The 286,021-nt window shown below is 36.9% G+C and overlaps 2 protein-coding genes and 2 long non-coding RNA genes across 17 annotated transcripts; 3 read left to right on the top strand and 1 right to left on the bottom strand.

Moving 5' to 3' along the window:
• The first annotated feature begins 16,456 nt into the window (after positions 1-16,456).
• SOSTDC1 (sclerostin domain containing 1) lies at positions 16,457-20,626 on the top strand. The gene is made up of 2 exons (XM_003207114.5): positions 16,457-17,216; positions 19,305-20,626. Exons 1-2 carry the CDS (start codon positions 17,012-17,014, stop codon positions 19,718-19,720), a joined length of 621 nt encoding a protein of 206 aa, XP_003207162.1. The 5' UTR covers positions 16,457-17,011; the 3' UTR covers positions 19,721-20,626.
• Positions 17,425-30,781, bottom strand: LOC146544116 (uncharacterized). Its single transcript, XR_014883864.1, has 3 exons — positions 30,589-30,781; positions 28,464-28,565; positions 17,425-17,435 (listed from the first exon to the last, which is right to left on the bottom strand). It is a non-coding gene; the product is annotated as an uncharacterized LOC146544116 (long non-coding RNA).
• On the top strand, positions 26,677-140,598 carry CRPPA (CDP-L-ribitol pyrophosphorylase A). 14 transcript variants are annotated; one of them, XR_014883861.1, is made up of 12 exons: positions 29,795-30,097; positions 36,873-37,152; positions 53,708-53,857; positions 65,696-65,800; positions 72,270-72,315; positions 82,368-82,465; positions 87,504-87,593; positions 88,196-88,288; positions 92,571-92,699; positions 130,411-130,542; positions 131,417-131,492; positions 131,695-140,593. XR_014883861.1 is itself a non-coding variant. In XM_085226120.1 (11 exons), the coding sequence occupies exons 1-11, from the start codon at positions 29,937-29,939 to the stop codon at positions 126,681-126,683; spliced, it is 1,365 nt and encodes a 454-aa protein (XP_085082246.1). In that variant the 5' UTR covers positions 29,793-29,936; the 3' UTR covers positions 126,684-129,105. The 14 variants fall into 14 exon arrangements, 11 of the variants coding, with proteins under 11 accessions (XP_085082253.1, XP_085082249.1, XP_085082245.1 ...); XM_085226120.1 differs by lacking the exons at positions 130,411-130,542; positions 131,417-131,492; positions 131,695-140,593 and adding exons at positions 94,190-94,325; positions 126,607-129,105 and having other exon boundaries at positions 29,793-30,097; XR_014883860.1 differs by having other exon boundaries at positions 130,411-131,492; positions 131,695-140,598.
• A 5,813-nt stretch (positions 140,599-146,411) lies between these two features.
• LOC104911473 (uncharacterized) lies at positions 146,412-285,577 on the top strand. Its single transcript, XR_004160123.2, has 4 exons — positions 146,412-147,618; positions 148,125-148,211; positions 181,149-181,218; positions 285,297-285,577. It is a non-coding gene; the product is annotated as an uncharacterized LOC104911473 (long non-coding RNA).
• Positions 285,578-286,021: the final 444 nt, after the last annotated feature.

Below are 286,021 nucleotides of genomic sequence, written 5' to 3'. Positions count from 1 at the left end.
TGAAAATAATAAGGAGAAAATCAAACTGTACTCCTTAGTATAAACTTGAGTCAACCCTTATGGATAAGCAATAAATAAAAGTAACTTCTCTTACTATAAAGCAAATATCACATTGATAATACAGAAATTGTCACTATTTTTTTTCAGCAATATAAGAATTGGATCCCCAAATATTCTGAAAAGTTCTCAAAAGTATTTAAAAAGTATTGGCATTCTGCATAACAATGTACAGCTCTAAGGGCAGATGAATGCGGAATTGAGCTGCTATCTTCTGAGGAAGACTAAAAAATTTGGGACTCAGCAGGGAAAGAAGAAGGCTGGGGAGAAAAGTGATGGAGATACAAGATAAGGTGAAAGCACTGTGTCCCGTAATACGAAAATTTGATGAAAATAATAGAAGGGAGTTTAAAAGACAAAATGAAGCATTTCTTTAAACATTAGTTAGTGGGCTTCTGGAACTTGCTATCATATGAGATTGAAGAGTCAAACTGTAACAGCAGATTCAAAATACAAAAAATGGGCATTGCCATAAGGTGGGGATGTCCCTAATATAATAATGGAAAGTGATGAGGAACAGATGACTGAAAACCATGGGGCTTGTTATTCCCTGTGAATAAAGTCTCCTATATTTAGTACTGAAGACTGAAGACTGAGTTCGCTAGACCATTGGACCTCGGAAGGCAAATGATGTTCTGGGCTCCATCAAAAGAGAGGTGGCCAGCAGGGACAGGGAGGTGATTGTCCCCCTCTACTCTGCTCTTGTGAGGCCCAACTGGAATACTGCATCCAAGTGTGGAGCCCCCAGTACAGAAAAGACAGGGAGCTGTTGGAGAGGGTCCAGAGGAGGGCCACGAAGATGATCAGGGGACTGGAGCACCTCCCCTATGAAGACAGGCTGAGGGAGCTGGGCTTGTTCAGCCTGGAGAAAAGAAGGCTGCGGGGTGACCTCATTGCAGCATTCCAATACCTAAAGGGAGCCTACAAACAGGACGGGAATCAAGTCTTTACAACGGTTGATAACTGCAGGACAAGGGGAAATGGTTTGAAGTTGAGGGAGAGGAGATTTAGGTTGGATATCAGGGGGAAATTCTTTACAGAGAGAGTGGTGAGGTGCTGGAACAGGCTGCCCAGAGAGGTTGTAGATGCCCTGTTCCTGGAGGTGTTCAAGGCCAGGTTGGATGGGGCCCTGGGCAGCCTGGTCTGGTATTGAATGTGGAGTTGGAGGTCCTGCATGTGGCAGGGGGGCTGGAGATCCATGATCCTTGAGGTCCCTTCCAACCCTGGCCACTCTGTGACTGACCAAGTCAGGTCTTTCTTACATTCTTAATATAAAATTAAGAGCTAAATTGCAATGCATGCACCAATCTGACAGCATTACTAATCCTAAGAGTGAATGTAAAGCTTGCATATTTGAATTTGTTCTTAAAGTAACTTTCTTAATAATTCAACGTTATCCTCATAAATGTCATAGCTGGGTATGCTTAGTAGAACTATCCCAGTAAATGATGCCCCCCTTTACAGGAATACTGCTGATTTCTTAATTTTAAGCATTTGCGCTTACTTCATTTTAAATATATGGCTTGTAGATTTTAAGGTTCAATATTATATCACACAAGGTGAAATACTACATGGTTACATGCACTTACAAATTTACAGCCAACTTTAACTTAGTAACTAGCATACATTTATTACAGCTCATCAGAAATATAGTTGGTACAAATAATATTTACCATCAATAAGATATTATTTTATTTTTATATTTATGCTGTAGAAAAGTCCAGGCTATAAAATATCTGGATTTTTGGCATAAAAATGGGGCGATTGTGTGAGGTTTTGCCGAGATGAACTTAAAAAAGATCAGTACATTTTTTGCACATTAGCCATCATAATTCACAGATGTGATTCTTTCTCTTTCTTCCTCTACCATTTTTACTCTTAGAAAAGACTCCCTACCTTTTAATTTGGTCGCTTCATGAGAAATGTTAAAAAATATATAAAAATATAAAGGTATAAAAAGCATTTTTTTCAAATGAATATGTAGCATCTATCAGAATGTTGTCTTCCAAATAATAAGAAATTCAGTAAAATAACCCAGGATTCAAAGGAAGTCTCTCAACAAATTCATCCTTTTGCATCACAAAAAGAAAAGAAAAGAAAAAAAAAAGAATCATGTCCTAAAATAAATTCTTTGGACTCTTTTTGACTAAGGAGAAAAGGTTATCTCAGCTACTAAATTACATGCCTTAGAGCCATGTTATGAATCTTCAAGCACGTAGAAGCTTCCCCCATCTCCATTTTGAAGTTCACTTTGCGATGGAGTGAAGTTTCTAGTCAGAACCACAAAGCCCATCTATATAGGCTCTGTTCTGTAGGTAGGTCCCAGTGAGTCATGTGAACAACATCTACTTTAGCAAATAGTGTAGGTTAATAAGGAAGGATCTGTGGCATGAAAGAGTTTGTGCTGAGAGCCCAACATCCACATCACAAAAAGGCCTGGTCCTGTGGCTGGAATGCATTAAGTGTACTTTTGGAGTATATCTTCTATTTTAATCTCATACTAAAGGAATCTAGTTTCTCTGCTTTGGGAATGCTCCTTGATGTGAATAAAAGCACAGTAAATAACTCCAGAAGTATGTGCTACGATGCTGATGCCAAAATGGACCCATGGGTATCTCAACATTCAAAATGTGTTGTAATTCAGTACTTAAAGCACAAAGCTCATTCATGGTTGCTTTTTGAAGACACCGTGCTGGTGAAGGATTTGCATCTGAATAGTTCTTCAACCTCCTTTATTTTGACATTGGATAAGGCTAAGGAAATTGCAGGGTATCTGGGAAGATACGAACTTTATAGAACCAAAAACTCAACTTATTTGCAACTGTAAGTATTTGCTTTAGCTACATTTTTCCACCAGATGGTGTCCCACAACATAACGTTCAGGAGCTGCATGAAATAATTATGAATGGTTCCACAGTTACCACCAATAGATTTGTGGAACTCAGAAATATTTTTCAATACTTGAATGCTCAAGGGCAAATGTTAAATTTTACCCAAATGCCATATCTGTAAAAAATCACTCCTTAATGTGACACTACATTTTGACCATTTTTATCTTTCATGAGTCACAGAGGCAGAAAGCTGTTAAGAATCCATATTTTATTGAAAGTATAGGAAAACTACATGATTTAGAAAATACTGACACTAAACTAATCTAATTGGGCTGGTTTGGGAAAAGGTTGGACACATATAAATAGAAAATATTCAACCGTCTACTAAGTATCAAAATTTTGTAAGATGGAGACTATTAGAAAGTAGAAAAGGTTGTTTTGATTAATGACTTTGTTGTTGAAAAAATTTGCCCATACCCATCTGTGTCCCAGACAAACTGAAAGAGATGCTTTATATCCTGCCAGGACAAAATTCAGCACAAAAGAAAGATCTTACAATTGAGAATTTTGGTGAATTTTCACTTATGGTATCCCGCAGAGTCTGTAGTAACAATAGGAAAAGGAAACGTGACAGACTAAAAGAAATTGAAAGCCACAAAATTAGAAATATATGTACCCCTAGGTAGCTTAAAATGTCAACATTTTACTACTTTTATTCTGTGTCATGCACCTGGGCTGTAGCACTCCACTGCAATGTGGAGTATCCACATAATTTTTAAGGTCTTCTTCAGATACGAGGGTTTGCCCTGATGGAATACATAAGGAACATACCTCTAGGGAATGGAAATTTTGGTCTGTAATCCTGAACTCACCCAAACATTTAACCTCAGTTCATATTAAATGTCACTAGCCTTCAACCCATAAGTTCAAGGAACACATTAGTTACAAGTCCATGAAAGAACCAGCCTCCTGATTTATGTATAGCTTTAGACTAATTTTTTTTTCAAAGTCTTCTAAGAATCAAAGACAACATCTGTATTATTTATTCATAAACCGGTACATTTCAACAAAACCAACGTAAAGACTCTGGAATTTCTGCTGTAAGATGTTTCTAGAGAGAATGCATAATTGGACTGAGCAAACATAAATGGCCAGTATCCAATGCAAAATCATCAACCAGCCTGAAAAGGGCACATTTCTTGTTATATAAACTTTATTGTAGGTAACTTTCAAAAACAGGGGCAAGGGAGGTTGGGTTCCACCTTAATCCAGTAAGTAATTTTCCATCAGAATCTATCTGCATGATAAAGCAATGCTCGTAAAAGCTGGGGGCACATATAACTGTTATTATTGAGCAATGATTCACTTTGTTACTGCTGAGAAGTTGACAGCATTGTTCTTAAATTAGATTTTTGTCATGAATACCTTGATGTTTTGTGCTCTGTATACAGCAGGCCTTCTACCATATTCTTAGAGACAAAAATAATTCCTTTGTGTTCAGCTGAGTAGCTTGGGAACTTTTTGAGAGACTGAATGGTGATAAAGAAGAGAGAAGTAAAAGAAGACTTAGAGAATACTGAAATCTAGTATGCCTGTATATTTACAAGGCAAAATATTGTATGGGCCAAAAGATGAAAGCTTAAACCTTCCGAATAGAAGTGAGATATACATGCTTAATGGCAGGAGTAAATGTCCAAATGAACAGAAGAGATGGATTTTGTATTTGCTGAAGTCTTTCAAATTTCAGTGCCACAATGAAACAAATGCTCGTCAATTACACGCTTAGGAAGTTCCATAGAAAAGTACCAGGATATGTTGCACATAATTCCCTTAACATATTGCACATAATGGTCTAACAATCTCCTCTAGCCCTTCAGTATTTAAAAAATCCTTGGGAAATTCAATAAAATTGGGTCTATGCTCTGGTAATTATTCCATTTAAAATAACAAATAATATTTTAAATACTTTATCATGTACATAATTTTGCCTCATCTGAGCTTCCAGATGCATGCATATGTTTGTGTGGTTTCCATAGCCTCAGATTATTGGGAGCTAACTAAAAATAGCGCCTTGATTTAGCTGCTGTCATTTTATACAAGTGTAAGGCTGATAGAAACTAAACCATCCTGGCGAACCAGATGGAGAAGACAACTAATTTTGTCTCTTTTAAAAACTGTAGCAAAAATCAGTTTTTCTTTTCATTCATGCTTCTCCTCCAACACAGTTCGAGGAACAAGAAAAGTTTGCATTCCTTCCACAGAAGAAGAAACAGTGCTTTCCTTCTGTTTTTCTAAACAGATATCTTTGAAACAAAGAAATTCTATATAAAAGACTTTATAGCCTGTGGCAGTGAACACACAGCTTGGCCAGTAGACTTTGTGTGGAAGAGAAACAAAAAGATTTGTATGAATAACAGGTCCCAGGAAGCAACATCAATTGTTATAATGACTTTTTTAAAATTAAAATAGTCCTATTTTAAGACACTTCTTCTAAAACCTCATACACGAGAAATGGAAAGACTGTAGATTACAGTCAAGTATTAGAGAGAAAAAAAGAAAAATGTATATTTAAAATATTTATATTGTATATATATATAACTTATCTGTACCAGATGAGTTATACTTTGTATACAAATGTCCTATTGATAATTTAATTAAAATACTTGGACAAGGATTGACCATTTGGCAAGAAGTAGCACGGATAACTTAAAACAAGAATCTGTAATCTATTTCTTCTGGTGAAACAAATTTTTATTTGTTGAGACTTCTTTCTCAGTGTAGTAAGTGCAGTTTCAATTTGATTTAATATTTTTAATGCTACATACTAAATCCATTCTTTTTCCAGTCTTTAATAACAGCATTTTAGTGAATGACGCAGCTACTCTTCAACAAGCTAGGTCCTGCCTCACAAAGGCAAATTTCTGTTGAACTCCAGTTGAGTGCCTTCTTTTAAAAAAGTAGACATTTGAGTTCTAACTTGTATTGAGCATTTTTGGACCTTTCAACATGCAAGGTGCCAAAACATAACGCTATATGACAATTTTGTAAGCTAACAAAATGAGCATTCACTATATCCTCCATTTTCTTTCCACTGTAATGAAAAAACCCACGTTCTTAACGTAAACATTCACCTAACATATTACTTGCCTTAGTTGCTTACATGCAGTTCTTTTCTTTCTAAATTACTGCTATATATAGTGTTCTCTGTTTTCAAAGAAGCCTGCTAGTCTGGGAAATGATTGCTGGTAACTTTCAGTCTGTCACCCTCTTGCAGGGAAATGTTTTTGTTTGTCTGCAGCCTCACTACAGTTTTGTACCTGAAAACTAACTCATCTGCATGCAGCACCGTAAAGAGCTGGAACAAACATCCAGAGATATCCAACAAGGAAAGCCAAATGCAGTATTTTTAAGACATCCTGTCTATAATTATTCCAGTCCAACCAAAGCATTTATATGCTTTAACCTTCCCAAATTAGTGGACTGGTGAAGTTTACAGTCAGCTGAGTGATTTGAAAAATTCAGGATCCTGCACATTTCGGCAGATAAAAATATGTAGGCTTTTCAACAGTGATGAGATTTTAGTACAGTGTTTTCAGCCAAAACTTCCATAGCCCATTGCGTGCAATGTACCTCCATGTCTGGCTGTTGTTCCCCATGCAATTCAGTCACATTTAGGTGATGGTGAATGAATGCAGACTGCAAAGCCTGTTGGGATTTTTCAGGATGAAAAGCACTTTATAAATACAAAATATTGTATTATTACAGCTGCCTCCAAGAGAGAAGTTGTGTTAAGCAGAATATTCAGAAAGAACATTTACAGAAATTTATTGCAAGTTTAATTTTGTTTCCAAACCACAGTCACTAGAGATTCAAACTATTTATCTTGAATTGTACCTGCCAAATTTTGATGAGATGAAACTCCCCCCTCCCCATTCAAAAGAGCAGGATTGACCACAGTCATACTTTAGACTTTAAAGTAACCTGCATTATTAAGCTTTCTCCACATTCCAGCTCATCTGCCTTAGGGTATCAAACCCTTCTTTCATCTCTGTGAGGTTGAGTGTTTCCAAATCCAAGCCATAAGGCCATGTCTAGACTACAAACTGAAAAGTGGGTTTGACTGCAGACATGCGCACACTCAGCCACAGGTCCCACAAATTTTCCATCTGTACATTTGTATGTAGCCCACTCACAGCCTGGTTTTAAATAATCTACACTCTATAAGGAAAAACAACCTCCCAATACTAACTGATGAACCATTATTATGATTGATTTTGCCTGGGAGAAGTCCAGGCAGCTTGCCTGAACAAAAGCCTGGCCCACACAAAACCACTGAGTGTAATCAGTGTTTCTAAGTATTGTAAGTGTTTTTCCACCTTCTGGCACTTATGCTAAAATAATTCCTTGCTATTAGTTTAAGGGTTTGTGGTGTGAATTATGGGAGAGTTAGGTCTTGAGAATATTCTGAGATCCACATATGCTTGACAGTACAAATGCAAATCCTAGACATAAAAACCATCGTAATGGCCCCAAAGTCACAAGATTAGATTAATGAGATGTTTTCAAGCACACCACCAACATTTGATGCTGGGGCCCAAACCAATTAAGGTTTGGGATATGGCCTGAACTTTTACCATGAAAAGACTATGTGCACCACAAAGCTGAAAGCTGAGTTTGAAGGACAAACTCAGTGATCCTTCTTCTCAGATGTTTTGCTGAAGGTAATAAAGCAAACTATGAGTGACTTCAATCCTCTGCAAAATCCCTAGCCAAAAAAGACCTTAATAACCAAGAATAATCCTGAAGTATGATTACATTAAGCGGTCTCTGTATTTCTGGGACTATCTTCCTTCCTTTAATCTTTGTGTGTGGGATAATTAAGATATTTTGAAGTTCTTTCAGGCATGGTAGTTTCACAAAGTAGTGTTAAGTCTTATGTGGTGCTGTGGTATCAAATCACTGTTACATTACTTATTGTATCAAAATAAAGTATGGTTTATGATACAAAAAGGAATCGAATGGGACTGGAGGATTCCCAAGTCTCCTTTTCAAGGAAGCCCTCAGATTTCTTATATTGACATTAGTGTATTGCATGAGATTAAAATCAGAGTCTTGGTGCTGAATGTACACAGGAAGCAGTGCATCTTGGAGAGGAAAGGTGCTATTAGGAAGAAAGGGACTGCATTCACTGATGACATTTAAGCAGACTAACCTTTCTGTCAGGAATGAGAAAAAGTCAGGATAGGATAGGATAGAATAGGATATCTCAAGCTGGAAGGGACCCACAAGAATCATGGAGTGCAACTCCTGGCTCTGCACAGGGCCACTCAAAATTCAATCCTTGTGTCTGATAACATTGTCCAAACACTGCTTGAACTTGGAAGGATTGGAGCTATGACCACTGCTCTGGGGAGCTTGTTCCAGTCCTCCATTATATATTTGGAACAAAGATTTGGGAAGGACTGCTACCATATTATAAACATAAGCGTGCTGACATTAGTAATAAACATTAAGTAATGGAGAAACTGAAAAATATGAACTATTTCTAACTAGATGGGTAAATCAAATATTTTATAACTGCTATTCATAAATGTGACAAGTCCTTTTTAACATGGAAATGTGAATCTAATAATGCAAATTAAATAAAAGCTAATAAAAAGACCACAGTGGTTTCTGCATATAGACTCTTGAAGTTCATATTGGTCCTTTGGATGTAACTGATGAAATACCATTTTCCTGGGTTGGTGGTGACATGCCATTGCTTTATTACGCTCCTGACTATGAGATCTCATATGCCACCTACTGGACAGATGTTTTGAGTTAATTTAATGTGCACACTATGAACAGAGATTATAGGCACACTGCCAGCAAGTCTCTGTGATTGTTTTACTGCATGGAGACTCAAAATCCAATTCCCTTTTAGAGAATTGAAAGATTTCCACTGACTTCAGTGAGGTTTGAATTTGATCATAAGTCAATGCTGTAGGGAAAGCATGCGTTGTTCTTCCTCTTATTTATTTATATAAAAGATCTATTTTAACAGCTTATTGTCAAACACTTATTGACAGCAAGTTAACTAGAACATATAATGAAAAGAAGTATTTCATGGCCATGTGTACCGCTGCTCATCATATCCATCATATTCATTCATTTTTTTATACTTGTGGACTAAATGAATGGTAGTAAAATAACCACTTTCCTCACTTCACAGAAAGTCTTATTAAATTATTTCCAGTAGTTCCATTTTTGTGCCTTTTTAACAGACCTCATGATAATGCTGACTGTACAAAAAAAGAATTAAAATAAAATAAAAAATAATGTCAGGAGAGATGCCCTCACAATACTGTTCATTGCTAAAGGTGATTCCTGTGCAGAGCAACCCAGCAGGCAGACATAGAAATGCCCAGCAGTCATCACACCTCTTACATTCCAATAGCCCGCAATGGACAGAGGATGGAGTCAGTATGTGACATCCACAACATGTGGATGGAGGTGAGCATCTGTGATGCAAAACTCGGAAGGGAACCTGGAAGGCAAGATTTTATGTGCTGTCCACCCAGCCAGCTACAAGAGATAGCAGGGCAAGAGAAAAAACAAAAATTATTCAAGTCAGAAGCAGATACCAAAACACCATCTAATACTGGATGTTTGATACAAAGCTGGATGTTACATTCAGCTTTAAGAAGGACAGTGCATCCCCTGGACTGGCACCCTCCAGGAAAGAATCATGCAGGATTTTCCATCTACAGAAAAAAATTATTGTGTTGTTCTTATCAGGCAGGCACGAGTGTGTGAGATCAGAGCTATGTCTTAAATGAAAACTACCAGAAGGGAGGACAATACTCTGTTTCTTTCTGAGTGAAAATTTACTGGAAATACTCCTCCTGGGAAACAAATTCAGATGTTGGCAGTTATGAAGGTTTTATCTGTACAGTGTTTCCATGAGAGGATCCATTTTAGAAAAGGAACCCTGCGAAAAGCTTTGAGGAATTGCAGAGAGGCCAAGTGAGCAAACAGAATGTTCTGAAATTTCCTTTTTTGAACAATGTTAATACATTATTCAAACCAGCTTGTAATTCCAAATGAAGACTGAAATCTCCAAACAAATCTGCCTCACGACAAGCATGTCTTGCTTTGGAAAACTAATGTCTTAATTGCCTTAAGATTACAGTCATAAACAGTGGCAAAGCTTTAAATGGGGGTAACACATGTTATGGAGCCTATTTGCCTTCTTATTGTTGATGTCATGTGCAATAATAATGACAAGAACTGCTGTTATGGTCAGCATGGACAAAACTTAATCTTTGGAGAAGCAGCCATTTTAAATTCATCACTGCTGATTATCTCTGCTGACAGGAACCTCACTATTGTTTTGTAACTATATTGCTTTAACTACACTTTAATTCTAAATGCTAATCTACTGTGATCATACAGATAAATAAGAATAAGACCGAGCAACCCACTGCACTTCAGGCTAGAGGATGGTTTTGCTTAAAACTCTGTGATTAGGCAAGTACAGCTAATATCTGTTTATTACCATAAAGATATACTGAGAGACTTCCAGGCTTAGATAAGATAAATAATCCTTTAAAACCTAATGTCATGCTTAAGGCAGGGATTATCTTGCTGCTGTTAAACTGCCATTATATTAAATTCAAAAAGTCAAGATTAATCAAAGGAAAAAATCACCACTGAGCAGTAACATCTGGTAAGATTTTCTTTTTATCTTTGGAATTTGTTCTGTAAGGAGGCTGAGAAAGATAGGCTGTTTTGGTTTTTTTCTGACTTAGATTGGAAAAAAAAATAAATTGAAATCTCATCACCTACTGCTGCAAAGAATTTCCATGCTTTGTCCTTCCCTGAAGAGTTTTGGTACTAGATTTTATATGCAACATAGAGAATGGGTAGACTGTACTGAATATTCATTCCCATCACTCAACTTCATGGCAATAGCATTTTCAGCACTACTAGCCAAACTGAGTGTATATGTGTTTCTGTACATTTTATTTGTGTGTGTGAGTCAACAGCAACTAAAATATGTTCTCACCATAAAAAAGCTTAAAAAACTGTTAAGTATTAAGTTTTAGCTCAAGATTTTGCAGTCTTGACTCTTGGTATGGATTCTGCCACCGCATTAGCAAGGGCTGCGCTGCAGTCACACACCAGTAAAAATGCAATTTCATTTATTTAAGACAGATCCTAGAGCATTGCAGATAACAGATCTTCTACTGGCAGGGTTCTACTGCTTTTTTTCCTGCTAGATTTTCTTATACTTGCGAACTCAGGGCCCTTAAAACTTCTGGAAAGGAAATCTGGAATGGCTTGTAGTGTTTGTATAGACAAGGGATACTTAGTTGTGTAGACAAGGGATACTTAGCTCTGTGTCTTCATTTCATTCAGCCTGACCCACCCATTCACTGGATGGAACAGTTTGGGACTTAACGAGGTAACTGAAACCAAGCTCAGGTGGGATGGACATGTCAGGAAAAGAATAAAAAAAGCAACTTGCTGAAATGACATTCTTATAGACTTACATATATATTATTTTTTGAGAGAGAGACAAAGTGAAACCCTCAGTTAAACACAGTTTACCTCAAGTTCCCTGTGTTTAAAAAGCATTTGGGGTGAAAATGGAGAAGCATTATGGAAATTCCTACAAGTGCAACAAATAGAGATTTTCAGTACTGTACAAATGCACTGGGATAACGGATGGGCTCATTTTAATAAAATAAGCTGCATATACTCTGTTCAATTATTTTCTGGTTTGTGTGTTATGAGCGAAACCCTGTTACCACATGCGTGGTAAGTCTGTGAATGCGTTGTGCAGGATGGGCCATTTCTGTCTCTTGGCAGGCAACAGATTACACAGTATTACAATTATTAAAATTCTAATTTGGGGCCAGGTTTTGCCCTCAGGTACTTCCTTAATTTCAGGAGGAGTCGTGCATATTTATCTGATTGAAGAATTTGGACATTAACATTCTTTTATTCTTTCACAAGAATATGCACTAGCCAAACCTAAAATCTGAATACAGCGGGGATAGGATTCCTACCAGGAGACAAATGTCAGTAACTGCTCTGTTTTGATAAGGTAAAGTGATTTCCTTCTAAGGGAGTGGGAGATGGAGCAGAAGGAAGGAAAGAGGGATCTTCTTCCAGATCCCTTGTAGGCTTGTTTTTAAATTACAGCTTCGGATCTAACAACAGGTTTGGCAAGTGTTTGCTTAGCAAATGCTGAAACTATGCCAGGTTTGCTTTGCTGGTTTGTTGTAGAGTGTGCATTTTTAAAATACACTGTAATCATTTCAGACCACGTAATTAGAAACACAAAGCAGTTTACTGAAACGTAGTGATATATTAAGAGTTCAGTTAATTACATGTAAAGAAACAGGATAAACTTCAAAACCTTTACGCAGTTGCTATTTTATTTGCAACTGGGGCATGTTGATGGGACTTTGCCTGCTTAACACTGAGTAGGAGTTTAGAATTTTAACCTGAGGGTAAAATTTTCAAAAGCATTTAAGTGACTGGCTCAGTGAAAATCTATAGGACTTTTACTCCTTAGGGCAACATTTTAGAAAGTATGTAGACACCAAAGTCCAGTTTACTTCAAGGTTTATGTATATCAAAAAATACCGCCTTACTGCCTCAGATATCTTAGAAAAAAAAAAAAAGAAACAAAAACACATGACATTTCAATGCCACCTGAGTTACCCCAGTGTTACTCCAAATAAACAAGTTGTTGCTCTCATAGCTTTACAACTTGTAAAACCCTCTTTTGTTTTTATTTCCTCCTCAGTGTAGGCAGAAATTCATAAAACATGCTTTGGGGAACAGTAAGTCACACCGTCTTTAGTCTGGTATTAAAATCTACTTTACATTTTCTGATAATTTCCAAATAAATTCAAAAATTTCCCCTTTTTCTGTCTATATTTAACATCTTTTTTTGATGGAAGTGATGAATTGCTTCCTTTGAAGCCAAAGCCTGACCTAAATTATTCTGTCTACATTATGTATAAGAGAAAGTGGAAATAAATAAAATTGAAATGCAAAATCTTAGGGAGCAGAAAAAGACATAAATCAGAACTAATTAACCACTCTCATTAATGAAAATATATGTTGTGCTTTCTGTTGAATCTCTCAAATGTAATTTACTGAGAAAATTAGAAAGAGACATTTAATTCTGAAAAAAAGTCAGTATTCAAAAAATCTTTGGTTTGGGAATTTGCAGGGGTTCTCCTCCTCCTCTAACATGTTTTCTGCGTGAGCTTTAAAAGTATGCTAACTTGTTTCACAACAGCTTACAAGTTCTCAACAGTTACATTTATTACAATTTTACCTCACTTTCAGACAAGCTCTCTTATCATGCTCCAAATCACATTTTACACTGCTTTGAAGTCTGTTACTAATATGCTTATTGCTTAACAGAAAATAGCCTGACAGTCATCTCTGTTTTAAGGTGCAAAATAATAAATGTCAGTCTGTTTTTTGAGCCTGTATTTTGGAAACAAGTCAGAATTGCAGTGCTCTAATTGTCTTCTCTGTGGGTTTAATGATAAAAATGAAAAATGAATTTTATTCCTTTTTTCCCATGCAGCCTTCATTCCAATCCTTGCCATTCCATGCCATTCTTAGCATAAGGCAGGTCCAAATTATTGAAAAAGTGTGAATTCCTTTTTCTTTTGTGCACGTTCAGTGATTGCACAGGTTGCAAAGACAAGGCTCTCTGGTAGTCGTTTGTCATGTCAGTGCATCCCCTGCTATTCCCTGTGGCTCTTCTGTGTTGCCAGACAGGTGTGTGCGCTCTGCACAAAACTTTGCCCTTCGGACACTGTTACAGTGCCTAAGAGACGTGGAGGATAGCACCCTGTCAGGCTTACAAATGACCATGGAGTCAGCTATGCAGAAGGGAATTCTCTTTGGGTACGTTAGCAGAACACACATATTGTGTGTCATGTATTCTCCATAAGTAGACAGAAGTATGTGTTTTTCCATCACAGAAGATGACAAACACAAGATTTAAGGTGTGAATAACTCTGGATACCATTCTCTGTAAGAGCGATGAATTATTTCACCGCTATATTCAGATCCATGAGATGCCTTCTGTGCCCTTCACCCTGCACATTCACCCCTCCTGATGCAGATATAGCCACTGTGCCCTGTCTGATCTTAAGTGTCGTAATGACAGATAAAGAAGAGAGAATTTATTGCCTAGGACTCAAAGCATATAGGTTTTATAGATCAATAAGAACATCCTGAGTTATGCCCAGAGGCAAAAAGGAAGCCAGTACAGACTTCAAAGACCTCTGTAATATATTCCTCATGGCCAATATTACAGATTAAGCACACAGCAATGTTCTACATGAATCTGACACTGGAATAAGGACAGACTATGCATTGTATTAGTCCTTTTTTTTTTTTTTTTTTTTTTGGAGGCTACAAAGGCATAGTTAACTTAGAGCCTTCACCTCATCACAATTATCTAAATAAAGATAGAAAAAACTGCTTTAAGTCTAGGAAATGTTCGTCAGCTGAGCATTAAGAAATACCTTTTGATCATGGGTTTCGCTAAGGAAGAGCATTACAATTTGACAGTCCAGCATTTCTTTCCCTCATGCGACTTCTGATCTCCTTCAGGAAAACAGACAAAATGAAGGACTTCAGACTCAAGGTTTGACAACACAACGTATAAAGTCAGTGAACTACTCCTCAGTAGCCTGCTCACCTCTCAAAGAGGCAGACTAACAGTACCGATGTGGGCAGTGAAATCATGAGATTTTGAACTAAGTGGAAAATACAGAAGAAATTAAAATAATATCTGCAGCCAACTTGTGCGTAGAAAAATGCTTGTTACAAAAGGCTGTCTTGAGATCTTCCTTCTCTAAGTAATAAGAGCAAAAGAAGCACGTGACAAACTTTATGCTTGTATATAATCCAAATCTGAAAGGATGAATTTTAGCTTTCAGAGAAAGCTAAAAATGTTAAGCTGTAGCAAGATGCAGTTCTTGCAGATGCAGTCCTACGAGCAATCCATGTTCCCATACTTTTTTCCTGGAAGAAGATTATATGCCTTATTTCAAAGAACACAACTATCAAGGAAACTTCTGACTTTCCCAAGTCCTGTGTAATGTAGGAAAAGCTTTCTAACTAGGAAGGGGTCTCCTGGCTGGTATCCACAGGTAGTGCAAAAACTGGAAAATGAGTTCCATGTTTTTAGTTATATTGTGTCAGTTCAGCACAGAGCCTATCCTACAGAGAAGGTGAGATATGTGAAGCTCTGTGAACATGAGAAAAAATGAAGTAGAATGTGACCGTACACATAGCAGATCTTTGGTTAGCTGCTGCTGAAGATAAATAATGATCAAATATTAATGGTTCTGTGATGTAATTCTTTGACAATTTGTTTAAGGAATCTTTCATTTTCTACTTAATTAAGAAGGAAGGTAACATTTATACCTTCACCTTGGTGGCTAAATAAGATGTTCCACGAGATCAGCGCGTTGTTGGAGGTTAGCACTGATCCCACTCCTCCACACACTGCCCTGCTGAAGGATGTCTGCCTTGCAACATTCTTGTTATTCCAGAACTGGGTTGGGCTAGTCATAATAGATGCAGGCAATCGACTCACTTCCCCACACACAGCTCTACCAGTAAAACTCAGTTCACTATGCAACACTCCTGTTTTTCTCGTGTCTTCTAAGCAAAAGCTATCAATTTGGTTCTGACTAGATCTGTCCTTACTCCTGATGAAAGCCATGGTAACTTCTGCAGTGATGCAAGAGGGACGTGGTGCTGATGCAGATGAATGTTTGCTTGTGACTAGGGGGAAACAATCTTGTCTTTGAATTTCTAGAGTTTTGACCCTAGCAGTAGAGGTAACTGATCTGTGTTCCAGTTCTGCTTTCATTACAGCTAATAAAATACAGGATGACTCTATAGATAGCAGTGAGATTAGATGCTAATCTTTACATGATGTTGACTCTTGCACAGTTGTACTTTTTGCAGTGAAAAAGGTTTCCATTTATTTAGAACACTACAGCTTTCAGTGTTGATCACAGTTGTTTTATTTATAATGAAAATCCATAGAGCATTCACCACGATGCAAACAAGCAAACAAGCATTGGCCTACTGACAGCATCTCAGCTTACACCAGTGTTTGGATTTGGGCCAGGAAATTTCATGGAAAACCAAATAAGTGTGTGACACAGTAAAATCATATGTCAAAATAAGGACTATTCTTTCCTCTTTGTTTTCCTTTTTTACATGAAATAATACATTTAAAATACAACAATGCTCTAGGCAATGTACAAAACGAAAAAAAGATGAGTTTGGTGAATGAGCATAGCGTGAGGCTATGAATATGGATATGTTTGCACTAGAGCCTAGAGGAGATGCTTTTTATGCGTGGTGATACAGAACTACGTACTTGCAACTGTGCTCACCAGGGAAAGAATATTCCCCTAAAACAAGGAGTTTCTCTAGCAGTGCTCCTTGCTGATCAAAGCTGCATAATTTAAAGCAGCTAGAGGCAACTTTAAATTATTCACAATACATTTTTTGTGAGTGACTTTGGTATATAGCAGACAGCTTTTGGGTTACCAGCAGTTTCCTGTAACTTCTGTAAACTTTGGCATCCTTACAGAACCGCCGAATTTTCTGAAAGGCACACTCGAAAAGAAGGGAAGTCACTTTGCACAACAGTAGCCGAAGGGACCCATTCTGCCACTTCGTGTTAGTCACATCGCACGGCGATGCTGCGCATGCAGGGCGACACGGGACGGCGGGGCAGAGCCTCTCGGTCCCAGACCCAGCGCTGCCGTGCGGTTCGCGACAGCTTCCCGATACCCTCAAAAGCCCCAAGCAGGAATCCTGCAATTAGCGCATCTAACTCCTCCTTTACTGCAAGCTTCTCTCCCATTGGTAAAAGGTCTTCCAGGCTCATGTGGGGATCCCACCCCTTTTGTGGGTTTTCATTCTGAAGCTATCCACAACTTTACACCTGAATGAATGCCAAGCCTTTCTGAATATATAAAGGAAACCTTGAAGAGCAATTTCAGAGTTACCGAGAACGAGCAGAAGAAAAGCATTTCATCCGGCTCCGTCGGACAGAGACCGAACCAACCATGCTTCTCCCCGCCATTCACTTCTACGGCTTACTCCTAGCTTGCACCTTCACTAGAAGCTACTCGGCTTTCAAGAACGATGCCACGGAGATACTTTATTCCCACGTCGTTAAACCTGCCCCCGCGAGCCCGAGCAGCAACAGCACGTTGAATCAAGCCAGAAACGGAGGAAGGCACTACGCCGGCACGGGCTCCGACCGTCACAGTGAGTATCCCACCGGCGGCCCCTCCACCGCGGCCTTTGGACCCCGGCCCCGGAGCCCTCCGAGCGCAGCGCCCCGGGAGCGGGCCGAGGGAAGATGCTGCTGCCGGTGGCTCTGCTCCGTCTCGCCCCCGAGCACGCCGGCCCCTGCAAGTCCTGTAGGACCGGCTCTCTCGGGCAGGTTGCTTCCTGAGGGAAGTTCCGCCAGGTTTGGTGGGTAATCTGGCAGGGAAGAGAGATAAAGGGAAAGGAGCGGGAGGCACTTCCAAAGCGCTGGCTTTCCTAACTCGCCCTCCCGCTGCGGGCAGGGGAGGTGTCTGGGCTACTTCTCAAATGCAATACAAAACTCTGAATTTTGTTCCCGCCGTTTAGTTTTACTTCCTGCTGTAGCACTCGCTGCTTAACACCTCCAGCAAAAGTAAACAAATCAGCTCATCATTTACTTATGAGCTCTGCTTTAACTTGCCTTTTTGTTTTGGGTCCTTTCCCGGTGAGTTTTATGTCTGTATGTTAGATACATGGGGATCTGGAAACATTCTGCTTTCTGTTCCCTTCCCTGCCCGCCTCCTTAAAATGAAAGAAATCCAAGCAGACACACACCACCCACCCACCCACCCACCCACAACGATTTCATTAAAAATAGCGTCATCCCTGGAAAGTGAAGGTAAAAAGTGACACGGATATCTTTCAGCTAAGCCAGGTGTGTCAGCTTCTATGAATGCTAAGGGTTTAAGTGCACAGGAAGCATCTCATCATTATGAGATTACTGGAGCAGCCCAGTAGGCATTCACTGTCAATGAGCTGTCACTAGAGAGAAGCTGAGCCAGCAAAGACACAAAAACAGGAGACAAACTCAAATCTCTTACTGGCTGCTTCCAGGTACATTCCTGAGTGCAGCCGCAGAAAGGCAAGCGTGAATTTCTTCTGTAAGTCAGAGAGGAGGCTGCTGCTGCAAATGGCCCCTCAGCTCAGCCCGCAGTCTGCAGTCCCCACTGACTGCCCATCCTGAGACACAGGCCAGGGTGAAGTAAACTCATAACCTCAGCTCTGTGCCCCAGTTCAGAACCTGCTCACAAAAATCCAAGTAGAAACAGAAGCAGCCTGTAGCAGTGATATGTAGATGTACCTTCAAAGCGTTTTATGATTCACTCCAAAATGTTTCTAGTAATTACTCCTATTTTAAAGGCGTTAGTTAATTGCATTGTGTGTAGAATCTGTGCCATAATTGTCCTTCAGAAAGAGGGAGAGCATAGCCAGTAAAAATTGCTTATTACAATTAAGTGCGCTATGGGCGTTTATTTCAAAGAGTAATTACTGAAATAAACAGTTGTGTTTATTGCAGGGTGCAGAGCTGCACATACAGACGGGTACAAACTTGCCTGTATTAGAAGCTCTGCATTTTGCTTCTCTGTTGATCGCCTGAGAGAATTTGCAGGATCCTCTATGTTACGTATAATAAAAAGACTACTACAAATAGAAGGATGGTGTTTCCCTGTGGGCAAGTTGGTCACACTGAAATCACTGCTGCTAACCATTCAAACTGTATGCAAAACACCATTCCCCGGGAACTTCAGCTGTTGTCACTTTTACAGTATCTGTGTTCACAGCAGTAGAGCTCATGGGAGACTCAGTCTGCTGAAACTGTGGAATGAGAAAAAGCACTATTTAAAATTAATTTAAAAGCATATAAACAGTTTCCAAAGCACTGTTTCCCACTTGCTAATGATACAACATTATTGTTGTAAACATCACAGAGCAAGTTCCCTAGACTGAGAACAAGGAGGAAACATTTCTTCCCTTGGGGCATTTTTTCTCTTCCAAAAGGTATGTCCCTGAGAAGAAGAACAGAGAATAAAATTGCCTCTTCTACCACAACTGCTGAAGTGCATATAGTTACCATTTCTTTATACTGTGGTAATACCCAGAGATACCATCAGCGCTCAAGGCCCTTGTGTTGGGGGTCACAACACTAAAAAGATATCCTAGCCTACCTTAACTACTGCAAAACGTAACTTGTTAGGGGGAAAATGACCGGTTAAGGAAATCTTTGTGTTAAGAGTCTCATTATTTCTTATTGTGTGCATTCTGCAGATCGCGTTCAAGTTGGCTGCCGGGAACTGCGATCCACCAAGTACATTTCAGATGGCCAGTGCACCAGCATCAATCCCCTGAAGGAGCTGGTGTGTGCTGGTGAATGTCTCCCTTTGCCGCTTCTGCCCAACTGGATTGGAGGTGGTTATGGAACCAAGTACTGGAGCAGACGGAGCTCGCAAGAGTGGAGATGTGTCAATGACAAAACTCGCACCCAGAGGATCCAGCTGCAGTGCCAGGATGGAAGTATAAGAACCTACAAAATAACTGTGGTCACGGCCTGCAAGTGCAAGCGATACACCAGGCAGCACAATGAGTCCAGCCACAACTTTGAGGGAACCTCTCAAGCAAAGCCTGTCCAGCATCACAAAGAGAGAAAAAGAGCCAGTAAATCCAGCAAACATAGTACAAGTTAGAAGTCAGAGGTTCTCTCCTTTCCTGCTCCTCCTGCCAAAACTGAACTCACCTGTAACCATTTGCTTTACAGTTCTGACTGCTTAAAGACAAGTCTGCCATTGCTTTGTTCTCAGATGACACTGCACGCTTATTGTTTTGACCAAAATCAAAAGGGGCATTCTCAGCATATGGACCTTTTTGGGTGATTTTCCAAAAGCTCAAGATGGGCAGTAACACAAGCCTTCCAAACCCTCACTTCAAAGCTTTACGTTCCCTCCAGCCATGGAGGCAAAGAAAAGTTGCCATGAATATTCACGGAAGTCTGTTTTGTAAAATGATGCTTTGTTGTATGTCTTCACATCAACAGTTTATTATCATGCCTACTGCCTTCTCTATCATGTTTTATGAACTTCTGACAACAGCTTACAAATGCTACACCAAGTATCTGCTTTCAGATTCATTCTAAAAAAAGAATGCCTTGCATGCTGATCTTTCTCCTGTCTCAGTATACCAAAAATGAAAATATGCATGGCAGCAATCAAAAAGTAAAGCTGAACAAACTATTTATTTGTTGTTGTAATTATTTAATGAGCTTTTGTATGTGTTATTTCCCTCCAAAATGTTCTTGTGTTTATAGCTTTTCTCATGTATCAAAGTATTCTGCTATGATTCGTGGCTGGATTAGAACATACATTTTGTAGATAATGTAAAATAGATGTTCTAGCATTCTTGGTATATATATTTTCATTTTGAACATTGATAGACTTAGGTGTTATTTTGAACTACCAATATAAAAATTTGTTTTTTCATTCTCCACTTCATACTATTTTTGTTTAAAAGTGTGCAATCAAAAGACAGATATGACTTCCTTTCAAATTCATTGGTTTCTTTTTTTTTTTGTACAAAAAATAAACACTGCTAAGAAACTGTATTGTCTGTCTCTATGTACAAAAATATACACGTTCTAATCAGTCACAACGTTTAATCTTAAAAAATGGGAAAACAATCATTATTTGGTCCAAATATCCAATTATCTATCCACGAGATCTAACATAAAATAATATTTCTGCAGATTCTTTTGAGATGTAAAAATCTTATATGACGGATTAACAGATGGTGCTCATTACAGTCCACGCCAGGTTCATAGGAACCAATTGTCAAGTTGTATATTGCAGGAGAAGTGTGTATTTGGGAAGTTTTACAAGCTAGTAAAACATCACTGTTTTTCTTACAATAAAGATGATGATCAATTCAAAAACAAATGGCAAAAATAAGAGTCTGCTTAATCTTTCTAAGATAGCCAATGTAGTCTTCAGCGTTATCTACAGATTATTACAGGACGTATTTGGAAATCGAACCAATTCACCTCTCATCTCAAAGTCCACGAATCATGTCCTTATCTTTTAAACTATATTGAGATAATACAGGTAAGATTTCACCAAGGGATGGCGGTGTTCATAAATTATTAACTTTTATACCCTATTTGCATCCAAAGATAAGACAAGAACAGTGTAATGGAGAAGTCTGGCCTAATAAGGTGTCACACAAGCTCTCTTTAACCTCCTCTTTGTTTTCTCATTCCACCTCGCACTTTAATTTCTAAAGATTCATTGTGAAGTTCTCAGCTGAGATCCTCCTTGGTTGTGTCAACAGAAACTGTTTGAAAACCATTGCTACTGCTTGGCTTACCAAATCCTAACTTTTATGTACAACATTTGATGATTCTTCCTCGAGAATTCTCTATAGGGAAGCCAGCGGAAGCCTTATGCATTTGTAGTGATTTAACTTCAAAGTGCCACTTGAGGTAGCTAGGCTCTTTCTTTGGGCAGGACTTTGACCTTCTGCATGGGAGATTAACAGGAAAGCAGAGTCAGAAAGATGTTTGCCTTGATTAATTTTCTTAAGGCATTAAGAGGTGACACCTTGTCACTCATTTCCTACAATCTGCCTTGTATTTCATCCTGTTACATGTGAGTTCATATGGGCCCATACAAGTGTCCAGAAAAAAGGCATTATATAAGAATATTCAACTAGTTCCTTCAATGTTGAGCATCTCCAATATGAAAACCTGTCAGTAAGACGTAGACCATTGGTCTTATGTCTACAGTGGAGAATCTTGCCAAAGCTTCAGTGAGAAAAACAGTAGTGTTTAAACTGAAATAATGAAGCATATGATATACCTTCTTACGTTTGTTTCAGAGTTAAAAAGGAAAGACATGCTAGATTTTTCTTATTTTTCACCTAAAATGCTAAGCCATATAGATGTAGTAAGCATGCAAATGTTTTGAAAACGTACATTGTAGAGGCAGATCTGGAAGGTAGCATTTGAACAGACTAGACCACTAAATAATCCAGATTTATTGCAATGAGAGTATACAGAAGTTGACTTTCTTGATGATATTCCATCTTATGAGCAGAGCACTAAATCTTAAGCAAGAATTTCTTAATAGTGAATGTAATTTTATCCTGCAACGTAGATTAAGCTCACTCATCTTACTGCCTCATCTTCAACAAGGAAACAAATATTTGTGATATCCTTCTTGGTAGATGGACAATCAGTCTCAAACAAAGGAAGACAATCTGCACTTCCACACAACGTGAATTTTCTCCAATTTAATATCTGAGAAAAAATACTGATTTTTAAAAAATGTGTATTTAAACATCTTAAAAAGAACTGAGTAGTTTTATAAATTCTCATATTTGCTTTAGAAAACTAAAAGTGCATACATCAGAAATAGTTTATTAGCCTGCCATCATTATTTCTTTACTTTCCATTTGATGAAAATTGTCCCTAGCTAAGGGGTAAATTGTTTTATAATGAATAGAAATCAATTTTATGCGGATATCACTAGATATAAACTTGACTGATGCTGAATGTTTTGTTAGCATGGTAGCACTCAGAAGCACACTGAAAAGAGGCAGTGGTAAATAACAGGTGTCGTCAAGGCATTATCAATTGTGGAGGTCAGAATGGCTTGGCATTTGAAGTTCAGACTAGAAAAGCCCATTGAGAAGTTTATTAATTCATTTTTTAGCAACAGTAATGAATGTCTTCTTTCCAGCAACCTTGGAATCAAAAACACACGTTTGAGTTCAGTCAATTGTTTGGAAATAAAGCAGATACTTGAATAACACATCATTCAAAACACCTAACAGATTTCTGCCAGTAAATCACTGTAGTCCTCCTAACCTTAACCTTTATATGCTTCCTCTAGAAGTGTAGCACTTATCAAGAAAGGATGGCTCAACATTCCACTGTGGGACTCTTCTTGCTACAATATTAACCTGGAGGTGTTACTGGAAAATTATAAGGAATCCCTAGTGTTGGAAAGTGTCCTCATGATGCATTTCTAACCCCTTAGGCCAGGCAAGGGGCTTTGATTCTAATTTTGTTGACATACACATAAACATAGCTTCAGGCTAAAACTGAATTTTCTCTAGAGATTTATGAGTTAAACAGACATTCTATCACTGGATTTGTTAATTTTACCTGAACGTTTCCCCCACAATAAAAACCCAGGCCCTCCATCTTTCTGAAAGACATCCAGACTTTCAGTTCACTTATCATATGAGGTATGTGGACTGCACACTAGAAAAATGTGATATTGCCTATTACTGAGCTAATATGCAAACAACTACCCTCCTCAGTCCTTCTGTGACAAGTAAATGCTTTTATTTTGTAGTAACGGTCAAGCTAGATGGCACAAACATAATTAGTCTCTACTAATTACTGACAAAAGTATCTACAAACATTGGATTGTAATTCCACTTTGAAGGGTGTGTTTTTAGTTCCTTCACTTTGGTTTGACAACATATTATAGCGAATGAAGTAATGTTACACCACGTAGCTGGAATACAGGCCTTCCGAATGCCTCTACACAATAAAAAAGAAACTACCTCTTAATACAAATGAAAATCAGGACCATTTACTATGGCTGTGGAATAGGGTACTCCATGAACATAAAAGAAAATTTAAAAAAAATCAGATCCCTGGAAAAGAGGCCTAAATTGGAATTTACTGTAAAAATGATAAAATTTAGCAAACCTTAAAGACAACATATGTTATTGAGCAGTGAAAGGTGTTACCATCTACTTAGTAGTAAATTAAAAAATAACAAGTCATCTAAAAATGTTTTGTTGAACACTTTGTCAATTTCTTGTCCCTTGCTTTGTTTATAGTAATCAGAATTAAAAACTAACACATACAGGCATTCCAAAAAGAGACTGAAAATAGTTCTGCATCAAAAAGCAACTGTGCTGGTGCAAATACAGTTCAAAACAGCTAACAGTTTTAATAGTGAGACAATAATACATTATTTTTGACTTCTCAGAGAAAAATTCATGCTCTGACTTGATGCAGAACTTTCACATTTGATTTGTTTTGGTAGACTTGCTGAGAAGTTACTTAGCAGAGAAATTGCAAAACAAAAAAATCCAAACATAATAAAAGCAGACACCAGCTGGTAGAATCTGATGCTTTGGTGAAGCAAAGAAGAGCTAACAAGGCACACTCACTAAAGTTCTTTTCTTTCATATAAAACAGAGGAGAGTTCAGGGAGGGGGCCTGAGAAGAAGAGGAAGTGCAGCCCTAATGCATGAACAGACGCAGAAACGGTGGGACTATGCAAAGTTTTAAAACAGATTCTATAGCACATAGACTGTTTTAATTGCAGCTGAAACAAGTTTAAACATCTGTTGCCTGTTAGATTATTATTTTATTTATTTACTTATTTATTCATTTATTTTTGGAATGGCTTGAAGAAAGCTCTTTTAGATTCCCTATGGCCATTAAACTGGGATGAAGAACAGAGGTCTGACTATTTCTAAAATGTAAAGTTGTAATTTTTTTTTTTCCCCACTGGAAATCACAGAAGATCAAGTTGCCTAGGTTCCCCAGGGCCCCATACAACCTGGCCTTGAACATCTTGAACTCTACCATGGTTAGAAGCCTGTTGAAAAAGAATAAATTAAACTTTTTTTTTAATTTTTAATTTTTTATTTTTTGACCAAGATGATAGGACACTGTTCTAACGACTAATGGCAGCTGTTAAGTCACAATGACAGTGGAAAACAGTCTCTGGATTTTCTGTCCCTCAACTTCCACATCTTCACCCTTATTAGGGCCACCATACATTGCACTCAGGTGGTCTGATGCCTTAATACACAATTTCTATAAGTTAGTACAAGCACAATGGTGATGCTGAAGCTGAGAATTTAAGCCTACCTAACTGCGGCATTACTTAGCATCTGATCAAAGCACCTAGAAGCCATGAAGATCATCAAGGAGCCAAGTGTTTAATACTAGAGAGAATAATTTCTAATAAAAAATTACATGAGGCTTCCACCTCATCAGCTACTTGCCACTGCACTCCCGAAGGCAGTAGAAGACTTTCTTGAAGTCCTTTAATCGTTTTGAATTTCACAAAAACTACTGCAGTCAGCGACTCTCACCCTTGCAAATTATTGGATGAGATACTACAGAGCAATTCTCTTCTGTTTAAATTCTTTTACTTTGCATACACAATGTACTTGAGCTTAGCTCTTGAATTAACTTTCCATATCCCAAAGAAATAGCCTAAAGGATTATTCAGTAGAGAAGGGATAAACACGCCACTGGAAATACAATATCTTAGGCTGAAGCTTTAAAAGTGTCTAACATCAAATTAAATCCCTTCCATTTTTTTTTTCTCTAGCACTTGCTCAGAACGTGCTTTTATGCTTTCTCTGTGCATCAAATATGCATAGGCTCTAGAAGAAATGTATCTTCCAGAATCATGTAAAACAATGCCAAATGTGTGACATAAAACATACATAATACAGCAGGTTAAAATAAAAATACGCTTTTCAACAATAAAATACAACTAAGTGCAAGTATGGAAATACTCCACTGTGTGCAGAAAACACATTTTCTTTACATTCATAACTATCACTCTCTACAAATGCTTCAATGATTAACTGTCTAAAAATCATGAAGCACTTTTACCTCATCAACTAAAACTTGCAGCTCATTATACCAATCACTCTGTTTATAAGGGTGGATAGTGATAGGACAAGGGGGAATGATTTTAAACTGAGGCAGAGGAGGTTTAGGTCAGATATTAGGAGGAAGTTTTTCACATAGAGGGTGGTGACAATGGAACAGGTTGCCCAAGGAGGTTGTGGATGCCCCATCCCTGGAGGCATTCAAGGCCAGGCTGGATGTGGCTCTGGGCAGCCTGGTCTGGTGGTTGGTGACTCTGCACATAGCAGAGGGAGTTGAAACTAAATGATCATTGTGGTCCTTTTCAACCCAGGCCATTCTATGATTCTATGATTTATATCATTTTGTGAAAGATCAAACCATTTATCAATAACACTTTGCAGACCTGTGCATGAAGGCAATAGCACCTAAAATTCCCTTCAGAGATCTGAAGGAAATAGCACTTAAAATTTCCTTCACAGATCAGATCTATGTACACTATATATTAGGCATATAAGCACTCTTTGATATTTGATAGCCAACTATTTACATCATTCAAGTTATGTACATGTGTAACTCTCTGATGTTGTTCTGATCTCGACTTTACATAGCAATAGAAGGAAAATGAATCAGCATAAAGTTTATGCAAATATTCTGCATATCTATAGCATCTTTCACTAAAGAACCTAAAAGCAAGAAATAACTCTTTGCAATGGTATTTGTAAAAATACACATGTAGAAATATGCCAATATGAATAAGGTAACAATTCCAACTTGCGAATTATGATTTGGAGGGAAAATTGTTTTGCCTTTTTCAACGTTTCCCTCACTGTTGCATTGTCTCAAGCAATGCTCCTGTGACACTGTGCCTTGAGAAGCACTTGTCACCCCAGAACAGCTCCTAAGCAACTAGGACGGAAACAGTGAAGTAGCAAGTCAGTTCAAAAGGATAAACTTGAGGGCTGACTAGGCCTCAGTTGCAGGCAGCAAGCGGAAGAATGTGAAGGACATAAAAGAGAACGTTTAGATGATTATTTTTTTATATTGATCAAACAGAACTGAAATGAAATATCTGGAAACAAGATGCCTACGCAGACGCCACATTTTCTCTCTTTTTTTTTTCATATACAAACTATACAGATATAAAGGATGATGAAACTATAACTCTTTGAGATCTGGTGTAAAGATCTACAGATAGCAACAGACATGCAAGGTAAGCCCAGAAATACTGCCATTTCTTTCTAATGTTGTTCTAATCTCTTCAAATATGCAAAAAAAGCCAAGTCTTTTCTTTGTGAACAGTGGCTCTAACAATTGCAGACAGTGACTAGTGACTTGAAGAAGCCTAAGACTGCTATTCTACTTAAATGGAAGAGCTCTCTAGAGACAACTTGCTTACAGTACTCAACTTGTATTTTATGGCAAGCCACCATAAAATTAATAACTGTTACATATCTGTATAAAATCAGTGAAAAACAGTTGGGCAAACACAAAGAAACACAAAGTTCTGGCTAAGATCCTACACTGCTCACTGCTCAGAATGCTTCAGATATAAAATTTGCTGCAAGAATGGGCCTCAGAACTGAAGTAACTTTAGTTTTATGTTGTCTTTTATAAATCTTGCACATCTCTACTAGTAGGGTTTTTTGTTTTTGTTTTTTTGTTTTTAATAATGGTGTGGAGTTTTCCTAATTTTGCTATCACAAGTCACTTTAATTTGCCAAATGTTCCCCTAATGCACGAACTCGCACTGAAACATGCAGTTGTGAACCTTGCTGCTGGAGAAGAAAAGGTAAATTCATCCAACTTGGACTGCATTAAAAACAAAACGCTTTAAGAGCTTAGAAATGACTTTAAAAAAGGGAGAGACAATTTCTCAGTTAATTTATGTCACACCTACGGAGGACTCCCTTGCAGATTTTGAACATCATTTCTTATAAAAAAATCATTTTTTCAGTCCAAAAATTTAATTCTCACTTAACATCCTCCATAAACACTATGATGAGTTTGTCACAGAAACATTTTCACATTTTCAAGCTAATTTCTCCTCTGTCATTTCATTTCAATTTCAATGAGGAGAGGAGGTTTTTTCACTACTAGAATAGCTCAATTGTGTGAATGTTTGAAAGGTAGAAGCATAGAGGTTTCATACTTAACAAGCTACCTAGAGAAGTTAAAAAATACTTGTTAGAAAATGAACATATAAACTCCTGCCCTACACAAGAGATAATTTCTTCAGGACAGATCAACCTAATCCACCTAACATAATAAAAAAATGGGCTTCAGAGCAAGAACAGAACCAACTTTTCCATGTGGTCTTCTATCCTGAATTTCTATTGGCTCTTTAACTTTGACAGAATAAATTAATATACATGAAATAAACAAAATGGGGAGAAAACTACCGGGCAGCCTGTTGGAATAGAGGAAGAAGTTCAAAATCAGAATTTCAAGAAGGGGAAAATAATTCTGAAGGGATTCTTTATTAGGGAAAGTTCTACTTACTCTTCAGAACTAATGTACAGTGGGAGGAGTCATGAGCTTACTTTGCTGATGACAGGAACACAAACAAGAAAAAATTCTGCTAGATAAGCTACACCTGCCTAGAGTAACAACTGTGCTCTCCATAAACTGAAGTATGAAGACATGAGTCAGGAATTCAGAATGTCTGCTATTAAAAAAAAAAAAGGGGAAAGTGGGAATGTTGCATAAAAACCTGCCATAAATGTGTTTGCATAGAATGGCTGCAAGAGAAGAACTCATAATAATGTCTCTATGTGATGAGTGTAAATACTGGATGAGCCTACCTCAAGAAGAAAATTTCACTTGGGCTATCTGATAACAAAGAAGTGATGCTGAATGCACGGCAATCTGCACAGAGGAGAAGAGTAAAAACAAATGCCAAAGTTCTGTAAAGAGAAAACATACAAACAGATGTAATCATTTCAGAATTAGCTGTAAAGAAAGACACTTTAAAAGCTGAAAAAATATGAGACCCACCAAAAATGAAAAGCAACAGGTGATTACAGTTCCTCAGGTAAGGATTTTCTAAAATCCCCCAGGAGTAACAGTCCTGAAGACAAGACCAGTTGTCAGTTCAGCTTTCAGTTAATGTTTTCAGCGACACAGGGGGTCCCTATTCCAGAAGTTCTTCAGCACACACATTTTTCCCTTCTTTTATATGTCTATTTTCTTTGTTTGCCATCAGTCCCTCCCACGTTCCATTGCATGGTGCTAATTGATGTGATTTCTGTTCACTGTCTCAACTGTCAAAACAGCTCTGCATGCAAAGCGTGCTATGTTTCCATTGCATTGTACTATTTTTCATGACCCTCCTACTTCTGCAGGTACCAAAAACGACAGTGAATTCTCCTCTTGCCAACAGGCATCACTTCATTTCCACTGAACAACTCCTGCTTATGATGCCTCTGCAATCTCATACCATCATTTTACCCTAGTTCAAATCTGACCCTGGCAAAGCAGCCCACCTGGCATATCACAATCTGCCGTTTATGCTGCTTTTTTTTCTTTTTTTTTCTTCCCCCCCCCCCCCCAGACAGTTCAGCCTGACTTTCCTCACAGAAGCCTCCATCTATGTTCTACTTAGGTTCCTCTTGACACAGAGAAACATGAAAAGCTGTCAGGTTAGCTAACGAAAGTTAGATCAAAACAGACCTAAAACAAACTCTAAAGTCTCTGGCTATTTTTGGTATTATCTGCATATATAAGATCGATTTTTTTTCTTTTTTCTGTAACGTCTAAGTATAAGAGCTTGGTGCCTTCTGCTCATACCCTGGAACAAGCGGGGCTGGCCCGACTGCGCTGGGCAGAGGCTTCCCGCCATTTGCTGCCACACCATCTAAAGTCTGCGAGCGAGGCGCCTTCCTTGCAGCCAGCACCGCCCACCGGGGCCTGCCGCAGGTGGGAGCAGCCTGGCCGCGCATGCGCTGCGGGGAACTACCCACTCGCTGCACATTTAAAGGGGCAACGGCCACTATGCCTGGCCTAAGCTATTTACACCTTTTCAGCGCGCCGGTGCGGGCGGGTGCCTTTCCTGCTTTCCCCGCAGCGAGCCCAAGATGCGCGTTGTGGGGCTGCCTGGGCCCGCGGAGCCTCGCGGGATGGGCCAGGAGTAGGGTCCGGTCGCCGCTGGAGGCAGGCGGGCGCGCGCTAGGTTCTTTGGATTGCGGGCGTCGCGGACAAATAAACGACGCGGGCGGTCGCGCCGTGCCGGCCGAGCTCTCGCTGCTGGGGGGCGGGTGGAGGGGCGAGGAGCGGCGATGGAACACAGCGGCTGTGAAGCCGGGCCCGCAGTGAAGGCGGTGGCGGCGGTGCTGCCGGCGGGCGGGAGCGGTGAGCGCCTGGGCGGTGCCACCCCCAAGCAGTTCTGCATCGTGCAGGGGAGGCCGCTCGTCAGCTACACGGTGCGGGCCGTGGAGAGGTAACGAGGCAGGCGCAGCGCCGTCCCTTCCCGTGCCCTGCGGGCCTTCTCTTTCCTTCCCCCGGCTCCTTCCCTTCAGGCCTGACTGCCGGCTCTTCCTGGCCTTCTGCGGGCAGCCGTGGGCGGCCGCACAGCTCGGTCTCATTGGGGTCTGCCCTTCGGAGGCTTTGCTTTTGCGTTTCGGTAGTGTCTGACCCCCTCCTCGTCCTGCTGAAATGTGCAGTAAATTATAGAGCGGCTGAAAGCACCCAGGCCGGCGTGCACGTGGCTGTTCGGAGCTGACGGCGGGCGGGCTCAGCTGAGGAGAGCTGTGTGCTTCTCAGGCCTGGTGAGGCCCTCTAACTGAAGACCAGTATGTTTCATGGTCCCCTGCATCATCACCTTGAAGCTGCACAGCATTCTTCAGCTGCTGAAGAATCTGTTTAATGCACTCAGCCTTGATGCTTGGCTTCTGCAACTGTATTGGCCGGTTTGATGAGCTGCAAACCTACCGTGGCACTTGGAGGTAGTCTCACTGCTTTCCAGAGTTTCAACAAAAGGTCCCACCTGCTTCATCTATTGTAGGTGGGATCGATGTAATCCAAAGGCCTTGAAAAATATTAGTTTTTCATAGTGAGACAAACTGATAAATAGGCCACTGTCTGTATCACTGCACTTCACGATTACGTTCTGTGGTGCAATGCCCCGACAGCAGGGACTGAGGTGCATCTTTGGCAGTTATGGTTACCAGGCTACAAGTTGGTACCCATAGTAGGAAGCTGCCTGTGTGACTTTTGTGTTTACACTGGAGCAAAGATTTCAAGCAATAGCAATCCAGTCTTACTTTAAAAAAAAAAAAAAAGAAAAAAGAAAAAAAGACTTGAGTTCTAGGTATGGGGCTGACAGTTTATATATCGTTAAATGTTAACATAGTGTAAGTCATATGTCTAGAGTCATTTGAAACACTGCAGATACTGGAGTGTCAGATGTATTCTGGATGTTTTGCAGTAACTTGTAGAAAAACAACCCTTTTCTTTTTAGAGAGAAGAAATAGGGAGGAGGGGAAGGTGGTGAAAAGATGTGGAATTGCTGACATCTCCCAAAGTTATGAACTTATGGAAGCTTGTGGAACTTCAAAACTGGGACTTTTTTTCCATTCCCACACAGGGAGGCTTCCCTCGGGTCACTTGTTACTTTATGAAACAAATATTGCTTGTTTTATTTAATTTTCAATAGCACTCAGTCACAAAGCTAAACACATCAGAAAGCAAAACTTTCAGTCCAAAGCTTGTCACAGCTGTAGTTTCTGCCAAAATGTCATGGAAATCTACAGAGAAGAAGTATACTTTGTATACTGGAGACCTGGAAAAGAGAACAGAGTGTGGTGGTTTGGGAAGGAAATGATATTCATAGGAAGATAAAACATTCATTCAAAAAACAAAAAAGAATCTTTTAGTTTTTTTCTGCCAGTAAGCTCTGGGAAAATAACAATTCTCTGAGCAACAGTATTATATTTATGTCCTAAAGCTGCAGAAAATTAGAGTGAATTCAAGTTGTACAGTCCAACCAGAAACGTGATCCAAACTTGATTGTGTGAGTAATAATGTAGTGCTTTCTCCTGGCTTTAAGTGTGTAGTAACTGGTGCCAGTTCTGTCTCAGGCAGAGCTTTCTGCCATCTCTGCACTGAATTAAGAGTGTTGCCTGGTATGTGTGTGTATGGGGAGTTGGGAACAGATACAATCTAAAGCTTGGAGTGACTCATCTGTTCAGTTGTTTCTGACTCTGAAACTGCAGAAGAGGTACTTTTCTTACTCTGTGAATGAAGCACAAAAAAGTAACACTGAGGAACTGCAGTTTGTCACATAACCTGGAAGAAGCAGATTTTCTGTTTAGCTTGATGCTATCTCCTGCTGTCTATTGTTTACGTGCTGTAATTGAATAAATCATCTACTCATTAACATATAATGACTGTTTTTTGAACTTCCGGTTGTCTCAGCTACTGTAGCTATTTTTCAGCATTTAAACAACAATGTACAGACAGAAATACATAAGCAAACCAAGAGTTTGCAGCCGATTTTCATGCCCCTTTTAAAAATTATGAGAAAAAAGATTTTTACAGAGCTAAAAGGAGAAAGCGTCTTCAATGTTGATGTAGAAAATCTGTCTGACAAGAGCAGACATGAATGAATAACTAACTATTGCTTCCTGTTGTATAGAATCATGGAATGTAAAAGGTTGGCTTGCCAATAATAATCAAAGATAATGCCCTTAGGAAGAGGAGATGAGGGGAAAAAAAAAAAGTGTAAGGAGAAAGGATTGTTTTTTATTAACTATACAGTGGCATTGGTAGGAAGGTAAGATCCTACCCTGGGGATAAAAAGATTAAGTGTATTAGGGAAATGTCTATTTTTTTTCCCATTGAATTTGTTTCTGCTTCTGTTGAACTATACGAGGCTTTTGCATGAAGTCCAACAGGCCTGTACTCTCCATTTTGCTTCTGTATATAGTCTTCCTTTGTTTTAATTTTCTTCTGGATTTTTTTTTTCAAGTAGAACATTCCCAATTCTTTCCTAATGCAGAGAGGAATCTCAGTTCTGTGTGTGCACTGTTGAGGAATTTTACTAAAGCTACAGAGAAGAAAAAAAGAGTGGGGTAAAGGGTGATATAAAACTGTGGAACAAGTAAGCTGCTGTTATTCTTCCTGTGCTCATCATTCACCAGTCACTGGGAGTACACTGAGAAGTTATGAAAGAGGGAAGCAGAGTTAACATATTTACTGGCAGAATAAAAATTTTCCGTAAGGGTTTCAGACAGCTTTGTTTGTTGCAGTATAGTCTCATAAAGCAGGTGTCTTGATGTCAAAAAAACATCACCTGAGGGAAGCTTCAAAATAATCACCTCTTCGGAAGTGTCTTCTATAGTTTGTTTGCCAAGTATTTTTTTTCTGCTTGGCTGGTGTATGCTCCCTGTCTCTCCAGGTCACACAACTGCATTTTTTGTTAAATATATCTAGCTTAATATAACTGTTCAAGTTACTCTTGAAATTGCTTATGATAAAAAAAAGTAATGATAGCAAATAGTCAAGTTATTTAAGCTCTTTGAAAACGTGTCTTTATCTTTCGTGGGCAATAAGGAATGCCAATTTAGTCCATGAAAAAGGTGGGTATCAACTTCATACAAGATGCTTAAAATTTTCTTGTGTCCATGAAACTTCTCATGCTTTAAAGTTCTTCCTGCTTCCATTTTGGACTGTAAAAATGCATATATTTTTCCTCTATTAGTAAAGTTATAATAAAACTTATGGAGATTTGGGGAAAAAAGGGAGAGAGCAAAAAAAAAAAAAAAAGTGCTTTCATTCTCCAGTTGTGTCCTGTTCCTGAAAGCTCTTTTTCTCATTTGATGCTTAAATAGTAAGATCAGCAGAAATAACATGATAGTTGTCTTCTGCATCTGAAGAGTTTTTATCGTAGTGAAAGATTGTATTCTAAGTCCTAGAACCATCTCAGCAGTGACTGCCTGGTTCTGGCCTTGTTTCTCTGACACAGCTGCCCATCTCACGAGGTTTGGGGTGAAGTGAGTTGCTACTGTCTGGAGTTGCAGTAAAGTTGAGGATTTAGGGCTCTCAGCACTGGTTTATATCTGAGTAAATTAACAAAGGGTTAAACCTCAAAGTCACATTTGTACCTGAGCCTGCTGCTTATAGAGAAACTGTGGACTCTGTTGCAACACCATGTAATAGCACAGACTGTTGCTGAGTTAAGGAGCTCCTTTAGTTTGAATTCTAGATCAGCTAGTATGAATTCACGTCGTTTGCAATTTACTGAAGCGATACTCTTTTCCCCTAAGCAGCTGGTGTGGCTGATCTTTTAGGCTTCAGTAGGTGATGACCAGAAGGACAGTCTCAGGTGACAAACATAAGTCCTTTTTTGCTTCCGTTTTTTCTCCTTGTGGTAGTATTGAGGTCCTCTCGAGACAGTTGTAAAGTGGTTACATCTGAAGTTGTTGCTTTTGTTTCATTTGATGAGATGCAGTTTTCCACTTTAAAAGTACAGCTTACGCTGTATGGAAGCATTACAGTCCTGTATTTCTTGTTTGTTAATGGATACCTTATTTTGATCTCTTCCATGCCTTATGCTGATAGTCTTTAAAGCTTGTTTTATCAGGCTGCAGATTTTTTCATGCTTTTATGTTACAGCTGTAAGACAGAAAAGTCATTTACCTTTTCAGTGGGTTTTGAACTTATTATTTTAGTATGAAATCTTTATGAAGAGAATAGTGTGAAATTAATGGGAAGAAAGGTCATTTTGCTGTCAGATTGGCTCTGGACTGATGTCTTTCTACTTCATTAGATCACTTTACAACATTTCCGTAGGCATATCTTGACAGATGTAAACATCTTGGTGTGATACACAGTAATCATGCATGCTAAATTTCTAGCGTATCTTACTGTGTTAGTATGTTTCATGAATTTTGTAAGTCAGGTTTGATGGGACACTTTAGGCTTCAAAGCACAAACTTTTTCTGTCTAATCAATGCAGAGGATTCCTATGTACTTGCAGAGGAATATGTTGCATCTCTAAATCCTAGATCTAACGATAGGACATTAGTTCAGAATGAACTTGAGAACAGGCTTGGGTTTATAAATGTGTTTATGCAGACACAGGGTGGAGCTCTGACCGCATCCTGTCAGTTTGCAGTGTACTGTACAACTGAAGGCCTTGAGTCATTCCAGCCCCTCTGTGCTCGGATATATCTATCACAGACTAGCCTTTGTAGCTCTCAGAAGATGCTATGTACTGCTCAGTTGCTACCATCTGTTCTATTTGAGTCCAGAATGGAAATGTCGGTGTCCTTCCACAGTCACTGGTGAATGTGCCGAATGCCTACTCTACTCTACTTGTTCTATGGCTGTTCTGCAAAGAGGAGTGCACAGCTCTGATTTTGGGTTAGTGTGAAATAGCTCTTCTTGAGTTTGCTGTATTTAAATTCCTGATTCTCTATATTCAAAAGACGAACTGAGATGAATTCAATTAGTCTACCCTAGTCTGGAGTTGAAGTCATGCAAAAGTGTTAAATTTTGTGGCTCAGTGTATAGGACTGTGCCAGTATTCATTTCAGAGAGTTGCAAACCTTTTGATGAACCTTTGGTGAGTGACAAGCTGAAATGCAACTTGAAACCATATGAGACTGTGTTTTACATTTACACAACTTCAATACTTAAGAAATGCTGAGAATATGTTGGTTTGGCTGTATTTTCTGCCTTTGTTATAATAAAATGAATGTAAGAACAAATACTTTTCTTTTAAAAAAAATCTAATAACAGTGCAGGTTATTTTATTTTTAGTAGTTATTTTAAAATTCATTAAAATAACTTTTCATGGAATAATTTTTCATGGAAAAACCCACGAAATGTACAAAAGGTTGAAGATGCTGTGTAGTTTCACTAATTCCAGGAAAGTGGTTTGTATCACAGATGACAGCTTTTGGAATAAAGGTAGTCCTAGGTATTGCCTTCTTAGGCTTTATTGCAGAAAACAATGGATTGAGCATTTGTGTTCCTAAAGAACAATACATTTTTCATTATTGCTAAATACTGCAAGTATTTAGTGCTTTAGTGCATCTTGTGTCTGTAAAATTAATCTCAATAGCTTTACTAGTTTTACTTGTAAGAGTATATCATAACTGTTTCTCTTCCTTCAGAGCTGAATGTGTCCCATAAGTATTGTAGATAATGAATTGTTTTTGAAATCGTTGTTCACCTGATGAATTTCCTGTCAGTCATAATAAAAAAGAAAAAACAAAATCGAACAAAAACTTATACTGTTCTCTGTGGAGAAAGAAATAATTTGAAATCTTTTTTTGATGCCTTCTACATATTATTTAGTATATAAAAGAATCAGCTGCATTTGAATGGTGATATTTGCAGTATTTTGATGTACAGTACGATGCATGTGACTTTACTTTGTATTCATAGGTACTCTGACACAAGTGTGATTTCAGCCTAACTTCAGTTATGATTGGTTTTAATCTTGTGGATTCTTTACTCTCCACACCTGTTTAAAGGCTGGCTGATGCTATCATTAGGAGCTTGATTTTAAAAACATGTTTTTATGTTAATGGTGGTGGTATCTACCATAACTGTTTTTACATTTTGTAGCTTTGTAGAGTGGAAACCTTTGCACATATACATATTCTCAAACTATCAGTGTGTTTTATGTCAATACTCAATTGTTATAATTTTGATTAATTGCAATCTACCTATTCTTGGTCATTTCTGTCTTTATAGTGACCTTTGTTTCAGAGTTTTTCTTGAACTTCTTGCTTCCTTCCTCTTATTCAATTGTACATATGTACTCCACATTAGAACTCAGAATATTCCAAATCCCAGGATGTACAAATTGATCTAAGACTATATTTTAGAGGGAACTAATGTAATAGACTGTAGGTGATTGATTTAAAAGTAAAACTTGAAGCTAGAAGTGAGGCTTGAATAAGAGCTTTTTTGAAGTCATTTCAAAGAGTTGTCTGACGTCTTTATTTCTGCAAACTGCTTGTTGAAAGGAAGTCCTCCCCAGAATTCCACTTACTTTGGTTGACATCCACGTATCAGTGAAGATCCTCTCATGTAGCTCTGCTGTCTCTTTAGGGGTTGTATGCTAATACATGAATAAATATGTACTTGAGAATATTGAGAGATTATTTAGCCAGCTTCAATTTCTTTCAATATGAATTTCTTTATCTCATGGAGATGTCTTCAGTCATTAATTCTCTCTGTTTTTATATTGTTTCTTCTAGGGTGAGCTGGATATCTGACATTATTGTGGTGGTCTCTCCTGAAAATATCGAAACAATGAAGTCTATTATTGAAAAATATGGCCACAAAAGAGTTACAGTTACAGGAGGAGGAATAACTCGTCACCGATCAATTTTCAATGGTCTGAAATTATTTTCGGAGAATGAATTTTCAAACAATCAGCTCCAGAAACCAGAAGTAGTGATTATCCATGATGCTGTGAGACCATTTGTTGAAGAAGATATTCTTCTAAAAGTGGTGATGGCTGCTAAAGAACACGGGGTATGTACTATACACAAAGCAACTCTGTGAGGCTCTTATGTAGTATACAGCTAAACTCATGATAGTAAAATAAGGATTTCTCTTGGAACTGCATTAGTGTATTATGTACTATACGTTTTAGATTCAGAATCCTTGTTATGCAGAGAAACGAGATGGGAAGGGGATGGCATTTTTAAATGCCTCAAAGATTACCTATCATGGAAAAGTAATTATTGTAATAGAGACTATCAGTAGGATAATGAATTAATCAGTAATTTGTAGAATTTGTTATGCAAGAATGGTAAAATTGTTAAAGGCATTACTTGTAAGAGAACCTAGTGAATTAATTGCCTGATGAGAGCAGATAGATATAACTCACGACTTAGCCACAGCATAATTTATACAATTGGTTATCAGCTGGCTGCAGGATTGAGCCCAGAGAGTGGTGGTCAATGGTTCAGTGTGTGAATGGAGATTAGTGATGAGTGGTGTTCCCTAATGGTTACTATGTGTGGCAGTACTCTTGAAAATCTTCATCAGTGATATTGACAGTGAGGTGTGCACCCTCAGCAAGTTTGCTGATGATGCCAAGCTGTGCGGTGCAGTTGACACCAGAGGGATGGGATGCCATCCAGAGGGACCTAGACAGGCTTGAGCAGTGGGCCTAAGTAAAACTCATGATGTTCAACAAATACAAATGCAAGATCTTGCACCTGGGTCACACCCAGAGAGTGAATGGTCAATGGATCAATGTCTGAATAGAGATCAGTGATGAGAGGTCTGTACTGGGGCCAGTGCTCTTAACTATCTCCATCAATGACATTGATAGTAGAATTGAGTGCCCCTTCAGGAAGCTTTTGTGTGTAACACCAAGCTGTGTGGTGCAGATGATGTGCCTGAAGGACAGGATGCCATTCAGAGAGACCTAGAAAGGTGTAGCAGAATGCTAAGTTATGACCTGAACTGTGATTGAGCACCTGGTAGGAAGGCAGGGCCAGCCCAGGGGAGCTCAGGTGCATGCAGTGCACTTGAGTGACTGAAAAGGTGGAGCCAGGATCCTCTTCTTCCCTGACCTCACTTAAGAGTTGGCAGTGGAGGCAAGGGTATCTTGCTGGAGAGCCCTGCATGCCTAAGGCCTTCTGAAGGTAAGCAGCTTCTTTCGTTTATTTCTGCGTCTACAGCTGTTGCATTTGAGCAAACTTTCACTTGCCTTTCACTTGCTTCAGCCTAGGGCCTTGCTACACTGCTGTCATTGCTGCACTTTCTTTCATGTTACAAAAAGGCTCAAGCAGAGAACCTCATGAAGTTCAACAAAGCCTAGGTCTTATACCTGGGTTGTGGCAACACCCTACTATCAATACTAGCTGGAGGACAAAAGGGTACAGCACAGCTCTGCCAAGAAGAACTTAGAGGTAGTGGTGGATGGTCAACTGAATGTGAGCCAGCAATGTGTCCTTGCAGCAAAGAAAGCAGATCGTATTCTGAGATGCATCAAAAGAAGTGTGGCCAGGAGGTCGAGGGAGGTGATCCTGTCCCTCTACCCTGCACCGGTGAGATCTCACCTAGTGTATTGTGACCAAATGTAGAGCCCTTGGTACATGGAAGGACTTGTTGGAGTGCACCCAGAGGAGGGCCACAAAAATGATCCAAGGGATGGAACAACTCTCCTACAAAGACAGGCTGAGAGAGCTGGGGCTTTTCAGCCTGGAGAAGAGAAGGCTTCAGGGAGACCTGATCATGACCTTTCAATATCTAAAGGGGGACTATGAGAAAGAGGGGGGCAGACTCTTTCACAAGGTCAGCTGTGGTGGGGCAAAGAGAAATGATTTCAAACTAAAATGGGAGATTTAGATTGTATGTAAGGAAGAAGGTTTTTACAGTAAGTGTGTTTGAGGCACTGAAACAGGTTGCCCAGAGGTAGTGGAAGCCCCATCCATGGAGACGTTCAATGTCAGGCTCAACAGGGCACTGAGCAACCTAATCTAGCTGTAAGTGCCCCTGTGTGTTGCAGAGGAGTTGAACTAGATGATCTTAAATGTCCCTTAGAACTGAAAAGATATATAATAAATAAATGAGGTAAAAGTGTTCGAGTATTAGAAAGGTATGAAAATCTACCACTGCTAGTCTCTTTCAGGAAATGAGGTAAAATATAAGTTGACAGACGATTTGCAATGTTGGCAGTACAGTTTTTTTGAAAGTTCATAGTGTAAAAAGGGAATGTTCCACTTGTTAAAATATTTATTATGATAATTAAATTATGTAAGGTATCACAGAACATTGTTAGATAAATATATTTTGTGTGCAGTTGTTTTGTACTCTTGTAAGTCGGCTTCATTAGAAATGTAAATAAAAATAGAAAAGTTTTCAGTGATACAGAGTGTAAGTTTCCAGTCATTAAAATTTTAATTCTGGTAGAATCTTAACAAGGTTTTTGACCTTTCTCATTTAGCACAGACTAGCTTTCCAGAATTACCTGCCAAAGACTATATAATACATAGATCCCCTTTGTAAATCTGTTTTAAGTAAGACTCTTGATTAGTAGAAGAATGGGTTTAATTTTATTGATGGTGAGTTGAAATGAGAGTAACTGTTTTTTTGAAGTGTGTGTGTGTGTTTAGGTGCCTACATGAATGTATGGTATGTGATATCCCATTGAGCATCGTGTTTTTTTAAACTTTTTAATGGAAACTATAAAAATATACTTGTTTGATTTTTCTTGAACTTGTAATTTTAATGTAATATTTTTCCCTGTTTTTCTTCTTAATTGGGTATAAGATATTTTTAGTAAAACAATAGGGAATCAAGGCAATCTCAATTGATATTCTCAAGGCAGTATATTTTAGTACATCTGAACTTCTGACTAATAAATATTCATCCAGATTGTTGAGGCGTCACTTAGTGTTTTTATGTATTTTTCTTAATCTTCTTTTCTGTTGTACAGTGTTAGAAATGCGTGCAGTATTCACTGGCTCTGCCGTGGCTTCCTGTGCTGGCTTAGAGTCGCTGATTGCAGCGAAGCTATGCATTTGGAGAACTGGACTCTGTAATCTGTTAGCTGCTGATGTTACTCAGTAGCAAAATTGAATCGGGGAGCATGAGGAGAACTTCAACTTATGAAAAAAAGTAAAAATAAAAAAAGTATTACAAAAACAAAAGGCAAAGCTTCCCATCAGAAAAATGAGGTGGTTATCTTCACTTGACAAATATAGAAGTTTGTAGAGTTACATGACAGGAAAGCTGAGATTCTTTCTCCAAACTTCCATGCATGGTTCTGAATATCAAAAAGATTTTGATGAAGGGAAGCTAGCATCTTTAATTATTTCTATAATCAAATTCTTTGCATGTCTTGAAGAGGATAAATTCCTCAATCTTTTAGTACAGAAAAGTAATTACTTCCTTTTGCTTTATGTAGAAAGGTACAAAACCTGGCAGAAGCATCATATTAAATCACCAGTGTAATAGGGATAATGCTGTATTGTTGTTCATCTGCATGCCATATAGATAACATAATTATGAGAACCTTTAATGTTCTTGAAAATGGCAATTGATCAAGTAAATTATTGCACTTCTAGCTGCCAATTGTCAGACAAATAAATTGCTTTATTACTCTTACTAATCAGTTTGTTATTTGCCTGTAGGAATTCAAATGTGCAACCTCTCCAGAACTAATAAATTATGCCTTAAATAGCCCAAACAACTCTTCCATTATTTGAAAATATTACGTTGTAACCAATTATATTCCATTTATGTTTTTGGGTAACTTTGTAATTAAAACTAAATGTTTCTAGAAAAAAATTCTTTATTGCAAGTAAAAGTTGAGAAAAGTGGAAGCATCACATGGCATCAGTCCAAAGCCTCTAGCAGTATCTCATTGCCAGCATTGCATTTTAAACAACTTAACTAAAAAAAAGTGCTTACAAGAAGAAAAAAAAAAAAAAAAAAAACAGGAAGGCAGAGAATAACAGGAACTTGTCAGTCATGCTATTGAGAGTTTTTTAAAAAGTGACTTAGTCAAAGACTGTATTTAACAAGCTATATTTGAAAATATAGAAGTATAACTCACTTCTTTGAGTGAAAGAACTGAATCCAAATGACATTCTTAAAAGGTGGATTCTGGAAACTGTTAAATGTAATTATTCTCAGATTTAGCAAGGATCCGAACAAAGCATAAATGTCAAACAACAAACGTACGGTGCTACTCAGTCTCATGGACTCTCATTCACATTCACAATCAGGTGATGTAAGTTCTCTGTCTAGAGAATGCCACGTATGTGCTCAATGTCTTCTTGCCTCTGAGTTTAGTCACAGTGAGTGCTGTGGTTATTGGTCTTGATGTATTGGAAGACTGGAGTAGAAAATACACATGCTTGTCTTTCATCCAGTGAGACAGCAAAATAAAATTTGCATGAGCAGAGTATGGTGAGAGGCAAACCAGAAAACAGCTTTTTCTCCACCAAAAATAAAGGAGCATGAGAATAAGTAATGAGGCTGATCTAGTCTAGTATACTTATGTCAGTAGTGCACTGTTGGACTAGTTCTACTCTGTTCTTTCTTTTGTTCTTTTAAAAGCAATCACCTTTTTGTTTTCTTGATATCTACTCAGTTTTCATCACGTATGAAATATTTTACACTTTATTTGTCCATTTTGTAGTCAGAGACTAGTTTTATCCACCTCTAAAGGCTGCATCAGTATCTGATGTGCTGTGTTTGAATCATATTTACATAGTAGGGCATCTGAAGTCATTGTCTGTTGGTGTTATTTCATTTTCTTTGTACTTTGGAATCTCCTTCTGTTCTGTCAGGCACTTGTGCAAAAGGAGAGTCAAGAACTGATGACATCATGTTAACATTCATATGTAGTTTATATTCCCTTTCTGTAGTTTAGGAACCTCTGACTTATGCCAGTGCAAAATGTGTACTAATGAATATTAGATATGTTGTATAAAAATTTTAGAAGAAAACATCTTTTGAAAAGTTTGGCTATTATGAAGACCAAAATATGTTCAGTAGCCCTGAAACTTTTCTAAATGTATAAAAAATCAAGGCATAGTCTGCTGGCACTTGTAAAGTTACTGGGTTTGACAGATTCAGTTGCCTTTATTTCCATCAAATCAGTGAGCTTTGGAAACCCCTTAGAGCAGGGTGCTGTGGCTTTTTTTTCATATTTGAGAATCATGAATTAGCTGTCTATGTATATGTAGTGCAATAAAGGACTTATATCTTATCTTGTCTACAGATGGCCTTGTGTCTTATCCCTCATACAATTCTTCCATCTCAGACAATCCAAAATATTGCTTAATTTTCAAGATATTTTTATGCTATGTATTATTGTTTTCAATACATGTTTTTGTTTTCTTGTTTGGTTTAGATAGTGATTGAGAGCAGCTTTCTCCTTGGAGATATTCAGAAGCCATCTGGATAAACTCCCAGGCTGTAGAAACCCTGCTTGAGCAAGGGAGTTGGACCAGATGATCACCAGAGGTCCCTTCCAATCTCCGGCATTCTATTAGTCCATGTTTTTGCAGGACATAGTTACACATTTTGATTTTCCAGAAACTGGCATTGGAATCTTATCTCTCTTCACAGGTAGGAAAAAGGAACAAGCATATTCTTTAACTGTCAAAATCTTTTAAGAAATGTGAGGATATGATGAGACAAACACTGACTATAAAGATGTAGTTTTCTGCCATGTCACTTGTGTAAGTTATTAGAAGACACAGTTTATTGTTTGAGAAGTTACTTACTTAGATATACTTTTATTTATTAGTTATATGTTTCCAAAAAGCCTGAAATGGTTCTTTTAGGCTACATAAAATATGTAACAGCTTTCTTTAATATGTCCAGGTCTCTTTATTCAAGGAGAGCTTTCCTGCTCAAAGATGGACATGTGAATGGATATAATCAATATGATTAAAATAAGTGAATTCTTAGCAGTTGAAGAATTATGATTTGATTATAGAATAATTGACTGTTTCCAGATGTAAGACTCCTAAGTATGAACTTGCTACTACATCTGTGTGCGTGAATCCTCATTTATTGTACAAAAATAATAAAAGATTTTGATACAACTGCAGAATATAAAGGAAGCCCTTTAGAGTGTATATATCTTTTTTTTTTTAATTTAGATTTGGGAAGCTGTTCTTCAGGAACTAATGGAAAATGAGAATGAAATATTACTCTCCATCTAAAGGGATGAGTACTAGTAGTCAGAAGTGTTTCTGAGAGAAAGTGGCATGTTTTTAGTTTGGGGTTTACACATACTGAATGCATAGAGCTATTGAAGATTGTATGGGAATGTTGGGTCATGGCCTAAACCACTGATTGATCACCTGAGGCAAGGACTGGGTCAGCTGTGGGAGCATAGGTGAAGGCAACTCAGCTGTGTGACTGGAAGGGGTGGAGCCTGGCTGCACCTCTCCTGGACCCCATTTAAGTTCTGACTACTACTGGATAAGGATCTCTTTCTGGAGATATCTCCTTTTTGGAGATTTTCTACTGTGAGCCTGGATCCTCAGATATGGGTAAGCATTTCTTCCTTGATTGTTTCTTTTTCGCCATGATAATCTTTCCAAGTATAACACCTGTTAAGTACCATCCTAACCATGCTACTCTTCCAACTGTACAAAGATCTTTAAAGAAAAAGAACTTCACAACATCTTTGGGTACCCTGTACCAGTGCTGAGGCACCTGCATAGTACGGTTGTGCTTCCTGATGTTCAGAGAGAACCTCCTATGTTCCAGTATGTGACTGTTGGCTCTTGTCTTGGCACTGGCACCACTGAAGAAAGCCTGGCTCTGTTTTCTGTCCATCCTCCATTCAGTATTTATATAAATTGATGAGATCATCCTTGAGCCTTCCCTTCCTCCGACAGTCCCAGCTTTCTTAGCTTTTCAGTATAGGAAAGATGCTTCAGTACCTTAATAAGCTCTGTGGCCCTTCTCTGGACCCTCTCCAATATACCCATTTCTTTCTTGTGCTAGGGAGCCCAGAACTAACACAGCACTTCAGATGTGGACTCATCAATCCTCAGTAGAGGGGAAGGATCATCTCTTGACCTGCTGGCTCAATACATCCTGAGATACTGTTGGTCTTCTTTGCTGCCAGGGCACATTCCTAACTTTCATTCAACCTGGTGACCAACTTGGTCCTCTTCTGCAAAGCTGCTTTCCAACTGGGTGGCTCCTTCATGCTCTCGTTTGTGGGTTAGTTCCTTCTCAGGGGCAGGGCTTTTCACTTTTCCTTGATGTTGAGTGTGCCCTCAGCAAAGGTGCAGGTGATATAAATTTAACTTTGTTAAAAGACAGAATGCTTGAATTCCAGATTCCTACATATAAGTGATACAATGATGTGGAGCCACAAGCTTACAGGTAGTCTTTATGGAATCACAACAGCCTCACGAGGTTCATGTGAAGCTTGAAATGATGATACAGTGTTTATGCTTAAGCCGTTTGGATTTCTTTTCCTTAGCTAGTCTTAGTGTGGTTTTGCTGCTGTATGGAAAATAGTTCTATAAAGTATTCTTTACCAGTCTGTAGTAATGGATAACTATCAGAAACAACTGTTTCCATTGCTTTTGGCATTATTGGCCCCATAGGAAGTTAGAACCTTCTCAGTAAAGCCTTTATTTGTTTCTCTGTTGAACGGAGACTTAATGTATTGTTAGCAAATTACTTCAAGTCTTTGTCCTAGCAGACTGTAGTGTTTGGCAGTGAGAAAGGAGAGAAACAACTGTCATTTCCCAGTTGCAATTTCAATGGCTTAAATGAGTCATTGCATTCATTAGGAAAAGTGCAACTGAACCAGCTGAAATACATGAATCGTAGTCAGGAACATAAATTGAAACCTCCCTTTCTTTGTTACACTTCTGCATTGTACTAACAGAGCCAGAATAACTGTGCCTAATACTTAAGCTTTTTTAAAAATGTGATTTAATTCCACAGTTTTTAGCTTCTGGAAGACTACAGTAATTTTTACCTTTCTTTTAGGTAGAATTAAGTTATCCTGGAAGTAAATTTCAAGTGTAATTTTCTCTATTAAAATGGATGCGGAGATCATGTTCACATGACATCTTTAATGTCTACCTCCTTTACATTTAGGGATACTGTCTATGTGCCACTGCTATTATCTTAGACTAATGAAAAACTGATGGGAATGGATCTCAAGCATCTATAGAAACTGACCAGCTGAGATTCCCCTGCTCAGACATGCATGAGGAGCTGAATTAAGGCCTCCTCTGAATTTCTCTTCCTTAGCAGAGCGTATGCCAAGAGCTTAGCACAAGAACAGGCTTGGATGTTTGGTTAGTGAGCTGCTGTTTGTGAAGAGATGTATGGATGTTTTGTGGCTGCTGAAAAAAAAAAAAACAACAAAGATTGGAGCATATGGTATAATAACTGTTCATTATAATTTGCTGTAGATGAATTGTTTGCTTTTTATAGTAGCATTTATGATTCTGTCCAACTGACTGCAATGTTAACAAAAAAAAAAAATCTGCTAGTGGTGAATTACAGTTACAACTTAGAACCCTTTCATGGCCCACTTTAAAAAAACATGCAAAATGAGTTTCTGTAAAACTGACCAGAGTAGAAGGTGGAATATACACTTTTTTTTTTCTTCAGAAGGGGCATGCTTAATCCCTGTATAGTGTATTCTTGCCTATCGTTTATGATCATTTGAATTGATTGTTTTACCTTATTCCGTGAGGAGACTGGAGTCTTATTATAGATAGAATAATCTGACACTTAGAGGTTTGTATAGTGAAATCTTATACCAAGGGGTTGCCATTCAGGTACAAGATGAAAATTACGGCTTCTTAATCTATTAGTGTAATTTTTGGTAAGAAAAAAAGGTCAACTCATTCACTCCCACAACTATTTCATTTAAGAAATTCACATAGGATTAAAAATGTAATAGAACAATAGTAAATAAAAAACTGATCTAATCCTTTCATGTAGAATCTTTGAGTATGTGTTGAATGGAAGAAATAATTCCATTAAGTATAGATTCATCCATAGGCCCATTTTAAATGCAAGATGTACTCATAAAGCTGTCTAGGTTATTTAAGATCATTTTATTTTACCATAAATGTGTAAATATTCATTTTTTCACTAAAACAACATAGGACATCTTTCTATATTTTAAAGATATTTATGTATTTCATATACGTATTATTCATATGCTTGTATGTAAATTGCACTCACTAGTGCTGAAAATGAAGAATTTGAGTGTATGTTGTGGCAGAATTATTTAAATCTATAGTCGCCATATCGTAGAATCATTAAGGTTGGAAAAGACTACTGTCATATAGTCCAAGCATCATGATTAGCAAAAGGAAATACCAAATTTAGTGTAAAACTAGCCAAATGGTTATATAACGTAATTAAGTAATGATCCTACTGTTTGAGGTGTTTCTGTTGACTTAATTAATAATAAAATCAGTGTTCTAAATCACTTTTGTCTTTCATTCTGCATAAACTAGATTAACAGGTAGGAAACGTCAAGTATTTATTTTATGATGGTTCTGGGAAGGTTCTGGGAATTGTCTGCTAGGAAGGATTATAAAAGCAATATTTACTGATGTTTGTTAAAGTAAATGCTTTAAATATGAAAGAATGGAAATTTAACATGTGCAATCTTAATTTCTGAGGAACAATTTCAGCTATCAGTAATCTTATTTTTTTTTTAAAGCTAATTGTGGCTCTGACATGTCCTGTTAAACATGTACTATCCCCAGTTGCTCAGATAATAGGTACTGATAAAGGAGAAATGTTTTTCTTAAGGAGGGTCATAAATATACATTACATTTGTTTAAGGAATCCTGTCTCTTTGAAGTCAGTTCAATGTACAGTGTAGTGTCAGCTCATTAACATTGGTTCAAAGTATATATTAAATATCCGATTAAACATCCCGTCTTTTGCAGCTAGGAATAAACACAATTATAATTTCTTCCTTCCTGGTGTTGGTTTAAGATTAACGTCTCCAAATTTAGTGAGTTCTGCTGTTATTCCTAGCCAGCTGGATAAACAGACTTTAAGGAAATTAAGTGAAGTTAAGCATATGAGCCCTTTTCATAGTGTTAACACACATGTTCAAATTAGCTCTCTTTTTGTCTGGCTGATGATTAAGTTTAGTATCTGTGTTGCACCAGGCTTGTTTAACATTTCAACCAGTGTTGTCCTTAGGCAATTAAAATCTGCCAGTACAAGCACTGGGGCAACTGGAATTAGTCTGTTTGGTGATACTATCTGCACTGAAGGAACTTCAGGGTACCTCTCCTTAAGGAGAATCAAAGAGATGGTGTGATCATGGTAACTTCAGTTTTAATTTTTTTTTTCAATACAATTCTAAATAAAGTAATTAAGATTTACTCTTGCTCTTTTATAACCCAGCAAGCCTTAGTCTTTAATGGGTGTGCAACCAAAATTATGATTGTGCTAGTTGATAGAATTCCTGTCCCAACTGCAGAACTGCCACACAAATTGTTTATGTTACATAGTGAAGTCTGAGTGTGTATGTAAGTGTGAATGAATGTGAATCTGTGTTTCCTAGTGATAATGAGAGTACTTCTGTGTTTTTGTGGCCTCATTCTTTACTCGTTCATCTTAGATGTACTATAGTCTTGTCTTCATGCAACATCTTGCAGTTAAGGGAAGAGTGTGCAGCTGAGGTACTGTTTTATGGCGATCTTTTGAATGTGATGTTAACAGGAGTGTGTTTCTTGATTGAATTCATGCAGCAAGACTGCTGCCTTGCCTTGCTGTGCAGCAAGTAGGTGGGTTCTGGGTGCAGAATGAGGCTCAGAACTGTGGGTACTGTGTGCAGACTCGTTCAAGTTCAAACCAGCTAAACTTCCAAACGTTTTATAAGACTTGTTCAAGTTTTCAAAAACTGTATAGGTATAGCTAAACCATAGTTTGCAGCTGTTTTTCCATATAAGACTGGTAACTTATCATTTGTGTCATTAGTTTGTCCAGTCTTTGTTATCGAAATAGAATTTTTGTGTCAGGTAGGATAAGTGGAGTGGATATGAAGAAATATTCTGTCTTCCATCTCTGCTGTGGACTCAAAAGGTTTCCTATAGATTACAACTTTTGGTAACAAAGAAGATGAAGTGTAGCTCTAGACAACAGCTGGATATAAATTGTAGAGAAGGAAAAAAAAATAATGTGGTGTTTTATTTCTGTGAACTACTTTGAATGGACATTGGAAAAAACTTTAGATAGTTCTATGACTTTGTTTTATTAGCTATTCCCCACTTCTGTATTACAATATAAAAAATGTGAAAAGGTCCACTTAAATATGTAGAGTATTTTAATCTTATAACTGAGTTTTTATTTAACTTTAAAGGTTTTGTTTGATAAATTTGGAATGGTAATTTTTTTCAGTTGAGACAACTGCTAACTTGAGTGGCAGTTACTGAAGATGGCTGAAGCATGTTCATTATGATAGGTACAGTCAGCTTGACTGCAGATGTCTGAATAGAAGTGCATGTTTCTACCTGTTTCATGCATCACAAATACTGTTTATTTCTGATTATTTTTCATACTGTAGATGGCTGTGAATGCCTTCATGGCAAGTAATTAGGTTTGTGTATAAGAATACTAGCTCTGCAGTAACATGTGGAAATGGTTTGATGGAAGAAAGTGAGGGAAATTAATCATAGTAGTTCGGAGCTTCTTTTGCTGGTTCATAGCCAGATCTAATTAGACTGGAATTTGTAAGGAGATGGTCATGTTTGGTTAACACATAAATAATCCTTCACTGAACAAGGAACACTCCAGGATGCATTTTCAAACTATTAGATGTCTAGCTTGTACAAGTTTGCATAGATTGTTGTTGTTGTCGTGTAGTTGAACAGTGTTTTAATCCTAACCTTGTCTTTATGGAAGAGTAAGATAGAATTGTGTGCTTACCAAATTCACGTTTATATAGTTGACTTTAATTAAGTTCCGGAATGCACATATTTGTCTTACTAAGTGTAACTAACCCTGCAATCTTCAGTGTATAGTTTCAAAGAAATCCGCTACCTTGAAATGATGAAAACATATTTCTAAATCCAGTGTATATACACAAGATACATTTATTTTTAATAAAGCAGTGTGAGTAAGTCCTTTGATTTAGTCTTGGTTCAGTGCCATTTTGTTGGCCATGACAACTTTGATTAAAGAATTACAATTAAGAAATACGAGCATCGAGAAACTGTAAAAACATCAGAATATGATACTCTTTCAAAGATGGCATTTGTAAGCTTTTAGGTATATGATACCAGGTATATTTGTAAGCAATTTTAAAACATTAAACCTAGTGCTATCTAGGATGTACATTTCTTTTATGCCACTAGGCAGCTGGGGAGGTGGAAAGCATAGACAAAAATGAACTGCAGTGGAGAGAGAAGCTATGAATGGAGAAGTCATGGTAGAGTAATTCAAAAGTAGAAGGGAATTATACTGGGGGATTGGGAGAGTCTGACAATTTTGGACTAACTTCTGAAGGTTTAAGGCTGTGATTCCTTCTCCCTTAAAGTTTAGGGTTGAATTGGCCATGTAAGTGAAATCTATGGGTCTGCATTAACATTTGGGGTCAGTTGGGGACAGGGATGTGCAAAGGCATAGCATTCTTCTTTTGTGTATGTCACCCTGCAGTACCTCTGGTCTGACTTGGTTGCCCCACTGCTGTAAAATAAAATTAATTGCTGTAGTGGTATTTTTTTTTTTTTTGTAAGGATTTTATGCCATTAGGTTGTTTTTGTTTTTCCAGCTTCCTAGTTCACATAATTAACTTAATGAGTTTTGGAATTATTTTGTCTTGTTCTATTTTCTCTCTTGTTTCCAAAAAGGAATAGAACAGTGGTGCGAGTGTGTTGCTTTCCATGCTGTTTTGGAGCTTCTGACTCTGATAACTTGTTCTTGCCAAGCTGTATTCTGGATGTGGAGTGTTACTCGTTAGTGAATGCAGTAAATCAGGAATATTTGTAACTTGGATGATTTCTTGCATGTCATATAAGCTTCACCTGCCCCATCCCAGACAGGCCTTCTTGACATTTTAGTGGGTTCTGATTTATTTTTTTTTAGATGGCATGAGTATTGTCAGTTTTTATGATTATTCAGGAAGAAGTTGTGTTGTGTTAGCCAAGTTACTATTGTGTGTAGGCTTCTGTGGCCTGAATATTCAAGTTTATTCTGTAATAAGAGGTATCATGAATACTGCTTAGATTTTACTGTCTTTTAATTGTCTGATCCCTAATCTCACTGGGTAAATAATAACTGGTTGCATTCATTTAAATCATCTGTTCAGAATAAAAGTATGATAAAAAATGGGAAGGATACAGTGCTGTTGCGAAGTGCAAAGATGGACTACTATGCTTTGAATCTACTGAAAATACTTAATGTACTATGCCCTTAATTCTATACCTTTTTTTTTTACAAAGTATAAGATATTGTAATATATATAATGTATACAATATATATAATAAGATATTATAATATACAGTCAAGATTTAAAGAATTTGTGGTGAGATGTAGTTATGCTGTATGTAGTTAAGCAAAAAGCTGGCTACAAATGGAGAACTTGTTCATAAATGTTTTTCATTTGTCCTGTTTAAGTTATAAGAGGCAACTCCTGTTTCTAAAACTATTTGAAGATGGTTCAGTTTTCAGCAGGTGCATGAAAGGGCTTGCTTCTAGGAGAAACTGCTTCATCACCTCCGCTGAAGTTGGTAGATTTGTATGTTGTGACATTTTAAAGTAGTTTTAAAGAAATAATTGAGTTTAAATGAATGTGGATTTGTTGGTGTTTTTTTTTTTTTCCTCCCAGTATTTTTGTCTTCAGGAAAATTAACCATTAGCAGTATTTGTTTCAGCATCTCAATATTTCAGTGTCTCTTATGCTCAAAAGGTTACTTCAGGAGCTTACTCAGATATTTTGATACTTTAACAAATCTATATAACAAAATATATGGAGGAAGGAAGAAGTATATGCATCTCCTGTTCATGGCAGATCTTGTGCTTGACTTGCCTTTGAAGTGGAATGGCTCAAAGGCTGTAAAGTAGATGTTTTAAGAAATTGTTTAGTTGTCCATTAACTTTTCACTTCCTATTTAGGAACTGCGTATGATGCATTTTATATATGATCCACTTGATGTCTGGGTCAAAATGATTAGAAACTGCAAGTTGGGTTCTCTGCATAAAGTAATGTTAGTGTTAAGACTCAGGCACTTCCTTTGGATTCAGAGGATTTTATGGTAGCCTAAATCTGAGTTTAAAAAAGATATGTAAAACTATCATGCCATATTAAGTATTTACAATTTTAAATAAGGCCAGATATTTTTGGTTATGTTTGGGTTTTTTGAATAGTTTTTTAAAAAATTAATGTCTGAACCCCTTATCTGAGAGCTGCACCAAGTACCTGTACATTCCTGACTTAAATAGCAAGTCAAAGCCTCTCAGATGAGAACAAATAAAATTCACATTCAATGTATATACTCTTTTTACTAGCATAAAAAGAGTTCTGCTGTTATGGATTTATAACTGAAAAATCAGCATGAAAAGTCCTCAGAATAAAATATTTGGTGTTATAACTGAATGGATGTAGGCTTCTGGATGATTGTGCTTCACTTGCATCTCACAGTTATAAAGGGCAAAAGTCCTTCAAGTACAAAAATACTTGCGTATGAAAAATTCTAATGTTCAGATTTCTGAACTGAAAAATGTTATCTGCAGACCTTTTCCCTGTTCCATTCATTGAAGGACTGCGAGGAGTACAATTCAGAAAAGGCTCTGTGCTGAATAGGGAGGACCCTTGATTTGTCCAGAAGGAAATACTCCGTATATTTTAATTTTTATTCCTCTTTGGCCTGGGTATGATAACAAAATTCATAATTCTGCTGTTTGTAGTGCCAAATATTATGCTTACATGATGAATGAGGATACCTAGGAGCCAATATTGGAACCTGAAATGTGTGTGGTGAGTTCTGCTTAAGCCTACGTGGGTTTGGCAGCTGTGTCAGCATATGCCAGCTGGTGAATGTTGCCAGAAGTATTGCAGATGCAGGACTTCCTATGCCAGGGACTCAACTCTCTTGTCCCATTGTGAAAATTATGTGAGGCATACATAAGCCAGATTTTCCCTTGCTCTGCTCTTTTTTTTTCTCCCTTTACAAAAATGGTCTTATGAACAACTACAGTCTATGTGTCACTGAAATTATAAACTTAGCAGTGTAGGGTCACAGTGTCTGGTTAAGGGACCATGTGCACCACATGCATGTGTGCTGAGGAAGAGGAAGGACATGCAAGTAGGTGAGCCAGTACTGAGGAAAACGGAGTCATAAATCTTATTCTTTGCATTAAACTTGATGTTTTCAGTCAGTGTCAGGGATAGTTTGAGAGGGCCTGTGGCAGAAAACAAATGGAAGGCAGCTGAGAAACCCTCACGCTGACACATTGGATTCAGTTCTGGGGGTAACATAAAGCAAAATTGCAATTGTTAAAAAATTCCATTTGTTAAAACTTAAGTGCTGTAAAGCATCTCAAGTATTTGAAAGTTAATTGGGGACTTAAAAAATGACATGTTTAGATATATTAGAAATGAGATCTTCCTGAATCTTCTGGAAGGGCTAGGCCTAAGCAAAGCAGGACATGTGGTTCATTGTTGTCACAGAGATAGAGACACTGATGAATTTTTATTGTGCAATAAACCAGATGTCAAGAAAACAATACATTTCAGAGTTCTTTTAAGAATATCGTTTTGAGTATTTCAATTTTATTTAGAATTGCAGTTTGCTTTTTTTGTTCCTCAGAGTGCATGTTTCACTTGTGAGATTTAGTTATGCAAGTCACATTGTATTCTGTTGGCCTGTTTTATGCTTAAAATGCAACATGACATGATTGTTAAAAATGGTAATAAAATATTGGATCAGTCTTAAATCCTTTTTCTAACTGGTTTTCTGAAATGGTAACTGTTTCGGGAGAAAAAAAGAAGACATAACTAATTACGGAAAAGCTGTGGCTAGCATGCTGCGTGTCCCTTTTCCCATGACCTACTAATTTTATAACTTTTTTTGTGTGACCAATTAAAACATGATGGCAGAGCAAAATAACTTACTCCAAATGCCCAGCAACTGAAATGGGGAGGTAATAATTCAATGTGGAGGAACGAGCTCAATCTGAATTTTTTTCTAGTAGCTTATATCTGAGCAGTTGAAACCTGTTAAAGCAATAGGTGTTGTGGATTAAGGCCTTCCATGTGTCTCCTGCTGTTTTAAATCTGAATCAGATTAGGTGCACACTCACAGAAACCATCTGATTTGTATGTAGAAGTAGATCAGAAAAAAGGACATCTCAGACCTGCACATGCTTGCAATAGATGTTTATGAAGGATGTATAAATTTTTTTTGTGCGTGTTTCAAAAATTGGCCCTTACTATGTACTAAGTATGGTCCTCCATGGCTGGATTGATGTGAAAAGTCTCTTATAGTATAAATATTATGACTTACATATTATGAGAAATGTAATGTTTTTTTTTTCCTTTAACAGTGACTATCTGATACACAGTTAGGTTTCTTTGTGTTTTGTTCTGTAGGCAGCAGGAGCAATTCGTCCTTTAGTTTCTACTGTTATTGCCTCTGCTGCAGATGGATGTTTAGACCACTCATTGGAACGTGCTAAGTACAGAGCAAGTGAAATGCCTCAGGCTTTTTTATTTGACATAATCTTTCAAGCATACCAACAGGTAAGATTTTGAGTTTTCTTATTAGACATTTTACCTTTATTTTAGTGTTTAAAAACAAACCAATCAAAAAAAGCAATTCAGCCTCTATTTTGGATCTCATCAAATTGTATTTGTATTGTTTATCTATGATATTTTGATGACAGTGCTTCATCATTATCATATTAAGTGTTTTGCAGTATCAAACTGACAACTACAAGGTGGTAGGTGAAGGGTCTAAATTACCAGAAAGACTGATTAGGTTTTTGTTGCACATTTGATTACTTGAATAAGGATGCTAATGTGCTTAAAGTTAGGTATTTATTAGGTATGTTTTGTTGAAAGAGTTTCAAATGGATTTTTGTATACATAGTGTAGTGATGGCATTAGGTAAGAATATAAGATCCAAGTGATTTTAAAATATTTTGGATAATATTACCTTTGTATACCCAGGTAAATGGTTGAAGTGTTTTGTATTGCTTATATTATAATAAATGATCATACATACTTAAATAATATTATATTATGAAATAATATTTTACATTATTGTAATTATTCATTATGTTTCTAATACAGTGTGTTAACTTTATCTTCACTTAAGAAAAATTTTGTGGGTCATATAATAAACTCTGGTGTTTTTGCCTTTATTCCTCTTGAAGACTGCTTTCATTTGCCACACCCTGCATTCACAGTTTACTGGAAACACTCCAGGCTTTCGTCTCAGCATTCTACTTCCTTTTCATTCATCACCTTGTGGAAATTGCCTGTCCTCCAGGTATTTTCCAGATTGACTGGAAGTAAGGCATTTCTTCATTTGTCACTTAGAAAGAATTATTTTTCACTCCACTAATGCTGACAGTTATGCTTCCCATCAGTCTTTCATTTTTAGAGTAAACGTGACCAAATTATTGATAGTCACCTTCAGAGAGTACACAGCTTTGAAGTCACCAAGAACAGAATGAATGCATGGACGAGCAATGAAGAATACTTTGAAATATTTGCAGAACTTCCGTGTCATACCCTATTTGTGTGACACCTGAAGCTATTCTTAGATGCTGAAGATGGAGTGTTGTCCAAGATGAACTATTCAAATGATTGGACTACCTCCAGCTGTTTTGCTTCTAATGTGTAGCAGGGAGATGTTCTTGGTGTACATGGTTTCTAAATGAAAGTCTCCAGCTTGAAAGTAGTGAGCAGTGTTATACATAAATAGAACACCTAGAAGAGACAACAGTGAATATTGGTTATGCAACCATTATTTTCTTGTTTGTCTTTTCTCAAAAAAAAAAAAACCCTCTATTTTTTCCTACTGTGTTTGCTCTTAGTTTGCAGATACAGTAGAGCTGGCAAATACATAAGAAGCTTTTGCTTCTCAATGTCTTGCTCAAAAGGCAACTATATTTGCAATCCCTATGCTCCTCTGAATAGTGCTGTCTTCGCACATCTTAATTCCATCAGTTCTCTTTTTTGTATCCTTGCTCTTTCAAGGACAAGCCACCAAAGTCGTTAGCAAGCAACCAAGGCTATGGTTCCTTGTCCTCAGTTCCCTTTGCATTGGCTAAATTCTGGTCATTAAAATGCTCTGTGCCTTGGAGCTCTGGGAAGGATAACACTTTGCTAAACCTCTCAACTCATATTGTTTGCTAATTATTTATGTTTCAATGGTGCCTAGCTGTCCAACTCAAGGATTAAAACCTTATTGTTCTGCTACAAACAAAAAAAAAAAGATAATTGCTGTCCTTAAGAACTTACTAAAACTACTATAGGACGGATTTCTATAGGAATGGGTGCAACTTATGGTGCTTCATAGATATTAGTATATCCATAATTAGTTCTCACAATGACATAGTAAAATAGTTGTATAGATGAATAAAAAATATAATGTTGCTATCCATATTGGAAGTCCCTCACAGGATTCACAGCTCCTCACAACTGGGAATGGAATAATTCAGATAATTCAATGCACAGACTTAATTTGTGACCACGATCCCATGCATTTTATACAGATGTGACCTTTATGCAAGCAGTGGGGGAAAAGCAGCAAACAAGCATTTCTTAGAAGGACATCCATTTCAATTTTTTCTTCAAGTAACATTGCATTGAGGGTGATATGGAATACCACTTTTAAATTCTTTCTATTTAAATATATCATCTGGTATGAATAAGTAGATTTAGAGAATTTGCTTCCAGATTTGCTCTTTTTCATGAATTTAGGTTCTTTGGGAATCTTAGCCACTAAACTACAACATTCAATTAAATGTCAGTGCACTCACCCTTACAGGTTTCCCATTTACTACAGTCCTTCTAGATTTTTTTTTCTTTTTTTTTGTTTGTTTGGCACAGGTCTGAGCAGAGCAGACTGGGTATACCTTTTTACTTTATGTTCTTATTTTTTAAAAATGAAAGATCACAACTTTGGAATATTTTTTCCATTTCTTGCTTGATTAAAAAGGCAGTGATTTGGGAAGAAATACATATCTTGTACATAAAGTTAGTTGAAATAGATATAACAGATGCCAGATTTATTTCAGTATTTCTTAAAAATAAATAAATAAATATTTATATAAATATATATAAAGTAAAATATAAAATATTTATGTAGATATTATATATTGCAGTGAATTTCCTTTACCTGTGGTGCCAAAAAATGAACACAGGTTTTTAAAAACATTCAGCCAGGTTATTTGTATGTGTATTTTTTGTGTGTGTGTTGCATTGCATTATTGCTGAATCTCAGCTTATTTTTCACTGTTTTACATCTTTTGTGTAGCCTAAAAAATATACCTATTCCAAAGAGATCTTTTGTGCTCAGGTATATGCTGCTTTCTAATCTAACTCTGACAATGGTCAAGACTTCTGACATCATGAATATTAATTTGAAACTTATACTAGTGCTTTTAGAACCTTTTAAATTTAACTGCACAAAAATTGCATGCACTTCCATTTTTAATGACTGAGAGCTTATTAGAATGTGCTGCCTTCTTCATTTGCATGTCTGACATGTAAGTGGTGCACTGAAAAACATTTAAAGCCAATACTGGAACTCAAAATAAACAGTGGAGCTAAAATGGTGTCTTGATCTTAAAAGGCCTCATTACTGTGACTATGATTCTACTGTGGTTTTTGTGTCATTAAATCGAGCACTTAGCTATAATAAAATGAATAGGTATAATGGGATTTTGACAGATAGAGGCACCTATTGTTATATTTAATGCTACCTAACACTTTCTGTTGCAAGTCTCTGTTCTGTTGCTTACATGAATCATGGGAAAACGGCTGTTTACTTCTGGTACACTGGAGTATTCTGATGCCTCTGCATTGTAATAGGACTTTAGATTTTGGCACTGAAATGGTTCTGAAGAGAGAGATGGATAAATAACATCATAAGCACATGTAATTCATCATGTATGTGCTTCCTCAGCTCATATCCTTATGAAGTACTGCACTGTTTGTGTTCTATTAAGGTTATGTAAGTTTTTATATGGTATAATGTGTGTTTGGCAAAAGGTGGATAAATGTCAGATGCAAAGAACTGCTAGAGGAGTAAAAACTTCATAATGTATGTGATATCACACAGGCAGTAATATGATGCTTTACCTTAATCAGCGTTTTTGCCTACGATGTTGGGTAAAGGGCCATATACATATGATAAGGGAATAAATTTAACATACTATGTTGTCCTAGTTCTGGTATTTGTTCTTGACTCGTGATTTCTTCTTTCTTGTAAGTGTGAACTGTATTGCTAACCTTCAGCAAATGATAGTAGGGAATTAGTTTAAGTATTCTGAATAAAAAAGTGCAAGCCCCTAATAACTAGTGAAACTTGTGGAAAGGTTGTAAAATCACATCTAGCTACCCAGTACAAAAACCAGCCAGTTTGTTTTGGCTCACTCTGTTTTTGTTTTTTTTTTTTTTTTTGAACTACCAAGAATTAAATTTCTCTTCTTTAGAAACTTTTTTACCTATTCTATCAGCTCCTGGGGATATCAGTATAGTTTAAGTGCTAGTTGAAAATCCATCTTTTCCAAATGAAAACAAATAAAGGCTGAATTCCTTAGACTAGACTTTTTTTCTTTCTTTCTTTTTTTTTTTTTTTTTTTTTTTTGCTTAATGTAGTTTCATCTTTTTATGTCAAATATTAGCAAATGCAGAGTTGGATCTTGTAAGCCTGGGAAGAGGAGTAGGATGAGGGGAAGACGTACTAGAAGTCAAGTGTTTCCCTGGAGCAGTATCATATGAGAAATTAGAGTATCAGGAAGTCAGGTAGACAACCTCTTTTTTCGTGAGTCAGTGTGGGCCGGGAGTGATTTCTCTAATACCTATTTCTGACATATTGTGGAATGCACAGGTATCCTTTGTCTTCAGTACAAAGCATCTTGTTATGTGATGTCACATTAGTGTACAAAGGCAGCCATGATATAGAATAGCTGAAGTTTTCAAGAAATCACAATGTATCTTAAATGCATCTTGCCAGCGTAAGGAAGGTAGGAGGAACAACTTCCTGATCTTGCAGAGGAACAATTGAAAATGGAAGCAGAAGAGGGGTATGTAGAGGACCCTGAATAGCTTCTGTGTTGAAGATGTAACCAAAAGCCTAGGAAGGATGATATATTATTGGAGAATTGTCAACATCAATGATGGGTATGTGTAGTTAGTGTATTAATCTGTTGATAGTAGACCTGTAGATTATAAAGTTTATATTCAGCTACTCAAGGTAATGAAGCAGAGATAATAAAAAAGAAGAGAAAGCAGGAATATTTGTTAAAAGAGGCTAAACTTCAGTGTGTTTGAGATTTTTTTCTGCTTATCTAAAGTACCTTACAGAAAGTACCACAAGGAAGAAGATGAAACCTTAGAGTTTCTATCTAAATTCTGCAGAGACTAGGTAGAGTACTTTTTGGGATGATGCTGCATTAATACATTTGTTTGTAGCCAGCTTTACCCACTTCTTGGATAATAAGCAGTCACATATGCTTATGAGGGGAGTTGCATATGCTTATGCATCTGCCTGCATAGGAGAGAACTGCTATGTATAAGCGTAGTAATGTCAAGATACAAAATAATAGTGTGTCAGGGAGAAGCATGGAAATACTTTGATGCTAAATTCTGGGAGGCAGATGTTCTTCCACTCCCAAAAAATCATTTCAAGATGGGACTATGGTAAAAAGAGAGATTCTGCAAGCTGTCCAAACAAATCCTCAGTAGAAGTAGAGACTTCATTTTTTTCAGAAGTCATGAAATTTTTCTTGTCTAACAAACTTCTGAGAATGTTCCAGGAGCATTTTGTCAGAATAAGAAAGAAAGTTGGCTATTGTTAGGCCCATTGTAGAAGTATTGTCTTCTCTGTATGTAAATAACAGGGAGTGTATTCCATGTGGATTTTGTAAACTTCTCAAGTGCTTTTTGAAAGTCTACAAAATCACTGAGATTCTTCTTCAAACATGTGTGAAATGTTTCAGTATCCTCTGTAGAGGGGAAGTGGAGTCAGCTGTAGCAGTTTAGTAATATTTTGGCATATGTCAGGCAAGTCCTTCGAGGCAAAATGTCTAGACTGATTTGGGGATTTTCCTGCGGGTTCATTCTTTGTTAAAGAAATCAGTGTCATTCAAATTAACATTGCCAGAAGCAACATACGATTAAATGAACAGTAGCAGACAAATTGTTAACTAAAGCCTTGGTAACTTTGAGAGAAAGGGTCAGACTCAGCAGGACTAAAAGGTCAAAATGCAAGTGAGGCAGAACTTAGCCATTTCAGTCGAACACTGAAGTCCTTCAAACAAACAAACAAACAACCACAAAACAAATAACACCTCTCTCTTAAGACTAAAGATACCTGAATCTTCAGGGCATCAGAACTTTCTTAACATTGAGCAGATATTAAACATTGTGTTTACCGAGGTGTTGAAGTTGTTGCCCACTCAGAGGGAAAAAGATATATAAATCTTTACCTGATGTGAAATCTTTGCCAGTCAGTGATGAATTGGTGATATGGGTTAGAAGTGTTTTTATAGTAGAAAAGCACTGAAAAATAGATCACAATTGTTAAAAATGAATAGCTGTAAGTAAGATATGTAGATTCTATTATAACCTCTAAAGGATTGTGTCTTGGCCTTTATCTTTTTCTAAAAAGCTAGATATCTTTCATTTAGTGTGCTTTGTTGTGAAAATAAGTTGACCTCATTCTTCAGACTTGCTCACCTACATTGCTTTAGCTACATTTTATGTTCAGGTCTTCTAAATATATGACATGTATCATTATATTATTGCATTTTTTCTACTTCCATGTTTCATTTTCTGTCTGAAGGTTTTCTTCCTTCCCATTCAACTGTATTTTGAAGTACTGAAGCAAAATGTGATACGTAATTTAGATGAGCTAGCTAAAACAACCAATAGTAGTCTGCTACCTTTGTAAATTGTATTAGGACAATACTGTAAGCCAGATCCTTTATTCATGTGGAGTCATAAAGATATCATATTTCCATCTGCCCATGAAATGCAATAATCATATTTTTAATATTGTCACCTACTTGATTGGTCCTAGGCTGTGTACTTGTCTGAAGTAGCATGGATTATTTCAGCTTGTTAAAATTCCAACTCTTAATTTCTTTAATGTTAATATAGATTTTAATTAGCTGTATAATATTATAAAAATTGAGAATATCGTTAAGTTTTTCAATTTTCAGTTTAAGCTTATGAAATAACAAAGGAAGTCTTTCTACTGATTTGCCTGTAGATTGTAAGGATTGTAGATTTAATTATTTGACAGGAAAGTCTGTGTATCCCCTAAATGATGGAAAATGTCATTTCTCCTTACATAAGAAGTTTTTAGTTTAACATCTTTTTTATTGCTGTAGTCCATTTCTGCTTGGACTTAATGTGTGATTTTAGTCCCATTAAAAAAAAAAAAAAAAAAACAAAAAAGACTGCTACAGGAGTATCTTAGTTCTGTTCCATTTAACTCCTGATGAGAATTGGTATTTTTTTAGTTTCAATGCAAAATTTTAATGGAACTAATTTGTAATGAATTTACATTGAAAATGAATGAAATAATGTAACTTGTAATCTTTGTTTAAAAAAAAAAGAAGTTTAATTTGCTTTTCTCTATTCAGCTTCAGGCTGATGCACTTAGGCTAATACTTAAATACATGGTTGTCAACCTCACATAAATGAATTTAGAAATTATTTAGAAATTTGTACAGTCTCTAGGTTATATATTTAAGATGTTTTCCATGGAGATTTTACTTTACTTCATATAGCCTCATCTTATCCCAACAATTTGGTCATGAGATTTATAGGACATATTTTCTTTTTTCCTGTTTTTCTATCCATAAAACCCACTCAGTTATTTTCAGGTTAAATGTATTTCAGGAATTTTGTTCAACAGTCAATCTATTCAAAACCTGCAGCTAGATTGGTGGTCTGTTGAGAAAATCATGCTAGCTTAGATAGCTCTGTCCTTGATTAATTCTTTGGCATAATAGTAGAGCCAGGATGTTGTATGAATCCCCACCTTGCCCTAATTAATTTCTGCCACAGGAATGCTTAGAGAAATTCTAATGCCTTGCTTAAAGAAAAAAAAAAAAGAAGTTGCTAATGGGATAATTGCTTCCATTTTATGGCACTCCTCATCCTTTAGAATCTCAAAGCTCAAAACCATGCAGCAGTGCAAAACTGCCATAGCCTAGGTGAAATCTGGAATCTTAGCAGTACTGAAATATATAACTTGGTGGAGACATACAGCCATTATTAAAATTGGAAATTAAGTGGATTGTGAGTGTTGTTTAAAGTGTTATCATATTTGCCTTGACAGATATACTGTATCTGTAAGAATCATCCATTTGGCAGAGACTCAGAAAATGCCAGGTACTAAATGAGAATCACTGTGTCCAGCAGATAGAAGACCACCCATCTGAATTGTCTCTTCAGAAAGCTAAGAATACAATGTAGTGACATTGTACACACTGTAGTAACAGTGTAGATAGAACTTTTCATCTCAGCTACTGACAATTTAGTGCATCCAAAGGCGAGGAAAAGGGCTATTATCATGCATGACTTCAAGATGTGATTCTCTAAGTAAATTATTTTAAGACTGAATATTCTTCTTTATTCCAGTTATTTAATAATAAAGGATGTACTTTACCTTAGTTGGAGTTTGACTCACTTTGGTTTTTAGGCCTGATCAAATTCTGTTGTTGATTACTTAATTTTAAAACTTGTTATCTATTTAAAAATTCCTTAGTTGGGAGACTGAATCATCATGTCTTTACATTTTCTTAGAGTAACCTAAATAACTAACCTATATATATAAATAACCTAAATAGAGTAACCTAAATAGTCTGTAACTCTACGCTTGCTTTTGTTAAACCTCATCTGGTTCCTCACCCAACTCTTCAGCCTGTCTGGGTTTCACTGAATGGCAGCACAGCCTTCTGGTGTGTCAGCCGTTCCTCCCAGCTCTGTATCATCAGCGAACTTGCTGAGAGTGGAAACTATCCCCTCATTAGGCTCACTGATAAAGATGTCGAGCAAGACCGGACCCAGCACCAACCCCTGGGGAACACTGCTAGATACAGGCCTCCAAAGTATGCCTAGAGTCCTGACTGCTGTCACTGCAAATGTACTTCAGCTAGTGCCCTTGTGCATGATTTCACTGTGGAAATCATGACATGTTTGGAGAGGGTACTTGCAGTTACTGCAATGAGAAGCACTGGGATGTAGGTTGCAGATCCGTACTAAAACAGGCTTGCATAATTCTGTACTGGAGTATATTACTGTATAGTTTTTCTTGTCACTGTGAGCCATTGATTCTTCTGGATGTATGAAGCAGCAATTCTAATAATTAACTTCAGTAGGAAATCTTTCAGGAATGAACTTATTTCAACTCAATTTTATTGCATACTTTTAGTGCACTTACTGCACTTTTTTTTATTCACCTGTTTCCTTTGTTTGCTACTTTCATTCTTGTTTAGTTCTTGTGTATAGTATATGCAGTTGACTGTTAAAATTCAGCAATTTCTGCATTCCAAGGTAATGAACATGGAAAGTGTGATTAAAAAAAGAAACAAAAGCTCAGATTCCACAACTGTGTAAACTTACTAAACATGCTTGACATTAAATAGCAGTAGATACTACGTGCTGCTGAAAAGGGAAGTACCAAAGATGATACAGCCACCACTTACAGAAGTAAGACCAATTTTGTAAGCACTTTAAAGGCATGCATGTAAAGGAGCAAGTCTGAAGATTTTCTTTCAGTGAATACATGAAGATTATTAATTTTGTTCCCTTATTTTGTAAGCATATAACAACTCAAAAATTACAAAATAGTAAGAAAATGGCAAGGCTGTAGTGAAAAATTGTATTGCATCTGTTTTAGTTGTGCTTTATGGTTATCAGATCTTATGTATCCAAAGTCTTTCATCAGTTAAGTACTCAGTAAAATAATCATAATTTAAACGGTTAAATATTTTTTTATTGTAAATACTGCTTCTCTATGATTTTAACTGTTCAAAGTCTCATACTGGAAACAAGTTAGGTTGTGGACTTTCAGTGCCTCCCAGGCACCGCTCTTTCCTCTAAGGTTATGCTCTTTGTTCTACGATCAGAAACCACAGTGTAGCTCCATTCTTAGGAAGTCATACTATTTATCAAAATATTTTGGAACCACTGTGGGGATTGGAGGTAGGAAAAATTGATGTAATGTGGAAATCTAGATCTCAGTCTCTGCACTTTATTCAGACATCTTCCCTTGGAAAAAAAGCACCCACAAGTAAGTCTGTCCCCCAAACTACCTATTAGAATGCCTTTGAATATTCAACAGATCAAAAGCATTTTTAAATAACATGTTTCATTCTGTGTCATTTACAGAGCTCAGTTAATCTGTTTTGGTTTTTTTCCTCTGTGTATATGATTTTGCCAGTATTTCCAGCTGTTTTCACCATTTTGAATTTGTGGTCTGAAGCTTAAACTATGTTCACTGTTTCACAAAGCTATGTGTACATGACAGGTATGGTTAACTGCACTGTGTCTAACTTTTTAACAGTTTTTCAGTTAAAACAACAGTTTAGGAATAGTAATATTTTTCAAAGAGGAGATTGCAGTGTAAGTTAGCTATGGATGTACAATGAAATAAAAACAGAAGACTTAGTTTGCTAATTTTTGCATGCCTGAATCAGTAAAAATTTTCCTGTTAGATATTCTACCATTCCTTGGTTTAGTCACTCCCTGACAACACTTAAATTCAGTAACTGAATTTCTTAGAGCAATATAGAAACTTTCAAGTTGTGCATCTTAAATATGGATTTAAGTTTCAGGTGTGGAGAACACAAGTATGGATAAAATATAAATTAAGCTGGTCTTGAGTTGATAGTTGTACTTCATTTTTCTCCAGTTACATCAGTGTATTAAGTTGCAGGAGAGTACACTATAGCAATATGTTTAGGTTTAAACAATTACTGATAATTAGAGTGGTAAATATCACGATGTGCAAGTGTTAGTGAAATATGTTTTTAATTATTACTTTGCTTTGTGTCATATTTCTTTCCTTGAAGTCAGCAATATCCTCACGATGTTTAATCTCATTTATGGATATTTTCCACTCTCAACTAATTATATGTAATTAATACTTTGCAAATAAGTTGGAATTGCTTAGTCTAGTCCTGGTAATTCATATATTTTTAAAAATATAACTTAATTAAAATTAACATTAATATATTTCAAAGATAAAAAGCTTTTCTGAAACTTTCTTCAACTATAAGGCAAGGGAAAAACACTCTTTAACTTATGTTATTCACTTCAGTAGAAAATATTTTGCATTTTACCTTAGAATTTTCCTTAAAAAACAAACAAACAGACACACACACACACACAAAAAAACCCTTGAGTATTTAAAGAATACTCAAAGAACAAATAATTTCTGCATAATTTAGGAATCTTCTTTTTGTTACACTTTTTCCATCAGTGTTCTAAAATAAGATTCTTTACTTTACAAAATTACTTCATTTTTTTAAATTTTTATTTGGTACTCTTAAATACCTCAATGGAGGATTATAACGGCTAAACTATTTTTCTTTCAAAATTTATTGTATAAAAGGATCCTCATTTGATTGCAGTCATGACAGTGATCTAAAATGATAGAAATTACTAATTTAAATAATGCAGAAGTGACAACTATGATTTTTCTAAGACTTCTCTGCCTTATAATAATAAAGTTTGGATGTGTAATGTTGGTTAATTCCTTGAATTTCATTACTATGTTATAAAACAAGAATAGAAACTAAATTTTTTGTCTTTCATTTTTATTAAAAACGTATTGAGCAAATTTAAAAAGAAGAGATGAGTTGTATTTATCACATTCTTATTTCAGTCGTCTTTAACTCACATATCATTTCATTCTTAACAGCTTGGAATCCTGGAGGACGCTGAGTTATTGATGATGCTTATGTATTAAGATATTTTACCAAGGGCTTGATAATGAAACAATGTATGGGGAATAAGAGGGAAGGATTTATTTGAGTAAATGATTTCGTTAAGATAAGAAACAAGACAGAGTACATGACCAAGTTTAGTAGTAAGAAATTAGCCACTGCATTTTTGAGAAGTTGTGCTGGGCCCTGTACCGTTCCTTTTATTCATAAATAATTTGGAAAAGGAAGTAGTGATACTACTTTAAGGGCCTGGAGCATCTCTCATGTGAGGAAAGGCTGAGTAACCTGGGTCTGTTCAGCCTGGGGAAAAGAAGACTGAGAAGGGATTTGATAAATGGACTGGACTGCTGAGAAAAATGTTTTATTACTTTTATTACCAAAAAAAAAAAACAACACCATTTCTTTAAGACTAATAAAATGTTCTTTTAAATTCTAACAGTGTACAGACTATGATCTGGACTATGGAACAGAATGTTTGCATCTGGCTCTGAAATACTGTAAAACAAATGCTAAGCTTGTTGAAGGAACAGCTGACCTTTGGAAGGTAAAGAGTGTAAACATTTCTATTTCCTTATACATTTGTTGAAGTTAATAAAGGCAACATTTCGGATAGATTTCCTATAACCATGAAAATTCAAGTGTATATGAAGTGTAATAGTTATGCTTTTTTCTCCTGAATTTCAGAATTTTGAAAATAAAAGAATGTTCTCTGACAATTAAGAGGTCAATTTTCTTTAATGAATATTCAAATAAATAAAACTTTTACTTTTGAAAGCTTGTGAAAGTAAACGTTCCTCATACGTTTATCCTTTGATAAGCATTCTTATACAGATTGGTAGTAGTCTTACTGTCTTAAATTTTAGAAACCAGTTTAAGAGTATCATAGCATTGATGATGGAGATTCTCAGCCTTTGCAACATTCAAAGGCTAAACCAGATAATAAGAAATATAATAGTCTATGATAATCTTTCAGAATTGGGGAAGGGAAACTAGATTTGCAAGATACTTTGAAGAGTTCTGGTTACAGTGGAGGGTTATTTTTGACTGCTCCCAGTATTGTAAACTCAGAACTTTCATGTTGCTGTAATGAAAAGAGTAATAGTTACTCTTTGGAGAGCTATTTTCAAGTAGAAATGTGGAGGCTATTCTGAAATTTAGTATATTGAGAGAACAGTGGAATTTTTAATGAGTACTTCAGCCAGTAGCTGATAAAGACTATGGAATTAATATTCTCTTGAATCCATCTATGTGGTTGTAGGCCACATCACAAGAGTTAATTCCTAAAAATATGGATTAAGTTTCTGGTAGCAGCTTTCATGTGCTTACTTGAGTTTCAAGATCAAAAAAGAAGAGCATCTGTCCCAAACTCCAATATCATATTATGGCTTCTGGAAATAAACAAAGCTAGTTTTACAAAATATAGAGTTGAAAGAACTCTGTTGCTTTACTTAGTCTTCTGACCTTGAGTTGGATTATGTTACTGCCTCTGGCGTTATCTGTTGGGTGAATTTGTTGGTTGGGCGATTTGTTTATTTAACCTGTTATCATTTCTTTGTCCATAAAATAATCACTACTGAGGATAAATTATACTGGAGTTTTATGGAAAAATGATGTTCATGAAATAATGTATTATTGGCTATTAATATTATTAAAATTCTGATAATTATCAATAAAATATCAGTTATTGATTCACGTTGTCTTTCCTCTCAAAGCTGTTTTCATATCTCATAGATTGTGCTAATAATAACCTTGAACCTACTTGAACCTACTAAGTTCATTTTGGTTTTGGATTATCATGAGCTGTTTTGGGCTCATCGTTGTAGATGGACTTGGGTAGATGTTATCTGAGATAATTAATGAAAACAGCATGTATTTGGAACTAGCAAAACAAGCTAGGCACTTGAATAGTTTGAGAATCTGTCAAACTATGTATGTGTATCTATAAAATTAAGAATATTGTTTTATGAAATTAACTTTTCCCCTGCTTCCTCTAAATTCTTTTCCTGTTTTCCTCTGCTTTTTCTATGAAAACATTTCTTGTTCTCTGATGTCAAATACCTGGCTAGAAATAGTTTGATTTTTGAACAGTTCGTTACATTCAAAAACCCTGGAGAGTTTAAGACCTCTTCAAACAAGCTGATTTTTTTTTTTTTTTGGTAAATATCAAGATCTGACAGTTTGTGGGGTTCCTAACAACTGACAAAACAAGTGTGTATTCAGGTGCCAAACAATATGTCTCTGTAGTTTTTAAGTAAATCTATCATTTAATTGTTTTGGATTGTAATCCATTATTCTTTGTCAGTAGCTGTTATGTCATGCAATTAGTAAATGTTCCTTTTTTTCTTTTTTTTTCTTGTTACCATGTTGAGGGATCTGGAAGCAGCTCCAATCACTCCATCTGTCTCTGACAGTAAATTTTCTCCACTGGGACATGATTTCTAATAATATGAACATAAATCTTAAACAGAAAGGTAATTTCCTGAATCTGCACTGCAAATTTCCTGTGCCATTTAGCAGCAAAATTTACTTACACATTGGTTGCCTAAAAGTCTTTCAGGATTTTTTCTGTGGAGATAATCTTTCTGAAACAGATTGTCTGCTTTCCTTTTTGGTCTTCTAAAGGACAGATTCTGCCATGCAGTATCATAACGCTTATGTGAATGATAACAAAATAGATCCATGATGTTCAATTCATTCTTTGTAATGTTTTGATTCCCTGCCCACAGCAGAGGGGTTGAAACTAGATGATCGTTAAGGTCCTTTTCAATCCAGAAAATCCAGAATCTATGATTCTTTATTATCTGTAGAAGCTATTAATGCCCAGTAGACAGCACGAAGTCTTATGAACTAGACTTACAGAATAATTAAGATTGAAAGAAGTAGCTGGATGTCATCTAGGGGCCAGATTAGTTAGATTAATCTGGCTGTGCAGAGAGAGCTTTGTCCCTGTGAATTTTCAGTCTATCAAAGAATAGAAATTTCATGTAATCTCTGTAAAAACAATTCCTGTGATTATCTGTCCTTACATACAGACTTGTATTTCTGTAAGATCTGATCAGCATTTCCCTTGCTGCCTTTTGCAGTGGGAAAGGATGAGAGGAGAACAGAAAAAGCCTGCAAGAAAAGCTTAGTTTACTATATAACCAGTAATATGACCCATTCCTACATTTAACCTTCTGTTCTATGGACTGAACAAGCCAAGTTCTTTGCAGCCCTCTTCTAGACTTGCTCCACTTTATCAGTGCTTGATACTGAAGAGTTCAAAACTGGAAACAGCACTCAGGTGTCTTTCCAACAGTACCAAGTACAGGGAAATAATTACTTCCATTTATGTTCTATCTACTTTATTACAGCCCAGTTGATTGGACTCCTCAGTATACTCCACACAGATTTTGGACAGAGAAGTTTGTTAGCTAGTGGCATACCCAAGAATATCATGGAGAAGGAGATTCCGCCCAAAAAGATGAAAATATTGTGGACCAGATAAAAAGAATTTCAGTGTTGACTGAAGTGTGTGGTGCATGACAATGACATTAGCGCCCATTTATGTGCAAATTCTGTGTTGCACATGGTGCACAGCAGCCAATCTGTTTTACATAGTATATGTAAGTATACTGGTGTCGTATCTTTAAAGTTCTTAAACATACTAACACTCTGTTCCCTACCTTTGTATTGAAGAGTCAGTGACATTTGTAAAGTTTATCAGAGCATTCAAGTCATAAAAATGATGAGATTTGTAAAATTTTCTGCAGCAAATGCACATAAATTTTGGAAGCTACAGAGGCATATAGCTCCTTCCTGTTTGAATAGCACACTTGTGTTGGTCACTCTATACCATGCTGTTTAGCCATTCTATGCCAGCGTTTGGCAGGTGACTCAAGGCAGTTGCATTAAAGAGGGGAAACGCTTCTCAGTTTGTAAAGTTTGATGAAATTCAGAAGACTGCCAGTTTTCTCAATTTATTTCTACCTATGAAATAGTTAGGAGCTGTTTATTACTGACCGTCTTTCAGAAGCAAGATTGTCTTTCCATAGCTTTTATAACTACATGATTTATAATATGTCGTTGTTTGTTTTCTATGAAGATTTTTAATACTAGGATGCACAATATTATATATGCCAAGAACTGATGTTGTTCCGATGGCCTGGTTGCTTTTTTTCAGTGAGAGGAAAAAGGATATTCCATCCAGGTAGATGAGAACTGAAGTAGTAATACCTCAAAGATCTTTTGAGGTTTCAGAGTATGTGTAACAGGAAAACTGCAGTCAGTTAACATGTAGAGAACAGTTTGTGTATACCAGGTGTTATAAAAATTTTCATTCTGTGGACCTTGCATCTTTAAAGTACACATATGGTGTTTATAAGAATTCTGTTTGTACAAAGGTCATGCTTCCTATTTATTTCTGTTTGATCCACCATCTCACATCTGCTGTGATGGTGTCATTGCTAGGAAAATGTTGTCCATACAGTCCATCTTTCATTGGTCCAAATAGAGAAAGTCAGAAGGCTCCAAATCCAGATTATACAGGGGGTGTGGTAGGACAATCCATCCAAGATTGTTAGTGTGTTCCACAGTCTTCAAACTAGCATGGGGCCTGACAGTATTGTGTTGCAAGAGAAAGGCTGTCGTCTTCTCTGTCCTGACACTGGAAGTTTGAGCCTTCAGTTCAGTCAGTGTTGCAGTGTAGCGGTCAGATTTGATGATTTGTTGGGCTCTAGGAAATACAGAAGAATCACTCCATGAACTGCTGTTTGGATTCTTGCTCGTAGTGATGCCACCATGTCTCATCACTGGTAAGGATTCAGCTCAGGAAACTGTCACCTTCAGCCTTGTATTCAGTTGGTTCTGACAAACTTGTGTATGATCTTCTGTTCCTGTGCGAGCATCATGGGACCCATCTGGTGCAAACATTGTGATATTCCAATATTGCTGCCATTGTTTTCAGTGCTTTGAAGCCAATGTTCAGCTCTGTACATGGTTCTCTGGTTGTAATCTGCTGATTCTCAAAGATGAGCTGATTGAATTGCTCTTTATTTCGTGAAATGACAGCTGTGTATGGCAGTTTGGAATATGGCTGGTCTTTTACATCTTTGTTCCCACTGCTGAAATACGTCACCCCATAACCTTACTGTGCTCACATTCACTGTTTCCATAAATGTTCAGCAAGTGTCAGTGAATATCAACAGGTGCATTTTTTCCTCATGGAGGAATTCAGTGATGCAGCTTTGCTTCATATGCATGTCCATCTCAGGTGCTGTTTTGTCAGACTGCCCCTGTGCTGCCATCTGTTGTGCAGAGACAAAATGTAACGGAGTATTGGCAGGAAGGTTCAACCTCTGCTGCCGTAAGCTGTGGGCCAACATAATAAAACAGGAGCGCTACTTTTGGATCAGCCGTCATGTATTAGGTGCACAAACTGTAGTATTAAATAACTCAAAGCTGTTGGAAAAGATTGTTTCTGTGTGCATTTGTTATTTTCTTGAAATGACAGTAGTCTGGTAGAATTATTAGTATCACAGAATCAAAAAACAAACAAACACCTCTCCAGCATTTCTGAGGTTTTTCAAATATAGCATATATTGGATTTCATAAAATAGATACAATAGTTTGTTTATAATACAAAATGGTAGAGAGGTTTACTAATAAAGACTAGTCTGCCTTTGGGGAATAAACATGTGTTGGTTTCATATTCTGCATTGGTGAGTTATTTGTGTTAATATTTGATACAGCAATTTTGTTCTACAACAAATGCATTAAAAATGTCTTGAAATGCTGGGTGTTTGAGCGGACTATATGAAAACGAATGTTGTCACATAAAAATATAGTGTCTGAGTACTTAAAGTATGTAAATTTGATGTTGATCAGCAGTATAAGGAGTATACTGCTACAGGCAGAATTTGATTATCAAAGAGTTAGTGGACTAATGTAATTAATATAACCAACATGGAATGTTGTATTTATTTTGTGAAATTGACTCCAAGCCTGTTTTACAAGATTATAGTCTTGGCTCATAAGATGTTAGTGTTGATGTAGTACTTCATTGGCAGCAATTTCACTTCTGCTACATGGCATTTTAATTAAAAATAAAAGATGACTATAACTGTTTTAGTCATTAATAGATTAAAAATTAGATAACTGGATATTAGATATTTTCTACAGTTTTCACCACAGGCAGAAGCTTTGTACTCCATAATATTGATACATAATCTGATACATTTTTACCTATACTTTTTTTTTTTTGCTAAGGACACAGTTTTATGGAGTTACAAGTAAATAGATAATTGATCAGAAGCAAACAAAGTATGAAAAGTAAATTAAGAAGTATTTGATAAACTAATGTAAGCAAAAGGCATGCATTTCATTTCAGCCAAATACAAAAACACACAAAAAAACCCCAAACCTTAGACCACACCTGTAGAATTGTTCTAGGAAGGTAGAGACTTTGAAAGTGCTTTAGGGTTAACAGTAGCTAGCAAGCTTTTTTTGTGGACAAAAATACCTTGTGTCAGCCATGGATATGGAAACAAGAAACAAGGCTCTCGTTAGTAGTAATAATTTTACAGTGCTGAAAAAAATCACCCATATCAGTAAAAGAAATAACTAGGCTTCTACCTGGCTGGTTTTTAATCTTCACAAGTCCTTTCAACATGAATCTATTTCATGATGAAATTGCAGATTAGAAATACGTTTTTTTAAGGAATTATGAAGAATGTATGAAAATTGGTGTGATATCATAGTTCAACGATTTGTTAAAGGGTTAAAAGTAGCCATATTTTCAAATGATTTCTAATCAGGTCTGAGTATTTTTAAAAATGTTTCAGGTTCTCCAATAGTATCTGCAACTTCTGTTCTCATGACTTGCCAGTGATATTTTATCATAATTAAGAAATTGACAATATCATTTCTTTACATTTAGTATTTTAAATGTAAAGAATTGCCTTCAAGGCATTGTTTTATTGGTTTTGCATTCCTTCCTGCTGTGTTAAATCTAATGAGGTTTGTCTGTCCTTTAGGTGACCTACAAGCGGGATCTGTATGCAGCTGAATCAATTATTAAGGGTATGTATTTGTCCTTATTGCTACAGTTTGCGTATTCCTGGGTCTATTATAGTTTTTTTTTTTTTTGTACACTGTTGTTTTAAATGTCTTTAAGAAAAGTTTTAAGATGAGTAAAATGTGCTTAAGCACATGACCATTCTTTTAGAGAATAAGTTTTTTCTAATATCCAACCTGAACCTCCCTTGGAGCAACATAAGGCCGTTCTCTCTTGTCCTATTGCTAGTTATACAGGAGAAGAGGCCAATTCCACCTTGCCATAACCTTCTTTCAGGTCATTGTTGAGGGCAATATGGTCTCCCCTGAGCCTCCACCAGAATAAACAATCCCAGTTCCCTCAGCTGCTCTTCATTAGACTAGTGCTTTAGACCTCTCACTAGTGTCATTGATCTTCTCTGGATGCACTCCAGGGCTTTGATGTCTTTCTTGTAGTGAGGGGCCCAAAACTGAACACAGTACTTGAGTACTAGTAACCTCACCAGAGCTGAGTACAGAAGGACAGTTACCTTCCCTAGTCCTGCTCGCAATACTTTTCTGATACAAGCTAAGATACTATTGGCCTTCTTGGCTACCTGAGCGTGTTTAGCTGAGCATTGATCAACATTCCCAAATCAGTTTCTTTCACACAGTCTTCCAGCCAGTCTGCCTGAGCCTGTAGTACTGCCTGGGGTGGTTGTGGCCAAAGTGCAGGCCCTGGCACTTGTTCTTGTTGAACTCCATCCCATTGGCCTCAGCCCAGAAATCCAGCCTGTTCAGGTAATCAGCTCTTATTGTGTTAGATAGATTACTTAATATTTTCCAAGCAGTATTTTTAACTTATGGGAAGCTTTGAAAAATGGGGATGTAGTCTGACGTAAAATAGAAAATGTTCTCAACATATGTTTTTTCTGCAATTTGTCCCACTCTTATAGAGAGAGAGAGAGAGAGAGAAGAGAGAGATCTATCTATATCTATATCTATATCTATCTATCTATATATATATACAGATGGTATTGGGTATTTACAAATATTATCCAATCAGAATTATTTCTGCCTGTAAGAGATTTTTGCAAATAAAATGTATAAGTTCTTGGCTTGACTTAGTGATTATCAAAGAATCGGTGTGCTCTTGGAATACTGTGTAGTAGTTTTCACTTAATTTTATTTGATCTTTCCTTGATAAAACAGCTTAGCTTGATTATAAATTTTTGAAAGCTTGCATACTGTTGCTTTGCGTGTCACATAAGTGAAATGAGTTGCAAGAAAAAAAAACAGTTAATAGGACAAATCGATGTGGAAAACAGGAATTTCGTGGTGTAGTATGATATAGAATCAATACATGATTTTTATCTCATTGATGAGTGGAAATTAGAAGTAATACTTTAGTAATGGTTCAATGGAACAGAGGGAAGTCTCCAATCTTTGATAATTGCAAAACTAATTATATTAAAAAAAGACTTCTTTTTTCCTAGTCTAACTATAGATCATATTCCACCAGTCATTAGGCTTGTCCATAACTAACTAGAGATCTGATTTGTTCCACTGACTTAACTTCAGTTAAATCATTAGTTTTTGTCATCAGTACTACGCTAGAATAGTAGTAAAGTATTAAATAAATCTTCTGAGACTCTATTTTTACCAGCAGCATCCAATTCATTTTATCTAGCAATATACTAATTTCTCTATACCTGTATGAGAATTCTCAATGAATTCCTACTCATAGGATACTAAGATAGATAGTTTATGCATGCATTTACAGTGAAGGTTCTTTTAAAATTTGAAGTATTATCTATATTCTTAAAAAAATTATCTGTGTAGTAGAGACTTTAAAATAAAATTATCTCTAATTATAATATTAGTAAGGAAATTAGAGTCTGGTACAGTTGCTTGAATTTATTGTTAGATTACAATATTTGAAAATATTTATCAAGAATTGTGCTTTTTGTTATTCAGGCCTTTTGAAACCAATCACATCAGCATAAAATGATGCAAGTAATAAGTCAACTGCATGTAAAGTGTTGATCATATCTTGGCAAAGGCTCAGTCTTCAACTTGGAGTAAATCTCAGCAAACTCATATTTCCGTGTTAATTTTGTTCTCATTCTCCTTTTCCTACGTATCTTTCATATTTACTTTGCTGTTGAATACTGAGACTCAGACATTACTGGATCAAGTAGAACAATGTTCATCTGTTGTAGTTTCCATAGAAATAAGCAGGAGGTGTTACTTTTAGTGGGACCTATGCATTTATAATTGGGGCAAGAATACTGTAAATGACTGCTCATTTTTTTTCATACTGTTCACAGATATATATTTTACATGTGTATTTCATCATGTTATCACATTTTTTACTTTCACAATAGGTGGTACGGTCTTTTTCAGCTGTTGGTTATGATAAAAAATTTATGTGGTTTTAAGTAGAAATAAAGACCTGCATAATGGTAAATCAGGTTAATCTCTTGTTTGATCTTCACTTATATGTTTTGTTACTATGCCACTATTTAATATATTTGCTTCAGCAACCGCAATAGTCTTTTATTGTGCCTGGTCTGTATGAAAAAACTAAGATCCTTAAAGTTTAGATTTGCTTTCACAGTGTTGCGGGAGCTAAGGAAGGGGAAACTTCATGTTCTTTTTATGCAAATAAGAGCCCTTAGATAATGAGAACACTCTACACTGGATTTATTTTACATAATTAAATATATTTAATGAAGTTTTGAGCAGACGCTGTTAGTGTCCACATCTGCATTTTGAAAGCTGTACCTTATCTTTTCTGTGCCCTTGAAAATGCTTCGAAAACCACATCTTCAGCTGATATGATAAGACTTAGTTTTGTAGCAGAGAATTGAGCCGTGTAGATTAAAATTAGGTAAGCATTTTATTCATAGTTTATGAAACAATGAATATATATATATTTAAGGGAAGATTTTAGTTTTAGATCTAGTGAAGCATTACCTTGTTGTTCCTGCGTTTTGCATCATGTGGTCACGTGGTTACAACAATAATGAGTTTAATGAAGAAACCTTAGTTTTATACAATAAATATTATTAGCTGTATTTTACTCTGTTGTGTTGCACCTGTGGGAAATGGTCAAGGAGAGGTCACCTTCCAGAATGGCAGCCATCCTGCAAGCCAAGGAGAGTTGTTAGGCCTTTTCTACTAGCTGGATAGCTGGGTGCATAACATCCTTTTCTCATGACTGCAGAACCCTCTACCCAGCTCAGTATGAAGTGTTCCTACTTGTCATTACCCTTTTGTGTTTTCTCCCATAACTTAGATAGCCGTCTGCTGTGTGGTAGCATAAATAGGTGCCCCTATTTATGAGCTTCTGTGTTAGGGAACTATAAGAGTCATGCAGGTGTCATGGAGTCTGATGGGAAAGTGACTGCTGCAAGAAAGGAGCAGTTGCTATGCAGTCTTTCTTCTGAGAGTTTCAGCAGCACTCTTCTGCTAACTCCAGCCTGCATAGAGATATGAATTTGGGTAGTAGAAGTCACCAGTATCCTAAGTATACTACTGTGCTAGCAAGAGGCCCACGTGCTTGTGAGTTTCCACATACTCCTTAGAGACATCCTCACAGATAGTTTTTTTGGAAACATTCCACTTCTTTTTCTTTCTTTTTCCATCTTTGGGATGATGATAACTTCCTAGAAAAATATTTACAGCAGAAATATCTATTTTCTCTTTACTGTTTTTTGCTAGATGCTTTTGCTTAAGTTTTGTCTGTAACCTTGCTGAGCGTAGTGGGCAGAACCTTTGTGTTTGGTCTGGTAGGCCTCAGAAGCACTGTACTACTAGGATGTCCCTGTTTGTATAGGTGCCAGTTCCTGATATTAGATATCACTTTGGATATGAATGGTGTTACCTGTGGGATGGTGATCTACATGAATGTGGTTCTTTGAGTTGAGTTTTTGATGAGGATGTGGTCCTGTATCACATACTTGGGTGGATTCAGGCCCCAGGTTCAGACTGAGTAGAATGCCTGAAGGCACAATTCTGTATGATGCTGTCAGGCTGGGTTGCAAAGCATTAGATCTGAACGTGCCACATAGCATGATCTTAAGCTCCTCTGGAAGAGTCCCTAAAGATAAATGTGTGGGCTGGTGGGATGGAGGGCACTAAGTGCACTGGTCTTACACTGGCTTCCTACTGCTGGGGAGTCTTCACAGCGCCTCATTTCTTCAGTGATGAGTCATATAATTTACTTTGCTAGATGCACATTTTGTCACAAGAGGAATTTAGGAGTGATCAAGAGTGTGTATATACACATGTAACTTTGGTATCAGTGCTCCAAATTTCGTATCATTTACATTTATACTTAATAGTGACTTGAAACTGCTATTTCCTTCAACTTCAGAGAATACTTTATCTTTTTTGTTAATGTGATTGCTTTATTTAGAAAATCCTTTTAAGCTATATTTAAAGTACTTATTTGAGAATTTTTCAGCCAACTGTTCACTTTCTGGTTTTAAATAGTGACTTGTTTTGACTTTTAAGCGTAGATCAACTGATCTTCAAATGTTTAAGTTTTTATGCTAGAATATTAAGGTTATATTTGTGCCTGTGGACAGTTTTGCTAAGGAATATGTTATTTGTGGTTCAGTTTGAACTACTACATAACTTGCTGTTATTTTTCCTTTGAGGCACTTTTGCATTTCTTTGTCCATATATTAAATTATAATTATTTAATTAAACCAATACAGGAAAAATGATTATGGTAACAAGTACCTGGCAATTAAATGTCTGAAAAAAAAATACAATTAATCATGTGTCTATAATTACGAGACTGCTTTTTTAGTCAGTCATATTACAAAAAGAAGCAAGTCCCAAGTGTTTTGCAGAAGCACAGCCAGTTTTTTAACTGCTAGCCTAATTAGATGTAATAATGGACAAATTTCAGCTTGTTAAACTTTACTCAAGTAGAAGTAAGGAAAATGTACGTGCATACATGCATTGTACTTTACAGATTTGTATTTATAAGTAATATGTCATTTTCATTCAAGGTAATAAGTGAAATACTTCAGTAATGTAAATGGACTATTATTTATCTTTTGAGACTGTTTTCATAAAATGTATTAGTAGTTTGCTTATTTCCTCTAGTTTCTTTTAAACAACCATTTTATGAAAATCTCAGTGCTAACAATTTTTTAAAACATTAACTTAGTGCTCTTCTTAATTAAGGAAGTAAGAGCTTGTAGAGTATACAGACAAGGTGCCACATGCTTACTTTTAATAGTCTTCAAGGAAGAAAACATCATCTTACAATAAGGGTGACTCATCTAGAAATGCAGTTAAGATCAGGGTAATACAAAACATCCTAAAAATATTTCCATTACGACTACTGCCCTCAGGGCAAGTATCTTTGAACTCTAGTTCCAACGTGTAAACTTTAAATGTTTCTTCTCAGTAAAACAGAAAAGTAATTTAGGGTTTGACTCTTTCCCTCTCCTGGTTTTTCTTAAGGGTCCTTATTCTGCAGTGACTTTTCAACAGATGTACACTTGCAGATTGTATACTTTGCCTTCCTATTTGGCTGCATGAGTATCTGCTTCCATAGATGTGTACACAATTAAATTTTGCAAGTCGAAAGAAAAATAAGTCACTCTGCAAGTAATGCTGCTTATTTATTTCTGTGGAAAATACAACAGATACAAAAAGCACAATAACGCTATTTCACAGTGCAAATTTGCAGCTACAAAACACTTTTTTCAGCATAGTCACCAGCCTTATCTGTGCGTTTTTGCCAGCAACGAACAAGAGCCTGCATACTGTGCTTGTAAAAATCCATACCAGAGAAGGTGACTCACTGTTTCACATTACTGTGATGGCATTATTGCAAGGAAAATGTTGCCCACGCAGATGAAATTTCACTGTGCTCACATCCACCTTTTTGTCTCCATAAACGTTCAGCAAGCTTTAGTGAATGTCAGTGGGTGCCATTTTCCTACATGGAGGAATTCAATGACGTACCTTTGCTTCATATGCACTTCCATGTCACATGCCACTTGATTGGATTACCCCTCTGCTGCCATCTGTCTCACAGCAACATGATGTAAAGAAATATTGGTGGAAATATTTCAACCTCTAGTGTCATGCTACCAATATCTGCCTCTGACATTGTGGGCCAGCATTATAAGATAGGAGATATTACTTTCAGAGCAGCGCTCATACATTTGAACTATTATAGCTACTTACAATGTTTTGTGCTATATGAAGAATCTGTGTGATTAAAAAAGACAAGTTTTGTTTGTTTGTTTGTTTTTGTTTTTGTCAAAGAAAAGATCATCCTAAAGGCTGCACTCCTATGAGTACACTGTAGTAGTGCCCATTAGCCAGTGGCTGTTTTTCACATTGCAGCAAAGAAATAGAATAGCAGGTGAAGAGGTATTCCTCAGAATAGTTATTGCTGGATGAAAATAACACTCTTCCTCATCTTCTGTCACTGAATATTCCTCTCCTTTTTGTATGTTAGTATTGGTAGATGCAGTATCAAGTTTGTTTTTGGTTTTTGTGGCTACAAAGCAATGTGGAATGAGTAAACAAAAATTATTAGATATTTTTGGTTATTTTAATTTCCAAAAGTTAAAATGTTTACATTTCCTAGCTGAAATTCTCTTATACTTTTCTGAAGATTTTAGAGAATTCTTTTTCAAGCTATGTTGTTTATTGTTTTGCTCTCAGCAAAAATAGGTTACATTGATCTTTTTGTGAGACTTCAAAAATGAGTCTGGTGCAATCTATGTGCATTCATTGCACTGGAGTAATCATAGAATGGCTTAAGTTGAATGGATCCTTTAAGGTCATTGAGCTCCAACCCTCTGCTTTGAACTGGGCTGCCAACCACTGTATCAGGCTCTACATCAGGATGCCCAGAGCCCCATCCAGCCTGGACACCTCCAGGGATGGGAAATCCACAGCTTCTCTGAACAATGTATTAAATAGTTTTCAACTATAGATTTTCTTAATATATACAGTGGTACAGAAACCAGGAGGCCTGTATTTCAGCCAAATGTTTAGGTAATACAAGCAAAACTCCTAAGTAATGCATAGTCTGTTAATGGCATTTTTGCAGGGCTGTTAGGAAAGGGGAATTTTTAATGTATGTGCCTGTAATTTCTTTATGTATTAGTATATTGAGTATAAAATTTAAATATTTAACATCACTATGTATTTACAGTTGTCTGCATAGCAATTCTTTATTTTACTGTCATGAACTTTGGTCGAATGTGGGAATTGAACAAACAGTTGTTGCCAGGGAGTAACAATGTTCCTAAAATGATGACCACCAAATTGAATTCCTTTACAAATCTGTACAGGTTAATTGTAATATTTCAATATTATGTCACTAGAAGCTAATGTGAGGAAATTTTTAATTTTATCAGGAATGCTTTGTCTAATAAAATTACAAAAATAAAACTTTATGGAAGAAATTAATGTGTACCAGTAACAGGGGAAGGAACATGTATAGGAGGTGCTCGGTATAAAGGATAATGAACTGGGAGGTAAATACCCCAAAGTCTGCGGGAAGAAAATAATGAAAAAATTTGTGAAGTTAGGACTCCTGTAACAAAATGTACGTATTTTTGACATTAAGTATTAATATCTTAAGCTAGTATCTGGTACCTACTATTACAGCTGGTGGTGATCTAGTCAGTATTGTCTTGGGAGCAGTTAATCTTCTTTGAAAGTGAACTGAAATGTGCCAGATAAATTCCTTCCTAAAAATGCTTCTTTATTGCCTGTACAAGGTGATCTGTGTGTCTGCACCAGGGTTGCCTGAAGTAGGGAAGGTAAAATCCCACTGGGGAATCTTTGCTTTGTTGCCTGATGCAACATGAAGGAGTCTACCGTAGAGAGAAAGCAGTTTAAACTGAATAAATTCTGAAATCCTGTATCAGATTTATCTTTAATGAAAAAAAAAAAAAAGCCTCCTACTTTCCTCCCAGAGACATATAACGTTCAACTGATTAGAATTTGGCAGTGTTAAAGAGTTTAACTATTTTTAACTTTATGCCATAATATGCTCCAAATATATATTATATGTGTAGTAGTGTTGGGAAGGTTACTCCATAATCAGGTACATCTGGGAAGAAGTTAGGGGACAATGGGAGACAGGTGTTGGGAAGAGAAGGTTTCCAGGGCAATAAGTTGAAAATAATAGAGAAGAAGAAGCCAAAGTAACAGATATTTTGATAGGTAATATAATAGTGAGGGGGAAGATGAAGTATCAGTGTGTAGACAAGAGGTAAAAGGAAAAAAATTAGAACACGGGAGTTCCAATTCAATGAAAGGAACATGAAGACAGTGAAGCAGTGAGTAGTCTCCCTGGAGAGGTTATGCAGGCTCTGTCCCCAAAGGATTTCAAGATTCATGGGGTTAAGTGACTGTCCTCGTAGGCTTTAAGCAGAAGTTTGTAATGGAGATCAACTGAGGTCCCTTCCAGTCTGATGAGATACAAAATTTTGTTAGCTGAATGTTAATATTATGGATGTCATGGCTTTAATGTGGCTCTACAGAACAAAATAATTTGATTCACCTAGACAGACTTCTAAAAACCAGCAGTGAAATACTGCATGTAGTTAGTTTGCCCTCAGCCAGCAGACTACCTGAAGTCAGAGGGAGCTGTAGCCAGTGCTCCTGCTGCCTTCCTGCGTTCACTGTGGTAATGCTGTGCAACAGCTAGATGGATCAGCTTATCAGAGCTGGCACACGGGCAGTCTTGAAGGGAAAGACTGTGCTCAGCCTTTTTCCCCATAATGCAGCAAAGATGCAGACATTTAAGTTGTCGCAGAATTTTTTTTGACTACTTGATAGAATTGATGTTTAAATTGAAAGTGACTTTTAAACTTCAGCTAGAGAATTACTACTTTGTTAGCTTGATTTTTGTAAACAAACAAAAAAAATTCTCAGACTTCTTTCATGTTCCTCTTGATCTTTTAAAAGCATTCAGTATTTTTTTAATGTGTACATTTTCATTGCTTTCATTTTTTCATGCTCCAGCATTGCATTTCTTCTCCAATTTAAAAATGTTTTCATCCTTCATTTTAAAGTTTTCTTCTTTATTAAATTCAAGCTGCAGCTCTTTCTTACCCTTTTTGTGCTGGTCTTCTTTCTAATGTATGTTACAGGAAGTTAGAGGTTTAGGGCGGATGGGAGTGATGCGCTTTTATAGTTGCAGACATTCAGCAGCCTCTTGCTGGATACATTTGACACTCCTTGTTGATAGCTAACTTCTTTCATAAAAGGACTATCAGTCTTAAGTTGTGGTGCCTTTCTGGATTCCACAGCCTTCTTCCACATGTGGATTTTTGTAGTAGCTCCAATCTTACTTTATTAAATTAGTTCCAAAGAATCTGAGTTTCAGAAATCTGAAATGCCACTCTGTTTTATTATGTACATCCATCTTTTATCTGCATTTCATGTCCAGTACTAAATTCAGGTGGCTCTTGCTCTTTGATTTCAATCTACCCACTTGTTGCTTTCTACTGATAAGAAATTAATTCAATATGGTTTTCCTGCTAACCCATATTTTAGACTATACAGTTATTCTGTATTAAATAGAAGCAAACTCTGTTTTATCTTCAGTATATTTTTCTGCCCACTGAATCTGTGGAAAGTTTTCTCCCATAGTTGTGGCATCCTGTGATCTACCGTCCTGTGAGAGCTGATCATGCGTTTTTGTTTTCTCACTTTCAAAGTTGCTAATACTACATTCAGTGGCATTGAATTGATAAGCAGCATAAATATTTCAAAAAGTTATTTTCTTGGTGGTCATCTAATGGTAGTAATGTGGATCTGAGCAAATATCTTTTCACAGATACCCATTATTTAAATATGATATTTTAAAATGGTAAAAAAAAAATAAAATTTAAAATAAGTTTTAAGTTTTTAAGAACTTAAGTTTCACACGTAAGTGTGTTTATGTTAATTGTACTTTGAAAGAGGTCTTAAAATTAAGTGTACAGCTGATGAAAAAATTCTACCAGGAGACAGCAGTATATGTATTGAAGGTAATGTTTAATGGATAAGTAATTTATTTATTTTTTGTATGAAATGTTTTTTTTTCTTGGTTGCAGACAGCTTATCACAACAAATTTGTATTATTACTGATGTGAAGGAAGCTGCTGTGAAAGTAGGTTTTGTCCTTCATGAATCACTAAGAAGCCAAATAAAAGTAAGTATTATTTCTTGTTCTCGCAACTCATAACAAATTATCTAAATTCTGAATACAGACTCTGAGACCTCCTGCATCATTTGAGTATTTAATAAAAAGGATTACCACCAGGTGTGGAAGTTACCAAGAATCATCTCCTGCCTAATTATGCTGTAGAGAGGGATCTTACTGATGCTTTTTAAAATATATTTATTGGATTAGAGGAGAAATTGGATCCAGACTGCAGAGAGGCCATGTTCTTTAAAGTTTATGAATTCAGTGAGCCCAAATTGTTACAAATACATTACAGAAGAAATGCTTCTGTTACTTTGAAGTCTGAATTAAGGTCTAAACCAATTAAGGAACAAGCTGTATTCCTGAATAACTGTGAATGTAAGGTTCAGCCTTTTGGCAGAGAGATAAGGAGGTGCATTTCTCTCACAGTGAATGCTTATTGAAGCATTGCTGAAAATTGATGGACTTTTCCACTGACATTTAGCTATCTTTTCTTTGTTCATTATTCCCGCTAATGGAGCTATCACATATTTTCATTTCCCAAATATGATTAACATTTGGTAATTAGAGATATCTTGACTGATAATAGAGTAATTCTTAATTCTTAATTATGTGATTATCTTTCTTTTACACAAAGAAACAAAGCAGGAATAGCTGTTCAAAAGTATAGGTTTCCCAATTTGTGTAATTGTAGTTTTATAATGTATTTTGTTTGTGTCTATTGATCTGCTTTTTGTGCTCAGTTAATATGGGATGTTATTGTATACTGAACTGACTGATCCACATTTTGAAATGAAACTTAACGTTGTACTTTCAGCTTTTATCTGGAAGCAATTGTATTTATTAGGGAACATCACTGTTTTTATCAATTGCATATCCACATTTTAAAACGTTAGTAGAGTTGAATAAGATTTTTTTTTCTTGTCTGAGTAGCTGTGTGATGGAGCAGAAGTCTTTTTTGTCCTCACTGATACTATTCCATTACTAGTTTTCCTTTTCTTCTCTCTTTAAACTGTTCTGCAATTGGTAGGAAGACATCACATTCCCATGTTAAGAAAAACAGTCCAATCTTTAAACATTGAGTTAAGCAAACACACTTTTATGCATCTCTGTCTTTTGCTTTTAAACACAAAAATGTCATAAGCACTTCAAAGCCAGTAAGAAAAAGGAAATAACTTGTTTGAACAATACCTTTATGAAGCCAAATTGAATAACTTCAAGTCACATTTGTGTCAGAATTAATTAAAATCTGCAACATCTTTGGATCTTTTCATTGCAGAAACGACTAGCTGTTGGGTGGGTCAAGCATTTGATCCTACGGGGCATTTGAATAAACCATACATAAAATTACCATAAACAAGGTAATGAAAGAATAAAGTGAATGGATTCCTACTGATATGAGACTGATTCTTTTTTGATGACTCATTTAAATGAGTCTAAATGATGATGTCTAGTGCTTTAGGAGGAATAGACAAGGAAAGATAGGTGGTGGGGTGGTTCTGTGTTAGGGAGAGTTTTTTGACTCTGTAGAGCTCTATACTGGGAGTGATACGATTGAGTTGTTATTGGAGAGGATCAGGGGAAAGGCCAGTGAGGCTAACATCCTGTTGAACGTTTGTTGTAGACTGCTCAACCAGAATGAAGAAACAGACAAAGTGTTCTACGTATAGGTAGCTGGCTGAGTTCACTTGTCAGTAGCTCTGGTTCTTCTGGCGGGAACTTCAGCTTACCTGACATCTGCTGGTACAACTGAGAGGAGGCAGTCTAGGACATTCTTGGGGTGTGTGAAAGATAACTTCCTGACACAGCTGCTAAGAGAGCGTACCAGGATAAGCATCTCATTAGGTCTGCTGTTTACGAACAGAGAAGGAATGGTTGGAGTGATTGGAAGTTGTCTTGGTCATAATGACCATGAAATGACTGAGATTTCTTTCCTTGGTGAAGTCTGGATTGGGGTCAGCAAAACTGCTACCCTGAACTTCTGGAGGACAGACTTTGGACTGTTTAGATTGTTGGTTGAGAGAATCCCTTGGGAGTCAGTCCTGAAGGGCATAGGAGTCCAGGAAAGCTGGATGTTGCTCAAGAAGGAAATATTAAAGGCTCAGGACTAGGCAACAGGCTGCCTCATGTGTTGGAAGATGAGCTGGCAGGGAAGAAGACAGGCCTGGCTAAACAGGGAGCTTTTGCTAAGACTGCAGAAGGAAAAAAAAAAGACAGTTTATGGTCTTTGGAAGAAGGATCAGGCAACTTGAGAACAGTATAAAGATATCAGTAGTGTATGCAGAGGAAAGATTAGAAAGACAAAAGCCCAGCAAGGACTTAATCTAGCCACAGTTGTTAAAGATAGTAAAATATATTTTTACAAATAAATTAAGAACAAGAGGAGGAAGAATCTCCTGCCTTGCAGTGGGGGACGTTATCACTGAGGGCAAGGAAAAGTCTGAGGTTCTCAATGCCTTCTTTACTTCTGTCTTTAATAGTCAGGCCAGTTGTCCTCAGGTTACTCAGCCCTCTGAGCTGGAAGTCTGGGGTGGGGAGCAGAATAAACTCCCCTCAATAGTCTTGACTGCAGTAATGTAGCATGCATGAAACAATCAGGGAATCAGGTCTAGCCAGTATGTGTTCATAAAAGGCTGGTCTTGCTTGACCAACCTAATTGCCTTCTATGACCAGATGACTTGCCCAGTGGATGAGGGAAAGATTATGGATGTAATCTACCCAGACTTTAGCAAAACTAAATACTTCAGCAAAGCTAAATACTGTCTCCCACAGTCTTCTCCTAGAAAAGGTGGCAGCCCATCACTTGGACATGTATAGTCTTTGTTAAGAACTGAAGGGCTGGGCCCAGGAGTGGTGGTAAATGAAGTTAAATTCAACTGGTGACCAGTTACTAGCAGGATTCCTCAGGGGTCAGTACTGGAGGTGACCCTGTTTAATATCCTTATGGACTATCTGGATGAGGGGATGAAGTATACCCTCACTAAGTTTGCAGATGACGCTAAATTCAGTGAAAATGTTGATCTCCCTGAGGACATGAAGGCCCTACAGAGGGATCTGGATAGGCTGGATGAATGGGCTCAATCTAGTTGTATGAGTTTTAACAGCACCTAGTGCTGAGTCCTGCATTTTTGTTACAGAAACCCCATTTCTCACTAGAGATCTGGGGCAGAGTGGCTGAAAAGCTGCCTTGGACACCAGTTTGGAGAACCATTTTATCAGGGATCAGGTCATTGCTTAATGATATTTATGTTATCGTTTGAATGAGATGAATAAAAGCATGGGTTATCATCATTGATAATATGTCTTCTATAACTTGAAAACATTAAACAAGAAACATGGGATAAAACTAGAAAAGACAGAAATGATCTGTGAATCTTTAAAAATACTGCTTGAAAAATACTGATTTTACACATCATTGGAAAAATAAAAATCATGCCCATGCTGGCCAATGATCTGAGAAATAAAAATAGTAGCATACATGTTATGATCACTTTATTTTTCTTAACTTTTCAGAACTTTGGAAAGATGGTGTAGCACAATCCCAGCTGTTCTAGAGTCTGCTTTTTAACAAATAAATCGATATGTAACTCCACTAAGCCTTTCCAGAGACATGCTTTCTTCCTTCTTTTTTTAATGTGTTCATTTTGAATTGAGTGTAAAAATTCTTAAGAATTTTTTATTATTATTATTTGTTTATAGAACAGCATGTTAAATTATTTTTTTTCCTACTATTCTAATAGAATGAAGTAAAAAATGACGATATAAAGAGGCATTAGTTGTTCGGTTCATAGAATTCAAACTGACTTTACTAGTTAGGAATTCACTTAGTTTACCAGAAAAATTACTTGTGAAGTGATATGCAAAAAACATGAATATAGCTAATCAAGTTCTTGTTTGCATTTTACTAGAGGAGTGTGTGTGCTGCGTGAACCTGTGCTCATTTGAGAACACATGCATAGTTTCAATGAAATCATACAAGGAAAGGGGCAGAATTTGGCATCTCGTGTAGGAAGGGTTTTTTTTTTTGAAGCTAATAGGCATTGTATGTTTATGAAGATTTGAAAAGCTCTTTAGCTGAACAACCCACTAGTGAAAGGAGATGTGTGGATATGCATATACTGCTCATATATGTTTGTCTTGGTACCATTTTGTGATTCCACCCCTTACAGACTGTAGTCCTAGCTATGCTTACTTTTCCAAGAGAGGAATCTGATTCCTCTCTGTTTATTTTTCCTGAATAATATAGCTGTAAAACAAAATCTTGCTGTACTACTTAATCAAATTGTTCAAGTTAAATGGAAAATGATACACTTAATCATTTTTGAATTTTCTGGAATGCTTAAGCATTGTGCATTCTGGTATGCTAGGGAAAAAGTAGGACTACTTATTTGGGTCGTGTTCCATTTACCTTCTGAAAAGTCTTGCAGAATATGCTCCAGTTCATTTCATTACGTAGAAGATTGTGAATACATCTGGAATTTCTGATTTTACTTCAGCAGAAGTTCAATTTCGTAGTTGGTGTTACAAAATAAATGTTCTCTTTTCAGGAAAAATTCTAAATGATTCTCGTGAACAAAATTTCAGTATACCTGTGCAACAGTTCATATATACTTAATCATTTATTTTATTTTTTTATGAAGACAATATATATGTATTTTTTGAACTTCATAAAGATTTGCTCAGAATCAGAGAACTAAAATAATTTGGTTGTCTTACTGTATTACCAGCCTTTCATCTCTGGTAACAATTGAACACCCTAATCCAGGCAGTAGCTCTAGTGTATATGATACTTTCAGGGCTGATTTTGGAGTGGTTCCCTCTAGCAGCACATTTCAGGAAAAATTTTCAAAAATCTCTGCAGGCTGTTGGACTGTGTGCTGCACTGTTGAGTAATCTAAAAGTTTGAGCAGTATTTAATTCTTATGTAGAAAATAATATTTTCCAGTTTTACGCCATCTGAATTAACAATCTCTTGGATGATTGTAGAAGCTTTCACGGATATAAGTCTAATTCATAAAGTAATAGTATCTATTTTTTTAATCAGGTTGAAACTATATCAATATCTCTAAGCAAACAAGATAACCATCTACAGAACATCTTTTCAGGACAGTACTACAATTTTGTTTGCATAAATGTAAGTAGGAAGGATGTATGCTTTTATCATTTGCACGAAAGTTTACTAGTAATAGCAAGTAAGAATTACGTGTTTGAATAATACATTTTTTCCTAACCCCTTGATTTATCTGTACTGACATTTGTTTTTTCTGATATACATCAAAATCAACTCTTGACCTGCTGTTACATTGCTTCTCTCCTGATTTTGTACTTCCTTTAGTATATTTCTAAACCACCTGTAAACAAGAGAGGTGCAACTGTAAGTTATTTAAAATTTCCTTTTGTAGAGATTATAGTAAAGTGTCTTAAGAAGAGTACTTTGTGTGTAGTCATCTAACTGTGCATTGCCAGCGTGGCCAAAATAAGGGCCCTTGTATAGGAACAGAAGTGTTTTAGTTGAACTATATCTGAGATTCATTAAGATCCTTAAGCTTGTTGTATATATTTCTTAAAGGTAATAGTCTGCAATTTTTTCAAACAATCATAGTTTATCTGGCAAAAGCGCTAAAATATATAAAACAAACAAAAAACTTTTTTGGTAAATAATGGACCTTTGAATTCCTTTTGAATGTAATAATTCTTAGATGTTTTCAATAATTCTGATCACTTTTGTTCATTTAGGATAAAAAGTATGCCACTGAAGAAATCCAGCAGCTAGTGGATATGTTAGAAGAATCAAACATTCCTCTCTTACATCCGGTTGTTCTTATTTCAGTATGTAACTCCTATAATTTCCTGTAGAAAGTATCTAATGAAGTGTTTTTTAACAGTTATTCTCTGTTTAGACTATTTTGAGAGACACTGCTGTGTCTCAATGAAATTTAAAATTTGAATTGTAAATTAAGCTGTGAAGAGTGTCATTTGCATTTCAGCAAAAATAGTGCATTCTGACAGAGAATAAACCAACACAAGCAAAAGGTAAATTATCATACAGTTCTGTAAGAGGTATGTTATGGCTGTTCATATTGACTTGCTAACTTTTGCTGTTCTGTTGTTTTCCGTCTTCTCTGGGGATGCCACAAATGATGCCATCTGCTAGAATGCTCAATAGAAAGAAAATGGAATGGCTTTATTTTTCTGTTATGTAATTTCTTAAAAATTTTAAAAAAAATTATTGCTTTTCTGTATCAAGTATTAAAAATGAACTGTGAAGTACATAGGAATTTAACTAACATACTTATCAAAATGCCGTGAGATTGAAGCATATATTCTGATATGTGGCAAAAGTATATTGGCTGAAATTCTTTGAATACAGCTGTACGTGACTTTTATTTTACTTAGTCTGTTAAAATGGAGATTTGAAAGTCTCTGCACTCTAACCAGTTACAATTCTGTCATATTTTCTGGCTTAATAAATAGAGATAAGAAGCATTGGGTTGAATGAGCATCATTAATACCATATCTCACCAAGGAGTATGCCTCTAGACTATATTACATTATCCAACAACAATATATAATAAAATGTTATGATTTTATAGTCTAATTCCCTATGTAATAGCCTTGAAAAACAGGCAAATAATTTTACATGGAGCGTTAATGGTTTCCAAAGTGCATAGTCTAATGATCTGGAGCCAAAACTGAGAGTTTACTTCTGATTTTTTTTTCTGAAATTTTATTACTGGGCCAATAAATAAATGAGAAATAATGAAGATCAAGTATTTTCCAAATGAAGAAACGGGTATCATTGCCTGTGTTATCTTATGTACTGAAATATTGTGATTCCATGGATATTAAAATTCAGAACTTAATTTCTTCACTTTTTTTTCTCCCTGACTTTTTTTTCTGAGGAAGTTCAGGGTGGATCTTTAATTTTACTGAATTTTCAGTGACATGCCTTCAATTCTTTTGCCCATTTACAGCTCTAGTAGATGTGCAGAATGTACTGGTCTGAGAATGTTTCCTTCATCAAGTATGTCAACAAACATTTCTCTGTTAAAATTCGAGGGTGTGCAGTTAAAGTTAGAATTTTTAATCAATTAAAATGGTAGAATCATAGGTTGGTTTGGCCTGGAAGGGACCTTAAAATTATCTAACTCCTGTGAAATGTGGAACGTTGGGACTTTAAATGATTGCAGGTACAATATTCTCGGCATAATATTTCATGAGAAGTAGATATGGATGCAAATAATGGTAACACACTCACCATGAACCTCAGGTTTTATCCCTAATGTAGTAGATCTCAAAGTCATTGTAGTATCCAGCACCATTTTAAATGAGAGTGTACTTGTTTGAGCAGTCTGCTGCATGCACAGCTTACTTCAGTGAACACCGTTTAGGATAACCTCAAGTCACCATCCCTGGAGGTGTTCAAGAAAAGTGTAGATTTAAGGACAAGGTGGTGATGGATTGATGGTTGGACTAGGTGATCTTAGTAATCTTTTCCAACCTTAACGATTCAATGATTCTATGAGAGGAAATGATATGTTTAGTTCCTTTGCTGTTGTCCAGGCAATATAATTCTTCTATTTTCCTAACATGTTCCTAACAAGTACTTGGAATTTCCCAAAACTAGGCAGTGGGAGAAAAGTCTTACGACTAAGTGGAAGCGGTTGGTAGCATTTAAAACACAGATACGTGTATTTGTAAATATAAGCTCTAAACAATGAAGTATCATAATATAAAGAGACATTTTGTGCTACACTTTCCCATTTTGTACAATTATGTGCTATCTTTTTGAAAGAAAAGGTTGAAGGTGGACTGGAAAGTATGTTTTAAATAACTAAAATATTAGCTAAACTAATCAGTCTCATATTAATTACTGGAAACTGTTTAAGTCCTTTAAACTTCCGATCCCTAAAACTCATTACAGATGTTATGTCTGGGAGATAGAAACTTCTTTCAGCAGTCTTTAATTAATGTTGAGTGTCCTCTTCATTAAGGCTTATAAGTGAGATTCTCAGCTTTATTTTCATACTTAATTTTTTGTCACATACTTAATTTAATAGAATCTGAATGTACTGTTAGTGACTTATGGGTCACTTCTCTTTTGTTGTAGAAGGGCAAATAAATATTTCTCAGACAAAGTGACTCAGAAGTTTAAGCAATATAATGACATTTATACGCATATGTTTTAGGTACTGTCTGTACTGGAAGCACTGTTCTTATCTACTCTCAAAAGTAAAATGGTTCCTTTTTGTGAAGAATTGAAAAGATAAACAAAGAAAATAGCTAACTGCTTCCATTCTGTTCTTGTAATCACTAACATTTTGTTTTCAGCTTGAAGAACAGTTTAGAGTTTTCCATAATCAGAAAGTTCTTGTCTATTTTTGATTTCAGAATACTTGTAACTTTTTTGTAACGTTTTGATAATTGAGAACCAATTTTATCTTTCCTTCTAGTGTTTGACTTTTTTTGGATGTAAAAATTACTGGTATTACTATTGTGTTAAATTATCTGTTTAACCAGGTTGGGAAGAATGATCCTAGTATAAGGATGATCTTGCACTGGACATAATAATGACTTCAGTCCATGTACCTCCTTTGCATTGATTGTCCTTTGTACTAGTTCTTAAAGGAGCTTTTTGCAGCATCTGCAAGCTGGAGCAACAACAGGATTATTGTACAGAGGAGAAATAGGAAGTGCAGTGATAAATTTCATGCAGTTTCTTCACCTTCTTGTTTGCATCACACCAATATTCAATCCAACCCTGCTATACCCATAATAATAGTATTCTTAAACTGATACTACTTTTCATAATAATTTATGTTCACATTTGTAGATGCAAGTATGTAACTGAAGAGAAGTGATCCTATTCTATTTTTGGTAGTGCAGAAATAAAGGATTTCTAGTACTTCAGCTCTTTGTTGCTAGCACTTGCACTTCAGTGTAAAAGTAAATCTTGATGAGTTAGGTCATGTGTCTCAAAACAACGGGCTTAAAATTTTCTTGTAAATATCCATAGGGGAGCAATACTAAGCTTTGCTTTTTTGTCGAAAGTAACCTTATCAAAACTATGAGTGTTTCGAAATTAATCTCCACCTGTGTATTTGAAGAAGACAGCTTTGCTACTCGTGAATATGCACACAATAAACAGCTTTTTAAAAAATGTAGGAAGAGAAAATGAGTAAATGCATATTATCTGTCAGGATAAATTGAACATAAGGTACAAAGGGAACTCTGTGGTTGGTAATCACAGCTCTTTCAAGCTACCTCTGTTTCTTCCTCTCTATATTACTTAAAGATAAGTTTTATATGGAGTGAACTATTCAGCCAGAAAATACATTTTCTTATTTTAACGGAAAAAGTTTCTACTGTTAAGAGATGCTTAAATTTTACATATACAAATAATCATCCTTAATTTTGATTTCTGTAGTTAACAGGAACTTTGTGAAATAAACTGATTAAGCTGTGGGAATGCTTAAATCTTGGAAAATGGTTGAGAGAACCCTAAGCCAGTTAGTTCTTACCTCCCAGCTCAGGTTTTCTAAGACTCACATTGTTTGTGCAGCATCTCCACTGGGTGTGAGACCTGCCTTTTCCTGCCCAGGAGTTTAGGATAGTCATATTTTATATTGAAGTAGTTTCTATTTTTAAGCATGAAGTATTTTATTGAAGCGAAACCAATTTAGGCAACAAATATGCTACACTGAGAAGTTAGTAAGTTTGAAATAAACCTTTGAAGAATGGAATCCCATTTGGAAAACTTCTAAGATGCTTGAGAAAAACATCTTTATTTCTTCATTATCCTGATAAGTAAAAATCTGTGAAAGATAAATTAGAACTTAGAAAAGAATGTTTGTTTTCTAATTTAGTTATTATTTAATTACAACATTGTGTTCTGCTTTGTTCTGGTGTATTGATTTCAAAGTTCTTTGAAAAGAAATACGTGTCACTAAATACATGAGTGATGGAACTCAACCTGAATAGAATCTGAGAGAAACCTTGGCTTGGCTGTGTTCTTGTATGTGTGTAACAATGGTATGAGATATTAAAAACAGCAAGTCTAAAATAACACAATTTGAAAAAGTGTATTTTTTTCAAATTTGTTCTTTGGCAGGTTCACTTGAATACTTCAGAAAATACTCCTTTCAGCATTGATTTGGAAGAACTAACTAGAATGAAGAAATTTGCAAGGGAAGTGAAAAGGAAAAATATTTTGGTTTATGGTCTCCTTATCCAATATAAGGTATGTAATTCTTTTTCTTCCTGCAAAGTATCTATTTTTGTGATTTGTATGATTAATGATAGAATCTTCATCTAAAACAAAATCAAAGGGATTAATTAGGACATGGAAAGATTTATAGGAAAGATTCTTGCCTGTTCTTGATCAAAATTGAGAAGGACCTATAGTTTAAAGGCAAAAATGTTTGCATTTTGATTAGAGAAGAACAAATGGCAAACACTTTTTAAAAACACATGAAAAATTGTTTTTTCTTTTTCCTTTTCTGCTTTGAAGCCTATAAAAAGTAGTGAAAGCATTTTTAATCAGTGATTCTGATGAATTTTACTCTCCCCATCAAAATAGTGTTTGGAATTCAGGTGACAGCAAAGAGGTGGTGAAACAAACACTATCCATGTCTCCAATAACAGCCAATTGCTTCAGCTGCAGGGAAAAAGAAATGGCAATCCGGCATCTTTTGTACTCATAGAAACTATTTGAAGTAAACCATTTAGACTGAGAAATGCATTCTGCCAACCAGAAAGGTAGAGACTGCCTTGCATCAAATGGAAACGCTTTTTGCTGTTTATGTAGAGATTTTTACAACTTAGTCAACAACAAACAAGGAAATAAGTCAGATGTTCAATGGAAATTTTAGTATAGAAGGATAAATGTAGTCTTACCTGATATTTTTTTAATCGAGAAGTGTTTTTGATTTTGTATGTAATTGACAAAAGCTCTCTATAGGTATACCTGAGAAAAATATATCTAACAAGATTTTCCACCAAATTCTATTGGCTTTATTAAGAGATATGTGTATCAATATCTATTAATTTATGCTTTTACAGACTTATGGTGCCAACATTAATATTTTAGACTCATTTCACTCCTGAACTTTTAATTGGACATCACCATGTCAGCCAAAGGCACTTAAACTTATCCTTAAAAATCTAGCCTTCATAAAATTGGTCTTTTCCTTGATTTCATAGCCCAGTTCAACCACTCTGGAAATTTTAGTCAGCAATGGCTCTTGGTTATTTCTTTTTATGGATATTTTAATTGTATAAAATAATACTGTTCTAGAATAGTTTAAAAGCATAGAGTAAAATTTTGGTGAACAAATGGGTTTGAAAGGGGAAATGGCAAGTTCTCTTGGAGAAGGGAGATACACACTTATCTAACTTGCTAGTTTGTATGGTTTAATTATATCAGATAATTCAGTGTGATAGTGAGTAAACACTGAATTGGAACCATTTGCAAAAACAAATATTATGAGTATCAAATCTGAGTTTGATCTTTAAATCTGTTATTAGTTATCTGTTATCTAACATTTTTTCCATATTAAGAAAACTTTGATGTTGACCTACTATCTCTTATTGGAAACATATAAACATTTAAAAAGAAAGAATATTGACATACAGCTTTGTTTGCAAACAAACTGCTTTTTAATTTTTTTTTTCCATTACTAACTTGCTTAATAAAAACATGTGACGTCCGTTGTATTTGTTTGTGAACAGTGCTGCAATTCCTGGCTTAAAAGAGTGCTTACATTTTTTTTTACTTCTGGAGTGAGTTGGGCATCAGACCAAGAGCATCAAAAATTATTATTCTCACTTTTCTTACATGCTGTTCCCCAAAGGCATCATTTAACAGGTATCCAAAATACTCACCTATTGAGATGTATACATCTGCTTTTTTTGGCTTTAGCTCTGAATACATGGAAGAGCAAAACAAAAAAAAGAAGCTTATTAAAATTGCTAGATATGCTTAAGAGACATTTTTAAAATGTTACAAACTAACTATTGTGTTCATTTCCTCGTGGTTTTTTGTATTTGTGTGTACTTCTCTAAGGAAAAAAAGTGGCAGAAATTTTTTATACATATATATATATAATATTTTTTTTTCCCCTAATTTTGTAGAATGGCTTAGTTAATAAGGGACCTTAAAGATCATCTCACTCCAACCCACTGCAGTGGGCAGGGCTGTCACCTACTAAATCAGACTGCCCAGTGCCCCATCCAACTTGGGCCTAGAATGCCTTCAGTGATGGGACATCAACGCCTTCTCTGGGCAACCTGATCTCATCATTCTCTGAATGTCCTATCTCTACATTCCCTGATAAAGAGACTTTTCATCTTTATTGGAAGGTTGCTATATTGTTCCCCAGAGACTTTATTGTATCAATGCAAAGTTTAATTTTTATAGCTGAAGCATGAAACAAATAGGATTTTATGGAGTTAATGCTAGCTCAACTACTGATGTTGATACCAGGAAGTAGGCTCAAGGGAGATGCAGGAATCTGGGAAGGAGCACGGTCAGGACAGCTGACCCCAGCTAACCAAAGAGGTATTGCATGCCACGTAATCTCATGCTTAGCAATAAAAAGGGAGAGAAAGAAGTATGAGGAGGTTAGCTGTCTTTCTCTTGGGAACTAGTTGGACATCTGTCTACCCATGGGAGATAGTGAGTAATTGCCTTTGCATAATTTGCTTCTCTTTTCTTTCACTTCTCTTTTGCTTATTAAGCAATTTTTATCTCAAACCAGAGGTTTTTTTTGTTTTTTTGTTTTTTTTTGCTTTTACTCTTCTTTTCCTCTTTTCATGTCCCATGGGATTGGGTCCTGGAGGGGAGCAAGTGAACACCTTTGTGATGCTTGTCTGCCTTCCTGGGATTAACCCACAACACAATCTGTAGCATAAGGATTTTTGTTACTATATTTGACCAGGAAAGCTTTTGAAGTTCTTCAGCCATTTAAACCCCAAAAGAAATTCCCATCAAACTGTACGTTGTTAGTAACTGAAGTCATTCTGTGTCTTTTGCTGCAGTTGTCAAGTGTGGTAGCTCTTCAAATTGGTACAGTGGAGGCAATGGCCATCAAGTCTATATCGGAGTGTTAATTTTCTCTTTCACCCTCTCCCTCTACTTATAAGCAGGAAGCAAGAAATCCAGTCCCAGTCTAAATTTTGGGTATTTCTTTACAGTGGTTGGAATCAGCATTTGAGATTTCTATTCATGTTTGAGTTACTAAGCCACAGGTCATGTTGTTTTTGCTTAAATCAGGTTGATCATATGAAAATCATCCATTATGGAACTTACTGGGTGCTGAAGTGTGTAAAAAATGATGTGTGATAGAAATAATCTTGGTGACAAAAGCCCGATAAATTAAAGATTGAAAAATACACTTTATTCCCCGTGCACAGCCTTCAGGTATTGATGAACTTTTTAATTCTTAACATTGTTTGGGAAAATAGAAGTAATATAGAAGTAATCTATATCAAGATTTAGGAATAAAATTATCAGGAAATCAGTAACTTCTACAGCTTAGTTTAAGTAAGTATTGTTTACTCAGAGTTACTGATAAAAACAATAGGAAATGCTAAAATCAGCTGAGAGTGCATTCTGCTTCTGGTTGCTGTGAACTATTTACTTTTTTAACATTTAAGTATATCAGAATCGAACTTTGTGGCATCTTATCTCACTAATGTGAGATGTCTCCAGACATTTAGGGCTTTCATCTAAGTAGGTTTTGAAGCATTTGGGCATGGAGATATGTTCATATCTCAAGACAGTCTAAGATGCATAGCAATTGAAATTAGATTAAACTCTACTGTAAAAATTCTGTTAAAACATGGAGGTGCAGAAATATTGGTAGGATTAGCAGAAGTAGAATGAGATATTAATGTATCTCATTAAATATCCCTGTTGTTCAGAGAAAGGTCATAGGAAAATATCTATGGATATTAATTTTCATTTCAGTTTTTTTTGCAAAGTATTTTCTGAAACTTATTTTCCTATAATTTTCTTGGACTAAAAAGAGGTGGAAGATGTCAACACTGTATTATAATCTCCAGCATTTGCAGTCTGAGCTAATTAAATTTGGTTTTAAAAAAGTCTTTGTACTGTTATTTTCCTGAGCTAATTTTTATTCATCCTTCTAAATAATATTTTAACTATATTCTAAACCTTACAAGTGTGATTTCCCAGCCAGCTCAGAAAAGTCCTATTTTCTTTTGAGAGGTGGAGGCCCATTACTTCACAGTGTACTCAGTAAGTCTGCTTGATTTATAACTGTTTTGATCTCTGAAGATTCCACCAAGCAGAATCTTTTAAAAAATATGACTGTTTACGTTTGAGTTTGATTTGACCTGTATGGTGCTGGCAGCAGCGTGAATGCTCACTTTTAGCAGACCCTCTGCTTCAGCTTTGTCACTGACTCAGTTTTTCCATTCCAGGGGTGACACATGCTAAGTATCTCTGACTTGTGTAGTTAATTGCAGTATTCAGTGCTTATACTTACCAGTCCAGGTGAATTATGGAGACAAAATTTTTAGCAAAACATCCGAGAGAGAAATAATGTATGATCCCTACCTAAAAAGCAGTAAATTGAAGTGTGCTTTTTAAGCCTGAGTGCACTAAAACTTTTATGTCCCGAAGTTGTGCAGTCTTAGAAGCTTGTTCCTGTTCTGCAAGATCTTTCATTATCCGAAATGAGAGAAACTGACATTAGGGCTGGGTCACATTCTAGTGCCATAGTTCAGTTTTTGATTTTTCTACTCAAAGTGTGCTTTGTGCTTGCAGTGTTTAAAGCACAAAGATTAGTCTGTGGAATTGTGTCATTGACTGTCTTTGGAAGCTTGTGAAGTTTGTGAATTTAAGTTGTTGCTCTTGTCAAAAGTGACATCATTTACATTTTTCTCTCTGGTGTTGTGAGTAATCTTCCTCCCTCTTTTGCTAGTATTGCTGTTGAAAGAAAAGACGTCAGTTCCTTCTGCATGAGGTGAATTATTTCTTTTCAGGACCACCCCGTCAAAATAGCCGTGGAGGTACTGTTCTTGGGCACTTTGTTCAAATTCTGTTTATAAGAAATTTTAATGGAAAGGTTTCCCTCTTCTACCAGTTGTGTATGTTGCATAGTAATGTAACTCTTGGAGGTTTAAGACAAGGGATGTTATGTAAGACATGGGATAAAACATGCATAAAACATGATGTAGTAGCCTGGAGTTAGAGATGAAATTTCCTGAATCTGTTTCTGAGATAGAATGCAGAGGAGCTTGCCATTTGTACTTGGTGTTTGGTCAGAAGAAAATTTGAAGCAAATGTGTGACATTTCAGAGTCTGCATTCATTTTTTGAATTTTTGAAGCCATCCAAAAATGCTCCAGATGCTTTCATTAGGCAGGAATTTAATCTTATTTTCCTTTCTGAAAAAATAGTTGGCATACTGCAATGATTATGGCCTAAAATAATTACATTCATTTGAAGAGACTGAATTATTGACGTTCAAATAAAAGCATACAACTACAATCTTGCTGATTTTGTTATTTCAGAATCTGTTCAATAGTAATTGGTGTTAAGGGATTAATTATCTGAAAATTTGAATGGAAAAAGGTTCCAGTGAAAAGTTTGAATTCAAACTATTTTATAGTTATATTGGCATAGTGTATTTCTCCCAGATAAAATATTTTATGGTGAAAACATTACTTAAGCATCCCTTATGTGGGTGAGTATTACATCATCCCACAGGAAAGACTCTTACTGTTATTGAATTCTATTATGGAATAGAGGTCTGAGAGTGGAGATGCGTTTAGGCAAGAATTTTGTTGTGCATCTTCTCCCAAACTACTTGTCTGTTTTGTTATGCTTGAAAGCACATTTTTAGGACAAATTGAGTGTACTGGATGCTAGTTTATTGTGTGCACATTTTTAATAATGCAAAGTTAGATAGAACAGATTATTAATGTAATATGTATATTCTGGTAAATTTGTACTTATATATTTAATCCCACAGGAGAGCCTGAACTAAATGTGACTCTAAGCATGGTTTTAGGTCAGTCACTGTGGGAGGCGGTAGGTCACTTCTAAGTTTCTATACTTCTCTCTGGCAGGGAAAGTTTGGTCTGATAGAAACTATGCCTTTTCCTGCATGAAATAAGTAGATCATCTGTGATTACTTTGATACTGTGATAGACATGCAATTCTCTTTTAGAGAAAAGATGAAGTTTCTGTGAAAATTGCTGATTTGTAATTCTTAGACATGTTCAGAAAGTTGTAATCTGTGACTAATAATTGCTTGGTTTTGAACTGAGAATTAACATTTAGCAGATTTACAATAGTAAATGGTAGACACAAATTGAAAAAAACACATCTTTCTGTCACATGCATAAAGCCATTTTACCAACCAATATCATCTCTTTGCTGAAATGGTTGATTGCAAGAATGAGAAAGAGGATAAAATTCAGTGAACACAGGAAAGTAGCTGCTGAGAATTCTAATATTGTTCTAACAGCTTTTCACAGGTTGTGGCAGAAATAGCAGACGTGTGCCTGTTCTGTCTAGTTATTAGTTCTGTATGTGGTACTTATTTTGTTAGTAGGGCTTGTGTATGTAGTAGAAGAGCAGGTATGATTTTATGTGCCAACAGCTCCTTGTTACTCTGTCTATGAGAGGTTGGAAGTGGTCTGTTCTAAAAGGGCTTGATTTGATATTTTAGTGCTGGACAAAATCAGTGGCTAACATATACAGAGCTTCAGAAATTAGAGTGAGAAAAAATGTGATTCATCATCCACACTCTACATGCAGGATTATTAATTTAAGTGAACATTCTTATCTTTGCCCTCCTTCTGTGTTGGTTTTAGTACTCTTGTCCATATTGCATAAGTGACAAGATACAGCTCATCCAAAACACACATTTTTTGGTGTACCAATCTATTTCTGATTTTTTTTCTTTGGCGAAGAAATATTATGTAACTAACTCTGGATATTTTTCCTCATCTAACTCCTGCTACAAAGTAGGCCATTCTCCGCTTCTATTCAGCAAGTGCATATGTTTTGTACTAATTCACATTACAAAGTTAAGATAAACTGCTTGGAGGCTGAGTGGCTCAGTGCCTAATTATTACCTACGCATTTTCAGTTAATAGAGACATGAGCAGTATCTTTTCAAATACATACTGAGATGCACCGAAATGTTCAGGGTTTTTATTAAAAAGCAACCTGTTATTTTTCCTGCAGTTGCCTGCCTGAATCACACTAATGTATGATTATATGTTGTTTCAGAAGCAGGATCTTTCTTCATGTTACATTTTGAAAATGACACTCTTACTTGCTTCAGGTCAAAGTCCATCACAGGCTAAAGCACTGCAATATAGCACACTTAAGACAGCTTTTTATTTACAGGAAAAGAATGAAGAGGACATTTATTTTAAAATAGTGTTTTTCCTAAACATGTATAGTAGCACTGATGAACCCATCAAAGTAGTATAACCACAGCTGTAACCCACATGCTGTAGATATGTAAGAGCTGCAAGTATGAACTGTTTTCTAGAAGAATAGCTGTGTTTAAGATAGTACTTGCCAGCATAATTAGGGATGTGAAAGATCAGATTCACTTGGGATAGGAATGTTGGAAAAATAACTCTGAGGGTGCTAATTTATAGCATAAGCTTTATCATTGACTACTTCGGTGTTAATTAGTCTTGGCTAATACAGTCCTATGATGTTGATCCAATATGCTCTTTTTTTTACTATCATTTTACTATCATTAGTAGTAGCATGTTTATTATTTCTGTAAGCTTTAGGGTGCTCTGTAAGCAAGTTGATATCCTTATATGTTGTGTTTAGTTTCAATTTGTGTCATCTCTATTTTTCAGCTTCATTTGGTAACTAAACTAAGTACAAGATACTTGTAAAATTGGCCAACACTCTCACTTAAATGTAGAATGGTCATGTTGTGTAAGGTTAGAGAAAACTCCCTTAGGTCAAAATAACCACCTCTTTTTTAATGTGCAAAAACGGACTATAGGTGTGAATGAGCTAGGTGGCTAATTTGAACAAAGATAATTAGGACTGCATTATGGATTTTCTAAACTACGCTATTGGGCATCACTTTGGTGAGACTGTTGAGATGCATCCTTGAGCTCGGAGAAATAAGTACCTTGCTACTTGTTCATTCAAAGAGCCAACTTCTCATTAGTTCATTATTGATCTCTTAGGCTTAGTAATGAGTTTATTCAACTTTTCCTAATTTTTTTTTCTGCAAAATTTCATTTGCTTTATCTGAAGTAATTTTTTGATTGTATGTAGTCCTATTGTAAACTAATTCTATCAGACTTGTGATCAAGAATTCCCTGTGTACAAGAAATTATATGCAGTGTTATGTAATTGTCGTGGCTCTATTACCTGTCTTTGATCTATACCAACAGCAGCAGTTATGCTCCAAAAGCTTCGTGAAATAGGAGGCAGAAAGTCTTGATAGGTATATATTCTGAAGTTGCTTTCTAGCGGAAGAAAAAATGTAGACAAATACCACCTTTGTATATGTGAACAAAAATTTCTCTTTTAAATCAGATTTGAATTTGCATTTCTCTCACTCCAATTGAAACCAATGAATTCTTTTTGACAGGAAAAAAAAAAAAGTATATATATTTAAAAATTTAGGAGAAATTCATAGAATTCACAGATGCAAAAGATACCCAGCTTCAGGTATCCACTTCAAAATGAAGTCGATTACCTAAGTTTTGAGGAGAAAGACTGAAGTCCTACTCTGTATTCAGCACTTTTTACTGACTTACTTTGGTGGCTTTTTGGATAGAGAGCTGTTCTTTGAACTCCAACCCTGCTGCCTCATTCTCAACAGGCACCTGAACCATAGAGATTTTGCTACTTATATCATATATATGCTTATAAGCATAATATATATATAATATATTATATATGCTTATAAGCATAATATATGCTTATTCTGTTTGTGTGCTTTCCTAGTTACAGTTCATTTCAGAATGATAAAGGGAGGCATCAGCACGACCATTTCTGTTTGTCTGTTTGTTTTTTTTCAGAGAAATTCTGAGACTGTGAAAATATTGTGTCAACTTTGAGGTTCCCAACAGCATCTTAATAAAATATTAACTGTTCAAAACAGACTGATAAACTTTACCTTTTGGAAAAGTACTCAAACTAAGCATAATGACAGTTCTCTAATTAGAAAAGGAATATTCTTATTTGCATGGTTCTCCTGGGAGATGGAAGTAAATTTAAAATATGGAATGTTTTCAGCTGTGTGGCTTGTTTGCTGACTTAGCAAATGCTTGTAAGCTTTCCTAACACTGTGTTTAATGGAAAATGACCAAAATCCTGTTTTTACATTTATTATGATTATTAAGTATCGTTTCTTGTGTGTTAGATCATCACTGCCACTTTTGCAGCTACTCTCAAGTATCTCAGCTTCCTAACTTCTGGCCTTTCACATGGATCTTTAATAGAGTCCATGCTCTCCCATCGGACCCATGAGCTCGGAAATGGATTGGGAGATTCAGTAAATGCAGAAAACTTTATTTTAAAATCTTTTCCTCCCTTTTTCTTCTTAATATTGAAAGTAAACAGCATTCTGGCAGGGGGGTCACCAGCCAGATGATGTAAGGGAATCTTTTCCTGCAAATGAAAGATTTAGCCAGGTGATGCATCTATATATGCATTCTGTTGTACTTGTTTAGGATTAAACATATTTTATTGGAAGATGGAGAATAAAGGCAAGACAGGACTGGGAGTTGCAGGAAACACAAAACTGAGAGTAGAAGAGCAGCAATGAACATAGCTAAGTGTGGAATAGATTATGGAGTCCACAGTCATTTTACTAGCCCCAGTAGCGTTCAGCACTAGGTAAGCAATCTGATTTGTCAATGCTCTGCTCTCCCCAGTGGGTCCTGCGGGAGTGAAAAAGTGAGTCCTCAGTGGTATGAAATCACTTGTCCTTAACTGTTGGAGTTCTGCCACTTCAATGAAGTCTTTGGATTTTATAATAGAAAATTCATACAGCACAGCAGATTTCATTCCCCTTTTCTTGATAAGTGATGTAATGTAAAAGTGATCATGAGATGGCTCAGTCACATATAGACTAATGCCCAAAACTTTTCCCGTGAGAATAGAAAAGATACTGCAATATCCACAATCTCTGAATGTGAGAGTGGCACTTCTACCCCTACTGAGAGAACTTGGAAACTTTATCAATATGTACTTCATAAATATAGATGGAAACGCTAGTAGCATTTTAATTTTCTGGAAGATCTAAAGCATTTAAGTTTAAGTATGCAGTTCAGATGATGTATCTCCACTTGGCAATTGTAAAGTAGACCATCTTTTTAATATTCACTCCAGGGATTTATGAGCAAAATAAAATTAAAGATGTGATTTTAAAATAAGATAGGACAATTCTGAGAGCTGTGCTTTGTAGATGTGCTTGGAAATGTTTGCTTTAATCTACTGAGATAATATTTTAGTACATATAAAATATATTTTAAGAAAATATGATTTAGGACAATGGGCATGCATTTTATGTAAACATGTTTTATCCAATAAACATCAAGTACTATGTTGAACTGATGAATTTATTATCATGGATATAGTATAAATCATGGAAGAAAGGTAACAGAAAGAAGAAATCCAGAAGAGATGAATTGTTTTATATATCAGTGAAGTTTTGTAATGAAGACAGCATTTTTTTATGTGGCTGGGTATAAAAAAATGTGTTGATTTCCAATCCCTGCAGCATAAATAGTATTTCTTCATCAGTCAGCAATATTTTTATTACTGTAATTATACTCAGAGGCAATAGAATTTTAGGCATCTGATTTTATCCGGATGATAATTATATATTTATTACCCAAGTTTTTAATGTTTATTTTGAAACAAGACATTCCTACGCATGCTCGTGCGTGCAGGCACGCTCAGGGCCTTCCAAGAGCTAGAAATGCATACAATATCGAGGAAACACCATGTGTTCAGAATACTTGTTAAATTCATCAAGCTTCTCACTTTTCAACTATGGCTATTTCCTAGCTGGATTGAACGCTTAATTATTGTTAATGGTGTCTGTTCATTATGACATATCGAAGGGTAAAGTGAAGCAACTAGGGAAGCTGTTCTATTTTGCTGCAACTGTCAGATATAAATAGAAGCATCAGTGATGCAGGTTATGTTCTAATTGTGCTGTTTTTTTCCCACTAGCTGGAGATTATCAGCGTCGCTCACTAGAGAAGAAACTAGGATGCAATATTTTTTAGTACAACCAAATAGACAGAAAGAGCTCTAATAAAAATTCCAAGTGGCAGAAAGGAGTTTTAAAGACAGAAAAAATAGTTTTCTCTTCAAAATTCTCATGAAATTGGCTGACCACGCTCCTTAATTTTTGTTTTTCAATCAATTTTTTGTTTTGGAATCAAAATTAGTGTCAAGTTAGCAAATATTTAGAGTCTTCAGATGAAGCATTTAAAATTTTTTAACTGTCCTCACTGAAAACAAGATGCAATGATGAGTAACAGTTCTTGAAACTCAAGTTAAGTTAATTTGCAAATCTTTACACAGACACTCTCTCAGAAATGTAGTAGCTTAGGGCAAGTGTCTGCAGGAGTGAAATGCATGCAGATTCTCAGCTTTAATTCACAAGATCTTAGTGTGATTCTGCATTTTTCTCCAACAGTGTTTTATAGCTTTTAAGTTTATTTTGCCTATCTACTAATTTTGTTCCTCTCAGAGGTTTTTAACTGTTTATTCTATGTCTTTATTCTGCCCGTAATCTGTGATAGATATTTCTTCTATTTAGCTTTTTATATACGCTACTGGAATTGTTATTGCTTTCATTGCAAGTGAATGATATTTATGAGATAGTTGTAGAGTGATTTATCTCTTTTCAAGTATCATCAAGCTATTAGGTTTAGAAAGTATTCATATTCCTTTCTCTGCATCGGTGATTGATGACAGGACCACTGAAGCTGTGCTCTGTGTGGGGGAATGCTGTGTCTGGCCAGATCTGAAGATACAAATCTTGGGCTCTATTATCTTTTGTTAAAAGACATGGGAGGAGTGAACACAAATGATCAGATTTGGAAGAAAGAAAAAGTGGTGGGAATTCTTCATCTTGAGCTTGAAATAGAGGAAGTGTTTTATATTGTGCTGAATCTTAGGCTGAGAAGTTTATTTTTTAAGGTTTTCTTGTTTCTTTTAAATGTATTAGTTAGATATATTGCATAATTTTGATATATTGCAATCGTAGTCTTTAAAGAAAACATTTGAAATTCTGTTCTCTTCTGTAGCATGCAGAGTAATTGTGCAGTATTTCAGAATTTTGATACTTTATACTAGTATGCATGAGTGTATGTAAACCATGTGACTTTCAGTCAATTATGTGGAAGAAAGCTAAATTCAGTTAGACTGGATAGGAGCTTGGAACATAGGAGAGTGAAGGGTTTGTCTCTGTGTATGGCTGGGAGAAGCAGTGTGTTTAGTCAGTGTTAAGATCCATGTTGCTGTAGTAATTGTACACTAGTATTTCAAGAAGCTTGTCTGTGCATAGCTCTAGTAAAGCTGTGATGTGTTAGAGCTTATTTTAAGGAGTTTGATTCATTTAGTGAAGAAGAAATAAAACCTTAGAGCAAAAGTAATGAGTTTTGAAAAGAATTGTGTAACTGAGGAAAAAGAACTACTTAATGTCTAAATTCAGTGCTGTACTAAAACACAAAGATGAAAGGTAACAAACCAACCTGTGATTTCATTTTCACTAATTTCATTTCATTAATATTTTAAAAGCTCTGTCAATTTGTGAATGGCAGTGAGCGTCATATCCGTTCTTTCAGCAGCAAGAGTTTGGAATAGAGGACCATGGATATTTCCTCTAGTTGTATGTTTCTGTTGAAGAAAATGAATCCCTAACAGCTACTCAATTACAAAAGTGATTGTGCCAGACTTCACAGAGTATGCACGTTAAAAAGTGTTTCTCAGTTACTGAAAAAGATGTTCAGTGGAGACCTAATTATTATCTGAGATGCTAAGGGAAAAAAATGCAGTGTCAATTAACAAAATTCTGCAGCGATGCTGATATATTCTCTTCAAAAGGAAAACCTTTTGAACACAGGTTGATGATGCTGCAAAAATGAGATTAACAAAGTAAAACTCTTAATTTGGAAGACAGTAGAGAGTCTGTCATTAATATTAACAACGTTTTGCAAGATGATAAAAATGAATTAAAGCAATGATGGGACTATTCTCCTTTAAAATTGTGAAGATTATAAAATTCCAACTGCATTGAACTAAATGTGTAGATTTGCTGAAAAGCATAAGCAGCACATATTCCTGTAGGAATTCTCTATTCATTTTTACTGCAAACTTCTAGTTTTAGAACAAGATAACTAGTATGGTATATCGTAGAGAGTCAGTCATAATGGTATTTCATAGTATGGCAATGTCATGAAGCAAGCTGGTGGCAGAAGGCTGTGACTGTGTCTCTGCCTCAGAAGTTCTGTGCACACCGTATCTGCCATCTCATGTCCAAAGATATTTCTGGCACCTCCAGATGATGAGACAAAGCAGGAGTGCTGGTAGAGGCTGCTAGAAGTTGTATTACGTATTTCTTCCTCCCCAGACTGAAGTGCCTCCAAGAAGCCTAAAGTCAGTTCATCTGGAGTGGTATCCTCATGGAGTAACAACCATGGCTGGAAAAGTAGCACTGCAATTCCTTCCATATTTGTCATTGACAAAACAGTATTGCAAAGACTTGAGAGGAGGCTCCTGAGAGCATCATGGTGGCACTTCTGTGCAAGCAAAGACAGAAAGATGCAGAGCAGAAATAGAAAGAGAAACAAAAATAAGTCTTTGACTCCAGATGCAAGGCCTATAAGGGAAACATATGTCACTGCCTAGCATTGTATGTGACAGTCAAGAGGGTGATGTGGTTCCTCTGAGAGTATCCAAGTGAAATACCTGCTGGAAATCAAAGATTTGTAGGATGGCTTTCCTCTGAACTGCTGAAGTAAGAATGCTTGATCTGGGGCTCAGATTTGAAGTGGTCTGAATTATAATTCCCAAAATCTGCAGTGTATGACTGCAGGGTCCTCAGCAGCAACTGCTTTGTTTTATTGACCTGTTCCTGTTCTGGTGACCTATTTAGTGAAGACATCTGGCTTTAGGAAGCTGCAAGAGGTATTCTTTTTCTGTCAAAATATCCATCCAAATCTTTTGATACATGGGCTTCATGTACACGTGAGTTTCATGCACTCATGGCTCTCCTGCCTTGAAAAGCAGCAGCATTGTCCTTCTGGTAGGCAAATGGACCCTTTCCATTGTTCCATTCAGCAGTGAAACCACCTATTACCTTCTATTATTTACTCTGAATTATACTCATTTCCTTTTCTGTCTCATCTTCACTCAGAAATTCCCACCGAACTGCTGTGCCTCTGGGCTACTGGTACTGAGTAGAGGGGAGCTGGAATGAACTGTGTTTGGATAAGTGAAACCTAAAAAGCTTTGATCCTGCTAGTACAGAGGTTGTTCCTGGGAGAAGACATCTTTCAGTCCAGTAAAAATCATCAAATTTTAGAATGGCTTCTATTGGAAGGGACCTTAAAGATTATTCAGGTCCAACTCCCCTGCTGTGGACAGGGTTGCCACCTACTAGGTCAGTCTGCCCAGGGCCCCATCCAGTCCTGGCTTTGAGTACCTTGAGCACCTTTAGGAATGGGGCATCCACAGCTTCTCTGGGCAACCTGCTCCAGAGCTTCACCAGTAAACACCATATCTGTTAGTTCTTTTGCCCTCCATGCCCCTCACGGATGTGGTCTCACTCCCGTGAAAGCATTTGGTGTTCAGTTACTCTTGCAAGGGATGCTGTGCCAGATGGAAGGATTTGTGAAATGGATCCTTCTCTCTCTTGCTAGTAGTTATTTTGGAATGGAAAGCAAAACACACTGTAAAAGAAAACAGGGTTAAACACATTGCATAGTGTATCTTTTAGCTAATTTTCTATTTTGCTAATTGATGAACTGTTTGAGTCAAGCTTTTTATAATGTAAGAAATAACTGCCAGCTCTTCTTTTGTTTCTTCTTTTTTTTTTTTTATTGCTTCGAGCAAATATTTTATTTTGATATTTAAATAATTGGCAACAGAAAGTTGCCAGTTACTAGAAAATTTGCAGCAGTGAATCATCAACTCAGGCATTCATTTATTAGGAGGCGAAGGGAACTGTTAAATATCTCCAGATGTTATTTTGTTCATGTCCTTCAACTAAAGAAAATATCATCAGTGCTAAATTCTGAGCAGGCTGGCCTGAACAGGTAGTATTGCTCAAATATTGATAATTAGAAATACTTCCTGACATTTCCCAAAGTGTACTGAGTGCTCTCCACTGTGTACACGTGGTACCTGGAGACATTCTACAGCATACCTAGGAGTAGCGCAATCCAGAGCAGAGCTGGGGCTGTTTCTGCACTGCTCACATTGCAAGCTGAGCCAATCAGCCAGGACAGACCCAAGCTGCCTTTTGGGTGTCTATGGTGTGGTTGCTAGGACAGGAGGGCAGCAATTTTGAATAGCTTTATACAGTGTTTTTGATTCTAATACTCAGATGTCATTAAATGCTTTTCTTTTAACTTTAAATACCTTTCTCACAATATATACGAGCTAAGTGATTGTTGCCTTTCTAATTTAATGAGCATTTATAAGCCTCATCTGTGAATAGTCCAATCTATCAGGCATTTGTTAAATAGCATCTCCATAAAAGCCTCCTAAACTTTGAGTTTCAGTCTATCACACTGAAAATTTAGCTAAAACTTCATTATAATGGGGACTGCAGTCTACGGTCAAGGCTGTAGTAAGTTTGTCAATGTTTACCTTAACTTTACTAGCAAAGCTGAACATTACGTGTGCCATTGTTTAGAGAGCACTGCTCAGAATTTTAAAATGCATCGAGTAGTAAGAGCAACTTTGGGACCTTGAGCTTGATCCCATACCTTCAGCAATGTATGATCAATTGAAAACTGTGTAACAGTGGTATAATGCTAGTTTTAAATCTAGTCAGAACAAGATTTACTTCTGGAATATTAAGTTTTTACCACAGTGTTGTGTGCAGATACCTTACAAAGTATTCCTGTGCCCAGATCAAGCACACTGCCAACTATTTCAGGAAAGCTAAAGTGTTATTTTGTGTTGAATGCCAGCTTGCAGCGGGAGCTGCTAGCTCCAACATCATTGGGACTTATTGCTCCATCCCAACAGCATCTGAAACAACATTATTGGGAGTATATGATGTTTACATGATCACAGATAGAAAAAACTAATTGGGGCAACATTAACGTCTTTGTGTGGTAATACAGAATGAGATTACCAAAGGCTGATTGTTCACTGACATACTGTATTTCCAATGATTTACACTGAACATATCATGTTTAAATAACATATGTGCCTCAATTTAAACAAGTAGGACTGTGCTTGATGTGAAATGTCAGAGTTTAAAAAATTTCTGTATATTTTTAGTCTACAGATTTTGGAACTATAATAGAACAGAATGTAATTGTAAAAATACAAAATTTTATCTAAGAATGCTCCTTTTTGGATATAACGAAACACTGCGTATCTAAATTTATCACTTTGTTTTGTGGGACTTTCCTTGTGACAGTGAAATGCCCTTGGAAGTAGGTAGACTGGCATACAGTGTTTCCTTACATTTGCACAATACACAAAATTTCAGAATGTAAAAATTAAATAGAAGACAATTGAAGACTGTAAGAAAAGTCTTTAAGAAAATGTGTTACTTACCTTTAGCACTTTTGCCCTAAATAAGTAAAGACCCAAAAGTAAATTGAAAACAAACCTGCAAGACGTGAAGTGAGTTGAGGAAGATAATAAACTTCCTTCTGTGAGAAGCTGTCATAATTCTTCAGAGGTAAAATAAAAAAAACCTCTCTTTTTAGGTATAATTTGTAACAATTTAAATCTATCGAGTTATCTTGTAGTTCTCAGTGCATGGGGAGACAGCCAATGCAAGTACAGAGCTACATAGTTTATTAACAATATTTTTTTGTAATACATTGTTTCAATGACAATTCAAGTAATAATTTCACAAATTATCTTTCATTACCAAAATCAGATTAGGTTGCAATTTATGAAACATAAAAATCCATGAGTCTTCATTTAGTGTCTTTCTGCTTATATATCACATCAAGTTATTTTCTCCTTTAGAGAAGATTTTTTTAAATGCTTTTTTTTTTTTAAAAAATGTCTCCCACACAAGAATTTTTCTCAGGTAAATTATTTTGCATCTGCAGCAGATGCAAAATGCTGTATGGAATGTGAAATGAAACAGAACACATTCCTTTCCATGCTACATTTGCCTGATAGGGACATCCAACTATAATGCTCAAACAAGTTGTTGGCTCCTGATCTTAAATCACTTTATAGGAAAGAAGAGATTCTTTTATGACTGTAAAGGGAGTGAAGGAGAAACAGAAATCCTGATTTTGATAACAGTTTTTGCATGTATTGTTGTGTTGGAGTAAGCCAGACAGGTTAGAGAAATCACACAGAGATTTAGCAGGTTTTAGGCCTAGAGATTCTACTTTTTAGCAGTCTGGTGCCTAAGTAGAATAAAAGCTGATATAATCCTGAGGCATTGTTCAGAAAACATTCAAGACAAAAGCAGCAAGTGATTGCTGGGCTTTATAGTTCAGTGAGCCAGATTGTTAGAAAGCAAGCAGAAATAGCAAAAGCGTAGTTATTTCTATCTGTAAATATGCATATTTTTCTATGGCTAGTGCCAGACACTTAACATAAAGCTGATTCACTCTGTTGAATGTTTAGCTTCATTGAGTGTTTCGATTGCACAACTAAAGTAGCCTATGCAATTAGAGGTTTTTGGAGAAAAACAAAACAAATAAGCATTAAAAAGAATAGCAAACAATGAACTCTGCTCCAAAAGTAATGTTCCCATTTTATTGTGTCAGCCCATACTGTCAGAAGCAGATTTTAGTGGTATGGAAGTAGAGTTTGAACATTCCCACCAGTATTCCTTTATGTTTTGTTGCTATGTGACAGATGGCAGCTGACGAGCAGTCTGACAAAATGGTGTCTGACATGAAAGTGTGTATGAAGCAAAGGTGTGCAGTTGAAATCCTTAATATGGAAAAATTTGTACCCATTGACATTCATCAGCAGTTGAGCACTTAAAGAGACCAAACACTGGATGTGAGTGCAGTGAAAGTTGGACTGCATGGACAACATTTTCCTAACAGTAATGCCATCATAGCTGCTGTGAAACGGTGGGTCGTTTCTGCTGGTGCAGATTTATATGAGTGCAGCATGCAGGCTCTTGCTGGCAAGAATGCAGAGCTCATGGTGGTGACTGTCAAAAAAGAGTATTCTGTAGCTGAGGATTTGCTCTATCAAATGGTGTTATTGTGCTGTTTGTATCTGTTGTAGTTTCCATGGAAATAAATAGGAGGCATTACTTTCAGAGTAACATTTTGTAGCACCTAGCAAAGTCGTCTTTAGATTTAACGATTCAGAGACTGGCTTTTAACTGAATCCATGTGAATACACATCTTGGATTTTGATCTTTTGATCACAAATTAGTACTGTTTTGTAATTTTAAGCTTTTTGAAATGTTATTTTCAGCGGAATCTCATAATTATGCAGCATTTTTGGTTTCTAATGTTTATGAGATTAATAGCTGTTTTTATCTGATTTTTGTAATTCTGTTTTTATCTGTTTTTGTTTGTCTATTATGTTAAAAAATTGAAAGCAAACTGATAGCAATTGCCTTTCCAAATAGCTTCAGCTCTCCTGATAAAATTAGTGTGCTGGAGTTGGTGTGCAATGAGATCATTCACAAATAAATATTTGGCCTTGTTTTCTTTATTTCTGAGTTTATTTTTTATTTTATATCTGTAATATAATCCAGGCATTTCTGCTCAAAACAATACTTCTTGTGTGGTAAAACTCAGCAGGTATTTAGTCTCATGCCTACTAGAGGCAATTTTTAATTGTCTTGAAATACAATGCTTGTCATAACCTATTAAAGTTTATGTATCATCTATTGTGTAAATACAGTATTGGTTCCTTGGTCGTGGTAGAAAGGACCACTGTAATGTTAAACTCTTGGGCTTAGAAAATCATATGACCCATGGCAACTTTCTCAGAACATTATCAATTAAACATATTAAAGGATTGCTTGACTAACTTTAGAGGAGCTTTAGAGCTCCTGGTATTTACTGATGGCAGATCATGAATTACGCGGCTGTTTTAGCCACTGCATGTATTTACTCAATACAATTACTTCAACAGGCTGAAGAAATAAGGATTCTTATACAAAGCTCTTTAAATTCTTTACTTCCCTAAATGAATTCTAATTACACAGAGTGGTCTAGAAATATTTTTGGATGGATGATTTTGGCCTAATTACATTTTTTTCTCATGAATCAGTCTGCATTTTAAAATATGTTCTTCCCAATAATGGATTTGAATTTTTAAAATAAAAGACTTCCTGATTAATGGTAAATGCTAATGCAAAGCTATTCATATTTATTGATATTTATGATATACGAATGAAAACCACAATTTTTTTCTACCACTTTATACAACCACAGGTATTCTTTTGTGTTTATTTTAACAAATTCTAGTGAATGTTGATCTTATTTAGTCATAGAATCATTTGAGTTGGAAAGGACATTTAAAGGCCATCTAGTCCAACTTCCCTAGAGTGAACAGGGGCACCTACAGCTAGGTCAGGTTGCACAGAGCCCAGTCCAGCCTGACCTTGAAAGTCTCCAGGGATGGGGCATCCACCACTTCTCTGGGCAATCTTTTCCAGTGCCTCACCACCATTATTGTAAAATACTTTTTCCTTATATCCAATCTAAATCTCCCCTGTTTTAGTTTGAAATCTCTTCCCCTAGTCCTGTCACAACAGATCTTGTGAAAAAGTCTGTCCCCTTCTTTCTTAGTGCCCTCTTTAGATACTGAAAGGCCACTACCAGATCTCCCTAGAGCCTTCTCTTTTCCAGGCTGAACAGCCCCAGGTCTCTCAGAAGTTTTTCTCTAGCATATGTTTCTATTACAGTTTGTGTAAAAATATTTGCTGCGGCATCAAGATTATAAGACAAAGGAAATAACTGAGGCTTGAAGACAAGAATACTTTATCACAAGAAGATTAGGTTTAAAAAAAATCAGGAAATCTTTTCTGCTAGTGTCAGATTTGCTTAAAGGAAAGGATACATGGAAACCAGTTGGAAAAAGCAGTAACTAAGAGAATGTGGGTTTTTAAGGCCCGTCATTGGATTGAAGCTGGTCTCATGTAAAAGACAACTTGTGTTTTGTTAATGAACCTTGAAGAGAATGCATGACTCTCTTACAGTTGTTGGACTGGAACGGTGTTTGAGCCTTTGAAAGGGTACTCAGTAGCAAAAGTTCTCACAAAAGTCCCTAAAGTGTAAACTTCTAGACAATAACAGCAAGTTAACCTTTGTAGTTAATGTGAAGGAGACGTTTAGACTGAGAACACTGGGAGTGTTAAAAGACAAGGCTGTGGCATGTACATAACACTGTAGACACAGTTCTGCTTACTGAATAGACAGTGGATTTATGGAACTAGAGCATACAGCGTAAATGCTGAGGCTGAGTGGGAGCGAGGAATTCAGTTCGTTGAAGATAAAAGAGATACTGAGTAAAAAAAGGAATTAGTGGGAATGGAGTTTGAGATTGCTTCTTTTGTTCGGAGGAAACTTTTAAATGGCCACAAAGAACCAAACCACACGTTCATCTGATCAGTACAGGCTGAGGAGATGAACAGTGTGAAATAATTGCTTGTCTATAAAGATGCGCGAAGTTAAAAATGCAACTGTGAAAGTGGAAGCAAATACTGAAGCTGGAAGGAAAAAAAAGTGAGGAAAAGAGAAAAAGTTTTTGCTTTCTAGCTGAAGCACCCAGAAGTTTGTTCTTACTAAATGCCTTATTTACTTGAGCAGCTAAACTAGTTTTTAAATACAGATAAGGCTCAAAGAAAGCTGCATTCCTTTTCCCTTTAAACAGACAAAGCTGTATCATTGCGATTCTATGAGCTGAGCTCATACAGTGCTTGTTCAGAATTATATTGCGGAAGCTACCTGTGCCATTCAGTGTTCTCATTTGAGCAACTCTACCATTTCATGAGAGTTATTTCTTCTGAGGATACAAATAAAAATACAAGAACCTAACGAAATTAAGCTACTATGTCTCCCTTAAACATAAATTGTCATTGCAATACTTTTTTTTTTCTTTAATGAAAGCACTGACTTTTAAAAAACAATTTAAGAACCCTCTGTAGTCTTAAAACTTACATCCAAGATCTATAATGGTTAACTGCAGTCAAAATTGCTATCAGGATGAAAACAGTTATTCTACTTTGCTTTCATTTTTGACAGTTATTTTTAGAAAATAGTTTAAAAATTTTGCTGAGCTCTCTGAACTATTTGTAAGACTGCTTTTAATATTATTACAAGCTCATATTTGAAAAAATGCTTTGGAGATCCTGCAAGTGAATTTTACAGATATTTATTTAATGTCCCGTATGTGTTCTTGCATCATTTGTAAATAATGACAGTAGTATTATTTAGTTTTATTATTTAGTATTATGTTATTTATATTATTTAGCTGAATATCTATCTTCTAAGGAATGCCATAAAATAAAAGCACTCCGCATGCAGGCAGTCTACAAGGCACTGATATTGCCTCTTTTAGTCTTCTGTCTTGAAGAATTGCAATCACATTTTTTTTACGAGGAAGATGAATGCCCTTCACTATGGAAGTAGCGCAGATGATCCAGATTTTAAAGTGAGGAGTGAGTAATGTGAGTGATGTGGCAACATCATGTTTAGTCATGCCCATACAAACTTTAATAAAGTTCCTTAATCAAATGCCTATCATGAGAAAGTATGAGAGAGATCTGAACTTATCTTTACAGACAGTCAAAGACATATTTGAAGTTGCAAGTATGCACAAGATGGTCTTAGGACGTTTTGAAAGGAAGCTTTGGTAATAATTTAATTGAAAATCTTGAAGGTGGTAAAGCAGACTGTTCTGTAATGCAACTTAAGATGCCAGATACCTGAAGGACAACCTTGAGTGCTTATCTCATAAAAAGAGATGTGTTCATAACTGCCAAAATATTTCATCTCTTTAATTTTTAATAAAGCATCTTAGTTATGGAGTACCATTAATTCTTATGCTAAAGCAACACAGGTTGTGTTCCTTTATGTCTTTAAGCAGAGATAAGGAATTGCGAGACTGGCTTTAAAATAGCTTTTTTCTTTTCTCTTTCTTTCCTCTCTTTCTTTCCTCTTTCTCTTTCCTCTCTTTCTTCTTCTCATTGTTATTTTCTTACACATTCCATATTGGGATTCAGTTCATATCCCTACACCTGAGCAGAAGCCAGGAAGAGAAAATAGAGGTGAAGCACAGAATCACAGAATGGCCAGGGTTGGAAGGGACTTCAAGGATCATGAATCTCAAACCACTCGCCCCCAAGCCCCCCCCTCGCCCCGCCATCAACCTCCCCATTTAATACTAGACCAGGTTGCCCAGGGCCCCATCCAACTTGGCCTTGAACACCTCCAGGGACGGGGCACCACAACCTCTCTGGGCAGCCTGTTTCAGCACCTTACCATTCTCACAGTAAAGAATTTCCCCCTGACATCTAATCTAAATCTTCCCTCCTTTAACTTAAAACCATTTTCCCTTGTCCTGCAATTATCAACTGTTGTAAAGAGTTGATTCCCCTCCTGTTTGTAGGCTCCCTTTAGGTACCGAGAGGCTGCAATTAGCCTTCTTTTCTCCAGGCTGAACAAGCGCAGCTCCTTCAGCCTGTCTTCATAGGGAGGTGCTCCAGTCCCCTGATCATCTTTGTGGCTCTCCTCTGGACCCTCTCCACCAGCTCTCTGTCTTTCTTGTAGTGGGGGCTCCAGACCTGGACACAGTACTCCAGATGGGGCATCACAAGGGCAGAATAGAGAGGGACAATCATCTCCCTGAATGAGATGAGACATGAGTCATATCTAAAGGTCACTTGAATATTCTCAAAGAAATAGAATTTGAGTACCGAGTTGAAATACATGGGGTGGATATTCAGTTCTGTGTGTTAATATATAATTGAAGAATGTTTTCAAATTTCAGTGTGTAACTTAAAAATGAAGTTTTTTAAGTCCCTCTAATAATGATGAGATGATGCAGCTTGAGAATCTCTTGCAAGCAACTTGCTAGATTCAGTAAGAACATCACAAGGGAAATCTGCTGATCAGTGAACTTTTGGATAGCCAGTCCTTCTCACTGTGTCTCACTAGTAAAAGCTGTCATTTGAGTTACTGTAAAGCTGCTTTTAAACTGATCTCTCAGAATTTCAGAAGCGATTACATATTAGGTTTTCTAGATCAAAATGTGAAGTCTAAAGTTGAGTTTTAGTCTCTGTAAAGTCCCTGGGCTGCTAGCAGTGTAGTTCCTTTGGTTTATTTTTCTGTAACTGAAAAATGGAATGTGGCTTTTACCCCACTGAACTGATGTTATCATCTGAAAAGTTTGGATGCCGCAAGGCTGGGATGTGAACAATAGTGCAGCACATGTGTACGCATACTTTGACCCTCAGAATCTCTTGGTTTTTGTTTCTTCCCCTGAGGAGAAGTTTTAACTTTGTTTTTTAATAGGCTATAGAGTTTTTTTCTTCTGAATCATCTCAAATTAATTATCTGTAATCAAGAGAAATGTTTCCAATCAGTAGTTACCGCAGCCATGAGCTTGCATTTCAGATTATTCGCACTCTGGAGAGTTGTAGAATGAAGATTTTAATGACTGAACAGAACACTTACACTGAATCATGCCCCTGCTTCTTTGGAGGCTGGATATCTATTATGGGTTATTTTCTGTATGAATTTGGCACCTAGAGGAGGAGGAAAAATGTGCTTTCAACTGAGTGAATGGGAAAAATGCTTAGATTTCCTCTGCGCTGTTTTTCAGCACTCTCCAGGGATTCAACTGCATCACTCATTCTTTCTGAGGACTTTTCCATTTTGTTACAGTTACAGCAATTAAAAGTTGCCCAGTCTTTCTTTATATCTCTATTAACCACAGTCACAAACAGTATGTTACAAATTATATAAACCCCCATCCTGCATATTTGTAGGCAGAAGTTTTATTATCTGCGATAGCTAAAGCATTTACTGTGTTGTGCTACGTATTAGCAACTTATATGTTTGCAAACTATTGCGTTATTTTTTTTTTTCTTGAAATAAAGTACAAAGAATCTATGTTTTCAATATTACGAGGGGGAGAAAGGAAAAGCCTATTAATTTGAAATGCGCTGTGTTAACTTTGCCATAAAATATGTACTTCTCGCTCTTATTAGAAATTAATATGAAGAAGTGTTGTGTTGCTTTCTCTCTCCCTATTAGGTGTTTTTTGTCAGTAAGGATGGCATAGTGCTGTAACAGTGATGGGAAGCATTCAGATATGTGATGTTTACTTGTGGGATGCCTTGTCCCTGGAGACACTCAAGGTCAGGCTAAACTGGGCTCTGGGCAACCTAATCTAGCAGTATGTGTCCCTGTTCATTGCAGGGGAGTTGAACTAGATGGTCTTTAAACATGCCTTCAACTGATATGAGTCTATGATTCTGTGATTATAATTTTGTGATTACGCTGCTAAAGGAACAGACTTTGGATGAAATGTACTGGGTTATCCTAACAGAAAGTCAAGAAGAAAAGTCAGGGGTCCAAATTATCTGAAATTGCAATTTATCTAGAGGTATTTTCTTTTATTCTAGTATTATGATGTACTTATTACTGCGTTATTCCTGTAATAGTATGTTTCTTTTCTCTCAGTGGTAGCATAATTACTGAGAAAAAGGTAAAGGATGATGAGTATGAAAATGAATCACGCATTAGAAAATGTCTGGAACATTTTTGTATTTTAATTCAAGTAACATAATATCACTCTGTGCCTTCAAAAGTACATAGGAAAGGAAGAACTTTCCACGGAATTGCCTTAGGATAGTTAGGAAGAAAGGGAAAAATATTTTAATGTGGACTACTGAAGTATTGAAATATAAGCATTGCTCAACTTAAAGGAAAAGCTCTCCAAAGAACGAAGTGTCAGACACTTGCTTTCACCTCTGCTGTTTCTTCTGCCTTTTCTCCTAGCTTGTTCCCCAACACTTCTCTCAGCTTTTTCTACACCTACATTTTTTGCTTTCCTACATGCTGCTGACTTCCTATAGCTTCCCTAGGGCTGCTCATCGAGTGACGCTGAGTGTAGAAATGCTGTATTTCTCGGCTTATAATAGGATAAAAATGGCTTTAAAGTCTGCTTAAACTCTGCTTTTGCTCTGTTACTACCCCATCTGTCAAATCCATTCATACATGATGCAGTTACTCCAGTCTTGGTTGGTGGCTGGTGCATTCCAACAGCATGCAAGTGATTTGCATGAACCGTTTCTCTGTATGCATGTGTGATGGGTCTGCTATGTATGCCTGGTCACCTGCAGAACTCATTGCCACAGACTATCAAAATATATATTTACTGACTCTTGCAGTGCAACAGGCAGCAGAAGATCTGCCACATACACAGAAGGAAAGGCTGTCATATGTTGCTGCTGCTGTGAGGAAGAGCTGCATGTCACTCCCACGTTAATTTGTTAGTGCTATTGGATTGTTCCAGAGCTTGCTGGAAACCAGAAGAAAGACTTGGCTAGTCAATATCACACAGCTTTTCAGCAGCTTAAAATGGTGATTGTCACAGGAGAATGCCAGTTTTCTGTGCACTAGGAGCATTTCATTTTTCTTGTGATGATAGTAAGAAGCAATTATCCCTTTCTCCTAAAAACTCTTATGGTCTGTTTTACAAGGTTACCAGAGTGATATCTCACAGGACATGTTAGGTAGAAGAGTAACATTCATTAACATTAATACGTTTCATATTATATCTTCTTTGGTGTCATACTGTGTTGAGAGACCACCTCTAAGAAACCTCAGACACGTAATATACTTCCAAGTTTGCAGAGAACCACATGTGCTAAATGACTTATTTTTCTCCCAGTACATACAAGTGGCAAAATTGGCTGCTAATTCAAGCATCAGATAGCTTTCTGAACAGCGTAGAGGGAAGGTGGTTGTTAGCTGGCTGTGCTATCACTGCTGGCATGCTCACCATTGCCAGCAGCTCAGATCAGATAGTGGTAAGTGCTGAATGAAAACTTGCTCAAGCTGCAGGGACTGAATATTCTGAAACTGCTCTTCACAGTAACCTTTTCAGAGAATTTTTGGTCCAGGAATTTTATGAATTATTTTGTATGATCCTGCTAGAAATTTTTCATACAGGAGGCACGGGCACTTGGCTTGTGTCTGCTCCAAGGCTGATCCTCTTTTTTTATATGAAAAGAATAAAACCAAACAAGGGTTACAGAAAGCAGCTCGCGGTTGCCCCTCAGGCACCTGGACTAGCATCTAGGCTGGAATTCTGTCATCTTTCTCTTGAGGCATATACTATCTACCTTAAATGGGTCTCCCTCCACAGGAATCTTAGCCTCAGCCCACCAGAAGTGTATGTGTGGGGAGGTGATGGACTACTCATACAAAGAAGGAAACTGAATCAAACCCTTGTTACCTACATGTTGCAGAACACAATAATAGAGATGTTTTAAAACTGCCCGTTTAGGAGAATTCTGTGTATTCTGTTCATTCTTGAGAAAGTAATTAATTTGTTTTGTCCATATTGTGCTTTTGTTTGTTTCTTTGTTCTAAACAAACGTGTATCATTTACTTTCTATTTTAAATCTGTGAATCTTAGGTGAAAAGGTATATGTGGTAGCACTGTAGATGGACTTCTTACAGACTCCAGAAGATTTAAAACACTTGTCTATTGGTGTAACTATACAGTCATTTTATGCGTTGATGGCTTTCTGTTTTCTTGTGGTAAAATATAGGCAGCATGGTTAATGAGTAGTGCAGGACAGACTGGGAGATACAGTGCAGTACTACACATCTATGTACAATTTGTCTGGATTTGGCTAAACTGTAGTATGCATTTGCAACTGTTTAACTGCAGCGAACTAACTCAGACATATCAGAGTTTAAACTATTAGGTTATTATTAACTTGGCTCCATTATCACACAGCTTGGTTTTTCTAGTGCTACCCACTTCTCAGTTCTCCACTGCATGCAGCGCACTTGGATTTTCTGTTTCTATTCAGTGATGGTGAAGAATCCATTGTATTTTCTTACTGAAAAAGAAGCAAGACTGTAGATGCAAAGGTTGAGTTGTGGACCTGCTGCAGTATTTTTGAACCCAGCTACCTATCTGAACTCAAATGCTAGCTTATTTATGTGTTACTTGAAAGGAAAGCTAAAAATATTCAGAGAAATAGTTTTCTTATCTTTTAGGATGATCTGCATAGCTGTCTGCTTATTGAGGTAAATTGTTGCATTAATATTATGTATGAGAGTGCACTTATCAATAGATCCTTTGGCACATGGACTAAAAAATCTGATGTGGGAGCATTTGAAAAAGAAGGGGATTAATTTGTACTGTAACACAAATGGAAATTGCCTTATTTTGTGGATGCATGCAACTACCTATCTTGAGTAGAAAAAAAATGCTTCTTCATGAATCTCTGCTGAGATTTGAATGAACACCAAATCATTTTATATTGTGAAAAATGACATAAGTCTTCCCATATCATATTTTAGATTAAAAGGAAAGAAGAAGAAAACGTCAAATAACGAGGCTTTTGGGGCTGGTCTTTCTTCTTGGTTTCTGTGCAGATAAAACAGTATTGGTCTGTGTCATGAGGCAAGTTTTTGGACACACACAGTTTGGCCAAAGTGTAACTTGCAGTACTGAGTAGAGATTTACACTACCAGCAGTTCTAGTGCCAGAGTGGGTATTGCAATGCACTTGCCAGAACACAGGCCCTTTCAGCTATTTTCTTTTCTGCTTATGCCCTGTGGTGTGCTTGCTGTACACACAGGCCTACTCTGTGAAGGAGAGAAGTGGGCGTTCTTCATCAAGCCATCCTCTGCTGGATTCCAGCATTTTCCATGCAGTGGCAGGAATGTGAGATACAGCACAAGTGCTGTCTTGCAGTGTGATCTATCTCACTCTTTCCCTTCGTCATGCTGAAGTTGTTGAGAAGGAAAGATTTCCATAGAGCAGTTCATGTTTTTTGTTTGTTTGTTGTTGTTTATAAATTTAAATGTGTGTTTATGTGGTAGCTACGTGGTGTTTGCACTGTGTTCTGGGAGGTAGATTTGTCGGTCTACGTATTCTTGATGCATTTGGGTTGAGAGAGCAAGGCACAGCTGTTACTTTACAGTGCTGTCTAGGACACATTTGTAATGGCAGGCCAGGGATGGTTGTCGTGTCCTAGGGCTAAGAGACACAGCATGTCTCATGTCCATATGGCAAAGCGCTCTTTTTCCCAAAAGAGGGTGGCCTCATTCAGCCTGCCTCGTGGGAGCAGTTCCTGGCCTGTGCTGTCCCCTGAACCATGCCAAGCCATTGTCTGGAAACATGCTACCAGGCGGGAGCCAAAACTGTGCCAGGGAGCTGTCTCACAATGGAACAGCAAGGGCGAGGGCATGCCAGCGCCAGCAATGCTCTGGCCCCTTGCCTCTCCTGATGCAGATGCAGCTGTATTCACACTGATGTGCCCTAAGTTTAACCCAATCTTTTAATCATGTTTTCAGGTTTCCTATCAGCTGAGTGATCAGGGCTAACCTTGCAGTCCTATTCATTTGTAGAAACAGTTTTAACGGTGAAGTCAAACAACATTATAGCAAAATGAAGTGCAAGTAATGGAATACAGCTGTTTTATTCTTTTGGAGCAGTACAGTAAAAGGCAGAGGTAATACCTACAGAGATATTTTTGGAGCTAAAAAGGGGGCTGTGTGTTTTTTGAGCTATGCTTAAATTGAACTAGTACATATGTAAATGGGAATGTGTGTATATGAAATTACAGCTGGAAAAAAAAAAATCCTGAACAGATTGAAGCAAGGAAATGAATCGTGAGGAGAATGTCAATAAATACGCAGATAGCCTCACAGTTTCTTAAATAAATGCACATTTGTAAAGTATCATGTTGCGTGCTCCAAACACAACTTTAACTCTGTCCCTATATCCATTTCCAGTTTTATTCTGCCGGCCAGAAAACCCCTACTGTACATCAAATAAATTCTGAATGTGAGTTACAACCATCATACAATATGGTTATGTTGGAATACTTTTACTATTTAATAACAGACAAAGTGGATATTTTATTTTGGAATCAAAGTGCTGTGCTGTTATGTGGATTTATGGTTTATAAGGTTGGCAGTGTTTCTGAGTACTTTCTATTCCAAAGTACATAAATATAAAGTGGTAAAAGTTTTGTTTTTAGCTTATAAATGTAGTTAATCATCTGTTCAAACAATAAAAAAATTCTATTTATTAATAGCCAAGAAATGTTAGAGGTTTTTGGTTTTCCTTTTTTACGAGAGACTCATTTAAGTCAAATGGATGAAATGAATAGACAATGGATATCACAATGGTTTAGGGGGGATCATAGCACATTAGTAGATCATGTGGAACTTCAGTCATCAAAATTGTTGCTGCCTCTGAGTCTTATTTAAAGGTCATAGTCTTTTTTTAAAGATTTTGTTGATGAGTGAAAGAACTATTTGTGTTTGATCCATCCAGTGTGTGCATGAATATGCACACGCTGAGTAGCGCACTGAAATATGTTCTTCTCTTGGAGTTCGCCAAACTGAGCAGTGGGTGGGCAATAATGTGAGCGCCCTTGTGGGCTATATGAGCATTTGTATTGCTCCTTCTTTTCTTACATCCTGCTTTTTATCGTGGTTACAGTACATCTGAACATGTCAGGCAATTAGACATGTGAGGACCTGGTTCTGCTTGATTATTTGACTTCCTGCAACTAATAATGAGGTTTTTGAAAGATTTAGTACTATGCCATTGAATATAAAAGAGGCTTGGATTCCTGTATGTGCAATGGAGTTAGGTGTGGTAGATTAGATTTGTCCTGGCATCCTTATTGAAGCCTCCCTGTAGGCACCATCAGGTGTAATCAGCACCATTGCCAGAAATAATACTGCAGTGTCAAAAACATGGGTGTTTTAAGGGTATAGCCAGGAGACTTGAAGTATTCATGTATTTGTTTAAGTGTAGATTAATAAAGATTCACAACATTCTTTTTCTTTCCTGTGTTGTTTAATCCTGTTATCTAAAGGCTTTTTGTGTTCTTTATAAACACTGCTGGCTTCTGGATTACCTATAACTACTTAGGAAAAAATGAAATCTCATTGAAAATATGTGTTTAAATGCTCAGTAAAGGCCAAAAAATGAAATAAATTCCTTGTAGGATTTAGAGGAAAGAATAGTGAAGATGCAACTTAACTATTGCCTCAGGAAGTTTTTTCCTTTTACTTTGAACAGTGTGTTCTCTTTCAGTTGCTAAAATTTCTTTTCCTGTTTGCTTTCTGATGGATTGTACAGAATAGAAATGGTCATCCAAAGTTAAGTAATACTGTACAGACCATGACAGACACTACCACCGTGATTTCTAGTATGAAAGCAAGTTTTGATTCTCAGAAGGAAAAAGCTTATGCGATTATCTAGAAATTCCTGGAAGAGTCCACTTCTTCAGGCTATTTCTGCCTCTTTCCAGTAACATGATGGCTGTGAGAATAAAGCAAGTTCAGATCAGCACATGCTTAACCTCTGCATGACCAAACAATGTGCCTCAGTGCCAGCACTGGCCAGGAGGCCTGGCACTGCACTCCAGTCCTTGCACAGCTGGCCCTGAGGCCTGTGTGGGACTGTGTTATCAGGAAGGAGCAACAGTATAAATATAAATGCTAGTCACCCCTCTGATCTCTTGCCCTTCTGAAAGCATCAGTAAATCATATGTTATGAAATTTAACCATCAGTTGTAACTGTAAAGAGTTAAGGATATGTTTCCTCTTACGTTTGTTGTCTTAGATTGGATAATACAAGGGTTAGTCCAAAAGTAATGCCACCTTTTTTTTGTTGTATTTGTTGTTGTTGGCCCATGACATTGGAGGCAGATATTGGTGATATGGCAAAAAAGGTTGAACTTTCCTGATGATATTCCTTTACATTTTGTTGCTGTGTGACAGATAGTAGTGGAGGGGCAGTCTGACAGAATAGCACGGAATCATAGAATCCTTAGACTTGGAAAGGACCTTTAAAGTTCATCCAGTCAAACTCCCCTGCAGTGAACAAGGACATCCACAGCTAGATCACGTTGCCTGCCTTTCCCTTGAAAGTCTCCAGGGATGGGGCATCCACTGCATCTCTAGGCAACTGTTCCAGTACCTCACCACCAGCATTTGACATAGAAGTGTATTTGTAGCAAAGGTGTAGAATTGAATTCCTCTGCGCAGGAAAAACGGCACCTATTGACATCCATCAACACTTGCTGAAAGTTTTTAGAGACCAAACAGTGGATGTGTGAGCAGAGTGAAAGATGAACTGTGTGGGCAGCATTTTCCTAACAACGATACCCTCATAGCAGCTGTAAAACAGTAGGTCATCTCCACTGGTATAGATTTCTGTGACTGTGGTGTGCAGGCTCTTGTTCATCTCTGGTGAAAACGCAGATATCATGGTGGTGCCTATGCTGAAAAATAGTGATTTGTGGACTTTGCTCTATCAAATGGTGTTATTGTACCCATTGCTGTGCTGTATTGCATGGGTTACAAATACTATTCAGAATTCTTTGCATGTCTTTCCTTCAGAACACAGAAGTTAGCAGTAAAGCCTTAGTTTTAGGTTTAGATTTATAAAAAACTTTTTTTTTTTTCCAGTTTAAAATAATCTTATGGTGTCATTTTCAATCTCTCTTGTGGAAGCTAAATTTCTCTCTTGCTTCCTTTTATGTTCAAAAACTTTAATTTATTGCTGCAAAGGAATGTGTACTGAATCCAGTAACCAACAGAGGATGTGGAAAGATTTACTGGGAGAAACATTAAGAGCATTCCTGGCCAGGTGCATTTTTTTTCTCTTTTTTTGTGAAATGGGAAAAAAGATACACACCTCCCGCCAACTTCAGAGATGGCTGAAAGCCCATTTGGAAAGCAAAGAGTGTGTGGTTGTGCACTCCTTCTGAACACAAACTGAACAAAAGGTGATGAGGGTGCAAAGAAGCTGGCATTGCTGGATGGTGAGAAATATGCTACTAGATAACTGCAGTGTTCATGGTCTGAATTGGGTGTACACACATGGTTTCCACTCTCCTTGTACATAATATAACAACATGTATCCCTGGGAAAAGAGGATGGGAAAACCCCTACCAAACATGTATAGTGGGTTCAGCGTTCCTTTTTGTACCTTCAGTCCATGACAAAAGGTACTGAAGAAGCAGATACACTTCTGCACTCCTTGTTTCACTGATTTCCCCTGCATTATAGTGTGGAGGGGAAGCTCTGCTCAGTAAATAGTAGACAATTTTTAGATCACTAGTAATTAATTTTATTGCATATTAGAATATATAACATGACTTTGTGAAGAGCGTAATCTTTGGAGGGGCAATGGTACAAATTGTAACCACTTACTTATTTGATGGTTTTTAGGATACAAATCTGGTCAAATACAAATATTTTTTCCAAGAATAATAAAAAAATCAGATATAAAACAGCTATTTCTCAGTATTCCCATTTACTTCTTTGTCATGCTTACTGGCTTTTACATAAAGCGCGAAGTTAATGACAGCATTACAGTATATAATTCTGTGTAATATATAGTGTTTCAGAGATATCTTTCTTCCATCAGTTTTTCCTTCAGCCCCAACTTCTGAGACTGCTACTCCTCTTTGTACTAGCTGATAGAATAGGTCTTTCCAGCAGCAGCCTTATTCCTTAAAAAGCAGTGATTAACATTGTTTTTATATAAATTGTTGAAGACATTTATTCTTTCTCTATTAAACCAAATTTCTTCAAAATGTCACCTGCAGTTTCTTCCTTGATACAGCATCCTAGGAAGTTGTGGTGGAAACATTTGGAATCAAACTATTCCATCTGTACCCACTTTATATTTATCTAAGTTGTTTTACAAGACCCCAGTGATGGAGTTTCTTGCTCTGACCAGGAATGTGTTCCTTTGTATTCCCCTCCTGACTTCTAATTTGTATCTCAGTTCAAGTTCCCCTAAGCCTGATACTTCCAGTATTATCCACTGTGGATATGGAGAATAGCTCTTGTTTTCTCTTTGTGGTTCACTTTCTGTATTTGAAACTCTTCTAGATTTTCCCTAGAGTTTTGTAGACCTTTCTTTTCGTCTCTTGCTTCACACTAATTGTTCCCTCCTTTTTTTCTATCCAAGTATGTGTCTGCGCCTGACTACACCTATCAGTATTTTCCCAGTGTGCAAATGAAAAATGATACTGGTTGCAAGAGGCCAACCTATTATTGTCAGTACAATTAAGAAAACGTGCCAATTAGACAGAGGACTTTTTTGAAATGTCAGCTGGAGTGCTCAATTGGAAGCCTATCATCAAAGTGATATTTTATTTTTTCTTCCTGTGTTAATCTGTCTACTTGCCTATCAAAACCAGGCTACTTATTAAGGTTATGGGATACAAAGTTCAGTGTAAGCTACTGAAGTCCCAATGCTTTGAATCTGTAAGTTGTAAGTAGGTTGTAAAATTGAGATGAGATTCAGTGTGTACTGAAAATATGGGTATTTAACTGTGCTACTTACCTAAATCATACATTGTGTTTCAGTGCTTTTGAGCCAAAATGTTGACTACGTTTTAGATCTTAAAAGTCAGTTACAAAGGAAGTGACAGATTCAAGCTTCTGTTTTCCTTTTCTCTGGATATTTTGTATTAATTCCAACAATTGCAATATATTACTTTCTAAAATTATTTTCACTTTTTAAATCGTTGTGGAGATTGCAAAATCGGTATTGTTACATAATTGTGTTTCCTTAGAAAAAAGTTATAAAAGTTTTTCAACTAATACGTGCAAATAAATGTTTTGATTTTTTTTTTAATTGCATACTTGTAAATTGTTGTTTACTATTTACTTTCTCCACCTTTTTTAATGTATTGCTTCCCCTGCTTCCTTCTTATTTTTTTTTTTTTCCAGGACTATTTCCCACTTCAGGAGACAGTAAATTCTGCTGCTGCTCTTACCATGGCACTAATAAAGGACAGGAACCCTGAGCTGATTGGTCAGCTTTTGGTAGCATAAGGCCATAAATCATTCGTAGCTTATGGAAATATTTCTTTATCATCATTCATTCAGCAAAGGTCTTGGATCATTTAATTTTTGATGAAAACTCTGGATTTATGATATTTAGTATTAAGATCTTCTAACAACGTATTTTTGATACCTAAAATGCAAGTCTGATGTTATGTAGAAAGTGTAAAATGAATGTAATTCTGAGACACACTGGATATGTGCTTTGAAGAAAGATACTGAAATATTTTTTCTGAGGTACTGCTCATCTAAAAATGTTCACAAAAGACATCAGAATATTCAGTCTTCATGTAGAACTGTATTTAACCCATGCATGTGTATTATTTTGCATTAATGAATTAATCCTAAAGCACAGCTTTCGTTCTTTAGATGAAATAATTTAACATTTGTTGCTATATGTATTAATGAATATTTAATATACCGTATGACCTTACTAACATCAGTGGAAATGCACGTTGCAAAAAGTGTTTGTTAGCTCAGTTCCCTGTCCTCCATGGAATAAAGAGTAACCTTGACACACAAAAAAAAGATGTGCACGGGAACATTGAGGTGCTATAGCCTGGTTTTCTGGATCAGATGTCCTCTGGCTGCAGCACTCCTTAGTACTAACACTACTTCCAATACCCATGTGCCATCATTCAGAACTAGCTCCAATAGCTTTTCTGAGTACAGTATTATCCACACTAGAAGTGTTCAGGGAACCTCCCCTTCTATCTGTCCTAAGTCCATCCAGTGTCCCTCTGATATCAGATAGATCAGCTACCTGCTTACTGCTATGCTTTCATGAGTACAGTCTCTTATATCTAGGTACAAGGAAACTGTAAAGAATTTGCAATATCCTCATGGATCCTAAATGTAGAACATAATTTAGCCAGGAAAAGGAAATGGGTAGGTCAAGTGAGAGTGTCAATCTGGGTAGTATTCAGGATTGATCCTTCCCATGTTAGGCAAACTTTTGAAAATCCATCTCAAATAAGATTTCTGATTTCAGCTCAGGAATTTGCCTCTCCATTATCCAGCAGTGGGTGTGGAAAGTTCTTTCCTGTAGCTCAGCTATTCAAGAGGATAGAGGGAGAAGAGCTCTGACTGTTGTTCAACAACAGAGATTGCCAATGCCAGCACTGAAAGAGATCCCAGCACTCCCACCAAGTTCCAGTCCCTCTGTTGTACGGACAAAACTGTGAGGATAGAACGATCCAGATTTGAACTCTGTCCCTCCCCTTTTCCCCAGATCTCTAAACAACTGCCTAAAAATGGTTTAGCAGTATCTGCTGAGACACCTCCATCTTAAATTACCTTTAGAAGCTGATGTTGATCCAAAACTTTCTTCATTATAGTAGTTGCAGCTGACTTTTCTGTATCTAAAGCATACATCTTTTTCTGCTGAAACAGTTCTTATCATCTGCTTCCTTCTTTGATTTTTTCCTATTTAATTTGATTAGTAATTTGTCCTTTTCTGATGCTGTACAATGTGGGCATTTATATTAGTTCAGTTTGTGGTCATACAATAAGACATGTTTTATTCATATATTTATTCATGCCTGTTCATATGCAGAGTAGTCAGATAAACTCAGAGGAAATATTTTATTATTGGTATCCATAATTTAACAGGACAACTTTCAAAAATAAATTTTCTTATTACTTTTACAGTAATGAATTTTGTGAAGGAATTTGTTTCACAGGCTTCTGAAAGATGTGATAGAAGATGTTTCTTTGGCCATATTTTTTTTTATTCTTTGCTTAAAGACTTAACTACAATCTGTGATGTATTTTCCCCACATTATAATAAGCAAGTAAATTTTAAAAACTCTTCATGTTTTCCATCCACTCTAATATACACATATAAAGTCTTAGCACTGGATTTTGTATAAATTGTCATTTGCTTAAACAGAACCTTTTATTTTGTTGTATTGTTTTACTTAACTCATTATCTTAAAAGGATTTAAATCCAATTTAAAATATCATTGCAATGAACTGCTGCAAAGAAAAATGATATCATGATTGTTTTTGAATTTCTTGTGAAAAGAGAACTAATGATGCCCATTAAGAAGTGCATTTCAGGTCCTCGAACATATTTAGTACTAAACACATTGAAAGATTCAGTAATGTACTGTTAATCATCACGTTACATATTTATTTATTTATTTATTTTTAAATTTAACCACCATTTTAAATGATCTACAATGACTGAAAAATCCAGTCTGCGGGAAGCCAAACACTACCAGCAGAACAACTAGAACAGATCACAAGATAGTAGAGCAGCAGTAAAAAAAAAAAAAGAAAAGAAACTGGACTGTGAGCTATTGTATATCCAAAGTTAAATGTTGTCTTGGATGATTGCTAATACTTATAATGGGAATAAAGATGCAAAATGAAATTAAGAAACTGATTGATTGGTTTTTGTTTGTGCATAGCCTCTTACAAATAGCTATACACGCAAGAAACTTGGCAGCCTTTTGTACACACACGCTGTTTTGAATTTAGCTAGTGAATCAGTCACCACTCATATTGCTTTGAACATTTGAACAGAGATAACACGGAGTAAATAAAAGCTGAGACCCTGCCATCCTTGCTTACCTTACTCCACAAACATTCTAATTAATATTCTGTCAGTAAAACGTTCACCAGGAAAGAGAATACAGAATCTGGCCCTAAGAATGTTTTTCATAGTTGTAATGTTACGTGAATTAGATTTGTATATTGAAACTAACTCACTTCAAGCAGTGTCTGACATCATATTACTTCATTTGTCTTACATTAGTTGATGAAAGAGTTTCTAGCTACAATCTGTTTTTCTTTAGTTTTCCAGGTTACCTAGCTTGAAAAGATCACAGAATCACAGAGTGGACAGGATTGGAAGGGACCTCAAGGATCATGAATCTCAAACCCCCTGCCACAGGCAGGGCCACCAACCTCCACATTTAATACTAGACCAGGTTGCCCAGGGCCCCATCCAATCTGGCCTTGAACACCTCCAGGGACGGGGCATCCGCAACCTCTCTAGGCAGCCTGTTCCAGCACCTCACCACTCTCTCTGTAAAAAATTTCCCCCTGACATCCAAGATGGTCTGATGGTTCTGTGAAAGCTGCTGAAACAATGAAGAGGATTGAATACAGTTGAATTAAAAAAAAAAAACAACAGCATAAAGAAATGAAGTGGAATATGACCCTATTCTAATCAGTGGCATAAATCTAGTTAACTTCAGAATATGAGGACTTTAGTTTGTCTTGGTAACTAACTCAGGCTGCAGAATAAAAGCATGTCTGGAAGCTTTAAATCCTCTAGTGCATTCAGATTTTCATTTGTACAGAACACCATTGTCTCTTCATCTCCACAGTACTGTTCTAGGTGCACCCCAAACAGGAGCCTCCAAAGAAATGTCTGGTTCTCGATTACTGCTTAGCACTTTCCAGTGATAAGGCAACTTTTCCTGTCTGTAGGTCATTGAAAACTAGAAGGGTCATAATTTGTTTTCTCTGATGCTGAGGGAGGTGGTGGAGTCACCCAACCATGGAGTGCTCAAGGAACGTTTGGATGTTATGTTGAGGGATATGGTTTAGTGAGAACTATTGGTGATAGGTGATTGGTTGGACTGGATGATCTTGTAGGTCTTTTCCAACCTTGGTGATTCTGTGATTCTATACTCTCAATTTTGGGCACCTATTTACGAGTCATTGCTTTCTGTTCAGGTTTTATTTCAGAAGAAAAGCACATTTACTTCCAGAAACATGAAAGCATTTGTTGTCTCATTTCTCCTTCCTCTTTGTCCATAACTTTGAGAGCTGCTGGTTCATCTTATCAAGTTACCACCAGGATGTCAGGTAAAGCATGTCTATGTAGCCATTTGTAGGGACCCATTCACATTTCGTCTCTGCCATCTCTGCTTTCCCCACTTTCCCCTCATTCCTGTTAAAGAAAGTTGTAGGATTCAGGGATGGCTCTTGCTAAGTGTTCCTATAGGAGTCTGAAATCTGGTCTAGAGCTTCCTGGCTGCTGCTCTGATGGCTGGGCCATAATAAATGGCTGTAGTCGTGAAGGCATGGTTATGGGATGTATGTAGCCCTTCAGAGTATTAGTAGTATCTTGGCCTTATATTTTGAAAGATTTTTGATCATTCTCTCTGCTCCACATAATAGGTGCTCTACTGTTAGTCCTGTATGGGTGGAAAAAAAAACAAAAACAAAAACCCAACACCCAAACTACTTAAGTTATTAGACTGAATTCAGATGTGTGCTTTACTAAATGGTAGATTTTTCTCTTTTTGTCGATAATGAAAAATACTACTGAGAGGAACTTCCTCTTTTTTCCCCCCAAAGATTATTAAAACCACATCTGATTCTCACTGAAAAGGAGAGATATGCTGAGACTTGTAAAAAAAAAGAAAATAATAATAATAGTAATATCTTTATAGTCTCTTGTTGTGAAAATCGGTTATGAAACACTAAGATAAGAAAATCTGTCTCATCTCTAACATATAAGTATATAACTTTAATATAAAATGCTCAAATACAAACATATTATTTAATGGCAATTTTGAAGAGTTGAATTCTAAGAACTGTGAAAGAAAAAAACGTGAAGATTGCTTTCATTGTTCCTGTCCAAATCATTCAATCAATCTGATCTTTTGCACCTGGTTTATAATAATTTGTAATTGCACCCAGTTAGATGACTAATGCCCTTCTCTGTATGCCTCAGTAAGATATCTACACAAAGCATCCAAACGATTTCCAATCTTTGTGCCCACAGTGCCCGCATCTTCATCTTTAGATTGGTAAGTTTTTATGGTGTTTGCCTTCCTTGTCCTATTTCTCAACCCACTTGTTTATCACAATTCAATTTGTCTTGTGTTTCTGGCTTTACCCTGGGAAAAAAGAAAAATCACTAAAACCACATTTTTTCCCAATGTGAGTTGGTTTTAATTGACAGGTCTTAACACTTGTCTAATATACATTTTCCTTGGTTATTTCTTCCAGGAATACGCAATTGATTTTGAGATCAGAAAAACACAATTTCAGTGCCTGTGCTGAGGAAAGAGTCCTAGCTGTGAAAATACTTTTCATGACAGAATATAATTGGCTTGCCTGCACCAACCTGAGAAGGAAAGTGACATTTCTTAATATGTTTACCTACATATTAATTTGAGTATATTTTTCACTCTTCAGACTGAAGCAGATCTTGTCCTTAGTCCCGCACTCAAAAACTGAAATTGTAACTCAGTAAAATCTCACAACACTGAGTTATAACACAGTTACAAAGATGTATGAGAGAAAAGATTTGGACAAATAAATGGTAACATGATTTTACGTAAGATGGAGAAGCGAAGAGGCAAGAGAGAATATACCAAAGCACCTCCAGATGGCAAAATCTGCAGGGGAGACCCTTGAATGGCATGAAACATGAACGACTGTGGGGAGGAAAGCCTCCCAGGCTTGGTAGTGCCTGGGATTGGAGCTTAATAAAGTGCTTTCCTATTCAGCAGTCATTTCAGACAATTGTTTCTCGTGGGTTCTGATTCTCATTTGTTGCTAGCTCTGCATCTTTTTCATTATGCTTCCTCTTTCTTTTTATTTTCTTGCTTCAGACTAGCCCTGTCACTTCAAATTTCATGTTTCCTTTTCATTTAATCCATTCTCCTGTCTTCTGCCACGCCGTTTTCCCATCCTTTCCCCTACTTCTGTTACTTGTTTTTGCTCTCTCTATTCGTCACTCCCTTTCCATTCCTCCCAGCCCACCATCGTTGAAGGAGACGATCCCCCTCCCTTCTACTGAAAGCTAGGCCGTGGTCTGGCATCAGAAACCCTTCCTCACTCCTGGATCGAGAACTGAGGCACTGGGGCTTTGGCATCTCTGTGCTGCTCACAGCTGGGACCAAGAACAGATGTCACTTCCGCTGCCAGTTGCAGGCAGATGAGCAGCAGCTGCCCGTGAGGACAGACCTCCTGCATGGCAGCTGCTGGGCTGACACCCAATGCCGCTCATTAACCAGTGTCAAGCTGCAAGCAGCCCTGTTCCACTTGAAGGGGAAATGATGCTCTCCAAGGTCAGAGCCCCCACTGGCTCAGGGAGCCCTTCTTGGATTTGTAAAGTCAGCACCAAGTTAAGGAGCCAGATTTGCAAATCTATCAGGATCTCAGCAACAGCAAAAAGTGAAAGAAAAGAAGCCAAATTCAGGTACAGCTTGACGTCCTGGTGACTGGAAAAAGTATGTTTTCACTTACTAACCAGTGGCTTTGCCAGAAGTTGCTCAGAGACAAAAAACAAGGCACCCCACAATACTGTGTTAAGCAGTTCCTTTCCACAGCAAAAACACAGCCTGACTGAAAACCCATTGAAGTCAATGGGACTAAGTTCCTCCCAGTGCTTCCAAGAATGTGTGGCATCTCCTCCCTCTGGCCATCTCCTGCTAACTTCACAAATAACCATGCTGGTTATGCTCGTTTCTTCTTTATTATTATTTTTATTGTGCTGCAGTTTAAAGTGTGTATTTATGTTGTGCTGAACTCCCTCAGCATTTGGTGGGGGAACATTATGGTCTCGTTTAATCACAAATATGTTTTGGAGTTTAGTTCCAACCTAAGCATTCACAGGCCTATAGTTTAGTGGGTGATGAGTATTTCTAAACAGTATTTCAGAGTTTAAAATCTCTTTTTAAGGACTCATTCTGAGTCTAGAAACAGCACAATAAGCCTAAAAGGTTGGTCCTATGCTCGGTTTAAGCTAGTCTGCAAGGCTAGGAAAAATCCTAGCATCTTCTGGACAGTGTTTTTTCCCTCTTTCTGCTCACAAGCGCTGAAGTTTGTGCTTCTGTACAGCAGGTTGGTAGAGAAAGACGAAAAACTAAGCATTTTCTGGCAGGAAATATCTGTGTGAGAAGTGAACAGCTATCCTCAGAGTTGTGAGGTGGGATGGATTTGGGGTAGGAGGGATGTTGTGAGTCCTTTTGGAAGCACTGGACCAGGAGCGCACAGCAGAGCCATGCAGGCACAGCTCATCACAAACCCTGAACTGCATCCCTGGGGCACTGGTTTCTTAACTTTGCAGTCTGAAGTCCTCCCTGAGTTCAGAGCAAAGTGAAGTGAATATTTGTTGTTCTGTCATTGTTATGCCCCTTCTTCAACAAGGACATATAGGCAGCTGAAGTACAAGAGGTTCAGATACCGCGTGTGGCTCCTCTGTTTGACCATCGTTTGTAGACTTTGTAAGTGGGGAAATGGCTGTGTACTGTGACATGCAGGCCTCTCTGAATATGATACATCTGAAAATGCTCAGAGATGAACTGCATTCCACAAGGGTAGGTCAGGGTAAGACCAGGAAGGAAGGAAACAAAGTGTCTCTCATCCTTTCTGGGAGTGGCTGCTAGCAGCAGATCGAAAAGGAAAGTATATTTCAAGAAAAGCTGCAAAATGCCTTGAGTGCTCAGCACAGAATTCATAGAATCGTTCCCTATTTTTTTTTAATTTTTTTTTTTCTTTAAAGCAGCTGACTTCTGTATTTAATCCTGCCTTCCATTGTACACCTTTGTGTAAGCAACTCCACGTCAGTGCGAGGTACAGGATTTGTCCGAAGCTTCATAATAGCATTATTACTTAGTGTAAGAATAAGGATTACAGCGGCAGCAAGGCACCCTCTGGTGGTGACCGTAGATATTGTATCAAGAATCCTCTCCGAGTGAAGAGACAAGCATCTAGTAGAGGGAGAGCCGGTGTTCTGCTTTCCGTCTTCACTGATTCCCGTACACAGAATGGTGCAGCCACCGGCCCCACATGAGCCCCAATGACTACCGAGAGAAAAAGATGCAGCTAGCTTAAACGGGAGGCTGGATAACATACTTGGAGTGTGGGCTAATGGAAACGGGGAATCATGCTAATCAGATTGCATGGGTGGAGGATGGCAAAACACTTCTTATTTGCTGGGACTACTCCTGCCAACAGGTGCCTGCCTTAGGCTAGATACTTGGGAACTCATGCTGGTTTCTCATTCCTCTTAAAGCACACCTTCAGTATCATTTTGTCAACATTTGTTTCCCGTTGCAGGGAAACCCTAAAATACAGCCCAAATGGACAAGTTCTGGCTGGTTTTAAAAACTAGCTGTCCTGCACTGTGTTGGATATGGCCAGTGACCCCTGTGAGTGTTAGTGAATGGCTAAAAGAAATTGGGGATTTTAAACTGTAATTAAATGGGAAACTGATAACTGTCAGCCCACACTAAAATAGGAGCTTTGTATGCAAGTTAAAAAAAAAAATTAAAAAAAATTAAATTTTAAGCAAGAGGTAAAATGAGAAATATAATCTCAGTAAGAAGTGATGGGCATTAGACTCAGTGAGCATGACAGAATGAATTGTAGTCCTTGATTATCATAAAAAGATATCCTGGACAATGAATCTGATGATCCATGTTCCATAGGTTTGTGCTCTTCCCCAAGAAAACAAGAATTGTGCTAGATGGATCACTACAGGATCTTTCAAGACTAAAATGCAGTGTGATAATTATTCAATGTAGATCAAACTAACTGCAGAAAATCATGCTGCAAATAATGATACCCTGTAAGAAAAACACCAGACTGTTCAGTAGCTCTTTTATGCCCTCTGCAGTTAAAACATTGCTTTGTATCTATGCACTGAAACTGTGTTTTTCCTTGTCTTGAACTGTACACCCAGTACACAGGGTAAATGATAAACAGCAAAGCAGTAATCATAGAATCATGGAATTGCTCAGGTTGGAAAGGACCTTAAAGATCATCGAGTCCAATACCACTGGAAGTTTTTTGGGGTTATCTGTTGGCTACATTGGAGCCTTTATTACTCACCCAACTATCAAACAATGCTATAAAGCGGATGAACCTATGTGTTTATCATGGTGCCACTCACAGCAATAGTTGAGAGTACAGAATAAGCAGAGGAGCAGTCAAATGTGAGAGCTCTGTTGGAGCACACGGTTTCACTTCATGTATGCAAACATATATATGCAGGTTTAAATTCTCATAAATATTTGCTGTAAGGTAGAAATGTTTAGATGGCCATATGAACTACTTTAAAGCAATAATGAGTTTCATCAATTGCATGGAACATTTTTTTTTTAAATCTTTTTAGAGACTGCTGATTACATTTATGCACAGAAACACATGAAGCTCAGAACAGTTGTAAAAACAAGTGAGGAAATGTGTCATTCCAAGCGATTGCAACTGGATAACATTATGGATTTCAAGGAGATGTCTGAGTTTCAGACATAGATTTGTATACAGTGAATCATATCCCTTCTGTTTATATTTGAAGGCAAATATGTGAGACTGCATTAAAAAATTAAATAGAACGAAAGAAGAAATGGTCACTCAGACTAAAAGGAGTACTGTAAATTCCTTTCTTGCAGGTCCTACTCTGGCAAAGCACTTTAGCATATACATAACAAAGCATGTGATGCTCATTATTCATGGAAATGCATAGTATGCACAAAAATAAAAGTTAGCATGAAAATAGAGGAACATATTCTTTCTTATTCCTACAGTGTCAGAGAAGGTCAGTCCTGAACTTTAATTAAGCCAATAAATTAATAACAGCAATAGTAATAACAATGATAAATAGATGAAATAAAAGACCATTGGTGCTAAGAGAATTACCTGCTCTTTAAAGCACCGAAGGTGTGTGATTGTTTTTCCTAATGATGCTTTTTGTGATTTTTGAGGAGTGGCATCTGCTTACTGATTCTGGCGTGGACTTGCAGCACGTAAGAAGGTTGATCTGAAAGTAGTGCCTCCTATTTATTTCCATTTAAATTATGGAGTCTGCTCCAAAAATAATGCCTCCCATTTTATTGTGTCAACCCAGGATATCAGAGGCAGATGTTGGTGGTATGGCAGTACAGGTTTGAACCTTCCCACCAATATTCCATTACATTTTGTTGCTGTGCAACAGATGGCAGAAGAGGCACAGGCTGACAAAATGCTGTCTGACATGGAAGTGTGACAAACCCAGAATCATCACTCATGCTAACCTGTGGCTAGCCCATTAGGAATAAGGGTGGTTTTTTGCTTTTTTGGTTTTTTTTTTTTCTTTTTTTGAAAATATTTGATAAAGGAAACAGGTCTTTCAATTTATGTCATGTCAAACTTTCCTGAAAATTCTGTGGCTTGAAGAGGGTATGTGAAAATGGAGTCAATCAAATGATGACAGCGTAAGATAGTTGAGGATGTTGGGTTGGATTATTGTGAATATATTATACAACTGGGTATGTTATCCAGGCTGCTTCTTGGTGTTCTCAGATGCAAGCCACTGAGAATTCAGCAGATATTGCCCAAAACATCTGTTTCATTGCTTATTTTACCACGCTCATCATTGCTAGGATAGCAATAATGGATGTGCATAAACCCACCATGTCTGGAGGAGACTCCTCTGCTGGTAGCTGGGGCACACTGGAGGCCAAGTTTTCCCCTTTGTGAAGAGACTGCTAGGGGACATACATTCTTCCTGAGCAATCCAGGAGCCATGCTGGCCAAGGCTCCTTCTTGATCCCCAGCCTGGTCTGATGAACTACTGGTTTAGACAGTTGCTGAGCTCAGGAATCCAGGTGCCAGAGTGGCATTTCTTTGAGCTTTCCCAGATGATCTTCATGAAGCAGCTCCTCTTCACCTGCTCTGTTTGACAATGGGGAGGCTGATGCTTGATGAGTCAAGAAGGAGGGAATACATAGGAGTCTTTTACTTGAATGAATTTTTGGGAAGAAAACATACAAAGTATGTATGAAGCTGAAATCACGACGGAACCTAACTGGAGTATCTCTATGCTTTTTTCCTTTTCTTTAAACCAGCATAGAACACATGGGTTCACCAAAACCAGTGTCTTGCATTTCTTCATCGTGGAACTGATTTTAAAGGAAAGTGGTTCAGACTCTTGTCCCCGGTCTAGGGCTGTCCTATGGCCAGGCTCCTCGCAGGATGACATCTCTCAGCAAGGTAGCATAAGTTTTCCTCTAGCTAATGTCAGAACTAAGCACCAGAGTCACACAACTCTCTGTGAAAGATGTTTGGCTGGTGAGACAAATCCATAGGGAAAGATATGGTGTTAAATGTCCAAATATTCCTTCCATAAGGCAATACACTGGTATAGAAAAATGCAATTTAAATAATAATTTTAATGCTTTTCAAAAAGCATTTGAAACCAGCTGCATAACTGCAAGCAAAGCACTTAGATGCTGAACTATGTTTTACTTTGATCGAAAATACTAAACCAGATGTTTCAAAATTTCCTTTTTCTCTCAGTATTCATACTAAGGAAAAAAAATGAAAATGTCACTTTCTGGCATTGAATTAGGTTGAAATGGTTCAAATGCCAGAATTCATAGAGGGATAAAAAATGCCTCATTTCTTACCTCATGGCTCCAGTGCAAGGGAGACGTGCACGTGGGGACGGGGCCTCGACCTCAAAAGGAGGGGGCTCTCCTGAGGGCATGCAGAAAAAAGAACCTCTGGAAGCCCTGTGTTATGTGAAGTGATGGGGAGAACCTCTAAAATACTGGAAAAGAGGAAAGAAAGTAAATGACGGAGGGAATTAAGGCTGTTCCTGTGGTAAACATACGGTTCTACTTATTACTTAATAGCCTTTTTTTTGTTCTGAGTAACTTGCCCCTGGATACGCTAGATAATTGCAGGGTGTAGAAAGCGAGTTTCCCTGGAAGAAAGAGAGAAGGCCTGAGCAGGCTGCGGGTCGGCTGTGCCCTGCAGAGGGAGTATAACACCAGGAATGGACTCCCGCGGACCGCTCCTCTGAGCCCTGCCGTTTGCACAGCGCAATTTTCCTCCGGTGAGCAACTTTGCCACTTAACCTTACTAGGTATCTGCTAAAGGTTAGCTAATGGGCTTAGCTAATGAAATGCAATTTGTGATATTACGAAGTGAAAGCGTAGGAGCGGGAAAAAAGAAAAAAAAAAAAAAAAAAAAAAAAAAAAAGGCCTCCTCGTTTGTGCCAAGGGTAAGTTTGTAGACTTCCAGCTGAGGAACGGGAATGCAAGACCTCCACCTGCTGAGGTAATCAGGCAGCCTGGGCCCACAGGTAGCTGCACGAGGTTAACGTGTGCAGAAAGAAGTGAGTATGTTCTTCAGCCAATCTGGCAGTGAACTTTTAAAAGTAAAATTTATTGTAACAAATTATCATGAAGTCATAGAGTCACGGGTTAACAGCGAGGAAGAGAGCCGGCAAAGATTTCTTACACGTATTTGCTCAGTGTTAAAGCACTTGTTACCTGCTTCTTGCTTTTTCAGGTTAGCAGAATGTGTGGGCTGTTCTGAAACAGGTGCAAATCAGTGTTGTGAATGGCAGTGCTGAGCCAAGAGAGCTGCACCTGGTGTGTGATTTGGGGAGCAACCAGCAGCTCTTCCACTGCCAGGGCTAACCAGAGAATGAGGAGCTTAACCAGACACCGTACACGTGGGCACGTTCAGAGTTGCATCTGCACACACATTCAGTCTGGTTGAATCTCATGTGGTACACACAGGGCCGGTTGGTGTTGTTTTCAGTTGTCCCCTACCTGTTCATTTTACAATGCTGTTTGTTACAGCCACTTGCCTCTTGGTTTAAGCAGCAGTACTAGTAGTGTGGATAATGAGTCTCACCCCAATTCAGAGAAGAGTCGTAACTCCCAACAAGGAGATTGGACTCCTTCGCTAATGTTAAAATTGTCAAATGACCACTGACGTGTAATATGTTTGATTATCATTTAGACACTAGATCCTTTTGATACTGCATCCGGTTTAAGTGCTGCCTGCTGTCAGTGCAACATACACTGAAAACATTCTGACTCTATCAGCTTGCTGTGTTCTTGTTCTATCGTATTAGATGGAACACAACTGCCGATAAATGAAAAATAATCCTTTCTCCACCCATTTGTGAGAACACATTACGCTCTTCAGACAGGCTTTTTTCAGATTTCACACATTTCACCCAGACAGTCATCTCTTTCCAACTATTCTGACCTTTTTCAGTCACAGACATGAAGTTTTCCATTAGTTACTGTTAGCGTTGGCTTAAACAAGTACAACATAAAACATTTAATTATCAGTGGCTTGTGCATAGCACTTTGCATGTAAAGGTCCCCAAGTACTTTATAAACATTCATTAAAGGTGACAGCATGCAACATGTTGTAGCTAGGGAGAGCTGTTCCCACTCTGCAGAGACATCATTTCTCTGTCACCATTTACCCACAGGCTTGACAGTGAATTCAGACAATTACACCTCTCTTGCAAGACAGAAGCACATGCTCAAAAACTGCTACCACTTCTGACCCCATCTTTCCTTACAACTTGCTCTTGTGAGCCCCCTCTCAGTGAGGCCCATCCATGTCTGTATCCATGTATATTGGCAACTTTATACAGAAGACTGGTTTAAGGATTTGGCTAGGTGCATGTCTAAGTTTGGATCACAGATACTCCAGTTAAAATCCATACTGTCCACACTAAATAGAAAAAGTAACTACAGATTAAAATGTTAAGCAGTGCACAGTATACCTTTCTCTTTGTATTTACTATTCATAGAAAACAATTGCTGAATTGCAACTTCTTCAGCTTCTTCCAATTCTTAATTTATTGACAACACAGTGAAACTCTTTGGAATTAGGCAGGTCTGACAGGTTGGCTTCAATTAAAAAACATCTTTTATGTATTATCACTAATTTCTGCATTAAAACAAATACGCATTGAAAACAACTGAAGGATCTTAACACTTTGGGTGGAAAGATGAGAAGAGTGTCACTTGAATTAAGGACTGAATGCACAACAGAAATAAATGAAGGAAAAAAAAATACTTCTAAATATTCCCAAGCTAATAGTAACCCAGGGTGATCCATTCATACTGTTCAAGGTGTTGGCTTCTGGAGATAGTAGAAGATATCCCCCAAACAAACCAACTTCCTGTATATTGTGCTGGGCTTGCACTTATAAGCCCTACCTTCTGCAAATTTTATTAGCTCATGTGCAACACAGGTCTGATGTAAATAACTGTGTTAGATTTTTCTATTAGTCCAGTTTCTACTATTTGTGACCCCTCTGCCATGCGTTCCTCCATGTGGTATAGAAGGAAAAAGAGGTGAAATAAAAAAAATGCACTTGAACAACAGCTGGTTGCACAACCCTGAAAAGCCTTGAAAGCGTCCTCATGGGGAGGTAACTTAGAAGGACATTGATGTGGTGAATAACTGTGGTTTTTCTCCTCAGGAAAAGAGGGTCAATCCATTCCTTGTAAATACATAAAATTATTTGAAAGAAGTATTGATTCCTGTGCCAGCTTCTCCTCCCCTTTGAAGCAGTCCCAAAACCTTGAACTTCAGCCAGTTTCTCAGGTCCAAAAGAATAACAAGAGCAGAAGTTTTGACCAATTATCTAAGATACTTTATAAGATTTCTCCTGAGGGATGGAGATCAAGAAAGTACACAGCTTAGTAAAAATATTGCACTCTTGTCTTCTGAATAGAAGAGGATTGAAGTTTCACATACAAGCTATACCAATCTTCAAGTAGGTTAGCATAAGAAAAGCAAAAAGTCCTAAGACAAAGGCTTATGGTTTGTTTCAGTTGATATGTCATACAGTAGAGGGTTGCGTATTCTACAGTTTTGCACACATTTCAGGGGAAAAATCTAGCAGTAGCTCCTAGGGAACTTACCAAGGAGAGAGAATGCAGAACCCACTGGCAGCACTCACCTCTGCACACACTTCTCAGAACAGTAAAAGCTTTTGACATTCCAGATGATATCTCAGCCTCTGCTGCAGGTTCTGCTGGCCAAAATCCCTTCTGCTACACCAGCTGCAAAGTTTCTCTTCATATAGAGATTGTTGTCAGCTGCAAATCCATCCCCTCCTGCTCCATTCTTTTCTGAGCTTCAAGGGTGCTTTTCCCATTCCAGGACTTTTTCTTACCCCTGATTAACTTTTTGTTATCTTCTCTGGACTGAAATTCTGACTGACCCATTTTCCAGATGAGACTGGAAACCTCCTCTGGAAACTCCCTCTTCTGTTTCCTAGGGCAATGCCTTCTACACACTTTATTTTTTTTATCCTTGCTCTATAAAATCAGGGGCAAATATTTTCTTCTCTTAATGTAATCCTCTTCCACCCGATACTTGCTTGCTTACCACACCCACATGTGGAAAGAGCACTTAAATACAAGCTGTCCTGAGCATTTGGGCTGCTTTGCTGCTCTAATTTGGATTGTTAAGTGATCTTGCAGATACATTAACAGGTGCTACTTTAATATAAATGCATAGATTGCATGTATTACATGCAGTGCACATTCTATTTGTATACACGTATATGTCTTGTGAATGCAAATTTACACATGCATAGGTTGCTCCGAAAGTAATGCCTCCTATTTATTTATTTATTCACATGGAAACTGCAACAGATACAAAGAGCACAAATACACTATTTGATAGAGCAAATTCTCATCTGCAAAGCTCTACTTTTTCAGCATGGATGCCACCATTAGCTGTGCATTTTCATATGTGATGAATAAGAGCCTGCATGGTGCACTCATAAAAATCTGTACTAGTGGAAGTGTGACCCACTAGTGTTGTCAAAACTGCTGAAATAACACCAACAATTGCCTGTGCTCACTTTGACTGTTGGTCTGCATAAACATTTGATGAGTATTGATGAATATCAGTGCATGCTATTTTTTCTGCATGGAGGAATTTGTTCATACGCTTTTGCTTCATACACACTTCCATGTCAGATGCCATTCTGTCAGACTGCCCCTCTGCTATCATCTGTCTCACGGCAACAATATACAACTGAATGTTGGCAGGGAGGTTCAGCCTCTACTGCCATATCACCTACACACCCAACCTTGGCATCATGGGCCAATACAAAAAAGTAGAACACAATTACTTTTGGAGTAGCCCTCATATGTGTGTGTGTTTGCATTTTAATATCTGTATTATATGCCTAGAAGGAACACGTGTAAACAATACACAGTTTGGAGAATAAGAAAAAAGCCTATCAACATTTAAGATGGTAACATTTAAAACCAAGCTTCAGGTGAGTAATAAAGAGGTGCCTTCATCTTGTTCACAAATATTATGATAACCTATACCTGATTAGCCATATGTTAAACATGAAAGAGTAGGCAGCAAGGCACAGAAGGCTGAACACAAACATAAAGAGATGAGAATCTGAAAGGTCATGAAGAATGAACTATCTTGAAAATGAGATAGTTAAACCTGAGTTACGCTGAATAAGCTCCAGTTCCTTATTTGAATGCTTTGCGGGAAGATCAACACAAAGTCTTTACCCTCTAGACTTGGCAGGCTGTTATCTTTCACCTAGTGACAACTTGCTGAGGCAATTAAAATCTGCATTGACAACACTGAACAAAGCCAGCAAACATTCTTTTCCTAAATTTATGGGCTGTTTTTCTCTAAATAGCCCATAATGTCATCAGAGTATTTGTGAAGTGAGAAGGTATGGCACAGTACTGTAAGACTGATTCCTTGTCTTAAGCTCAGTGAAACCTAGAAAGCCATATATCAGGCACAGTAGAAGATAGTTGTCATGGCATATTGCATGGTCAGAAGAATTCTGCTTTTGTACCACTCTTTGCTAAAATAACCTATTTATAATGCAAGAATCTATGTCCTGCATATTTTCTTCCTTTATATCCTTGTCCTTCTGTATGGGAACTGCTGAATCACGGCCTGAACCTCTGATTGATCACCTGAGGTGAGCAATGAATCAGCCATGGGAGCACAGGTGAAGGCAATTCACTTGTGCTGCCGGAAGGGGTGGAGCCTGGCTGCACCTCTCCTAGACCCATTTAAGAGCTGACTGCCAGTGGGGAAGGATATTTTTCTGGAGATTCTCTCTGCTGGAGCTTCACCAGCAAGCCCAGGTTATGGGTAAGCACCCCTATCTTTTCTGTTTTCTGCTTTGGTGTGGTAACTACATAGCTAAGCTTTCTCCTATACTATGATATCTGCATATTCATTGGTTGTATACTGTCTCTTTATGTGACCCTATAGAATGGCTAAGATTTGAATTATTATTAGGTGTATTAAAGTAGAAATACAAAGTTGGAATGCTTTGATTTCTCAAAGCTTTATTTGCTTGGTTAGGGGCATTCTAACAAAGGGTCCCAATCTCCAAATCGGTTCCCAAGGTGGGAGAGAATATTGGCCTCAAATTCAGTCTTTTTTTATAGATTTTTATAGACAATCACTCGTTTTCTTTTCTTATAATGAGAAAAAGTATTATTGTGCAGGATGAAAGTGCCAATAAGAAAAGTCTCAAAAAAGGATCTTCTCTGCTCAAACCAGCAACGTACTTCTCATGTATGCTTCCAAATAACCCCTGGCCTCTTTCCTCCATCACAAGTTCAGTTTGCAGAGGTGCCGCAGACCCCTGGTAGCACATGTAGAGTGAGCAGGTCCACTCATAGCCATAGCTGTGTCACTGCCACAAGATGCTATTGTCACTAATGAGTTGGGGGCTGTGCTACTGGGAGATGTAAGCTCATCAGGGAAAGGGCAGAAGGCTGAGCAATGGTTGGGACTCAGAAAAGCAAGAAGAAGACACTGAAAACCTTTAATTGAACATAAACTGAACCCAGTCTGAAGTTTAGTTAAGTGCTGAGCTCTGAGAGACTTCTAGTTCATCACCAAAATGGCTTCACCTTATTACTTACTAACCTGCTACAGTGATTTAGGTAATGACTGAAAAGTTTTATTGATGGCTCTCCTGTACCATTTCAGCTTTTTTGCACACAATATTTGATCATGATAGGATCTCTATTTGAAACAAGGAGAGAAGTCTTTATATTACTCAAACAGTGTTATTTTGCAAGCAGTATTTCCTTAAATGGATCCTTTTTTATTCTGAACCTAATCTAGTCTGGCTAAAGACATTTAATTCTGCTCCTTAGCCATCTCCAGTTCCCAATCTGCAAAACCTTCCCTCAATTTTAAAACTTCAGCTTTTTTACATAGCATTAGCTAATTATAGCAATTAATTAATAAATAGTTCAATTCACTGCTTTCTTTCCTACCCTATGTTTATTCCATTAATTTCCATCAGAAGTTATCTAATAGAAATTGTCAATGCAAGGAAGTTGGTTCACTGATTCCAAAATGCTGAACATGAAACCCCAAGCTGTGGAAAGTCAAGATTGCTAGGGCAGAAGTCTGGAGATCTGTGATGGAAGCTGCTGGCTTGACCAGTTTGGGCACCAGAGCTAGTTCCCAGCTGACTGGAAGCCTTTCAGTCCCAGCCTCAACTCCTGCTCTTTGCACCTGGCACCCTGGGGCTGAGCCTGGAAGTGCTGGGCTCAGTCAAAACTCCCCTTGGGACTGCAAGTGAACATTCCTGACAGATTGTAGCTTCATGCAGGGAAGCCCAGAAAATACAAGTTAAACAAAAGGCTTTCCTTGGAATACCTGCTGTGACCCAACAGAGCCAATATTAGCTGTTAGTGAAACTGATGATTTTCTCAGTTTTTGTAGTTGCTAAAATAACAGCTACAGGAGCCAAAGGACAGTCATTTCTTTAGGATACGCTTTATGCCATTGTTTTAAAGAATTTTTTTTGAGTGTCTTACTGAAGATAATTTAAAAGTGATGATAATAAATTTGAATTCGAACTGAATTCAAGTTCTTGAAGAGTCCTCCATAGGCAGAATCATGACTTTGAGTCATTTTTCTGTTGGGTGGCAAGCAATAATCAAATTAATTATTTCAAATTAACTAAAAAATCATCCTGAAGCCAGCATAATTACAAGCAGATGGGTAAACAGGAACAATAGGAGCTCACAGTATAACCAACAGCAGTAGCTATTTTAAAATACCTTTAGGGAAAAAAAAAAAACAACAACAACAAAGGAGAAACAAAACACTTTTAGGGTTGTTTCATGGGTGAGAGTGATTGCATCAGCTAGAGACAGTGAGACCCACCCTATCAGTCACCCAACAGCTTCCAGGGCAGTTGCAGAAACAAAGCCCTGTTAAGTGGTATCTGCAGAAAGAAGTCCTGAAAATAACTCCAGAGTTTCGTAACTTGGGCTTGTTTACAAAGAAAATGGTCTCCCCAGGCAGAAAGAAACTTCTACCTCAAGAATTGGTAGACTCTGCCTTTGCTTAAAATAAAGTCATGCTGGCAAGTGTTGTCCAGGGCTACGGGCTTCTGAGACATTCTCAGTGTTCCCAGGAACCAAGGCCAACGGGTGAGGAGCAGCCAGCTCGGCTCTAGTAAATACTCTTAAACTTCAGAACTGGTGTCTACTTGCAAATTGTCAATTGAGAACAGTACTGGAAATCCCCTGCTTCTGATTTATGCCTGGGAGTGGCTTGGAGGTGCTTGGCAACAGCCCTGCGGGTGCTAGGGACTTGCCTGACTATTTAACATCATAGACAATCATAATCCAGTGCCCAGGAATGTTCCCAGGCCCTGTCTAATTCACCAGGATAGATTCAGACTGAGAAGAAAATGAAAGATCTTGTTTGTTGAGAATGAAATGGTCATGTTCCCTGGCTAGCAGCACATCCATTACAGGGATGGATTTATCCAGTGTGATAGCATTTGTTTGTCTGGTTGCAGACTTAACTGATAAACAACAAGAGGAATCCTTTTAGTAGCACTGACAGCACTTTGAAAAAGCCAACTTATGTCTAGGATACACGCAGTATAGTACAGTTGCAATCTTAACTTTTCCAGTATCAGGAGAGAACTGAATTCATCTGCAGTAGACTCTTTAACATGATCTATGGACCATATGAGCTGGATTTCATTGGTGATAATGGCAAAAACTGGAAAGCATCTGTTAATTTCTCCTCTAACTTTGTACATCTGTTATCAGCCCCTGGTGTGATTTGATTTTTGGAAGCTGGCTTTCCTTGCACACATACAATTAGGCTTACTCAATCTCCTTTGCACAGCTTACTCTTATATCCTTGATTAATGAATCAAAGGCCCAAGCTGAAGAGACACAACCTGTCCTATAGAGAAAGGCAAAGCCCAAGACAGCTTTTTTTAAAGATTAGCTATCAACTCCAGCAACAAAAACACAAACACCTCCACAGCCTTCTTGTGCTATTTCGTTTGGGTGGGTGAAAGGAGACAAAGTCGCAACAGTTTCACCTCTTCTGATTCTTAATGATCTTACCTCCCCCCAGCCAACCTACACAGAGACATTTGCAGCCATCAAACGTACAGACTGCCAGACCTAGGTGTGTTGGACTGCGCCTCCAGGGATCCTAACCAGATGGTATTTTAGGAGAGGACACAGTTCATTTCAGAGCAATCCGAATGAGCAGCTTTCTTTTCTTTATTACACCACTGCCTTTGGCGGCAATCCACCAGAGGCAGATTCTCTGCTCTCTAAGGAATGATCTGCCCACTCTGTCCATTTAACAGGACGTTCAGCTCAGAAAATCCAGTTGCTGATCACACATGTGGAGCAGATGTGCGAGCATGTGTAGCAAAATAAAAAATCCCAGCAGTGTACTGGGAGAAATGTAGCGTAACTACTGAAAAACAGTGACACAAAAGCTCTGATTCTGAAACAGTGGTTATTGTTGTTGTAAGGAGGATTTTTCGTATTACTCTTTCTTAGGGAGAAAAAAAAGTGTAATAAATCCTTTATTATTTTTCTCTTTGGAGGTCAGGGAGGATTATTCATGTTATACTAATGTAGCTTCTTTGTTCATTTTCACAGACTTCTCCTTACAACGATATGATTCTAATGATTTCGACCAGACTGCCTTGGGGCCCTACCTCTCAGGAACTGAGTGCTGGAAAACTTCCACTGGAAAAAAAAAAAAAAAAAAAAAAACACACACCCTTTTAAAAGAGAGGATATCAGAAGTATACATCTTTTATCCATGCCCCACACACTTGCATGTGAAGAGAGAGCACCAGCTGTTTTTCTCATGGTGAATAAGGGTTACTTGGGGAAATCTGACTTCCTGTTTTTACATGGACGGCTACATTGTTGCAAAGCCAGTTCATTTTGGTTAGGTCAATAGAGCAAGTTTAATTATTGGAGGTTTCCTTATTCACTCAAGCTTCATACTGTAGAGAAGAGGGATTACTAAGGAGTCCAAACTGTGTACAGAGGTTGAAAAGCACATCCCTGTTAATTACGTGACCCTTCTCAAACATACAAAACATTTTTTGGGAGAGTTGAGATTCACTGAATTTTGAACTGCCAACTAAGTGTGCTTCATAGCTCAAAATATACTGAATAAAAATCGTATGGGGATTTTTTTTTTCCAAATAATAAAAAACAGCAATGAAAAATACATACTGGCACTGGGAATAGCATAGCTAGTTCTACAGATGTGGTGGGAAAATAGTCCATTTTTTCACAACAGCACCATTCAAAACAACAAAACACTGAGCAGCTGAAAATACAACAAGCAATCTGGTTTTGTTGCAGGAGGCACTGTGGAAAACACACCTCTCAAACTGGAGCTCACAACCAGGACAGCTGGTAATGGTAACGCAAAAAAGTGACACATCACAGGTAAGATGTGCGAAGAAGCCAGAAGCATTCCTTGTACTCTGTGATGTTCATTTCTAATTAACTTGAATACTTAGATTTTGTTTTTTTAATCAATTCAGTGATTGGTTAATTCCATTTCTCTATTTTCATATGGTGTTACAAGTTATGGGGGATTTCTAAATTTTGGTCTTGGTTAATGCATCAAAGGACACATGGGCTGATTTCCTTCAGTTTCTCATAATATACATATAGCCAGCTGTATGTTATTACATAACTTCAGACATAAAGCAATCAGATCATTCTAGATACCCTGATCTATTTCTGTGTGTTTGATACAGTTATATTACAGTGGAACAAATTCACTAGCAGAGCTGTAAGGAGAGTTTGGCTTTTTTTTTTTTTTTTTTTAAATTCATATCCTTGTTCTTAATAAACATCCCAAAGAAAAAATATTCAACAGCAGCAGACAGCTATAAAGAGGCAGAAAATGGCAAAACCACAGTCCTGAGGAAACCTATGTGAAAACACTGGTTGTGTCTTCCTGGTTACAGAAAACAAATAGAACTGTTCAAAGCGCTTGCCAATAAGGGGCTGCCAAATAAAATATTGTTTTATGAAGTCAGGAAAAAACTAATTTTAAAGGTTATTGTAGGTTATTTGTGGTCATGTCTTGTGTTCATAAAACATGATGTCATCTTGAACCCTTCACTATTTTTATTTCAGACCTATAGATCTTTGTCTGAGACACTATCTCAGCAATTGTAGAAATTTTAAAGTTATTGGGAAATACTTGTGGGAGTCTGTACGATTTGAATGGGAATAAAATAAAATAGATGCAAGCAAATGTAATGCAAGAACCCATCATACCAACTGTATTTTAGGAGAGTTTGTTTAAATAATTCAGTAACTTGTAATGATGAGATCACACCAGCAGTAGTAAATTTGAAATCAGAAGGCTGCAGAATCATTCTCCCTACTTCTCAGCATTTTGTTTTAAACAGTGTTATCACCTCAAAACTGTCATTTACAGCATGTGGTTCTCTGCCCTGCAGCACCATGGGAATTACTGTTATGAACTCTAATGAAACATTTTATTTGCCATAATATTCTTTTTCTGATAGAAAGAGCTTACTCACTTCAATGACTGAGTCATTCTGAGTGACTTCACAATCTAATGTATCCAGATAAGCTGCAAACCAATGGGGGAGACGAACGATAATGAAAAGGTGATAAGGAGTTAAAAAAAGATTTCCTAGCCACCATTAAATCTTTTGCTTTTCTTCTTTTTGTCTTCTAACATTCACAGTTCTGCCATAATGCCAGATGGAGATGGAATACATAGGATCTTTTTTTAAATTATTTTTTCCAAAATCATGTCTTCCCATAAATGGTTTCTGCCACGTGAAACTATCTAATTATCAGCTGACTCAGACCTGAACACTTCCTTGGATGCTGTGGCCAGTTTGGGGATTTTCCCTTTTAAGCCACTGATGGGCTCTACTCTGGTGCTCTCACTGTTAAAGCAGTTTGTCAGAGCAAAGAAATGCTTATGACATCTTCCCATGTGCTTCTCCAGGCTTATGAGCCTAATAATTTTTTCATTACAATAAGAATATACTTCTATTTCTCCTTCTCCGACTAGGTTTTGTTTTATGGTCATGGGAATTGACATGAACAAAGTCTTAAAATATGAGACTTGAAGGTAGTGCATAAATTGTTCCTTTTCTTTCTGCGGCCAAAGCCTCTAAAGCCCGTGAGAGTGTGTTGTCCAAACGATAGCTGAAGCACTCTTTCCCCTGCGGAAGGAGCTATGTGCTTGGGCTCAGCCCACAGAAGCAGGTCTTCAGAGCTTTTAGGGATGTAATGATGTGCACTGTGGTCACTACAGTGTTCCTGTGGGATACCAGAGTAGGCCTTCACCAGTGCATCTTCTGGTTTTATGATTCTCTCTTCTTTCTTTTAAAATGGTGCCTGTCCTTAAATTTAAAAGCATCTCTTTTTGGATCTTGATGTCAGTGAGAAAAGGTAAGAGCTGATGGCCTGGGCTAAAGTGAGCAGAACTTCTAACCCAAGGGAGGGAGAGGTTAAATCAGCTTTAGCCAGATTCTGCACCCCAGGGTGCTGCAGGCACCAAGTTTGTCTTTGGATTTTTCCAGAATTTGCATAGCCTAGGGGCCTCGTGTGTTCTGTGGATGACAGTGTTTCTCAATGTGTCTGAAACGCATGTGGTTTGGCTCTCTGGCCCCCTCCTCCACGGGGGGCCTATTTAATGCCTGGGGTCACTGGTGACTTTTAGAGGAGCAGCCAAAAGCCTTCCTCAGGGCTGCTGGAGGAAATCTTCCATCAGTTGCATCTGGAGATTTTAGAGGCTCTTTTCATGGGTTGAACCTTTTCCTCACGTAAAAGAACTGCAGTCACAGGACAGATCTCGCCTAATATATTTTACCTGCAAAAGGCATTTTTTCTCCCAGATCAGTTTCTAATACCCTGCTGATGTTTGTTTTTCTGTTTTGCTGCCAGTTGACATTGCTGATGCTGTTTCCTTGCTGTACTATCATACTCATGGAATGAATCTCAAGAGAGATTCTGTTTCTGTTAATGGCTTATCATTTGTACTTTGTGAGTAAGCTTTTCCCTCTAACCATGGCTAAGTCAGACTTCTATTTCCACTATCCATTTCATTCCACCCAGGTGTCTCCTACCTCCCAGCTTGTAAATATTTTTCCTTATAGCTTCTGGTGTGGATTCATGCTTGGGAAAGCTAGAAAGACTTTCAGACAATTTGGCCTGGTACTCAGAGATTCTTCTGATCCTGTGATTAATCAGTAGTGCTCAAGTGTGAAAGAACAAAACACAGCTAGAGCAGTAGTTAACATTTATCATGGAATGAATACTGTTTTCTAGTGGTGAAATTACTTAATCTGCTGTTTTCCCCCCCGTAGCTGGTTCCTAAATAGAACAAAAATGTGGTATGCTGGACCACTATATTTATGTGTAACAAGAAACTTGAAGAATCTCTGGTTACCCTTTGTCTTCATCAGTTGAACTTTTTGCTCTATGCCTAGTGACAATCTAGTCAGTCTATTGTATTTTAAGTGCAATTCCTAAAGCACTGGATAATGTCACCCACTTCTGGATTCAGCTACCTTCCAGTATTTTCCTCCTTACAGGCTGTCCCCCAAATTTACAAAAGGTTTGATTTTTTTTTTTTTATTTTTCCATTTACATTTTTTTCTCTTCATCTCCTTATAAGTTAAAAAAGATGATCTGTTCTGCTTTTAAAACAGGAAAAATAAAACAGTGGTAGGAGATCCCAGGGTTGGAAACAGTTACACTACATACATAAGCTAGAGATAGGATGTGGGAGAAATGTTTCAGTTGTCTGAACATTTCTCTGTCATGTGACTGGAAGCATATATTGTATAATACTAGAAAGAGAGGGAGCCATAGATCTTGCATTTTAATGCACATTCATTTCATAGATATCAAAATAAGTAATATGCTGTTTATAGGCTAATAGGCTATTACCAACCACTATCATGGTGTGTCTCAGGTGTGCTTTTGGGTCCTGTGACAAATGCAAGTAAAAAACCAGTGCTGCAGAGTTTGAACAAAAAAACTATAATGGATCATAGAATGGCCTGGGTTGAAAAAGACCACAACGATCATCGAGTTTCAACCCCCTGCTATGTGCAGGGTCACCAACAACCAGACCAGGCTGCCCAGAGCCACATCCAGCCTGGCCTTGATTGACTCCAGGGATGGGGCATCCACAACCTCCTTGAGAAACCTGTTCCAGTGTGTCACAACCCTCTGTGTGAAAAACTTCCTCCTAATATCTAACCTAAGCCTTCCCTGTCTCAGTTTAAAACCATTCTCCCTTGTCCTATCACTATCCACCCTCATTCTGAGCTGAATTATAACAACCCTTCTTCTGTATTTCTGTATCCTTATTTTTCTTTTTTTTAATCCAGTTGCTTGCATGGGTTCCTGGAGGTGAAGGAAATATATAGTGAAAAACTGTTGACAAGAAAGCTAGAAATGCTCAGTCCCTTTCTTTAGAGAAAGTGTAAATTCTTACCAAAATGTCCAAGCTTGATCCTGTCAGCAACTGGCCTCTCTTACTCCATTTCATGGGATATTTTCAGGATGATTACTATTATGAAATCCACCTACACCTTAGTCTATTGGTGTATTTCTCATGAACTGTAATGGACTCTATTCCTCACCCTACAATTTCCTGTTGGAAAAATAATAATTCTCCTTACTTTTCTGGACAGTAAGGAGCAAAGTAATTTGTCTCAGAGGTTCCCAGTCCTGCTTTTCTGTCCAGTGCAAGCACTCTGTCTTCTCTTGAAGGCCTACTGTACAAAGTAATTCTTACCATCTAGCAAGGCTGATCTTGGGTAGTGAGTTAGGGATGTAGGTACAAACTCTGAAAGCTGAAATCTGTTGCAGGAGGCACCTGCTGTATGGTTTAACAGGAGTTGTATGGAGTAGCTGTCTAAACCTCAACTGGTTGCTCAAAGGGTGAGGAATGAGAATCCCCATGGAACTCTCATATGTTAAGATTGTTCCCATGACTGCTTGTCAAGCTTGAGAGAACTCACACCAGTGAAACTATACATTTTTATTCCACAACTGCATAAAGCTAGGACATACTGACAAAATACATACAACTTGCTCCGAATCAAAGCATAGCAGAATCTATAGACTATATTGTAGTTTACAAATACACCAGCCCCTCACAGGCCACAGCCACAAAAATGGCTATGTGTTGCAGTTATGTACCATTACGCCTGTTTGAAAAAATCCCTAAGAAAATGGCTTAATGTAGACATTAGGAAAAGAAGAAATAACATATGGAGTCAGAATAATGGAACATACTTTCTCCTGGGAGCAACAGCTAGTCCTGTAAATCTGGGCTTCAGATTTTGTTGAACACCTCTCTTGATTTCTAATCCAGGATAGCTGATGCATGTGATAGTGGACTAGGACAGAGGATACTCTGGTGTAATCTTTGGCTTTTCTGCTGTTTTTCTGAATAATGTGAAGGTAGGTCATTGTATCTGTCTTGATTTTTAAGTTTCCACTCTTAATATAAAGGTAGCTTCTTATCTCTCCAAAGCTAAGGAAAGATTAAAAGCTGTAGGAAATAGTTCATGTATATAAAGTGACCCCATCTGATGTAGCTATAGCTATCTAGTAGAGCTATTACTTCATATGGAAAGCTGTGGATAGTTTAGCCACTTTGTATTTTGTGTGTAAGACTCTGAAGGACAGAAACTCTCCAGCTGTGCTCCTGTTACCATCAAAGGAGATAAATTGAAGATGCACTGTCTATATGGACACATCAGTTAGAGAAGTATGCGCCTTCACCATGTAAAGTGACTGTGTGACACAGCAGCACAAAGCCACGTATCTGTCTTCAAGGCAGGAGTTTATCCAAGTCTGCCATGAACAACCATTTCACAATGATGTGAGAGCTGATGTACAAACTGCTCCGAAGACAGAAATTTTATTAACAAGAACTATTATTATCAGTGAGTAATAGCTTTAAAATTACACATTATTTATTGGGAAATCCTTAAGAAGCTTTCTTAAGTAACCGAAAGGGGACAAAAGCACAAAGTATAATTTTGTTTCAGCTACACAAAGATGACATGTACTCAAGGATGCTCCAAAAGTAATTCCTCCTATTTTACTGTATTGGCCCACAATATCAGAGGCAGATGTTGGTGGTATAGCAATATTGGTTGAACTTTCTCACCAGTATTCCATTACATTTTGTTGTCATGTGACAGATGACAGCAAAGAGGCAGTCTGACAAAATGGTGTCCGACTTGAAAGTGTGTATGAAACAAAGGTGTGTAATTGAACTCCTCCATTTGGAAAAATTGTACTGATTGACATTCTTGCTGAATGTTTATGGAGATGAAAGAGTGGATGTGAGCACAGTGAGAGTGTAGGTGGTGCATTTCAGGCAGTGGCAGAAGTGACATGAAAAACATGCTGTGTTCCAGACAGCCATGCAGATTTTAAAGACTGTAATGTCCTATATGACTAGCTTTGTACGATCTCTGTATTCCCTTTCTTTTTTCTGTAAGCTGACAGAGAATCATGGCACAAATTAGGCAAATGAGGGTTTCCATGTTTGTAATGCAAGAAGTACCTGGGAATTTGTAAGATTTAAGAGAACGTCTACTAGTAAGAATTGCATTTTTAAGTTGTCCATACTGTATGTTTTATTCCGTTTATTATATATTTTGCTTGTGGACAGATGTTCATTTTGCAGACAGCTGTGTTAGTTTAAGATATTACTATCCCCAGCTGTGTGTTACCAAGACATTACTGAAGGTTCTGAAGGCTCTTGTCCCTCTAGCTCTGCAAGGCTTGATTTCTTAGTCTAACTGGGTCAAAGTCTAGTTTTGAGCCAGTTCAAACCATCAACACTGGCTTTTGCTGGTAAGATGTGCTGGAGGACATGAAATGTTGCTCCTAAGGCATCTTCTGATGGAGGCCCAGGAGTGGCAGCTTTACACTTGTGAGTCCCAAGCCATCTGGGAGTATCTTTGGCTGACAGAGCTATGTCACCCCGAAAAGGCATCCATCCTTAGACTACTATGCACCACAAGCTATAAACAGATTGTAGACAATCGTCTCTGTCATGGACCTTCAGTAGGAATCAGACCTAGGGTATGTAGAAAGCAGTTCAGGTAGCTAAACAGAAGTATTTAATGCCATTTTAGCTATATGGGTTGTTGCGATATGGGCATCTTTGATATCTTATGGTTAAATTGGTACTAGATACCTGTATTTAGTAACCAGGCTTTTTCCATTAGTATTAAGTAGCTTTTAGTGGTAGAAGGTTATTATTTTGTTTGGAGAGCTGGTAGAAAGTTTCATACAGCATAGGCTGAATTTTGTGAGCACAAATGCAAGGCTTACTTTAACGATGCTTAAATCACTTGAAATCCTAAATTCCTTTTGAGGAAGATTCTTAAAAGAAAAAAAACATTTTTTTTAAATTTCTTAATAGACATACATAAGTATTTCATTATTCAAATCTCCTCGGGGTCCCTAGATATTCCTTGGTTAGTGATCTGGAGATCTACTTCTCATAATGTGGTATATAAGAGCAGTTAAGAAATGCCAATATTAATATTTGTATCAGTCATTTTACAGAGAACAAAACAAAAAAGAAGACAGACAAAAAAAGCACAAAACCTACCTGATTTTTTTTTTGTCTTCTACATAACTGGTAAAATTATGCTTCTGATATCAGAGTAGAATAGTAGAGTACAATCCTAATAGAAAGATCTTTACAGTCATATAAATTCATGGGGTCCCTAAATTCTGTTTTTACTTTACTTCTCTCTTGAGAGATGGGTCAGGTTTTTTGGCAAAATTCTTTGCTTCTGGACGGACTGCTTCTTACCTTTACTTGTTCATCTCTGGTTTGAATGTGTAATGGCAGAATCCTTTTGTTGCACTGGAGGGGTAAGTATTTGTGTAAAAGTTGATGAAAGAAGAGGTGTAGATTTTGTCCATTTATTGTCAATTACTTTCTTTACACATGCTTTTGCTACTTGAATATAATTCAGAAGGTTGGGGGATGCTGCTTACCATTTCAGGCAAACAACTGAGTCTCAAGTAAGTGATTCCAGATGCTGGTTAAGAAACAGTCTCTATACTAGCCCTTTGCTGTGCTAAGATACAAATCATGCCTGTAAGATTTTTTTATTTCTGTTTTTGACTTATCGCTTTAAATTCACTGTATCTATTTTAGCTGCAATTTAAAACAAATTGTCCCACAGTCTGATGAAGACCACTTATTTGCAGTGCCAGAAAAGGGCATATGTCATAAGAAACAGTTTGCACATGTACTTCACTACAGCTTATTTGACAGATGACCTTGATGAGAATCTCCACTGGGGGTTGAGGCAGCTTATGTCCATGTTTGGTTCAGGTTGTTTTGATGCTATTTTCTTAAACTAGGGCAAAGCTGCACGGATATTCTAGTTTTTGTCTCAATGCTACTAAGCATAATCAAATTTTGATTTCTAAGGAAGGAATCTAAGGCCAGAAATCTCACTTACTGTACATTCATTTTCAATATGTTTTACCAACACCAAATAACCAGATACCTTAAGCTGTATTGAAATAGGATAATGTTCACGAGGTACAGAGAGATTGAGATAGCTAATGTACAGCTCTATATCTGGATGCCTCTATAAAATGCCAACATTTCCAGCATTCTTTTCCCTGTCCCTCTTCCCTTCCTAGCTACAGACTGTCAACATCTAAGAATAAGTGAAAAATGACTTTTGAGTATTTATATGTGTACTGATAGTTGTATGACTTTAAGTTAATTTTTAAATAAATCACCTAATAACTAAGACATCTTTATTTTGAGGGCATGAGCAACATAAACAATAGAGAAATGGAGCTCTTAAGTCATTGTCTCATGTCATGAATGTTTCAACGTTTATATGCCTGTGGCACCTATAAAATGAAGCATGAGGGTAACACTGTTTTATTTCAATCAAAGTGAGAAAAGATTATTCTTTTCAACACGCTAAGCTGTTGTGCTTTTTGTCTGTTTTGTTTGTTTGCTTTTTAAATAAAAACATTCCGGTACTTAAATGCTCAATAAACTTGAGTTGCATACAATTTTTCTTACTTTTTAAGCAAAGCCATATTCTCCACTCTCATTTAAGATGTTTTTTATGGTACTATGTGTACGATGTTTCATACAGTGGTGACAATATTAGAAGTACATTCAGTGGCTGCTTAAAACTTCATCCAGACAGCAACTGAAAATGACACATTTCAGAATATTGCCAAAGGAATTGTGGAATCGGAGCGGGTTCCATAGAGGGCTACTGACTGGACAAAAACCACCTCTTTAAAAATTGCCTTTAGAACAAGAATCTGTGACATTTTTTTAAGATATGGTATGTTGTTGCTGAGGTTTTACTGGAAGTAGAAATTTATGCAGTTTTCTTTGTTTCTTATTCTGTTTCCATTTTGTTGCATACTTGCGTTATGACTCAACCCCTACAAATAGCTGTATTCTTCTGGGCTTCTAATGCTCTAACATTTTGGCTCTCACAGCAAACAAACTTATTTAGCACCAAGTTGCCCTGCCTACAAAAACATTTCTGAAGGTTTTGTGAGTTGGAGTTGCATTAATCTGAATGATAAACTCTCCTCAGCCTGTTTAGCATTATACCTCATTCAATAGACAGTTTAATGGATGATCCACAGCAGTACATTACATTTTTTGAGCTCTGGGAATTACTCTGCACAGTCCAAGAATGGGGACTGGATTTAGTGGCTGAAATCCAAAAGCTTTTTCCTTTTTTTAAGTACCAAACATTGAATCTTGCCAAGTGGGATCATTTTCCCATCTGTTGAAGGGTTTTCTGCCCTTGGTAACAATATTCAGTTTTTTTGGCTCTTTTAGGCTCACATTAGTATAAAATAGAAGTAACAGAAGTTAGCAGTAATGACAGTAAGTTGCTGAAGCCAAAGGTGCCATAGAATTAGACTTCTAGGTGTGAAGGACCAGCAGAAGTCCTATTTGCATCTGGAGTGGCTCAATATAAGCTCCATTGTCTCAATTTCCTTTCAGTAAGTGATTTCTCATTTATAAATGATTGGGAGATATTTTGCTTTGATTTCTTGACTAACATGCCAGCAGTCTTTGAAAAACTGGGAGAGGAATATACTATGATGAGAGTCTTTGAAAGCAGTGTTTAGTTCACATCTTAAAGACTTCTGAATGAAAACCCTTAGTATTCAGTGTAGAGTGTGCCAGGGAAACACCATTTTGTGTTCATTAATTCTGCCTTAGAGGCACTGCTGCAGCTTGATAAGCTTTGACCTTTCCAAAGAGACAATGTGAATGGAGGTAGAACCAGCTGCAGATGGGCTGATGACAGTTGAGCTTGGCCAGGCAAGCTAGCTGCTCCAGAAGTGGACCGAGTTGGAACATCAGACACATCAGTACAACTTCTTGGGATTTCTTGGGCTGCTGATCTGAGTATTGAACTTGCCACAGTGCAGTTCTGAGAAGACTGCTATGTTTTGGATCCATGTAGTTTATATTTTCACAGTGCTAGATATGGATATAAAAAGGCTTATGTCTATAAATATGGAAATATCAGAAGGTAACGGATGTATGTTGCTACGTGAAATGTACTGGCCTGAAGGAGACTACTCCAGCAGTTTCTTTCCTGGTAGCTGGAAAATGTATTTTAAAAATACTTTCTGTGGATATTTTTTGTCACAACACATTTCAGAACAGCTGTGGTAACACTGGGATTTCGCTTCCAAAAATACATTTAAAAAATCTCCTTCATCATGCAGCTAATGACTTAAAAGTAGAGTGCGTGAAGTAATATTCCAAAGGCACATGTTCTAAAAAAATGTTTGGTTATTACTGGGTTAATCAGTACTATAATGGAAAGTACCAAAAATTGCATATAACCGTTTCAACAATCACAGGGATATTTTGAACATTTCCACTGGGTCAAAGCAAAAATAACCATACATCCTTTTAAGGTGATTATATGCAGAGGACTGATCTTGCTAGAATTACTGAACACGTACATTACTGCAATTACAATTTAGTAATAATTACTCTGTACAATTCTAGTGTTCTATTACTGCAAGTAAGAACCCATGGAGAAAGTCAGCATCCTGAATCTCTTGTGCCTCAGAACTAGTGCTTGTGATTTTATAATTTCCAAACTTATTACATTTAGCTGGTGATAGACTGTACTTGCATTGTGTAGGTTAAAGAGGCATCTCTTTGCTGGTAAAAATTAAAAACTGCCATTGATACATCAGATCCAATACATCCAGTTAACATGGTAATTATATATGACCTGCACTAGTTAAGATAGATGACTTCCTTATACAAGTTACAAACAGTTGTAGGCATTAAGCCAAAACTTAAATACAATTTGTGTTTTACAGAAGTCTATTTAGGGTTCTCTTTCAAATTTAAAAACAAACAACCAAAACAACAACAACAAACAAACATAAAACAAACAAACCCCTCATGCAACATGCTTTCAGAATCAGAATATCAAACCTCTGCATTCAGTGTGACCGAACAGCATTCCTTCATATATTCTTTCAAAAAGTATGATTTCTGGACTGAAAGATAAGTTCTATGTTTCAAAAATTGCACAACAGTGTAAAAGATAAATACTGTTTAATTTCCCAATACTTGTTTCCTTTCTGGTTTCTTCTTTTCAAATTTGGCACCATATAGGAAGCAGGGAGACAAACATTAATCACATAGAAAAAGAAGCAAATGGTGAAAGCAAGTGGAGAAAAGCTAAGACATTTGTGGGTCAATATGAGGGCCAAAAGAGCTTGAGATTAGTGGAAAACTCATTACTATTGAAAGGTCTTTCAATTTGAGACAGTGTCTTCTATGTTGCTTCACTATGTTTTTGCTTCAGATGAACTCAGAGGAGGAAATACTTTTCCTCTTAGCCTACTCTGATTCCAGTCCCTTCCCTGCCTTTCTCCTCCCAGGGACTGGAAGAAAATGGACAATGGAGGAAGAGGAAAGATTCTTTCTGTCATGACAGTGGGGCAGAGGAATACCATATCCTAAAGGAGTGTAGGAAAAGAAAGACATATGGTTCAGTTTCAGTCACCCTAAATCTGACTAATTAATTCCATTTTGCCCTACCTTCACTTTGTAGGAGGATCCATTTTGTTATCTTTGAAAACCGAATTTGGCCACCCTGAGTGTGATGTTCATACTCTTGTGGCAAAACATAGCCCTGCTTACGCCAACAGAGAGATCAAGACAGCTCTGCAATAGACTGTGATTTCCAAAAATATTGAGCTACAACAGCTAGAGGACCTTTAGGTTATCCAAAAATAACTACTTAATTTTTTTTCCCAAATGTTGATGTGACTTTGTTCAAAGACAGATTTCTGGAGATGAATGCTACAGAATATACTTATGAGACATTTCTTGCAACACTTTCAGTTTGGGTTCAAACCGGAAAGTGTAGATCCAAGTTCCACAGCCTTGGGGATATTTTTCAATGTGAGGTTTGGATCCTGCCCACTATAAAGAGCCACTATACATGCAAAATTTTGAACTTGCTGTAGGTTTGGCCTCTATCCATTGTTGAAGTTCAGAAGGTTTTGTCTGGTTATTTTAATGTGGGCCTATCTCCATTTTAGCTTTAGAAACAAAAGCATGAATTCACAAGTGAAAGAAAATTCCCTTGCAAATATGCAGCTCACCTATCATGTGCAGAAGCAATTTCAGGACTCTCAGCCCTCCAGGTAGTTACTTGTGCACTGACACCCATTGTTTTCAGTGGGCTCCATGTGTGAATAACTATGCACTTGGGAACAACCATTTGCAGGAATGGGCTGTTGCAAAATAATATGCTGATGAAAACTTAAAAGGTAGCTGTGACGCTTGATTGGATTGGTGTAGACTGTTAGCAGAGAGGCTGTCTGGATGCAAACTACTATCATTTTCATTTTAAGATTTTTTTTTTTTTTTTTAACAGTTAAGCTTCACTGTCCTTGGTTTCCAGGACATCTCCTGCTCCCTGCTTCTAGGAGGAGACAGCTTGCAAGTACATGTTAACGAATTCAAATGCTACAAATGAGTTTTACAGTCCTCAGTGCTGCTTATTCTCACCTCATGAATCCAGAAGTGTCTATGAATTTGAAGAATTGTTTTGGGGAGGTGATCTCATCTCCCAGCTTTGCATATTCTCTAGTTTCGTTTTCCACTGCAACTTGTTCCATACACTCTGAGTTAGAAAGCCAAACTTTCCAGAAATGGACAAACCCCTACTGCTGTCCTTCCTCTTCCTTTCCTTGTGTTTGCTGGTTCATCAGTTCATCATCCCACTGAGGGGCAATAGATTTTGTCCAGCCGCAGTAGTTACTTCTCATGTTTTTAATATTTTATGTACTTTTTATGTTCTCAAAAGCAGAATTTTACAATTCCATAGATCAAATAAATCCCAGACCTTCTAAAATCATACAGTGGAAGCTCCAGCTTCATGAGCACAGCTGCAAATGAAGCTTTAATTGACAGCTTAGGAAAAGGGCTGAAAGTGTCTAGCCAGTGAAAATGCAGTAAATGTGAGAGGTCAGAGCAATAGAATGCATGCCTGTCTTCCACAGCGCATAACATGCGTGTGATATGCAATGAAATGTTTCCACTTTTATTGCAGAGATAATGAAAAGAAATTCCTTTTCTTATTAAATACTTCATGTTACAGAAGACATTTTACCACCTTTTGACTCCTTACTGGTTTGATATTTGTTTGTTGTGGAAGAAATATTTTTGAAATGGCTTATGTTCTTTCAAAGATTTTTTGTATGAAGCCCAAATAGTGTTCCAGGTGTCAGGAACTGGTTCTGGAAGCTCAAAACTATTTCTGGATTAATTATAAAATACCTTAATGAGAGTTGCATGAAAACCTCCTCAATTCTCCCCTATAGCCCAAATTTCATAGTCCTATTTCAAAGCATGAATATCAGAGAGATTCTTGACAAGAATTCATTAGGCTTTACTTCACAGGAACAAAACAACTTATTTCCTCCCAAGAGATTTTCTTGGAAAGAAACACAATATTTAATTAGTTTGGGAAAAAGAAAAAAGAATAAGGAAAAATAAAAAGATGGGTCATAGAAAAACAGGAAAAAAAGAAAATTACAGCCCCAAATGGTTAAAGATTTACAAGCCTAAAATGCAGCTGGCAAGAGGGTCAGATACTGAGGTATGGTATTACATTTTCAGTAATATGTGGTCTTATTAGCTTAGTGTGTAACTGGTATTCTTATGGGATGTCAAATATGGGATGTTACGGAAATATTTCATTATATAATAAATAGGCTTCTCTGAACTAAATCTCTCAACTTTTTGCGGCTGACTCATCAGTTGCTTTGAAACATTGTGTCTTTGATGTTGCTTCAGTGACTGCCAAAAGCGGATCAACCAGTGCCAGCTGTTATGGTATTTACAATATGAATGTATTCCCAAAGGGCATTTGTTTTATTTAAATTTTCACTATACCCCACTTATGCATTCATTCAGGTTGCCTGTTTTGTGCCCTTAAGTGCAATACAGTTCAGCAGTGTTTTGAAAAAAAGTGTTTTAGAAGTCAAGATAAATAATACCTTTAAGAAAACATTAACTGGAATTTTTCTGGTAGCTTGTTAACTGTTTTTCACCACCTCTCTTCCCCTCCTAATAACAGCAAAAAGGGAGTCCAACAACTGAACAATAACAGCCAACCAGTAGTTTGATTTCGTGTTAACATGGTAAAGATTCAAAAATTATTTTAATGTTCAATTTACAAATAACTGAGTATATAATAATTGTCTGTATCGTATGGTAAGAAAAGCCAATACAATGTTTGTTTGTTGTTTGTTTGTTTGTTTGTTTGTTTGTTTTTCACTCACTTCTTCTCTTGTTTGCAAAGGAATAGATGAAATAGAAATCACAAAGCCTGTAGTACATTTAAGTGTCCTATAGAAATCTGTCAACGTATAACTATTAGAGGCTGGATGGGAACTGTTGGGTCATGGCCTGAACCACTGATTGCAAGCACTGAGTCAGCCATGGGAGCACTGGTAAAGGCAATTGAGCTGTGTGAGCAGAAGGGGTGGAGCCTGGCTGCACCTCTCCTAGACCCTGACTGCCAGCAGGGATATCTTTTTGGAGATTGCTCCTTTTGGAGTTTTTCTGTGAGCCTAGGACATGGGTGAGCATTTTCATTTACTTTCAATTATTCCTTTCCACTGTTATAATCCTTCTAGTTATATGACCTGTAAAATACCAGCCTAACCATGCTACTCTGCTAATTGTGTATTTGTTGGTTGTACAGAGGAAAAGCAAGCACTAATTCTATTGATGTTCAATCAAAGATGGCAGAATAAGTGACACAACATTTTCACTTGGTTAGATCAGTTAAGACAGTAACACCTCATTTCACCATCAGTCTGTAAGATTCAGTGTTATAGTATGTCAAAACTGTGAAACAGGAAGGTATAAACTCTTCCTCTTCCTTAAAGGTATCATCCAAGAAAGATGCCTCATGGGAAGTATATTCTATGGGAACTTTATTCTTCTGGTCTTATTCTCCCTCTGTTTTTAATATTTATGGACAAGATACTTGATCATACAAACCTTTAATCAGATGCAGTAGAATGATTTGTTCTTTTGTCATGCAGCTATGTCATCTCTAGAAATTATCATGAGGGATGAGTGCTCTTCTTTCTAGTGCTACTAGTGTGAGCTCATGTGAGGCAGTCCCTAAATGCCATAGAAAATAAACAGTAAGTGTTTGGACAAGTGTGGAAAGAGAGGTAAATTATTGTGTATGAGAAATTCCTGAAAGGGAGCTCAAAAATAAGGTCCTTCATGTATTTGCTTCTGGTTTCCCTAGCCTATTTTCCTAGATAAGATATACCAAGATCTCTTTACCTTTTAGTTAGTTACTTCGTTTGAAGGGTCAGTCTGAACAGTGTACTGATGGAAAAGGATTTCACTTACTTCTGTTCAGTTTGTGAACTGTGTGTACCTGTGCTGTCTTATTAAAATTGTTGGACCTATCTCTGTTGGTGTTTTATTGCTAGCTAGGCTTCTGCAGCAGGGAGTACACACAGACCACAGCAAAGAACAGAATGATGCTTACAGGTGGAAACTACTACTCTAGCAGTAGTAACTACTTCTCTAACATCTGTTGATCTTCAAAACATGTTCTGCATTTTTTTTTTTTTTGCACTACTTTTCTGTGAACAGAAGGTGATTTTCCTGAAAGTTCTTGCATCTTAGCAAAGCCAGGAGTAAGATGTAAGCTAAACACTGCAAAGGGAAAATGTGATAAAACTGCTACTGTAGATAAGTCTGCAAGGGCATTCTTCCAGAGGAGGAAAAATACTCCCCTCTAGCTGATGACCAGGGTTCCTTGCTTCATTTCTTTACATTCCTTATACCTTTTTCCTGGCTCCTTGTGTGCCTCATGCAGAACTTTCTCACACAAATATAAATCAAGGGTACAACCAGTGATGTGTAACTGCTGTTTTCTTTTGCATCTGATCATTGTTCAGCCATTACTGTGTACTGTTGCCTGCCGGTCCTGAACAACAGCACCGACCAACACCATCCATTCTGCATGTTGCCTCATTGGCTATACCTTTGGTGAAAACCAATTCTCTATTTCTGAAAGAAGTTATTTTTAGTAATAACCATTTCATTTATTTGGGAGCTGGGGAATGGAAACTTCCAGAGCATTTCTCTAGAAACAACTAATGGTTGATAAGCGAAGGAACGTCCTGAGAGTATTGTTTAAAATTTCAAAACCTTTTCCAAATCTTGCTTGCTTTTACAATCTTGTTTTAAATATCTCTTGTTTGGCCTTCTCCCACTCCCAAGAAGTTCTATTGCATTTTTGTGACTGAGTACTGCCATACATTGCTTGAAGCTGGTAATGGGAATTGTGCATTTCTTCAAAGAAAGGAACATCCCCAAAGACTTATTTCAAGTTCTGTTTCAAATTTAAAGTCGAAGTTTAAAATTTGATTACTGAGTCTTCTTTTTAAATGTGCTTTTATGTTTGCTCACATGTGGAAAATGTTTTCAGTTAGAAAAAATATAGTTAAAGTATTTATTCGTACAAAGTGAATGTGTGGCACGTGGTATAAGAAACATATATATGAAAGCAAGCTATGTGAATTTTATTGCTTCTTCTGTTCCTTATGTGAGCCTTTGCTGCTGATGTGGCTAAATACAATTTGCCCCATCACTTTGCAACAGATAAGGGTTTATGAATGAATATCTCTTTCTTTAGGCTCATAGAAGACCCTTTCTTTAACCACCAGTGTTCACTAAAGAACTGTGTTTATTTGATCAGTGTCATCTTAACGTCAGTTTGTTAAAAAAGGCTGTTTCTGTACATGATGTGGGCCAAATTCTTACCTCGTTTTAAAAATAGTGAGCTTCATTTAATTCCTTGGAGGTAAATGGAGTTGCTTCAAATTTATGTTAATAAAAAGAAATGTGAGAATTCTTCCTTCAATTCTCATCTATGCTGCACAAGCTCCTTTAGCTTGAAGCAAAAGAACCTTAAATGAACTTTCAAGTAACATAATGCTTATTAATCCTTATTTAAAAAAGTCTAATTATTGTTACTACTCTTTTGTATTTTAGCAAACAGTTAAGTTATGTAGGCCATGGTCATGTGCCCTTTTCTTTGACTGGCTTCAGAAAAAATGGTAAGTGAATTAAGACAAAGTAAGTAAGGGGAGTGCTAGGGCAGGGGGAAGTCAGGGTCAGGTCTGTTTTGATGTTCATCTTGATTCCTTTAGTTCTCTTCACTGTGGGTGGTAACTGTTTGAGTTCCCAAAAGTGTTTACAGTTGAAGTCATCTTTAGACAGGTGGACTTATTTTGAATCTTGCCAATTATATTTATTTTCCTTAAATTCTAGCGAATTCTACATTTTCCTGTTGTTCATTTGTGTAGATAAATTCTTATCAGAAAACTTTTTTTGTATTTCTTTTTTAGCTTTTGTATATTTAAATAGTGTTGTATATTGACTTCTAGATACTTTGTGTTAAAAAAAAAAAAAGGAAAAAAAGATTTGAGATTATCATCAATATACAGTATTGTATTATTGTGGGGAATTGAATCTCTAACAAGATGGTAAATCTCTGGATGGTGATTATGTGTTCAGCTGGAACAAGTGAGTACACTCAGATTGCAAAGACTGTGATTCTATATGACCCCTCCAACACGTGCCTGATACGTTGGTAATGATTACATTAGACTACACAGAACATCTATTTAATGGATATCTGTATGGGAACTGTTAGGTTATGACCTGAACCAGTGATTGAGCACCTGGTGAAGGGGCGTGGCCAGCACAGGTGCAAGCAATTCACCTGTGTGACTGGAAGGGGTGGACCCTGGGTCCATCTTGGGTCCTGACTTATTTAAGGGCTAGCAGCAGAATGGGAAGTGTCTCTACTTGGAGACTGCCTCCTCTGGGAGTTTTCTGGTGAGCCTTTATCCTTGGAGAGATGTAAGCTTTTTTTTGTTGTTGTTGTTGTTACCAAATTGCAACCAATACCTTTCTTGGGTGATCTGAAAACTGGTCAGTGATAGCTATATCTTCTGCCTTATGTGACTGAATGAAGAGTAATTTTCTAGGGCTGTATATAAAATATACATTATAATTCTAATGGCTTGTGTTGGAAGGGACCTCAAGGATGACTAAGTTCCAACCTCTGCCTATGATGGGGTTGCTAGCTGTTAAATCAAGTACTAGATAGTATTGGCCAGGGCCTCATCCAGCTTGGCCTTATGGACCTCTGGGAATGGAGCATCCACAGCCTCTCTGGGCAGCCTGTTCCAGCACCTTATCACTCTCTCAGTAAAAGAAAAAAAAAACAAAAACAAAAACACAGCTTCCCACTGATATCTAATCTAAATCTCCCCTTCTTTAGTTTAAAATCATTCCTTCTTGACCTATTGTTACCTACCTGTGTAAAAAGTTGATTTACCTCCATGTTTATGAATACCTTTTAAAAATTGCAGGGCTGCAATGAAGGCTCTCTGCAGCCTTCTCTTTTCCAAGCTGAATAAGCCTAATTTCTCCATCCTGTCTTCAACATCTTTACTGTGTTGGGGGCCCTAGAATTGGTCCCAGTTCTCCCAGCTGGGGCCTCACAAGGACAGAACAGTGGGGGACACCACTATTTCACCTCCCTTGCTCAGCTGTCCACTCTTCTTCTGATGGTACCTAGGATACCACCAGTCTTTTGGGCTGTAAACATATATAACTCACAAAACATATTTTATTTTGAAATATTTATTATTATAACAGAGCAACAAAAACAAACTTGTCCTTGTTTTTGTGAAAGTAACACATCAGTCTGGTTCAATACCTGTGGTTGCAATTCTCAGTGAACTCTCAGAGGTTTGTCAGAACATTTGATTGAAATTTTACTCTTCTTGTGTGTTATCCTTGAAAATATTTGTTCACAAATGTACATACTACCAAAAAGTGGTGAGATCAATAATGTGTGATTGTGAAGCAAGGGATATTTTTCTCTAATGAGGTAGGTCTTCTAAAAACATAGATATGTGTGCCAAAGAGATATGGTAAAATTTTGAATTGCATCTTTGACAGCAACTCTGTACATTCCATTTGGAAATTTGCAGGTAATGTATTTATGCTGACTGAAAATGGAGTTGCAAATTTTTTTTGTCAGTCCTGAAACCTATTCTCACATCTGTGTCTAAAAAGAGAAAGTGACTATGAATAGTTTTCACTGCTTATAGGACTATGTTTAGTCAATGTATCAAAATGCATAAAATGATTTATAACTTGAGTTAGCACTGCACCCTTCCCATGTCCCAGTTTCAGCTCAGACAGTGCTGATTGCACACAGATGTTTAGTTGCTGCTGACTGATGGGTGTGCACCTGATGCTAGGCCAGGCCATGCGGGGCAGAGCCACTGCCATGATGACATGGGGTAGGGGATGGCCAGATGCTGGGCCGGGCCAGGCTGCATGATGCCCACAGGCCATAGATTGGATGTGTCTGATCTACTTAATACCTTACCTCATTACAGAAGGACAAGAGTGTTTCTGTGGCAGCAGTTTCTACTGACTACTGGTAAGTGTGTTTCCTGTGTGCAGTCTGCCTCCACCCAGAATGTTAGTTCAAGTACACACCTAGTGTTTATCAGGTGGTCTGGGCACAGTTGAAGTTACCTAGAGGGATCTCAGTACTCTCCCAGATTCAATCCTGGACAGCTCCTCAAACTGCTTTGTTGCAGTCGTAGGTAAGAAGATGCTCAGTCAGCTACATTCTCTCCAAGCTGTCTGTAGCCCATAGCTACCCAAGTAATTACTGTCTAAGTTTCCTGGGGAAGCACACAAACACAGCACGCATACTCAGCTACACTATATGTAACCTACAGGAGGTTTCATCATTCTGTCAGGTTCGTAAGTTAAAGTTTAAAGCCTTTGCAACAGTAGAATGGAAGTGCTTACTGCAGGATCGCTGGTAACTTCATAGGGCTGCATTATGTCTTCTGTGAAAGTACTTGAGTAGACAAAGAAAATGCTCAGTATCTCTGTAAGGGGCTGTTTTGATACAGACTGGGTTTTCAGCTGCCTTTCTATTGAAATTTGGAGATGCCTCCTATGCATTCTTATTACTGCCCAGAAGTTAGGTGAAGAAAACACAGTAAATCTTAAGAACAGAATAAAGAAAATGAAAGAAAGCAGCGGTTAGAAAAATAACAGAAACACCATCTGAGAGAAAATGAAAACAGTTGCTACATAACTTGAAGTCACTCCAGTTTCTCAACTGGAGTGCATGTGTAGACAGCTATGACACAAATTCTTGCATGCTTGAATTTATAACAAAATGTTACCCACAAGGGTGACGTGCATTGTTCTAGGCTCAGGCACTGAGATAACCAAGCCAAAATAGCATAAATACAAGTCATTGTGGGGGCACATGAGGAGTACATGTGCCTGCATTTCCACTTATACACAAACACTCACATATAAGTCATGTGTGAGTGTTTTGGGATCTTTCCCAAGTTCCCACAGCTTGCATGAAATATACATACTAATGTATATTTATGAGTACTTATGTGTTGACTGTACCTGTATATCTTCTAATGCTCTATAGCTGATCTTTGGTATATTTCCTAAAATATTTCCCTCCTGGACCTATAACCAATCTTACTGGGATAGCAGCAACCACCATGTAGCCTGAGTTATCTGTACATAGTGTTCTCTTTCACCCAAGGTAGAGCAAAGTTGCTACAGTTCTCGGTCTTCATATATTTACAATAAACTACTTTGTGTGTATATTGGGGTGGGGCTACTTGAGAGGCATTGGTTGGAAATTTTTGAATAGCGTGCGTGATTTCATAAAATTTAAAATAATTTAAGACCCTGAAATGCACTGAATGGAAAGTTACTGTGTATGTTGGATGTGCGTGTTATATATGGCTTCCAATGTATAAGAATCTATGTGTCTGCAGGATGAGGAGTGCCTGGAAAAACTGGTGCTGGGTTGGAGGTGGTCCAGGCAGCCAGTGCCCCTGTTGTGCCTGAGGGAATATTTGTGTCTGGGGGCTTGGCACAGTCCTGCATCCAGGGCTGTGCCAGAGGTAAAGCATGTGTCCAGTTTCAGCTGTCTTAATGTCTGAGCTTTGTAACTAGGAGTTTTATTTCAGGGAAGCCTCCTGTAATGATGGGATGCTTATCTGCTGTTGTTTATTTGCGTTCTCCTATGTCAGAAAAATTTTGGAAATCCTGTGGATTGTTTCCATTTTTTTTTTATCATTATCTTCCCCTCCTTTCTCTCCCTTCCCTCTCTCTCCCTCTTTTAGGTATGTTTATACCTACCTTTTCCTTTGTGTTTTTTTATTTTTTTTAATTTTTCCTTTGCCATTTACTTTCCTCCTGTAAGGGTTCAGATGAGAGAGATTTAATCCTTAATCCTTACATTTGAGGTTGCTTAGTAAAATATTTATTGAGCCTCAGTCTGGTCTGTTCAAAATTTCCTCAATCACGATCTTAAAGCGCGGAGGTCACTCTTGCAAAACTTAAAATCAATAAGCACTAGTCATGTACAACCTATGTTTGACCAGTAATCTATTCCATGAAAAGTTATCTTAAAAGAAAGTTGGTTAGTTTCATCTTGCCAAACCTAAATATTGACACTGTAGGTGTTTACCCCGAGTTTGTCACCATATCTTCCCTTTATAGTTACCAGAGCAAAATAAGCACATTCTTCCTGAGATTATCTGACCACAGTTAGACTAAGAGAAATTGCACTGTAGAAGATTCTGATCTAGTGCATGATTTGCTGTGAGATGAGTGAGTTTTATTCCTAAATATTACAGCTGCACAAAACAAACTGAAGGACATCAATAGCTGTAAATGTGGTCCATGAAAAGAGTCATAAAACAAAAATTAAAGAACTGGTTTGATCTGGTTGCCATCATGTAGTTTGATTAACACTTGCTGACAATAATTTCTGCTTTCTTTTTTAGAGATCCAGCATCAGCCAGAAAAGATGTCATTTATCTTTCTCTAAACTATTGCTAGTGATAAAGAAACATATTTAGGTCCATTATGCTCACTCAAGGAAAACTTTCAAGCATCAATTTCCTATCATCCAGATCCAATTCTTTAAAATATTGGCTGAATAACGGTTTATCTTGATTTCATATTTGTAGAACTTCATCTTTGTGATTTTTGACTCATCCTAACAGAAAATGCTTCTGAAATGTCTCATAAAACAAAGTAGGATACATAGAAAGGTGCAATCTTCAGTAAAGATTTCTAGCTAGTGGTTTGACTGACAGCTGCTAGAAACTATTAACATGTGAGAATGATTCTGTACTTTGCTGGATATTCTTGTTATTCTTGTGAAACTATTCTAGATTAAAATCTTTGTATAATTAATATCCATACCTTTTATACAAGTCTGTGTATTGACTTCCTACAGGAAACATTAAGACAAACAAAAAAACAAAATAGTTCAGACGCAAAAAGATATTTTTAAAACGTAGACTTACATGCTCCAACATATCTATGAGCATAAGACAAACCCTGGTCATGACTGGAGAGGAAAATAGTTCTTTGTGATTCCTGTGATAGTTGAAAGTCATTAAGCTTTCTTACTGACATTTTCCAAGTATGTCACAAGGAGACTTTCTTATGACCTTACATCTGGCCACATCAAATTCATGGTGCCGGCTCTTCAGATATTTTATTCATGTTGTAAAAATGGAGTAATAAGGATATGCAGTTGTATGGTGACATACATCGCTGTAGGATGAAGGTGGAGACAGATCTTTGTCTGCCTGTCTTTCAGGTCAGTGTTTCTTGTCCTACTCCTCCATCTTTGTGTGAGATATTAAAGATGCTCTGCTTATTAGAACTGGATGAACATTTTCCGGTGGAACACTTCTCTGTTGGAAAATGCTGATTTCATAGAGTTTAAACATTTTACAGGAACATGTTGATTCCATTAAAACTTTCAATGGAATCAACGGGAAGCAGGCAGGTGGGCTGTCCGGGAAGCTGTGCTAACGGCTGTGTGCCAGCCAGGATCCCCTAGCCCCTGCTCCCCAGGCAGCTGCTCTCCCAGTTCTCGGGCACCACTGCCCAGCCTCTGGTGCAGGTAGCTGGCTGATGGAAGCATGAAAGAGGGAGCTCTTGCTCTCAGCTAGGCTCTCGTGCAGTAGCATTTCCTTGGAAATTTTCTTTCCTTTACAAAAACAGGAATTCCTCAGGAAAAATTATAAAACACTCTTTTTTACAGGAGAGAAATTCTATTTTCCAGGCTGATCTAGTCTTTGCATTGTGTTTGCTTGTGCATTGTATATTTACAAGTATGATCTTATGTGGAAAGTATCAAGTACATTCACACTGAAACTGTGACCTAGCTGTAAATTCCTGGAGTTTATTTTCTATGATAGGCACAAAAAAGGACACATTCACTGTGCAGACTGTAATCATGTTGAAATGAACTCAATATTTCATCTGACCAAACTCAGAGTTGCTTCAACAGACACACACAGAATGAAAATGTCAGGGTGTGTGTTTGTATGTGTGTGTGTGTGTGTGTGTGTATATACATACACGTAGAGTACATTGCAAAATAGTTCAGGTGTGAAATACCTCTATTTTTCTCAGTATTCATAAAAAGTGATTCAACTGAAATGCGATTAATTAAAAACATTTTTCAAACACTAATACACAAAAATATCTATATCCAACTGAAAAAAATATTTATATGATTTCATTGATATCTTTATTGCCTTGATCTTCGCTAGTATTATTATAGCTTGACCTTAGAATCAGTTTTGGTTTTGGGGTATGTAAAGCACCTGCAGACATCAATCATTTCATCATTGCTCATGTTCATGTTGGACTGGATCTTCATTTTGGTGCTATTGGCATGTGCATGCTGATTGTCTCATTAACTTGATACAATTAGTAAAGTTTCTAATATGTAACTAATTGTAAAATATTTGGATTTGGAGTAAGAAGAAAAAGGAGGTAATATAAACCCTGTGTTTGTTTGGCATTTTACCACCTATGGAGAAACATGCAGCTACGAGTGCTTATGTGCACATGCTTACAAGTTTTGACTTGTACTTATGTGTCACACTGCTGATCATTTCTGTGCTATTTCCTCAGATTTGATAGGTGACATACTTACAGTACATGCAATAAGTGAATCAATAAATAACAAAGCCTACATATTAAGAAAAGTTTAACAAATAAATGCTCATAATGAAAGTCAGTGTTATCGTTTTTTTTCCAAGGTTTCACTGGCAGACTTTCTTTTGATCTGAGAGCTGTTAGAAGCCCTTGCACCACAGATGAAAGGAGTTAGAAAATTCCATATCATAATGCAGTTAGATCTGTTATTCATGGAGCAGGTAATTCACAATGACTTGCCAGTCCTTTGATTGCACGCGGTTTATGACTATTAGCAGTTTCCCCTTTCAAATTTGTATGCTTCCATACTTCCTTTCTGACCTCTTTTTCATCATTTAGTCCAATTTGGTAGTGAAAAAACATAACTGTTGCTCAAGTGCATGGCTGTCATTCAAACCCCAATGCGTTACTGAGCAGTTTGACATTTGTGACTATGGAAAAAAAAAACAAGAAAAAACATTAAGCAGGTGTACAGAACACTAACCAGGTCCCTTGAACAATGCTTTATGGGATTCACAAGTTGCCTCTAGGCTATAAACCTGATTCCGTCTGAGTTTTCAAGGTAGGTTTAATCTGGGTATTTACACTCCAAATGTATCTTCTATTAGATTATAATTGCAATAAACAGCACCATATTTCAAAGGGAAGGCCATTGGAAGAGCAGTGTTAATGTAAGAGATTAGAAACAAGATGAGCTCTTTGAGGTTTAACGTTTATCTGTGCTTAGTTTGTAAAATCAAGGGCTGCATCCTAAGCTTCTGTAAACAGGATTGTACAGAGGGGTCCAGGCTCTAACATTTTCTTACCAGGAGTATAATGGAATAAGGTTCAAATTAAAAGAAACCGAAAGAAATGTATTTAATCACTTTAATGTAGTCATCTGCTATACAGGTGCGCACATATCACATTTTATTTCAGTTATACTTACCAGGTTTCTGGGAAATTATGTTGCAGCTTTACAAAGGTAGAGAGATTTCTACAAGTTGGATGAATAACATCAGGTAAGTCTCTTAAAAGATGTTACTGCTTTGTCTCTAAAGGGCTGATTTAATGTTCAAGTCCCTGAAAAGGCAGCTCTGAGCAGACCATTGTAAACATCTAAGTATTCAAGCAGGAGTAAGAACAGATTGTGTACTTAACAATTCTCTAAGGTGCTCAATTAAAATAATATTTTTCTATATATGAACATGAAAATTATCCCTCCCAACTTCCAGTAGCCAGTGGAATAGGGACTTCCTTTGCCAGAGGTGCATCCGGATCATCGTGCTTAATAGCCACTGATAGACATATCCTTCATGAATTAGTTTAATCTCTTTTTGAACCCTGTTACACTTTTGGCTTCTACAGCATCCTGTGGTAACAAGTTCCATAATATAATTGTGCATCGTAATGAAAAGTGTTTCCTTCTGTTTGCCTGAAAATTGCTGTTTAAAGATGTTAGGGAGGGCACTTGCTTACTATATCTACTCTATTTTGTTTAGAAAACATCTGGTTAGACTTTTCATAATCTTTGCTAGGTTTTTGTTTCTTACCATGGCAAAATCTACTTCCTATTGGCTGTATAAGGTGAAATGTTGTACTGATGAATTGAGCGTGCGAATAAACAATGCAATTCAATCAAAGTAGCATTCAATTGCAAATAATTTATTTTGCCTGTAGTTGTTAATGGTAATGAATGTTAATGGTAATGAATAAGAAAGCAGTAGTGCCACAGAGAGTCCGATAAATGTTTTTATTACATATACACATATGTATGTACGTGTGTATTTACATTATTGGACTCCATTTCTAAGGTGATGTGTGCTCATGCCCTTTATTGAATACTTTCTGCAGAGAAACATAGTAGAGATTTTGTGGGTAAAACGTGTCAAGTGCACGGAAAGTGTGAAGACAACCACACAGGAGAAAAAAAAAAAAAAGACAAATTGGAAAGAGAGAACTGGCAGCAGCTTATGAGCAAAAGCTGAGGAAAGAAAACTGAGCTATGCCTCTTTCTTGCCTGTTTTTCTCCTGTTCTGCTTTGAACAGGGTAACTGGGCAGTGTCCATACTCCTCATGAAATGGTAGGCATATGGACATTTCCTTCATCAGAAGGAAATGGAAGACAGGTGTTGCATATTGTAGCATCTTTGATTGTACAAAATTGTCACTTTTCCATTTTTTTTTCTGAGAGACAGAAATGTTTGTTCAACTTAATGGGGAAAAAGTGTGTGGTTTTCTGAATTTAGGATGCTGCTTTAGTTTAAGATAAAGCCTTCTATGCCACTTCATAGTGCTTATCATTTTATTTTCTGCTTCTTGAAAACACGAAGGAGAAATAAATGTAAAATGAAAAATCTTCTACTTAAAATTCAAAGTTATGAAATGTATAAAATATCCATATATTTTTCTATGTGTTTAAAATAAAGCACCAGGCCTCACTGTAATAATATTTTAATTTCTTATTAGAGAAAATTATCATGGAGAATATGACTTTTGTTTCCTGATATGCCCTTTTTCAAGTGTAAATGATTTAATCAGCAGAATTTTTACTAAATATTTTTTTTTCCTTTTTATCCAGTTACAACTTCCTCCTTCTCATTCTTATGCTCCCTGCTTCATTTTGTTTTTTCCTTTTCTCCTGTACCAATGATTTTTGCTCCCAGATCTACCAAAAATTCGACTTAACACTTGATCAGCCCATGTCAAAGCCTCATTGAATGAACTGAACGGTACTCGTTATGTTCGAATGAGAACAAGACTTTATTCCTAATTTGAGAGGGAAAAAAAACCAATACTATTGTGATTTTAGATTTTTTTTTTGTCTTCTTACTTGGTTTCCTACTTAGGGGAGTATAAGCTGACTGCTTTTATAGGACCTTATATTTACCTAATCTTTCATAGCAATTATATTTATTTTCTTAGCATTCATATGTCTCCTAGCATGACCCGAGTTCTTACTGCTATTCAAGGAAATACAATAAAGTAAAAGGAAGGGAAATTCTGGGGAGTCCGTGCTTTAGATCTTGCTTTTCTCGATTAAACTGGTTCTTATGTGTGGAGATGGGTCAGAACCAGAACAGCTGACTAAGCAGTTGCACAGAGAGCTTATTGGCCACATACCCTGTGCTTCTCTTCTGCTTTAATGAACAGAACTGTCCAAAATCAATTTTTCAGTTAGAGTAATGTCTGATTAAGGCTCAATGGTTTTGTTCTTTTGACAACACCTGAATGTTATTGCCCTATCGCAGCTAAAATGTTGATTCTGGATAAGAAAGAGTCCACCCCCAGGATATAGACTAGTGGCATTCTATTAAGCCTATTTACTATTTGTGTAACTTTTGCGGATGTTTTTAGGATTGTCTTCTAACAGAAAGGAAATTTGGGGTTTAAAATGCATTGTACTAAATTAAAAATAAACTGGGAATAAAAGGCAACAAAAAAGAAGAGCTTCTGCAATGTTCTCCTTTTTCATTTCATCTTGTGCATCCTTCAAATTTTACTTAACTTGCAGATTTCTGTTGATGAAAACCTTTGAATCTGAATCTACAGTTTTATATCTGTGTCAGAGCAGATTCTTCTCAAAAAGAAACAAAATTCTACAGACGGTTCTATAAAGAATTTAATTTTAAAAGCTAATAGTATTAAGATTTAAAACAATCAGTTTTCCAGCAAAACAGATGACTTGAGGTTTTAGTATGAATACTATCAAGCCTCATTCTATTATAAAATAATAGAAATAGAATGCTTAAAGGAAAAACATTTCCTAAGCTGCAAATTTAATTTTTTTTTTTTTTTTTTTAAGGAAAAGATTCACAGAAGCACTAGTCTTCTGTTCAGAGTGTCTGGCTGGTCTTTGCAGATGTTTGGGTTTTAAAATGCTTGGGCAGAACACCCAAATTGGTTTTCAGATTGCTGTGTTGTCCAGTTTCCTGCATGTTATTGCAATGTGGAAAAATGACATTACAGCTATCTGTCTTTTTTTTTTTTTTTTTTTTCAGACTACATGTCTTTTTACAAAACACTGAAATGAATCTTGGCCAGTTTCCTCAGCTGTTTACCTAACTTTCTACAGGACATCTGTTCTAAGATAGGCAAAAGGCACATCAGATTTCACCTTCCTGAAGGGGAAGAGCACAGGAAACTTAATTTGAGGCTCAATACTGCCAAAGCTTTCTGATTTTCATAAAGATGCCAGACAATGACATCATATCTACTGTGTGTCCCTTTTCTTTATGGATGGAACTTCATTGCATGGTGGAAATATTACAGGAGAACGATTGATCTTGACTTTAACTACTGCTGCATAAAGCAAAAGTAACAAATGGTGTCATTGCTGAAGCCTGTGAAAAAATATTTGTAGTCATGGTGGAAGCTGGAGTCAAAGTCAGAGGCACTGAACCAGAACCTACATAGAACCCAAACTTTTCTAAGGTCACATATTATTTTATTTATTTGTTTTAGCTTCACTAAGTATGTTTTTGATCATTTGACCATGGTCTCTGTTCATAACAGTCCTGTGGGTTTGAAAGAAAAGAACTCCTCGGTGCTTTTAAATCAGATTGCAATCAAATATTATTATTCAGAACAAATATTTTCACCTACCACATCATGTAACTGCAATCTGTGCTTCTGCTTTCAACACTGCTAGAGTGAGTATAGGTTAAATGACTGCAGAAAATAATTAACAGAGCCTTATATAAAAACAGCTGCAATCGGATAAAAGACTGAAAGCTCCCAATCTCTTGTGTATGTAACCAAAACTGCTGGCCAATTCTTGGCATTTGGACTAAAACTCTCACAGTCTTCCTTAGAATTGAATACAGGCCACTTGCTGCAGGGATGTGTTCTCAGCTAAACAGTGTGTGTTGGAAGCAGTTATTAGCAAATTTAATTAAATCCTGGCAATTGCTATAGCAACTAGATGCATTCTTCTGAGAAGCTGTGGCTGTGTTCTGCTCAGCACCTGACACATCCATCTCTGAAACGTCTCCGTGTCAAATTTAAATGAAGTGATCTCTATGCAGAAGGCTTGATTTACAAAATTACTGAACTTTCATGTTTCTGACTGAATTCAAGGCACTCTGCTGCTTAAAAACTAATCCTAGATATTTCCATATTGCAGTGGCAATTCTTTGGGCAGAAAATAGCTATATGTGTCATGTATTATCACACTTACTTTTATTCTTCGCTCTAAATCACAGTGAAGTTCTTAATGAAAAAAAAAAGTAGGAATAGTGCATCTTGTAAAACAAAGCTTTCGCTAGGCACTGAATGTCTTTCCAGCTTTACAAGAGAAGCTGTCATGAGCCATCTTTTTAATAACTTTAGGAAATATCACAAATGTTACAAACATATATGAAGACACACTAAGTGCTACGTAACAGCTAAGGGTCTGTATTTTTTAACCTCGAAAGTAAAGACGCTTTAACCAACCTGCATTCATAAAAGAAATATTGGTAGACCCTTAACTCTTGTGAAGCCAGTGATTACTGGCATAAAGAAAAGAAATAACACATTCTGAAATATATTACAATGAAGCTGCATAGCACATAGTTTATAGATTTATAAGATTTAGATTAAATCAGGATCTCTTCCTGTGTTTATCAACAGCATTAAAAAAAAACCAACAGTAAGCGAACCTGGAATACCGCAAACCAATCAATAAAGTTTAAATGCTCCAGTGAATCTAACCTATAACAGGTCCTTGTTTGGAGAACATGCTCAAGAAACACATGTGCCTTTAAGAGGTCTTGAAAGAATTTACACCCATGGACCATTACCATTCCCAAACACCCTGCAGCTTTACCAGCCCAACATGTGCTGACTGTATATCACCATGACCCTTTCACTAAAGCTCTTTTGACTGGAGTGCTTTTAATACCCACTTTCTCAGCTGAGCTCAGGAGTGATTTGTTTTACATGCCACATTAATCCTTTCCACATTTTCTGGATGAGGCGACCACAATTCCACTTGTGAGGTGTTTCTAAAACATAGTTATAGGAATAAAGCAGCAGGGTCCCAGACTTGACAACTTCCCTTTGGGCGGCTGACAAAGTGGGCTATCGGGGCCGGTGCTGGAGCTCGCAGTTGTGCCCGGCAGCGAGGGTGGGCTGCTCTCCGTGGTTAGCAGGAGGCCCAATTATTGTTGGCAATTCAGCCACAATTAAAACCCTGTAGGGATCTTCATAGGTTTAATGTCCAATGAATGCTGATGCAGATTAATAAAATCCAGCTCTTCTTTTATAAGCTTAAGATGAAATGGAATAGAGAGAAACAGGACTGAAAATATAAATCGCAGCTCCGTAAAACCCAAGAAGTTTATGCCTCACACCTACGTGATTGGAGGAAAAGAGCTTTTTATAAATGGGCAATTAGTGTTCAGCGTACTGGCTTTTATTATGTGGTAATTTTACAGTTTTCACTTTAAAGACACCCCCAAAAAAATCAAAGGCCAAATGAATTTCTGTTGCATGCATTTATGAGCTTTCTGCATTTATAATGTTAGCTCAATGTTACCAATGTAAGGTTTTGAAAATTTAGTGTTGTCAACAAGGCTAACAGAGTGGACCAACCAATTATAAAACTGTTTTTACATGTCAGCACTGTGCACATTTTATTAACAAGTTAGTATTATACTCCATTTTTAATGTGTTAAATAGAACTGTACAAGTAACTGGAGGACTAAAATTATGTTTCTATCCAATTTAATTTATAGCTCTTCCCCCATAAATTTTACTTCTGAGTTCAATGGTCTGAGCTGAACTATAAATTAGAGTTAGGTGAGTCTCAAATACAACTTGATTTACTCTGGTAATTTCTGAACGAAGTATCTGAATCCATACTTCTCTCTACAATTGTCTTTACAGCAAGGAATAGCAACACAATAGAAAAAAAAGCAGTGGCTGATTTCTCTCTTAAGAGGCTTTACTGTCACACACCAGGTCGTTCTACAAAACTTCAAACAACAAATGTACCTTCATGGATACTAATATGCAACCACTCATAATGTGTGGCAGGTGTCACCAGGTGGTGCCATTTCAATCTTCCAGACATTTTTTATTGCTATTTTTTTTTAAATTCAAGAATGCAAATAAATATTCTTTAATAGGAAGACATACTCATTTTCTTCAAATGTGGATTATACACAGTTTTATGTGAAGGAAGCTGTGATATCAGAAGGCAAGTTTGCTATTAGCTTTGATCTCATATTAAAATCTGTTTTTCAGGTGTAATTGTTGCTTGTAATCCTGGTATTAGTGATGAGATGCCTGAACAAGGGAATTGCTAGCAAGTTATTTGATTATCTCCATTCCATAATTTATTTATAAATAACTAAAACAACTTAGAATATAACCAGAGGCCACACATTCGATTTCTCCTGATCTGCCAAGATGTCTGCAGCTGCTCAACAGGGGGATGACAATGATGTCTACACAGATTCTCTTTCTTTGTATTGCAGTAAGATCTACCTATTGATCCAGTTTTTCATGCTAATTATCTGCAGCTGGGAGCCATGAGTATGCAGCTTTTATACAAGTCTCACTTTTGTGGTGGATTGCACTTCTGAGCATCAGATAGGACTTACCTGCTTGTAAATGTTTTTGCCAAAAAATATTACCACCTTCACATTTTCTTCAGAGTTCTTACTGACCTGTGGTTCTGTAAAATAAGAGGAAAAGAACTTAAAAGAAATGTCAAAACATCTTGCTGTGGTATATAATCTAGGTTCAATAGTATATGTACAGAATCTCTGTTCCTGAAATTGTTCTTCACAATTTGTCTTAATGGCTATTTAAAATCTTTTTTGAAGCTCGTGGGGAGGAAGAGGTATGGCTGAATTTCTAGTAGTTACTGGACTATTAATATGACAATGCAAGGGGCAGTACGAGATATCCAAGAAACAGCTTTTTCTTGCTGTCATTCATGAGGTATTGCATCTACTGAAGAAAAGACAACACTTCCAGTACCTCCCACTGGAACATGTGACCTGAGTACAGGCATTCACTGTCAGGGCAAAGCTAACATGAACCATGAGCTTTCTGAGTCATTCTAGTGAAGCGTGGGTTGTCTGAACCTCTCCCTGATGTTCTGCATTAGAGGAAGACTGCAAATGTAGCAGAAGATGCTGCTCCAGCAGGAAGACAATTACTTTTCATGGAATAACTAGTTAAATTTTTCCAGCCATGTAGTGGCAACATTTCCTGAAGGGTACGCTCTATATTGTGCTTTAAGACTTGATTCCTCCTAAATAGAACACCAGAGAAGATTTGGCAATGATTCCCATGGGGATAGGGTAGATGATAAGTCCCCTGTTCACCGTGCTCTTTACCATGCACACACTGCATTGCCCAGGGTCTAACAGGACTTTCTTGGAAAGGATCCAGGCAAGCTGGCCAGATAATCTCACTGTGCAAGAAGACTTTTGTGAGTCAGTGGCATTGCATCCACACTACTTAGTTACATTCACTAATACACATTCATCAGCAATAGTCTGGTCCTAGAACGGGCTAGTTCAGCACAAGCTTGTTTTTTTTGTACCTATTACTCCTTTCAGAATACATGTGTTTTCCTTAGCACTGCAGGGTTGATGTCCACTGCTTTTTTCGCAATATCCATTCACACATTCATGTTTTTGGCTCTTGACTATCTTAATCACTTAAGTTTCTACTGACTCTTTTTCATTTTTCTTTTACAGTGCACACACACAAAAAGACTTAGTGGACCAGAGACTTCATAGAAGCTAAAAAACCCTGAAAAACAAATGGGTAAGTCCAACAAATTAAAATAATTTGTTGCCACCTACATTGTGATAACACCACTTACTGCATAACTTAGAAAACCAGTCACAGAAAACAGTGGGCTGTAAATATTGTCTAGAAAAAATAGCTTTTCAAGATAATGGTCTAGATTGTATGTTACAAATGAAAACTGTCATTTTTTTAGCAAGACAACTTCCTGCAGCTTTGAGTGTGTGCATTTTTATATTTATCTACCCCAAATGGGAACATTTTAGTAAACAACTTATTTTGTAAAGGAAACAGAAACATACTTTCATCTTCTCTCCTTTGGAAATTATTACTTATGGGCAGGGATTTTTATTGTTTTCAGTAGCCATTTAACAAGGGCTTTCTAATTGTCCGTACCTCAAAATACAGATTTTGGTTGTGAGAAGACAACAAGAAAAAAACCCTTGCGCCTTTTAAAAACCTGATATAGCTTTTGATCACTTTTAAGATCCCATACTTGCAAAATTTTTATATGCCAGTGCAAAAATCAACTCTGCTGTATTTTGTGCTAGTATAGTCTAAGCCACAAAAAATTGCCTACTTCTCCTTTGCCTTTGGGCAGTTTTTCAATCTTCACTAAACCAAGTCCATAATGTAGGCCTGCTGGCCAACATTCCAGGTAAATGAATGGCTTTTAAGGAAAAATGATGCTGTTTTTCAAAAGCTTGACATTTTTAAAATACAAGTCCAGAATTGAAACCTTCAATAATTTTTCCATGCCTATATGTTTCAAGCAGCAAAACGTTACACAAATGAATACATCTGGGATTATTTTCAAGCTGTTATTTCCCACTAGGGAAAATATTTAGAAATAAGGCTCAATTTTTGTGCTGAAACTACAAAGAGGCCAGCCATCTTGATGCTTTTCCAGATTTTTTAATGGTTTTCCTGATATTGTAGAGTGACTTTACTGCCCTGTTTTGTATGCCCTTATATTCACCAATAGTAAGCATTTATGTTGGGCTTATTCCAATTTTTAAATCTGTTTTGTGGCATTTATGGCCTACAGCTAATAAGGACATTCAGTATTTTCTTGTAAAATATTGAAAATACCTTTTACCATGAAAATAAAGGGAAAACATTTTTAAAATTAAAAAAAAAAAAAAAAGGAAGAAAAAAGTGACCTAATCAAAGTCAGGATCCGCCCTTATTTTAAACTCCAGCAGGCTCTGCTGTAGTGCTATGCTGCTTTTTCCTGGGGATCAGGGTTCGGAGAGATACCCATGGAGCCAAAAAGAGCCTCCTGGTTGACCTCAGCTTACTGGACAACATCATAAAGCGCAGCAGAGGTTTGGCAGTGCCCAGGTGCAAAGTAGTACTCCTGGATCCAGCTAGGTGAAAGACTTTTAATGAAATGGATCTTGATAGAAAAGTCAGATGGTTGAAAATGAAACTTCCCACAGAAAAGGCTTGGGATGCATTTTCCGATGCAAAAACTCTGGAAGAATTTTTTATTGACCAAAAATTTCCATTTCTATTCTCTTTAGAAAATAGTGTCCTTGTTCTCTAGCTTGGGATTACTTTGTATTTTGGAAAACAAATCAACTGAAGCATAGAAAAAAAAAGGCGAATAGTCTCACACGAAGTCTTTCTGAAGAGATAAGTACAGTGTTGCTTTGGAAAAGACTTTAGTTAAAAAAAATAACTCAGGTTTTCAAGTTCTTTTTTTACATGATCTTTATTTCCCTCCAGAATTGTGCATGTTGTCATGGCACAGAAATCTGGTTCCTGTCTAATGTACTTTCAAATCATGTAGTATGGTTTCTGGTTCACATATAAATGTACAATCATTATGCCCATTCTATAGGCTGGAAACCAAGATATAGAGCAGCCTTGATGAAAGTTAACCATGCCAGCTGCAGAAATACCTGAACCAGATTTTTAAATGAAAACATTGGCCAGCCCTGGCCCAGTCTTGCACAGGGCCCATCCTGCTCCCTAATGCACAAACTTAAGAAGCAAGGCACTCTGCTTCTTCACAGCTTATATTTTCTCTGTATAATAGGGATTATTTTAACTAAATACCATATTTAGTTAAATCATGGTTGTAAAAAATTGCTTACCAAGACCCTAGGTGCCCCAGTGTTCCGCTTGGTGAAATCACGGTAACATTGAAATCATTATTCTGACAGGAACCCAGCCAGCCAGACGCCTACAGAAGCTCTTTTCCTCTCCTCTACTTGGGGAAGCACTACCCACAGCCCTCTCCAGAAACCTCTGTTCATTTGTTTATTTGTTGCATCGCCAGGTCTCTAAATTCTGGTTTCTGAGGCCTGGGGCAGGGGGTGTGAGCTACGGTAGCGTGGCGTCGGGGAGGTCTTGCCAGCCAATCTTGCTGAGCAAGCCAGGAGGAGGCTACTGCAGCTGGAGCTGAGGGGGCTCCTTGGGGAAGGGGAGCCACTGCCACTGCTGGGTCTTCCTGGTGAACTGTCCCATCCCAGTGCTTGCAGGGTTGCATCAAGCATTTTCAACAAAATGGGACTGAGCTGGCTGGCCTGGCTCCGCACAGTTCTACTCCTGTCCTTTGTGTGGGATGTGTAGAATTTGGATTTTTTTTTTTTAATTTAAAGGTTCATTGTGCTGCAAAATAGGAAAAGGAAGAAGAAAAATACATTTAAAATGAACTTCTCTCTGAGTCACATAATCTACAAGGCATCGCTAGCCAGTATCTAATTATTACCCAGCTCTCCTCCCACTTCTACTTATTAGGAAAGTTTAGATATTAGTTCTCGTTTGCTGTTCAGAATAGCACAGATGGAAGGAAATGAATATGCCATTTGCTTTCGTGACCTCAGGGGAGTGGAGCAAAAAATGGATGTGAAAACATTGCCAGAACCCTGAAAGTTATATTCTCTTATTCATTAGTTTTCCTGCTTCTCTATTCCATATGCCCTCCCTTCCTTCAGCTCCATGGAAAAGTATTGATGAGCCAAATGAGTAATACAATTAGAGCTTATGTATGACCTGAGCACTATAAGTGACTTGACTGGCCACTTAGCCAGGATGACTGCTGTGCTACCACAACCACTCAGAACAGCAAAGACTATGGACATGAAAGTCCAAAAGTTTCTTACTTTCCAGATCTTCTTTTGACTTATTATTTGTGGCTTAGTGCAAGTGAATGGTTCAATAGAGCAAGAAGTCACAATGCATAAACAGAAGGGACCAGATTCTTCATAAGGATGCACACATGGTTCTCATTTTAAGGCCTGAACCAATCCACTTAAATTAATGTAAATCCTTCTCTTGACTTCAATGGGAATCCAGCCTTTCTGGCTAGCTCCAGTAAAGGACTTAGGCACCTAAGGCAGGATGTAGGTGGAACAGTATCCAAAAGTGCTCTCCAGAAACCCGTGCTTGGCTGCTGCCTAATCCTGGAGGCGCCTAGCCTTGCAAGGCACCTCCCTTTTTGATTTTAAATTTCTGCAGGTGACAATAGTTGTCCAAATCATGTCCAGATTAGCCTGGTCTGAGCAGCTCATCAGCTATGTCTTTCCTCACACTGGTCTAAAGCCAGGAACTAAGCAGAAGACGCCTAAGACTTATGTGGACCACATCTGCTAGATGTCTTTAGGGCATCGTAGCACACACTGATGGATCAAATGCTCTTTGTATCACTCTGATTTAACAGTAAAATGCCTAAAGGCTTTGCTTCCAAAACGAACCTGAAAGCACAAGAAAGTTTTTTTTTTTTTTTTTTTGAGACAAAAAATTAGTGATTCATTGTAACTTCCAAATATGTTTAAATTTCAAGCTATCTTCACCCGTCTCTTTTTATATCCAATGTCTTTAAAGAGCATTGAAAACTCAGCTTTGAGAGGGATGAAAAACTGTCATCTTTATCCCTAGGTAGACTCGAACCTAAGAAAGTCCACATTCCCTGAATCAGGTTGAATGGAATCTGTGTCAGATGACTAAATTTGGAAATTTTTCCCCACATTAAAGTTCGGAAAGGAAACCTTCTATATTAAGATGAAAATGTATTAACATAAAGGAATACTATTTGCAAAAGTAAGCTGTATTTTGTGCAGGTACAGCACAGTGTGTCCAAGGCACGGACAAATGCTGTACATTGTATGAACATCGCAAGGTGGAAGTGTTAACTCTATGTCAGATATTTGGCAAAGTAGACATATAGCAACAGAAATAGAACATTTTCAACACATCCTGCTTTGAAAATAAAATCACTTGGCTTCTTAGTGGTATTTTTTCATTAAAAAAGGGGCTTTGCTGTGGCATTTATGTGTCAGGAGGAGCCCATTAGTCTATGATGATATTCTTTTTCCATTGACATTATCTTTTAATTATATTTTTCTGAGCCACATCGCTAGTGGAGGATCGATTTTTACAGCCCAGTTTACATATCGCTTCAGCATCTAATCCTGAGGAGGTGTTACACACTTTGAGGTTTTTGCTTCCCTTTTTTAAAATAATTTGGAACTCATGACTGCTTAAAAAGGCATCAAAAAAGGTGCCTGTCTTTCCTTTGAAGTCATTTTTTGCGGAAATCACAGTCACTGACCAAAAGGTTTCAAAAGATTAAATTGTGCTTATTTTACGACATTTTAAAACAGCAGGGTTAAATGCTGGGCCAGCTGCCAGGCAGTCAGCAGCACCCATACTTTCATGTTCAGCAGCCAGACACATCTACAGCAGTTATTCCCGAGTAGTTATTCCTGAAATATGTCACTCAGAACAGCAGAGAGGTTTTAAGATTTGCGTGCTTTGATGACGGGCTAATGAAAGTGTATTTTATATGTATACCAGGGGTGTAATGAATTTCAGAGTGGAGGAAAAAAAAAAACAAAGAAAAACAGAATGTAGTGGGCAAATTAGAGATTTGTAATTCTTTTTGTCAACACTGGCTTCTCTTTATTGTCAGGATCAACTCTGAGAGCTACACAATCATGAATATTGATTAATTGTGTGCTGTAGTGCATTGTTCACACATGGCAAAATAATTCTTTTTTTGCTGCTCTCTCTCTGTTTTACAGGGTCTGTAATAGACCAAGGTCCAGTTTAAACTCCCAGAGTTGTTCGAAAGAGGAGACATGAATACTGACACTGTTTTTAATGAGAATCCAGAGAACAGGGGGACACTCATGCACTGCAGTTTCCAACTGGCCAGCAATACTGGGCTGTGTGGATCTTTTTTGAAGTTCTGCTCTGTTACAGTCAGGAAGTGATCTGCTCCATTTTATTTATTTATTTATTTTTCTGCTCTTTTCTTTCTAATCCCCCTGTGTTGCCTGGTTTCCCAATGCTTGTTTTTTTTTTTTTTTTTTTTTTCTTCATCTGACTTATTCATTTTGAGGGCTCACAGGCCAGGTTCTCTCCACTGGTTTCCATCACTGTGCAGTGCAGGTGCTGCAGAGCGCTGGCTTAACTGCCTCCCACTGGGGGATTATTCTTACAAAGGGAGCCTTCCAGCCCATACAAGGCAGTATTAACAGCTTCGTGCCAGTTCTTGTGCTGGCACAGAGAGTGATGGAGAGACCCACAGGAGCAGAACAGAGCACTCTCAATTCTTAACGGGCACATCTTGGGGTCTGAAGCTGGGATTAGTTTGGATGTACTTGAACTGCATAAACTTATCTAAGTTCTGTCGTGGCTCAGGCTGACATGGGAGCAGCTGCCGAGTTGTGTGACCATAACCGGCTCCCCATCTCCTACTCTGAGTGGATCTTGGCACAGGAAGAATATCGGCCTTTTATTCTTGTCTTGCTGGCTGGATGAAACCCCACTGTCTAGAGATCAAAGGGGTTTGATGGACTGCCAAAAATAGTAACCTATACGTAAAACATGTGCTCCATTTATAGCGATCATTTGGAAAGTTTCCTGCTACTGCAGAAATGCAGATTACATTGATTTACTGTCCAGTACTGCAAAATACTGAGAGCCTTTTCAATGACTTCTATTGTATACATTTACAAAAAGACTGGGGAGATTTCTTCTTCCTTCCTTCCTCCCTTTTCCCTTCGGTATATAATACATAATCATGTGAAGTATATCTTTCTGAGTTTTTACACAGCTTTAGTGAAATGGGTTAATATCTTCACTTTGAAAGACATTGTCACCTGTGCTGATGCCTTAGACTTTGGAAAGTGAAATACTTCTTTTGATGTAAAGAGCATCTCTCCAGTACTTATGGAATCATTTTATTTTTCTTCTCAGTCTGCAGTTTTTGTGTTAGCTATGGAATATGTATTGAATGTTGTTTTCTGATACCTCTGTTTGTTGTTGTTGTTGTTGTTTATTTGTTTGTTTTGGTTGTTGTTGTTGTTGTTTTGGGATAGGAATAGATCATTATATAACATAGTAAGTAAATTATAAGGTACACATGAGTACAGACTCCTTGTGTTTTGAGCATATCTGTGGTAAGGACAACACACCAGTTCCAAGCCTGATCTATTTCTACTGCACAGAAAAGATACTTTCAGAGTCCTTTTCAGAAAGGTCTTAGCACCTCTGCGGCACTGCATTTACAGACAGCCTGAGCTCAAGCTGTTGCTATAACTAGGAAGACATGCTACATTGAGCAATATGATCTTATGCAGACAATTAGAAGTAAATCAAGGAGTATAAAAGTGTGAAGTCCTTTGTTTGTCCAACCTACACAGATCTAGTTTATGTATAGGACCAGAGATCTAATTAACGAAGTTGGAAATCAAGGTGAGCCTCTGTAGTTCATAATTCATAGAAAGTCTTGTTATCCTATGTAGCAGTGTGTATGCTGTAAAGAGTAAATTGTCTGGAAAACTCAACAGTATAAGAAGGGAACAAAAACTGAAGAAGGGAGCAATGGCTATAACCATAGGCCTACAACCTTTTAGACAAGTTGTAATCAGTTATACATTTTAGTAGATGATAAAGAAAACTATCTTGGCCTTCATTTCATGACATACATTAAGGAAGGATGTTATTTTTTTTTCTCCAATAAGTTATGTATCTAAGAATACTCAGAAATGCCTTTTTTTCTGTTCCTGGTTTTATTTTTCTAAATCCTTTTCCTCTGGATCCTAACTGCTAACTAATAGGCACCATAAGAGTTAATTATTCTATCTCTGGATACTATTAAATTCACCCCAATTCACTCCTCTGCTTCCCGTCTGTTAACGTCCTAAGGATCAAAGCTCAATATAACTATTTTAGGCCAAGAGTTCAAAATGCTACCATTCATACTATAACTTAACAGGAAAGCATGAGTTGCTTTTACTCCTAATAAATCATAAGTTTTTGAATTTTTCTTTTTTTTTCCTGAAGAATTAATTCATTTTCCCCCCATTTTTATAGCCCTAGGATCGTAATCTCAAAGATTACATCAATCTGTTTTCATGCATCCATTCCATGTCAATTATTTGATGCAGAAGAAATATAACTCTAATCTAAAAGCATTGGATAAGAAAAAGGTAGCTGCATTTTAGGAAGAAGCGTGAGTTTATAATGGAGGAAAAAGTAAGTCTGTCCGCTACTTGTAAATTACAGAGGTATTTTTCTTTTAGATCTCTGCTGAATTCCTAACAAATGTTCTTAATAGCCGCTCCATTTGCAACCTGAAGATTTTGCATGGAAGGAGTTGTTTTAATTAGCTTTTAAATGTGATATCCTCAACAATGGCTTTCATAAGTTTCGTAAGTTTCTGCATTCTCATCCAAAATGTGTTGGCTGAGTGTTGGATTTTATCCTGAAATCATTTTGATTTAAATGGCAACCAATCTGTCCTCCACATTGAGATTTACTAACACTTTCCATATTGTATTTACGGCAGGACTGTCCATTAAAAGAAAAAAAAATCTTTTTCTGTGTTCTCTACATGGCAGCGTTTGCCCCATATGCATTTGGCGCTTGTAATACGATGCAGTTGCAATGCGTTCCGAAGGTGATAATCACATCTCCCTCTAGTGGCTTTCTGCAGCAGGGACAACAGCCTGCTGCCTGCTGACGGCTGAAGAAAGAGCTCACTTAACTCCCAATTTACTGGTTTCAGCTAAGCTTCTTCTTCCTAAGATTCTAGCTCAGTTTGGCCAAGAACTAGAACATCTGCTTTTGTGAGTGATGGGCTGTTTCTTCTCTAAGCAGTACAGAAGAAATATTGAGGGTTAGAATGAAGCTGTTGCTTCAGCCTATTAAAGATGGTGAGGAAGAAAAGAGGAGCTCTCAATGGGTGAGCATGCATGCAAACATGTAGACAGTATCATTAGAGTAGCCCTTGCAGATGGTGAAGGTAAAAGAACTGAAAGGTTTAATCTGAATAACAGTCTCAAAGTACTTATTTTATTTTAATCCTTGCAGTCTATATTTAATTCATATTAAAAGCCTGGGCTCTGTGATGTTGTAATACTCCATCCTTTGTATCAGATGTGAATTCTTCCTTGAAAACAGGGCAATAGAGTGTAAGCGTAAGCAGTGAGATTGGAAATTCCAAACTAATAGTTCTATGCTGCTTGCAAACTATTTATCCATGTCAAATACTTACCTAAGTTATGTTGTTTATAAAAAGAAAGGATAGCTTTCCTCTCAGCTCATACAAAATATCCTGTGATGGAAGTCAGACACTTTGCAGAAATAAACATGCACTTTGGAGGTAGTGCTGTTTAAATGGTGTAGCTTGACTGGCATTGGCTCCAGCTCAAGGTCTGAAACGTCCCCCTCCACAGCCCTCCACATCAGGCTCCCTCCTCTCCTACTTCCACCCACCACACCAGCCCTTGCCTTCCTGCTTTTAAGTTGATGCCCTGGACTTATTTATTGGTGAAATAGCACTGTTCAGCTTGAACAAACTGAACAGTACTGTTCAGTTTGAAGAATGCATATTTTTTCTTCTGCGAAGTATTGTCTTAATCAGTAAAATTTGTCTGACGCTTGATGTTGAGAAGGGTGAAGAGATGATGGGAGAGGGGAATAACCCAGGCCAGCTGTGTGTATCCTGACTGCACATTTGAGCTCAGCCAGGCAAAGGCAGTCTGGCTGCAAGAAGTAAAATATTACAGGCTTTATCATAAGGTTTGGATGGGAACATAGGTACACAATGCTTCTTTCACAGATTTCTGCTGTAAACTTTGTCCTTTATGGGGTGATTCAATGCTTTGTAATGAAAAAGGTACTCTACTCTGAACTTCCCTGCTTTTTTTTTTTTTTTTTAAATTTCTGAAGAATAGTAATAACAGAGACCAAAACAAAAGACAGAAGAAAATATACTCCAGCCTTGTAAAAAGAATCTTTCCTGGAAAATGAAAAGCCATGGTACCACTGGGATTAGCTATTCAAAGGATCTGAAACTTTGCCATAGCCTCTACAGCTGCTTCAGAAATTCATTTGATACCTCTCTGCTTTCTCTGTATGGTTATTTCACACTTATCTGAGAGGTGTCCTAACCAGCTTGTGGACAGACAGGGCAATAAGTATGAAGACATTAGAATTCAGAAGCAGTACAGTTATTATTATACTGTATATATTTCCTAGTTCAGTTTCTACATTGAAGCATTGGGATTTTACTGCTTGGACTGATCAGTGAGTTGCTGTAAAATCACTATTGCACTATCCACTTAACTAAACCATAGACACCAAGCACCTGCGGAAACACAAGGCAATTATCTTAATCTTGCTGATATGTTTCCAAATTTGTTGCTTTCTCAGAGAGATTATTTATTTGCAGATCTCCTTCAACTAGCATGTCTGCTCTGTTCTAGACATTTGTTTACAAAGTGTGTATGTATTAATGCACGTGTGCATACAAATTGCCAAATTGCTCTCTAAATTCTTAACTAGTTTAGTTAAGAACTTCTTACTGTGATTTAATCCTGGCTATGTTAGATATGCACACAAATTCCTAGAAAATTACTGGTCCTTGTTTTAGTATTGAATATCATCTCATGGATTGACAGAAAGCTAATTTCTGAATCAAATGATTAGATCTTACATACACAGATGCAGGAGACTATATTGAATTCATGTGCTTCTATTGATATAACCAATAACCAAACACTACCTGAAACCTAACAAACTGGAATGCATTCTATCTATATCAGTTTATCACTAAAGCAAGATCATATTCCAACTGAGAAAATATGAAAATCAAGATACCAATAAATTGTAGACTTTTTTAAACTGTGCTTTAAAATAAAACAACTTGCAAAGTCTTTGTACAAAAAGATTATTTCACAGTTGGAAGGAGAATGTTATTAGTGTGTGATGGATATTAATGATTCAGTCCAATAAACAGAAAATTGAGAGATGTACACCAGTACAGTAAATTCTTAAAATACAGATGATGCACAAAGAGCCAATAATGTTTATTTTTCAAGTATACTGTGTTTTATGTTTTGTAGAATAGCAGCTAGGGATTCTTAAAGAATTATTTTGTAATTCTCACAGGATGTCCTTTGTTTTTTCAAGGAATATTCCCCAGTGTTTCTCTTTCCATCAGATGCATCCAGCACGATCACAGGAAGACACTATTTCCCTCCTACTTTACAGGAATATGTATCAACACAGGATCCATGCCACGGTGTTAAATTAACAATTGTTCAGTAATGTAGTTCTCTCTTATTTCTCTTGTTCCAGTGGAAATTCTTGATGTGACTGAAACGTCTGCAGATTCTTTTGTTGACTTTACGAGCATTGGTGCAGACTCTGTCTGTGATACAAGAGAATCGGCCGTGCAGGATGGGAGTGTAATTCCACCAGAGGACTTCTGGTGACCTCATAAACTATGAGAACTGGCATTTTCTTTAATGGGCACCACGTGGTTAAATTCCCATGCATTAGTTTGAAAATGTAGGGCTTCATTTGATATTGCAGAAGGATACCAGACCTACCATGTCAAATTGTTTCTCTTTCTTCTAAAGGAGCCACTAGCTTTATGTTACAGTCAGTCTTCTTTGGTAGCAAATGAAATATGCCATTCTGGAAAATGAGTATTTTCTCTGGCAAAATGAACTTGAAAAGTACATTTCATAGCAAAGCACATATTTGGGTTATATTCTTTTAAATAAACTTTCTAAAAAGATGGCAATAAATTCAAGAAAAGGTGTGGTTTGTGCAGCATTGGCTTGCTTGCAAATTTTTAAGTATGAGGCATTTTAAAAAAATTAATTTATACATCAGCTAAAAATACAGGAATGGAATTGTTTTAGATCAGTTGAAAATCTAGACTATATTAAATCTTTTTTAATTTAAACTAAGTGAGGTGTCTAAAACTGTTCATGTTGACTGTCCACAATTCAAAGTTACTTTAACTAAAGCAATTGTACTCAGTTGGTTTTATCTTGTATTGCTAGGAATTTTCAAGGGTTCATTGTGGTTGACTTGAATCTTCACTTCTGTGGAATTTGCTCGATCACCTTTGTATGACACTTGTAAATTTCCTTTGCCTTCACTAAAACTATGTTTTGTCTTTTTAAACCACTGTACAGCCATTGTTTATACCTATAAAATGCTGCCTGTGACCAGTCCAAAAAGAAGATCTGACAGTCAGATGATGATTCAGGCAGTTGTGGTAACAGGGCCAAAGTCTAAATTTGTCAGCATAGCTTTTTTTTTTTTTTTTTAATCCTAAATGATATTAGTACATAGCAAGGAAAAGCTCTAAATGTTGCTCATACTGGTGAATTCATACCGGGAAATGATCTATCTTTCTAACTATGAGAGAAAAGATCATTGAACTGCCTGATCTCTATTTTCCCCTGCATGTTATATATAATTTTATTGTTAGCTCTGTCCATAAATACTGAACATTAAGTACAGACTAGGATATGGTACATTTTATCTAGCTTCAGGTCACAAATCACCTTGAAATTGAAGGGGGAAAAGGGCACCTTCTAAATTCTTCAAAACCTGCTTAGTGTGGACTTTCTAATGTGAAGTCCCTGGTACTGGTTTTTCTCTAGGATAAGTTTTGAACTTTATGTGTCATTGTTCCTTATGGTATAAATGCACTCCATGTTTTTCACCAAGAGCATGGCTCAACTGTATGGTATGGCATAGACACTTTTTCTCTAGTTTTATCCCATGTCACATAACCAGGCAGAATAATTATGTATCTTAAGTTTAATTTATGTGACTTAAAGAATTGCAGTGTGAGCACATGGAATAAGGTTGCTCCTCCCGTGTTACTATCATAATACAGCTAAGCAGATTTCATGTAAAAAGCTCTTTCTTAACAGCACTTAGAATAATTCCAGTTATAATCTCATAGCTGAGATTGTTAATAAATTACAGGCGTATGGGAGCTGTAATAGCCTTGGGATGCAAGTTGTATTGCAGTAGGTTAGTTTGCACAGGAGGAAGATCTCTAAGGCTTGTTGAATAAATAGATGGATCTTTTCTGAACTACATGGAAAATAATGTATGTTTTTGGTTTGTTTGTATTATTTTCTCCACATGAAACCTGTGTTTGGTCCAACAATTCTGTGGTTTCTTCACTTTGTGATAATAGTTAACATCCTCACTGAAGTCTAAGCAGCGATGACAATTGGTTTAGAAGCTCAAGTCTGATTTCTGTTGCTGTTTCGCTTTATGTTAGTTTCAATATGCAACTGAAACCATTTTGCAAAATCTAATGGCTTATGATTTCGTGTTTTTCTTTTTTTAAATGTTGTGACCATTTAGAAACTGTTTCATGCAGTGCATCCTTTGGCCTTTGAGGTGTGCACCTAAGGACTGGACTGACAGTAATGGCAGACAGGTAATGCCGCCTCTGGATGGTACTAAATGCAACAGATGAGAAACATTTCCTTTTTTTTTTTTTTTCCCCTCTCCTTTTACTTTTTATTTTTTTCCTGAACATACAATTAATACAAAAGTAAATCTGCTATAAGGTAATTATTTTTAGGAGGTAAGTGGACTAGAAGAGAATAAAGAAAGAATTAAACATTTACATTTTGGGAATACTGAAGCTTTTGTGAAAACTTATTTTAGGAAAGATGATAGTGGTTTTCTATTCCCTTCAATAATCTTGTAAAAAAGATTAATAGCTTTGGAGTAGATGTACATATTTTGAACTTCCTTTCTGGACTGAGCACAAAGAAAACCTAGCTTGTTTGTGGTTGTAGAAGAATCATAGGTGGCTTTGTAGAAAGGCAGGTAGCTGCCAGGGTGTACAAGCCTCTTCTCTTCCCTTTTTCCTTTCCTTTTTTTTTTTTTTTTTTTTTTTTCTGTGACAACATTTTTCAATATATTGTCATTCTTTCCCCAATTTTTTCTAAATAAAGTGAAACGTCAAATCAGCAGAGAATTAAAATGTATTTATAAAAAACAACCAAAAGGGCATCTGATGTTTTACAGACATTCCAACACCTTCAGGAAATTTGAACTCACACCAAAGGGTCTGATATTCATTTGAATCTCCATCTGTGCTGAAGCACATGTGTGCACACAACACACATTGAACCACTACAGTGGAAAAAAAAATCCCTGCTCTTAAATTATAGCAGCTCTCTACAATTATTCTGTAACCACAAAGGCTTTGGTAGTTTTGAGACATAGCAGTGGCTTCGGGTGATCTGATCACAGAGCACCGTTTTGTTAGAGAAATCCCTTTGCTGAAAGGTATGGAAAAGCTGAAGGAGAAACACAGGGAGCTGCAGGCTCCCAGCACGAGGGCAGTTTGGAGTAAAGGGGAAGGGTTCAAGAAGCTGATGTGACAGCAGACACCCTACAGCCAGAGTTAACACTGGAAACATTGCAGTTTTACTTCCATACCAGAAATCTCCATGCTTGAAGAAAAGGATATAGTCATTAGTCCTCAATGGGAATATGACCTTTCCCTTAAAATATCTGTGTGATGCTTTTGATCCTTTTGACTCCCTCTAAGGGATAGATTAAATATGTGGCAGTGTCTACTCCTAAGCAAGGATTAAGCCTGGCTTTTGGAAGTAGAACTATATTGCCTAACTTATCATCATTTATCCCGTTCTCTGGGGACCCGTTTTCCATTTTTCTCCCCCACCCCCATGCTTTTTCTCTGGGGTTTGATATTGACCTCAGCTGCATTGGCCTTGGCTTCACTGTTGTTACTTCTGATTTTACACTTAAACAAGTATTATGTCTCAGATATCTTGTTAAACAAAATGCTGTTCTGAGGCTTAGTTCTCATGCAATCTGCACTTCCCTTAGCACATTTTTGTTCATGCATTTTAATAGTAAATATCCTTAACGTGATTTATAGGTTTATGTCACTCAGTATTTAGGTGGAATTCCCTGAGGATAAACCTTGATCTGTGATATTTGTATTTTCACTTAATGAAGCAGTTCAGCATATCTGTATCTTCAGGACCTCTGTAAGTTCCACTAACTTCAGTTAAGCCCAAGAACATACTTTACTGCTTTACCAAATGGATGCTTAAGACTAGCACACACATAAATATTTTTTACTGAATCAAGTCATAGTTGAACACTGTGTACAGTGTACAATCCATTTTTATTCCCATTTCTCTTCTAATCTGCTGATGTAATCATTTATGTCTTGTAGTATCCTTGTACATTGTTTCCAAGTTAGAAGCTACAGTGGGACTGAAGGTCTTATTCAAGGGAGGATAAAATTAATCCATTCTGCAGCTGTGAACCAGAGAAGTCCCAGCAAGCTTCCCAGTAAAATGAAAAAGTGATGGTATGCCACGCTGGCTCATAAAAATGTAATTTAAGCACTGCCCTCTCAATAAAAATATCACATTTAGGACACAGTAATCCCCTTCTGAACCTTATCTTACTTTTCAACAGCTCTTTGGACTCATACAATTGATGCACTTTGAATTTCCTGTTGGTCAGGTAGCATGACTTTCTGTACCTCCCTCCCACAACCACAGCTTTGCACTTCGCTCTAAGCAGGCAATATCCAGACTCAAGCAGAAAACTGAATCCATGGTCTAAAATTCAGCAAGTTTAGGAGCTTTTAGGTACTTAGCTGGCAGTCTTCAGAGCTACTAGTGCTTAGAGCTGTGGCCTTTACACATATTGCATGAAAACGTATGAAACTTCAAAAATGCTTTTCAATTGTTTTCTCAAGACTCTTGCCAGAATCTCTGCCTTCCTTTCATACTTTTTTCATTTTAACAAGCTCCTGATTTATGACAAGAAATCACCAGACACCTAGGTTTTTTGCACTTATTAAAATAGACAAATTCTTTGGTGTTAGAAAATCATCATAAGAACGTATATTTTTTCCATACTAGATTGAATTGCATGCAAGTTTCCCAGTCCTCCTCCCGCCTATGGTCTGGAGGTTATGTTTCAGTACAGGGCAAAAATAACCCATTCCAGTGTCTGTCTCAATAAAGCTTTTTGATTTTTTTTTTTTGTCAGTTGGAGGCAGAAGTAAGGTTCCTTTATTGTCCCCAGAGTATTCTGCATTTTACTGATATAAAAGGATCTGCTTGCTTTGCTTTAGCATGTATCATAGTTAATCTTCAAAATAGACGTCATCTTCCTAGCTTCCGTGTCTGAAGTGCACTGATGATTTATAAGCTCATAGTCTATTTTCATGATGTCTTTCCTGGCTGTCTTCTGTTTCTCCCCTGTGGAACACTGGGCCTTAAAATCATTGCAGTAAGGACAGGCAATCTGTCTTCTTTAGATATGTATTGCATTTTCCCAATGCCTGAGCCTATAGAAAGCGCCAATGCTTTTGTGGTTCTGGCAAGGAAGCCTCAGGAAAGTGTGGAGTTTTGGTTTGGATAACAGAGGAGTTGGTTGGGGCTTTTAAAACAAAGTGTTCTTTTTTATTATTCTTTTCATCAGATAATGCTGGGAATATATGAATAAGTTTCAGAAGGAGTTTTGGAACTCCAGAATGATGTTTCTGCTCAAAATCATAGACAGATGTTAGCTTAGGGTTCATTGTTTGCAAGGTGCAGCTCTACTTCAGGCATATGAGGGACATAAGAATGGGCACACCAGACAGATTAGTGTCCTCTCCAGGCCAGGAGCTTCTGTCTGAGAGTAGTCAGTAGTGAATTATTAAGGGTTATTTTTGCCTAGGGGCGAGCACTTACGATAGTTTTCTGTCCAAATGCAAATTGCCATCAGTTATGTGCAATTTAACTGCATAATTAATATTATTTAATAATATTACCACTAATATTTCTGCTCACTTTTCATACAATATAAAATCTAATCTCCTGAAACACCTTTTAAAAAGGATTCACTTAGCTTGCATGTGTCTTGCATGACGTGTCCTGCATGAAGATTCTCTTCCTTCAATGTACTTTGATATTGCCAACCAGTGCTTTTATTTCATAGTTCTTGCAATGGAAGAATCCATTAACTGTTATTCCTATCCACTTTCTTCTTGCCATTCAGTGTTTTTATAGACATTTATTACTGTTTCTGTGGTCTTTTATCCAAGCAGAACAGTCCCAGTCTGCCCAATCTTCTTCACATAGAAAATATTCCACACCTTTTTCCACTGAAATTTATCTGAAACAATTCTGTGCCAGTCTTTTGTATAGCAGATGTGCATGGTCTAAATTCAGGCTATTTTTTTTTCCTGGCATGAATAGGTAGTTAAATATTAGCTGATATTTGCAATCTGGTTTCAGAAAAGGTAGATGCTCCATCGCAAAATGCATGGGCAGACTCTTCCTTCCAGTGCTTTGAAAGATCTTATTAAATACAAAGAAGAGCATTATTTAATAGCCCATAAAGAAGGATGGAACCTCTGTAGCCAAGAGCATTTGGCTTGTGATTAGAAATCTTAGGACTCACTGGGTTTTCTGAATCAACAGGTTATTCTTTTTTTGTCTGGGATGATTTATGAGGCCTATCTCTCCTTTTGGATTTCTCTTTGAAAACTGTTTGTTACATCCCAACCAATCATGAGGGCTGAGGAATGTAGGAAAATAAATATATGATTGCAAAATAGCCAGTTCTAGCTTGCAATGACAAGTGGGACAAGATTATACAGATTACACACATTCTGTCCAAACATCTTATGTTCATTTGCCTAAATAAAGATGATGAGTGACATTTGAGATGCAATATGGTACCTGGGACAGCAGTGTGGGGCTGGCAATAAGACTTGTGTCTTTCTGGAGCAATGTCTGATGAGCTGACTGGAAATCTTCAGGCATTTTAAATGGCATAACATACATGCGTTTGGCAATCACGCTGCATTCACCATTTCCTTTTTTCTGGTATTGTCTCCTCCTAGTTGATTTGCTTCAGTTTAATAAAGTGAAGTGTAAGTACAATTCTGTTTATTTGTAAAGGATGTGCACAGTAAAAATAGCCAATATTTTGATATCTAAGTTTTGATATATTCAGGTCCATGCTCCAGAACCATTCTCCCCATTTCTTCTTGTGATAGCCTCTTGACTGTTTCCTTTAAAGACTTCTGGCTTCTCACCTCTTTTGGTGCCAGCTCTGTGTTCAGAGCAAGGGATCTCTTTGACTTTGCCTAGAATTAGATTTTCCTATATCCTTTGGACATGTTTTCTGCTATTTCCACATAATCTCCTTATATATAAATACATTTTTCTCTTGCTGAATCCAGAGTGTTTACATAAATCAGTGACAGCCTATTGATCCTAATAAGAAATTCAGAAGTTACCAAAGCAGAGATTGTAGGGAAGTCAAACAACTGCAACTGAACATAGGCAAAGAAGTATTTAAGAGATCCAGTGAGATATACTGAGATACTTTTATATTTGTTTTTTAACAATGAAATATGAAACCATTTCAAGATTCACTTTTATTTTATGATTTGATTAATGTCTTATTACAGGCATGTCCAACCTGCAGCCCCAGCACAGTTTGCACTGCAACTACACCCTGCCCCGAGCCATCATGGCAGCAGATCTGACTCACATGGTCCGGCCCAGCCCAAGGTGCACAACCATTACTCAGCACCAAGTGAACATCAGTGGTTATTAAACCTATCTAGGCTGAAACTAGGGCACCGGGAGGGTGCAGTGCAGAGCCAGATCAAGTTAAGACAAATAGTTTATGGATTTTCATACACTGGCTAAACACAGTCCTGTGAATAGCAAAAAATATGCAGCCATACTTTGTTTTGATAAAGGAATTTGAGAATAAGTTTCAAGACTGCCAAAATGTCATGAATTTTTTTTTATTTGCAACTTCATTTTCAGTCCACATTGTCATGGTTTTATGATTTTTGGTTATCAGTATTCCATACCATAACATCACGCAGTGCACGGGGAATTAAGGTGTTAACGCTCCAGTTCTGGGCACCTATCTGGAAGAGAAGAACTACATACCCCAGGGGGCTTTGCAGTCAGAGAGGAGATATAACCCCTAGCAAGGTCACCTGATGTGCTCTTCTACATCAGGCTCTTCTCTCTGCTGCTGAACTGGACTGTGCATCTCACCTCATGGTTATGGTGAGGCCTATCCACCATATGAGAGAGGACACTCTCTGTCATTATATTTGATTTATTAGCTCCAATTCTAATTATATTGTATTATAGTGTGTTATCTTGCATTCCAATACTGTATTTAGTAAATTAGTTTGTTTCTCCTCAGATTGTTGCCACTGTTTTTAATTATTTTGAGGTCCCCTGTTTCCCTTTTCCGGAGGTGCAGGTTTTGCGAAATCCCTCTGCCCCGCTAGTCATAGAACTGGGCCGAACCAGCTCATAAACCGTTGACAAACATAAATACATTACTTGTGAATTTTCAAATGGAATGCATAGAGTTTCAATCTAAAATTAAAATAAGAGATCATATCTCTTTCCCAGACTTCTATAAGCCTTCTCATACCAGAGGGAAATATGGCTCACTTCACGGCTCACTTTTGTCAGTATGCACGTTTGTGAACAACTCTTTTCAGGGATGAAGCACAGGAAGACTAAGACTTCATCAAAAATTCTGATGAATGTCTTAAGAACTCATTAAGAATTGCAACCACTTCTATCAAACCAGCCTGATGCAACAATTTCATAAAAACAAGGTCAAATATCCTGCTAGTTTTATGTCCTTGTTTCTTTTTTATATATTTGAATTAAAAAAAAAAAACCCAGAACATTAAAAATTAAAATGAGTTTTGTTCTTATATACATTGTATTATATATTTCATGAAGACTGCTCTGAAAGTAATGCCTCCTATTTTATTATGTTGGCTCATGATGTCAGAAGTGGATATTGGTGGTATGACAGTAGAGGTTGTACCTTCCCAACAATACTTCATTACATTTTGTTGCCATACATATCAGAAATGCTAAGTCAGGGCTTGAAACAGTGATTTAGCACCTGGTGGGAAGGCAGGGCCAACCCAGTGGTGCTCAGGTGCAAGCAATGCACCTGAGTGATGGAAGGGTTGGAGCCATGATCCATCCCTTCCCAAGCCTCATTTAAGGGCTGGCTGTGGAGATGAGTTGCTTGGTGGAGATTCCTGTGTACCTGAGCCCTCATCTAGGGGTAAGCAGTTTCTTTCCTGTGTTTCTATGTCCCTGGTTGCTGCATATCCTCACTTGCTACAGCCTAGGACTTTGTTACTATGCTGTCATTGCTGTACTTTCCATTGCGTTATAGCTTTAATTATACCATATGACAGATGGTAGGAGAGGGGTTGTCTGGCAGAATGGTGTTTGACAGATTGGAAATGCATATGAAGCAAAAGTGTCACTGAATTCCTCCATGTGGAAAAAGTTTTCGTTTATCAGCACTTGCTGAACATTGCTGGAAAACGAACACTGGGTGTGAGCACAGAGAGGGTGGTATGTTTCAGTAGGGGTGACAGCAGGTCACCTTGGCTGGTGCAGATTGTTACAAGAACTGCATGCAGGCACTCGTTCATCACTGCTGAAAATGCTTTATCAAAGGTGGTGGCTGTGTTGAGGAGTGTTTTGTAGCTGAGCATTTGCTCTATTAAATAGTGTTATTGTTGTTCTTTTTATCAGCTGCCATTTCTATGGAAATAATTAGGAGGCATTACTTCTGGAAAAACCTTCATAGATGTGGCACTAGACAACTTCTCTTCACTCAGTGTGGCCCAGGCAAACCGAAACATTGGGCACCCATGATTTACTGTGTAATTACAATTCCTACATCAACATCCAGTATTATCCTCTGAAATGAAACTTATGAGAGAGTACTATATCTTGCCTAGTGATACAACTTTAAGGAAAAAAATTGCCGTAAATATGTTTGGGTTTGTATTCTCTGTTCTCTTACTTCCTTGCAAGGCTTTGAGAAGAACTGACAAGCAAATTCTACAAATAGATGGGTAGACAAACAGCACTATTGCAGTCCAAACAATCTAACACAACTGGGACAACATATGCTCATTAATGGTAATGACTTGCCATGAGGCAGCAACTCATGAAGTTTCCTTTGGTATAAACTCAAACTGAACTCTGAAAAGAGGATGAAGCTCTGCTGGTCTAGGGGTGAAGGGAATATACCTCAATGAGGTTGGAGGTGATATTGTTCCTAGCTGCAGTAAGGATATAGTGATGGAGGACCTGTGTCACAGAGTAAAACTTCTGCAGGAGGAGGCCTACAGTGCATATAGCATCAGAGACAATAAAAAGATCTTTAGCCTCATGAGAAGGATATGAACTACCTGATGTTTCTTGAGGGGACACCAAAGCAGGGCACAAGAAATCCAGGCTCTTGCTGGAGTGTGTAGAGGTTCACTTCCTGACACAGGCAACTGAAGAGCCCATGAGGAAAGAGGCTGATATTTACAAACAGTGAATTTCCTCATGATTCACTCTGAGCACAGCGATCAAACAGAATTGTGAGGACAACTGCCACTCTTCCATTCAAGAAGGACAAGAAGGTAGTGGGTTGATCAACCTCACCTCAAATGCTGGATAGGTGATATAACAAATAATTCTGGAAAACACTTCCAAACTTGAAGGAAAAGATGATTCTTCTTACAAGTAGCCAGCATGGGTTTGTGAAGGTGAAAATCATGATTGACCAAGCTGATAGACTACATTTGAAATGACCGTGTTGTTTGATAAAGGGAGAGCAAGGCTTTCAATTCTTTCTCCTGCAAAATTGTTATAGTGAAAATGATGAATTTTGGGATAGAAAGATAGAGCAAGGTAGATAGAAAACTAACTGAACTACTGCCATCAAAATGTTATGATCGGATGCATAAAGTCTAACAGGAGTGCAGTCGCTAGTGGTGAAACACCTCAGGCCCTCATACTGGGGTCATACTCTTTAACAGCTTTGTTAATTACCTGGATAATGGAGCTGCATGCACCCTCAGAAAGCCTGCGAATGGAAAGAATAAAAGAGTGGTTGATACACCAGACGGCTATACTGTCTTTCAGGGTACCTTGACATACTGGAGAAATGGGTAAGATGAATGTCATTAAGTTCAACAGGGAAAAACAAAGTCCTGCACTTGGGGAAGAATATCCTGCATGCACCAGTATATACTGGGACCTACTCATCTGTAAATCGGCTGTAGAAAAGGAACCACTGTACTTGGATTACTTGGATGACAGGAAGTTCAGTGGGAGCCAGTCATGCACCCTTGTGGCCATGGACAGATGTGGGTTTTGAGAAACCCATTTGAATACTGAACAAGAAAGACCTAGGAGTTCTAGGTGCCACTAGAATTTGGTGTAAATTAAGGCTTTTGGGATGGGGTTTTTTTGTCTAAGGCTTCTGAATTTTCTATCCATCTGCACTTTAAGTTTTCATGTTGCTCATTGTTTCTCATCTTCAGACCTAACCATGCGCAACAAGAGATGAGTGAAAATGTTCACAGCCATCTCCAAATGAGTAAAGGGAAAGTGATTTTTTTTTTGACAATCTTTCTACACATTCCTAACTTTGTGCCACATCATGAATGGTGTTCTGTGCCAGCAGCCCTGCATTCTTAATTTGAATATGTATGTAAAATGGATGACCCTCACCTTCTCACAGCTGTGCAACCATTATAAGTTTATAACTTCAAATAATGTTTTACAGCTGAGGTACAGGGCTGAAATAATAAATGTGGTTACTTACTACTTCTTGTATGGTATCTTTCATTTACAGTATGTCTGCTGTTCCTCAGTAGGGCAAATATTGACATACAGTGTTTTGCTCCCTTTTAGCTCTTACACTTCCCTTTAACCAGATGTAACAAACTCTTTCCTAAACTATTTTATCTCTACTGCTATGTATGTTGACACCAATAGACTTGTGAGTGAGTAGACCTGTCAGCAGTTGATATTTTTCTCTTCTGTTGCAATTGGAATAAGGACATCTCCTTTGTATGGTTTTTGTGTCCTACAACCCAATAATCCAGTGCAAATGTAACCTCAGTGTCTGACTGCCAAATACCAGTCTGTAATTCCTCTAATAAACTCAAGCAATGAAAATCCTTGACTGTAAGAAAATGTTGTGCCTAGTGTTCCTACTATTCTGCATATTAGGGAGCAGAATTGCTATCCTCATTCATTTCTTCTTAATGTCAGATTTGTTCATTATACCTATCAGTATGGCCAGATTCATTTAAATTACAGCAAGCAAGATTGTTATTTTATAACAGAAAATTTACTTGTTATTTCAAATATTTTCCTTCTTCTTTATTGTTTGTTTTTCTTTAAAAGAAGACTATGAACCTTCTAGAACAAAATGTGCTCAGGATGGCTTTCAGCTGCTGTATTCTCAGCTAAAGCCAAGACCCTTGGAAGTGCAGGTATGTTTACATCTGGGTTTTATTTCTGGTCCATCATTAATAAAGATGCAACAACAGTAAAGCCAAACACAACATGATAATATATGGCACATAATATAGAACTGCTGTAAGTACACAAGGGGTTCAAATTTGCTTTCACTCTATCTCTGTGAAACTCCATTGTTCAAGGCTTAACCTTTTCAATTGTCAGATTTCCTTGTGGTTCAGAAAGAGACATTTTCCAGAATAATGAGGTCACCTGTTCCTCTATGCCATTCTACAATATTCTGTTTAATCCTAGAATCCCTGTTCTTTCAGCAATAGCTGATGCTCTCTATAGCTATTACTCCTGGGGGAATTGAGATTTTAAACATTCATTAAAAAGTGAATTGCTATTGTTGACAAAATACAGATGGCCAAACGAGAACTAGGGACACCTAGGAATACACTTCCAGTGCACTGCGATTTAGCCACAAAAATGCTCTGCTTGCTTATACCAAGTCTGTGTGTCCTTTGTTACCAGACTGGCTGAGCTGAATGCTCATATTCCTTTACCAAAATATTGCATCAAGCTGCTAAAGTAATCTCTTTTAAATATGAACTGGACTTGTTTCTGCTTTTGAGAGTGAGGAAAGATTTGCTTTTTCACACCAAAACTATTAGAGAATGATATCCACAAAAGGCTCAGCTCACAGAATATTTGCCACTAGTCAAAACTGCTCTTCAGGCTGCTGTAGACAAAGTGGAGAGTGCACCCAAAGGCTCTGACTGGAGTGTGTGGGGGTGCACCATAACTGTCCCTCATTGTCTGGGGAGGACCTGGTGGGGCTGGAAATAGAGGCGTGGAGGAGGAGGAAGGAAGGGAGTTAACAGGGAGCTGAGCATGCACACGTGCATGTGGCTGCAGGAGCTGGGAAGCATGCCTGGATTCCACAGGATAGACATAGCTATAGCTTTAAATCAGCCATGTATGTAAATATCTTATTAAGTTGCAATCAACAGATGAGTCTCTGTAGCCTGTAGTTAGATGCTACAGCAGGGTGTAGACATGGCCACAGCTTTAAATCTGCTATGTACATAAATATGTTATGAAGCTGCAGCTGACAGACAAGTCTCTGTAGACCACAGCTAGATGCTACAGCAGGGTGTAGCATGCAGCATTGCATTGCACTCCAGGTTCACATGTGGAAAAAGTTGAGGGAAGACTTAAGCATTGAAAATTCTCAATAATGCTCAGTAATACTGTAAGATAAACTAATACTGAGAGAATCTCTTCTGTAGGCGAAATAACTGAAAAAAATGAAACTTTTTTTTTTTCCTTTGGACCTCTTGAAATACTTCTAGAGGTATGCTTTAGGCAGGTAGGTAGAAACTACTTTAGCTCCGCTGAGTTTTGGCTTATGTAGAGTTTAATTTTTTTTTCTTGTTTTTACATTTTTCTGTTCATCTTCAGTATCTCTTACATATTTTTATAATTGTTTTATTTATGACTAATATTTTTTTCAGTGTTTTCATGCTGTTATATTTAAATTTTCTGCTTTTTTTTCTTTCCTTTTCTTTTAAGAGCTGTTGTCCTGCTTTTTTCTCTGATATAGTGTTTTCTGTTTTTTCATTCCTTTCTTTTCAAAGTGTAGAAAACAGCAGTTTCTTCTCAAATGGTTGAAGCATTTCCCATGTTATTCTGTGGGTGTACCTATGCGTGTCTGTGTGTGTAAAAGAGGGAGAGCAGAGGAGATACTGTGTGGTTGCCAGCAAAAATCAAAATTGGAGGAGACAGGAGAGCAGAGGGAGTAAGAGACTGTCTTATTGAACTTGGAGAGGAATGAGGCCCACCTGGGGCTGAACCAGCCATTGGGAAGATTAAGGAAATAAAATAATTATGGAAAGTTAGTGCTGGAATTGTGAATGGGCCTGAGAGACCTGGCTGGGGCTCAGGAACTGGGAGTGGTGGCTGCCTGAGCTGAATCAAATACTCAGTCACTCAAAAATGGAACAACTAGGATACAACAGACGCACTGAGAAATTGTACTTTTGCACTTCAGCTTAACTTTTTTAGCTTTATGAATTTAAAGAATTTGACTTTCCTCTTTTCTAAAAAAAAAAAAAAAAAAAAAAAAAGTTGAAAATTAAAAACCCAGGTCTATGTGATGAATGTTTAAAAAGTACAATGATCAAATAGCCAGAAACAAGAAAACAGTCCACAAAGAGTAGTTCCTCAAATCTCTGAGCTTTCAAATCAGTGCAACACTCTCAGCATCAGCGCGCTGTAATACAAATGGGGTCAACACAGCTAAAACAGGCATAGCTGTGAGCTTAAAGTTCCTACTTCTCCCTGTTTTTTTCATAAAGAAGACTTAAGGTAATCTCTTTCTAACTGAGAGGATATTGTCTACTTCTCAAATGTATAATCCTGAAGCTAAGGTTAAAATGGAAAGTAAAGGACAAGTAGCTTGAAAATTCATTTTTCACGTTATCATCCAAATTACTCCAGTGCGCACCACAATATGATTTTAATGCTCTATTTTTTACTCTGTGGTTTTTGTGTTGCTGTCTATTTGAACTTTAAAAAGTTCATTGAAAAAGTATTTTCCATTATGCTCCTTTATTTAAAAAACAAAGGAAAAATGAAACACTTTAAAAATGATCTAATTTAGTTTCTTAGTGCGTTTTTCACAGCAGCAGAGTCTTATTCGGTAGTTCATGTATTTTTTAATCTTCATTGAGATGTGGCTAGAAGTTTACAGCCAGCTCCTCAGGTGGCATAAATTATCACAGTCATTAAGTTACTTTGATTACACCTGTAGATAGAACTTGAAATAGGCCCACTTTAAAGGTGCAAAAAGTTGGTGGAAAGATGAAAATGAGATGATTAATGCAGCTTTCATTTTCAACTATGAGGTCTTTGATGTTACATATTATCTACTATTGAATGATCTGTAAGTACTTTTTCAATCCTATGACATATACGAAACTTGTAAATAAATAAATATTTTATATCTGACCTTGTATAGCAAATGACATCATTAATAGGTACAGTGCACCTTTTTTATGAAATGAAAGCAAGTTTAATGCAGTGATAAGTCTAATGAAAACTCCCATTTCTTTATTCTAAACCTTGAAGAATATCAACATTTTATTACTGAGGGATTTGAGAAGGGGTGGAGAAGAGAGAGCAAGGGTCTGAGTAAGATATCTATTTTGCAAGAAGGAAAAAAGGTGCAAAAAAAGGAAAACCAACTCATAATCGCCATATGCTACATTTACTTCTAATTGCAACTTGCATCACTGATATAGTAAACAGAACTGTCAGGAGAGTACTGTCAATACAAATGGCACAAATCATTCTACCAGTTTCTGTAGGTCATACAGTTCTTAACAGCCCGCTGCAGAAAACATACTATTTTGAAATGCTTGGAGGGGCCCACCAGATATTAACTTAAGAATTATTGGTTGTGGGTAGAAATAGGCTGAAGGCATTTCCTGCTGTGAACGACACTTGGAAGTTCTCTTTTTGCAGTGCTGTAGAAAACAACGGCAGAATTTATGTAGCATTCATAGACAGCAGATTTCCCCAGACGCTTCAGAAATGCTGTCAAATTAAAACTGCTCTTCAGTAGGGCTTCATATTTTGTTTTTGTTGGCTGCTTAACAATAACTCAAGTGTGAATGTAAAATGAATCTTATTTACTTGCTGGTGGAAGTGTGGATATTGTAGGATACTGGAGTGGTTATTTATTTATTTATATATTTACTTTCTATTCTGGTAGAGGTGGTGCAGACTTTCTAAATGATAGCTGCTGGAAACATACTTAATTAGGAGCTATGTATACTTACCTAATGTGATCACAAGCAAGCTTCCGCTCTGTCTGGCCTGACTCTTGGCCAGAACATTTTAAGCCTATGCATTTTCTTTTTCTCATGTATTCAGTTTTATAAGCCTTGTCAAACACTTCTTTACCTAGGAGGTACAATATAAAAGACCCAGGTCATATACTGAAGAAAAGTTTTCTTTGTTGCACTGTATATATGCTGATGACTCACACAAACAAATATGGGTCCAGATCATATTTTTACTGAGATACCTTTAGTGTACATTGGTGGTTCATAGCCTCTGAAGGGTATTTAATGCTCTCTATTCATAACAATCTTTACTCTTGGATAGACATAGGGATGGAATAATACCAAGGCCTTCCCCACTTCCATGTCCAGGTGATAGCAGGTAAGCATGACATGGATGCCCACTTCCCTTAGGTGTCTGTCAACAGAGATGGATGTTGGCTTATAGCAACAGGAAGTAAGCAAGGATTTTGCTGGACAATCATAGTGATCACCTGCTATATATGAGCTCACATGAAGATGTTCACGTCAACTGCTCCAATAGTAGAGTAACTAGTCATTAAAGGAGGCAGGAAAATGTTTTGAATCTTGCTTGCTTTTTCTTAATCACTTTTGTGTAGGGCTGCTATGTGGTGCCTTGAACAGGCATCTCACAGGCATACAGGCTTTGCCCTCTGAGGTGTTTTTCATGTTTTCCTTTAAAAGCACAGAACTAGGTTTTTAATGTTTGAATGACTGAAAGCTGTGCTCCATTCCTGTGAAAGAGTGCTGAGAAGTGCTCTGTAAGTGTTAAGATATAATTGAATTTAAAATAAACTTTGTAGACTTATTTTTCTTTATGATACAATATAGGTTATACTTGCTTCATGAGGGAATGGGTTCTGTATGGCTGGCTAGCTGCAGAAAAATGAATAGGCTGAAAAAATCTGAAATATCAATTTAATGCTGTAGCAATTGCTTGAAGAACCTGAAGAGTCAGTCCACAATCAACTTTTCCTTCTGTTTGGAGACCAAGGAAATAAGGGATTGTCATCTCTGTCCCAGTATGTAGATAGATGAGATAACAAATTCTACCTCATAACTTTTGTTTAACTATAGCTAAAAGTGTAGCTCATCTGGTTTATTTAATGAGAAACATGTATTGAATATGGCAGAATCCCCATCTTACCCCTATTAGAGTACAAAGGTCCACTAAAGAATGACTTTTCGCTAAGCCTAAGGAATACATGACTGTTTTATTAATGTTAAAACATTCTGTATATACAAGGAATAGGATGCTTGGCTCATCATTCAAGTTGAGCATATTACTGATTTTTGGTGTACTAGTTGATTTGCATAGGGAAACCGAGCCCATTGGTCTGTATCAATTTGCACCATGCTAAGCGGAGGAAGAAAGTCATTGGTAATATTAGCATGATTTCTAAGGAGCTATTTGAATTTACTTGATTACTTTAGGGATTAGCATGGATTTAGATTTGGTTGCTCCTAAAGTTGGAAGTAACAGAATCTTTCTTACTCAAAGTACAGGGAGAAAAAACTTACTTCCAAATTCCATAATGTCAATGGGGGAAAAAGAAGTGATTAAGAAAGGCAAATCAACACCTTTTATAGAATTTGTATTGATTTTTAACAAAATGGGAAAAATCTTTTATTACACAGGTAAAAATTGAGTATTACATTTGCAGAAAAGAGAGGGAGAGAGGATGACTGACTGACAATAGGCAAATTTAGCTTCTGTCTCTGGTTGTAAGTAGGACATAATAATTCTTTAAATTATGGAGCAGCTGGAGATTATTTCACTGGAAGCTGTTCTAATCAGTGGCTAGAATGGTCTGCAAGGGCCCCTTATCTGTCCCAAATATCAACATGTGATCAAGCCCACTCAGTAATGTGTTTGGATGTATTGAAGTTTGCCTGATCACAAGCCCCACTAGGAAAACAAAAGCTTTCCTTTGTTTTTGGGAGTAATTGTATTGGACAGAATTTCAGACAGGATCTCCTGTAGTATTTGAAAATGTGGAAGGGAATGAAGCCTGATGTGCTGGATATTTTTAAAGAGTTAATGAACTGACATATGTTTATACTTACTACTGATAATCTTTCTTTGGAAAACTTGTCTAGCTTCTTAACTGTGCAAAATTGGCATCCTATATGACCCAAATTGGATTTGAAAATGGCATTTGGATAAAAATAAAAAAATATATATCCTACTGGTTGTATATGATCACTTTATTATGTTTGATAAGAATGAAAAGCCCAAGGATTTGATGGTCCCAGAGCCTGGCATGTAAAAGATGAAGTTCATGAATGTAAATTAGACAGGTTAAACTATCCTTTAAAAGACCCTTGATAGGAAAAAGGATGTATTTAAAATCCAATAAGCTTCAGAACTCCTTCAAATGGCTTAAAATGAGGTCCAGAATGCTTGCTAAGTAGGAAATCTACTGTTTTTGATTTAATAAGAAATTTTTATAGTCTAATTTTTAAAAAGAAATCTTGTCATTGTATTCACCTTGCAGAAAAAATATGAAACCATATGGAGAAGCAGATTTCCACACATGTATTCCAGTTCAAAATGAATTAACTGTAAGTTCTGTTTAGTAATCAGACAACAGTAAATGTTTTGAATTTTTCTGCAATTATTAAACCAAATACTTTCAAATAGTGTATGATATTTCCTAAGTATTGTAAGAAAGTAATGTGCTTATTGTAGAAATTCTGAATGGATGTCTTAATTTTTTTTTTACAAGGTTGAGGTGTCATAAGTAGGGATGAGGTATTTTAATGTTGCTAAGTTGCATATATTATTGGCTCTGCTGGTAAAAAGAAAAAAAAAAAAGCACAAAAGGGCCTTTGTTATATTCTCAGTAGAGCTATTTATACATTGTGACTTACTGTGTCCAAGGGCTGCTTCCTGCTTCCGTTAAAAAGTAGTCCCTCCAAATAAAATAAAAGCCATAAACCCCGACATTACTCAAGTCCTGTCTATTGAAACAACAACAAAAAAATCACACATGATTTTGCATTGCCTACATAGAATATTCTCTCTTGAGTTTACTTAAATGCAGTTCCAGATGAAGCATACTGTGAAAGCGATGTGATGCCTTTCAAACGTGAAACAGAAAGACTCCTTTTTTTTTTTTTTTTTTTTTTTTTTTTTTTCTTTTTTCTTTAAAAATAATGATGGGCCAAGCAATCAGGTGCAACTGTAGCGTATAGCTGAAGCTGGGGAGAACTGCAGCATTTCTGGTCATTGCATAGACCATAAGCTCTCTAGCCAGCAATTTTATACTTAAATATTTCACACCATTTTCATACTTAAAGAGCACATGGGGAGATCTGATGCATGCTTTTGTCTTACTGAAGTGCTAATGCAATAATATAGTATTAACGACATCTATCTCTGAATGTCTTTTGTCCTCCCTATCCCCACGATACACCAAAGATGCTTAGGTAGATGGTGCAGTTTAAAATGGCACCTGTGGTCCTTTGAAATTGCAGAGCTGATGCTAGCTGCCTAATAATTGATCTGTTAGATCAGTAGTGCCAGACCATCTGTGTTTTCTCTTCAGCTCCTTCAATACCTTTCAGTCTTGGACAAGGCAGTTTTGCAGTGTGCCTGACAATCTTGATAAATAGTTTGTGAAAGGAGAAAGCTGTGTCCCCTATGGGCAGGTGCAGCTGAGACTAAACTAGCTGGGGATTGTCTTCTCCTGGCTTGGAACAGGGCAGAGACTATTTCCCCTTTCTCTTTATACACCATGTCTGTAATGCTGTTCCCCTGCCAGGTGGGTACAAGGGGCCATGGAAGGAAAAACATTGAACTGTGCTGTGAAATGTGGCCTTGCAGGGACATGCAAAAGAAGAGTCAATGCCCAAGTCCCATCGACTGCTCTGATTTGACAGGCCTATCTGTTTTTATTTAGCCTTGGAAATGCTGGCTAAGCCTTTCCTTCTAGAAAAGGACAGGGCAGGGGTTGAGATCTGTCTGCAAATCTTTGCAAGGTTAATTCATCACCATCATTTTTTCTCCCATATCTGGATGTGCTCATTAATGAGTTTCTTTTCAATTTACTGATATTTTTAAAGATTATATGTTAGGTTTCTTTTATAGATCTAGGGAAAAAAAAACAAAAACCAAACAAACCCAAACCTGAGAAAAAGAATTAACCAGAGAAGATTTGCACTCATGTTGGAAGCATGCAACTTTTCATACCCTTATAGTGTTGGGAAACAACCCTACTCCAGAAAGATTTGAAAATAATCTCTTCCCTTTCTTATGAAGGCTAGAGCTCAGAAAATGCACAAATAAGAATGAACAAAAAGTCAAATGTAGGAAGTTTTCTCTGAAAATGTTCTGTATCATGTAAAAATCTTTTGTAAGATGCCAGCTAACTCTTAGCATGGCTTTCTTGTTAGAGAGGAAGTAATTCCACTGTCCTATAGCTCTCAATCTTGCCACTCATATTAGGAAGCTTTAACTTTAATAGAACAAATGTGTGTTTCCTCTCTGCATATCACAAAATAAAGAAAGAATTATCTACGTTATCTTTCTGAACGTTTTTTTCCACATATACTCAATATGGCTTTTGGTTTTTTTTCTGTCTATCATCATTCCACTGTGAGCCATAGGGCACTAGTTAACATTTTCTGTGTCAGGAATAATCTTAGTAGACAACAGTTATTGGTGTGAATGGCAGCAAAGTGAAAATTGGAACCATTTAACTGCATTCAATTGTTGTACACACAGGGACATAGAGATCTCTATCCACTGAGCACTTTCCAGTCTCTTATTTTAAAAATAGTAATAACATTTTCTGGAATTATTTTGGTTTAATGAATAAGATTTTGTTTCAAAGTTAAAACAAATCAGAGTTCAGCACAATCTCTGAACAGTCTTGATTCTTTCACGCACATTTCCTGCACTAAGGAAAACAGACTCCATTTAGCATAAACTTATCATTTACATTGAAATACCCCACCAGTATTTAATGAAGTCACGTCAGTACATAAAAAAAGGAAAATGCTGCTGATTACATCTATATTCCTCACTTTTTAATGACAACTTCTAGTACTGTTCCCATATTTACTTAGTAAACTTTAATTTTCATCACAATATTTTATTCACAGATATATGTTCACCCATTTCAGGAACAAATAATGCACACAAAAACTTATTTTAAGTGAAAAGAAGTGTTCACTCTGATCAAACATTCTGTTAAGTTTTAACAAATTAAGCTCTATAAACTTTGCAAGTTTCCTGGGAAGTGTGTCTGGAACAATTTGGAAAGCTCCATTTAAATCCATAACTTTTGCACTGAAAATTTATAATTTTTATATAGCAAGTTAAATTTTTAAATTATATGCAAAAGGCTTTTATTCATGTTCTTATGCATAAATTCTGAAGCTTCTGGTTATTTTTTCTTGTGTCAGGTTGAGTTCCCAATAATGTGAATGGAAGTTCAACTTTTGTAATGATAGAGTAATAAAAACTGGATCCGGATCTCAGGATTTGGCATGTGGACACTAGATCTATTAAGTCATCTTGTCCATATTCCTGCCAATGTAGAATTGTTCCCTTCAGCATAATCTCCAGTGCCTTATTCAGTCCAATTTTAAATGACTTGGGTGAAGCGGTTTCCATTACTTCACTTGGTTGAAGTATTACTTATTCCACAGACTAATATAATGCTTTTCAAGCTGCTTCATTCTCATGGATTGCATCCCAATCCCAACATTTCCCCCAGACATACAAGTATGAGTAAGGGTAAGGAAAATGTGTGTAGAGCATATAGGCCAAAAGGAAAAAGTGGCACAAAGTCCTTCCCCTCACTCAATTTTTTTTTATGTCTTTCTCCTTGCTTCATGTTTCTAAAGTCTGCTCTTTTACTCCTGCCAATGACACTTGGACCAAACACCTTGAGAAACAGATCCACTGTGTATTTTTCTGCATGCAAATTGTTACAAAACAGTCTGCGAGCTTCTCCTCTTCTCCACACCTTTCTCCTTTTATTCTCTATTATATCTCATCATTTTTTACTTTTTTTTAATTATTTATTTATTTTTAGTAAGGCACTGACTTTTATAGCATTTATTGCTGATCCTTTATTACTCTCTGCATGCCACTTAACTCTTAAGATACCATCCTAATTAGAAGAAATTTTTTTGAGGCTCCACAGAGTGTATTTTTTGCAGGGGAATATGAACACTTGAAATAAAAATGACATTTTACAAATTATCAGGTATATTAAAGAAAAGAAACAAACCAATTGGAATAGTAGACAACAAGATGCAAAAATCACTGAGGAAGTGAACAAATTTTTGTGGGCCCTGTTTTGTAGCATATCATGTGTACACAGGTAACAAAGGATTTAAATCAATCACTGTGCATGCAAAATTAAGTTGACATATTTGGTGTTGTAACTGAAATTCCATGCTGGGATCTTTGTTTCAGTTTTCAGTTATAAGCACAGTAGATGTTGGAAGAACAAAGACTGAATATGGCACTTTATTAAGATGTAGAAATTCAACAGCAGGAAATAATCTTCCTTGAAAGAAACCCCTATTTCCGTCCTCTTTTTTTTTAATATATCCTTTAGTAGCTGATCACTTAAAACAGGTGCTGTAATTCATGATTGGACATTAAACGTTTACGATGGATGGTGTCTGTGTTTAGAGACAACTTTATGTACCAGTACTTGTAAGGCACTTCCTCTCAGGAATCAAATGGAAATAAGATCGTATAACACTCTGGCAGATTATAGATTCAAATATTACAGCTGCTTGAATTATTCATTGCAGTTCAATTACTCAGTTCGTTTTCATATATGTAATTATTCAGAAATGAAACTTGATCTCAACAAGTACGTTCTTTATATAGAAGTGTTCGATAAAAGCAGTCAGAAGAGGATGCCACATGGGTACAAACATGCCTGAGTCTCATGTGCTACTAGTCCTGCCCAGGTTTCACAGATGTGACTGCTGTGATGGAAACATCTGGAAGAAGATGCCAGTGGTTCAAGAGGGAGAGTGTGCCAATGCAAAGCTGGCCATGTTGAGAGGAAAGGGAGGGCAGGATGCTGAGGCAATGGTGAGAAGTGGTGTGTGAGCACCAAAAAGCATCGCTACAGTCTTGCTTGACTTATTCATGCTCTCAGACAGAAATCAGAGCTGTGAACTACCAGTTCCTATCCCCGTGAGTCTGCTCCATGCAGAACAATTACTGTTACAGGAATAAATCCACATTTAATGGCTTAAAAATCATTCTTTGCTGAGATGTCCAAATTTGCCTTCAAGTGTTACCATCTATGATTTCAGCTATCTAAAAATGAGGGTTCCTGCTGACTCAAGACCGCACTGTACTGTGATCAGACATGTTTAATTACAGTGACATTTTAGATAGATATATGTACATAAACGCTGATGGGAGGTCCAGCCAGCACAACTGACCGATTGCGCGGCTGCATTCTCATGGCTGTGCAGCCATTTTCTCTGCATGTTTAGAGGCATTCTCTGCTTTACCGCTTCCACAGCAGTAAAATGTCACCTGTTTTAAGGAACTTGTAAATGCTCTTTCAAAGCAAAGACACACATTAATTTTGAAAGGCATCCTAAACCATGGAGATTTTCTTCCACTGCTGAATTGTCTGTGAAAGCAGACAAGCTGTTTACATTGCATTTACTGCACTCCCCCAGTCCTGTGCATGTATAAAAGTTTGCCTTTCCTCACTCAATTGCAGGCAACTGTGCTATATGCTGCAGTAAGTTTTAAGATCACTGAGTATGGACTTCAAGATGAGCCTTGTAGTTCTCCTCCAAAAGCCACTTTTTTCTATTAGCTCTGCTGAGCCTGTACTAATTACCTATTTCTCTGTAGGGCATGTTGGCTTAATTTCTATGCTGTCTTCTCATTTTTGTCTGCAAGCAGAGTGTGTTTTGTGTACCAGCAGAGACAGAACTGCAGTGAGGTGCTTTGATAGTTACATGCAGTTTGGCTGCTGTGCCCAAACTCTTCTCCTTGCTATGCCACTCTGAGTAGCTAAATTCTTCCAGGTGGTAATAATCATTTCAGCAGTTAAACTGAACCTGTAGCACCTGTGCATCTTCTCAGACAAAGCAGGAGTAGCTTCAGTTGTCAGGTATTGAATGTATTTGACTTTCCCCCTCCTGAAGAATATGTAGGTGAGTGCTCTTTTTTCTTGTCTTTGTTTTGTGTAGATAAAGCTTATATGAATACAAAAAACCTAGAGTAGAGAACAAAGAAAATCTTAGATTTGAATGCCGTACCCATAACGAACCACAAAGAGAACTAGATTTACTAAGCAAGATAAGACCTGGTGCTAAACGTTTAAGGTTCCTTTAATGTTTTTTTTTTTTTTTTTTTTTTAAGTTGGATATTTAAAAGGGTACTTTTGACTTTATTCAAATTCTGTCCAGTTTGTAAATTTATTCATGTGTTCTTTAGCACAGGAGACATACAGAACATCCAAGCACCCTTTTTTTTTTTTTTTTTTTTTTTTCCTAATGCTTATTGTATATAGTCTACTATTCTAAGGATAAAAAACAATGAACCAAAAATGGGATGTCACCCAAGAAAAAACTGAGAAGCAAATAGAACCTGGAAAAATAAGAGCACAGGAAAACAAGACACAATACAGAAGGTATGTCAAGTAGGAAACATTACATCCTCCTTCTGTGGACAGATATCGTCAAACACACTATTATCAAAACAAAAACTTCTTTGACCATAATTGGTCATAAAGGCGTTGAGTCCTTTTCAGGCTAACTCTGTGTTGAATTGATGTCTGAGTTATTCTCACATTTTCATTAAAAAAGGTTGCACTAGTGATAAGTTTGATCAAAAAAAATTTATATACCATCAGTGCCTCTAAGATCCTGAAATGGGAGGAAGTATGAGGGACAAGAGAGCAGCCAGATCTATCCCTATACTGCTGTAATATCGTCATGAAATATGGATTTTGTTAGGCATACTATTGGAGCAAATTCATAGGCAAGTCTTTTATGAAGTCCCAAGTCACCAAACGGTCCAGAAGACAAGCCCTTAGAACAGCCTATAATGTACGTTCTTCCTCTAAAATTATCTGGGTAATTGCCACCATCTGTGCTCATTCCAGATGCTGGATTTTTGCTTACCTGCTGGAGAGTGGGTGCTTCAAGCAAAGATTTTTAGCATTATTACCTAGGCTATAGTTAAATGCTGTCCTCAAATGAAGAAATACAATATGTAGGACTTTAGCTACCGACGATCTAGCTTGCTAACAGCTGTTGGTTGGTATCTTATAGTACAAGCATGGATACTGGCAGGTTTTCACTGATAACTAAAAAGAAGGAAAATACGTGTTTTTCATTTGATTAGGTATATACAGTGGTTACTGCTTTATTTTTCTAGGTTTTTATGTGTTGACTTTTTTTTTTCTTTTTTTTTTTTTTCCTATATAATTCCTCTAAGTATAGAAAACATAAGCCAGACACTCTTTCAAGAGTATAGTTTAGGAGCCTTTAAGAAAAAACAAAACAAGCTAACGACAGCAACTTCCCAAATGTACTCATACTGGGATCTGGAGTGCTGTAAGATCACTATGCACAGCTCTGGCAGTAAGCCCACTGCTGAACAATTTACTGCAAAGAAGCTGAAGACTACGGTTCCTTTGTAGGTGGCAGAGTGTCTTCTCAAAATTCAGGAATCTATTGCAGCGGTGTTTGTCACAATGATTGATCAAAATGAGGATCAAGAACATTTAAAAAAAAAAAAAAAAAGAGAGAGAGAGAGAGTAAGCTGAAGCAGACAGAAAACAAACAAACAAAAACTGTGAAAGTGTGTTGGAGCCAGAGGCTTAGAGTTCTCCTACTTGTTAAGGGAAAATCAGGCATCTTTGGGTCAAAAATAAGGAAGCCATCCTTACCTCATTGTGCTCCCTAGAATCTGAAGACCTGGACTTTTAGAAAGCTTTTTAAACATCCTTCTTCAGATGATAGAAAATCTGAGTGATTCTTAAAAGTTATGGAGGTGATATAACATATATATTTCTTTTACTGCCCTGAAAGGATCAATGTACTTAGTGAAGTATTTGCTTTCACTTAAGCCCAGCTATGTCCCTGACAGCTGCTGTGCTTTTGGCTTGCTATGGAGGATACTGTGCTATGGGCAGAGGTTTAGAGAACAAGCAGGAACCTTTGTTTCCTTTCACTTACAGAAAAGAAAACAAGGCAGGAGGAGGAATGTTGAGCAGCTGCCCAAAAAGCTGCTTTGTTTCAGCTTCATTATGACATGATGCCTGAATTGGTTTTGTATTTTATGTATTAGAAGGAAGCACAGAACTGTAGATGTAATAAGCAGTTTTATTTAAAATTTATGCTATCTGTTGAATAGAGAAAACAGTGAAACTTCTAGTAAGCAGTTGCTGTGCTCTGTGAAACGGGACACTGAAATCTGATATAATACCTAATAGTGGAATTAACAGCAAATATGATAAGGCAAATGCACAGTTGTCAAACTCTGCTTGATACCTATTTCATCATTTGGAGAGCAAAGAAACCATGACAGTATAACACAGTGGCAGCATGAGTATCTGTCTCATTTAACATCATGCTATCGTTGTCAGTTGGGAGAGCAGTTACTCAGTTTGGTGCTTTCTGCTGAATATCCAGAATCATTTGAAGTCGATGGAAATGTGAGTCCTTGTAGTGTCTGTTTTTTACATTGTAATGTTCTGCAACCTTAAAAACAGATGTCTGAAATAGTTTATAGTGCTTTTTCTCAAATATTATACAGCACTGGTATGTGCAGAGCACGAAGGATTACCTCAGCAGCATTGTGTAAGTCTTTGTCCTTAGTTTATAGTCTCTGTGATCTATTGTATGTAAACCTTTTTATGGGACTGGGAAGGGATGGCAGCCTAAGTAAAATTAAACACTCTACTATGCAAAAAATTCTAGGGCTCTGCTACTCTGTAAATGGGCACACTGAGGACCCAAAAATAGAATGCCTTTGGAAACCGTTTTCATTAAGTAGTTTTGACCCATGAAAGTATTTTAGATTAGACAATAGAAGATGTTGGTTTTGGTGCTACCAATAACAGGATTAATTTTCCTAAGGAAACGTTCTCTCCATTCGCTCGTATTTTGAAATTTCAATGAGGAAAGCTTATCTGTTTTTTATCTTCTTGTCTCCCAATTCCTGCATCACATTCTTCTATGAAAGACAGTGAAAGTTAGAGTCAAGTACCAATGTGGCTGAAGTCCAAAGAGCAGTAGATGTTTCCAAGGGAAATGAGTGACCTATTACAATGTATTTTTCAAGCATTTGTACTATCGTTCAGTAAAATAAATTCTTGTCTTCCTGCCTGAAGAATCATGCAAGCAGTAAGCCCTTCTACTAAGTAAAGAAGCATGCTATTTCTCAATAGAAAAATGTTAATCCAGTCTGTCTAATTTACAGCTTGATTTAATGGTCAGATCACTGTTGGAGTTTGTCAAAGTACTGTAATAACATTGAACTAGTCATTGTACAAACTAGGAAGTTACTGCTCACATTTAAAATTACTGATCACCAGAATGTGACGGGAATCAGGTGCTAAGGATGCAGAGAGCACATTTGAAAATCACAGTTATTTGAAAGGCATTGGAGAGCATGCAGCAGGAGTCCATGGACTCATTCCTATGGTTCCCATTTCCTAGAAGTATACCTTTACTAGTAGCTAGGGAGTAATGCAGCTCTTTGTTCTCTTGCTGTTATTTCGTAAGCTGCTGCCATCAGATGGTATTGATACATTTTTAAATGAAGAGAGATGAATACACAGAATTTCTGTAGCTGATCACTTTGCTAAAAGATAGAACACCTGTGTTTGAGGCTTGCAGATTAGGTAAGGTGTCTCCTGTGCTTCTGGAACCTAGTGTAAACCTAGGACATTTTGTCTCACAATATGAGTTTGTGATGGTCTTAGCCCTGTGACTTATGAGGAGTTCAGTCTTGTGCCAAACTATGTTTTAGAGGACAATACTAAGCTGAAATGGCTCAGTGAGATGAAGGTACAGATACTGTGCAGCTCAGCCGTGATAAGATGGCAGCATTTTGTGAGAGGCACAGTGACAAAACCAGGGTTGTGTGAAAATTACCTGCTGAAGCTGCAGATGTCTTAGTAGTTCTTAAATCTGCATAATTAGGCTAAAATTCAGTAAAAGATTAGGGAATTTGTTGTATGGAACAGAGTTGCGTGAAACCTGAAGACAGTCCCCTAGTGCTGTATAATGCTAGATCTGCCTGAATTCAGATGTTCTCTCACTGTAAGCTTTAATTTTCAATTGTGGTTACACTTTTGGTTGTCTGTATAGCTGTGCCTGTCTAAATCTGAAGAGGTGGGTACTCAACTTTCTCCAAGGCTGAGTTAGAAATTTTAAAACTTCAAATAGTTTGTTCCTCTTGTCATTTTTTTTTCTGAAAGGCTTAGCATGGTAGGCCTTCAAGAAGACTAGAGCTTAGAGTCACATACTATATTCACCCCACATGAAGGGATGTATTGTGGCCCACCGTGTTGTGGACTCATCTGCATGGGAGTACTTGCCCTTGTCTTGTTTTTGTGCTGTTCTTTTAAGTGTAGTGAAAAGATCTTTAAGCATTGTTGCAATTCTTACTAGCATAAGGCTGCCATTTATCACGGTTTTTTGGAATATATCTACTTTTTCTACAAGTAGACTTTGCCTAGAGCAATCCGGAAATCCCAGGCATGCATTTTGTTCATACATATTGAATCTACAAATCACATTTTTTCAGGGCAAATGCAAAAAGTTCAAAGCTTCGAAGAGTTATATGGCCTACTGTATGTGTGGTATATGCATTTTCTGCATCCAAAAGGTAAGGCAGCCTGCTCTACATATAATGAATGCATGCAAATACTTTTGTTTAGGTTAACAACTTTGTGTTCTACATGCTTCATGGTCCTACATGCTCAGAGTTGAGACTACCATGAAAATTCCAGAGAGAATGAAAAGGCTCCTGTCAGTAAGTTCCTTCTCAGCCATCACTAGGTCAACTCGGCACACAGGACCTTTCCTGTCCCAGTCTAAAGAGTCCAGTGCCTTCACTGGATCCAGCCTTAGATGACCATCTGTATTTTCAGGTATTTTTATGTGTCAATATCTCTGAAAAACCTCTCAATTCCTTTACAACCTCTGATGAAATGTTAGCCTATACTAAGTCTTAAGGCTAAGTGTTTTGGCTTGCAGTTATACTGATAATGAGAACTGCACTCCACTGCACACAGTCACTAGAAGATCACATCAGTGTTATTTAGGTGTTTTAACAGGGAATTATGTTTCAAATTTCAGACATCAGGAGCTTAATGCTGCGGTCACAGTTTGTGCGTGTATCACGGAACTTGTGGTTAAATCACTGAACTGAAACTTTTTCATCCTTTAGTTGTCCTAGAAATCGTTTCATTAGAGCAGTGCAAAATGTTCACAATGAAACACCAGACCACACAAAAGTCACCTGGTGTGGAGTTTTGTTACAAACTAGTAACGCAAACCATATTTATCAAAAGATTTGCTTAGCGTTGTGGAACTCCTGAATGACCTGAACTCAATTTTAAGCATATATGGTGTGTGGCTTTGAATCAGAATCATGCAAAATTCATAGCATTGCATGGTTTTGATGTGAGGTGCGAATAAACACCAGATGAAGCACAGCAATTTCAATTGAGTTTCAATTTGATCAGAATCTGATCCTCACACGGTGTTAATTGATGTAGTTCCATTGAAGTCAGTTATTTTGCTCCATTGTGGAGCTACACCAATTTACTCAAACTGAGGAACTGATTGAAATTTTCAGGTTGCTCAAATCTGAAAGTCAAAGTCTAACTCAGTGGGTGTGAAACTATTTGGATCAAAATGAAAGAAAATTTTTGGACAAAAACTTGTGAAATAAAACTAGTTCTATATTTTGCAGCTGTGAGGTCACAGGCCTGAAATATATATTCCTAATGACATAACCATAAGTTAAAATCCAATGTTACTTTTTTTTTCTAACCAGTGAAATGACTTTTTCTAAATCTACATTGTGATATAAGCTTAAAAGGAAAAAAGATGTTTCTATTCAAGTCCTATAATAATTTCAAATCAAACAGAAGCTTTAGGGATGGCTAAGAAAACTCATGAACTGGAGTGCGAAGGAATGCCTAAGGAACCTGTTTTTTTTGTTTTTTTTTTTAATTCCTCAGTACAAATACATATAATATATATATATATATATGGAATGGCAGCAAAAGTATGCAAGTACTACTTAGGTTTGCAAAGATAGTTTTAAAAATACTGTTTTGCAAGTCAGAACTGCAAAAAGATCAGAAGTGATGTCTTTAAATCTCATTTTAATTCTACTTCCTTTGGTTATTGTTTCCTTTCAAAAGGTTCCATCGTTCATTGGATCACTTTCCACTGACTTGCCTTTTTCCTTGAAATTATCAAAGAAGAGAAAATGTAGGGCTTGTAATACAACAGACCATGTGTTTGAAGAATTGCTAATGTCTTTCAGAGAAGCAGAAGGATAAGTGCACGCAATATTAGTGATCAGTATCTCTTCATTGTCTGCATAGAAGTTAAGGCAATATTCTTCAGTGCTGAGATTTGTTCAAATGTACTGCTAAATTGCTACAACAGTCCCAATATGACCGTAGTTTGGGCCACTTATTTCTAGGCACAGTGCAGAACACAGCATGCACCAGTGACTATTTCCAAGTGGTACATTGCATGTAGTCTTGTACTTGGAGAATGGGAGAATTTAATAGCAAGGTCTTGGGCCAGGGTATGCCTGTTATTTACAGCAGCCAGGACTGATACACCTAATTTACTGGAGTAGATACACCCATTGTGCCTCATTTTTGGCCTGTCAGCCACCTTATGTATTTCATTTTTTCTCTTCTTTCTTTCTCTAAAGTTTGATTTAGACATTTTATTTCTCTAATTTCAGTTCAGACATATCGTGTATGTTTGTTGCACTTGTTAGTAAGACAAATTGTCATTTATCTTTTTGTATATACAAAAAAAAAAAAGGCAAGTTTTTAATAATTAATAGAGTTCTTTGCCTTCAATGCAATCTAATTCAGGATGCAAAATACAGTTCTTTTACAGTACTTTATAAAAGAAAAATGAAGGTGGGTTTCTAGTATGAAGAGAATGTTTTTTTGGTGGATGGATGAAAACTGAGAAGGAGCAATGAAGGAATCTATTTTTCTCAGTGGAACAAGTGAAAACTGGTTGACACTGGTAAAACACACTATAGCTTTCTCACTTAGATTGCAGGGTACTGTTAATGTTTACATTTGTTTTTCCTTTCTTTAGATGTTAAAAAAAAAATTAAGATCTTGTGGACTGAATAGCTAACAATTTCTGAAGTCATTGATTTTGCTTATTAATTAGAAATAAGAGGGAGTGTGTACGCAAATATCAAAGATTTTATGAGAAATAAGTACCAAAAAACTTCCCAAAAATTTTGGAATACGAACTGCATCTTGGTTTTCAAATGACATGCAGAGAATTTTTTTTTCCTAAAACAAACAACTGACGGCATTTACCAAAACCTTCCTGTTTTTTGGCAAATGAAAGAGGCAGGCGTTTCACTAGAATGACTTTCCATTAGCATATTCCATTTGATCATTGGAAAAATTTCATTGGAAAAATAATAGTCCTTTCCAGAGAACTCTTTGGTTTCAAAATTGAGAAGATTCTGACATAGACACAGATTGTGCAGCAAGAAATATACTTTAAAGTGAGTGCGCAGGACGTATTCAAAGATATGAAGTTGAGCTTGTTTTGTGATCATTTCCAGGTGTAGGAGAACAGCTCCCATTTTGCCCCTACCTGAGAACCCATTAGGAAAATGTAACAAGCTCCCTTTCCTCTCTATTTACTAATGCTGCTGATCCCTGGCGACACTTATGCTACGTGTCATGGTTGTTAAGCCATAGCAGGTTAGATAAACAGGCCTGAATATTTTAAGTATGAGAAAGAAATCTCCTGTTGTAGGACTGGGAAACCTCAAGTTCATCTCTTTTCCCCTGAGTGGGTGAATGATGAAGAGCAGAATCATGCAGAGAGGGCTGGAATTAAAGAGTGAGAATAGCGTGAAGAGGAATTCCCCAAGACATCTCATTAGAACAGAATCCATTGGAGAGGAGGGATGATCCAGTGGTTGATGAAATGTCTAGGCTGAGAGGTGAGAGATCTATGGTAGCCTAAGGTAGTTCTTGAAAGGTTGGCTGCTTGCCTGTCTGTCTGTTTGGGATGAAGTTGAAGCTGCAGGCCTGCCAAATTCTGAGTGCACCTCTGTGCTCTTTTGAGTTCTGACTCAAGACCAAGTATCTGAGTGCACTACACCTACCAAAATATTTGGGATATTGTCAGACATTGTAATCTTATTTTTGGGGTGTGTTCATACAGAGCTATTCTTACTAGCCTTCATTATGAAAATAACACTTTAAGAGGTGTTTTGAAAAGATCACTGGTTGAAAAGTTAATTTCCTGCCCAAATGGATGAAGCCTGCAAAGTAAAATAAACGTATTTAAAGAAATCAGCTATCTAAATCAGTCTATTTCAAAAAAAGTTTACTTTTGTCAATAACACAGAATCTTGTGAATCTGCACACTTCATAATTTGCACATAAGGTTGGCAGTTTTTCCCCACTTTTGGCAATGATTTAATAGCAGAGAGCTGTAGCAAGGACTCATATTACTAGGATTATATTATATTACACAATATACTGTAGCGTATTAACAGAAGAAACTTATTAATTTGTATTAATATGGATCCACTATCTAAATTTGAATTTTTGTTTTTTAATGCACAGCCAGAATCACACTTCAACCTAGCACCCTGAACAAGTAGCAGCATGGTATGATGCTGGAAGTGGAGAAGGGACCAGATGTGAGAAATCTTCCTTTTAGGTCCAGATGAGGACATTTGCCCTCATACTATTGGATTGGTAGTCAGGAGACCTGCGTTCTGCTCCTGAATCAGGAACTGATTTGCTGTATGACTAAGTAACACTTAATCTTTCTTATTCAGTTCAGCAACAGTCTGTGGAATGATGATAAGACTTTGATGCCTTTGATATCCTCTGCTCTAAGGTCTTGTGTACAGTTTGTATGAGGTACTGTTATTTGCTTTTACAATATTTCTAGTGATTGCTCATAAACCGGTTTATTTGGAATCACTGAAAAGTGGAGTGGCTTAAAATAACCTTTGCACTGGGTGTAAGAGAATTGAGAATTTGGCCCTTGTATCTGAAGGACTTCCTGCAAGGAATTCAAGATGAAATCCAAGAGTGATATAGGAAGCTGTTGTCTTTAGTTTAAAAAAAAAAAAAAAAAAAAAAAAAAAAAAAGTCGTTCTTGTGTCCAGAGTCAGTTGGGAAGCCCTTTTGTTTATCTGGACAATGATTAAGAATAGGAAAGAACAAAATCTGGCTGTATGTCATACTTCCTAATCTTCCTAATGTTAATGAGGATAAGATATTTATTACATCTTAAAAGGTGTCGTTGGCTAATTACGTAATTAAACATTTGGCTTCTCATTATCTGGGCTTGTACAGCAAATCTGACCTGCATTATATAGGATTTCAAACACGATTACTGTGAAGTAGAGAGCAGCTAATTAAAAGATGGCAGGTTTCCAGTTGATGACCTGCTGCTGCTTGTTGCTGTCCCTAGGGTGAATGGAGTAATAGAGTCCACTGCTTTGGGGTGTACAGAATGTTCTGCAGTGTTTGAGTCAAGCATTCTATGGAAACTTAGCAGGGTCTTGCATCCTTAGTGTTTTTCATGCCCTCTAGCTGGGGAAAACTGCCAGGAAGCCAAATGAAACATTTTTATGGGTTTCCTCAGGCCCTACCTCAACATCTTGTTGAAAAATTAAAGCACACAATCGTGGGTGGGTCTGTTGAAGCAAGTAGACGCTATTATTCTAGGTTTTTTAAGTTTGTTTTTCAGTCTATGAGTCCAGTCAAGTAAGGAAGAGCATGTCTAAACTTTCTTCTGCAATTTCACTTGTAAAACTCCAGCCTGGGTTTTATATTCTGCTCAGCAGCTGCAACAAGAAATTAGAGATGGCAGAGAATTTGCTAAAAACACAAGTATCATGGAAACTTAAAAGTTTAGTTTTACTGATGAAATAGTTTTAGATGAAGCAGTCCAGTAACACCTTTGTGTTACTTATTTCCCTCCCACTGTTGAATTCAAGCACTTAGAACGAAATCATGTGGGAATTTTTTTACCCTTTATGGCAAGATAGGAATATAAATCCTGTGACCAAAGTGTTACCTGTGGCAGTTTGGAGTTCACTGTAGGTTAGCCACCAAAATATTTGCCCAAAGTTTGAGATTAAGTTTTCAGTTCACAATTTGCTCTGTGGTCGCATGTTTATCATCACTTGACCAACTCCTTGCAGCTTCTACACACTCCCTCAAGCAAGTTATAAATCATACTCTAGGCATGTCTTTATCACATACACAACTATGCCAGACAGTACGCTTCTTTTCTGATGCAATTTTATTGCGTTCTTTCTACATCCCCATCTTTGATCGTCCTGACTGGACAAGAAGTTACTCCAAGTTGTATATTTGTTTCATGATATAGGAGTTAGAATTCAGCATTTAAAAATCTGTGCATACCTAAGAGTAATTAAAAGGATTTTGTTTCCATGCCCTTTTAAGAGAGTAAACAGTAGATGCCAACTGTACCAAAATGTTTTCCTAGTACAAACTCTGCAGGAGCCAAAAAATACAAGACATCTTCAACCGGAGTCTTTGCCAAGTGCAAGCATTCAAAATAGAGCTGTAATGCGACTAGGTTGCATGGCACCATTTAACCTGAGGACAAATTTGCTGATTTTCCTGGCTAAAAGCCTTAAGCTACATAGTTCTGTATGACGCGTATCTCTGAAATTGATCTATGCTGGGATTTGAAAGCCTATTATTTTTTTGGATTGAATGAGTAGTGGGAGTTCCCATTCTCTTTGTACCTAAGGAGCTTTTGTACCTAAATATTACATGACTTCCTAAAGTTTATGATGAAGCTTACTGTTTTTCTTGTGCTTAATCCGTTTGACTCCCTAAATGATATGAATGTTATAATTGCAATTCACTTGCATATATTATGTCAAGAAGGGTTTCATAATTCTTAAAGGAGACAGAGAAGAGAATAAACTAATTTCTTTTTGTTTCTGTATTGGTAGGAGGGGAGAAAGATCAGTCTTATTCCAAATTCAATCTCTCTCAAATATGCTTTATTCTATGAATTGATCTCTGCCCACGTGAATGTTTTAGAGCCCTCAATTCGCAACTACCTACAGGCTCCTGGAACTGTTAAAGTTTCATTTTGTTTCTTCAAAGTGGAAAAATGAGCCTGGCCCAAATTAAGCTAGGAGTGCTGTTCCTAAGGCATACCAAGCTTTATGGGATCTCAAGCACAGTATTTCAAACTCTTAATTCAGAAGTATAGGGAAAAGCAATCGCCACTATATTATGCCTCTTTTTCTAAACAGTCCAGTATGTTTTCTTTTTGTGTAAATGTGATGCAGCTGGTTTTAGTGCCATATTTACAGTAAATATCTTCTTTGGTAAACTAAGGGCTTATTGAGTCAGTGTAATAATAATGTGTTAAAGAATCCAATCCACTTTTTGAGCAGTTACTAAGCATGCGTTTTTTGAATGAATAAATGATCTGAGCATGTAGAGCAAAATCTTAGCAGTGCAGAAGATCAGAAATGAACCAATGCTCATATTTTTATTTTCTGCTTGTGAAGGATTGCTGGTCTTGAAGGAATTCTGACTTTGCCTAAATTTAGTAAAATAAGATCTTCTTTAGTAAAATAAGGTCTCTTCTGTAGCAAATTTCTTCAGAAGTTCTAAAGAAAGCATGGAACTTTCAGTTGGAACCTATTGCTTGAATTTAATGAACTAATTAGATACAGAAAGATGTTAAGATGTACAGCACAAGCATATAATCAGACAGCCTTTCTTCCCTCCTTTAGCAGTATCAAGAATTGACTTGTGTTATGACTTCTATCATTGGTGCAATCTGTTTTGAACACCATTTCATCCTGGTTACTTCTTCCTACATCTTTTTGGATTAAATGATATTCTTCATTAGAGATGATGACTGCATAGTTATCCAATAGAAAATAGTCAACCTGTATATTCTTCTGCTGTTGCCTCTAATTTACGTAAGAATTCATTGCAATTAAAATAATAATAATAAAAAGGCTTCTGTAATATAGTTTGTCTCCTTCAGAACAAAAAATGAACATCTAGAACAAAGAACTGTCCAGTCAAGCATTTATACTTCTAGATGAGTATATCAGAGAGAAATGTAGGAGTGGAAATGAATTTCTGTGCTATGTGCAGGTATTCTGCAAGTTATTTGATATAGTTACTGATGTATTTTTGCAGTGTATTAAATTTTTCTGAAGAACAGTGGTGTTTTTTTTTTTTTTTTTTTTTTTTTTTTTTTTTTTTTGTATCTATTCTGGAAAAAATCCTCCATAAGGAGGTTACCACTCTAATACCTAGACATCATCTTCCAGTTTCCAGCCTCATGTAATTTGTGATCACTGCTCACTGACTTATTATTGTGTCAGCACTAGCTGTTGGCTTATATATATTTTCTGATTTCCTGATGATTCTTTTAAAGGAAATTAATAAATAATTATTTAATTATTAAGAAATATAAGAAATAATTTTTTTTACATCAGTTGAATTTTTAATTTTATCAAAAGATAAAATATAAATTCCTCTAACTATCCTCCTATGTCATCTCTACAACTTTTCTAGTGCTAAAATTATTTCCTGTGAAAACAAGTTGCATGCAGTATTGCCAATGAGGTCTCGCAAAGTTTGCACAGTTGTACTCTAAGCATTTAATCCTATTCCTCTAGTGTTGTGTTAACAAAGGATTATTTTTGTAGTTTGTACTCTTCCTGCTGACTTCTGGTATTTCCAGAGCAGATCCTATGGAATCTTTTCAGAAAAAGTTCTTAGCCTTCAACACAAGTTTTGTGGTTCTCATCACTGAATGTCAACTCATTTCATTTCACAAATATCCATTCCTCTGACAAACGCCTGTTATCTTTGTGTTGCCTGCAGACTTTTTCAGCATACTCCAATGTTCTAGTGCCAGGGCATTAATCAAAATAATAAACAAAATCAGTAGCAAATCTTGAGAAAATGTTAGTAACCCCACCAGCCTGATCCTCTCTTTTTCAATTTTACTCACTACTCTCTCCATTTTTATATGTGGGGCTTCATGTTAACATATGGCTTATTTAGAGAGTGCACTCTGTTATTGGACCAGGGGAGAGAATTTAACTCAGCATTATTTTCTCTGGCAGATGTCTAGAAAATAATTGAGAAGTCCATTAACAGACTTTTTATTACATCTTGTCTAGGTAGTTGGTTTTCATATTAGCTGTAGTAGCAGAGGTAAGATCAGCACTCATGCTGGTTTTGTTTTGGTACTGGAATGAGAATTTCATATGTTTGCCCATAAATTTGGGTTTTGTGTTTTTAAAAATACTTGTTTATTTAGCCCACTATTAGAGAAGACATTCAAAATACATCTTCTAATTAAAAATTATGCTGAGACTCAACAATATGCAAATGTTCTACATTTCAGTCATGCATAATTTCAGATATTGTTGGACAGTATAACATTCAGTTAGACTTCATGACTGAGATTATCTTGTCCTATACTGTATGATCAAACAAGCCTAGGGAAAATTTTATCTTGCTTATTATGAATGTAATTCTTTTTTGTTAAGTATATGAGGTTACAGATTTCTGTTTCATTTAAGGCAGAAGTGTGTGAAGATCCTTATGAACAGCAATTTAATTGTACTCCCTCCCCCCAGCAAACTTGGAATATTGGCTCCATTGCATCCATAATGTGTCTGCTTTCTTTTATGGCTGTGTGTGTCAGAGTGTACAAACAACTAGTTGGCTACAACTGGAGGTCTCTTACCCTGCACTACTCTGGGAAAGGCATCAATGTGGAGTCCAGCATCTGAAAGCAAAAAGTTCTTATTAGATCATTCTTCAGCTTTGCTATTCAGCACAGTGAGTGTCTATTGCTCTCTCTATTTGTATCTCAAGCTATACAAACCACTATTCTTGGCCTCATCTAAAAGCAAGCATAAAATCAGGGAGAGTTTCACAGTGGAATCCAGTCTATAACTCAGTTACACCTCATGTGGGCTAATGTTCTCAATATTTCAATCACATAAACCAGCCACTGGCTCCTCTCACTGGCACAAATAATATTTCCCACAAAGGTAATGAGTCTTTCAGGCTGAATTTTGCTGCTTACAGTTCTGGATGCACATTCACATTTGGATTGAAGCAGCTATATCTGAGCAGGCTCCAGAGCCCGTTAAACTTCATCATCTTGAAGTTCACTAGCATCATTGTTTTTATACATACACAATAAAAATAATTAAAAAACAATAAAAAATATGTAATATAAATATAAAATCATAATAAAAACAATAATAAAAATAACTATATATATGTTATATATATTTTTATATATATATATAGAAAGAAAAAAGCAACACTTAAAAAATGAAGCATACATTCCATGTTTACTAAGTATAACTTTCATCACTATGACTTTTTTTCCCATATTCAAGAAATGTGAATTTATATGTGATTTGTTCTTTATGAAAGAAACTATATGAACTTTGTGTTTCAGTTGATTAAGTACTGTTTAATGTGTAACCTCTCAGAAGATTAATTACAAAAAGAGAAACAACTATGAAAAATGGAAGGTTTTGTTTATCTAGATTGATTTAAAAATAAACAGGATCATAGTGCTAGCTAGTTACACATTAGTCTAAACTAGTACCAGAAAACACAGAAACACCCTTTATTTTTGGGGTGGGAGAACAAGTCTGGTTAAACTCAGTATGCCAAAGAATCTGTAGCTAAGACCAGTAGACAAACCTGAAAATTAATTAGTGGATCACTTTTTAGAATAGCTGTGTCTTGTGTACACAAGATTTGTAGTTCTTAAAAGATGTGCCTGTCATGTAACTGGTTTACTATTTGAAAACAAGATAGCAGTGTTTTTCAGTCCATAAAAGTTGAAGTTGTGAATTAAAATCAGGTTTATGTTGAAAGCTACTGACTGAAAATATACGGGAGATTTTTTTGAGGTGTGATTTCCATGGGTTTAGTTGCACAGCACTTAGGTATGATTTATTTATATTGTTGGTAATAATGAAATACAATAATATTTTTAATTGTATCCTTATATTCTCCCTTCATCTGGCAAACTGGGTTCAGTTCTTCAGTTCTGGTCACCTTCCTGTTAACCTTTTCTCTTGAAAACTGATTATTAATTCTGAGTCTTTGCTTTTGTTTCTTAGCCTCTTTCTAATACATAGCAGTATTTTACCTCTCACCCCAATTTTGTTGCCGCGAGCCTGTTTTGTGCCACAAAGCAAATACCACTTTAGAAAAAATGAATTGTGAAAAACTCCTACAAGAAATTAATCAAGCACTTGGAAAAAAAAAATATATATAAACAACAACAACAACCCCAATATTTAAAGGAAAGGAAGTAATATAAAAACATATTTCTAAGATAAATTTAGAAAATAATGAAATAAAAAAATATGAAAATATTAATATTGCCCTAGTTTGGAAGCATAACTATAACAGCTCTGAAGCAGTATGTGAAAGCCTGAAGGTTGAAACAGAAAACGAATATGACTAACTCTGGGATCTCAGCCAACCACTGATTGTAAGGAGCACAGATCTAAAGGGGAGTTAAGGTGCTGAGTGGACATGCTAAACATAGTGATTAGAAAAGGAAAGAATTAATAAATACAGAACATTCATAAAAGGAACCTTCAGGGCAACGGATAGTGCAAAAAGGAAATTTATTGGGTAAACAGAATTCTTAGTCATTTACACATTCCAATAAGTGAAAAGATATCATACAGGAAAAGGCAACATGACTTGTAAAGTATCTTAGATATTTGCAATATTTACAGAATGAGGGGGATGAAAGATATATCAAGTAGAGTTTAACATGTGCCCAAAAATAACACTTTTGAATATCATCTGATACTCTTAGATGCAAAAAAGAAATCTGAATTGGATTTCCTATGACACAGGAACTTGAAACAGCATGAAAGTCAACGTTTTGGAACAGCAGTCAGTCTAGAGATAGAAAGTGACATTGGTCTACATGAAGTAGCACAAAGAAAATAAAAGAAAAAGTAGGAGGGGAACATTTTATGCTCATAATCCCTACAGGTGCAATTACATTGACAAGATGAAGGATAATAAGACAAAATAGAGACTAGCTGAAACCATCAGCCCATGTATTGACAATGAGCCAAATTCTGAAGGTGACTCATTATGAAGTTGTAAACAGAATTGGTCAGTGACTCAGTGGTGAGGAAGCTTGGCTAAGATATCTGCAGTCCATTTAAAGAAAACAGGATGATGAGATTTCTCTGGGGCCTGGTAAGATAAACTATGGGACAATAATACTGCACGTGCCTATGATAGCCTGTAGACAGTTAGGACATTCTTACCCTTTATAGTTCATGGAGGAATGTACATAGCACCAACAAAGGAAGCTTTGATTGGCATTTGCCTGGGGAATCTGAGAGGAACTCTGGAAATGGATATAGTGTGAATCTTCTGAGAGTCTGCAGAGGAAGGAAGAGGGTGGGTGATGGATATCATGATGTAGGGAGTGAATGCTGCAATGCAGAGGACGTTGCACGTTTTGACCAGTTAATTTGTTAAGGCTTAGAAACCACCACCTGTGGTTTCTCCACTTCCTTCCAATTCAAAAGCTGACAGTAAGTGCACAAGAGGAAATTAGGAAATCAGCAAAGCACAATATTATAAAGAGCACAGATTTTCCTGTAGTTCTCATCTGTAAGTGATGGGAATTATTTTAAATAAAAGCTGAAGATTAGGCATACATATATATACTGCTTGTCAAAGTATGGTAGACAGCAAAGAACTCCGCCACTAATACAAGTTAGCTTGAGTCCTAACGCAGAAACTTTCCAGAATGATAAAAGGATAGCTAAGATAAGATCACGTTCCACACTGTTTCAGTCTGCAACAGAAGAGAAGGCTGTAGTTGAGTGCTTATGAAGGCTGATTACAATTTTCATAAAATGTGCGGAGATGATACTCTTCCATCTATGATGTAGTCGCTAAAAAAAGCTAGGGATCAGAGATGGCAGGAAAAGATGTCAGTGACTCAGGCTTGAAAACAGACACTCTTTTGATAGATTCTGTAGAAATATATAGCAAACCAGACCCTTGAAACTTTCTATGATCTATGGAGTAAATACAACTGAGTCAGTTTAGCAATTCTGTGAGAATGAACAAAAATGTAACATCAAAAATTTTCTGCAGTAGAGAGAAGTATTTCACGTTCAGCACTAAGATAACAATTTTTGAATTGTTTGTTTTTTTTCAGGTATTACTCTGGTTCTGCGGGCTTTTGTTTTCTCTCTGTAGCTGTCCTTTCTCTAGGGGAATAGCATTCCTCTTTATCTTCGTCTTTATCCATGTAAGAGAAATAGAGAAGATTGTTAGGAAGTCATCAGTGGAGTAAAACAGAATTACAATAGCTTTCTCTGATGGGAAGAGAGCTTGTCCTCAGCTATTCCCTTGTCTTTCTTTGTTACTCATTCAGATTGTAATATCATACAGTTTCTGGGGTACTGTTAGATAAAAGTTAAAGTTGCACGTGATGCAGAGAATCCCTTGCAGTCGCAAGGGATCAGGAAATGATACTTTTATTGGTTACTGCAATTAAACCCAAAAATTTTGTTCAGGAGTTGCATTTTGCAGATTCCAGTCTTGTTTGATATTTGGAAATGTATCTATTTTTGAACTACATGTTGGACTTTTGCAGCATTTTCTCTAATTTTTAAATTTCTTAATAACTGACTTATAATTACCCTTTAATTAGCTACTAAAACTAGAGAGGGAAATTTTAGAATTCCATATCAATGCTGCATAGTATAGATAATATTCTAACTACCTTGGCTTAAATACAGAATTCATAGCAGCCTTTGTTGCTGTTGTTGTCTGTTAAATGTTTGGGACAAAATTAACTGGATTAATTGGGCACAACTTTAAATTCTCAGCCTGAGAGTATGTGAAGCTGTCTATTCAATAAGAAGCAGTCTCAAGTGGAAGCTGCTCTCAGCTGCAAGACACAGATCAGCAAAGTACTGGACAGGACTGTTCATCCCATTGGTAATCAGCATTGCACCTCCTGAAGTCAAAACAAAGTGATGAATGCCCCTTATTTGATTTGCCCATAATACAAATCCATCAGTTTGAAGAGAGAAAATTTAGTTAAAATGGAAATTTTGAAATTTGAGCTCAAAGAACATAATAATCATAGAGAGATGTAGGAATAGTACTGAAGGAGAAAAAGGTGGCTTACTAAAAATGATAAGAAATGCTCTTAATTTTAGGAGATCTATTGCTGGTGGTTTGAACTGGTTTCAGTTGCTCTCTTATTTAGCAGTTGTTGAACTGCTGAACAGACTCATGGTGTTTTTTTTTTGTTTTTGTTTTTTTTTTTTGTTTTTGTTTTTGTTTTTTTTAAATCCAGTGTAAGGTACTGCAAAGTATCTAGTGACTTTGCTGTAGCATTAGACATGCTCCCTGGGTACTTGAAGCATTTTTTTTTGCTTAAGCACTCCTGAAAACCTTACATCAAATACACATCTGCCTATCTGTAGAACAAGTTCTGTTCTCATATACAATAGTATGATGATAAACACACCAGATATGGTGCTCAGATGAGTCATCGTGTCAGTTCCTCAGGGGACCCAGACCATGAATATCCCTCAATAAGCCAAATTAGGTAGCAGTGAGGGACGACTCTGCAACCCAGTCTGTTGCTATGTTTCAAACAACCCAGTCTGTTTCTATGCTTCAAGCACATACTCCTTGTTAATACCCAAGGCCAGCTACATATTTCACAGTTAGCATCACAGAGGAAGTGCTGTTACTAAGCGGATGTTACTCTCTCTGTCCCTCTTGGGTAGTTAAAAAGAAAGAAGGAAATTTCATGTTGTTAACCCCTGAAATTTTAACTTTTGACCTTAGTAGAGATTTAGTGACAGTAGACTCAAAAATAAGACATTACAAGCAAATTATTATAAATGAGCCATCCTCAGATTCACCTATGATACTTTTGTCCACAGTATATTTTAAAGCATCACCTCCCATGTTAATTGCAGTTAACACGTAACTTGTTTTTAGAATCAAATAATTGTAATGTTGTTAATGCTTCTGTCACTGAGGCTATTCTCGTTTGGATTAACTGGACAATTCTGGTTTTAGGACTGCATCAAGGATTGAGAAGTTTAGAAGCTTTGTGTTGCTTTAAGTCCTTTATGACAAGGAAACAATATTCTGAGATTATATCTCTCAGATCATTACAAGCTTTTCTTTCTTCCTCTTTTCTTCCTTTCTCTTCTTCTCCTCTCTTCTCTTTCTTCTCTTCTTCTCTCTTTCTCTTTCTCTCTTTCTCTTCTTCTTTCTCTCTTTCTCTCTTCTTCTTTCTCTCTTTCTCTCTTTCTCTCTTTCTCTCTTTCTCTCTTTCTCTCTTTCTTCTTCTTTCTCTTTCTTTCTTCTTTCTTCTTTCTCTCTTTCTTTTTTCCAGATGATCCACTTCGCATTGAGTTTATCCACCTATAACATTTAGAAAGCCATATTTTAAAAGCAAAATTAAACAGTGATTTTCATTTCTCTCTTTTCTGGCCCTGAATACATGATTTCTCAATTTCAGTTCTGTTCCAATCTATTCTTGAATCTCTTTGCATGCTTCAATGATATATTACTTATGAGATAATATGGAAATGTGGAGTTTGAGCAATATCCACTGTTGTCTGTCATAAGAAGTTGTTGGTTTTTTCTTTTTTTTTTTTTTTTTGAGGGGCGTTACGTGGTTTTTCTGTTTTTTTTTTTTTTGTTTTGTTTTGAACAGCAATGGTTTGAACTGCTCTGCTTCTGCCACATGTTGGACTTCACATCTCTAAGCTGACACCTGTTATTTGCACAATAGCTACTTTTTATGTTCTTTGAAGTTGTTACAGGTGTTGCAAAACATAGGGCATTTTTATACTGTGTTGGCTTATTTCTTATTAAAGCCAGAGAATAGCTTTTTTCAATTACTTGTTCTACACCTCTTCCCGTGGTACAAAGGAAATACATATTCGTTTCAGGGTTCATATGCTAAAATTAAGGAAAAATAAGGTCTAATAGAAGCACAGAATTAATGATCCCTACCTTTCCTGTGGTTTGTTCTGTGAGTGCTTATCACATTGGAACCCGAGCAGGAGGTGTCATTGTCTCATGATTGAGAACACTAGTGAGCACCAGCCAATGAATGGGTCAGCAAATATTCTCAGTTCCTTTTGCTCTGCATGTTTCCTTCAGATCTATAATACCTCTTGCAAAGTCTGCTCAATTTTTTGCTGAGTACATGAGGCTGAGCTCAAAAAAGTTTTCCCTTAACCTACATGACTTTCTATCTAAATCAAAGTGGAAAGCTAATAGGAGTTGATGAGTTTTTGACATTTTCTCTGCCTCCTTCTGGTGAATAAAGTCCATTATTATTTATTATTAATAATAATATTGTTATTTGCTATACAAAATATATGACTAGATGTAACAGTTTGCTGATTAATGAAGAGGAGAGATAGCTGGGGGGGGGGGGGGGGAGGGAGGGGAGGGGGAGAGAAGGGGAGAAGGGAGGAGAGGGAAGGAGAATAAGGAGAGGTTAGTATCTGACAGACCTGAAGTGCAGGTAACCTGGAGATTTATCTGGTCTATAAATTGGGGCTGAAAACTATCTGATTTTTCTCTTTCTGATTTCCTCTGGATTCTACACTTAACTGCAGTCTTCTCAGAATTGTAGCCTAGTGTAGTGCTCTCTGGGTGTATTCCCTTGGGTGTTTCACTTGCTTGTAAGTTTTTAAAAATCACGTAAGATCATGTTGCTGTAACATTTTAACCTTGCTCCACTTGGGAATTGGTATCTTGCTCCAAACACTAGTTGACAGATGTTGTTCTGCCTGTTGACTTCAGAATTACAAATTAATCAGATTTCTGTGACAGGCTTTCAGAATAATTTGAGTAATTTGTAGTATGATTCCTTGCTTTGCATCTGCAGTTTATGTGGACTGTAATTTAAGCATATGCTTTAACTGAAGCTTTTGCTTTATTTTGCACACAAAGAATACTTGAAAACATCTCTAGATACTTCACTGAGTTGGGGTCATTGGTCAGTATTTGAGCTGGTGAATTGCCAGTATTATAAATAAAAACACAGTGTAGTTTTTTCTGGCACTAAACAAGCTGTAAGTTAGGTGTTCATTGCTTTGTTTACCTCTTCCCTCTCATTCTATGGCACATATTATAAATGAGCAAGGATACTAGGATTTAAATGAAATGCTGGTCTTGTGGCCTTATTTCTTGTGCATTGAAGACTGGTTGTGACTGAATATCTTTAAAAATAAACCCACTGGATATTTTTTAAAATTGTCATGTACTGCTCACTGATACTCAGTTTTGAAGGTAAAACCATTTGTATTGATACAAACACCTTTAATTTGTATGATTTTTTGAAAAACCACTACTTTCTGCAATTGGATTTCTAAGCAACATTCCGCATAAAAAAAAGATCCATTTCATGAATTAGTTGGTATATTCTTAGCTGGTATGTCTGAAGGTTGACTGTGCCCAAGGGAATATATCCTACCCCTCATGAAAATGTGGCTGTGTAGCCTCTGTGTTGAAGCTGGATTGTAGCATGCTGGGACCAGAGACACAGAGGAATTGAGAGAACTGACTGCACCTGTCTGTGCAGACATATCTGCAGTCTCACTGGATATAATTCACCTCACAGGGCTGGAAAAGAGCCCATGCATTTTTCAAATCCCACTGGAGCCTTACATTGAGGACTCAGTGATAGAGAGGTCTCCTGATACCTATATTTTCTGTGTTGAATTTTACTTGCTTTGTGAATGCATATACTATACTTGCATGTTGCTCTGAGGTGTTACTTATAGGTAAACCATTTCTATTGAGTAAAACTCTTGCAATATTAACTAATTAAAAAAACATCTAAATGTTATTCAAACAGATGCTTTATCTTTGATCAGTTTCAGTCTACTGAATCCCAAGGCGTTTTCTGCTCTGATACAGAACTATCACAGAAGTTGGTGTAAGCATATACACAAGAAACAATCCAAGTTGTATATTATTCCAATTCATATTATGGATTTTAAATATCACTGTAAGAGTGTTTGGTGCCTTTCCAGATGGGAAACATCTCAGTACTAGCAGCTTTGGGGAAGCTGCTATGGGGCTCAGCAATGAAGCCAGCCAGGAAGAGCTTCTTGCTTCAGAATAATCACATCAGCCTTCTGAGCTTATAAAATGTGAAGCTATTAAGACAAAGTTGAAATTTTCTCTCTCTCTCTCTCTCTCTCTCTCTCTCTCTCTTGCGTAAAAAGGTACAAGAACTGTGTTGCTGCAGCTCTTTGATTTCAGCACTGGGATACTGTGTTGCATTTACAGACTTGTATGAGGAAAAAAATATTTTACGTTGAAAAAGATAGAAATACGTCTTGTATTCTTAATGTTTGCTGTGCAAACATTTTGATCTCGGTGGTGTTTAAGGCAACTATAGTTATTTTAGAGTTTGGTTTATGTAGTTTTGGACATCAACGTTTCTTTAGGGAAATCGGTATTTTAGAGTTGTGAAGCAAATGCTATTTGTACAGGTAACTTTGAACTTAGTCCTGTGAGATGCTGAGCATTTGTGAAATATTTTGGAATATAAAGGACTTTCTGGGTTAGGCTGTCATTCATTTTCTGCTTTCATGTTGCACTATGGTTTTATCTGTTATCATTTGGAATTGTAAGGTTTCTCATGGCCTTCAAGCTATCATTTTGCTGCCTACAGAGTAAATGGAGTTGATTCACCCATGCCTGGAGCCACTGTTATGTATTTGGACAGTAAAACTTCTCAGAAGAACACTCAGCTATACAGATAGCTTAGCTAAAGGAAGCCAAATCTATGGAAACCTAAAGCGTTCAAATGCAGGAGAGTTTTACTGACCTGTAGCCCATGTTATTTGTACTGTGAACTAAAAGCACATCCACTGTTAGGTGTGTAATGACTTCCTCTGGCTTTTGCTGTCACAAGAAATGGTCCTGCCATTAGGAGCATCTGTTATTAACTACCATTTATCTACTTCTTATTACTGGCTGAGAGACAGATTTTACTTACATGTAGTATACATAGGAGCAAAACTGCTAAAACAATTATTTGCTGTTGGGAACAGAGTCTTTTGGAAAGTTAAATGGAAAAAAAGACAGAAAATCTTCCACAGAATTGTGTGTTGCTTTCCTTAAAAGAAAATACTAAATGAAAGCAGAAATCTTGTCCTTGCCCCAAAACAGTAGCTAGAAATTAATAGCTGCATTTGTGATGTTTGGAAGTCAAAGACAGGCCTTCTTTTTTGCAGAGTATGGTAAGGATAAGTTACCTTCTTGATAAAAATATTTGCTTTCTTTTTTTCTTTTTCTTTTAAAATTGATGCCAAGGCTATGTTTATTAACAGGAGTAAAGGAGAGGGTGTGAAGGGATAGGGAAATATTTCCATACTGTTTTCATTTTTGAATACAATACCCTTGGAAAAAAAAAAAAAAAAGGCAGAGGATGACATCATAAATTTGGAATTCCAAGGTCACAAACAGGAATTCAGACAACAAATGGGAGGGTTTAGGAATGCACACTGTAAAAATAAATCTATCAAATTTAAAAAGATAAAAACAGTGGTATTGAAATGTGGTATTTCCAGATAGATGTTTGTATATTAAATGCATCCCTTTCCTTAAAGGGTTTCTTGATACATTTTCTGTTTTGTTTTGTTATAGTCAAACATGTGAGTGTAAATATTAAGATGTTTTATACTTATCTTTTTTTTTTTCCCATTGGAAAATTACCACCACTCTCTTAATTTTGGTATTTATTACTCCACAGGAATACTTAATTTGATTTTGAAGTTTCAAATGATACAGAATAATCTACATCTCTGTAGGTAGCAGCCAAGGACATATATGTACTAGAGATACAACTTTATTGAAAATTACACAACAGGAAGATTTTGAGATGGAATTTTGAAACTCTTTTCGGGAAGGAATATGAGTACCTCTTTGTTTCTCTCTCTCTCTCTCTTTACACCTGGGTTTTTGACATAAGGATGACCTAAACAAGAACTCGAACTGCTGCTTCTTTAATGAGATTTTCAACCTTTTTTTTTTTTTTTTTATTGCCCAGACTAAAATCATAAAAATCAACTGTAACATATAAACTATGTACTGTTGTTAAAAAGTGGACTTTTGCTTTGTAGGCTACCGTACCTATTTGTTCCTGTTTTTTTAATATTGTTTTCTCCAGATGTTGGAAGTTAAGACACCCTTGTTATTTTTTCCAGTGTCACTCTTTGTTACTTTCCATAGGCAACGTTCACCAAAGCCAGGCAGTGGAGGAAATAACAGATGTGTTAGCCTCAAATTATGGGCATAAAAATAACCTTAATAAAATAGGTATTAAGTGACAGCACTTTACAAAAATCCAGGTCTAATTTACTCTAGCCTAGAAAGCAATAACTTAAGGGGACCTCAGCCATGAATCCATGGACTCCAGATAGCTTGCAGCATAGTGACAGTAGCTTGGATGATGACAATCCCAGCTTGCTGTTGGCGGTGCATTCCAGGAGAGGCTGTCAGGGTGTGTTTGTGCTCTCTGCTTTTCTGTCTGCACTGCTATTGTTCTCTTGTAATTAATATTCCATTGTAGACCTGCTAATTCTGCCAGAGAAGTCCTCCCTCCTCCTTAATGATAATAGTAGTAATAATACTACTACTAATAAAAATAATAAAAAAAAATCAGCACATTCTGTCTTTGAATGTGGACAAAATTGTCACCCTGGGTTTACTCTCCTTTTACCAGGCCTTTGGTTCCTGCTGTTCACAGAAAGCTGCAGATGGCTGCCTCAGCAGGAAGCCCTTCCCCCTTCCTTAATGGAACTCGTGGGAATGCGGGGATCCTGGAACCAAAGCCCTCCTTCCCTTCCAAACCTCCTCTCCAAACCCCTTCTGAGTAAAAGGAAAAAAATCCCCACATCCCTGGAAACATTTTTGCCAGCCTGTTTTTCGGTAAAAACTTAAATTAACCACTTCACTCCTGATTATATTAAAGATTTGTTATTGAAACAGCTTCTCTTTAATGTATTGAATCATTTCCACCCGCTTATTGAAGTTGTCCATTTGGGTTGAATTATAGCGTCCCGCTTCCATTATGTAATAATTTCAAATAAATGAAAACAGGTTTGAATTCTCCAACAATTAGCAAACTTTTAGCACGTTCCCCTTCCCCCCGTTATTCCCAGACACCCCTGTGGAAAAAAATGAGATTAAACCAACTCAAACCTTTGGCTAAGTTACATTTTAATTTTTGTCTCTCATTAAAATCTTCTCCTAGATTTGCTCAAACACATCATATGGGTTAAGTTATGGTTTCCCTTTATATTTATTTTCAAGTGCAAAATAAAAGCCGCTTAAACATTTTGATTTGATATTAGGAGTGAAAGAGTTAAATGCCTGAACAAAGCACTCCATTTATAATTTTTGTTAGGAGTTCCACACTGAGCATTAGAGTGAGGTGCGTCTTATAAAGAGGGTGTTTATATTGGATTTGATATAGTTAAGAGATTCAGCTTACATATAATAGTCTCCTATAAGAAGAAACATAAAACAGAATGAGTTCTGTGGGATTTGCTGGGGTATAAAGTATAGTATAAAAGTCTAATCTTATAGACTACTATCAAGCACAGAGGAATTCATCTCTTGCAAAATATCCAATGCAAAAAGGAAAAGAAGAAAATGGGGCCAAATTGCTATTTTCAGCAATAACCTTAAGGCCTCCAGCATGCCCTACATTTGCTATTCTGACTAAAGGTTACATGTCTGAATCAATGCTGTGGGGTGGAGCCCATAGTTCCAATGAACTGGAATATGTTCTTCATTAGGGAAAAAAAAAAAAAAAAAAAAAAGCCCACTATATTTGTGATAATTTCACTAATTCAAACAACATTTGAAGACCTGAAGTAAATTTTGAAACCTTACGAGGCAGAAAGAGAAATAATAGAAATTTCTGATTCATCCTTCTATCATAAATGGGGTGGCAAGTGCCTATCAAAAAGCCTTAGGTAATGACCTTCGGCTCAAAATTTGGATGTCTTCAGTAACTGTTCTGTGAAAATAAACAATAACTGGAAAACAAGAAGGAGTTTCAGACTGGAACTGTGAGCAGTCCAACTTAAAAATGGATGACAAATCTGTTAATGAAGGCTATCCAGGATGGCTCAGCTAATTGAGAAGATGCCAGGTGAATGGGTGACAGTGGGGAATGAATTGTTCTGCATCTGACTTAGGCAGATTTGGCTTTAGTTACACCATCAGTGTGATATGAAGGTTTCAGTTTCTTTGATGCTCATAGAAAAACAAAGCAGGACATTATAAATACTGCAGAAATAAGGAAATAGGAAGCACACTAAAAAGAATTCTTAAATAGTAAGGACCATATGATGTACCCTGAAGGCCAGTGGGATTAAAGCAATGGTTTCATTGGCTTTGCAGTAAGAACAGTTCAAGGAGGACTGTGGAGTGGAAAAATAAATATACATCTGCACTTAAACTCTAGTCTAAAAAGAGGAACATATGGTAACCTCTGAGTGCCAGCTTTTCTTAATGAAGGTTGCAAAGCCTGTTACATTTGATATAAAGTCTGAATGAAGACATAAATATTACACGGCTTCTTAGAACTGATGGTATCACACTCCAGGGTTGTTACTTTGAGTTCGTTCACTGCCAATAGGGCCGTGATTCAAAATACCATCAAAGGTTGAAAGTTTCCAAAACTGCATCTGTGTATGCAATTGTTAAGGAATCTTTAGAAATACATATGAGGAATGAGAGGGTTTAGCGGGAGGAATGGGCAGCTTTTGAAAGCAGTTGACACCACTTGTGTTGAAAAACACAGAACAACATTCTTGCAACGTGAGTGCTGTTTCATGACAGATACGAGGACACCGCCAGTAGTAAAACAGGAATGGACAGAAAATCACTAAAAATAGAAGCACCAAAAAGGCAAACAGTAGTTCTTTTTTCCCTTTTTGTCTTTTTTTTTTTTTTTCCTGAATATGAAGAGTATAATCTATTCAATAATAAGAATTAAGTGGCAAGTGATATTGTCGTAAAGTATTCTTGTCAAATGGTCAATGTTTGGGCTTTGCGGTTTTTAGAGACAGATTTATTGCCCAAGATGAGGGGAAAGTTCTACAAAATCCACTCCATAAAAAATGTTTTTGTGTATGATCTCATTCATTATGACTTTTACTATACAGCAGAATGAGAAGTGATCATACTAGAGATACTTGAAAGGTAAAATGTGACCAAATGTTGCTTAAATATAATAGATAAAACATGAATTGCATTTCAGGAAAGAGAAGTAGTTACCCTGGAAATACTTTAAATGTTTGCATGTGTAATGGTTCTCCAAGACCAGCACACTAATGATAGGCCACTGCGCTGAGCTGAAAAGGAAATCCATTCCTGTACGCTACCCCTATCCAAGTCCATTAAGAAATAATGGTTGTAAGATGAAAGTCTTGTTAGGGTTTCAGTGAAAATGTTTGGCACACTAGGATGAAAAGTCAACAATCTGCTTTTAACGAGAGACACTGGAAAAACTTTGGTTAACATACCACTGAAAATATTAATTCTCTTTAATGGCAGGATGCAACACAGCTTTTTATAGTTTTTGATCCATGTCATAAATTTGGCCATGACAAAGGGATACTCCAGCTTTAGCTCACTGGCAGGAACATTAGCTGTTTCCCAACACTCAAAGGTTAGTCCCTTGAATTCTCTGTAATGCACCAAAGGGCCAAATTCTTTGCGTGGAAATAAAATGACATAGACTAAAAAGCGAGAGGAAAAAAGAAGCATAGTCAATGGGTAAGAGGTATAGCAGATTTAATTTGACATTTCAGTGTAAAAAGACATAGGGTTTATAGAGTTGTTTTTTTTTTTGTTTTTTTTTGTTTTTTTTTCATCTGCTGCATTGCTAAGGGGTCTAAGAGCAACAGGAACATTTATATTCAGATGAAATGTGGAAAGCTGATGATAACACAAATGTGGAGGTTCCAACTATTTCCTATTTGTTTCAGGTCAGTAATCTAGTGGGATTGCCTATCTCTGTGTACTTTTTCTAAGTGTAGTTATATGTTATCATGCAGTAAAGAGGGAAAAGTTTTTCTTTCATCAGTTCAGTGTAATGAAATTTGTTATCCATTTTGAATCAAAATCTCTTCTCTGAAACAATGCTCCATTTATTCAGCATATAAACGTGGAGTTGCTCTTTAGTAAACCTGATACGAAAAGTTCATAATTTATTACTTCAATAGCAAAGGCGTCTACTAGTTAATGCCACCTTTGGGTCTGGTACAATACGATCTATTTCCTTTATAATAAATAGAGGTGAACAATAGAAATTACACACCAGAAAAAGAATTCTTGTTCAGGCCAGCTTGCAAGTACAGCATTGTTCTGCATACGGTAAATCTCAAATATGAAATCTTGCAAGTTTGGCAAAATGTGATTGATTTATGCAGAGATTATGTTTCACCTCTGAAGGCTGTCTATAAAAGAAATGTGTCCTTTATGTAGAATACTGACCTAGAAATCTCAAAACACTTTATAGAGATATCCTATCATGATCTATTTTATAGATCAAGTATCTCAGGCAATCAAAGTTTTTTGGCGGAATTAAACTAGAGATTCCCTGGATCCCAGTACAGTGCTGGGTTTAAGTGTGTGTTGAAATGAGGAGCTATTTACTAGTTTTCCTAAATGTCCATTTTGGATTCTTCTCCTGCTTTTAACTTATAGGATGATATATCCTTCAGTTATCCCTTATTAGTGAACAAAATGATCACCTTCACTGACACCAGTCTACCCAGAAATCTGCTGAAAGGTAAAATAAATGCTTCAGAAACTCGAACTTGTAAAGGACATCATAGAAGTCAGTAAATTCTGTTCACCACGGGCCTGCAGCAGGAATGTTATGTGAGATTCCTGAGACTGTAGCTGTCAGTAGAAACAACAGGGACAATCCATGGAAAAAATGATACAGTCGTAGTATTTGCAAATCTGTGAGTAACTGTCATGAAACAAAGGGCATTAATATTTATTGCCACTGATTTACTCATTCTTTAATTTTTTCTGATTTTGACCTGGCACTTGGAGCTTCGTCTAAGTGAGACATCTGTGAAAAGACTGTCATCTCCATGTATTAGAAGTGCAGGGAATAGTACAAGCTATTGCTTCATGTTTGGTCCTGGAGTTTAATCTTGATTCTAACCACAGCTTTTTTAAAGAAGATCTAATTCATCATACTATACAGGGAGACTTTTTAGTGATTTTATCCTTAGGATCAAAGTACTGCCTTATTACTTAAAGGACCATTGACTCTTAAAGATAAAAACACTGTAATGTACTTAAATGTGCTAAATTATATCTTAACTTGCAGAGCTTGTCTGTCACAGCCTTTCCTCTCCCTGTATGAACTAAGAGAATTATTTGGTGTTTGCTCTTGTGTTAATATTTTTTCCCAATTTATTCCTTATTTTCTCCTTCTGAACTAGTACAGTGCTGAAAAGATGAGTGTGGAGAAATAGAATCAATTTTTCTCCATTAAATAAACATTTATTCTGTTTCAATAACTGACTTCTATTACATATTTTATTTTGTCTTTGTTTTCTTTCAAATTCTAACTTTTGATTCAAATTTGATTTTTTTAAATCAATGACTTAGATTTGGATGGCATTCTTAAAAACTTTCTCACTGCTTTTGAAAAAGGAAATATAAATGGGAGAGAAAGAAAGAAGGAAGAAAAATGTGAAGACTGAGATGAAAACGTTATTAAACTTTTCAGTAGCTAGGACTTTTTTTCTGTGCTTTCAATAGTGGGGAACTTAGATTTGATCAGTCTGGTGCACTCCTTCCTTGCTTCCAGTTGACATTTTTTGTGAGGCCTATGCTACTGATTCTATAAAGATGGAAGGAGGTAGCCCAATAAGTGAGAATATCATACAGTAATTAAAAAATGAGTTGTAGTGGAAGGAGCTATCTTATGGCATGTATTGTTTTTATGCATCTTTCCAGATATCAGCGCTTCCAGTCTTTTCCTGAGACTCCTTGTGATTGCTGTCAAAATGTTCTAAATTATGGTGCACTTAAATTTGTGACAAGTTTTTCCTCTGGATTTTTAGACTATTAAAGAAACAAAGGAAATTAGATTATAAAAAAAACAAAACTTCAGTATTTCCACTGTGAAATCTGTCTCCTTTTGCCAAGCAATTTACTTCATGTAGTAGAGTATTTGATTATGCACAAAGATTACAAACCTGCATTATGCCTAACAGTAGCCTGGAAAAACATTCCAATGGGCAGGAAAGAACTTAAACTTGATTTGTCTTAATAGTGTGTACTTTCTTATTTACGCTTTCTTTTTAAGAAGTCCTGGATAGCCTCCTGTTGTTCCCTCGGAACACATCAGGCTCATCAGTCTGTCTTTTTGGGATGGAAAGAGAGAAATAGAGATTTTAGGTACTCTTTGAAGAATCAGAACAGGTCCTGGAAAACTGCTGCTTTCTAAAGAGGTTTGCAAATTGGCCTCAGTGGATGGACCCTGGACAAGACTTCCCTTGGCAGCTTCAGTTCCCCAGGGCTGAAGATACAGCAGAGATTTCATGAAGTGGCAGAGTTTTTTTTTTGTTTGTTTGTTTGTTTTTTTAATTTATTTTTATTTTCGTTTTCATTTATTTTTAGTTTAAGCAGCTAAATGGCCCCACTGGGAACTGATTGGCTTGCATCCTTTGGACCTGCCTGGGCATTGTGAACTAGGACAGAGTTGGCCTAAGAACTGATAGGCCGCCATTAGTGTCACAATAAAATAATTTAGACCCTACCAATTCACCTTCCTTTCAATAACTGTTGAAGTGTTGCCTTCTATTCACAGACTTAGATTGACTGATTTGGATAACCTTTGCTATGTCCAATTTCTCTGTCTGATAGGATGCAAAGTGGGGTCTGCACCCTGGCTGACGTTAAGCTGAGAGATGAAGCACACGTCAGTGTGTGTTCTTGAAACTTTCTTGTTAATTCAATGGGGACTCTGGCAGAGTGTGTTTTAAAGCAAGGATGTTGCATCATCTATCCAATGGAGGAAAGGAACTGCTTTTCCCAGCCAGAATCTATTCTTTTGGCTAGTACAGGAGGGGCTTAATGCTCTGCTTCTTTTCTTGGCTCTCCATTAACCTCTGGCAGGGGTGCCTGGGTTTTCAATTCTTCCAATAAGTCTTTTATTTTCTTTACTTGGTTTGAACATAGTTGCACTGCTAAGCTTGCTTATTGACTTTCCTGCTGAGGCAAGTCAGCTGCATAGGCAGATTTTCTTTTTTCAAACTGTAGAATTATATTTAATTCTGTTAAAAGTGTGTGTGCATGTGCTATAAACTATTGCACTTTGCTCATTTATACCAACAAGTTATAGCTAATCCAGATAGAAAATCTCAGGATTTAGCTCAATGACTTAAGCATTGAAAATGAAACCGGTATTGTGTATAACAGAAGAGATATAAAAAAAGAGGTGGAGCATGACTCATAGTACATCAGGGTAAGGTATCCTTTGCCCTTGCACTACTGGTGCTAACTGCTATAGCGGTCCATACTCCTATCCCCACACCTTTATAACAGTTACACAAAATGTTTTGGTCCTTAACAGCAAAGATGTATGAAATAGCAGCTGTGCCAATATCGATCACCCAGAAATGATAGGCAATTTTTTGGATTAAAAACATTGAAATTATCCCAGCAAGCCAATCACATGACGCATTACAGTCCTTGTCAGGGTGCCTCAAGACCCCATATTGACCATCAGCCCCAGCTCTGATTATGCCTGGGAAATCTTTGGAGGAACTCCCAGCCTCTGGATTGACCTGGCACCTATGCCTGTGATCAGAAAAAGATTGCAAGCAAGATGAACAAGCCACGGTCACAAAAAATGCTCTCTTTGTTTTCTGTTGTAGCAACCCATCCCCAACTGTGGTTTCTTTCTGATGTGGAAGGAAAGATGACAATACAGAAAAGAAAAAGAAGGAAGTGGTGTTGTTAAAGCAGAAAGGAAATAAGTCTTCCTGTCTTTTATATGAGAGACTGAAATCTTGAAGTTTGAAACACGGAACATGACATAGAGGTGTAATATTTATGAGTGCATATAAGGTGAGGGGATTTAGGAAATATTATCTATCAGTTAAAATGTTTGGAAGGGCTGCAGTTCTATGTGATCAGTTTCCCCTTTCTGTCCCTTTGCCTGTGTATCAACATACTTAGCTGTGGGAGGACAGGACAAAGAAATTTTTTCTAAAGCTCAATGAAAGTGAAACTTTAATACAGAGAGAGTGTTTCACCTTAGAAAGTCTATGTCACGTTCCCTGACTTCCCATGTTTAGTTGTCTTCGCTGACAAGCCATTGCCATGTTTAAGGATAGAATTTTACTGTGCTGGTGTCCAGAAAATGAACCTTGCAAAATTCCTTGTCAACAAAATTGAAAAGCATCTTATTATCAGAATTTTTCCCTATGTGTGTCTGTAGTCTGCAACCAAGTATGCTTGCTAAGTTGTAGGTGCTATTAGCCTTAATTGAGAATTCTTGCTTTTCATGCCTTACATAATTTCTGTGATCCTCCTTTGAACTCCAGTAGTTGATATCCTCCACAGAGCATAGGCAAGAGTAGTGAAACAGCACCTGGAGATTACTTCCTTATCATAGCTTAACATTGCTAATTTTGCACATCTAAAGAAAGTTGGAGGATTTTTTTGGTCATTGCATTGGACCAAAATTCAACTCTTCAGAATCCTATATGAGAAAAAATATTTTGAGGAAAAATAATCCAGCCATATCAATAAGGAACAAACTTCATCCTTAGTAATTAGATGTTAGCTAAGTCAGTAGTTTTCCATGTCCAATGTTGCACCTGTTAGAGTTTCTTTTGCTACAGCCAATCTCATAATCTATATTTTGAAAACTATTTGTGATGGATTGAAATGAGAAATTCCAGAACAGGTGTTCCAAGCTTTCCTAAAGTACAGTCTGCTCATAAGAGTACATTCTATTTCAGTAATGGCCCTGGGGCTGAGAGGAAAGTGGGTCCTTCACATTCAACAAAATAATAACACTTTGGGTGATGTAAACCAGAGAGTTAACATGTTTGGAGTTTCATTGGTTTTTTTTTTTCCTGTATTAACTAGTTGTTTTTTTTTTCTTTTCTCCCTCTCTAAGAAGCAAGAAGGGCTGGAACGGAGTAGATGAAGGAAAAACATAAAACTAGAAGCTAGAAAAATAATATCAAGTTTCGATAGAGTTAGTTTGGATAAGCTGGTAGGACAACCACTGTCATTCCAATGTACAAAAAGAGAAAGTAAAAGTGGGAATTGATTCCAGCTTTGCCAAAACTGTGCTGTGAGCCCAAGGAAATAGCTAATGTATGCCTTAGATTTTTTTAATGTAGAGGGCAGCTGATAGATTGTTTAATAAATACCTGGAGAACCACTGATTGAATTTATTAAAGGAATCAATTAATAGTATTTTGCTACAGCCAAACTGTATTCTTTCATGTTCGAGATACATTTGAAATTTTTTATCAAAAGGAATTATTTGCAATTTCTGCCTCAAGCAAGCTCTAAAAGCCCACTGGCAATTTCATACTCTGCTATCACGTCACTGAACGTTTGTTTAGATATTTTTGTTTGTTTTTATTTATGCTCACCTAGTGCATTAACTGGTCCATATGTCAATAAGGTGGAACTGAAAAGCACATTTTCAGATGGTGTGCTGTAGGACATAGGCATGGAATTCTATATATTCATGTGAAAAAGATCAACTCTACAGCTCCAGTAACAGTTTTTAAGAAAACTGTACAATCACTAAATTGTTTTGAGTTCTGCTGTAGGATGATGCAAACGTCTTTACTGACACCTAAGGACTTCAAGCAAACTATCTGAATCGGTCCTTGCAGCTAGTTCTAGAATGTTCTCTGAACTATTGTATGAATAATTTCCCTTCACTTGAATGTCTTGTTACTTTACAAGATAAATTATTCTGTATATAACATATTTTGCACAATTTGCTGAAGTTAAGAGTTCCCAAAACTTCCAACATGGGGCAGCAGTTGCCAAATCCTGGAAGAAGAGAGTCACTGATTTCTCTCTGTGAAATGCAGTCCTCTTTTTTAAGTTACTAAAACAAACCACTAGGAATCTGGAGAAGATGGAGTTTGCATTTTTTTGTGCAATAATGTGGCTCAGGAATGTTCCATTTCTTCCATTCCTTATTAAGGTGCAACCTACAAGTTAATCTTTCATGTGATGTAGTTTCTTAGTTGCTGGTTGGGACTGTGATTCATCCTCTAATTACTGGAGGTGTTTTTAATCCCTGTGAGTTGTTTTTGTAGCTAATTCAGTGTTCAATACCACTTTTGAATTTCTTCCCAATAGAAATTGATGCTTTGCTCACTAGATGCCACTGCTATGTTTTAAAAGACTTCTGGAATGTATAATTATTCTGTACTCACTCATTGTGGAAATTTGTTCCACCCTTGGATCACATTTTTACCACACTCAGAGGTATAACAGATATATGTGAGGCTTTTGTATCTAAAAATATTTTTATTCTCCTGTATAGCGGTTCCAGCAGCATTTGCTCATACTTACTGACAAAGAAAACCTAATAAAACAAACAAAAATTTTGGCTGAATTTTTCATGCTTTTCACTAGGTTCTCTCACTAAGCAAATAGACCGTTAGCTCCAAATTTCTCCTGCTTCCTCCCATCCTCTGAGAGTCTTTTCACACATGCCCTTGTCTTCTTTGATTTGTACCTTTTCTACTTTGTTTTTGATGCTCAGGTCTATGTTCATGAAATATTGCATGCCTCCCAACACTGCATTCTACTCTGTTCTAGGATAACTTTGATTTCCAGATGGTGACTCTCTAACACTTAATATTCATATGTTGCCTTTCAAAATAAAGTATAAATAACCATAATAATCTTGACTGAGTACCTGTTTTTGAACAAAGCATTGTTTTATATATTTTTCCTTTTTTTTTTTTTTTTAATATGTAAGACAGATTGCCACAGTTTTCACATGCTCATCTTTTGCACTTATCAAAATGCAGCTGTTATATAATCAGTGTCCATTTGGTCAGCCAACAGCAGAAATATTTTTATTGAGACCTACACTGAACTGAACATAATAGCAAACAGGTGGTCAAAGTAGAAGAAAAACAAGTTTTTAAAAAATCAGAGACTGAAACAAAGGAGTATGGTTTTATAAAGCTAGTCAGGTGTTCAAATATTGATCAAGAAGTGATTAGGAATCAGCGTGTCTGTACATGTGCTTTAGGAAGTGATCTATTGAAGCAGTCCTTGTCTGGATGGAAAGGTTCAGTCGCCAGTGAGAGTTGAAAGGAAAACTCAGTAGATAATTCAGTAGATATTGTTTTTAATGTTCCGCTTTCAGCATACCCATAGATCAATACAATGTGATCTTTTATAGGTGTAGATAAATGTATTTAGCTGATAAGCTAATAGCCAAGTTGTGGTGAGATGTCTAAATTTCGACACTCATTTTGCATAATAATATCGCTTATTGTTGACTGGTGGAATAACAGGGTTTTGGTCTTGAATGAATGTTAGTGCTACATCAGAATATGAGCAGGAATGGTCTCACTTTTTTTGGAGAATTTTAAAATTACTAAAATTACTAAATTTCCTCTGATAGAACAAGCTTGAAATTTTCCTTTCCCCAAGTGTTGACTGGCAGTGAAATAATCTTCAAACAAATTTGTGCAAAATAACCATAGTTATCAGAAATATTATTTAAATATCAGATAAGCACATCGCAGAAGCACGTATATGCTCACAGTATATCCAAAATCAAACATCAGGATAAAAGAGCAAAATAAGTGAAAAAAGAAAATGCCAGTGTACTAATCACTTGTAATAGGAGCAAATAATCAGAATCCATTACTGTAAATGTAGAAATAATAGTCAAGGATAATTATTTTGGCATATAAATAAAATCATAAACTAATAATACTTTATTAAAACACATTAAAATGAAAAATACTGCATTATCTAAAGAAGACTAACTGAAGAACCTACATTTACCTTGATACAGCACCATATGAAGGAGTTGCCATAAAAATGGATATTCACAAAGCCTCAGTGATGTTTGTTTGCACAATGGTGCAATTGCACAATAATAAGAAGTGTTTAAACCCAGCTTGGGTTTCGCCAGTGAACCTACCCTATAGTAATATTGCAAAACTTAGTCTGAGCAGTTATAAGTACAGTAACTATTTATTCAAATGTTAAATGTTAACATTAAACCAGTTTAATAAACGTAGAGAAATCAGGAAGCTCAGTTGCAGAGCTGTTCTAAAATCTCAGCATTGTTCCTTTTATTTTTCTCAGCAGCACGGGTTCAGGATGGAGTTGTTAGGCTTAAGTTAGAATTTCCTGGCTTTTTTTTTTTTTTTTTTTTTTTGGTTTATGTTAAACCTCAGTATTTTTAAACATACTTTCACAAGGGATTCCACTGCTCAATTCTTTTCCCTCTTTCCTTTTTCCTCAAGGTTGTTTTATGCATAGGTATCATTTTACAGAAAACATACAACGACTTGAAGCACACTTTTTCCAGGCTATGAATTCCAAACAGAAGTAATCCAATTTAATTAGTGCTTTATATTTTGCTGTTCCAGTGCTTATTTTGTATTTAAATTGCCTTTTGGAGAAAAATTTTAAAACATGATATTGTGGGTTTTTCTGTTTTTTTTTTTTTTTTTTTTTTTGTGGTGGGTGTATGTGTGTGTTCAGGGAGATCCAGCTCCAGCCTCACTATGAGAATTAAGAAATGATAGCTAGCCTCTTCTCTTTTTTTGCCATCTGCATACTATTGTATCATGATGCACCTCATTTTCAGTGGCAACGTGCAGCTACTCTTTTCTGTTAGATCCACTACTTTGAATGAAACTAGCTGAAAAAATACAAGCAAACCATACTATGTTAGGAAAAGATTGGAATTTCTTTTTACATTCAGATAAAACGTGTTATTAATTGTAAGGGTCAATATGAGTAAGCAATATTAAAATGTTAAGATAGAAATACTGAAATCGAGTTCAATTTCATTATTTTTCTGTTTATCAGAATAAGATAACTTTATTTTTTTCTATATTAATTTATTTGAGTCTCTTATCTATTTGCGATTAGTTTTCCCTGCTCAGTAAGTTGAGCTACAATGATGTGTACTGGAAGCAGGAGTTCCACACTTTGTGCGAGTCCAAGCCAACCTTCTGTGATGTGCCGGGCCCTTTTCTCGGGGCTGAGCTGTCTCAGAGACATCATGGAGTATTTTATGAAATTGAATGCCAAAGTACAGAGGTTGACTCCGAAGTGAGAAGTTTCAAACTTCCTATTTCCTGAATAATGTTTCTATTTTCATTCAGACTCTAATTAATGTCAAAATACTAGAATTGGGTTTTCCTATATATTCTCACTGCAATGAGAATACATTGCCCTTATACATGTATTTCCCAGTCTCTTCTTTAAATTACATTCATAAAATTCTTTGTGTGAAGTAGCCAACAGGTGTTGCTGTCTCCATCCTGCTGAAATACTCCTTAGCACTCCCTGCTGTTGCAAGAATAACCAGCTGTCTTTCAAGCATTACATTTCAGGAGACCACATTTTTCTGTCTTTGCATTTTGGTTCCAGCATTTGTACAGTTTGTTCCAATATTTTAAGCCAGTTCTCCTTACTACGAGAAAGACAGATTTATTCAAAGAGAGAAGGCAACTGGAGCTTGCAGGAAGATGATAACTTTTTGAGACTACTGATAAAGTCATAAGGTTTTAAAGTAATTCTAGGCTGTAGGAAGCAATATTACATCTTTTACACTGCACAGAATGGAGAGACAAGAAGACTCATGCAAACATCAGATGGCTTTGAATGTCATGTGAATCTATAATTTGGATACTTAAGGAAACATTCAATGAAAAACACACACACAACTACTGAACAGGTGTACATTGCCTGTCCTTCCTTGCCCGTATCAAATTCTTTCATTTGTGTTCTCTTGATGGTCAGAGTTAGCATAGGGAAAAGCAATTATTTTCAGTGGTGAATTCAGTGATAACTTCTCTGCTTCAGTCAGTAGTACAGACTTGTAGCCACTTCCTAGAAGGGATTTTGAAAACACTAATCTTAATTTTTTTTTTGCAAAAAAACAAAAACAAAATGATAATTGATATATATTTAACTGCCTGTTTTATTAAAGTTATTCTATTAATCCTATTTACTAGGATATTAACCACAAAATCTAAACCACGCATCTTTTAGTGTATTATGTAACTCATCCTCAAGAGAAATTTAATAGCATATAATTTTAAAATTAGCAATGAGTTCACAATTTTTATTTTCAGTGGAAGTCTTTATTTGAGAAAGGTAATCAAACTGCATGTTTAGAATTTCTTGGTGAAAGACTATGTTTATAAAAATCTGCATTGTGGTGTTCACCTGTGGAATTTCCTTGCCTTCACTCATTCTTCTGTGTGTGCATCAGGGGGAAATGTGCTTTATGAATGGAAATTACCCATCAGATAGATAGATAAGATTAGGCCCAATTCCTGTTTCAGGGACCCAACATGCAGAGTTTTTGGATGTTTTCAAATATTTCAGCTGAAGTGGGTATGTGTTCTAACTTTATTACTGTGGGAATGCCAAAGGCAACATTCTAGTTTTGTAAACTGATCCAGTAACTTCAACTTTGCTGATTTATGTTAGCTGGTGATCTGACCCAAAATTTAGAGAATATTAAATGTATCAGATATAAAATTAAAAAAGGAAAAAAAAAAAAAAGCTGATTGGCTTCTTCTTCTTACAGAGCTCATAGACAGAAGGATCATTTAAGCCTTGTGCAGTGATTTGGTATTGTAAATGTCGATTTGATGGTTGAATGGAGTAGAGCTATTCTCATCTACACTGGCAAAACAACACTATCCTTTATGCTGCTAAGATCATTTGGCTGCTTTTGCTTTACTGTAGAATATTACAAAAGCAATGGTACAGTTGGCAAACCTAAATGGCAAAAATATTAATATAAATAAATATTTTCACAGTGCATAATTAACTACTGTATATCCTTCCCCTCAACTTTTTAAGGGAAGGAGATTTGGACTACAAAATCTCTTTCCCCATGCTACAAATAAAAAGCCAATCCTGAATTGGAGTGTTTTACTTCCTGAGTTGATTGCAAGTCACTGCATGGTAGGTAGATGCTTTCTTTTGGGCATGGTGTTGCTTTGTTTTCATTATGGATAAGCACAACAGTGGTTGGAAGAAGAAGATTCTGTTTTTCTTTGAAGTGTTTGACACATTTCCCTGCCAGAGGAAATGATCTTGGCTTAAAGGACTCATCAGTGTGACCAGGATTAACAATTTCCAAACCTTTAAGTCAATGGAAGGATTTGCTAGGTATCAATTCCTTAGTATTTTAGACAGTTAAAAAAAAACACACCTCTATTCTGTTTTTTTTCCAAATTTTATTTTGTGCCTGGAATTTCAGCCTCCAGCCTTTCACTGCAGTTCACTGGAGTTTACCCAGTGATCATCTGATGTTGATGTTTTGCTTTGACACGGTGCTAACATGATGTGCTGAGGATGGAGAAAATATCAAAGAGCACAGAAAACTCTTTTGCTGTTTAAAAATATTTGAAACCAAATCTAAACTTTACTGATAGCTGAATCCTTTCTTTTTGTGATTTTTGGATCAGATAGGCGTTTTGTACAAACTATTTATCCTAATCAGCAGTTGGAGGAGAGGAATGTTAAATAAACTATTTTATTCTGATTCTTTCTCTGGATGTTTACCAGCCTGTTGACAAAGGCCAGGAAATGTTTAATGACTTGGTGGGGAGACTTAAAACAGAAGTGGGGATCGCACTGGATGTTCCTTGTTTGCTTTCTTTCACAGTGCAACAAAAGGGAAATGATGACAGACCACCTCTTGATACCCAGTTTGATTAAGAAAATTTATCATGTTTCTTGTCATGAGTTCAAGTCTCCCACATTGAATAATATAAACATTCTCAAACAAAGCCAGAAATAGGCAGATAAGACTCAGATGTCCCTACTAGAGAATCTTATGTAGTCTAGAAACATGAACACGACCTCAAAATAACTCTCATGTAGAACAGGAGAGATTTTAAAACTACTTGAAAACCTTCTCCCTGTGCCATCAACTCAGGGCTCCCTGTTTTTTGAAAGGAAAAGTGATGTCCTCCATTTCTGAACTCTCTAAAGTCCTTGAGCTGACAGTATTCAGACATGTAATCAGGAACTCATTATTTCCTGGAACTTTGAAATTATTTTCATTTTGACAGTTCCTTTATAGAAAATTATTCCCCAAATTAAAACAGCATTCTGGCAGTCACATTAGAGAATGCTACAAAGGAGATAAAATAAGCATACAGCACAAATATATTTCAAGTGTCATCAGATTTATCTCACGAAAGCAAGAAAATTGTTTTTTTGACATTAAAAATTCCACATAAGCAAAAAAAAATGTACGTTTGTTAAAGAATTTGTTCTGTTTGTGGTTTTGCATGCTTCTGACCAGCGTTGCACTGTGGTAGAAATAAAACATTTATTTAGTTGGCTTAGTCACAGAAATGATGCATTTTAATAATGTGTTCTTAGTACAGTTACGATGAGCAATAGACACTTCTAAGAAATCAAAGCTTAAAACTCTCTTTCACATGGAATATTGTATGCTGCGTTTGTATGAATGTTTCAGGTAAGACATGGAAAGAAAATCTGAGATCAGAGATAGTGCTGTTTTTTTGAGTGTCCTCCAAACTTAGATTGTAGTAGGAAAACTGTAGAATGTACATATCTTCTGTCTTAAAGAAGTCTCTGCAAGTATGACATATCCATTGAGTAGAACTCTTCCAACTCAACCCAAAGAGCTTCAGTACAGCCAAATTGTTTTTGAGTTGTGAATTTCCTGAGAAACAGAGAAAGAATTCAAACCAGTAAACAACGTGCTGAAGCAAATAGCTTTTCCAGCCCTAGAATCAGGGCGTAGTGTCTTAGTCCTTTATCTCTGGAGACATGATTCTCATTCCAGGATAGGTAATAAATAACATGTTTGTTTGGTTACGTGTTTCTCTGTTTCTCAACTTTTAGAATTATTATCCTAAATCATAAACTGGGTTTTCACAGGTTAAGGTACTAAGTAGAATTTTCAGCACACTGTAGTAGCTAAATAGTCTTTATAGGTGGGTGGTAAAAAAATAACCTTTATTTTTATGCAATACATATGGTAGACATGTGGCTGAAAACAGAAAATGACAGGGGATTTAAAACACCATCAGAGAAAATCAAAGGGATAAAGTCAAATAAAGCAGATGGGCTTATGATGTTAGTGAGAGTTGATATGAATCTTCAAATAGAAATTATGTAATAACTTTGCCTACTATATCTCTTCTAGTATAGGCATAGGATTTTTACAATAAATACTGCATCAAAAAATGAAAAAAGAAAAGAAAAGAAAAAAATGCTTGTACAGGTAAATAAACTTTAAAAGATGAATCATAGCTAAAATCTAAGGAATATGATTTTCCCATTAAAATAACCATGAGTACATTCATGCAAAATTATGTAAGAGCATTTGCAAAGGTATTTCTCTACATTATATTGGATTGTTTTGTTTAGAAACTTTTAAATCTGTATTCTGAACTTTGACCTAGGGGTGAGAGATCAAACAATAAATATGGTTAAATGGGGAGCATTTCTGATCTGTGGATATTTCACCTTGAGATGCTCTTCTTGCATGAGTACCATTGTATGTGTATACTTTCAGTCCTAGTTCTTTTACTAGCTTCCTGAATTCAGTATATGAGCACTCTCAGTAAGAGACTGAACTGTTTCATGGGATATTTGCTTTTCAGTTGTTATTCTCATAGGGAAAATTATGTTCAGATTTCTTTTGGTAGAACCTTTTTTCTTTTTACTTGTTCTCTTTTTCACATAGAGTTATACAAGTGCAGCTCAGAGAGATGTGCTTTGATCTCAGAGTAAAACGAGGTAAGATTTCTAAAGATGTTACTTGGTGACTGGACTCATTTCATAGTTTTGAAAGGGCTGTGAGAAAGTGCTATTGCATGTTTAGAAAAAACTTTACTATAGAGAGCTTCACTGTTACAGAGTAAGACAGTTACTGAGTATATTCCTCACCCCAGATTTGAAGCAGTTTTATAGATGCTGATGCCCTGAGGCATGAATATTAGAATAGAAGGGCTGAGATTGTTGCAATGACCAGTTTGTATTTTAGCATGACAACATAACTTTCTGTGCCTGAAACATGTCTTAAACTAAATCTCTAATCAAGACAGCATTTTCATTGTGTATTTAGTCTGAAGATCAATTGGTATAAGATCAGTGTAACAGGATACAGGATGATGTTGGAGAGGATAAGTGTCATGAAAATACTAGTGAAGACAACAAAAAGACTATTGCAACATTTTTCAATATTAGTCCTTCCAATTTACACTGCAATCCCCCAGTATGACCTAAGTGAATTCAGCAATACCTATACCAGGTAATTTCTTTATTGATCCTTACAGATGCATCAAAAGAGTGCAAAATACTCTCAGAATGAATAGTACTGTCTTCTTTGAGACATTGTTTTAATGTTTGAGAAAATTTATGAATTTTTGCCTTTCTTCTTCATCTAATTGTCTATAGTTTTTGTTTGTTTGTTTGTTTTTAAAGAGTCTCTTTAGCCTGTTTTCATGTTATCAAGTATAAATAATATGGACTGGAAAATATATATACTATATAAATATAAATATATAAATATAATAATAAATATAATCATATAAATATAATAATAAATATATATAATATATACTGGAAAATCTAATTCCTCACGTAGTAGGTGGTTTTCTGGTAATAGACATTTCATGAGTCAGCAGTGATTTCAGCCTTTGTCTCTTTTGCCCTGAGTAGGACAAAAGATAAATGTATGGAATCTAGTTTTGTATTTCTGCATTTACATCTGTTGACAGCTCTTGATAGTTTGAACTACGTATAATATATGGGAGAGAGTGTGGTATCTTGATGAGTTCAGTTGGAAGAGTATCCATCTCATTTATTCAGCATCATAGGAAATGAAGGCCTATTTCATATTGCAAACTGTGGGTCCAAGCTGTTTGGATTAAGGTGGAATTTCTATTTTTACAAGAATTGCAGACATAATAATATAACAGAAGCTGAGGTAACATTCAGGTGGTCAAAGCAAATTCTTATTAGATCGAAGATGGATCTTCAGGTCCTTATATGTCACTAGCAAAATGATGGCTCTTGTTCCAAGAATAATTTAGAAATGTTTGGAAAAGTAAAATCATTGAAAAGTGTTGATCTAATTGCAATATCACAGTATTTAAGCTAGAACCTGTGGAAAATCATGCAGTTGTAAAAAACAACCAGGTCCAAATGATTAGCATAGCTAGATAAAGACGGAGGTCGTGTACGTTGCATGAAGAATTTGGAAACAATGCGTGTAGATAGGGGAATTCTAATGGAAGCACAGTGCAAGGGGAAGAGAAACCCAGAAGGAAATGACATTGTAGAAGACAATTACTTATTCTACTGTATGATATACTGTGCCTACAACAGGAAACAAAAATGTAAGGTTTTTCATTAGGTATCAGTGCTGAATAAGAGAAGTTACTTGTACTGAATAGTATACTTAAGGTTATTTCATTTAGTTATTTCAGTGAAAGTATGAATATTTCTGAAGGGATAGCGTTCTGATGACAGTGTGAATAAGTGTATGTTCCTAGATTCTGTTGACATGCACCGTAAAGACATAAGGCAAATATTTAAATCAGAGATTGAAGTGTACATGAGAACAATTTTTAACTGTGTGACACTGTGCAGATTTGGTAGTAATGTTCCTTATATTCCATATGTGCCTATAACTGCAAGATCTGATATACAACTGTGATATCAGTATGGTATGGCACAATTATGTCTGGAACTTAAGAAATATGTTCATTTTTCTGCCATTTTGTCTTAATTTCAGGGAGGTATTAATGAATCCAAGAAACAAATGTGGAATCAAGCAAAATGATTTTGGTTGATAACAAGGAGTTTACATCCACACTGAAAACATGTGTGGTGTTAGTCTTCAGAAAACACTGGGAAATGGAAAGTCCACTGTGGTTTGTAGTGATTGCCACACTCCTGCCAAAGTTAAAGGGATTTGAACAAATGTAACTTTCCACCTTGGAAAGTCTTTTGCACTTCTGTTTTCACATATAATTTCATTTATATGTGTATATTTTGTAATTAGGGGATATTAGGTTAAAAGGACATTGCAGTGATATAGGCAACCACTATAAATCTTATCAGAAGTTCACATCTTATAAACACAATGCACTCCCTCTCTCTTTAATCTTATAACAAGCAAAAAAAGGAGGAGGGTGGGTGGGAAATGACACTTACAAACCTTTGTTTAATGCTTTTAATTTAGCTTCTTAATACCCTCAGATTGCATACTGCTGTATCTGTTTAATGGATCAAGAAGCTGTGGGACAGAGAGGTTAAATGACTTACCCTAGTTGCAAGACAGACTCAGTGATAGAACTGGAAATAGGAGCCAAATGTCTTGTTTCTCATCTGGTTTAAAATCTAAAATCAGACAAAACTCAGGAGATTGGCTGCTGAGGAAATTGGTATGTTGAGTTGAGAGATTCTTATGCTTACAAGTAAATTTGTTTGTAACTCAGGTGCCAAGTTAATTAATGAGATAGAAATTATAATGTAATTCATACTTTTGTGTGATTATTTATACTGAAAATTGCAGAAACCAAATTAAACTGTGCAGGGAAGCATGCTAGTTTCAATGAATTTTTTCTCAGGAGAGGCTTTGCAGGTACGGAACTTTTAGTAAGAGAAACCCAAGCCAAAAACCCTGGATGTGATGTGGCCAAATGGCTGGGGTGCTTCCTCCTTAGAGTGGGTAAAAAAATACTGAGCTTGTGATGCTTCAGATTCAGGATGATGATTTGAGCCTGGTTCTTTTACATCATCTTGGGATGTTGGTTATTCTTGTCCTACTCTATTACTGTACGCCCTCAAAGTTCTTGAAAGTTATCTTTTTCATCTGAACAGTGCATAGGAAAAAGTTTTTTTTCCTATGTTTTGTATGTGTATGAATACATCCTGCATCCTTTCTCACTCAGCTTCTAATATAGATCCTGTAAAAAAGTCTGATGATAAGATGTTCGAAGTTCAAAGCCCAAAGCCAGCAGCAATCAAAATCACTATATAGCCTATGGAAAATATCTGATCCATCAACACCAGGTGTTTACAACACAAAAATCATTACAGTAAATGTAACACATTTCCATTGTTTTTTGACAATTTTACTGAAACTGCCAAAGCCTGAATGGACTTGGAGCCAGAGTATCCTGCTTAATGGTATAAATTATCTTTTCTGTTCAGGCTGGAGGTATTTTACAGCACAAGATAGGGAGTAAGCACAGTTGTGATGTGTAGAGGGGAACAAGGAGTGGAGCTCTGCAAACCATATGACTGTATGTGACCCAGAGCCTGTGGTGTGCTGAATGATGCTAACTGGAGGGGAAAAGGAAAGAAGGGAGGACTATAGCGGTCCTGAATGTAAACTGCAGCCCTCTGCTTTGAAGAAGCCAGATTTGTCTTTTTAATGAGAACTTTTAGTCTTCAGTAATGTTTATTGTGTTTATTTTTCTAAAAATGAAATGATGAAAAAATGAAATCTATTGGCTACTGCATCCACTAAGCCAAGTTTGTAGTTAACATATTTGGATGCTTGGATTGGAGCCAACTCTGTATTTTACTTTCTGATTTTTGGAGCATTATATCATGATGAAACCAGAGAAAATCTGTAATAGATCCATCCCTCTGTTATCTGTGATCTTACTAGTTCCGCAGCTTGCAAATCCTCCGAATTAGGTTCACATATCAGCACTTTGGTCGTCTTCAGCAATGTCAGTGTCACACAACATAAAAAGCTTTCTGATACAGAAATGAGCAGTTGCCCTCTTAGAAGTAGTGTTGCAAACTGGATTTCACTGTTTTCAAAGGCTGAGTCATTTTGGTTCAAGTATTATAGGAATTTATTTCAAATCGTCCCTCACTCCTTTTTATTATTTTTGTGTGTGAGTGAATTAGGCTTAAGGTTTCTCAGTGAATGGTCCCTTTCTCTGCAGAAAGTCTGAGCCAGCTAGAGTCTGATATCAAGTGCAGAAGTCCTACTGATCTGTGTATAAAGAACATTACAAATTTAGCTCTTCAAATGTTAGAAAACAATCATGATGTTTATACAGATGATATCAAGTTGGGCTTGTTGTGCATGAGAACTGCAATTACTATGTTTAATGGTGTAATTGTAGACATACTTTTAGGAGGCACACTGAGCACAGGATGAACAATCCTCTTCCTGCAACCCTTTGCCTCATTTACAGGACACCTTCTAAGCTGTGCAGTGAGTGAGGCAAGGGACCAACAGACAATGGGTCCATTCACTGCAGAACACTGATTCATTTCTGAATTACCTTTCTTCTGTGCACTGAATGAAATAGAGGGGGGTTGTAGAAAAAATACTAAGTGTTTGTATAATTAAAGATTGTATCACAATGTGCAAGCACAAGAGAGCTGTAATACAAACATGTTTGATTTGCAGATTTAACTGTTGTGTGCTTGATTCTGAAATGAGCAGAATGAGGTTCTTACTGTAGTTTTTTGGTGTTGTTTTTAGATACATCCTGAAGATGTACACATCTCTTGTTTACATTTGTTTAGAATTTATAGCGATTTTAATATGTGAGTGGATGAAATTTGGTCAGAATTTAACATATTAGTAAAAGTGGCTTTATCAAAGTAGAAATATTTATTTATTTATTTATTTATTTATTTATTTATTTAGGAAGATTTCATAGGAGAAGGAAATATTTCAGATCAATCAGTGTTTAATTTCTGCCTGAGTGCAAGCTTAGCAAAGACGTAGAGAAATAGTTTGGATCTTTCATGCTCCCTTTTTTCAAATGGAAAAGATGCTGTGCATCTGGACTATGTTTTCCATACAGCCTGGCAGTCACTCCCTGGGGATCCATGGTAGCAGGGAGTATAGATGCTTTTATTTCAGTTTGGATTTGACAGATAAAATAAATTGATTCAGAGATATTGAAATAATTCAGATGAAATGGCTGAAAAAGAATGAAGAGAAATATTAAACTTCTGTTGCAGTTAATTATAAAAGTAAGTATCAGAATATCAGACTTTCCCCTGGAATGGAAAATTCATGTTTGAGCAGCTCTGCCACTTCCAGATTAGGTAAAGCAGATGGATATATTGCAAATCCTGATTAAGACCGTCTTATTTTTATCATTATTGTTGTTTTTTTAAAATTTATGTTCTAATTCAGGCTCTGTGTGTGGTCTGTACTGGGCCTCAGTACAGCAGAGACTTCAAAACTTGTGCCAAGCTGTGCAATGTTATGGTGATCTGATGATAAGTGTTGCTGTTATTTTCTATTTTAATAACAACTGTTTGCTTTTAACGTTATAAAGCTGGCAGTTGTTAGTATTTTTAATTGAACAACTCACGAAGAGTGAATGATAGGTGGGGCTGGCACAAAAGATCATTCAGAATGAATTACTAATATTAATAACAGGACAGGAGTTTATGTTGCCTACAAGAAACTCCTTTACTGTGACTAGCCAATAGACTCTGAATTAGAGTGCCTGTGTCTCCATCACCATCACAAGACTTAATACTTTGTGTAGTCTGTTTCCCCTTAAATGCTGCTTTGGGCTTGAATTCACATGTCTTTCTTTAGCTCAAACAATTTTTGTAGCAGAGCCAACAGCTTGACACCACTTTTAAAAAAGAATGAATGAGGTTAAAGTACCCAAGTACTGATATGAAATTTTTATGGTTGCTCCCCATAGTTTTGACTGCTGAGCAGTCAACTATTGGCAACTCATAGAAAACAAATTTATTGAAATTTAGATCATATTTCCTTGAGAACTGTATCACAGTTTTCTTAGTCTTCCTTTAGTGAAGTCCCTCACCATAACATCACCACTGGAAGATTATTCTGATCTTTGTTATTGCATTCCTACCAGACGTAGGTAGTGTAATTTACAGAGGTTGCACTTGTTTTAGACATATATATATGGCCTGTGCAGTTGTGTGCCTACTGGCACCCTGAGTTAACATTTAAGAAGAGACTTGGGAACCTCGTCCAGGCCAGGCCAGTGGGCTCTCATTATCCAGCCATCTGGAGCACAGACCATTGCAGATATGACATGTGTGGTGAAGGCTGCCACACAAATACATGTTATGAATTTAGCTCTTTTTATTTTGAGCCATAGAGCTTTGAATTCACTCTGTTCCTTCATCTACAGTAAACAAACACATGTGTATCCGTACACACACACACACACACAAACACACACACATTACTCCCTTTATATACTGTACCTACCTGCTACCCCACTTGCATCCTGCTTAGCTTCTCTGAACTTGCTGCTATGAATTTCCATCATTCAGCTTCCACATGCTTCACTTTTGCAAGGTTTTTCCACTTTTATCTCATACTGGCCATTCAGTCTTACCAGTGACATTTACAATGTTCCAGGAAGATGATTTCTCTCTTTATCTCTTTGTTAAATGATTGCCATAACGATGTGCGGGGGAAAACCTGGCAGCTCAAAAATGGGAAGCAATTATACATAATATACCCTGTAGCTTTTATATTTGTATTTTACATTAACAATTGCTGTGAAATGAGAAGCCTAGCCTTTGAACAAAAAAATATGTAACAAACTTGGACAAGTGTGGTGAGGCAAATGTTCATGTGGAAGAAATACTTCTACAAACTGATTCAAGAGCACAGGAGAATTTTTAAGGGACCTGTTTGCAGGACATAAATGCTGACCTTATGCAGTATGTATGTATAGACATCTTTTTCATTATTACAATATAAAGTAAAGGCCAGAGTCTGGGAAATTAGATTTTATAGAAAGTTGATTCCTGAGACCTTGTCCTGCTTTAGTCTCTGGACCAATGGGATGACAGTTGGTCTAGGACAGTCACGCTGTGTCTGACAGTGGGCACTGAACTGAAGCACCCAACTTGAAAGATCAGCCTTTCCAAACCCTTTACATATACCAGTGAGTGATGCAGACTCATCTAGAGGTCACTTCCGATTTGCCTGAGATCTGCTTGCTCTTTTCTACTTAGTATGGAAACATTAGAGAGGATGACAGGATCCTAAGTCAGTAGGATAATATATGTAGTGTGAAGTGCTTCTATGCTTCCATGCTGTTTTCTTTAAGTTCTATTTTTTTTTTTCCACAAATTTATATTATATAAAATGAAAAGAAAAAAAAAAAGGCTATGGAGTTCTTTTTTTCTTTTCCCCTCCCCCCCTCCACCCTTTTTTTTTTGTTTTTGTTTTTCCTTTTTTTCATTTTCCTTTTTCTTTTTCTTCTTTTTTCTTTCTTTCTTTTTTTTCAGTTTGGAAAACATAGGCATATATGACATTGCAAATATTCTGAATGAAGGAATGGATGACATGAACCTGTGGATTACTCTGGGCAGAACTCAGTAAATCTACTTTTATGAATCTGGATCACCATATGAAATCAGTTAATTGCTCTGAGAAGTCTGATTTTATTTAATTGTATTAACTATGTACCTGTTCATATATCACTGCATCCTAAAACAGTGACTGGATTTGTTACCGGATCTCCGTGCCCTGGCTCCTTACATTTTCCCTAAAATAAACACTTTCTGGCTTCTTGCAACATTTTTTCCTAGCTCCTGTTCCTTCCTAACCCTCATATTTCCCTCATACTTCCTTTTGACTTTAGCATAGTGCTTTTCCCTCATTTTCCCTCAAATTTAACCACATTTCCTCATTAGCTACTTGCCCCCCTTTTCCGATTAGATTGAATATAAATAGGTACCAATTACCATTCCAATCTTTTCTCTCCACAGCATTGCTTCTGGTGTCACGTTATATTAAGGTCAGATGCTCTTTGAACTGGTATTGTCTCCTCACTTGTTAGGTACCTGGCGTGTTTTCTCATGCTAGAAAAATAATAAGGTCAGTTTGCAGAAATTCCTTTCAAACATTACTGGGTATCCTGTCTGGTAGGAGAGTTGAACCTCATTTCTATGTTTAGATAGACATCCTAATCCTTTCATTTCAGCCCTCTTGTGCATTATTCTGGGAATTTTCTTCCTGTGGACAGCTCAGCAGATTCACGCGGACCATCTCCAGGTCAGTCCCTAGGTTTTGCTGCTTTACAGCTCCTACTTAACGAAGATTATGAAGAAAGAATCATTGTTGCCTCTTTTCCCTCTTGTTCAATTTGGAGGATGTTCTGGCAGGCAGAAAGTTTCAGTGAATCCCAGTGATCTGGCACTGGGTCTGGGCTTTGCTTACTTCCTCACTTAGTCTTATAGGCCAGGAAAATGTTGTAATGTAGTTTCTTCTTCCAGTTAGTCCTTGGAGATTTGTCCTCTTCAGATTCAACTGCAGACCTTCATATATTATTTTATCTGCTGTTTTTTAGCTCAGCAGATTTCTTGTAACTTCCTGCCGGACGGGTCCATCTCCTCCTCTTCACTCCTTATATGAGCATGAGGTCATGGTGAGGTTGTTTACTCATAAGTCTGCTTCCAGAAACCCTTGTCCTTTTAGTTTGTAAACTTTAAACCCTTGCAGATCTTTAAACATTTTTAGCTCAGTTGATTCTTTTCTTCTGAGTTCTCAGTTCATGTGATTAATCTTTATTGTTCAATGTGTGTACTTGAGTGCTAAAAGATTCTTATGCAAACATGAAAGACAAGAAATAAATATAGTGTACAAGAGGCAACTGGTTAGGAATGAGAAAAGAATAACTTCAGTTTTTGTCTGACAAAGAAAGGAAAGAAAAAAAAAGATGTGGTCAGGACAGGAAGGCTCCAAAGAGCAGGTACAAACATGCTCTTCAGGTCTAGTTTCATATCGATCCACAGACCCCAAAGGACAGTGTTAAAAAATTGTCACACTAAGATTTGATTCTTGTGTTCTCTCCTCACAAGTGTACATCTGCAGACACGGTTGTCTATGGATAAAAAATAACTGTACTCACAAAGTAGCATTTATATTTTTGTCTTCAAGGGTCTGGATTCTTACTCTGAAATACCGATGACCTTTTTGTGACAGTAATTTAGAATTTTAATTCTGAGCATTGTCACACACCAGTGAGAAAATGTTTCTTCATTTTAAATAGAAAAATAATATTATCTAACATCTTTACCAAGGATTGAAGAGCAGAAAGATAATACAGGCAGTAACTGTCAAAATTATGGCTATTTACCTTTGGGCATTTGAGAAGTAAGCACATGTGGCTGACTGACCCCTTTGGTATTAGGGGAGAGGAACCAGAACACTGCAACTTAGTCTATCAAGTTATATTCCCAGATCAAAGTAGCTTACAGCTGCTGGAAAGGCAAATAGGATAAGGAAAAATGCAGATCTTTGGAATGATATGAATCAAAGTAATAAAAAAAAAAATATTCTTGAGAGGAATCCTGAAACAGCTGATATTGTAAAACCTGCTAAGACACCTTTGAAGTTAATACAGATAGACATATGGGGGCATGTCTTCAGTGTGAAATCCAGGTGTGTTCAGAAAACATGTGAAAATTAGGAATTAATTAATTAGACATCCTCTCTGGGATATGATGATTTTGTTATTTACACAGCAGACTCACTTTGAAGGAGTTAGAAAGTTAGAATGATTTATGTGAAGAATGCATGTTCTTTCTGAAATTGAGATATAATTTAAGAGTCAAACAATTTGCTAATACAAATTTATTTAGAAAAGGAAAATCAGAAGAAAATTGGATTTGCAAAATTCTGTCATCCACTTGTCCAGAATTAGGTGGAGAACTTAAATTTTAGCAATAAAAAAATAACTCACTATCTCCACCCTTTTACTCTTTTACAGGATTACAGAATATGATTCTAAGCTGATAATAATGTTGTTTTCAAAAGTTAAGTCTGTTTGAATGGAAAAATGCATCGAATAGCCCTGAAAATGTCTTTTATTTTTAAAGTTTAATGTTCCTCAGGAAATATTTTGAGCTTTATAGTTCTACCCTCCTACTGGCAAAGCCATACTAGGAAAAGAAATCCTACTAAGAATTAACAATTAGCTACGCTATTGAAACCAAGTGTACCATTTTAGTAATATCTTGTTGTATTGCTGTGGTCTCATAAAGCAGATCCTCACTGGAATTGTTTATCCTTTCTTTTCATATATATGTTGGAGGGTGATGAAGAGATACCTCTTTTTCTCACTTGCAGTTTTTTCACGCAGCATAGTAGGATCTGTGCAGTAACTTCTTCCAGCCAGAAAGTCTATAGCGTGGACTGCTCAGAAATATAATGATGTGTTTGGAGCGTGTGTGCATAGCCCCCCTTTCTCCACTTTACTTGATCCAGTCATGCTATTTAATCCCTTTGCACACTTCGGCTTGTGCAAAAAAAGTACAGAAACTGTTTCGTACATTGTCAGCAGCTGACTATATAGACAAGAATTTTGGAAATTCAAGCCAGAGCTTAAGAGTGTGATACGGCTGCTCCAAAATGCAGCCTAAACTGAGCAGTATTCTCCCATCTGGTGCAACATAAATTAAAAAAAGGGGTTTTGAGTGATGATAGTCATAATTTATAAAGAGAAATAAATATATGCAGTGTTGCAGATAAGGTTTTAGTAAAGGGAAAGGTTGGCCAATAGGGATGATGCTCTCCATTGGAGATTATAAACTCTCTTTGGATTTTACGGAGGTACTATGGAGAATCTCTCCACCTTTTATTTGATGATAGTGGTTAGTAGGTGTGATTTCTGAAACTTGAGAAGTCTTTTGGGGACTTTTGCTGGAGAAGAAAAACCTGAATGTTTTGTCACTGGAGGATTTTCTACAGTTCTCGGACTTGATCACCTACCAGTAAGAAACTAATAAGAAACTTGGTTGAGTCTAACGGTAGTGATGTTTTGCTTTTATTCACATGTATATATTCTGTTTGTGAGTTGTTTAGTGGGTTTTTTTTCATGACTCCATCAGACCACTCTTAGTTCCTATACAGTGACCATTTGAATACTTTCAGTTTTCATCAAGTATCATGAATGTGAAATGATCAATTAATTATGCTGTACCCAAACTCTATGGACTGTCATTTGTTTCCTGAGTTTTTTAAGTAGTAGAGAGTTAACCACTCTGAAACTGCTTTTCTAGTATTAGGTAAAATTAACTCTTCTCCTAAAATTTCTTACATGATATGAATTCCCTAATGCCTTTCTATTCTCAAATCGTGACCTAGGTTAAATGTACATGTTAAAAAATTGGAAAAAATACTCAATTCCCATGTTTTTGGCTCTTACTTTGATAAGTGTGAATTTAAGGATATTCAAAGCTTTCTGATCTGTTATGTGTCACTAATTCTATCCCACAGGATTCTGAATAAATAGTAATTAAATGCTAAAAAATTATACTTTTAAGTGTATTTTTTTTTTTAATATGCATTTCTTTTGGAAAACAAATGTGAATATCAACTTATTTCCTGCCTGACTTACTTTCCCATGCCTCTGTGTTTTCTTCTTTTTTGTCCTTTTTGGTATGAAGGAAAGAATAGTTTTGTAGAAAGCTGAACCCACAAAATCCACTGGGTATTGTTCTATGCTAGATATTGTTAAGGATAGAATGCTAGCAATGGGCCAAATACTGTATTAATTTATCTGGGATAGTTTTTGGAATCTGAGAATAGTGCTCCTTGAAGGAGGACAACAGAATGCCCTGTATGCTTTCCTCAGCATTTGTCTGTCTTGATACCTAAAGTTTCTCTTTAAGTTAGCAAGGTAATGTAGTAAGATCTGATGTCTTAAATCTAAACAAACAAGATAATTTCAAAAGCAACTTCAGAACTTCTGTTATTTGTGTAACATGCAATAATAGGAAGTAAACATTCGCTGCGTTGAACCAATTACCAAAGAGTGAAAGATGGAAATAAAATGGGGGGAGAAAATTTGGGATTTACATGTTTACTGTCATATAAATACCACCCTACAGAGCTGGCCAGCTTGGGGACTTACTTAGATAAAAAGGAAAGGAAAGGAAAGGAAAAAAGGAAAAAGGGAGCTTTTTAAACTTGATGGTAGAGAAGAAAGGAATGATGTGATACTATATTGTACTGTAGGGGTTAGTTCTGATTTTAAGAATGTGTTCAAACTTCTGTCTGATACTATAAACACATTTTGTGTAAGAATATAGGGGTTTCTCTGCATGGCTGTGGAGATAGGGGGTAATGTGCAGTATTGGAAATACTTTAACAAGTTTCTCACAGAACACTTTTGTGTATCTCAGCATAACTTTTCCTTGAAGTCCAAGCCAGAGTTCTCACTTTGCAGTTTCTTGGAAAGTATTACATGGAGTCAGATAGAGGTTATAGAATTTGAAACCCTGGATTTATTTATTAGTAACAATTTCCAGTTGCTGACAAAGGCAAAGCACTACATAGTTGCTCCATAAACAAATATTTATGTATAGTACATGGAAAGTGTAAACAACTTTAACAGTGTTTCTTAAATAATTTCTCAATGTGATCAAGAAGTTAACCTACAAGTGTTTCTTCCTGAACAGACTAGCACAATCTGTTGCTATTTCCATACACATTCACAAAAATAAGTTTGTCCTGTAACTTTGACTTATAATGTAAAGAGTCAGTATTGCATTTGGGCTTCAGTCCTTTAAAAAATGTATATGAGGACATTCTTTCCTGTGTAATCTCAATTTCAGAAATGATTTCAGTCTGTGTGGCCTGGAATACAGAGGTGCAACTTCAATTTTTTTTAGAGCTGGCAAAGAAATTTGCAGCACTTCTCAGGCCTTTCCAAAATACTTCTCTTGTCAGCAAACAAAGGTTTGGCAGCACACTACAACAAGATGTATTCAGCCTTTTTCATGACTTGCTTGCATCAGCTTGTGTGTGGGCAAAGAAAAAATCTTGTGTTGCCAAGCATGAGAACTCAAAGATTATGAATTGAGCTCCAGAAGCTTCAGAGAACTGCCTTAAAATTCATGAACTTTTAAGAAACTTATATTGAAGAGAAAGGTATTTCCATCTGCTTTGTGATGGGTGAGCATTTTGAGTTAAAATTTAGAGCTAGCCAATAAAAACCTATTTTAAAGGGGAAAATTACACAGAAATTCACGTCTCTGCAAGATTCCAGAAGCTGAGCTTTCATGAACACCTCCAAATAGAGGTAGAATTGCAGTAAAATTAAAATAACTGCTGATTTTGAAAGTTTGTTGTCTGCAGCAGCAGCATCATTGGTTTTGGGATAAGAGTTGGCAGTAGAATCATTCTTTCTCTATCATTCATTTTATCCTTTAGCTGAGATGTTTTAGCTTCTAGTAACACCTGTTTTTTTTTACTAGAATTAGGCAGAAAGCAGCAATCCTATTTCAGAGAGTATTTTGATATTTTAAAATTTATCTTCATTCAAAAATAAGACTACACTTTCCCTTTGAAATAGATGTACTCATTTTCAGACAGTTTTACTTGATATCTGTACTCAGAGGAAGTCCACATGGAAAGTGGCATTGGTTTAACAATGCCATTCAAGCACTCCAAAGAACTTGGGTAAAGTAATTAAAAAGCTTCACTGCACTGGAGTTCCCAAAAAAAAGGCAGTGTTTTCTCAAAATTGAAACTTTCAGAAATGTGTTGGGTTTGCTTGATTTGCTTTTTGGGGCAGTAAAAGAGAAAAATATTCATGGCCCAGGTTGGGAAAAAAAGATGGGTCCCACTCAGATTCTCTTTGCTGTGTGGAAGTAAAATTTTTTTTTACAGAAAGAGCTCCTATAAGAAATTGAATCTCTGATGCCCAAAGCTTTGTAACAGCCACTAAGTGAGAGACAGTTGGATTCCCCAGCATAAATCTGCCACACTCACATAAGTTTTACAAGCATTGTTTCATGCCTGTATGGAAAGGATTTTAATATTTATTTAAAAAAAAAAAAAAAGAAAGAAAAAAAAAAGAAATTGTTCCGGAATAAGTAGGAGGCTGGAAGCTTTAGGAAGCACAATCTCCTAGCCACATCTGCCTGCCCTGAACCCTAGGGGAAAAAGAGGATTTTCCAGCTCTTTCTTTTGGCTCCCTGATTTGGCTCGGATGAAAAAACAGTTGAACAGGAGAAAAAATCCTCATCAAGAATTTACCCGGTTCTGGCACAGTATTGACAAATAAAGTTATAACTATATCAACATAAAACTCTCTCTCTCTCATAGTGTGCATACATAAATATATGAGGCTGCTCCAAAAGTAATGCCTCCTATTTTATTATGTTGGCCCATGACATCTGAGGTGGATGTTGGTGGCATGGAAGTGGAGAGTGAACCTTGCCACCAATATTCCATTAAATTTTGTTGCTGTGTGACAGATGGCAGCAAAGGGGGAAGCCCGGAAAAATGGCATCTGACATGGATTAGCATATGAAGCAAAGGTGTAGAAGTGTATTTCTCCATGAAAAAAAAAAAAAATGCACCCATTGATATTCATCAACACTTGCTGAATGTTTATGGAGACCAAACAGTGGACGTGGGTACAGAGAGGCTGTGTTTCAACAGTGGCAACAGCAATGTGAAAGACAAGCCATGTTCCAAACAGCCATGCACAGCTGATGCAAATTTTTATGAGTATGGCATGCAGGCAGAAACACATAAGTAATGATGGTGCACATGTTGAAAAATAGTGTTTCTTAGCTGATAATGTTCTTTATCAAATAGTGTTATTGTACTCTTTGTATATATTATATTTTCCATGGAAGTAAGGAGGAGGCGTTACTTTTGGAGCAACCTTTGTACATATAAATGTAAAAAATTTAATTTTGACAAAACCCAAATGAAGAAAAAAAATTTCTTCCAAAATTTTCTGATTTACTCGGTGGTTGATCAATCTCTTGCTCTGAAACACTGAGAATGTTAAGAAATTCTAAATAGCCTGCCTGCATTGGTAATTTATTCCAGAAAGAACACAAACTATCTGTGCTACTGTCTTCTAGCCGAACTCTTCACTTCTGCTGTCTGCATGTAGACAGTCACTTGGTTCACACAAAATGTTTGTTCTCTCCTTTTCTAGAAATAGCAAAATGTTGACACTGGGACATAAGTTGTACTAATAAGAAGGAAGCTGGTTCTGTATGCTTTTGAAAAACCAAATTTGCTTTTTCTTCTCTTTGGGAATCTCCCTGAAAATTTGACTGAGTTCCAATTTCTTCCACAATTGGCCAATATATAATTCCAAAATTTCCCTTTCCATCTTTCCCCATTGAACAAGATTTTACTTCCTCTGACATGTCTGCAATCTTTCTGGAAATCTCTATATAGAGAACAATAAGCTCAGTATTTGGAAGTTGAAGACCCATAGCAGCTTTTCTTCTGCTAGCCTCCCATCCTCAGTTCTTTTTTTCTATTTAACATCAGTGTTCGTGTCAGTCTCTTTCTCTTCCTCTGTCTGCAGCTGACTTATTTACACGCATCCCACACATCCAGATCTCTATGTATTGTTTCCCTCTGTTCAGTCCTTAGTCTGCATCCCCTTTCCTTTGTCTCCCATTATCAAAATTCAGCTTCACACTGTGCTTATCTCATGCCCTGTTTACGCCTTCACACTGTGCCATGAAGTCATTACATACAGCTCATGAGGAATCCTTCCTGTACTTTTACTGAGCAATCAGGATGATCAGAAATCAGTACGAAGATGTTGGACTCAATCTTTTCCAAGTTCCATGTTTCTCTCATTCAACTATCTTTCTCCTTATTGCTCCTTCTGAGCAATTTTTTCGAGGTTCCCCTTTCAGTTATTCCCATTTCTAAGTCTTTTCATTACAAAGTCTTCAGTTATACTGCTGTGAAGGATTAGTGATTATTTCTGCTTATCTTAATATTATTGGCTCTGTTTAAACACTATTGCTCAATTTATTATATTTTGGCACAGGCAGTTGTATGCATGGGAAACTCTATTTATACAGAACTCAAGTGTTCAGCTCTCAGTTACAAGGCTGCATTCATCATTTATCCATCTCTGCATCCATTGAGACTCACTGTAGCAAAGTCTTTTAGCAACAGGAAGAAGACATTCTCCCTTTTTTATGAATGCCCCAAAAGTAATATCTGAATTAGTTATGTCACATAAACTTTGAAAAACTAAAATGGCTTGTTTTCTAGCAGTTACACCATCCACTAAAATGTCATATGAGAATATGTCAGTTCAACTCATGAAAACAGTATTTTTTTTTTAATGCTGTTTTTTAACTGTTATCCTTCATGGCCTTCCTTTATTCCTAGGCAGAACTTCTGGAATCTGCTTTCTGAGATTAGCAGTGCCCTCTCCCCCAATTAAAAAAAAAAATATATATAGTAATTAAAAAGGCACATGTACCAGCTTCCAGTTTATAAGAGTTCATTATTTGAAATCCCCTGAGCTCCTCCAATTAGAAAACGACTTTTTGACTTAATATCCTTCAATTGTTAAAAATTTGCGTCACTGAGAGATCACGGTGAAACGTAAAGGTCCCAGCACATGGGCACTTGATTGTGAGGGGATGTGATTGTTCCACATTTAGACTGGAAAGGGTTAGGAACTCTGCTTCCCAATGTGCTTAATGAATGAAAGGAAAATTGGACCCTTGAGCCAGAGGCAATGACCTAACTGAGTGAAAAATGTTTGCAGGTTAACAAGGGCAACTGTTCCTTGCTATAATTCCCACTGGAAGTGAATGACAAAAAAGGCCAATAAACCTCAGAATTTGGATTATTTATTAACCTGTTTTCTTCCTCAAAGAAAAGACATTACTGTAGATCTTAGAGGATAGAACTGATAAGTGTCCTTTAATAATGGGCAAATTAATGACCAATGTGCGTGTACGCTGCTTAAAAAGCATGTACACTGCTTAAAAAGACTAAGGTGTAATATTTGTATTGTGCTTTCTGTGATCAGTCATAATTTTAAAAAGGCAACTTCTCTGGTACTAAAACAAGCACAGGAGAAATAAAATTGTGATTGAATTACTCTAATTTAAGCCATATTAAAATAAAATGTAACTGGGATTGATATGTAAATACTGTTGACACTGAATGAGAGAAACATGTTTTATTTCTTCTCTTTAGAAGCATTGCTGCCTAAACATGCTGACACAGCAAATCTGTAGCTTTTGTATGAATACTCAGAAACTTGGGTGCAGTGGGACAGTCAAGCATCCTGATGCAGATTGTAGCCTTTCTGGTTGGAAGTCATGCAATTCACTTCTCATCCCAGAGGGAGACTTGGTTTCCAATCCTTTATCATAAAGTAATGGAAAGATTTCTCTTGTCTTCACTGAGTTCAGGTCTGGGTCCTAATACAGAGGCAATGGAAAAAAAATGCAGCATAAACAAAGAACAATGCAAAAGAAGTCTTAAGGCTAGTGATGACCACTAGAGCAGATGTCAAACTACCCTTACAAAAAAATCTAAGTGATTCCTTTTCAGGAAACAGCGTAGACGAGCCAGGAGAGACTTGAAAGGTATGATCTAAAGTTGAACTGTTTCAGTGGGCTTTGTGTTGTGTTAGTCCCTAACAGAATATACAAATAACGTATTGCTTCCTGTACTTGAAGTGCCAAAAATGAGACAGTTGCAAGCATTCTGCAAACCATATGTCTCAGTCAGTCTGAGGCTGCAGCAAAAGGAAGGAATATGCATTTGCATACTGCAATTGTCTCTGCAACTAAGATATGATAGCATGTGATTCATAAGTATATTTTCAGTAGTGGAAACTGGAAATTTCACATAAATATAACTCTCTGCTTTTCAAAATGCTTTACCTGGTTGTGTAACTGCAGATGAAAAAGTGAATACTGTATTTATCTCTTGCTTTCCTTTCTCAGAAACAGAACATCCTTCTTGCTCAGACCTGTTTCTGAAAATGCGTGATTACGTCTGTATGATCTTTTGCTGTGTGTTTACAAATCTCATTGACTTAAGATGTCTAGGCGTTTTACATTTGATTATTAATTCTTAGCTAAGGAAAGCATCTGAAAGAAGCAGAACTCTGTTTTCTATCCTAGTGATTTTTAAATAATGTAGGTGATGGTACTTCTGTGAGGCATAGCTTCAGTTGTGTTCTTATCTGCTTGCTTGTATGAATACAAAGAGAAAGCATATTTTAAGTATGAATTTTATTTCTATGAATGATGATTAATTTAAAATAGAATGTGTTTTAGCACAAACAGGGCTACAATTATTTAAATATTATTTGGCTTACTTTATTAGCCTTAATTTGATTCCTAATTTGAACATTCCTTTTATGCAGCAGCCATAGTTCAGAAACAAAATGTCCAGCTACATCTGCTAGTAGTAAGTATACTGGATTTTGTTTGTTTGGTACTATGTGGGTACTTCTCATCCCCCTTAACTAAACCACTAAGCACCTAAATTCTAAATGGCCTCTTACAAATAAAAAAAAAAAAGGCTGCACAATGTTTGTGATATACTTCAGGATTTGAAAATGGACAATTAAAACATTTGAAAATGATTTTATAAATAACAGCGCATGTAACAGAAGAGGCAAGCATCCACAGTACTAATAGGGAAGAAGCAGGGGAGTTGGATCTAGACAAAAATTCATGTGTGAGAGTTCAAGGTTAAGCGCGCCTGTAAGACTAAGCTTCAGACACACTCTGCAATCCCTACTAAATGTCTGATATGCTGAGAGATTATGTGTGGCTGAGCTGGGCCAGAATGACTGACAAGTCTATGCCTGATGTTGTCATGTTCTTGTAGACATCTGTTCATATTTGCAGGGTTCCATCTGTAGGAAATGAATTGTTTGTAAGAAATGATCATTTGTGCTGTAGTGTTCTTGCCACAGAGAAGGCAATAGTCACCAACAATCTTGGAAGACTGTTTATGAGTACTGTATAACTACAGTATGGAAATTGTTATTGTCTCTATTGCAGTCACTAGAAATGTCCTTTTATTCTTTAGGCAGGTGAAAATTGTGCTTTCACAACTGAGTTCAACACCTGAGCTATAGTGAGTCATTTCAGTAGTATAATAAGAGCTGCTGACTTAAGCACGCAGAGGCCAGCTTGAGCTATAAAGCAAGCATGTTTGAGAGCAGCTGGCAGTGCAGCTCATGGTGGTCCTCATTTCTCAGATTCAGACTTCAACATCATCCTTAGCACTACTGAACAAGTAGGGATTAAAGTTATTTCTCATAGCTTGAGGCCTGGTTCAACTCTAGGAATACCTTATCACCACACAGTTGTAGATCTATAGAGAGTGCCTTCTAATTTAGATAGCCTGAGTGGTGCAGTGGAGGAAATCTTGTTCTGGCCTCTCTTTATGCAGAGGTGCTGCTCCTCAATTGGTTACCTAAAGTATTTATCCAGTGAATGTGTATTAATGATAATGAAAAAAATATCAAATTAAAAAAAAAGAGAGAAACTAGTAGGTAACATTTAGATTAGTAGAAAAATGCTTCTTTGGGAAAGTAGCCAGATTACTAACTATAAAAGAAGAGAGAAGAAGTCTTTCGATACCATGAAAGATTCATGAGCGAATAGGAGGTCAGAACTATAGTGCCTTGTAATTCTGTTCAGTTTGAATTAAAGCTAGATATGAACTTCTGAACTTGATTTTCCACTACTTCCCTATTTTTGGATATTAGTCTAAAACTGTACATAATGAAATATATAACTTTCATTGTGAGTTATATGGGATATTTGTGATAGCTACATTGCTCAGAGATTTGAAAAGCTTGCTGCTCTCAATTATCATTCATAATTCTTTATAGATCTCTGTTTGTAATTTAGGTTCTTCTAAAACATATATGCGTTGTTTCAGGGTTTAAAAAATACCATTTTCTTTTTAAAATCCTTTAATCATGGATATACATTTTTCTCAAATTCTAAACAGAATAAAATTAAGCTGCAGTTAAGAAGTTAAATTACTTAATAAATTAAAGCTTTTGGACACTATTTAACTCAGTTTTTGCAGGCTGCTCTGCTACGACTTGACCTACTGCTTTTGAATGTTCTGCGTGATGAAAAAAAATGGGCACATTTTTAGTAAAATAATTTTTTATATTTTTTTTCCAACTAAAATGAAATCCTATTTTATTTACTGGGTACATTTTTCTTACAAATAGTATGTAAACTGAATAATACACAAAATTTCATTGACATAGGATTTCATAAAGCCTACTTACACACCAGTTATCTCATACACTATTTGTAAACTTAACAAATGGTACTATATTTGCTTGCATACATATGATCTCGTCACATAAATAAGTAAGGTTTGGTCTTGTCAGTTCTTGGATAGGAGGTCTCCAAGGAAAATCCAGATGGTGCAGGCATTGATAGTGATTCAGCAGGAAGGCGACCACCTACTGTGCTAGTACTCATTTTTCTTCTGGATTGAGAGCATTGTATTTGGAAGAATATTGCTGTGTTTTTCTTTCCATGAGATTAAAAATTAAGAACCTTACCAAGAGAAAGTATTTTAAAGCATCTTATTAGCAATCCAATCATCTTGCACAAAAGTACTAAAGAGTTTCAGATATTGTCAGCTGAAATCAGAAAACTAAATTCACTGAAAATTTCCTGTTTTGAAAATGTCTTTTCCTATTTCCTTTTTTCTTTACATGCCTAACTATCCCTTCTCCCCGTGAAATATTCACTGATAGTTAACAACGAAAAAAATTGTTGTTGTCATAAGTATTTCCTCAAAACTTTTGTAAAAAAGAATTCAGAGCTCAAAAACACATGGTTGCAACAGAAACTGGGAATGTGAGTGGTAATGGTGCCATTTTTTTATTTAGCATGAAAATAATGGTGATAGCACACTGATGTTGTTAATGAGTAGTGCTTGCACTAAGTCAGGGATTTTTGGCTTCTCATACTGCCCTGTCAGTAAGGAAACTGAGAATGCAGAAGAAGCTGGGAAGGGACAGAACCAAGACAGCTGACTCAAACTGGTCAAGAGGATATTTCCTACTGTGCGGCACAATGCTGAGCAATAAAAATTGGAAGCAAGGGCAAAGTAAAGGGGGAGAATCCCTTCCCTTGACTGGCTAGCTATACTTCTTTTGATGCAGCCCAGGATACTGTTGATTTTCTGGGTGCAAGAGCACATTGCTGGCTCATGTTGATCTTCCCATCAACAAACACACTAAGTCCTTCTCCCAGGGATGCTCTCAATCCATTTTCTGCCTAGCCTGCACTTAGCTTGGGATTGCCCCCACCCAGGTGCAGAGCCTTCCACTTGAGCTTGCTGTACTTCATAAATACAAAACAGTTCTTAATGTTAATAGATCTTTAAGAAAAATCACAAGCAAATTATATATTCTGAAGATGCAAGCAAGAAATCATGAAAAAGTATGGAATAACTGTAGAATATAGTAATGTAAAACTTTCTATGAGTATTGAGTTCCTGGTTATCGCAGTTTCTTATTTGACAGGAAATGAAACCCAAACAAAAATACTCCTTCGGCTGTTAATTCCTTCATTAACTCTCAGTATCTAGCCTGAAAAAGATCTCAATTTTCCAGTCCTGTTGCCAACTACATGGATGATAATCTAATACCATCTGACAGAGTTTCAGTTTGCTTCTGATTTTATGGCTTGCATTTTTAAGAGAAGTAGAAAGTCACATATAGTCGAGCAACTTAAGAGAATACTACAATGCTTTTGAAGTTTTCAAAATTTTGGTTATGTCATAACCTTGGCTGAGGATAATTTATGTTAATAGCTGCACATTTCAAAAATTTCCTTAGGTAACAGGGGAGGAGAGAAGGTCCTTTGATACTGCTGCATGGTTTTGTTATCTTGTTTTCAGAACTAAATGTTTAATATTCTTATCACTTTGTGTATTTTTTTTTTTTTGGAAAAAACTGTAACATTAAAAACTACGGACAGTTGGAATCATTAAAACAAATTAGCTTCGGAAAGCTTATTTTTTTTTATACAAATTTTTGAGGTGTGTTCATTTCTTAATTGCATAATTTCCTATGGAACATGCAGAGATAACCTGAACCTTCAGGCAACTTTAATTATGAAATTTGGCTTGCATGTTTATCTCCTATTTTAGCAGGGAAAAAAAAAGTCAATATTCAGACAGAACTTGTTAGAAGATTGAATTCGCGTACTGTAGCAAAGCAACAGTTCTCACTTGTTGCAGAGCCTGGAAGCTGTGCTGAGGGACTGCAGAAGATGGAAAAATGTATAGTATCTTCCTGATACCTGATATTATCTTCCTACTTCTGCATTGTTTGCATCTGTATTGTTTGTTTAGGGTGTCTGATGGCAGAGTCTGTGGCAAATGAATTTGCAGAAGTACTCAACACCCAAAATTGTAGCTAAACTGAATGGGGCTGTTATTTTAAACACAATAGAGTACCTGTTGAGGTAGAACTTTGAAAATCATGCCTACATGTGTGAATTGTGTCTGCCAGCTCTAGCTGATGCCTGTAACTCTGTTGATAGGACAAGAGGGAATGGTTTTAAGCTCAAGGAGGGAAGATTTAAATTGAATGTCAGGGGGAAGTTCTTTACAGAGAGAGTGGTGAGGTGCTGGAACTGGCCGCCCGGAGAAGCTGTGGGTATTCTGTCCTTGGAGGTGTTCAAGACCAGGTTGGGTGGGGCCCTGGACAACCTGGTCTAGTACAACATCTGGAGGTTGGCGGCCCTACCTGTGGCAGGGGGGTTGGAATTGGATGATCCTTTGGGTCCCTTCCAATCAAGCCGTTCTATGATTCTGTAGAAGAATATGAATGATGACTTCTTATTTTAAGAATAACGTCAATGAAATAGAGATGTTAAGTAAATACAGTGTGGAATCACCTAGTGAAAGAGATTGAATAGGATATTTCAGTGAAAAGTATTTTTGGTTGGTACAAAGCTTTATTTATATCTCTTAGAAGTTGAATGTAACTGAAGAAAACTTTGTTTCTTGTATAGTGCATGTTTTCCCTTTTACACTGCTAGTGTTTCATTTCATACTTATCATCAAACTTTGAGGGCACTGAAATACCATTGAAAGCTGTCTTCAACTGAAAAGTCCTTATTCCACAATCCTAATAAACTGGGAGTAAATATTTACAGTCTTCTAAAGTGGAATGTACTCTGCAGGTCTGTTATCTTAAGATATATGTAGGTCAAAGCCAAGCATTTTTCTGGAATGTTGAGTTTCTATTCAACATTTATTAAGGCTAGTGATTTAAATTTTTTTGAAATGAGACTGTCATTGCAGAGTCAGTACAGGGGCTGGCTTATTCAGAAAACAAATTGATGTACAAGGAAATCAGGATAGATTAAAATCTCATAGCAGGGTATAAGCAAAAATACTGTTGTTTGTATGGTTGTCTCCAGATTCCTTCTTCCTCACTTTGGGTTTCTTGGTGATATGCCATTATTACTCTTGCTAGAAAAAAGTCCACATGATGGTCAGAATTTTCAAAATTGTTTAAAGATTCTGAATGTGTCAGGAACAGACTGTTCAGCATGAAACACTTACAAAAGTTGCTTACAATCTATGAAATAGTATTCTTGTTTCTTCTGAGCCAGGACCACAAAGTTATTGGTCACCCTGGAACATATAGATCAGTTTCTTTCCTCGCTAGCAAAAAAGCAGTAATGCAACCAAACAAAAAAAACAAAGCTGAGTGAAATTGCTATTGCTTCTATAGCTTATCAAGTACATCAGAGATTTGCGTGTTTTCATTGCCTTCTGTTTCTTTCACAGTGATGCATGAGTGTGATCAAACAAGTTCTGTCCTCCTTTGGAATGAAGCCACAGTTTAAACTGTTAGTGTCAACTGAGTGAGATCAGGCTGAACTCTACCTCCAAGCCTAGCCCCCTTTTTCAACACAATGTTCCCTCCTGGACTCTGTGGTTTCCTTTTTGCAGAAAGCACCTCTCCATATTGCATTGCTTAGTTGCTTCTGAATTTGTATTCAATACGATGTGAGGTAGCGACTTCTCCGGCCCCCACTTCTCTTGTGGGTAATGCAATTTTATAACCATAAAAGGTAAACGATAGATTTCTGATTCTCCAAAAATAAGTGGAATATTTACAGAGCAAGATCTGGACATGATCTCTGCTTGAGTTTATTATTCTGCCTGTTGCTCCCTCATGATTCCCATGCCTCTAGACAGAGTCAATTTAATATCCATCCCCGATATACTACCATTTCCAAGCTTCCGGCAATCACCGTGATCTATCACAGTGATGTGCTGTGCAGGAAAATCGTTATGGATTTTTTGGTGGAGAAATATTAAGTTATTGGCATAAGTAGTTTGGAAGACAGAACAGATTTCTTACCCAGTGAGATATTATTGTGTTCCAGAGGCATCTGAAGGGAGTCAAATCTAGTCCACACATGTTCAATTTCACATGGTGTGTTGAGGCCAGAATTTGGGGCCAGCTGCTCCTAAGTCTTTGGCATGTGCTTTTCTTTAACTGCCTTGAGCATTTACTGTGTGTATATGCTTGCATGGTTGTGGCCTCAACTTCAGAGCCATGTATACAGTTCTTATACTCTTGGTACTCTCTTTAAAAAAAAGAAAAAAGATAAAAGAAAATACACATTTGGAGTTAAATCTAGAAAAGTAGCTTACTGTCTTTTGGCTTATTAAAATGCAGTAGTACCAGAAAATATAATGTGACAACAACTGCCTGACTTCTGTATCTATATGGGATTGACTATAATAGGGTTTTAAAATTTAGACAGTATAGGAAATGAAGCCTCCAAACTCACGTATTCTCATTGCATGTAAACTGGTACTTTTTTGTCACACATAAGAACAGACATTAAAAACAACTTTATAAAGTATTTATGAGGTTTTGATTTACCACAATTATTTTCTCTGGCTTTCAGAGTCTCTGAGTAGTATCTTACTGCTAGATCATATTTTCTGACAAGAGAACACCAGATACACTGTAATGATTTGGCATTCAGCCTTTTGGAATGAAGGCCAAAACTGGCTAAATAAATCATTTCCAATAGCAAGGAGCAATGATTGCACTGTAAACTCTGGATAAATCTGTGATATTAAAGAAAGCAACTGTTTTGCAATATATTGACTTGGGGGGAAAAAAAAAAAAAGAAAAAATTTCACTGGAAAGATGCCAATGTGGCATTGTGCTACCTGAGTCTTCTATACTGTTGCAATCAAACATTTAATAATGTGACAGAAAGGTTTTTTTTTTTTTTTCTTGATCATTATCCTCAAGGTTGAGTAAGAATCCCAGAAAGGAGCAGTATTTAATAGAAATGCTAACTTCATTAATGACATATAAAATATATTGGGATTCCTGGTAGGCAATTCTACGCATGGTTAAGAAAAGGCAGGTAGTCTGTGTACAGTTTGGGTTCATGGTACACAAGGCTTCTATCACAAGAGGCAAAACTCCAAGCTGCCTTGCATTCAGCAGGAGAAAGTGGACTGAAATATTCACTGATGGGCATTTATTGCTCACATGACAGCAGTTCTCAGAGACGGTGAAAGAGATCAGGGCTGTGGTGCTCAACACCCTCTGAGTGTATAATTTTGGACAGGAGAAACAACAGGGCCCCAGTGGTGCTCCTCAGGTCAGGGCTGGAGCAAAGGGGTAGGTGCCCTCTGTGACCCTCTGCTGTATCTCTTCTTGAGAAAATCCCCGTGTTTTGCTTTAAAAAGGGCCATGACCAGCTGAACAAATGCATGGCTATTTGGCATAGCGTGTCCATGCAGTTTAGGTTAATAGTTCAGTGACAGTGCAAAGCCTAAACCCGTGTTCTCCAGACAAGAGCCTCTACATCAAAAGAAATAATGATAATAATTATTTTTTACATAATAATCACATTCTAGTTAAAAATAATAAAAAAAAAAAAAAACAAAAAAATTCTGGGCAAATATTATCAGTCCAAATGGAGAGGGAAGGACAAAACAGGATGCAGAAATCCATGCTGCTCTGGAATGAAAGTTTTTGACAGCTGTTAAAGCAAGCACAGATTTTAACTCCTCAGGCTTTATTGCAACTTCTTTCACTACCCTTTTGACAGCCACAATTAAAATCAGAAGGAAATAACTCCTTGCCGGGGGGCTCTGTGTCCCTCCATCGCCGCCAGCCAGCGATGCATGGCTTGTGGTACCGCAGCTCTGGCCCGGCAGAGGGCAGAGTGCTCAGCCCGCTGGGACAGGTCCAGGCCCCGGCCAGTCGAGCTGGCCTCCTTGCGAGGGCAAGTCACCGTCCTGGGGAGCAGGCAGCGGTGGGGAATCTCAGTGGAGAGGGCTGCAGCCCGTTAAGGCAGGAGAGGAGCTGCGGAACGAATCCAGAGTGAAATCTTAGCGTCTTCGCAGCTGAAGGGTGCCTTATGCGGTGAAGTGTCTGGCTTCTGCTGGGGTCTGTGTCAGGACACTACAGACATCGTTTCACTTCAGGGACCTCATGGAAATCCTTATGATCATAGCTGTAACTTGGCTGCTTCCTGAGTTATTGCCTCAGGTTTCAACCCTCGTAGCCCATCTGAAGCGTAGTGGTGTCCCAGCATGATGCACTTAGCACATCTGATTGTTTAATTACTATTCTCCCTTCCACACATGTAGGATCACAGTTTCACCTGCTCATGTGGCACACACATGTGCTGTCTTGAACATCAGCGTTTGAGCAGCTTGGGATCACTCCCAGTCTGGTATCTTTTTCTCTTTCCTTCGTTCGTGTTCTCCATACAAACTGCGGTTCTGCGTGCTGCTTTGCATACCTAAATAGAAATGCAGTAACAAAATAATCATGCAAGTCGTGTAGTACTTCACCATATCTGTTAACTGTGCTGAAAGCAAAAAGTGTCTTCTCAATAAAAACTAGATTGAAAGATTCCTTCTGCAAGAAGTGAAAGTAAATACAGTTTTTGAAATCTGTTTTTAAAGCTTCTAATCGCCTAGGGCCATACAAACTTGACTTAAATACTATCTTGATGACTGTTGAATGAATTTATGACAGGTGTTGTTCAATAAAAGCAACAGCCAAGATATCTTCTCAGGACTATGCCTGAAAATACATTTTTTTTCCCCCTGAAAAGGTGCTTTTCACTTTTCTTACATAAAAAATACACCTCATTTCTTTATACTGTAGCAGTTTTAAAATGTATTCTGTGCTTAACTGTATTTTCAGTGTAAAAACGTTGATCTGAAGTATCCTCATGAAAGAAGCAGGGGCGGAAAGATGTGGGCGAAAGAAAGGTTAGTGAAAAGCTGCCTATAAACTTCTGTTCAGAAGATGAATGCAGATGAAGAGAAAAGGAAAATCTCTAGTGGGAAACACAGATACGCATCCAGGAATCAGGTACACACAGTGTGTATTAATTAGATTAATTTGTTCCTGATCTGAGTACTGAACAATACAGAGAGAGGAATCAGGAATATGCTTTTGGTTCCTGTTAAAGTTTACTTCCATTGTTTGGGGACCTCATGAAATGTTTTCATAATAGAGGCTGATTTCCTCCACCAGCCTTGTCCTCTGTCAGGCTGGCAGTATTGGCAAAGCATGAATATTTCTTGCTTTTTGGTAGCAAGATTTGGCATTTGTGTTTGATGCTGTGGCTGTGGGTTCATGTTACAATTCAGAGATTTGAGGTGAGGAGGCCAGAGGGGAGCTTAGCCTCTTTCCTATCAGATATTAACGGAGTTTGCAATGAATGCACAAAACTCCACCTTAACAGAGGTAGAGTGGTTCAGTAAACTGACAGATGTGTTGGAATTTTGCGTTCTTCACAGACTCTGCTATTGCTGTCCTGTTGAATGACCTTTTCAGGTTAAAACCTCACTTTCTTCATCTGTAAATTGGGCACATTAAAGTTTTTTGGTTTCTCAAGAGAAAACTGATTCTGATGTATAATA

Source organism: Meleagris gallopavo, chromosome 6 (genome assembly GCF_905368555.1).
Source record: "Meleagris gallopavo chromosome 6, MGAL_WU_HG_1.1, whole genome shotgun sequence".
NCBI classification, from domain to species: Eukaryota; Metazoa; Chordata; class Aves; order Galliformes; family Phasianidae; genus Meleagris; species Meleagris gallopavo.
The sequence above is the reverse complement of the archived record's forward strand: the minus strand, read 5'-3'. Positions and strand labels throughout refer to the sequence as shown.

Bases quoted from the DNA above. Each gene is read 5' to 3' on its own strand.
- SOSTDC1 (XM_003207114.5), top strand. From the start codon at position 17,012: ATGCTTCTCCCCGCCATTCACTTCTACGGCTTACTCCTAGCTTGCACC. The intron at 17,217-19,304 runs GTGAGTATCCCA...TGCATTCTGCAG, and splicing joins CACGGGCTCCGACCGTCACA to ATCGCGTTCAAGTTGGCTGC.
- CRPPA (XM_085226119.1), top strand. From the start codon at position 29,937: ATGGAACACAGCGGCTGTGAAGCCGGGCCCGCAGTGAAGGCGGTGGCG. The intron at 82,466-87,503 runs GTAAGTATTATT...TTTTTTAATCAG, and splicing joins CACTAAGAAGCCAAATAAAA to GTTGAAACTATATCAATATC. The intron at 87,594-88,195 runs GTAAGTAGGAAG...TTGTTCATTTAG, and splicing joins ACAATTTTGTTTGCATAAAT to GATAAAAAGTATGCCACTGA.